The 288,358-nt window shown below is 33.9% G+C and overlaps 2 protein-coding genes and 1 long non-coding RNA gene across 3 annotated transcripts; 1 reads left to right on the top strand and 2 right to left on the bottom strand.

Annotated features, from left to right (window-relative positions):
• Positions 1-29,201: 29,201 nt before the first annotated feature.
• Positions 29,202-34,319, bottom strand: LOC140440934 (uncharacterized). The gene has a single exon (XM_072531286.1). The coding sequence runs from the start codon at positions 34,317-34,319 to the stop codon at positions 29,202-29,204; it is 5,118 nt and encodes a 1,705-aa protein (XP_072387387.1).
• A 56,263-nt stretch (positions 34,320-90,582) lies between these two features.
• Positions 90,583-264,310, top strand: LOC140440981 (muscle segmentation homeobox-like). The gene is made up of 3 exons (XM_072531342.1): positions 90,583-91,249; positions 246,491-246,678; positions 246,898-264,310. The coding sequence occupies exons 1-3, from the start codon at positions 90,691-90,693 to the stop codon at positions 247,171-247,173; spliced, it is 1,023 nt and encodes a 340-aa protein (XP_072387443.1). The 5' UTR covers positions 90,583-90,690; the 3' UTR covers positions 247,174-264,310.
• A 4,628-nt stretch (positions 264,311-268,938) lies between these two features.
• LOC140440496 (uncharacterized) lies at positions 268,939-273,960 on the bottom strand. The gene is made up of 2 exons (XR_011950851.1): positions 273,758-273,960; positions 268,939-269,213 (listed from the first exon to the last, which is right to left on the bottom strand). It is a non-coding gene; the product is annotated as an uncharacterized lncRNA (long non-coding RNA).
• Positions 273,961-288,358: the final 14,398 nt, after the last annotated feature.

The following is a 288,358-nucleotide window of genomic DNA, read 5'->3' as shown; positions in this document are numbered from 1 at the left end:
GATGTCGCACTAAAAACTCACCCTGTATATATATATATATATATATATATATATATATATATATATATATATATATATATATATAAATTTGTAAAATAAAAGTATTTCTCCGTCCTCTAGAAGATAACGAGGTAGACCGTAATGGAAGACGGTCATGGAGAGAAGATGTCGAAGATGCAACTACCACCAGAAATTGAAGATCGCTAGACGGAAAACGCTGGAAATTAGGATGGGAGAAACGGCGTCAGCTGTAGAAGACTCATCTATTATATATTATATAAAAGTATTTCTGCCTTTATATTTCTAATCTTTTTATGACTAGAAACCTTCCTTAACATTAGCCTTAGCATTTCTTTACTGTTTCGATATTAGAATTTGCTCCGTCTTCAAGAACCCCTCTCCAGCTAAGGGGCGTCCTAAATTTCTCAGTTATTTCAGTTTGTTATTTAGATTTTTTATGTAGTTATTCGATTGAAGCTTCTCTTAACCCGCTCCTTTCTAGTCTTTAATCTCCTCGCTAGAAACCTAGACCATCACTACTGCTAGTGAAGAAAATCCATCTGCAAACATGCAATGTCTACATACCTAGCCAAAAACACGTTCTGAGGAGGCACCAAGTGATGCGTAAAGGGAAGAGGCTACCTCGTAGAGATAGTTCAAACACTCCTGACCATGGAGCTGCGCGAAGGCGGAGTCAAATTCACGTAAAGGCAGAAAGGTTCTATTATAAGTGGAATTATACAGTGCATAGTACAATGCGTTTCGCATGGAAGTGGGGACTAAACCAAATTTCGTCTACTGCGCCGTGGTCAGGAGTGCTTGCACTATCTCTAACATATAGTTAGAACACCAACAGATCCATCCTTTAAAGGCTTCTTTAATATGCTTTAATCTATAGGTACTCTTTTATGGATCGATGTAAAAAATCTTGTTGGTTTATTGTTAATTCCAGTCGTTTCTTATATTTGTACGTTTTGTCTCACTTTTATAATGAGCTACATACATCGTAAAAATATTTTTGTATAAATCCAAGACAGTGTTGTTAAACTGTATCAGTTGAAGAACCATACCGTTAAATTTAAATCTGCAAATAAAATTAAAGCGACATTTTTTAAATGGCCCTATAAAACCAAAATGGTTCCCGTTGACCGTGTCGGTCGTTTTAAAATGCAGTTCTCGATTAAGCTAATTTCAGTAGTCGATGTGTGTGAATTGCCTATATCGTAATTAACCCAAATTTTTTACGATAATGTTTATTGACGTGGCTACCTGTAAAATTGGCAGTTAGCATGTTCAAGTGGATTCGAATGTTTGAGAAAACAAACCATTGTAGCGAATAAGTCCAATTAATTCGCTTTTGAGAGCCAGTGGCTCACGCACCAGTCCCTAAAGCCAACATCAACAAATTATATATTTAATTAATGAAAAACTGACATGTATTTTGTACAAAATTATGACAAATCAAGAATGGAAAAGAAATCTATTTTAAAGTGTGCAAAAATTTATTTTTTTTTATTAAGTAAACCGCGTCAACCATGAAAGGTTATTGGCGGGGAAGCGTTGTTCATAAAATCAGACGTTTGCTTATAACAACTAATTAGAATTGAGAACTTAAGTCTATTTTTATATTAGATTGTACAATTTAGTTAGTTTTAGAAACTTTTTAGTCACTTTATCACATTTACTATAGTTCAGAGCACTTTTCAGATCACTTGGTAAATCACTTTGAAGTCGTTCCAGGTGATAGAGTGGGCAACTAACAATAATGTGTTCGATTGTCAGAAAAATATCACAAACATAGCACAGTTTTTGTTGTTCTTTCTTCATTAGGTACTGGTGGGTTAACCTGGTATGTCCTACTCTCAAGCTGTGTTATATGACTTGATCTCGTCGTTTTTGTGGCATTATCCCTTTTGGTGACAGCTGTAGCATTTCTATATGTGTAAATACGGATTGAATGTTCCACTGAATAATAGCCATTTTGTTAACTTTTTGTTTTTTTTTTATTTATCGTTAGAAAAATTATTTTCCTGTGATGCGTAAGTATCTTCAGAGGTGTCATCCTGAATACTAAAATCTTTATTTTATTTTACTAAGTAGTTTTTTCTTGATTCTTGTAATTCTAGATTTAATTGGTCTTTCGTTCAACATGGGATATATTTCAGTTAGCATATGTCCCAACCCGTGTATATCCTGTGTGTATTCTAGGGCCAGTTCTACTGGGGTGGAAGAATCGTGAACGTCTTCTGAGAATGCTAGTAATTGGGTGTAATTTAGTACATATGGTGGTGATGCATCCTGGATAAATTGTTTGACTGGTTGTAATAACGACTCAATATTAATAGTTTCTGAAGTGGATTTGTCTAATTTGATACTTTTTTTCTTCTTTTTAATTTACACTGGTTTTGGTTTCGTGCATTCTGTTGATATAGTTTCTGTAGGAGTGGAGCAAGTTGGGAATGACACTTCCGAGTAGGATCGTTTATTTTTATTATTTGTATCAGTGTTGACTTAAGCATCCATTTCTTCTCGAGATTCATTATTTACATGTGTCATTTGATTTTGTTCGGAGATAGTGGATGGTATTTGTGGAAGAAAATTTTCCTCCGTATGGGGCTTTTGAGTATTTTGTGGATAAGAGGGATTTGAGGTACAGTCCGAGGAAACGTGACCAGCTGGGTGGCATTTGTAACAAATTAGTTTATCGGAAAGAAAAATTCGGTACGAAATATTTTCAAAATCATTTAGGATGGAGTCGGGTACAGTAAAATTGTCAGTAGGTGCAAAGTAAAACTTGTCTTCGAAAACTAAGTACATGGCTGTATTGCGGATCTTGTATTCCAACTCTAAGGAACAAAATCGGAGACATTAATTTAAAACCAAGATTGATTAAAGACTGTTCGATTATGTCATGGGGTATAGTCGGACATACGTTGGATAAAACTAATCTTTTAGCGGGTGTAATTAGTTTACGTGCTTTGATTATATGTTCTCCAATTTTAATTTCGCCATGTTGACTTAGATAATCATTTACGACTTGTATGCTTGAAAGGTAGATACATATTTTTCTGTTTGACATTTTGACCTGGTTTTTTGTTGGGAATTTTGTTAATGGTTGTTGCTTAGTGATGATAGAATAAGTAATGTTTTGCTGATCGGGATTAATTGATGGACCCCTGTAGTCAGTAGTACCACCTAAATAATTTTAATTTGTGTAGGTCCGACTCTGTTTATTTAAAAGTAAATAGTCGATCAAGCAATTAGCAAGATAATGCCAAGAGATGAAACTAGTTTTTTAAATAATTAATAAATACGAAATATAAATAATGTTCTTCGTATGTATATAAAAACAATGTTTGTAATCAAACTACTGCCAATTTGGAAACTGTACTTACAGCTATTAACAGACCACTATACACTGCTTCTATATATATATATATATATATATATATATATATATATATATATATATATATATATATATATATATATATATATATATAATTTCGGTTTACAACGTTCTTCGACGTCTTCCGATTTCCAATCTCCATCTCATTCTATCGTTCCATAGATCGTCTTCCAGTTCTCTTTCTCTGATTTCTTTATCAACTCCTTCTCTCCAACTTCTTCTAGGCCTTCCTGGTCTTCGCCTACCTCTTGGTTGCCATTCAAGAATTTGTCTTGGTATTCTATTCTCCGGCATTCTCCTTACGTGTCCGTACCATCTGAGTTGTGTCGTTTTGATGTCATCACTGCTTCTATATATTTTGGTTTATTATTTAAATTTACACTGTTTCATCCCAAAAACTGTAAAAGTTGTGGAGCTCAAAGTATTTCGACTTGTCTACCTGCAATTTCTAATAGTAGTAAAAACAAATATTTCCCAGCTGAGCTCTTTCGGCTTACAAAGTCATCCTTCAGCCAGCATAGCTTTGAGAGGTAACAACTAAATAAACATAACTGATAGACCAAATTTTCTGGTTTTTCTTTTGGGATGAGTTCTTTAAAGTGTGTTTAAATTCAGGTATCCCCGTTCTCTCTCTTAATAGGTCTATAATTTTCTATGCAAATGCATTTTTTTATGCAAAAGGATGGTAATAGCATTGTTCCATTATTTGGCCACCTCTCTTTGCTGCAAACAGAAATTAAACAAAAAGAGAAATCAAACGATTTCTACCTAGCGAAACTGAATTCAAATTTTTACCACTGTGTTTCCTAAAACTTGCGAAACAAACAGCTGGATAAATTACTCGGCAAGGGAATCTAAAATTGCATTCCACATGCCGTTCATCCTGGTCAAAATTCGTAGTGAATTCAGTTTCTGGTACTCCAAACGAAGTAAGTAATAAAACATAATGACGGTATTAGATTTTTAGTAGTTACGTCCGTATATAGTTATTTTGATAACTATTGTCTAGGGCGGAAGAGATTTTTGTTTTGGTTCAGAGCAGTGGTTATACCGTTCTGAGGAGACCTAAAGAGGTCGAAATACGTATAAGCGGCTGTCGCTGCCCTGTATCAAAACAAAAATCTAATACCGTCATTATGATAAATTAAACAGTTTCCTTAATTTATTTAATAGCATATCGATAGCTTCCATTTCGATAGCTTCTAATACAATTCCATCCTCTCATAGGTATTTGTTACTGCTCGTTAGGTTGGCAGAATTCAAGTGTAAAAGTTAAACGTCTTTTTAGTATCTGTATAAACAAGATTTGCAAATAGGAGAAAATATTGATCTAATGTTAGTTTTTTATATCTATAAGAGGGCTCAATTTATTATTTTTATTGGAAATAAGCCACAATTTTACTTAAAAAAGTTTATTTTAAACTTAAATTTTAAATCAAAGTTTATTTTGACGTTTTGAGTTCCACTTGGGAAATCGTTCTCAAAATGATCATAGTAAAATTCTCCTGTTAGCGATTTCGCTCTAAATTATGAGGAAAAATTCAAGTATTTACTATTACATTTAGTTTACTCTCAATATTAACATCAAACAGTTATTTAATAAGTATGTTATTTTAAAATATAAATGATGTATCCTCGATATCTTATTGACTTACTTTTAATGTGCGTAACCAGATTCCCCCCCACTTTTAATGCTTTCAATCATAATGCCATCTTCTACTGGAGTTATTTTTCTGTTGTTTTTATTTTCTGTGCATGCGATTTTAATTTATAATTACGTAAATTCCGGTCTACTTTTCGAGCCTTGATTTCATTCCATAGCTTTCATTAGCTCTTTTGATATTTCTTTGTTTATTCGTCCATGTTTTGCTGTGTCTTTCTGTTTGATTTGTCTTATTTTTTTGTTTTCTTGCATCTGTATACAGTGATATTAATAGCACTTATGGAAGGTTATCACTCCATCTTTTGCGCGATCGTCAGATAGTTCTTCTGCCGATTGGTGGCTTATTTAGTGACTCCATTCTACTTATGTGGTTATTCCATTTTTTTTTTCTATTTTGTGTCCATTCATCTATACACTGTACGTTCAGCTCTTTGTCTTACCTGTAGTTCTTCTCAGTACTCTCATCTCTGCCGTTTGTAGTAGTCTTTGCGTTGTGGCTGTGTGGATCTTGTTTCTGAGGATATGTCGATATTGGTCTTACACTGGCTTTATACACGAACTAATTAAAAACGGAACGGAAAAGTTATTCCGCATGCTACATAGAATGTTCGAAAGAGGACTAAATGGAGAAGAAATACCTGCGGAATGGACACAAGCATACATCACATCCATACATAAGAAAGGAAACAGGAAAAAATGTGAAAACTATAGAGGAATTAGTATAATATCGTCGGTAGGTAGACTTTACTGGAAAATTATTAAGGAAAAACTAGAAACTGAAATAATAGGAAAAATTGGAGAAGACCAAGCAGGGTTCACAGTAGGAAAATCATGCCTAGATCATACGTACACATTAGAACAACTGATAGAGAACAAAATGGCAAAAGGTAGACCGGTCCATCTGGCCTTTGTTGATCTAAAGAAAGCATATGACTCAATACCTAGAGTCAAACTATGGGAAGCAATGAATGATCTCGGAATCCGACAAACACTAATAAAAGCAGTTAAAGCACTATACAAAGAAAACAAAGTAGCTATTAAATGTGGAAATAAAGCCTACAATCCATTTAAGACGACAAAAGGACTTCTACAAGGCTGTGCTACGTCCCCTACTCTGTTTAAAATATTCTTGGAAAAGACACTCAAACCATGGAGGAGAAAGTGCGAAGGAATGGGCATACCAGTAAGAGACGAATACCTATACACCTTAAGTTTTGCCGACGATCAAGTAGTCATCGCACAAGATGAAGAAGATCTCAGCTTTATGCTCAGAAAACTAGAAGAAGAATATAAAAACAACGGAATGGAAATAAACTTAGACAAAACCGAATACCTAACAACAGAAAACAAGGATATAAGAAACCTAGAGATAGACGGGTGAAGACAAATAAATGGAACAGATAAATTCAAGTATTTAGGAACCATAATATCGAACCAGGGAACAACAGAAGAAGATATAAACAACAGACTGAGACAAACAAGAAACTGTATAAGATAACTAAACTCAGTGTTGTGGGATAAGAACATTACGATAAAGACAAAAAAGAGAATATATAATACCCTGACAAGAAGTATCCTGACATATGGGTCCGAAAACTGGACAATAAACAAGAGAAATAGAGGTAGAATAAAAGCAGTAGAAATGGAGTTCCTGAGGAGAAGCTGTAGACTTACAAAAAGAGACAGAATTGAAAACGCAGAGATTAAGCGGAGAATGGGAGTGCAATCAGACATAATCGACTATATAGAGGAGAAGAGACTATCCTGGTACGGCCACGTCAGAAGAGCGGACAGAGGACGCTGGATAAACAAAATCACAGAATGGAGCCCGATTGGAAGAAGAAAGAGAGGAAGACCCCGAAGGTCATTCAGAGATGAAATCGACGAGGCTATGGAGAAAAGAACCCTGCGAGATGGAGACTGGAATGACAGGGAAAATTGGAGAAAACGGTTAAGTGAAGGAAGACAGTGAAAACTGTGGAAATCCTTAGTAGTAGTAGACTTCATCTCAGTGTTAATGTGTCTGTTTCGCCATATAGTGTTATTTAGGCATCTTGCCAGTCTATTTGCTTTTTGTACTTGATCTCTTACTTCTTTGTCCAGGTCTCCAAAGCTAGACAGTGTAATTCCCAGGTATTTTATTTCCATTACTTGTTCAATACTGATGCCATTTACATCTGGTTGGTTCTTTGATGACTACTTTTGTTTTAGTTTTCTGAGATGAGATTGTGATATTAAATGCTTTTGCTCTTATGTTAAATCTCCAGCTTGAACTATCAATATTGCGTCGTCTGCGTAACAGAGTATTTTTATTTGTTTGTTTCCCATTCTGTATTATCTTCCTTTGTTATCGCTTTTGATGATTTCATCCATGATCAAATTGAAGAGCATGAGGCTCAATGAATAGTTAGATGATGAATAGGGCTTAATGACTGTAAGATACAAGCCTTTAGTAAACTGTTGCTGTGCTACTAGGCTCAGTCTTGCACTGTTCTAATCCAATGCCTTTCTACACTTCTTAAATCGTCGGTGCAAAATTTTGGCGGTCTACCACCACTTTTTTGTCTGAGGGAGTCTCTAATTAATTATTTTTAAAGATCGCCTGTCGTCTTTGAATCTTGCAATATGAACTGCCCAGTTTCATTTTTGGTCGTAATTCGTTGCAATATGTAATTTTGTTCTGTGTTGAACCTATGAATTCTTTACACGGGTTTTAGATACTATTCCAAGCATAGCTCCATTTTATTTAAGTGACCTGCAATGTGGGTACGGTGTTTTTGTTATTGTAAGCATTTCAGCAGCTTGTCTAGTGGCAATATACATTCCTAGATATTCCTACACAATCCTACACTGATTTTACTTTGCAGTTCCCGTTTTTGACTGTTTCAATTTTTTTTCGTGCCGTAGATATTGCTTTTTATTGACTTTTTCGGTGATTTTGTTCTCTAGAGATACATTTCTTCCGAGTACCAAATTAGTAATGATCTGGCTCTTTTATTACTGGTCCTGTAAATCTGAATTACAGTTAATTAATTGTAATTGAAGAAATTTTATTAAATAAACCATTGTTTACATTCTATACTATATATTTTTAAGTTATTCTAAATTACCGATCACTGACATATACTAAGAATAGAAAAAAAAGTAACAAGACTTATACAAAAAATATCCTTAATTTTAAGAAATATATATACGTCGTACTTATGGTACTGGACGCCACTGGTGGAGCCAGAAAAATGTTGATTGGACCATAAATTCCTGAAGATCTCTAATTGATTTAACAATATTTAACAACAAGTCCTCCCGGTAGCTTTTGAAACACCATTTGTGAGCCCGGACTGCTGCTACTTTTTCCGTACTGGGTGGCCATTTATTGTTTTTGTCACACAAAAAGGCTTCGCCACTATGAGAAGATAACAATCCGAGGAATTTGTTCTAATTAAAATCCTTCAAGACAAGAACCACTTTTTACGAAGATAGTCTGATTAAAAGTGGACTATCATCCGTGAAGAATATCTATGTACTAAAAAAATAGAACAGTATTTGCATCAAACTTGCTGATTTGGCTGCTTTTTTTGGCATCAAATTTGGCTCCGTCTTTTTATGGGATGTCCTGCACTTTGCTTTTCTTCCGATTTGTAATTTACTATTTGTTGAGTTGATCGATTTTCATCCTTTTTGGTCATATGTCGTGTCCATTTTCTTTTATGTTCTTTGAATGTGTTAAATTCCGATTCAGTTTTTGTCTTACACCTTTATTTTTCTGTCTATTAAATCTTTTAATGCATTTTATCGTTTAAAAATTTAATCCATAATAAAAATATCGTAAGTAATGTGTCTTTTAGTAACCCTTGTTCTTTTTCTGCTATAATGGCTTCTGTAGTTTTTTGATTTAAGTTGCCATAACATAGCTGTTCTGTCTATTGCTCTTCAGCCCTCTATCTTCCCTTCAATTAATATATATATATATATATATATATATATATATATATATATATATATATATATATATATATATATATATACATATATATATATATACATATATATATATATATATATATATATATATATATATATATATATATATATATATATATATATATATATATTTATATATATAATAGTTGGAGCCGTATTTTTTTATCAGCTGTCTTCTTTTACCTACTAGCTCTTTGATATTTTGGCTTAGTTTTTGTTTATGGGTCAGAACGGTCGGGCAGTACTCCCTTTCCGTTTCTTTTAGAGCCTTCGTTGTTCCATCATTTGTTTGATCTACATCTTCTATTTCATCTTGCAAGTCTTGTATATGTCTGGTTAGTCTATCTTTATAAAGGTCGTTGTTTTCTGGAGAAATCCATTCTTTTTTCTTGTTTTTAGGATCACCTTTGTAGTTTCCAATTTGACATTTAATAGTATCTTAGCTCGGATTCATCTGTGGTTGCTTCCTATTGAAAATTAGTCGAGTACTTCGATGTATTTGATTCTTTTCTGTTTGTTATGATATAATCTATTTCATTTTTGACACTGGGGTGCCATCTGGGCTGATCCATATCCATTTACGCTGAGGCATTTAATAAAAAAAAAGAAGAAGTTCAGCAGTCTTTGCCCTCGTACATTTTTTTCGCCATATTAATACTTCCCCATTACTACGTCTGCATCATATTGCTTAAACCCCATTTTCGCATTAAAATCGCCAATAGTTATTGTGTAATATGCTGCGATGGCATATAACGCTGTTTCTAGGTCTTCATAAAATTCTTCAATTTCTTCATCCGAGTAGTAACGTGTTTGGTCTTTCTTTTTTGGACTCCGAAGACGTAGGCGATTGTATTGAAATTCATATCGGAGCAGTCTTATCCAGACATCCAGCAGTTTAAAAAATTGCAGAGTTCTTGGTGGAGAATTACATTGCTGAAGACACAAAAATTTCCACCTACCATGTGGGCAGAAAATAGTACAGTAGTCTCTCTCTATAACGATTCCCTATATAACGATAATTCCTCTATAACGATGAAAATAGTACACGTTGGTTGGTTCGTCATAAGAACAATGTATTAATTCTTTCTCTATACCGATATCGTTCTCTCTTTATAGCGATAACTTTTTAGCGTCCAATAGGTGATGACAAATGTGTTATTGTGTTTAATAAAGTTCAGACTACCTGAGTCACGAGTGGCAAGGTCATTGTCCAGCGGTTGTTTTGTTTTCATTTCCAGTTTGAGTTGTGTCTTAGTGTGTCAACAGTCAACATGTTTTCGAAAAAGCGTAAAGTGCTCTCGGTGGAAGAAAAGTTGTCGATAACTCGAGCAATAGAGAAAGGTGAAAAGCAATCGGATGTCGTTCGCCGGACGGGGCTGTCTCAGTCAACTGTGGCTACGATATGGAAGGATAGAAAAAAGTGGCTTAAAGCGGAGATGGAGGGCGGTAGCAGGAAGAAGTTTTTTGCAACTGAACTTGGAATTGAGAATTTCAAGGCATCTGAGGGTTGGCTGAGCAAATGGAAGCTGCGGCACAAGATCAACTACGGGCAAATCAGCGGAGAGGCTCGCGATGTTAACAAAAACGTAACGGATGATTGGCTAGAAAACGTGTGGCCTGGACTGAAGGCACGATATGCGTCAGACGACATTTTCAATGCGGATGAGACTGGATTGTTTTTTAAAATGACGCCAAACAAAACTTTAAAATTTAAATTGGAAAAGTGCGTTGGTGGAAAGCTCTCTAAGGAACGCATTACAGTTTTAGTGGCCGCTAACAAGACAGGTACCGGTGACCTATAAAGCAAACAAGAGTGTGTGGATGACCTCGGAAATTTTTAAAGGAGCGATAAGAAAGTGGGATATCGGAAAAAAATTCTTTTGTTTGTAGACAATTGTCCTGCTAATCATGTATTGCGCGACCTTCAAAACATCGAACTCTGTTTTCTGCCAGAAAACACAACGAGTGTCCTTCAGCCCATGGCCCAAAGTGTCATCAAGAGTTTAAAAAACCATTACAGGAGAAGTCTTTTGATGGAATTGGTTGAGAATAATGGCGATCTTAAACTAAACATTCTTGACGCTATCCTAATGATTAGTAAATCCTGGGACGAGGTGACGAGCAATACAATAAAATATTCCTTCAAACACGCAGGATGGCTGAAAGATCAATGATTGACTGATGGCTATTGGGCCAGACAGTTTGAACTTACTATCACCTACGGACCGGAAGAGCTAACAGATTTTGAAGAAGTTGATGAAAATGTAGCTACAACATCTGGACTTTCTGACGAGGACATCCTGCAAGCAGTTCGCGTAGAAGAAGAAGAAAACAGTGACTCGGAAGTGGAAGCAGAGCCAGAACCAGCTCCGACCCCTCAGCAGGCATTGGATGCGGCAAAAGTACTGCATCGATTCTTCATCCACCAGGAAGACGATATGAGTGCTGTGGAAGATTCGATGCGTCTTCAGGAAAAAGTCAGGTCAGTTCTGTGGAAAGGGAAAAGAAGACAGACCAAGGTGACAGATTTTTTTGGTAATGTAGGCTAAATATATTTTACAGTAGCATATTATTTTTTTATTGTACAGTACACATGTTTTAATTGTACAGTCATTTTTTTATACTGTATTGCTTATATTATTCGTTAATAAATCTATGTAGAATACAATGTTTATTCATTTATATTCGTTTTGATAATGTTTTAAAATTAAAATAGGTTATTTAATACAGTATTATTAATATTACAGTACCGAATTTTGTCTCTCTCTGTATAACGATCTCTCCTTATAACGATGAAAATTCCCGGTCCCCTGCATATCGTTATAGAGAGAGAGGACTGTACTTCTCTACGAAGAACGACGCATTCTTGCGAGAGTTTCCATTAAAAATTTAATTCTTTTGTTTTATACTTGCCATCCGAACATTTTATAATTTTTGGAGGCTCTGAAAAGTGTTCAAATAGATACCTATATTATAACAAGAAGTAGTAGTGTCTCTAAAAGAGTATACGAAAAAGCAATAGGTCTTAAAAGAAATTTCAGTGAATATCAAATATGTCTTTTACAGGAAAAACTTGAGTTTGTAAAAAAATTTCAAGAAGGCATCAACCTGTATAATCTGTCAGCATTTTGTTTAATAAATAAATTTTTTTCGACTACATTTTTAATTTCTGGCGTATATTATACCTCTTTTCCTCAAAATCCAAGCTTTAGAAGGAGATTCAACTTCTGGGAATTTATTAATGGGCGGGAGCTAGTTCATCTATGGGTTTGTGAGCCAATTCGTGTAGGATTAAAGTGCTTTTATAAAGTTCGGGAACCAGTTAAGGTGCGTCGCTTCCAACTTCCCTGGTTTTACACTACCTCCAGGGTTTATTACCAACCTTTCACCATCATTGAACTATTCCGAATAAGTACAACAACCCATTAAATTATCGTATTTTGTTAGATTTGAGATTTATCGATTTGAGAATTGAATTAATCAACTTAAAATTGTTATTTTCATTAACATTTCCCGTACTTTTCTGTCATTTTATTTACAATGTCTTGTACATCTTGTGGCTTTTACATCTTGTTTAAAACCCATAAAAAGTTCCAGTCAACTCCGTTTATATAATTATAACATTTTGTAAACAAGATTTAATGGTATCAATAAACATTTGTAAATCGTTAAAAAGCCCCAACAAGTAGTAAATTTCCCAAACCATAAAAAATAATTTCGGAATTCTATCTATCTCGAATGGAAATATCAGTTTTTCGATCTTCTTAATTAAAACATCCGAATTGCGAAGAGACTTTTTAATTACGCATCCAATTATTGTGATTTTAAGCTGCTTAACTTGTACGTTTAATAATTATGCGGCTTGTTGATTGTATCTCCGCATATAGATGGCCACATTTTAGACGAAGATGACCACATTGGAGACCGGATTGGCCTCGTATTTTAGTATTCTGTAACTAAGTACACTAGATACAACAGTAGATATAATATATATATATATATATATATATATATATATATATATATATATATATATATATATATATATATATATATATAAATTGTTATGATGTTTTGTTTGTGAATATTTTTATGAGCCATGAGCGTTTTTTAATAATACACTCAGGTGCAAAAAAATCGATCCATGGGTATTATTTGCTGAAAAAAGAAAACGTTTGAAGATATTAGTTTTAAATCAGGTATATATGTAAAAGTATATGTTAGATTAAAATAATTTTTACAGATTATCCAAAAAAATCATTTATTTATAGAGACATACGCCAAAAATAAAAAATACAAGAATATTCAAAACTTTCTGAAATTAAGAAAAACATTGATAATAAATCACTATCTAGTGTTTACCCTTATAAGCCCTTATAAAAACCTGTACACGTCTAGGCATTGAGGTAATTAACCTTTGGATATCAAATTGATCCAATTGGTCCCATATTTCTTGAAGATCCGCTGTAAGTTCAGCCAAGTTGTTTGGACGGGGTACTCGTGGTCGAAGACGTCTTCCCATCATATCCCATAGATGTTCTATGGGATTGAGATCGGGACTGCAAGCTGGCCAGTTCATACGGACAATTTCCACCACCTCTATATATTGGTTGACGATTCTAGCACGGTGAGGACGCGCGTTGTCGTCCATAAAAATAAAATTAGGTCCAATGAAAGGAGCAAAAGGTACCACAAGCTGATCTAAAATACTTGTTATGTATTTTGCGGCAGTCATAGAACCTCTATCTACAATAACTAAATCAGTATGGGCTTCTGAACTGATACCAGCCCAAACCATAACGGAGCCCCCCCGATAACTTATTCTTTCCGCAATATTACATTGAAAATATGGCTCTCCGTGTCTTCTCCAAACGCTTTCTCGGCCGTCTGGTGACCTTAGACAAAATCTGGACTCATCTGAGAACAATACATTGCCCCAGTATGCATCACTCCAGTTTTCCTGTTCTCTTGCAAAAGCAAGGCGAGCTCTGCGATGTTCTATGGATAGTATTGGAGATAGGGCTGGCCTTCTGGATAATAAATTACCTTTTACAAGTCGTCGACGAACTGTCCATCTGCTTACATCCACATTTCTCACTTCGCTCAGACGATTTGCCAGTTCAACTGAAGTAAGATACTGATTTCTCAAACATGATGAGACCAGAAATCGATCATCTCTTTCGGATGTTACCGTTCTACGACCTGATCCTGGTCTTCTTGTGAAGTTACCGGTGTCGCTAAAACGCCGAACTGCTCTTTGAACCGAAGATCGACTAACACCCAACATTTCAGCTGCATAATATTGGCTACGACCATCTTGAACTAATGTCACCGCCCTTGCAGCATCTGTCGGAGTTAGAGACATTTAGGAAGGATAATTAAATAAAAATATAACACGTTTTGAAAATAAAATCACTAAGTACACTAGTATGGTTGTTGAATTAAAAACAACATTCAATAAATATCTACTTGCTTCAGACCCTTTTAGACAAAAACCTGAAATACCAGTTTGTTTTAAGAAATATAAAAAGCAATATTAAAAATATTATTTTATTTCTCGTATACGAGGGTACACCTAAATTTACATACGTAATTTAATGTCTCTAAAATTATACAACTTCAAATAAATAAGAAATAAGGAATGGATCGATTTTTTTGCACCTGAGTGTATATATATATATATATATATATATATATATATATATATATATAGGGTATTTATCGTGGTTCTCAAAGAATTAGTTTCTAAGTACTTTTTGAAATTATCTTTATTATAACTATTATGAAACACACATATATATCTAACCTAGCCAATGTAAATTTAAAATAAACTATCTTTAAATTGAAATTCTTATGACACTAATTAAATTATATAGACAATATAAATTTAAAACAAACTATCTTTAAATTAAAATTCTGATGACATTAATTAACTTATATTTACAAAATTTGGTACCTTTCTGTTACTATATGCCTAAATAAAACTGTTTTCCACTATAAAGATTTTAATCACCACTCAATGTCTTCGTTGTCAGATTCGGTTATCTTTCTTTTGTAAACTTGCCTTGCCAAATACACCACAATGTTTTAATTATCAGCTTCCACCATTTTAGAATATTTTTCTTCTTAATAGTATTTATAAATCAGTAAAATATTGTTCTTTCTTCTTTTCTATTTATTCTTCTTTCTAAATCTTTTTTTTTTTTCTTCCAATCTCCAATCACCATATCTATTATATAATTTTAATTTTCAATTAATACTTTCACCATTCTCCAATCACAATATACATAACATAATTTTTAATCTTCAATAATATTCTCTTTATTCTGTTTCTTACTCTTCATCTAATATACTAAATCACTGATAACTGTGTATCTTGACTGAACTATTCTGACTTACTGAACTTACTATCTTACTATATTGAACATCTCACTAACTGACTGACCAACTGACCCTTTTGAATCCAAATCACATCATATTTATATCATTTTTTCTGTTCACGAATGTTCTTGAAAAAATATATGTTCGAATGTTTCTAGAATGTTCGCGAAGATTCTACTGCGAATAAAGGTTAAATTCTTTCTATTGACGTCTTGTTTCTATATTTCTAGATAATTCTTTTTATGCTATCTAGAAAATTACTATTCTAACTAAAATTCTATCGAGAATTTTATGGAAATTTAGGCTTAGAACTCGTGGCTGAAAGACCTGAGGAGATGGTTCGACGGCTCATCCGCAGAGATCTTTCGCGCAGCAGTTTCCAAAACTACAATTGCCATTTGGATCGCCAACCTTCGAAAGGAGACGGCGCAATGAGAAGAAGAAGGAGGCTTTTCAGATCAGAATACAAATTTATATATAAATTACATCTTAAATTAATAAATAACACTATTTTTAAATCCATAATTCTATATAAAAGTTCCTACCACCAGATTCACTTAAGTGTATACTTGGTTGCCTACAAAGATGGTGCACCAAAATATATTTACAATATCATAATTATTAAGATAACCAAATACATTGCAACTTAAACACTTTTTAAACTTATTATTATGTTAATTCCTTAAGAATGCCCTCATATAAATACTTTCTATAATATTCTCTAGTATATAACTGAATTATTTCTTTAAACACTATCTTTGTTTCTCCTATATTTAATATCATCTCAATATATATATATATATATATATATATATATATATATATATATATATATATATATATATATATATATATATATATACATAAGAATGTATTGTAGTGGTGTATCGGGTATGCGGTCTGTTATTTGAAAAAAAAAACTCTTTTTTCTTTTATTTCTCTATATTTCGCTGATTTTTTGTCAGCTTCATCAGGAGACAAAGATTTAGAGTTTAAAATATTTAAAAATGTTCTTGTACATAATATGTTCAAAACAGTACTAACAATATTGTTAGTACTGTTCAAATGTGTGGTTCAAATATATTTTTTCCAGGCCATGTGAGTTTCATTATTGTCTTTAAAATTTACTTCAAAATTAATATATAGGAATCGCTTATTTCAGAAACTACTGAAGTCACATTTTGGCGATTTTGAGTCTATAACACCAACATGTATTTCTGTGGGTTACACGCAATTTAATGCAGAATTCACCAGTAAGAAAGTCCCGTAAGCACAGTTGATTTTATATCGATTTAAAATACTCATATATTTCTGAAACCACCTTAGTCCCGGACTAAGGTTGTTTCTGTACTAAATTGTCGGTTGTCATTTTGCATTATCGACGTTTACCATATCCTATTAAATTCGTAGTATTTCTATTGTTTGTTCTTATTGCTGCTTACAAAAAGTTGTCTGTATATTGGAAGAAAAACGTTAAAATTTTATCCATTAATCAAGCACCAGTGCTGAAAACTTTAAGGATAAAGAGCCTGCTACTAAAAAGCGTAAGGAAATTAGGAAATCGGATGAATATCAGCATAATCTTATCAGAAACTTTTAGAGTTAGAGGGCAAACATATATTAGCTACAAAAATAAGGCCATAGAAGCAAAGCAAATAGGACCTCAGTGCAAGTAAGACAATAAAAATATAATATTTTTGAGTTCGTAAAATACATTTTTTAGGTGTCTACTCAAATGCTTTGAAAAAATGAAGATCAAAGGAACATTATTTTTGGTAACTTTTACGGAATGACAACAAGAAATGAACAGGATATATATCTACAAGGATTAATATACGTAATGAATGTGTCTAGAAGAAGAAAACGTAATGAAGGAGGTAAAGATACGACAAGAAGTTACAAGTTCTTTGTTAATGTTGATCAGACTAAAAAAAAAGATATGTAAAGGTGCTTTTTTGAGTATTCACGCCATTGGAAGAGAAAGATTAAGGGAATTAAAAGACTTGTGGTATGAGGTGTGAAACCTACAGATAAAAAAGGAAAAATATTAAAGGGAACAATATTGATCCTGGAACTATCCTCAGCCACATAACTACATTTCCAGTCAAAGGGTCTCATTACTTTGGTAAGGAATTTAAGTACTTAGATGCAAAACTTAATATAAAAATAATGCATGAATTATTTATTAAAAAGTATCCTAAGAATACAGTAAAATAAAGTTACTACAATAAATTACTTCATGAAAATTTTAACTTAAAATTTGGTAGCCCACAAATTGACACATGCAATGTCTGAGAGGAGCTTAATTTAAAAATTAAAAGCCCTAGTCTAGGTAAAACAGCAAAAAAATGAGCGGTTGCCGAAAAAGTCATACACTGCCGCCGAAGTAAAAAATTTTACACTGCCCTACATGATCAAAGTAAGGAATGCATTCAAAGAGATGATGTAGAAGCAATCGTCTTCGATTTCATGCAGAACCTTAAGGAAGTACAGGAAGATTTAAAAAAATTCCATAATTTTTCCCACTTCGAGGTCACTTATTTCTTTCCTGTGACCGTATTTTTGGGGTTATTAAAAGAAACCTTAGAAAATTTGACCGAGTTTAGGACATCCGCGTACACGGATATCATTGTTACCGCAAGTGCCCAAAACCGACTCACGGTCTGTTATATTAAAAGAGAAAGTATTATAAATTTTAAATACTGGTGGCCTAGGTATTATATATCTGCATGTGCTTCGACAGAGACACAGAAGTTAACAAGGGATCAGCGAATGTCGTTCTTAATTTCCAAATTGCTTCATTTTGTCTACAGCGTTAATGCTCCCGGCAGTATTCGAGCTAGTGAAAACATCAATGGTGCGATATGGAGTACCTTCAATGTTTCCGTTCCAAAAACAAGCAATGTCACAGTTAAAACGCCAACTCAAAAGGCGTATAAAGACCCAACTCCAATAGTAGAGGCCAAAAAAGAAAATTTGACCACACTGCTTCAATGAGTGGAGAAACCGTTCAAACCATTTTATGAAAATATTGTTCATCTCCTGTTATTTTCATCTCCTGCAAACTGTCTGAATGTGAATTAGGTTATTTCTGAAATAAGCGATTCATATATATATATATATATATATATATATATATATATATATATATATATATATATATATATATATTTATATATATATATATATATATATATATATTTATATATATATATATATATATATATATATATATATATATATATATATATATATATATTGTTATGCTATTTAAATTGTATTATATTGCTTACTTAGGAAAAATCCTGTCTATATTTATTAAATGAACTACTCTCCAATTAATCACAATAAATCAGCATTAATTAATTATAATCTCAGGCTATTTAAATTGTACGATTTACCTTTGATCGTGGATTCAAAATATTTTCCAATTGGCGTCCTAATCGGGATAGGTAATATGACCTGAATAAAATACATAGAATTTCAACTGAACTATATGTGAGATGTCCTTTATTTTAATGAAATTTTATATAACAATCAATCCTGTAATATTTGCAATATACTAACTTTAAATATATGAGAAGTTGTTTTCTATCATGGACCCAAATGTTATTTTACATTGATTTTTAATATGTGTTATAACTAAGCTCTTTTTATAATTCCTTTTTTTTTTTAAGTGATCGCAAAATTAACTGTCTCTATTATTTATTCAATTTATTTAATTAATAAATGAAAATCACACTCCGGCTCTAATGAAATTTGACTGACCTTTCCTTCTCTGCCGTTGCAATTCTATGGCCACGCCACAACAAAAAAATCCTTTCTCTGCTTCTGCTCCTATTGTGGTCCAGATGACGTACACCTTTCTCCTATCTGTCCTTGTATCTCCAAATGTTTCCGGCTTCGTCTGCTATTAATATTCTTAGGCCCTTTGGTTTTCTATCTCTCTGTACCCCGTTCCTCACACTGGTCAGCTTTTACACCGCAAATAAACACACCCGGTAAATTACGTCTTCGGGACTTCCAACAAACACAAATCACAAAGCTCCTTCCTTCTTGGACGACGAAAACTGACTAACTAACCTTTTTTTCTCTCTCCTATCTCATAGCCAAAACCAAACCTCCTTGCATTCAAAATTTGACCAATAAAAATCATCCACCTCTTGTGAGTATATCGTTACCACCCAACTCTCTCTATAAAACGTCATTCGGGTAATTCCAGAAAACAAACTTCTTTAATTATTCTAACTAAATCTATCTGCTTTACAAATATTTCTTACTAATAGCTACAAACGATACCTGTTTCTCAATTCAATGTCTTTTGTTAATAAACTTTTACCGATATAATCTTTCGGGGAGAAAACCACCGCAAATCCCGGTCTATTGTTCAACACTTTCTATTTACACTTTTATTCCGGGTAAAACCACACCACAATAACCGACTTATTTAGATTTCTTATCGATAATATTTGAAAGTCTTGTCTCTGAGGCCTAATGAATAATTCTTCGAACAACTTAAAATACATATTTCGTCTTATACAGGATGTTTGAAAATTTATATGCCCGTGTCTTTATGAAATATCAGTAATTTTAATTTTTATTTAAGTAATAAAATTTGTATATCGGTTTTTTATTGCTTATGGACATTCAAAAGTACAACAAATCCCCGCCTTTGTAATCGATAAAATTTATCAATTTATGCAACTAAATTTTCTCGAGGCAAAATACACGCACTTCCTGTATGCTAGCTGTACTTATGCTACGTATTATCCTATCCTACTATCTACTTTATACAAATTTAAATCTTCATTCGTGATATTTATATACATCATGGATATTATAAATACCTCTGATCTTTTCAGAATCCATATGTTTCAACTCATAGCTGTTTACTCCACCTTCGTTGTTTACTATGTATGGCCCTTCGAAAACAGGCATCAATTTTGCGCAAATACCGGTCTGAAGATTTGACACTCTTAATGCTCTTACCATTACTTTGTCACCCTTTTGGAAAGTTACTGGTCTTCGTTTCCTATTATGACCCTGTCTCTGGATGTATTTCTCATTGCTTCTTCTTAATCTTCTCTGAACGGTTTCTATAACCTGTCGATACTCTCTTTGTTCTGGATCTTCCCACGGTCTTATTGGCATGACGCCTTTCATGATGTATTCTGGTGTTTCTTTCGTTACTGTACTTGGCATGGAATTTAGGTACATCTCTATTTCTCCCAATTTTCTGTCCCATCGCCGATGTTGACCATCCGTTGCAATGCGAAGAAATTTCGTTACCTCTTGTATAAATCGCTCAGAAGGATTACTTTGGGGATGCCTGATGCTTACAAAGTTCGTCTCGATTCCCCGTTCTCTAAGCTGTCCCTTGAAACGATCATTTCGGAAGTACGTTGCATTGTCTAGTAAAATTTTTCTTGGGGTTCCTACCGTAGCGATGAAATTGTCTATTTTTCTCAATATTTCTTCCCCTTTTGTGGTGCGGCAACTATATAATTTTACGTATTTTGAGAACACATCCACCATCACCAGAATATGCTTGTTCCTTTGCGTGGTCACAATTAGATCGCTTAACATGTCGATGGCTATAATGTCCAGGTTGTTCCGGGATACAATGCTCTTTGCAATATTTTCGTTTTTAAAATTCCTGCTCTTGTATTTCTGGCATACTTCGCATTTCTGTGTGATCTCTTTTGCAATGCGGTAATCTTGTCGACTGATGTAGTTTTCCCTAAATACAAGCCATACCTTTCTACTGCCAATATGTCCATTTTCCTCGTGTAGTTTCTTGATGATTCTTTCTGCCAATGTCGGTGTCACTAAATATAATTCCTTTCCGTCTATTCTCTTAAAAAATATCTCGTTTTCTAGCTCTGCTCTTCTCTTTTCTCTTTCTTCTAGGCCTTCCTGGTCGGTCCTTATCTCATTTAACGAAAATATCCCTTCGTCTTGTGTCAGTATATTCAATCCCACATGTAATGTAATTGTCTCCTTTTTTCCTGTATCTTCGTCCCGTGTTAAAGCGTCAGCTATTATGTTGTCTTTCCCTTTGATGTATCGAAATTGGAAATCATACTCTTGTAAGAGCAGAATGCCTCTGTGTATTCTGTTATTTACCAATCGATTCTTCATGATGTGTATCAATGCTGCATGATCCGTTTCGATGGTGAATTTAGCTCCCAATAAGTAAAACCTTAATTTGTTTACGCAAAATAGTACACTGGCGAATTCCAACTCGGTGACACTGTATTTTCTCTCATGTGTTTTAGTCACTCGAGATATAAAACATATCGGAACCTCTTGGCCGTTTTGTATTTGCGACAACACTCCTGCAAATTTCTGTATCGACGCATCCGTACGGAGTATAAACGGCAAATTGTAAATAGGGTGATATATTTTTGTTCCTTTAGCAAATTCTTGTTTCAATATTTTGAAAGCTTCCTCCTGTTCTTCTTTCCAATTCCATTTTGTCCCTTTCTTTAACAATTTTATTAAAGGAATTTCTTTTTGGCTTAAATCGGGAATTAATTTCTTGAAATAATTTATCGTACCGAGAAACCCTCGCAATGTTTTTAGATTTGTTGGTCTTGGGTATTCGTCGATGAGCTTTACTCTGTCCTCGGCTAGACTTACAGTTTCGGTGTCAAGTTTGAAACCCAAATAAATCACTTCCTTTTGAAAAAATTGACATTTTTCAATGTTTAGTTTTAATCCCGCTGTGTCCAATTCTTTCAAAATTATTTTGATATGTTCCACATGACTCTGCATATCTTGTGAAAAAATTAATAAATCGTCGATGTAATGGACGATGAACTCTTCATGGTGATTCAAAATGGTATGCAAAGCTCGTACAAGTGCTGCACAGGCGCTTTGTAATCCAAACGGAACTACCTTAAATCGGTATACTATACCATCAATTGAAAAGGCAGTGTAGTTTCTACACTTTTCAGCCAAAGGTATTAACCAAAAACTATGCTTTAGATCAATTTTTGAGAAAATATGTGATCCCGTGATCCTTCCAAAAATGGCCTCGATATTTAACGGTGATTCATATTGTGATACTGTGTGTTGGTTGATATTTCGGGCATCTAAACAGAGTCTTAACTCTCCACTGCTCTTCTTCACTATCACAATTGGGTTAATATAGGGTGAGTCACATCTCTCAATGATTTGATCTTCCAACATTTTTTTGATTTCTTGCTTTACTTCTTGCCGATACTTATAAGGAATTGGATAAGTCTTCGATCGAAAATTTCTCAAGTTTTTCACCTCAAATGAGTGCTCGTATTTTGTGGCCACTCGGTTTTCCTCATTTATCAGCGTTTCATAGTCTCTTAAAATTATACGCAACTCATTTTCTTTGCCTTCTCCACATATCAATTTTTTGTCTCTCCCATCAAATTTTTCGCACATATTCACCGTGTACTCCGTGTCTTCTTCAAACACCACTGTCTCCATTGTGTCCTCTTCATTTTCCTTTGTTGTTTTTTTTGTTGGGCTCGTCTCTTCTTTTGAGGAATCCCAAGTTTTGCTTTTATTTCTTGTCAAAATTTTTCCATCTTCTTCTCCTGAGCTCGTCTCATCTTTTGAGGAATCCCAGGTTTTTTTTTCTTTGATCTTTTTCAGACCTTTTCCCCTCTTTCTTCCTTTTCCTTTCTTCGTCGCCAGGTTCATTTCCACCGTTTGTTCTTTCTCTGATTCGTCCGTAATTTGTTTCTCTTGTTCCTTATCCTGTTCTTCTTCTTTTTCCTTGGTTATTTTCATCGTATTGGTTTTGAAGTCGATCACTACATGTTTTTCCGTTAATTCGTCAACGCCTACAATCATGTCATGTGACATATTCGGCATTATTACACATTGAAGTGCATACATATTTTTTTTCAATCGTACCATTACTCGTATACCTTCATTTATTGTTGCCAATGTCCGTTTATTTGCGCCCACTAAATTCACCCTAGGTATTTTATAAATTAGACTTGTTAAATTTACTTCTTCGATTAATTTTCTGTTGACCAGTGTTATTTCAGAGCCTGTGTCTATCATAATTTTAATTGGTTTCTCATTTATAAATCCATCCACAAATTTTAAATTAACTCCATTTCTCTTTTCATTGTTTCCTGCCAGTTTAATAAATTCCTTGGGGTGACAAAAAATTCCTGTTTGTTTCTTCGTTTTTAGTGAGCGCCTTCTTGAAAACACGCCTGTTGTTCTTCTGTGTTTTCTCTCCCGTCATCTTCTCTCTCATATTCATTTTCTTCTCTTTGCATATTATTTATTTCTCTTCTGTTCTCTTTTGGTCTATCATTCCCGTATCGATTACCGCGAGATTCCTGTTCATTCCGTGGGTTATTGTATCTGTTTCCTTGGTATGGGCGGTTATTTCTACTCTGATTTTCCCGATCCCTGTTTTCATTCCATCTCTGGGTTCTGGGTTCATAATTCTCTCTTCCGTTCGGTCTATTTTCATATCCCCGTCTAGGTATGAATTCTCGTCTTGTATAATCTCTTCTAAAATTTTGACCTCTATCTCTATATTCTTGGTTTTCTCTTTGTCTATAATTTTCTTGCGGTCTTCTTTCTCTTTTTTCATGCCTACGTGATTCTCTCATTTGTAAAAATTGACATAAGCTGTCAATGTCCTTGTAATTTTGGAGATTTATGTGGTCTTCCAAGGTATCTTCAAAATGTCGCGATATCAACTCTACCAATTGTTCTGATGAATAATTATATTGCAAATGTTTTGCATTATTATAGAGTTGTAATGCGTACATCTTTTCTGATACGCCCATCCTCTCATGGTATTTTCCATTTTGTAACTCTTTATTTACTTGTAGTTGCTGGATTTTTCCCCAGAAATAATTTAAGAATCTTCTCTCAAAATCTTGCCAATTGTCCAATTCTTCTTCCTTGCTGACAAACCAAAGATTTGCCTCTTCTGTGAGATGGTTTCTGATGGTTTCCTTTGCTGTTGCAAACGGTCCTATGTATTTGACTTTTTCCTTTAGGTTATTTATAAAAGGCACTGGGTGTATTTTCCTTATATCCCCGCCAAATCGTACTTTTACGTCTTCTGTGCTATGTACGATGACTTCCTTTCTTTCTACTCCTCTTATCTCCATCTCTGCAATTTGTTTAAATCTCCTTTCCGTTTCTTTCCGGTCTTCTTGTAGCGCATTTTCAAATTTTATTTCTATCTGTTCTAATTCCCTTTTTTGCATACTCTGAATATCCTTCATTTTAGTTTCGATTTCTTCTCTCTGCAATTCTATTTTCCTCTCTGTTTCTTCCCTACTTCTTTCTAAACAGACTTTTATTTCGTTTTCATATTTGTCCATACGCGTTTCCATTTTTTGTTCCATTTTTCTTTGGTTTTCTTCCAAATTGTCCAATTTTTGTTCCGTTCTTTGTTGTGATTCATCCATTATGTGTTTTGTTTCCAGTTGATTTTTATCCATTTTTTGTGACGATTCTTGTATTTGTTGTGTCTGTATTTGCATCATAGCTAATAATTTTTCTAACATCCCTGTTTCTTTTCTTTCCTCCATTATTGTAGCATTTCCTTCATTATCCGATCCTTCATCAATAATTGTTTCCTCTTCTATCTTATCCTCTTTCCTTTCTTGCGTTTTGCTTTGACTCCTTGTGGTCGACATGTTCGTTAGATTATTTATCCCCGCCAAATATGAAACTTTGAAATTTGTGCAATAATTTCCCCGCCAAATATAAAATTCTACTGGTCTGTTGCAACAAACGGGACTTTTCCTGTTCAAATGTAATAACTCTTGAGTACGAGTATCAAATTTCAATATCCCACAAATAAATCAAATGGTAAAATATCAAATGTCAAAATCAATCAAATCATTCAAGTATGGTAAAATTATCAAATTTAAATATCACACAAATAAATCAATTATGGTAACCTATAAATTGTCAATATCACGAATAAATCAATTATGGTAAATTGTATCTTAAAAAAAATATATAATCTTTATGTCCTCAATTTTTACATAATATTTCACTTTATCCCCGGCATATAAACTTTCAAATATCTGCTCGTCTACTCCTATCCTTTCAAATTTGCCAACTAGAAATATTTTTCAAAGCTTTACACGTTGGGGGCCATTTTGTTATGCTATTTAAATTGTATTATATTGCTTACTTAGGAAAAATCCTGTCTATATTTATTAAATGAACTACTCTCCAATTAATCACAATAAATCAGCATTAATTAATTATAATCTCAGGCTATTTAAATTGTACGATTTACCTTTGATCGTGGATTCAAAATATTTTCCAATTGGCGTCCTAATCGGGATAGGTAATATGACCTGAATAAAATACATAGAATTTCAACTGAACTATATGTGAGATGTCCTTTATTTTAATGAAATTTTATATAACAATCAATCCTGTAATATTTGCAATATACTAACTTTAAATATATGAGAAGTTGTTTTCTATCATGGACCCAAATGTTATTTTACATTGATTTTTAATATGTGTTATAACTAAGCTCTTTTTATAATTCCTTTTTTTTTTAAGTGATCGCAAAATTAACTGTCTCTATTATTTATTCAATTTATTTAATTAATAAATGAAAATCACACTCCGGCTCTAATGAAATTTGACTGACCTTTCCTTCTCTGCCGTTGCAATTCTATGGCCACGCCACAACAAAAAAATCCTTTCTCTGCTTCTGCTCCTATTGTGGTCCAGATGACGTACACCTTTCTCCTATCTGTCCTTGTATCTCCAAATGTTTCCGGCTTCGTCTGCTATTAATATTCTTAGGCCCTTTGGTTTTCTATCTCTCTGTACCCCGTTCCTCACACTGGTCAGCTTTTACACCGCAAATAAACACACCCGGTAAATTACGTCTTCGGGACTTCCAACAAACACAAATCACAAAGCTCCTTCCTTCTTGGACGACGAAAACTGACTAACTAACCTTTTTTTCTCTCTCCTATCTCATAGCCAAAACCAAACCTCCTTGCATTCAAAATTTGACCAATAAAAATCATCCACCTCTTGTGAGTATATCGTTACCACCCAACTCTCTCTATAAAACGTCATTCGGGTAATTCCAGAAAACAAACTTCTTTAATTATTCTAACTAAATCTATCTGCTTTACAAATATTTCTTACTAATAGCTACAAACGATACCTGTTTCTCAATTCAATGTCTTTTGTTAATAAACTTTTACCGATATAATCTTTCGGGGAGAAAACCACCGCAAATCCCGGTCTATTGTTCAACACTTTCTATTTACACTTTTATTCCGGGTAAAACCACACCACAATAACCGACTTATTTAGATTTCTTATCGATAATATTTGAAAGTCTTGTCTCTGAGGCCTAATGAATAATTCTTCGAACAACTTAAAATACATATTTCGTCTTATACAGGATGTTTGAAAATTTATATGCCCGTATCTTTATGAAATATCAGTAATTTTAATTTTTATTTAAGTAATAAAATTTGTATATCGGTTTTTTATTGCTTATGGACATTCAAAAGTACAACAATATATATATATATATATATATATATATATATATTGTTATGATTGTTTATTTTGACTTTAATCTTAGTTTATTGAGCCAATAAAAACATATAACTTATTTGTTATCAAAAGTAAAATAATCCTTATATTACCTGTGTTCGATGGATTCAAAAGATTTTTTAGTTGTCTTTTATCGGGAGAGAGAAGAAAGGATAAGAATACAAATATATTTTATTACAAAGATTTTCGTTTCTTTATTTTATATGAACGAATAAAACAATTATTAAATTCTGTCGTTATCTTATCAATCAGCATACAAGAAAATAAATCAAATTTTTATAATAATAAGATTATAAAGCTACATACATTTATATTACGTGAAAACCAATTTTACTTAAAATTTTCTTTACTTGAAACAAGAAACAACAAAACTTTAAACTTTTGATTAGCCTAACAAAACCTCAGTTCTTAAATTTGAATGCTAATGACCATGATGTCAAACCGATCCTTCACAGATATAAAATTCAATTGTACAAACACTTACAGCTTATTTTCTTCTTGAGTTGTATGTTGGAACATACCCAGAAAAGTCCAGTCTCCTCAACGATGTGATCGCTCCTCTTTGGCACCTCGGCTCCTTCTTAACGTCTCTGCAAACCTCCTGCAGACTACACAAAAAACACCTGATTCACTTCTCCAAACTCAGCTACTTATTTATGACACCAGGACCTCCTTTTGTCAACTTGATGCCGTAAGAATACTTTCACATATACTTTATAAAATGCCCACGGTAGATACAAGGACCTCTTTTAATCTACTTGTTATCTCCTTCTACAAACTATTCACTTCTTTTCGTTACGCCGGTATCCAAACTCACGAACCACACCCTATCTTGAGACAAACGACTGTTTCCTTTCGATGACCAAAATATAACTAACTCCGGTCTCCTGATCGGCTCACAAATTCCCATTTAAAAACGACCGTCCAATCAAAAGCTCAAATTGTGTTTACCATGATTTTGGAAAAGCCTAATTTCGGTTTCAGAGAAAAACTAAATAGCTTACTTTAAAATTGGTTTTGTCAATACATAATTTATACATATTTCAAAAGATTAGAATATGGTCATTTAATACTCGACTATACAAACAATGAAAAGATTAACTTACAGGTAAAATGTCTTCTAATTCTAAACAAAGGTTTTTTGATAATTTTGTTTGAAACGGAAAAAGGTCGTTTGCCAAACAAATTTCTATTCTTATCTACACTAAATCTTATCTTAAATTACTATATACAATTTGATTATATTGATATCTTGAAATTTTATTTCGATGGATTTTTTTATTTATTTTTCTTTGGTTGGGAAAGAAGAAACATAACAATATATATATATATATATATATATATATATATATATATATATATATATTATATATATATATATATATATATATATATATATAATATATATATATATATATATATATATATATATATATATATATATATATATATATATATATATGCATATATATTGCTAGAATTAATGCTTCGTCCTTTCGAATCGTCCTCGATCATTAAATATTGCGCTGAAGGGCGGAGACCTGGTTGTAAATCGCAACGGGCGACCCTCTCCTTAACCGTCCCCCATAGGCATCGAGCGAGAGATACTCCAAATATGCTGATAGAATTTATCAATGCGCGCGTCATTAACTCCAAACAATTATTAGCTATTTGCAGAACCAATTACGCACGAACCATTACACTTTCTGTTGTGTAACTGTTCAGTGGAAAACGGAAATCTTGAATTCTTCCAGTTACTTGTTGCTAAATATTATTTGGACTTCCCGTGGTTTTAGTAAGGAACACAAGACCGTAAATTAAACTATTTAATACTTCTATGTAAACGTTATAATATGAAAAAACTTAATTGTTTGTAATGAAAATAAAAAATATTACAAATATATTAATATTATAATATTATACTACATGTTGTTACTTCGATGAATTGAAACAGAATGCTTTTGCCGTTTGCCGGAGGAGGGTTGGTTTTACCATCTTTCCGTTAAGAAGTAACGGGACTTCTTACTTATCTTCCCTTAGCGACAAGCTGTCGCCAAGCTATGCTTGCGTCGTTACAAAGACGACAGATCCGTCGTCAGGTCATTTAGATTTTAACATAAGCCGCCCCCTTTGAACGCCATAAGGGGGTTCAAAAAACTCAAATATATAATGTCCAAAAGTCAATATGAAAAACTAAAGTTGATTTTCGTTCGGTAGTACACATAACTTCACAACCGGACGTTTGTATACGCCAGAGTTTGTTTTTAGCGTTACACTACGCACAATTCCGTCACTGCCGGCATGGATGTCAGTTACTCTACCTAAGGTCCATCTAAGAGGTTCCAGTCCATCTTCTTTAACAAGTACTAGGGAACCAATCTTGAGAAGGGAACTGCATTGTTTCTTCCACTTGACGCGTTGCTGAAGAGAAGAGACGTATTCTTTGGACCATCGTGTCCAATAACATTGCACCATTTGCTGCACCCTTTGAAATCTGCTCAACCTGTTTTCCATAACATCTAACAGATTGCGGTCAGGAACTGATGTGAGAGGTGATCCAACCAGAAAATGTGCAGGTGTGAGAGGAAGTAGGTCTGAGGGGTCATTAGACATAGGAAAAAGAGGTCTGGAATTGAGAATTGCTTCAATTTGAATCATAACAGTGGAAAACTCCTCATAGGAGAGAACCGTATTGCTAATTACTCGTTTAAGATGGTATTTTACCGATTTTACCCCTGCTTCCCAGATACCACCAAAATGAGGTGAACGCGGCGGAATGAATTTCCAATCGATACCCTCAGAAGAGAGTCTGTCATGTATGGCAGAATTGTTAGTTTTGAGAAAGTTGGAAAGTTCATTGTTGGCACCTTTAAATGTGCTCCCGTTATCGGAAAGAATAGAAGCGCATTTACCCCGTCGAGAAGTAAAGCGTCTTAAAGCTGCTATAAAGCATTCCGTAGTCAGACTACTCACAACCTCCAAGTGTATAGCCTTTGTGGCCAGACAAATAAAAAGTGCTACATAACCCTTAATAGTCTTGTAGTTCCTCGTAAGACGGTCCTTTAAAAGAAAAGGTCCAGCATAATCAAGTCCCGAGTGGGTAAAGGGTCGTGAAGGAGTAAGACGTGAAGAAGGTAGATTACCCATTAAATAAGTTTCGAGTTTTGGAGCTGCCTTGAAACATGTGATGCAGTTTCTCACAACCTTTCTAACGACATAGCGTCCATTGAGAGGCCAATATTTCTCTCGCAAGGAAGATAAAAGTAGCTGTGGACCAGCATGCTGTAATTTCATGTGTTCATGCCGTACAAGTATGTCTGTAAAATGATGTTTTTGTGGAATTACGATGGGATGCTTTCTCTCGTATGAGATGTCAGCGTTGTGAATTCTTCCACCAACTCGAATTATGTCATCTTGATCAAGAAAAGGATTCAGGGTGAGAAGTTTGCTTTTATGATCGACCTTGCCATGCTTTTTGAGATGTGTGAAATCATCAGAAAAAGACTGATTTTGCACAATGCGAATAAGACAAATCAGAGAACAGGCAATTTCTTCACATGTTAAATTGGTGAAGGTTCTTTCTGGCATGGTTAGCCTGGAATTTTTGCAGAAACGTAATATGTAGGCTACAATTCGTTGTAATTTAGTTAAGGAAGAAATTTTGTAAATAATGTCGAGATTCATGCAAATTCTTACGGATAGATTAACAGAAGATCGAAGTTCAGGAATTTTAACCTGTTTGAAGGGTTGATGAGGCCATAAATTTTCAGATAATAAAAGCCATGGAGGGCCATGAAACCATAGATCGGAATTTTGTAGTGCCGTAGGTGAAATACCACGTGATAATAAATCTGCAGGATTTTCCTGTGTGTTTATATATCTCCAGGAATTAGAATTAGTCAACGATTGAATCTGTGAAATCCTGTTCGCAACGAAAGGTTTTAACAAGTTGGGAGATGTATTGATCCATGCTAGAACAATGTTGGAATCACACCAATAAACAATTTCATCAAAATTAATTTGTAGTGATTGCTTTACTTTGTCCACCAATTCAGATAAGAGTAGGGCTCCAGAAAGTTCAAGTCGGGGAACTGTAAGAATATGTTTCAAAGGAGCTACCCTGGTTTTGGCACAGAGTAAATAACAACTTATATTTCCTTGAGCATCTAAGGAACGAATAAAAATACAAGCACCATATGCTGCAGTAGACGCATCGGAAAATCCATGTAATTGTATGGATGTAAAATTTGAAACAGTAATATATCTAGGGAATTGTAATTTATTAAGATTGTTTAATTGGGATTGATAATTTGACCATTTTGTATGAATATCCATGGGTACAACTTCATCCCAGGAAATTTTTAGACGCCATAAGTCTTGTAGAATGATCTTAGCGGTTATTGTAACTGCTGCTAAGAGACCAAGAGGATCAAATATCTTCGAAATTGCAGAAAGAATGTGTCTCTTAGTAATCCTAGAATTGTTTGCAGTAGGTTGAACATTAAAGAAGAAAACGTCTAATTTGGGATTCCAAAAGAGACCCAATGTTTTGACAGTTTCATTGGAACCTATGTCCAAAGGAGTGTTATCTATATTATCGATTTTTAATTCGGTTGAATTTGATTTCCATTTACTTAAATGAAAGCCATGTTTTGAAAGTAATTCAGTGGTTAAAGATTGAATACGTTTAAGTTCGTCTAAGGTGGAAGCACCGGTATGGAGATCGTCCACGTAAAAATCGCGTAAAATGATAGACGAAATATCAGGAAATTTGTCAGAGTAAATGTGAGCTACTTCTTGCACACATCGCGTTGCTAAAAAGCTGGCGGAAGCAGTGCCATAAGTCACAGTATTTAGAGTATAAGTCTCAATAGATGAATTTGGATCAGATCGCCACAATATTTTTTGTAAACAACGCTGATTTTCCTTTATAAGAATTTGTCGATACATTTTAACGATATCAGCAGTTAAAGCAAATTTGTGTTTTCGAAAACGTAAAATAATAGTAAAAAGATCGTCTTGTAGTGTAGGACCTACCATAAGTATATCGTTCAACGAAAAGCCAGTGTCAGTTTTAGCAGATCCGTCAAATACGACACGAATCTTGTTACCTTTGTAAACGCAATGATGAGGAAGAAAGAAGTCTGGATGAGATACTAAATTTGGAGGAAGTTTAGACATATGATTTAATGATGAGTATTCACTGATGAATTGAATGTAATCTGCTTTCAAAGTTGGGTTAGAGTTTAATTTCTTTTCCAAAGAGAAAAAACGTTTGGTAGCTGAAATCTCTGAATTACCAAGATTTGATAGAGGTAACTTTAAAGGAAGAGAGACAATGAATCTGCCTGTAGAATCAAAGGAAGTAGTTTCTTTAAAGTGTTTCTCACATTGAAGTTCTTCTTCAGAAAAGAACTTGGTTCTTGGAAATTCTTCAAGTTCCCAGAATTTCTGTAACTGATTTTCGAGATTTCTGTTGCTAGAAAAGTGACAATTTGTTTTGTTACGAGAAAGAAAAGGTATAGGACCGGATACAATCCAGCCAAGCTTGGTTTTGTGTAAAGTTGGTTGACCATGTGATAGCTTAATTTGACCAACGCATAAGAGATCCCAAAATGTGTCTGCACCGATTAAAATGTCTATAGGAGACGAAACGTTAAAGTGTGGATCGGCTAATGTAACATTAGAGGGAATGTTTAGAGATTCCCTGTTTAGTGTGACTGAAGGCAGTCTTCCAGTTATTTCAGGCATCACTAAACAAGAAATTGTACGTGTAAAGTTGATTGTATTTGATTTGAAGGTAAGAGAAGTTTTAAGATGAACCACAGAATTTGTTTGATTTATGCCATAGACAGAAAAATCAATTGCAGTTGTGGGTAATTTTAAAGTATTAAGTAACCGTTGAGTAATAAAATTACTTTCCGAACCACTGTCCAACAGTGCACGAGCTTCATGCATGTTACCTTTGGAGTCAAAGACCTTAATTAAAACAGTAGACAGTAAAATTTGCGACGAACTAGCAAAATGGTTGTGAGTTGTTAAGGAGTTTGTAGTTTGATTAGAAGGTGTTTGAGAAGATGATGCTTCCAAATTTGGAGTGTTCTGAATAGAATTATGAAAATGCAAAAGCGTATGATGAGGTTTGCCACATTTGCGACAGCCAGAAGATTTGCAGTTTTTAGTAGGATGTCCAGAACGTAAACAATTGATGCAAAGTTTTAAACGTTTTGCTTCGTTTAAGCGAGAGGTTGGCTGTAATTTGCTAAAATTAGGACACGAATAAATAAGATGATTTTGTGAACATAATGAACAATTTAAAGTGTTGCTGTTATTGTTCGTAGATACAAAAGATTTTGCTTTGGTGCGGAGTTTATCATCGTGATTATTAAGAGATTCCAGAACTCTACATTTTCCTTTTAAGAATTCTGTGAGCTCATTTAATGTGGGTAAATTTGTAGCGTTATCTTTCAACGATTGTTCCCATTCGCGGTGAGATGTGTTGTCCAATTTTGTAGTGACTAAGTAGATAATAAGAGGATCCCAACCTGTAATGTCTATTTGTAAAGATTCAAGAGATCGTAGATGTCGTTGTAAACCGTCTAATAAGGCTCGCAAATCATTATGTGAGTTTCTAGAAATGTTGGGTAAATTGAAGAGCTTTTTGATGTGGTTATTAACCAGAAGTGGTTTATTTTCAAACCTTTCCCTTAAAAGTGACCATGCTGTGGCATATGTTGCATCAGAAATATCTAAATTGCGTATTGTATCTGCAGCAATGCCCTTTAAGGATAGTCTCAAATAGTGAAATTTTTGTATGTTCGAAAGTTCGGAATTTGTGTGGATGATAGAGTTGAAAGTGTCTCGAAAAAATAACCAGGTGTCGTAGTCGCCTTCAAACGAAGGTAAATTAATGGTAGGTAAACGTATATTTTGTTGAGAAATGTTACCTTCACTTGTGGAAGGTGTAGATGATTGGAATATCTGACCAGCAGGAGGAGTCGAAAGTTTGGCAAGAAGTTCTCTAGCTAGGCCAGTGATAGAAAAGAATGGATTTTCAAAAGATGCTCGTTCCTTGTCATGAATAGTGGATGCATTTGTAGTATAGTTTGGGTCAGCAGCCTCAATAATTGATTGAACATTATCAAAATCGTCATAGAGCTTCTCAACTTTCTCAAGGCGTAACTGTAAATCCCTAAAGTTAATTTCAGTTGCAGGTAACTCTTTGACAGAGTTAAAATAATTCGAGAAACGAGTTAAAGTGCCCTTAACTGAAGTGCGTTTAATTTTAGCATTATCAGCAGCTTCAGCCATAGTGACAAGTAAATTTATTAAATGTAAAATAAGTAAGGTACAATGTTAAGTATTATAACTTGTGTGTTAAATGAAAATGTAACTAAATGTAAATTTTTTGTGCTTAAAAAATATAAAATAATAAAATTGCTGTAATAAAATAGCACAGAAAATGTGTAAATGATTAAAGTGATTTAGATGTAGCTTTATTTAGTTATAAAGCGTGCCCGAATCGTTGGAAAGCCGAATCGGTTGGTAAATAGTACCCAGAAGTTGTAAATTAAGAAAATATGTCAAATATATCCAGAAAGGATGTAGAAATGACGATAAGGTGTGATTACGATTACGCAAATGACGAACCGTATTGGTTATAGAACCCAAAAGTGTAAATTATAGCAAATTATAGTAAATACATCCAAATAGGACGTAAAAATATATATGTTCAGTGATGTAGTGTAAGAATGCAGAAATTATTTAAAAACAAATCAAATTAGTTATTTTTAAATGTAAAATAAGGAATAAAACCCTGTAATAGTACACCACCGCGTTTACACCAAGTAAAATAATCAAATAAATGTTTCGTATGTTGTACAAAATAGTGAGTAATAACAAACAATTAAGATAGAAGTAGTTTTCCACCGAATTGAAACAAATCAAATGTAAATCTCATGTGAAAATGTAAAAAATGAAATAAAGGTAAAAGGAAAAGCACTAACCTTTGATATTTCGTATTTCCAAAGCAGCAAGCATCCAAATCGAAGGACCAGTATGTTGTGTAACTGTTCAGTGGAAAACGGAAATCTTGAATTCTTCCAGTTACTTGTTGCTAAATATTATTTGGACTTCCCGTGGTTTTAGTAAGGAACACAAGACCGTAAATTAAACTATTTAATACTTCTATGTAAACGTTATAATATGAAAAAACTTAATTGTTTGTAATGAAAATAAAAAATATTACAAATATATTAATATTATAATATTATACTACATGTTGTTACTTCGATGAATTGAAACAGAATGCTTTTGCCGTTTGCCGGAGGAGGGTTGGTTTTACCATCTTTCCGTTAAGAAGTAACGGGACTTCTTACTTATCTTCCCTTAGCGACAAGCTGTCGCCAAGCTATGCTTGCGTCGTTACAAAGACGACAGATCCGTCGTCAGGTCATTTAGATTTTAACACTTTCTGTTAATTACTTTTCTACGGACTGTACATAATCGTAATCGACTTTCAACGGGTTTTGTTGTCGCTGTCGATTGCGATGCTGATGCTGATGTTACGAGGGTTAGAATTATTAACGTTTTAAAAGGATCTAATGAAAATTTTATCTACTATACTTCGGCGAAACGAATAATTTTATTTTAAATTTTGTTTCTTTATCCAAGTTCAGAACAGTTGGATACATTTTAACTCATATTTTAGTATTAAAATCAAGCAAGAAATGTCAGCTTCAAATTAAATGAAATTATGGAATTATCTGATGAGTTTTTGATACATTTCCTGTTAAAGTATGAAAAAAATAACAATGTGATTAAGTAATTTCAATTAAGGATAATTTTTGTCAAAAGAATCTTTACTTTATGCAGTTTTTGATCATAAAATTCATATTTTTTGACAAACTGGGTATATCACTTTTTCTCATGGCGGCCAAAGCAGGTGGCACCTCTGTACGCTAATCACTGCAGTGATCAAGTTTTAGGAGATATTCGTTGGACTTTCCGAGTTTGAAATTGTATCAGCCCGAGTGTCTGATGAGGTAGGGATATGCTGAAATGAGTCATAACACTCTATTGATACCGATTTGAGCACGAAAAGTTAAGCAAATTTGTCCTAATAGTCCTAGGCCATAGAAAAGAGTCGCCTAATATTGGATAAATTTTTTTTAACCGCTAGGTACTTTATAAACAAATCTAATTTTTTCTATTCTTTGGTATTATGTTCTGGTAGAATTGAAATAATTGTAGAAGATACCTTCAGGCCATAATAAAATATTAATAAAAAAACCCAAATTATACAGTATAAAAAGAAAACCCAAATTAGACAGTTTACAAAATAGTAGCCTAATATTGAATAGGGTATCCGGTATTAGGAAAACGCATGTTTCGAGTACATGTACATGTACAATGTAAACAATTTATTTGTTATTTTGGTGATTGCAAAATATAACTTTTATTTCAGTAAATGTAAATATTATCCTGAAAGGTACAAAAATAATTAATACAAGGTAAATAGTGACTATCCATTCATATAAATTTCGCAAATAAAATTATTGTTGCGTTCAACTCCACGGCAAGCTTCATGACACCATCTCTAGCATTTACAGATTATCCATTTTTGGCCGCTTTGTCGGAAGAAACAAATTCAAAGTAGTAGATACATTCCATATCCTCTTCTTCTTGATGTACGTCATCTTCAGAATCAACAAATGGTATTTGTTGCTCAGAATCTGATAAATCCAAAGAAACGACTTCTGTTTTCCTTTTATTTTTGTATTTAACTTTTTGCTTGCGTTCTTTGCTTAGGTTAATGCCAGCGTTTATGTTTTCTTTCGTTTTCTTTAATTCTCTGTATGCATTAGAGTCAAGGTTTATCACTTTTTAACCCCACTTGGGCCGCAGTTTTAGGCGATTTTGCTTCTTCAAGAGCTTTTTATAAGGTCATCTAGTAATTAAAGCAACTGCGCCAGAGTTCTTTCGTTTAATTTCTGATGGACCAGGTAAAACAGGCAAAGGCTTTAGGTTAGGTCATTAACAAGGAAGTTTCTAACTTTTCATGGAATTCAAAATCTTAGTAACGAAACAAACCTGTATCAAATAGCATAATATTACATTTTCGAAAACCATGCAAAAAAATTTCCATTGATACTGTTCTGGAATATGCTTTTCCAAGCAAGCCCGCCATCTGATATGGGGAAATTGTGCTTCCAGGATTATTTCTTGACCAATATTCGATTTGTTGGCAATAATTGTCTTTAATGGTCCCAAAAGCTACATTATAAAGATTGTATATTATGAGTTGACTATATTACAATGATTATTTTCTCGAGCCCTATTAATGAGATAGAAGTTTCTTGTGTGAAAATAGCGTCCGTCTACAATTAAAATGACAGGATCTTCGGTGATAGTTTAGTGTAGGAAATAAAATGCTATATCCACATAAAATCTCCTTTTAAATTCCAAGCAGTATGTAACCAACTCTTTTTCTAATACTTCAGGAAGCACTTGCTTACGACCTAGAGTTCATTTTTTGCAGTAGGTATCCCAGTCGACTTTCCTTCTTGCAATAATATTCTAATGTAGCTTGCTTTATTTCATTGCTTTTTTTTTAGGGCACATTCTGTAAAAAAAACGCTCTTCGGTATAGATACATATAAACTTTCCCCATATAAGATATCCAATATTGAGAATATTTCTATGTTCAATATTAGGCACATTTTTAAATTACAGCTTATAATTTTTCCAAGATACACAGACAAAGATTTCATTACTAAAACTACATAAATATGTCAACTTTAACATGCATTACACTAACGAATAAAAACATTTAAAGTTATTATCTTCAGCACTAAAAATAGGTAAACACAACAAAATTAGAGATTTGCGGTTCAATAAATTTGCAAGTATGCTAAAATGGTTGATCTTTAGATTGTTCAATGACTTTTATATTAAGTTTTGAACGATAAGCTAGCCTTCCGTGGATAGATGGCACCCGTTATTCCATTTGTCTTTGAAATATTTAGCTATCCAATATTAGGCGACTTTCCTCTAGATTTGGCCCTAGAACTGCCTGTTTTCTATTTGTTAAGTATGATCTTAATAGATTAAGAGTGTTTCTCCTAATACCGTAGTTATGCATTTCTTCCAACAGTAATTCATGAGAAACACAGTCAAAAGCTTTGGATAAGTCACACAAAATGACCTTCCTCCAAGCCATCAACTATATCTCTCAAAATTTTCTATATAGCTAGTGTAGTGCTACACTTTTTTCTAAAGCGATATTGATTAGAGTGAAGTATTTTGTTTTTCTAGATAGTCTATCAAACGAACATTTAGAATACTCTCAAAAATTTTGTTGAAAATGGGAATGATTGAGATGAGACGGTAATTTTCAATTTCATCTAAAGCTCCCTTTTAGAACACTGGTAGCACTTTTGTTAATTTTAATGCATCTGGGAAAATACCAGTAAAATTGTGGCTTATTCCCACCAAAAATAGTAAATTGCGTTAAGATGTCAAAAGAAAATAGCCTCAGAACAATATTAAGAAACCTAGAAAGATTAGAAACTACATAATTGGTTTCTTAAAATTACTGCAACATTTGAAATAAGAAAATTTTGAATAAATTTGAACTTTTTCGTCACTGGTTTATGACAGTACGTTGAGGATTATCAACTATGCCATAAAACTGTGTTATCAATAATTTGCAAACAGATTGGCTATAATGTCCAATCACCTTTTATATATGAAGCGATCAAAATTTACTTCCTTTAGCCCCTCGTATAAGCCATGCTGCCGCTCACTCTTGTGGGTGTGGGAAGCTTACAATTTTATTGGATGGCTTTATAGAGCCAGAGATAGAGAGAGACGGAGTCGTTAATGGCTTTGTTGATAGGGAAATTTGTGTTAAATGGTTATAAACTCTTTTCACTTTCGGGTATGGTTTTGATAATTGCCAACACAAAACTCCACAGTTTAGCACTTTAATTAAGGATGACTGCCAGGAAATTCGTTTAGGAGATATATGTACGCAAGAGGTAAATAAATGTTACAACAAAGTATGAAGAAAATTGATTGTTCTAATATTTGTAATAACAAAGATTAAGTAGAAGAATGAATGGTAAAATTTGATACAAAAGCACAAAAGCTTTGTAGTACCAAGACTATACAAATATATCTACAACTATTAATACATCCACAATATTGGTTTACGAAAAACACATAGCGTAGCGAAGATGATAAAAGACTATACACCAACTAGATGAAGCCGGACAAAATAGATTGACTCAACCTTTTTTGTATTAAAAACTTTTGCTATGACAAAAATTTAACTGAAATATATTTATTACTGACGAAGTTCTGACAGCTTAAAATTTTAAAGCTCACTAAGCTGCGTTGTCAAAAAAGGACTCTATCTCTTTGAAAGCTAGTGCTGAATTATGTAGTGCATATAATTAGTTGTTTGGAATTTAGGCGGTGGTAAGAATAAGGGCCTATAGGCCTATGGGCCCTTCTTTTGGAGAACACAGAATTGAACTCTTTATGTTGTTTTCTGTCAGTTTACCAATTTTTTCTACGATATTACGGTTTTTTACGTTGGTCTTCTTCTTCGCGTACCATTTCAGAATTATCCGACATTGGCGATCATCATTGCGAAGGCTTCTCGATCTTCTGCAATATGGAATAATTGTCGTGCATTTGATATCTGAGTCCATTCACGAATGTTTTTTAACCAAGGAACTTGTTTTCTTCCTACACCTCTACGACCCTCTATTTTGCCTTTAAGGATCAGTTGTAATATTTTATATCGACTTTCCCTTACTATCCCTTACTATATAAGACATTTTTCGATGTTTAAAAGTCTTTAGCAGTTCTCTATCTTAGTTGACGCTCCTTAGTAATTCTTTATTAGTTTTCCTTGCTGTCCAAGGTATCTTCAGCATTCGTCTATGAACCCACATTTCCAATGCTTCAATTTTGTTTATGATTGATACTTTTAGCGTCCACACTTCTGCACTATACAAAAGTACGGACCAAACATAGCATTTAACCAATCTTTGTCTTAGTTCTAAACTAAGATGATTATTGCAAAGAAATGACTTCATTTTCATAAAAGTAGGTTTCTTCTTCTTCTTCTTATGATGCCTATCCGTTCCGGATGTTGGCGATCAACATGGCTATCCTAACTTTGCTTGCTGCTATTCTGAATAGTCCGGTTGTCGATGTATTAAACCACTTTCTCAGGTTTTAAAGCCAAGATATTCTTCTTCTCCTTGGTCCTCTCTTTCCAAATACCTTGCCCTGAAGAATGAGTTGCAACAAGCCGTATCTCTGTTCATTCCTTATAACATGGCCAATATATTCTAGTTTGCGCTCTTTGACGGTGTTAATAATCTCGCATTCCTTGCCTATTCTACGTAGGACTTCAACATTAGTCACACGATCCACCCATGAAATTCTTAAAATACGTCTGTAACATCACATCTCGAATGCCTCGAGTTTTCTTAAAGAAGCTTTGGAAAGTGTCCAGGCCTCTAATCCGTATAATAACGTAGAAAATACATAACATCTAATGAGAGAGATTTTGGTAGCAAGTGGTAAATCGTGACTTCTGAAAAGTAGGTTTAGTCATTGCTATTCTACGTTTTATTTCTATGTCTGGATCTAGTTGGTCCGTTATCACAGTTCCCAAATATGTCATTTTGTGAATTTTCTCAACTTGGACTCCGTTTAATTGAAGCTTTGCATCGGTATGTGGGTCACGACTAATCACTAAAAATTTGGTTTTGTTTGAGTTTATTTTAATGCCCATTTCCTCTCCTACTTCGTGAATACGATCAAGCAGAATTTGGAGACCTTCAGTATTATCTGACAGAATTACTGTATCGCCTGCATATCTAATCACATTAAGTAGTTCCCCGTTGATTTTTATTCCATATGTCAAGTGCCTTTTTAAATAACTGGTCCGAGTAACATTGAACAATGTTGGCGACAAAATGCAACCTTGTTTGACTCCTCGTTGTATGGAGATTTCATCGGTGTAGTTATCTCCAATTTTTACGATAGCAGTTTGATTCTAATACAAATTTTTAATGACACGAATATACTTGTCATCTATTCTGATATTTGCATTAATTTTACATGCTGTAGTTTATCGAATGACTTTTCGAAGTCCTCGAAACATGCAAATACATCTTTTTTATGGTCACGGCATTTTTGTAATAGGATGTTAAGCGCAAAAAGTGCCTCCCTGGTTCTCATAGCATTTCTAAAACCAAATTGGGTATCTTCGAGATCTTCTTCGTATTTGCATCTAACTCTGCAGGTGTCTATATTCTGTTTCATTAGATTTTATCAGTTGACGTTGTTCCATTAATTTCAAGATGTCGTCTGTAATCCATTTATTTTTCCTGATAAGGTTTTTTCTATAATCATTGTTTGTGGAGATTTCGTTAACTTGGTTTTTAAATTCACTCTATAGTTCTTCTGGATCTTCTAGTTATTCTCCGATGTTTTTTATTCTATTTTTAAATTCTTTTTTAATGTTATGTTTTATGTTTATATCGTCAAAGTTAAGTACACTGGTTTTTGGTTTTTGTCTCTGAATTCGTTGTAACCTTAGTTTAATATCTGCTACAAGTGGTTGATGATCAGATCCAATATCTGCCCCAGGAAATGTAGTGACTTTTTTTGACGGCATTTTGGAAACGCTCATTTACAAGTATATAGTCTATTATTTACGTTGGTACAACACTTTTTTTTAGTGAAGTGTTGGCACAGCTGAGAGAGATTTGTACCAATCAACTATGTTTTGGTGAATTTCTGACAATGTAATTGAGGTTATGTTATATTTAAACTGTCAATTTAAATGTGTTTTTAAGCAATGGCTAGTCGAAAAGCTATTTTAGATAACGCGGTGTCAAAAGATGCCAAAAAGAAAATTGTTCAGAAAGACCATTGGAAAGAAAACGTGGCAAAATCTAAGAGGGAGAGTGGACAGCAGTATGTGTCAAAATTTACGGGGAAAACTGTACAGAGTAATTTATTTTCTGTTGTCCGTAAGTGTTGTGTAGAAAAATGTTTTGCAAAAATAACTTGACAAGATCAAAACCGTTTATTTGACTATTTTTATAATAATGGTTCAAAAAAAGAAAAAGACACTCTTCAAGTAGGTTGTATGGCATTAGGGAGCGTTCAGAAAGGTATAGAAAGATAGTAAATATAATACAATACAAGTTTAAAACTTCTGGTTGTGATGTACCGTGTGTCCTTTTTTGTTGACTTACATCAAGTAGAAATAAAGCGGGTAAGAATATTAGAGAAAAAAAATTGTTGAGAAAACTCCACTTGATGAAAAATGTGGAAATCAAGGAAACCAAAGAAAAATTTCAGATGATATTTATTTTATGACTTTAGAACATTTAAAATCTATTCCACAAAAAACCAAGTCATTACACACCTGGAAAAATAAACAGATTGTACTTCACCAACACAGACCTAACGATTAAGAGCATTTTTGAGCAGTTTCAAGGAATAATCTTACTATGAAATACAAGAACTATTTCAAGTTTTTCAGAGAAACTAATTTTACGTTTAAAAACCGAAGACTGGCACATGTGATTATTGTCGTGAGTGTGAAAACAAACTAGAAAATAACCGAAATAATGAATACCGTGTTGATTATAATCTCCATAAAAAGAGACTCGAGGCATATTCCAAGCTAAAAAATGATTACTTGAGAACGGCAATAGATGATAGTGGCATTTTTGGCCTGGAATTTGATTACGCACCAAATCTACAGTTGCCAAAGCTCAGCATAACAAAACAGCTCGTTGAAAGACTTTTAGGTATGTACGTATTCAATATACACGTGCATAATGATGGATCATTATATGCATATTCCTTCATATAATCTTAATGTAAAAAGGGAGTAAGTAGTGTTGCTTTATTCATCTTTGACTGTCTTTACAATAAATTAGCAGATTATCCTAATACCAAGCATATTGTTCTTCTATCAGATGCAGCTGGAGGCCGAAATAAAAATCAGACTTTGTTACGGTTTTGTTCTTGGATATCAAAACTATACAGAGTCGAACTAACACATATTTATCCTATTCGTGAACACTTCTTTAGTCAGTGCAACAAACATTTTGGGTTTATAAGACAGGCCTTAAAGAAATCAAGATGTCGAGGAACCTAAAGTCTACCTAGAAAAAATCGTACAGTGCCGACAAACTCCTTCTCGTTTCTGCCTCAAACATGACTCCTCTATATTATATGACTTGGATACAGCACTTCTTCCTTATTTTTTAAAGAAGTCTGTGATTAAAGATTGTGAGTTTAAAATACAACAGTATTGTGTGCTGAAGTATAAACCTTGTGGGACACTGGCTGTTTCTAAAACTTACTTTGAAATGTATACACCTTTTAAATATGCAAAAACGTTGCCACTTGACCTTACTCTTACACTTGGTTTTCTATTAATCAGTCTAACATAAAAGACGTGAGAGACTTATTTCAGTACTTAAGAAAAAGAAAGTAGAAACTTCTACAAACTTTTATTTCAAGAAAGCACACCAGTTAAAAAAAACAATGAGAGTAGTGCTGATGACTTGGATGGCGAGGAAATTTAGCATAAAATTATATTAAATATAATGTGTAAACAAAGTAAAAGTTTTCTTGTTGTATAAGGACCTTGATTATTATTTTAAACCTTTGTATACTATAATATGACTGATAAAGAGAGTAGAAACCGAAAGCAACAAGTGTGGGCTCAAGATTAATAATCAGAAAACAAAAATCATGATTGTGGACCACGCGAATATCCTCCAAACAACAGGCGCCCTAAATCAATTCGAGAAAGTAGACGAGTTCACGTATCTAGGATCTTCCTTAAGCAATGCAGCCTCCTCCCATATGGAAATTCGCAGAAGAATAGGGATGGCCAAGAACGCGATGAGTCGACTGTCAAAAATATGGAAGGACCGCTCTTTATCAAAAAAACTCAAAATGAGACTGGTACGGACACTCATTTTTTCAATCTTCAGTTACGGTGCCGAAACATGGACAATAAAATCAGAGGATAGGAAAAGGATTGACGCATTCGAAATGTGGTGCCGGAGACGAATGCTACGCGTCTCGTGGACGGAGCACAGATCCAATCAGTCGATTCTCGAAGAGCTAAACATTCAGACCAGACTCTCCTCTCAGTGTCTTGCAAATGTTTTAAAGTTTTTTGGCCACATTGCGAGAAGAGACAATGACAACTTAGAAAGACTAATTGTATGCGGAAACAGACGTAGAGGCAGAGGACGCTCACCTATCCGATGGTCAGATCAAGTACAGAAAGCCACTGGAGAGACGTTTTCCGAGTCCATGAGAGCAGCCCAAAATCGCAAGAGATGGAGAGAATTGACAGCCCGCATTGTAGGAAATCACGATCCTCAGCAATAAAGAAACGACAAGAGAGAGAGAGAGAGATACTATAATATACAGCTGTAGTATACTATACAATAGTAAAAAGTTATGGGTCTTTCTTCTGAAGAAGACGTTTTAATTGCCAAACGTGTTCTCCAGAAGAACGGCTTATGTAAACTTGTTTTAATACTCTTCATTTGAAAAGAAAAAAAGGACATATTTTATGAAGGATCAATGGATCGAAAATTCTTCTAAAATACTTAAATAATGCAAGTGTTGGTTCGCCTTTGGCACGGATGTTAAATCTTTGAATGCTTATTTCTCAAAATACACTTTCAGCGGATAGGCACTTCTTCTAGCTAACGCCTTAATTGTACTAATCTAAGTCAGTTTTGAATTGTTTCATCATGTAAACCTTGTTTGAACAACAGCATTTCCCAGCTAGTGTTAAAACAGCATTGTAAAGCTGTTGAGAAATTCAGAAATCCATCCATTATGACACCGACTGTGAAAGCTTAAACAGATCTATTTTCATCCTGCTTTAACCAAACCGGAGATAGAAATCCCAATAAAAATATTCTTAAAAAATAATTAAAGCAACGTAATTAATTCTCTTTCTAATAAAGTAACAACTCATTTTTCCATTTCCTGTCCCGATGAAAACCCACCCCCTTATTTCCCGATATTATATTCAGTAAACGCACCCTTTGTCATTTTAATTACAATTTTAAGCGAGTAAAAACCCTATAAAAAGCCGTAACGCGATAAAATGAAGTGATTATTTTCGGGGTGTGGGAACATAAGTCACATTTTAACTCGATGTCTATTAGAGGGTCACAAGCCGGAACGGGAAACGATGGGGATGTTGTGCTAGTGTCGGTGTACACTGAGCTTCATGGTTAACCGATGAATGACGAATATTTTGAGACTTGGACGATACTGTTAAATCAACAATATCAGGCCTTATATTCGTTTTGGTCTTCTCTACTGGTGTCTTTGATGTTGCTATTCAACCTTTTGTAAACACTAGGAAAAAACTTATCATACTATTCCGACATGGTAAGTATTCGGTCTAACATTAAGCTTATACCAATATTAACATCAAACTCTAATTTTATATGTACGTTACTTAAAAACATAAATAATGTATCCTCGATATGTCATTGACTACTTTTTATTGATTTATTCTAATAATATTGGTAAGTAGATCCTACGATAGATGCGTCAGAAACTTGGACAGAACTTGACATCAATACTAGGCTTACCAAAATCATCAACCAAAATATATTGAGGTACTTGGAACACATTACCAGACGAATACCAGAGAATACCAGAGAGGTTGGTGGTTTAAGGCAAGGTAGATGATAAAAGAACCCGAGGAAGATCGCCACTCCGATGGTCAGACCAAATAAAGTGCGCTACCGGTTACTCTCTGTCTGAGGCAGCACACCGCATCCAGGAGAACGAAGAATGGATAGCAACCACTCGTCAAATACCATAACGTCACCACATCCTTACGAAGGATAAAGGATATAGGAGTAGGAGATCCTACTACATTCTGCCGAGGAATTTGCGTCACAGTTGGTTTCATTGAACATAATAAGAGTAACTTCTTTCTTTTTTTACCATCTGTTTCTTTCAGATTCCACTGAACTCCAAAGTAGTACGGTGTGCTTTTGTTCTGGTCAAATGTTTCCGATTAAGGCCATCTCAGATCACTTATGCCAATCATATTAATTCGTAAACGTTTAATCGCTGCGATCAAATTATTGATTTTTCCTGCTGCATAGTGACTTTTACCGTTCCATGATCATATTTTAATTTTATTATGTATCAGCAATCTTTAGGGGTGCTGTTATACATTTTATGTTGCAGGAATTGCATGTGAGGCCCCACAGTCTAAGCCAGAGATTTTGATTTCCAAACGGTATGATCAGTACTAATTTCTTCGTTGCTTTTCTACATGTTAATTTTACTTGGAAAATTTAATTGGAGTGGTTTCACGTTGCCTTCCACAAAGATTTTCTTCCCGTTAGGTGTCCTCCTGGAGGTTGGATGTTTGAAAATATTTATAGGTGTTTAATATGAAACAAAGAGCGAAAATGATAAACTAGCAGAAGAATATATAAATCTGAAGTGTGAGCTTAATTTAATGCGTGAGGAAATTAAGAACTTAATCTTTAAATATGCTCGATTCAACTCAAAAGATGGAAAAGTGGAATACCACACGGATGAGGAACAATTGGTGAAGGAAACCAAATGGATGAGAGTAAAGAAAATAACAAAAAGAGGAAAATGGATACCTCGTTATCACCTCTGCAACAAAATTGGCTAATAAGTCAATAGAAAAATAATCACCACCTGTTGTAGTAGATGAAGTGGAACATTTCAATCCACTTCATGAAAAGATAAGCATAGCAATGGTTGGCTATCAATTTAAAACCTTAAATAGTAATAGCATTAAAATTAGTATAATACGTAGATAGTATATGTTATTAATATCTATATTGAATGAAATAAACCTTGAGTATCACTCGTTTAAAAATAAGCTGGGAAAACCAATAAAGGTGATGGCACAAAATTTACATTCGGCATGTAGCATAGAGAAGATAGTTGATGATCTGCACAAAAAAGGCTTCAAAATAACTCGAGCTATAAGCAAACTAAAGTGAAGAACTAAGGAACTACTAAACATGTTTATGCTGGAATTTGAAAATAAAAAAAGCATTGACAAAATATTTCAGATTACCAATATCTTATGAATTAAATTTAACATCGATGCAATCAAGAACTCAAAATTGATTTATCAGTGCAAAATATGCCAAGGCTTATGGACACACAAGGCTAGATGTGTCAAATGTGCCGGTAAGCACCCCATAAGCCAATGTGCAAAACTCGCAAACCAGAAGCCTAAATGCGTTCACTGCGGAGAGCCTCACCCTGCTAACTATCGAGGATACAAAGTGGCGAAGTAACTTAAAAAAATCAAAATAAATCACTTTAAAAAATCAAGACCTACTCAACATGTCCAGAGATAAGTTAAAAGAAATACAAATAATAACCCCGAGAGAAATCAGAGAAAAGAGCAAGAACAAATACTAATAAAAACTCCAAGAGAAACCAAAATGCAAAGTCCTTAGTAGTAAGTGCTAATAAAACGTATGCACATACTACTAAAGGTACTAAGACTAGACTAGACTTGACTATAGAAACCAGTTTTTGAGTAATTATGGAAAAACTGACCAGAAAAGGTTATTTAAAAGAATTGAGGAAGGATTCACTACTCTAGAATATTCCAATAAATTCCCAAAAAAGAAAATGTAAATAGCCAGTGGTCTTAAAATAATGAGGAATGGGAGGAGATTTTAATGCGAAACACACACAATGGTGTTCAAGACTCATAAAACAACAAAGGGTAAAGAATTGCTCAAAGCGATAAATGAGAACAAGGATCAAGCACACTCAACGGGAAACACTGCGTATTGGCCCACAGACCCTATGAAAATTCCTGATTTAATAGGTTCTACATCATTAAGAACGAATCGAGCAACTATATACAAATAGAAGAAAACTTTTTACTTCAAGAAAAGAAGATTTGCTCAGCATTATTTTTGGATGTAGCACAAGCCTTTGACAAGGTCTGGCACTAATGATTGGAGCATAAGATAAAATGGGCTCTTTCTGTTCAATACTAAAAGATCTTAATTTTATATTAGTCACAGACAATTAAAATAATATTAAACTAGGGCTTCGTTACATATTAACCTAGGGCTGATGAAACAATTTGTAAAGGCCCTAGACAAGAGTCCTTGTTTTGAATACTATACTTGTCCAGCAAATTTCCTGCACTTGACAATATATAAAAGATTACCATTTTTCAGAATTGATGACTGAAATTGAATGTAATGCATAGTGCTCTTTTGTGAAAGTTGTGGAAAATTTTTTTGGAAACAATAAATCGGAAAATTACCGGGATATAGTAGAAGAAATACTCAACAATTTTAACAAACACAGTTGTCGTATGAGAATTAAAATTCATTACCTCCACAGCCACTTAGACCGTTTCCCAGAAAATCTTGATGATCTTATAGAAAAACAAGGGGAACGCTTCCACCAAAATATCAAAACGATGTAAGGGAGGCATCAGGGAAGATGGGACCCTGACATGATGGCAGATTACTGCTGGAGTCTTCAAAGGGACTGTTCTTGTAAAGTCTTTGTGAAGAAAATTCTATAAAAGTAAGTTTTTAGGTGACGCCGAATAACAGATCTGTGCTGCGATGCTGGTTAGGTTAGATGAAAAGTTTTTTTGGCAGATATGTGTGATGATTGTGGTAAGTATATTGTTGTACAATAAATATCTTACTTTTTATTCGTGTTTTGTTTATTTGATGGGTAGCAACACTATATATATGTAGATACTACTGCGTTAAATTACCCTATATGTTAGAAATGTGATCTGTTGCGTATTTTCTAAAAACGACCTGGTGGAGCAAATCTAGTGGCATTTTTGGATTCAGCAGACCTGAATTACTTAGAAACAGTGAAAAAATTTTCGACAGCAAACTGTGTGTTTACCAGTGTTATCATTGATAATACAGCAATAAAAGCAGACTGGAAAAACTATTTTGAGGGTATAATAACAGAGCAAAGACAAGCAAATACAGCCCATGGAGCTTACGGATGTGGAGATATAGAAGGTCAAAACCAGAGTAATGAATTAACATACCCATCCAAAAGACAGAAAATAATGGATGCCATTAAAGTACTGAAAAATACTAAAGCGCTAGGTATTGACAACATATCAGAAGAAATTTTCATAGGTAGATAGATTTCATAAACTAATAACAGACATATGAAACACAGAAGAAATTCCAGAAGACTGGAAAAAGGCAATTGTGTGTGTGTGTGTGTGTGTGTGTGGTGTGTGTGTGTGTGTGTGTGTGTGAGAGAGAGAGAGATGGCATTAGACAAAAAATCTTTTTGCCACAGAAAATTGTTATAAGGATGTTTAAATTTTTATTTTAGAATCGCTCATAAACTTGATTAGAATATTATATATAGATTTGTCAGAATAAGATAACAGATTGCTTATGTTAACTGGTAGGCTAATATTGAGATCAATTAAACCTAAATATAGGCTTCGAGTCTGTTCCCTATGATTAGGACAATCGAAAAATAAGTGGTTCAAATCTCCGACAGATTTACCATCACAAGGACAGAAAGGAGTTTCATAGATTCCAATCCTATGCAGATGCTCTGGAAAGAGGCCATGGTTAAGTTTTAACCGGGTGATTAATGAAGAATGTACTTTATTATAGTTAAAATTAAAATGTGGAATATTTTTTGGTAAGCATGGATGAATAGAAAAGTAATGGTTTCTTGAAGTCTTCTGAACCTCTTTATATTTTGACATCCATCTTTCCCTGCCAATACTCCTGATAATAGAAAAAATATCTTTAAAATAGTAAAAATTTGTAATTTCGGATATCTCAGATGTATTTTTTGCCATACCATCCACTTATTCGTTTACAATTACTCCACTGTGTCCTTTAACCCAGAGTAAAGTAACTGTTTTTTTTTGTGAATTTTAGATCATGTAATAATTTTTTGATATCAAGTATAATGGAGTTTTGAAAACTATCCAATGGATGGCTACGAATAGCTTGTAATACTGCCTGAGAATTTGATAATATTACGATGTTCTCACAATAATTAGTGACACACCAAATTAGTGCTTTCTGTATAGCAGCAGCCTCGGCTGTAAAAATAGAACAATATTCAGGAATTCGATATTTCTCAACATAATTGCTGTTTGAAACAAAAAAAGCGAAACCAGTACTTTCAACAGTTTTTGAACCATCTGTATAAATTATTGTTAAATCTTCCCCTAATTTGCTTAGTATGGATTTGAATATCAGATTAGTTAAAATTGGCAAGTCTGAATAAGAGGGCATTATAATGGTTGGTTTGTCTATCAGAACTTCAAAGTCTTGTATGTAAAAAGGAAATTTTGGTAGCTGTAATATATAAGATTGAAATGAATTCGTATCGATAAAAGATTCTGCAAGAGGAGGAGAATTTTTTATTCTCCAGTAAGAATTTGTTAAATTTTCTGTCAAAAGTAAACCTATTTTGTGAACCATGGTTGTATTAAACGATCTGTATGTTATTAGACGTTTTTTGGCTAACATTTGCCTACGTATGTGTAAAGGTGGTTCCTGGGCTTCTGCTAGAACTGCTTGGTTTGGTAAAGACATCATAGCTCCTAGACAAATTTTTATTAATTTAAATTGTATTCTGTCAAGAGTTAATAGATTTGTTTTGCATGTTGAACCGTAAAGAATACAACCATAATCCAAAATGGATCGTATGTAGGATCTATAAAACATTAAAGAGATATTTTGATCAGCACCCCATCTTTTTTTAGAAACGAAACGCAGAAGGTTAATTCCACGCTCGCACTTTTGTTTTACGTATTCTATATGGCTGGACCACAAGAGTTTTTTATCTAGGATCATGCCTAGATACATATACTCTTCTGCTAAGGGGAAATTATAATCACCTATCTGGCATTTGCCTGTGACTTTTTGTCTACGTCTAGTGAAACATACAATCGAAGATTTTTCTTGAGATATACTAAAACCCATTTGTTTCACCCACTTATCTATATTACTAAAGCTAAGTTTTAGATTCAACATACAATCTTCATAGGATTTATGGCTGGTATATAAACATATATCGTCTGCATATTGAATTATTTTGCATTTTTCATTCATCAAACCATGCAGATCTGCAGTATAAACATTAAATAATAAAGGACTTAGAATTGAGCCTTGTGGGATACCGTTATATAATATTCTTGGACCGTGTAATACATTTCTATGGTCCCGTAAGTATATTTTTCTATTCACATACAAATTTATTATATTTACAGATAATCTTTTATCAATACCACACCCCACCATTTTTGAATATAATATATCCAAATCAACCACGTCATATGCACCCTTTAAATCTAGAAACAAACATAGCATAAATTCGTTTTTTGAGAAACAGAGTTGAATATCCGTAACTAAATGTATGAGAGCATCAATGGTACCTCGACCTCTACGAAATCCATACTGTGAGTAGGGAAAAACTGAACTACTTTCAACAAAATGTTCTAATCTAAATTTTATAAGCCTTTCAAAGGATTTTGTCACACATGATAATAAAGAAATGGGTCTATAAGATGATGGAAGTTCTGGGTTTAAGTTAAATTTGAGTAAAGGGCATATGATGATATTTTTTAAAGTATCGCAATATTCTTGTTTCAACCACCAACTATTAAAGATTTGTAAGAGAACATCTTTGGCATTTGACGGCAATTTGTCCAATATCTTATAAGTAAAACCGTCTAAACCGGGGGCTGTATTTCTGCTTTTTTTTAGTGCGAAATCTAGTTCTGAAGGAGTAAAAGGTTTTGACATGGAATCTATACTAGAATTAAAACGAAAAATTTCTTTAATCCTACCAACATTACCAGAGGCAGATGGAGGTGCAAGTTGGTCTAACATCTGTTCAATGAGATTTTCAGAAAGTTGAGGTTTTTTGTTGTACTGATAGTTATTGGAAAGTGATCTGACGGTTGACCATATTTTTGAGAGAGGTGTGCTTTTATTTAGACTATTTAAAAAATTTATCCAACTACTTTTTTTCTTTGTTTTAAATATTCGTCTGGTTTGGGCTGCTATATTTTTATAGTTTATGTAATTATTATGGTTACTTTGGGTTCGATACGCTTTCAAGGCTTCTGATCGTTTTTTTATTATGAATGTACATTCTTCATCCCACCAATAAGGCCTTGGCATTGAAGGAGTAAAAGGTTTTTTTATGGGCATAGACTTGGAAGCAGCTAGAGAGATAGTCTGAAAGAGTAGGGCTGTCTTCTCGTCGTTAGAAAGATTATTAGATGATAAAAATGTGGATAATTGTTTGTCTAAATCTGTAAGGCAATTATATGCCCAATCCACAGTATAGAGGCATATCCTCACTCTGTGTGAGCTATAAGATGTTTACCTGGATCATAAGTAGGAGATTGAATCACTTGGAATTCACAGGACCTTGGGAAGAGTAGGACATGACTTCTCCCCCTTAGAGGGTTGGGAGGCATACATGGCTTGCGTGGACAGTGTCGCATCCCTAAAGTAGATTTCTCTTATGCTGGGATCATATGAGAGTTTGCTACCCACAGCAAAATAATATTAAATAAAAACTTTCATGGAAGGAACCACATTTACTTTTATAAAAACTTTTAATTTTAAAACCTGTAAAATTATAATTAATTACCTTGTTATCAAGTGACAGATAATACAAAGAAAAATTTAAATCAACTTTGAGTTCTGCGAATTAACTAACATAAAAACAAATAAAACTAGTCAGCATTGGTTATTATAAAGAAAGAGGTAAACAAAAATTCATTAGTTCCTACAAAAGTATCAAGTAAATGTTGTTATTTATTGTTGTCAAAGGAAAAAATAATTAAATTAGCAGATGATTTATCGCTTTGTGTTAATTTCGACCATAAAATTAGAGCAGCTACTTAGAGTAATTAGAACTCTTTCGTTTAACCAACAACCGTCACCGAACCAAAACACAAGCAACAAAATTAATGTGAATAATAAAACAAAAATTCCACTAAACTTATATATAAAATTCGTTTTATTTCGTTTCTGTTCCGGATTATATTTTATTACCAACAAGAAAACGCATAATCAGCCCACTATCTGGCCGTAGGGTTAATTTAATTAAAAGAATACCTGCCTAATAGACACCGAATTACCGAAAAACAACCCATCAGTCCATCCCTAACGAAATGAATCTATAAAAACCCCCGAGATCGAGCCCCTCCAGTTATCTATGCAAATTGAAAAATAATCTTGAACGTTTCAACTCTATTAGACCTAATTAAGGAAATATTTTGTCGTGCATAGACAACCGAACATGTGTTTCCTTTCTTCTCGCATTCTTCCAGCCAACCGGTCGCAACCGGTTGGTCGGTCGATCGATGATCGGGATGAAGCCGTTATATTCGGATGGAACTGATACCTCAGTCTTTAAAATTGAATCTAGGCAGCATTGATAATAGACACATAATCTTATCATATTCATTCTTTTTATCGATATTTTTATGTCGAATCGCCGGGTCCCTTAATTACATTTATAAATACTTAAACTGCCAGGTACATTCAGTGTAAATTTTGTACCGGGTCTTCTGGGCTAAAATATTTTTTTCTTCTGAATTACTCTATTTGTGTTTGTTTTTGGCAAAAATCATAAAATCACATTTATTTTTTGGTTATTTTTCCAAAAATTGTTGTGTCCTCATATGGTGCACGCGGATTGCGATTGTGAAATTGTTACTAATGTCTAGTTGCAGACCATGTGTACCACGGATGGACAATGAAGGTCAAATAGTCTTTTATCTTTCCAGTAAGAGAGTGACATGTGTAAGGTGTTTCAGCTTGTTATTTGGAACTTGATAGTTTATAACATGGAACTGTACAGACAGGCAAGTCGCCCTTCAGGCACCTAATACTGTTAAGGTAGGTCAAATGAACTAAGCTCGGGGAACCTGAACATCGAGGTCATGTATCGACAAACGTGGGCTCGATGGCCATACCCTATTCGCTATGTGCTGCGATGGGGAGGGGTGCATGGTTATAGCTTGGTGGTCAGTTAGGTACCACTCCAGAATGTGACCGGTTTGATATTCGGAAACGTGGGTCCCATTGTTCCATTGGAACACACATATCACTGGGAGCTGGGGTTTGTACAAAAGTTGTGTGTGTGTGTGTGTGTGTGTATGTAGAAAACTTTAAAGAAATATAAATTTAATAATCTTCTTCTTCTTTTTATGAAGATATGACTCTATCTGTTTTTCAATGATCCAACAGTAAGTTGTCATTTCATTGTTTTCGTGGTCTTCCTCCTGATCACCTTCCTACTGGAGAAACGTCTCTTGCTGTCTTTACTACTCTATTTATTGTCATTCGGCTTATATGATCGTTCTAGTCTACTCTTCTATTTCTTATCTAGTTCTAGACGTTCTTCTCTACGTCGTACATCTGTACTTAGCTCTATTCCATAGTATTTAACCATCAATTATTCTAAGTGTTTCACCTCTGCTGTTTCTAACGTCGTTTTTGTTCTGTTTGTGTCATGTCGTGTTTCTGTCGCTTATGTCATTATTGGTCTGATGACTGTTTTATAAGTTCTGCCTTTCGTTTCTTTCCCGATAGTTTTATTTCTCTCTTGCGTACAATAAGTTAATTTAACCCGGTTAAATGCCTTCTTAAGGTCCACGAAACATAGATGTGCCGGTTTGTTGTATTTTAATGATAAAGACATTAAAACTTTAATAATAAAATTAATAATCGATAATGTGATTTATCGTTTGTGTTGTGATTCCCACCTCTACATGCAGAGTATTGTTTCGAACGTCAAATTAGTGTATAATGACATCGGTGATGGCTGATGGGTAATTAAAAGGACGACCGCATTGGTCAATTCCGGGAGCAGGGTGATAATTGCCGGGAGAATAAAAAGAAGGTATGCGAATGTGCTTGAGAAGAGCCATTGTACGTTCAACAATTCGACTGGTTTTAAATCAATTTTTTCGTGGTGTAGATATCGAGACTGCGCATTGAGATTCAGAAATGTCTTTTGTGTATGTGATGTTATCGTATTGCTACCTGGTATATGCATAGAAATATTTACGTGGAACAGAACAATAACAGTTGCAATTTTAACTGTAATGTAATTAACGGAATGGTATAGGAATACAGATAAAACATTAATATATTAATATTTCAAAAAACTTGTCTTTCAAAAAAATGTCCCACCCAATACGTCCCATAATTACAATCTTTCTCTGATCCTGTTTGTTCTTCGCTTTTTCTTTCTCAATCTTTTTAGTGAGATACCTCAAGTCATCATTAACTTCATGGTTCTACCTGATCCTGGGTCTTCTTTCTATTTTTACTATAATATATTAGCGCCTAACAAGATTTTTGGCATTTTAACTTGGATCATTGTTTGGACATGTCATAACCATCTCAGTCTTTGTGCTCTTACTACTTCAACTATATAAAGCTCCCTATATAACTCTTTTAACTCTGTGTTTGTTCTTCGTGTCCACTGACTGTTTATTATTTTTTCGCCAAAAATACTTCCTTCGAAGTTTTTTTTCCCATACTTGTAACATTCTTCCAGTCTAGGTTTCTGAGGCATACGTATCTATTGATCCTATTACAGTTTTATACGTTGTTAATTTAGCTGCTTTGGATTTTTTTTTTGCTTTTGAGTATTCTATTGAATGCAACAACATACAATTTCGCTTTATCTTTTTATAAAAAACACATTGTAATACTTGCTACAATTCCACTGGCAGTATTTCCTTTTGAAATAAAAAGAAAATAAAAATTTTATAGAACAAAAAGACTGATAGCAAAGTTAGAAACATAATGAAGAAGTGGAACCAAAGAGCAAACATTAAATGTAAGTGGTAAACTAATGAAGATGTTCTTCAAATGATCAATTCAGAACGTCTGCTCATAAACACCATAAAGAGGAGAAAAACAGAATACTTCGGCCATATAATTAGAGGACCTAAATACCATCAAAAAAATCAAATAGATCACATCCTAATAGAAACCAGGCACTTCTCTAATCTAATGGATGTACGTACTTATCGTGGAGCTAATATAGATTCAGACCACTTCTTAGTAGGCGCAAAAATAAGAGCAAGAATCTCAAATGCAAAAAAAGAAAAGGGCAAGAAAAGTACTCGCTACAATTTAAAACTCTTGAAAGAGCCCCGTGCACTAGAAAGGTATTAAACTTACCTTGAACATGAAAGCACAACAGATGAGAATTTAACAGCTAGCGAGCAATGGGATATATGTAGAAGAACAATTAAGGAAGCGGCAAACAACGTCCTAGGACCAGAAGAATCCACCCCACGCAACAGTTGTTTCGACGATGAATGTGAAGATATCACTAAAAGAAAAAATTATGCATATAAACTTATGCAACAAAGAAGAACACGGGATAAGGAGCAAATGTACAAAGATCTTAGGAAGGAGGAAAAACGCATACATCGAAGGAAAAAGCGGACCTTCGAAAACCAGATTATGCAAGAGCTTCAATCATTAAAGGGGCAAAATGAAACTAGAAAGTTCTATAATATCCTAAATAAGACAAGAAAAGAATTTAAACCACGGCTGACGATGTGTAGAGACAAAAATGGACATATAGTCAATACCGCTGACGCAGTACAAAGCAGATGGGTTGAGCACTTCAAAGAACTACTTGGTACCGAAGTGGAAAATGATGCGTCACCCCAAAAACCAAGAAATAACACTCACGTAGAACCTCCTTCAATATTTGAAGTGAAAGACGCAATCACACGACTCAAAAATAGCAAGTCCCCAGGAGTAGATTGTATCCCCGCAGAGCTCATCAAACATGGAGGTAACAGCATTATGCACCAAATTCACAACATAATAGTCAAAGTCTGGGAAGAAGAACAAATGCCAGAGGAATGGTGCACTGGAATCATATGTCCACTGCACAAAAAGGGAGATTTGTTGGAATGTAAAAATTATAGGGGTATAACTCTTCTGAATACAATGTACAAAATATTTTCCAACACCCTGTACAGCCGTTTAAGTACGTACGTGGAAGAAATCCTTGGTGAGTATCAAAGCGGTTTTAGGCCAGGTAGGTCAACAATTGACCAGATTTTTGTGCTACGTCAAATCTTAGAAAAAACCAATAAATTTAATATTGACACGTTCCATCTCTTTGTGGACTTTAAGTCAGCGTATGATAGCGTCCTAAGAGGTAAATTATACGAAGCCATGAATGAACTTAACATTCCCCATAAATTAATAAGGCTCGTAACTAGGCTCTTAACTAAGGCTCTTAACTATGAGTAAAGTGATCTGCAGAGTGCAAATACAAGGCGATATGTCACAAGCGTTTGAAACATATGCAGGGTTACGGCAGGGAGACGCGCTGGCGTGCCTTCTCTTTAATATAGCGTTAGAAAAGACTATAAGAGATGCCGAGTTACACAATAGGGGAACAATCTTTAATAAATCAACGCAGATTATGGCTTACGCTGACGATCTGGATTTGATCGCACGTACTACACGAGGACTTAAAGAGATGACTTCCACCTTCTTGACAGCCGCACAAAATATGGGCCTTAAAATAAACGAGGAAAAAACCAAAATGTTAGCATCTATTCCAAATAACAGAGATAGAGCTAGATACGCCGAAGAAAACTTCAGTATAGACCAATATAATTTTGAGGTAGTAAATAAGTTTACATATTTGGGTTCTCTCATAACAAACGATAATGACACATCTGAAGAAGTAAAACGGAGGGTACTGCTAGCAAACAAATGTTATTTTGAACTAAGCAAGCAGCTAAAAAACAGAAATTTAAGCCAGAAAACCAAACTAATAATATATAGAACACTCATCCTACCAGTGCTGACATATGGGTCAGAAACATGGACCATCTCCAAAACAGACGCAAAATCTTCTGCTCGTCTTCGAAAGGAAGATACTAAAAAGAATAATGGGCGCATTCTGTGAGAATGGTATTTGGAGAAGGCGATATAATTTCGAATTGTACGAGAAGTATAAAAAAATAGTAAATGGTAGAGATGTAATATCCTTCATAAAAATAGGTAGGCTTAGATGGGCTGGACATGTGTCAAGAGCAAATGAAAATTACCCACCCAGACGAACTCTATTATCGGTCCCAGTGGGAAATAGGAGTAGAGGCAGACCACGACTGAGATGGAGGGACGGTGTGGACGAGGACGCAAGGAAAATCGGCGCGGCAAATTGGCAACGGTTGGCGATGAACAGAAACGACTGGCGAAATAGACTGGGGAAGGTCAAGGCTCAACTAGAGCTGTAGCACCACTGATGATGATGATGAAATACCATCTACTTCGCCTTATAATACAAGAAAAAGTGGAAGGAAAGAGATGGATTGGTCGAAAGAAACTATCATGGCTGCGTAATATTAGACAATGGTGTGGTTCCACAGTATAAGAATTATTTCGCGCAGCAGCCGACAGAGAAGGGTTTCAGGAAATTGTAAACATGATGACGGCCAACGTCTGAATACGGACACGGCACCCAAAGAAGAAGAAGGGAACTAAAGAAACAGAAATCCCACAAGGAGTTAGACAAAGATGAATACTATCTCCACTGTTATTTAATATGTACTACTGCATACCTTCAAGAAAGTTTTAGTCACATGTAATGTAGGAATTGACTCATCAGACACTGAGGCTGATTAAAATTAAACAGGGAAGGCCAACGAATGTCTCCTGTTTCTCTATCAAGTGGTTAGCGCACAAAAGTGCCATCTACTTGAACAAAAACAATTTTTTAATAATATCGTTTTCTGTGATATCTGTGAATTTCGGGTTTAACTCCAAGTTGGATTGCTTTGGTTTTCACAGAAATCATTTTCTTGGATATGTTTCGGCAAGATCTTACTTTTAATTCTCGGGTCAGAGTAGTTTCGTTTCTTGTCGGTGCTCGGAGAGAACTGTTCAGAAAGCTAATGAGTGGGATGATACTCCCAGAAATGCAATTTTTAAACATTTATGTATTAAAAAAACTTGAAAGGTGATCTGTATCTTACTATGCCTAACCTTTGTATTGTCTCTGGGTACGCTTGGACCCAGTAGTAAAATTCAAATGTTTATATATTTATTAAATCGTAAATTTGAAACGTGATGTTTCATGATATCCTTAAGATAAGGTTTATATAAAATTTAACGTATTTGCGTTTTGAAATATCAGTTTAGTTTTCTTAGAAATGAAAGAAATACATCTGTTGTTTATTGGTCCACCTGTACCCAGAAGTGTTTCCAAATGTACGTGATGTTTGTTTTGTTTTTTTTTTTCTGAGAAGGGTGATTAGATTTTATGGGTTCTATTTTCGGCAGCGTTTGTCGAGTATCTTTAGTGTTGTACCAGACTTGATCGCTTGAAGTTTAGAGTTGAGAGTGTGGTGTATAATCATTTGTGAAAAACAGAATTATAAGCGCTTGCTGAAAAATGAGCTCCAGAAGAGGACTCACGGAAGAGGAATTACAAAAAGAAGAAGACTCAGAAAATGAAGATGAATCTACCAATTTAGAAACCGTCACTAGTGATGAAGAGTTAGTAGATGAAGAATTTTCTGAAGAAGATCATGTATCTACGGTTGATGATGACAAAGATGAAAGCGAAAATTCGGAAAATAAAATAGAAGTTCCTGAACAAGAAGATTTAAAATATACTGCTCGCGATGGGACAATTTGGAACAAATATCCATCACCTCAGTCACGTGTAAGGTAAGTGGTGGCTCAAGTGCTACACATATTTTCTTACTAAATTTGTGGGTTTTACTAATTGCGTTGTATATTGTTTAGATCCATCAATATACTAAATCCTGTGCCAGGTCCCACCAGATATGCCACTCAACGAATTACCGATGATCCTATATCTTCAATGAGATCGTTTTTCACTGATAAAATGCTCAATTTACTCTTAGAGGAAACTAACAGAGAACGTGGCCGCATATGTAATGAAAAAATGTTAACTGTAAAAGAAATATTACTGGAAGAGTTAGAAGCTTTTTTAGGTAAATACTTTCATAACAGTTATAAAATAAATTAACTTGAAATTTTGCATTTTCATTTAAGGTTTACTTCTTCTGGCTAATGTTCATAAAGGTACCGGAGAATCTCTGTAGGAATTTTGGAGCAATTCTGATGGTAGGTTTTTTTGCGATTTTATAATAAAGAGGATAGACCTATTCGACGGAGGCACGACAAGATAGCTTCAATTAGAAGTTTTTTTTGATTTATTTGTAGCACAACTTTCCAAAATGTTTGTTCTATATGAAAGCCTCACTGTCGACGAACAACTTGTACCATTTAGAGGGTAAGTTTCCCTTCAGACAGTATATTCCAACAAACCCACGTGGGAAATATGGAATTAAATTATGGCTTTTACCTGATGTCAAAAGTGCGTATGTGTATTGTGCAGAAGTGTATACAGGAAAAGCAGAAAATCAGCCCCGTGACGTACATAAGCGCAGAACTGTGGTTTTACGACGTAGAAAGGATGTTCAAAATTCTGGGCGAAACATAGCCACGGATAATTTTTTTACTGACTACCATTTAGCGACTGAATTATTAAAACGTAAACTAACACTAATTGGAACATTACGAAAGAACAAAACTTTTATTCTAGTTGAAATTATACCAAATAAAAGTAAAGAAACCCTATCATCAATTTTTGGGTTTCAGAGGAATATGACTTTAGTTTCATATGGTCATAAAAAGGATAAATCTGTTATTCTTTTGTCCTCGATGCATTAAGATGACCAGGTGTCATTGCAAGAACATAAGAAACCAGACATTATTATAGAATACAATAGAACCAAAGGAGTTGCAGATACAACAGATAAATTAGCGTCAGCTTATACCTACAAAAGACTAAAGTGGCCACTTTCCTTATTTTATATGCGGTAATTAACGCATATGTGTTATATATGCATGTAAATCCTCAATATAATAGGAACAAACTACATAAAGAAGGCTTTTTATAAAAGAATTGGCATATAATTTAATAGAAAAATGTCGAACTACCCGAATGACAACAAACGTTCCACAAAAATCCAAATAAATTTACATGCACTAGCTGAAACAAGTGGAAATGCTAATGAAAGTCCAAAACGTGGAAGGTGTAAAGACTGCGGATGGGAAAAAGACAGAAAATCTCGTACAAGTTGCATTGAATAAATATATAATTTTAATTGAATATACAGTTTTATTACATTTTTTATTACAAAAAAAAATGTTTTTAGTTTTGATACATCGATAACATAAAACTACAAAAGCTTAAAAAATTGGAATTTAATTCACAACACGTATGAGTTTTATCCACTGGGTCCACCCGTACCCATAGACAAAGCATGTAACATTTACTTCGGGAGAGTAGGAACGTTAGAGAGACCATGGATCCTTTTTGATAACTGTCGAGATGGAAACTCAAATTACTGCAAAAGGTAATTTAGTCTTATTGGACGATCTCTACCCTCTTTATTACTCCCGTCCTGTCAGTGACAGTGACAGTAGAAAATTGAGAGATTTCTACATAGATGGACTGGCAAAAGAGGAGCAATTGAATAACCTACGAGATCACCCTAGTTAAATCTGTTATACTTTCTTTTTTGATGATCACAATCCAACGATATTCATAAACTTAATAGACGAATTGCAGCAGGATGCCCTCTACTTCCACCCGGAAGTTTCTTAAATATTAACAAGGAGATTTGACACAGACTATATTATTGCTAAAATTAAAATGGACAACCCCTTGGACAATTATTAAGTACGTAACTATGTATTTTATTTTTGGTTATATACGGTAATCGCTGTTTTCAACCAATAAAGATAAATAAAGTAAGAAAAATGGTATATTACACAACTAAACCAAAAAGTATATTAAATAAAACGATTTCTATCTTACTATTTTATGAAATCTACCAATTTGCTTGCTAGTTTTCTTTGCTCTTGCTGCTTATATAATTGTGCAAGTTTTTGATTTGAATTATTTTGAGTAATATCTCACAATTAGCGCAAACGTGTACATTTATTACCGACGCACGTCCTGTCACGGTCCTGCACGTCATCCCGAACGAGATTTCCCCGAACGCCAACCTCCTCAAGTCGAGAAGACTTGAACTGATGCGGAGACCGAAACACCCACTAATTAAAACGCGCTTTAATTACACATATATCTATATTCAAATCCCAAAACATGATTAATTCCAGAGGAACACATGTCAGTTTAACACCGCATACCTCTTAATGAGCCAACTAGCGACTCGGCATACCTCCTGCCCAAGAACATTAAATTTGATGCCCGTATCCGGACTATCGGGAATCTCGTTCTTTCGGTGAAGTGGAAGGCGAATTCTTAGCTAGATGAAGAGGAATATTTCCACTCAATATTTACCAAAACAATGATGAAGGATGTAAACAATTATTATAAAATAAATGTAATGAACTACAAGAGAATCACAAAGTTTACAAAGAAATTACAGGGTGTACACAAATACCACTGTTTTTGACAAAGTACGAGACAATGAATTCTTGAAATATCAATAAGAGCTGGAGTGGATGATAAAAAGTTCAAAAATTAAAGAGAAACTCTATTTAATACAAAATTACACTGCAAAATTGAGTTGTTCTTAAAAAAAAACAAAAAATTTAGTGTAACCTACGTTAGAAAATTTTTTTTTGAATAAAATCGTTCTCTCTTTGAATGAAAACTGCATTTTGTGGTCTTCTTTTTATGGATTTTTGTGATCAAGTCTCTCTTCAAGGTCCAGCAGTAATCAGCCATCACTCTTATATCCCATCTTTCTAAGTAACGTCTCTCCATCTCCTTTATATCTTGATGAAACCCAGGGCCTACAAAAATTCCTTCTTTAAGTTAACCTTCAGAAAGTTCAGAAAATTTGATGTTTGTTTTTCTAAAGCTTTGACAAATTGCTTCATCAGTTCTAACTTTATGTGAAGAGGAGGCAGTTAGACAATATCTGTTTTTTTTTAATAAAACCGTTCTCTTTTTCCATAAAACTTTTGTGGTCTTCTTTTTATGGATTTTAAATATCGAGTCTCTCTTCAACGTCCAGCAGTAATCGTTCATTTTTATATCCCCTCCAGCCATCATTTTTATATCCCATCTTTTTTAGTAACGCCTCTCCATCTCTTTATATCTTGATAGAACCTCTCTCCCTGCTCCTTGCTAACAGCTCCAAAATTTTCAGGAAAATAATCAATGTGCGAATCGAGAATTTTTAGAATCGAGAATATTGCAGCTCAGTTTTTTATAATTTTCGACCATGTTGGCTACAATTTCTTTATAGTTTGGAAACTTGTTTCCAACGAAACCGTCTATGACATCTACGAAAGAACTCCATGCTTCAGATTCATCCTGGGTCATTGTATTTTGGAACAATCTGTCTGATTTTAAAGTTTAAATTTAAGAGCCTACATTGATGTTTGTTTATCTTAATCTTTGACGAATTGCTTCATCAATCCTAACTTTATGTGAAGAGGAGACAAAAGAACTAATTTTAGGTAAACTAGTGTATCAGGATGCACATTTTTTGTCCCGGTCTTTCTTTGAGTGGCCACTCTTTCTTAACGTAATGTAAATCTCGTGATCGACTGTCCCACTCACACAAAAAACATGGATACTTTGGGAATCCAGACTGCTGACCTAAAAGTATGGATATTATTTTGAGATCTCCACAGAGTTGCCAACAATATTCGCTATACTTTATTTTATTTAGCAAAAGCTCAAGATTTTCATATGTTTCTTTGAGATGCACTGAGTGAGCAACATGCACTGAGGCATATTACTAATGTGCAAAAAGACACCCTTTAGACTTCTCTTGGAAGAATAAAAAAAATAGCCAAGATGATGTGGAATCGTAATTATCAGCTTCCAGTTTCATGAGTACTTCAGGAATATTATGACAATACAGCGCTCTAAAAAAATATTCCGCGAACTTTTTTTCACGATATCTACCACGAAAATGTGGTACCTGAAGCCAATAGATTTTTATCTTTCAGTCATGATCCTAAGATTTGTGTAGCATCCTTCGAGAGGCCCAAGTCTCTCACTAAGTCATTTAGTTCAGCTCAGATAATTGCAGGTACCAATGATAATATGCTTTGTGGACTATTAAAGAGCATTTGATTGCGTTAGTTTGCAAAATTGTTGGGCTATCCTTATAAATATTTTTATCCTAATACACAGTTGGTTGAATTTAGTACACATCTTGAGTCTTCAATGTAAGATTCGCTAATAACACTATACTACTGGTAGAAATAAAGCATGAAATGCTGGATCTTTTACGCAAAATAGAAGCCAGATTTTGCTACGACCAAAAACGCAACCATTAAAACAAGAATGCTTACAGCAATTCTTTAGTTCTTTGGGTATGTGATCTGCAGAATTGAAAATAATTTAAGAGGACTAATTGTCTTCGGAAATGTTCCAGGGAAGAGAAAAATGGAACAATCACCAACTATCTGGATTGACCAAGTTCGTTCATTCTACAGAACACTTGAAGAAACTGAAGATAGCAACCAATGAAACTGTCTAGTTGATTGTATGAGGGAAAATCAAGATCCTCAGTGATGGAGTAACGACAAAAGCGACACATAGGAAGAGAGAGAGAAAGAGAGATTTGTAAGAGTTTAAGAAGTTGGGAGTTTAATAACGACATAATTTGGAAGATGTATGACGTACATCGTAATTTATAGTAAGACTGATATACAGAATAAAGCCAATAGCATAGTAAGTAGCTTCATTCACAAAATATGTCGATCAGTACACCATAAACGTTAATTCCACGCCGGTTTATAGGAATCTGACTAACAAATCATCTTCAATTAAGATTTCCGTTAAAATTTAATTTACTATAACACTGAGCCTTGTTTGAATGCTTGTCTGAGGACCAGCTATGCAGAGAACAACAATCCGAGACTTTATTAAAGCCATATGTTCAGTATCTCACAAAATTAGCAACCAAAAAGCATACCTACCTAATTTTGTGCTCAAAATCATCCAGCGATCTGTTCCAATTATTATTTTACACTTGGTTGCTCGCACTTAGTCTCGTTTTGGATGTCAACGTTTATTGGAAGTGGCTATTCAACGACGAGACGGTTATAAAAATAGAAACTCTGGAGGCCGTTGTCAGAGCTAAACAGTTTATAAAATTTTAAATAGAAGTTGATGCAAAATTAAAAAAGGTAGGTATGTACAAATATGTATAGAAATCGGGAAACTGGAGAGAAAACACGAGTCTTTAAACATTCATAAAAAAGTCAAAGAATTTATCGATACCTGAAGAAAAAGATGTCGAGAAATTATAATAGAAAAATGACGGAAAACTTACATTGGATCTACCAGACAAATTAAGCAATGCAGCAATTACAGTCAAGACAGTATAAAACCAGATGGTGATGGCAAACGTAGGATAATTCTAATACCATACATAAAAAAGATAGTCAGTCTAGATGGCATTGTATATTTTATTTGGACAATTTCACTAGACTATTTTTAACTGATAAAAGGTTATAGTAACGCCACGTTTCCTACTGATAAAACTCTTTACTGCCCGTGATTTCTCAGCGACAAAATTATGACAAATCCGTCGCCAAGGTGTCTGGTAATTCTATTGTTGTTAGTTTGACAAACGTCATTGAGGCGTAATCAATTTTGGACAGATATAATGAATCCAGATGAAAAATCAAGATTTGGATGCCAGTCAGGTAAAGAAATTGGTTTCGGAAAATGTCCCATTGAACACGCAGAGGTCCAGAAACTCTATTTGGACCCAATTTTCAGAGTTTCTACGGGTGAGAAATTTTACTACCATAATGGAACTAGCAAAAATTCTCGAGGATTATGCCTTTGACATGAAAAAAGGCAATATGTGGAATACCACAGCAAAAATGTTACAAGAACTCGACTCTAAGAGAGAGAGTTAAGAGAGACTATACAACTCGATGCTACAAACAATTGATGCTAACTCTATTTACGCAATACACAACTGCCGATGTCGTCAAGTTGACGGCATCAGCAGTGTTGCCATTCAAATGAGATTATAGTCCATTTTCATCATATTGATAGCACATTATGTATGCAAATCCCTAAACTGTTGATACGGGTGACACAATGAAAAATAGATATTTGTCAACAAGTTTACAGAAGTATATAGAAAAACAATTTTAAATTGAGTATGACCACCAGGTATAAAGGTTGAAGCAGAATAGAATACAATAGTTTTGAGGGTTACTAATTCCTAAATAAAGTTGCTAGTGTCGGAGTGATGGAGATTAACAGGTACTAATGAATTTGCAAGAAATGTAAGATGTTTATTTTATTGGTTATTTATAAAACAATTTGTGGCCGTAACAGGGGCCGATTTGTAAAAAAATGAATATTATTTTATTCAAATTCCATTTCAGATTCACTGCTTTCTTCAGAATCTAAGGAATCTTCAACTCCAATGTTAATTATTACCGGTTCCAGCATTGCATCAGTCATATTATCCAAATTCCAATTTTCTGAAGTTACTTTTGATAAGGAATGTTCTAATAATTGTTGTAAGTCTTCTAATTTAAAAGTTTTGTTATTGCGTCCGACTTCACCCTTTACTTGAGACCATATATTTTCTATCGGATTCAGATCACAGTGGTACGGGGGTAAACGTAAAATAATTACATCACGGTTTAATGCCATTTCATCAATTATATATTTTTTATAAGCTGTTGCCTATATGTTGCCTTACAATAGGTAATAATTCCTTTTTTGTCGAATTCTCCTTGTACTCAATTGCGTGTTTATCCAACCATTCGATTATCTCTCCTTTTTTCCATGCCGTTGTTGGCAATTTTTCTGCTAGTCTTGAATGGTAACTAGCATTATCCATGACTATGACAGAATTTTTTGGAATTAAATCCAACATTTGCTCAAAATATTCTTCAAAAACGTCAATAGTCATTTCCTCGTGGTAATCTTTGGTTGATTTTGAGGCAAAACTTAATAATCCACCATTGACAAAACCGTATTCGTTTCTAGTATGGGTTATTATGAGTCTGCGTCCTTTTCCAACGGGATTATTGTTTATTCCAGTAGATACACCTTCGATGAATGCTTGACGGGAACTTTTCACATTTGTATCAACCCATAGATATGGTACAGTATGACCTTCATTTAGCCAAGTCTCGTCCAAATAAAAAATTGTTTTCCCTTCTTCTCGGTACTTTTTAATAGTTCTTAGATAATCTCTTCTCCAACATAGAATGTAATCTTTTTCAATTAAAACGGATTTTCTTCTATTCTTTTGCCAACGAAATCCCATCTCTCTCAATAGTCCCCATAATTTCTTGTTGCTTATGATTGGTAACTCTTTGTTTTCTCTAATTCATGTTTGGATTTTGTCCAATGTTGGAAATTCTTTGTTAACAAAAAGGGGTGGACGCTGCGTCTTATCATGTTTTTATGTATTTCTTCAATTTCCAAGGGTTTACTCCCTCCACTCTTCTTGGGAGATGAAACAGTTCCTCCTTTTCTTTCTTTTAGGAATCTATAAATTGTTGCTTCTCCAACTCCTGTCATATTTGAACACATGTTAACGATTTCATGAACATTACTTAAAGGGCGTTGATGTAAAAGTGCATCGTGTATATTTAATATTATATTTTTCTCTCATAGACTGAAGGCACCTTTAAAACTACACTTAACCGGGATAAAACCTGTTGTCGACGTCATTTTTAAACGCAAATAACAAAATATCGACACCAAAACCGTAGGTAGGTAAGACATGAACAATGTACATCTACAAACTAAATGGAAGATGCAAACAATTTCTAATTTATATTATTGGCATAAGCATAAGTAATGTGGCATAAAAACTACTTAAACTATCATTAGTGAAGCCTTATCAGTAATTCCAGGTAATCGTTCAAAGAAGGTATTCTTTTTGTGTCAGGCGATAACTTGTATAGAAAACAATAATCACCTTTAAATTACTGTTTACATTAATTTATTTCGTGAAACATTGAATTCTCTCGTTAGTCATCCGTGTATAATTAACAATAATCATGTGGCATATATACCGACGTTTTTTACGCACATAAAGGTATAGTGAGATTAGTGGACACTTATTTTACAAAAGATTTTTTAAAAGATAATGAATTGTTGACGGCATCTTAAAATATTAATTTTTTTTATTTATTTCAAAACAAGTATAGGGTGACGCCTATGGTTTTTTGACCTGTTGAGGAGTTGCATACATAATGTGCTATCAATATGAATGAAAAGGACTATAACATAATGTGTTAAAATATTTTATTTCGAAATATTTTAAAGAAGTATTTAAAACAAATAATTTTAATGCAATTTACGAAGTATCAATAAGGACACGTGTTAAAATCAAAACACCAAAAATCATGTCGGCCTGTGTAATTAATATCTATTTAGATTTGATACAGTTTGATGAGAGTAGTCACTCCCGAACAAATTTTTTATGTCGGATGCAATTTGCTTCCTTTTATTTTGTAATTCGGGACACATGCTGCTCGTCGTAGAATTTCAGTTCCACTAAAAACCAATAGCTCTGCTGGTGTTAATTATGGATTGGATTTCAGTCTAATTACGAACATGTGAACGGCTATTAAGTGTAATAATAGTTTTATAGTAGCTGGATCTTTACTGGCAGTCGTAAATGATTTTAATTAGGGACGTTTAAGCGGAACAAAAAGTCGTTCATGCGAACAGATCTTTATATTTTTGTAATTGACATTTTCCTGTCTATTTGTTACATTTAAAAGTTTTCGTTTTGTTACTTTTTGCACTATTAGTCCATTCGCCATCTTAGAAATCGCCCATAAGTAAAAGATAACAAGAAAACTTAATAGTTTTCGCCATCTTAGAAATTATCATAATATTATAAAACGAAAGTAAATACGATTATCAGTGACTTATATTCTAAGTCTTAACCCGGCATTACACGCGTCAAAAAATTACGTTGTAACACGCGCGTCAATACAACTGTATACATAGTTTTGGTTTTAATTAATAAAAAAAAACAAATAGAACTTAAATACAAACCAAAAATCTTTTATTTTAAACTTACGTGACAATTTTTCATTTATTGTTGGCTTTTATAGCGTTCAGTATAAAGTTGGGAAGTATGTTCTCGGCATATATACTCGTACTTTTAACACTGTACGCATAGGGTCTTCGCTTTTCTGTTCTTTTTCGATGAGCAAAAATGATATCTGCTTGGAACGTCATACTGGCTATTTTGCATAGATACCTCCGGGATATCCAATATTTCTTCTATACGACTTCTCATAGTTACTGGTAACATATAACCAGTTCTCGACGACGTTCAAGTTGTGCTGAATGAGACTTATTACTAATCATTTCACAAAGTTTCGGTGAGTACTATGAGTATTGTTATTTTTGTCAGCATCGATATGGCTATTTATTCCAGATATATTCAAGGAAGTAAAAAATAATGTCAGAGGCCATCGGCAACTTTTTCGTGACACAGAGTAGTGCCTTTTAGCTCATCAACGGTATCAACACCTTCCTTTGTTGAAGGAAAGATCGTCAAAGAGAGGCAATCGAAACAAAAATTGAAATCCATTAATTCCCATTGTAAGACGAAAAATCTCTATGGCGGTTCCGTCCTGTGCCCACAGATCTCTCAAATGTAGGTGTAATGACCGCAAGGCTCCAGCAAAATATAGAAAACCAATCTTCTTCTTGAGGGCTTGAGGGTCACTTATCTCATCGTTGCTCTCAATTTCAGCCCATATGTCTAAAATACGCTTAATTTCTTTCTCGTAAGAACGGATAACCTGCAAATAAAAAAATACTATTACAAATCACCATACATGTGACTATGTTTTCCACTAAAATACTAGACTTAAGAAATATTATAAAAAGAACCACACACAGGGTTGACTTACCGTATTATTAACTGTAAAAAGCACACCAATATCTAAAACTGTGAAACTGCAACACAAATCTCTTTGATACTTATGTACACGCGCACGGTCAAAAGCACCGACTACATATATACAATAATATATAACGCCAGTCATTAAAAGGAAAACTCCAGGAGCTCTTGTATGTCGCTATACGTTCAATAATAACGAAGATGTTATGTAGTGCCCTTTTGGTAATCGCCTTATTTGGCGAAACCTCTCCTTTCATTTAACACATCACAGGCTCCAATCGGACCCACAACAACGGAGATATAACGTAATGCTCTTTTGCCAATACTGCCATGTAAGTTCTTTCTTCCAATTACTTGGCAGTAAATTCGTAGCCGGGAGAGACTGGAATCTGAAACATACACACACCCTAGGGCTCAAGAATCACAACAACAAAAGGTCGTAATCCTCTAAAAGCAATAACCGACAACAACTATAATTGTTGCATCAATGAAATCCCTTTGTACTGGCCGAGTGACCCCAGCAAACCTACAGATCTACTGGACTACTACATAAGCAAAGTAGTGTCCAGAAACATCTGTCTTATAGAATCGAGCTATGATCTCTCATCGGAGAATAAACCGGTTATCATGAGTCTGAGTACCACAGTTAGAAACAACTCACCCCATCCTTGACTGACGTCAAAAATCACCAACTGGACAGATTTTTAATTCTACCTAGAAGAAAACAACAATCTTAATCGGCGGATCAAATCTACATATCACATAGATACAGCAGCTCAATACCTTACCACACATGTCCAAAAAGCGGCATGGCAATATACAGAAAAAAAAACAAATACTCAGATATATCTTCTTCGTGTAGTGCCTATCGGTTTCGGATGTTGACGACCATCATGTCAATGTGTATCATGCAAACTGCGGCTCTGAAAAGATTTGTGGTTGTTGTGTTGAACCACGCATGTCGATTTTTCAGCCAAGAAATCTTACGCTTTTTGGTCTCCGTTTTCCTTCTACTTTTCCTTGTAGAATTAATTGCACCAACCCATATCTTTCGCCTTTCCTCGTGATGTGACTGAGGTAGCGATTCAGAAATATAAATTACAATTTTCAATTTTAAGTAATGATTCGAACCTTTTTGTTTTGCTTACAAAACAGATATCATCAACTGATTGTTAGTATTAGGCAGAATATTATCATACTTTTTCTTCTTCTTATGCCACTCCTATCGGAGATTGGAAATCATTAAGGCTATCCTGACCTTGTTTACAGCTGACCTTAAGAGTTCATTAGTGGTACACCCAAACCACTCTCTCAAATTACGAAGCCATGACATTCTTCTACAGCCTGGATTCCGTTTTCCTTCTATTTTTCCTTGCATTATATTTTGAAGTAATGCGTATTTATGTCCTCTCATCAGGTGACCCAGATATTCGAGTTTTCTTCGTTTGATCGTTGGCAAAATTTCTGGGTCTTTTCCTATCGTTCGCATTACTTCAAAATTTGTACCCAACTTATCTTCAGCATTTGACGGTAGCACCACATCTCGAAACTTTCAATATTTTTTATATTGTTCTGCTTGAGAGTCCAGGCCTCTACACCGTATAATAGCGTGTTAAATACGTAGCCCCTTAGCATTCTTAATCGGAGAGGGATGCTTATATCTCTGTTGCAGAAGAATTTCCTCATCTTTATGAAAGTGGCCCTGGCAATTTCGATACGTCTTTTTATTTCATTGTTTTGGTCTCCAGTTTCGTTTCTTGAAGTACCCAAGTATTTGTAACTTGATTATCATATATAACTCTATTATCATAAATAATATTTAAACTAACATGTTACTTGAAATCAGACGTATGACAATTATTTTTGGTTACTTCGCTTTGTAAAATTATTATAATTAAAATCAAAAATCAATGCATATGAAACCTTAAAACTTGTTTAATGCTTATCAGCCTTTATTGTCTTATAGAAAACATTGATACGGGTTGCATTTTCTATGAGTTGCACGAGTCTTCAAATCTTGTTTCATGATAGAGTTGTAACATAACAAAAAATTGAAATTTTGGAACTAAATAATAATCCGACAGTCATGCGTGTCACGTCATACTATACTATTAATATATATTACACACGTCATACGATTAAATATATATTTTTTTAAGAACCCGAAAGCCATAAGGATAGTAGTGTAGTAACAGCCAAAACACCGTTACCAAAACGTAATTTAAATCGAAAAGAAAGCTCCAAATCGGACCCCATGCACGTATTCAAATAAAAAACCTTTCAATGTTTCATATCACCAGTCCTAATTAGTGTCAAAACTGATGTGGACCAACTAAAAACAATGTTTATAATGAGTTAATAAATATTTAGTGGTCGGGAGAAAAAAGTGGCCCGTCAACTGCTTGCGTCGAAAAGGTAGCTCTGTCGAAAAAACGCCGTTGAGAACTACAACTCGGTAGCAGCATCCATAATTTCAACAAGATATCCTTTAACAAGGACAATAATTCACAATTAAGTGATCATTATATCTAATTGTCGAGCCAGTATCAATCCAAAAACACGTTTGCTTCGAACAGGACTGGATATGCCCATACAGATATAAAGTATCCTACATTTTTTTAAAGAAGGATATGAAATAATTGCAATATGTCAGATGTTTGTAAAAATTTACATTCAGGCGTTAAAATTTATATTTAAATATAAAAATTAAAATACGTTATTAAGTCCTAAATTATTTATTACCTATGCTTATTAAAAAGCTCAACTTTTATTCTTAAAAGATTTCCAAAGTGCATTGCAAAGCATCCAAGAAGAAAGCTGATCAACAACATAAGATAGACAGATGATACTGTCATCCTGGCGAATTAAGGATGTCAACGACTCCTAGAAGTAATAGCAGAAGAAGGAGAATTCCTTGATCTTAAAATCAACACCAGTAAAACCAAAGCAATGGTAGCAAGCAAGGTCATTATTAATATCGGAAAAAAAAACGAGCCTTGAGGGACACCATACATCAGAGATTGTTTCTGAGAATCACACTGGTTGAAGTAAACATACTGATTACGATTTGACAGATATAAATTAATTAGTTAAATAGCGTAACTACAAAAATTATAAGGAATTTTCTATATATTTATTTACTCGTATTTTGAGTATGAAAAGCTAGTTCATGAAAGGTTCTTGCTTAGATGAAGCGATATGATGTGGAATACAATTTAGATTCCACATGTCGGTCCATTCATCACCTACTTGCTTTGTAAATTTTAAAAGGCACAGATTTAGGTAAGAATCTGAATTTTGGTTTCGAACAAGTAGAAACCTTCGAAGTTTTACCTTTTGTTTAATTCTTAGATGTTACAGTATGCATCTTTAGAAATTTATTTGATTATTATTTGCTTTGACGGAAAAAATTTGATTTTTGCACGACTCAGATGAGTCCTGCAAGAACGAAATACATATAAGCGAATTGAAGAAGCTATACGTGAAATAAAATCTTAACTGTCTTTTCTATTTAATTCGGAAGTTTTCTTATCAGAATACTATGTGTGACACAATCAAAAACCTTGGTGAGATCCAAAAAGGAGGCAAGAATGTCAAGTTTTTCAAACCATTCCAAAATATTGCTAGTGTAATTATCAATAACTAAAGTTGTTGTTGTATTATTCCGGAATTCATACTGGTTATGTCAAAATAGCTTATTAGATTTAAAATGAGGCCATTATTTGCAAAACTTGCTCTTTGCTCGAAAGTCACTGTTCCAGAAATGAACATATCGTTTTAAAATATAAAATAAAAATATAATTCCTTAGACTTTTCTTAGTGTAGAATAAGTAAAATAATCATTTCATCAAGTTTGCTCGGGATACCCGACTCATTGGCGCCACAGCCTCTTAAATAGTTTTCACACCTAAATACAAGAGGGGTAATCTTCACTTTTACGCATCAAGTAGTATTTTATCAGTTCGTTCTCACACACCGCCCTTGAGGTATGTGCATTTTAAAACACTCTCAATTCATGTATAAAATATTTCTCTACGCCGAAATCGGGCATTTTTCTCACAAATACGGTTTTCTCTTTTACGTGTGATAAAGAAAGAATTATTTGATATTGTACAGTCAGCTACGGCCGTATTGAGGCTTCTTTACTCTAAAAATAGTTAATTATAAGTCGATAAACTTAAAGTGAATTTTATTTCTCTGGAGCTATATTTGCTCACATTAACAATCCTTATCCTTCAACGGTCACTGAAGAACCAAACCTATGGAGATACATCCACTCACAAGTCCTTTGAAGTAAGGCTTGGAATCAAAAGATTTCCAACCCTCTTATGTAGGGAGCCAATTACAAGGCTACCCACAGTCACTTTTTGGGAAATCGAAGAAAAAAAAACGATTAACGGCCGAGTAGTGTTTAGCTCACAACGTAAAGAATTTTATTAATGCTGTTTGGAGTTTTTAGCAATAGAAATTAGAAGTTTTTAGCCTAAAATATTTTCAGATTTTTAGAAAAAAAAAATGTTTATTGTAAACAACCAGTTTTGCAAATAAATATATAAAATAATAACAAACCGTATTTACTTTTTCTCCATAGTGTTTGGAAAGAAGACTATTAATGGTCCCTTTATCACCCTTTAATTATTTTCTCAGTGGTAATTTCTTAAGAGGCATTGAAGAAAGAGAAAAACTTTTCTTACAAACGCTGTTAACTTTTGTAACGTCATTTCAGTAATTGGGTTCACCTTGGATTAGAAAATTGTTGCCTTTTTTTTTAATAGACCGCTTTGCCTTATTAAATTTAAAGTGCCATGAATTAGGCAGCTTAATAACTCGTTTGTTTGTGTCCTCCAATTAAACACATCGCAATCCATACTGATTTTCCGTACTGTGAAATGCTTTATGATTAAATCGTCGTAGCCACTAATTTCCACATAACCATTTTATAAGGCCGAAAATACGACCAGGAGGAATAAAGGAATGACCGTCGATCGGAAAAATTAATTCAATTTGTTTAATATGATTCAGCGACTCTTCTAGAAGCCAATAAGCCAACATTGCCATCATATTCGAATTTTTGTTTTGTCCGTCGCAACCATCAGCGAACAAACGTACTGTTTCTATGTTGACATCAAAATCTAAATTCTTTAAAACATGTTGCAAAGCTGACGCTATTGTATTAGAGTCTTTTCGAGGGTCAATTTCTGTTTATACGTAAGAAAACATATTTTGTTGGTCTTAGTTTATCGGTAGAAGTTCCAGCAAGAACTATAAAATTATTATTGTTTATTTGCTGGCTGAAATATGCTGCTTGATCAGGCAGTCTAGGCAGTGCTTAGTTTTTTTGGCAGTCGAACGAAAGAAAGTTCTGTTGGATTTTGGCTTTTTAAGGAGTTTGAAAAAAGCTTTTGCTTTTACGATATGAACACGATGCTTAGTGGCATACTAACTTTTGTTCTCAAGAAAGTGGAGCAACAGTCAGTAAGCGGAGTTCCAAAAGCGATGTTGTGTTAAAATGTACATACTTTTTACTAAAATTTGGCAAGTAGACCCTTACGCTTGTCTTGCTTCTACAGTAATGAGATTCTGTATATGTTATGGATTTTATAAATTTTTTGATGCAGTTTATTTTTTCATCATTTTTTTTTTCGCCGCAAGAATAGATAGAACCTAGCCCCAAGACCTATTTCAAAACTAAACAAAAATAGAATAAAACGCGCAAAACCCGTAACACATTTACTTAATACTCTGTAATGATGTAGATTGTAAATAAACATAATTATAAAAAAAAATCTTTTTTTGACACACGTTATTGCCACGTTCTCTGGGTAACTCCCGGTGATAACAAAATTTCTTAAAATTTTTTGTATGCGGTCTTTGCTTAAATTTGTGATTCCTAGAAACGACTTGGCACATACTCTAATCATCTTACCCTCACTCAAAAGTGCATGGTATTTTATCGACATTGCAGCATGATTTCCGTCTTTTTGGTTGCTGTCCCTTACAAGCCAATATCACAAGATCTTGTTTACTTTTATCTTTTGACTGATAAAGGTAGGCATGAGAATCTATCACTTGGTTCATCGTGAGTGTGGTACAATATTACGGCAATCCAGGTCGTTCGTTATGACCACAAGTTGGAAAGAACGGCAGTGCTTTTGGTGTATTTCTTTAACAATACAACTCTTTAAATAAACTTTTCCGTAGCCCTGCCCAACGTTAAAATGCGAAAAACAACAGCATATCAAACGATTGTCGCAGAAGTCTAAAACCATAAATTTGAATATGAAGACTTACCTAGCAAGTTTATCCACATTCCTTTTATGTGTTTCTGGCTAAAGAACTTTTTTGCGTCCTGTTCCCTGTGGACTAGGTTTAACAAAACAACCATCTTCACTTATTAACTCCATGAAAATAAAAAAACTGTTCCTAATTCGCCAAAATACAACTGTTTAATCGCTTGAATAATTATAAAGTAGTAAAAATTTGTTTCTTCAACACAGCTGTTGTAGTAGCGTGTTCGTCACGTGAACCAACCAGCAAATTTGATTGGTTGTAGAACAAACTGCGAGTTTTGCAAGTAAACATTCAAAGCAAAGAGCGAGTTCTGCAAATAACTGTAATTTTATCGACATCATTTGTATGCTAAAGAGCGAGTTTTGAGAAATTCTGATTATACCATACGATTCCTATTTAAAATTGAAATTAACTTATCAAAAAAAAAAAATAATAATTTTCGAAACTTTTGTCTATTAGCTAGTTTTGCAGATAATGGCCTCGAATATAGATTAATTTGATTTTTTAAAATTCATTCTTAAACTTTTGGTAATATGGACAACAAAGATATAGATGGATAATAATTGTTGCAATCATCAATAGAGTCTGTATTCTTAAACAGAGGTACTACCTTTGCAGTTTTGAAAACTTTAGGATAAGTATTACAAGATATTAATTGATTTAATAAAGTTGTTACAGGTTGGAAAATTATATTATTAATAATTTTTGTAATTTTTTTGTTAAATTCATAAGGATGTTTGCTGTTACTATCTATTATTTCTGAAATAGCTAAGTGAACATCACTAAAGTTCACTGGAGGAAATAAATACCGCTGTTCATCTGCAGCTTCTTCTCCAAAACATCATTGCTGTTGTATTTATTCTGTTTTCCATTCTTTTATTTGTCACCCACGTCTTTGAACCATACAGTGAGCATCTTTTCACTATTGTCCTATTTAGTGTTTAAGTTTTTCTTGTAATATCCCAATGTCCTCCATATAATCAAGTATAATTGTTGTGATATTCTTTCCTCTCTTTATTTCATTTATTATATCCGTTTTATCTGATATGATTATGATTTGTTAAAGTTATTCTCAAGTATTTATATTAACTTGTTTGTTTTATTGAGTTATTATTTACCTCCAGGTTTTCTGTGGTGTTTCCATGACCATGTATTGGTAATGCATTTAAATTCACTTTAATATAAAGTACGACCTACGAATTAATTTATTACAGCTATCAATCTATCGTTAATAATGAAAATGATATTTTTAATGCCCACTTGAAGTAAATTCAAGATAATGATACGGAATACCTTAATGCTTATCATTATCATACGTAAGGTGAACAGTACTTGCAAATGGACAAACACTCTACATTTCTCGATCGTCTCCATATTGTCAAATGGATCAAATCCAAATCGGTAAATAAAACTATAGCCATTTTCACCTGAATCTTAATATTCTCGATACTACTATAATCTTGCAGCGTGATTACCTCTAAAAGAAGGTGAGTGTTCTTTGACTATGAATATTGACTTCATGTAGACGATTTATTACAGTATCTCGACCTACAGTCACTTGATGTGCTAACTGTAATTCAGTAACCAATTCAGATGACGTAATTATAGATTGTCTTCTAGTAGTTAAAATTAAAAATAGATTTTGAGCTGAAGTTGTAACACGTTCTTAATGTTGCTTAGTTGGACTCCCAGTATCCGGAAAACGCCGCCACAATCGACTTATAACACTTTAGAAGACTCATTTACGTTCAGAGAACTGCTTTAACTCTCTAGAACATCTAGAAGAAGCAGAGTTAATCTGTTTTGACAACGGCATGTGTGAACTTGTTTAAACGTCGCCAATACAAAGGTTTTTTTCTAAAAACTAAAGCTATTCAACACGGAATCAAACCCGAAAAAAAAACAGAAATTATATTAGTGCAGTGATTATTGATCAGTAGACTTCGGCAAATATGCAAATAAAAATGTAGAAAATATGCGCATAAATATGCACGTGTTTACCCGAAAATATGCAAATATTTTACAAAATATGCATACAAATAAATAAAAAATCGTAAAATAGTAACAATTTTATTTAAAAAAAAGTGTACATAACTAAATATTTCCTACTATTCATTAAGATTTACATTTATTTTAAGTAACTACATCATTTTTAAGTATGAATAAACTTATTTAGAATTATGGTAACAATAAATGACCAAGTGGTGTTCAAAATTTTCTAACAAAAACTTGTGGCTTCTGTCTGAGTACATATATTTATATATGGAAAAACTTCGTTCAACATCAACTGATGTAACGGGAGCATTTTTCAAACTAACCAAAACATTTGGTTCTAAATTAATTGTTTCCGAAATATTTCCAGCTAGAACACTGACTACTTCAGAAAGAATATGGTAACCTTTATTTTTTTCCATAGTAGCTTCAAATTTTTTTAAAATATCTTTTCCAATATTACCTCTAACGTTCCGACAACATGACGCAAATTCTTTTATTAATGCTGTACTTTCGAACAATGACAGTTTTGGTGATTCTAACTGAGTAATTGTTTTTTGAACAAAACTAAAATTTGATTTTATAAATGAAAGTTCTTGTTGAAGCAAGTTACTCTGAAAAGTTTGTTTAGAATCCAAAAGAGATTGGGAACTTTCATCTGTTAACGTATCAATTATGTTCTTTATTTTAACAAAATGATCTGCATAAAAATTAGCTGCTTCTAACCATGTTCCCCATCGCGTTAAAATAGGTTGTGGTAGAAGAGGAATGTTAGGTAGCATTTCTTTATAAAGTTGAATTCTTATAGGAGATTTAAGAAATACTTTTTTGACACTGGATATCATGGTATTTACAAGAGGAAACTTTTTTCGTATTTCCTCTGCAACTCTGTTTAATCCATGCGCTACACAAGTAACATGTATTAAATCTGGGAAAAATATTTTTAAATTTTGTCCTGCTTTCACCATATAAGGAGCAGCATCCGATAAAATAAGCAGTAATTTATTAGAAGGAATAGTTGTCGGAAGAAAAAAAGTTGCTAATGTTTCTTGTATAAAACGCGAAATTGTTAAAGCATTTGTTTTCTCAAGTTGCTGGCATGAAACAAGATGAGATTTTGGTAAGGTATCTTCTTTAAGAACACCAATCAATAAATGAGCAATATACTTTCCTGAGGAATCAGTGGTTTCGTCTACAGATATGTAAAAATAATTATCTGCAATTTCTTCCTTAATATTAATTAACACCGACGAGTATAGCCCGTTCACATTATTTCTTCTTAGAGACCGATCACTTGGAACATTAAGTTTGCAATATTTTTTTAGAAACGAACTAAAATTTACATTTGCTAATTTTGAAAGCGGTATGTTTGCAGACACTAATGCGCGACACAAGTCTTCATTAAAAGTTTCTTGCTCATCTAATTTTTTTGAAGTAGATTGGAAACATTTAGCCATTGAAGTTTGATGTTTTCCTCCTATTTTTCCTTTTTTTGCAATGTGTGAAGCAGTTCTCACATGTTGGTCTATCTGAAATTTCTTCTCACATGCTATCTATAAATAAAAATAAAAACCTTTATTTTAACCCAACCTTTAAAATATAAAAATATACAAGGTGTTTTTGGTTAATCAAATAACTGGTTTGGAAAAAAAAACACTCGCTAAGTGTTTTAAATGCAGTATTAATCCACAAATTAGTTTTTGTTACTAACCATTAGTACATCATATAACTTATTTTAAAATTCAACAAAAGTTTTTTTTTTGTAAATTCAATTACAATAAAAATAATTGTGTTTTAGAATAGCTGACTTCATAAAAAAAAGTAAAGGTGAAAAATTTTTCTAAATACACACCATTGTATTGTACCATGGACAATTTTTTCTCACTAAAGGAAGCTATTTTTCATTTAAAAACAACCTACGAGTACTAAATTTCAAGTAAATACGTTTATTGGTTTTAAAGTTATTGTTGCTATTAACTAAAAGAATTTAATTTTTTTTAATTTTAACACCCTGTATCTCGAAAAGTAAATAAGTTTGACCCCTCATTAACTATATCGTTTTGTTCAATTTTTCGAGAAGTATCTACAGTCAAACGTTGTAAGTGTCATTTGGAAACACCCTGTATGTATGAAATATTAGATATTTAATAGAAAATATTAGATACTTACAATTTTGCCACAGACTGAACAGTAGATTTTTCCCATATCCATAGACAGCTCTTTATAAGGTTTAATCCAAGTTGAAGCACTGGTTGTTTTAGGCATTATAAAATCACAATCTTCCTTTTTGTTACGCATAACGAGTGTTTACGCTTTGAATATCAAAACAAAAATGATTTACAAATCTGAGCATCAAATTAGAAATGTTTAGGTACCTAATTCAATAAACTGGGAGATTTTGGAAAATCCCTAAATTAGGAACAAAACTATTAGCCGTTTACCTGCTGTTAAGATACAATAAATTGTAGATAGATTTGGGGATTAGATCATAAAATGCAAATGAGCGAACCCTTAGCGATTATCCAATAACTGAATGCCTCAGTGACCGAGACTTTCTAAGAATGTTGAGGGCTACTTAAATTGATCTTCTTTGAAATTGTAAATGTTTTGTACCTGTAGAGATTACGTACTTAGATCATTTCTTGATTAAAATGACTACAAAATTTTATACAAGAATTGAAATAAATTGGTATGTTTAAAAATTTTCAAATACAGTATAAAAATCTGAACTTTTATGCACTTTATGCAAACTTTTATACAAATATGCCAAAATATGAAATATTTTCAGAAAATATGCACAATATGCAAAATATGCAATATGCATATTTGCCGAAGTCTATTGATCAGTGTAGTAGTGTCTGAGGACTCAGGAGACTAAGATCTCGGAAGCCCTGAAAAAGACATCAGAGACGATGTCGAAAGCTCGGCGCAATGATAATCGACGTGGTTCAACCCGGCAGACTGTTGAGTTTAATAGGTATTAATTCCTGTATTAGTATTAATCTTAGCTCTAGGTTTAATATACCTATATAATATATATATATATATATATATATATATATATATATATATATATATATATATATATATATATATATATATATATATATATAAATATATATATATATATATATATATATATATATATATATATATATATATATATTATATAGGTATATTAAACCTAGAGCTAAGATTAATACTAATACAGGAATTAATACCTATTAAAATCAAGAAATCCTTCGAGGTTTTTTAGTAGAAACACTCGTTACGATCCTGATCTTTTTCTCTTTTTATACCAACAGCCGTCTGTCCCTATTTTCGAACCAGTAACAAGCAATTTGCAAAAGCTCATTAAAGACCTTTTGTCTCTGTCGTACACAGGCGGAATCCTACTTCCATCCTCATTGGTCGAATCAGCAAAAAACGCTGCCAATAAATCGGAATTCGTAGAATTTGAAATTCGAAGCTATAACAAATAATGAAGGGTATAAATGGTCATTGGCGTATCAGATAAAAACGGGAGAGGAATTGGTGGAAAAACTTCGAAATTGCTTTTATTGCCTTCCTGTCTTTCTCTTTTGTCCACGAAGGATCGATATAAGCAATGATGAATCAATTCATTTAATTCGATCTTGAAACGACTTTAAACAGTATAAAATAATCTTCCTTTCAATCACTTCATATTAAAATTTAACCCAATAATAGAAAATATTCTCGTGATAATTAGATAACTACGACGCGCACGTAGGGAAAAGATGAGAACGATGTATTAAAAATGTCTTAATATATCCGCTAAGTCTATATTATCCTTACATATTAGAAAAATAAATTGTCTTGACAACCCCATTCGCCTTGGGATTTGTTATATAACGAGCCCTTTCCCATATCAGTTGGCCCAACTTTAGGTTGATAAGAATATTAAATTTTAAAGAACAAAAATAAAAACGCAGCGTAAATTTTAGAAGTTTTAATGCATCGATCAACATTTTTGAATTTCCTAATAAGAAAATATTTTATAACGTAATGAGAACTATTGATTAAACAGAATAATAATAAATTTAAAAAAAAGCATAGAATATGTAATATAAACAAAAAAAAAGTGAAAGCTTACCACTGAGTTACATCCCCTTTATTTTTTAAAACATCTTGTTTGCAGAATGTTTTAGCAAGCTTTTTTAATTTTGCGCCACAAAGTCTCTATCGGGGATAAGTAGGATCTGTTAGAAACCCATTCCAGAAGCGGTATGCCATGGTCTTCGATCAATTTTAAACTCTTTTTTGAGGTACGACAACTTGCGCCCTCCTGTTGGAAGACAAAATCTTCCGCTAATGTTAAATCGTGTTCCATAATCGGTAAAAGAGATTCTTCAAAAATATTCAAGTATTTCTCCGTGTTTATAATCCCTTACATAAAATGTAACTTTTCCACACCTTTAGACGACATGCTGCCCCAAATCGTGACAGATGCAAAAAATGTTGACTTTTCCCTTCAGACAGTCGGGATAGAAAGCTTCATTTTTCCTGCGAATGACATACACTTTAAATCTGGACTCATCACTCCTTTGTATTAAATCCCATTGAGACTGAGTCCAATATTTATGCTCGTTTGACCATCTTAGCCTATTTTTCTTTCGTTGTAATGTTAAAAGTGGCTTTTCTTTATACTAAAATAAAATGAAATTTATTAAAAAGAATTCAAACTTACTTTGTAAGTACCAAATCCTAATTTATGGGCCTCTCGGTGACATGCTGATCTAGAAACGTGTCTTCCAATAACGTCACTCCATAAAACGCTTAACTCCATATAATTTACTCGTCGATTTTTCATTATAATGTGTCTTAATGCCCTTCGAACTGCTTCGGTTATTTTACTTTTTCGTACATTTCTAGGTTTTGTGACGACCTAACCTGTAGTTTTGTATCTTCTGACTATATTTCTTACACTCTAGCGTAACAATTACAACATAATATTCGCCATTTCCGAATTGGATTTTCCAGAATTAAAAAATCTAATAATAATTAAACAAATTTTCTCATCGATAACTTATGTCGACCCATTGTACAATCCACAAATGGCAAAAAGCTTTACAATGCTACAAAATACATTTAACTGATAATATTATTGTTTTGATGTCATTTTTCCATAGCTACCTCTGGATTTCAAGTAATTATGAAAAAATTGGCGTCTGTTGACATAAGTAAATGCATCGCCAGAGTTAAGTGAAATTTTTTGTTATTGTTGAAAATAAATAAACAACCCTAAGGGTAGGGTTTTTAATAAATATTAATAAAAATTTCATATTAATTAATATGGGAAACATGCAGAGTATAATTTGTTTATGGCAATCAACTTAAACTGCAAATTCAATAGGTGGGCCAACTGATATGTGAAGGAGCTCGTAAAGGGCATTTTTTTTCAAGAATAACTTCAAATAATAAGAATAATATCTTTATTAATTAATACCTACTGAAAAGGGCTGTCAATGCTAAAAACCCGGAAATTGTAATGTAGGATATTTCGCTAAAATTCGAATTTCTTTTTAAAAGAAATGTTTTATTGTGGTACATTTATTTTAAAATGGTCACTTTGAAACGATTATTTTGCCTACCATATAGGGTATTATTATAGAAGATTGAAAATTGGGTACAGAAAATACTGGGGTGGAGATAGAGCAAGCAAAACAAATCGAAACTTGGCGAACGGCCACTAAGAGTTTATTTGAGAGCTGGGTCATGGATACGTGACTGGCAAGGGGTTTTGATCAGGGTAACTACAAAAAGTAAAGCAAAAGGGGTACTTACATGAGTCTCCTAGACAAACAAAACACAAGAAGGTTCTCAAAGCTATTTAAAATGGATTTGAAAATACTACAAAACTTACAATTGTTAATGGGCGACAATTTGTAGCAGAAATAAATTATTACAAATAAAAAAAATATCTTTTTAAATGAAAGTATGCATAGAGGTTAACTTTTTTTTAAAAAACAAAAACAAAGTCTCAAATGTGATTAGGTATTTACCAAATGTCAAAAATAGTGCTAACTGTCATATGTCAATACTAAATCTTAAAACTGAGAACAATTAATATGACAGCTAAGCCCTAGGCCACACCCTAAGATCTACAATTTTAATTATTACAATTTCTTAACCTGTATAAAAGCAATTATTAATAAAAAATGTTTATATTTAGTTTAAAAGTTCAAACAAAAAAAAAGTTACCTGGGACTAACCTGAAACCAACTGCCCCTGACAGATGCAGAGAGAATGGCGTAATTATCTTTAAAATTCGGTCGCCTAACTTGGTATAAACAAAACATATACACGAAAATATTTATTTACCGCGCAATATTAGGCGGCTTAGACAGTACACCTTTTCCTATGATAGAAGACAAAAAAACACAAAACATTACAAATTTGAAGAAAAATTTGGACTAACACTGAAACCAAGTGCCTTTGACAGCGGCATCAGTGAGAGTGGTGCAATTCCCGCAAAACCTTCTCAGCGATCTAAGTGGATGTTTATTTTGTTTATTTCAGGTGCAATATTGAGAGGCAAAGAATATAAAAATGCTACAAGGTTAGGCTCTAGTAATCAAAACCTCATAATAGCCAGTCAATGAAAGGTATAGATTGTATTGATCTCGTGAGAATCATAAAAAATTGTAAAAATTGCGATACGTTTATTTATTTAACGTCTGTATAAAATCTGAGTCCATTCGAGTACAAAAACTGCATACAAAAGCTAAACTTTTTACCTTTAAGCATCTTGATTTTTGTCGATAGGTCACTTGAATCAAAAAATATCGAATTTTTACCGTCGAGCTGATTCAAATTTTATTCAACATTGATTTCGCGCAAGTAACTGACATGCAAAATCGACGGTCGCTTCAAGCGTTGTTTCTAAGAGAACGGTTTATTCTACACAAAAAAAGCTTATAAACGTTTTTGTTTAAAATTATCTCAGCTACATTTTTTATTTGAAATATTTTTTTCTACGGTGTACAGATTCTGTGTAAATCAATTTTTTTGAGTATTTACCCCCCTGCGAGGGGATATTAGGGAAAAGCGCGGTTTAAAAGTGGTAAACTTTTTTGCATCTTTTTTGGGGCCCCAAAAAATAAAACAAAAATTAATATTCTCCGCAAAATTCAGCTCGTTCGTATGTCGTTAATAACCCTCATTGCTTTGCTAGTCTCCGTCTATGCATGAGGGTATAAAAGAGTAAATAACGTCCAGATCGCAGTATATTATGACAGCTATGGATTTTATATCAATAGGCATTCTATTGATGATACGTATGATGATGTATATGTTTTATTATGGCCGAATAGAATAAACGAACTGGCCATTAAATGGGATGTACGATAATATTTCCGACGATATGACTTTTGTCAGGATTTAGAAAAAAGTTAATTATGAAAGATTTAATTAAAATGGATGATGCTAAATGGTCAGGTGTTGGTGAAAATTTTTATGAAAGAATCGATGTATCTGATTTTCAAATTGTAACTTTCGAATTTTTATTGTTTTTGTTGCTCTTTTTCATTCGGTGTAAAACTATTTTATTTGTTATTCGATCAACTCAACTTATCCGCAATATTCGTCGGTAAATCCGCATCTCAAAAGCCTAACTTTTTTCATTAGTGTTGCTGTAAGAGTCCAGTTCTCCATGTCATATAGCAATGTGGAAAATTGCTGTGTATGCTTTGCTTATATTCCAGTTATCGTTAACCCCTATTTTACTAGGTAAATCAATACCGTGTCGTCTGCGTATCTTAGATTGTTGTCATTGATCTCGTTGATTTTAGCCTGCAACTATTATCTAAGACTTCTTTGAAACTAAATTCGCAGTTCATATAAAAAGTAGGGGCGATGTAAGTACACCCTTTCCTCATTCCACGTCGTATTTTCACTACTTCCGTCTTATTCTGACCCATTAGTATGTTTGCACATTGATATCGATACAAATTTTTGATAATACAGAGAACTTGGTGCAACTGCTTCAAGACACCTATCAGTTTGTCGTGGGTAACTGCTCACTGGCATCCTTTAGATACCTGTACACTCATCTTAGATAGATAAGCTCATTACCAGCATTTTTGCCGTAAATCACTGCTTCCTAATGCGGAACATTGCCTGTTAACTGTTACACGTCTTGTACTTTTTTTTACGTTATGACCTATTAAATTCAGAAAAGTCTTTAAAACTTAACTGATATATTTATATTGAGTGTCTCAGGGTGAGTGACCTACTAGACGTATCTGCCAATCTAAATGGATTTGAGAACTGAAAATTCAGCTGCATTGCAGAAAATTTTTCTGAGTATGTGCTATTTTCGGTTATAGGAAATAAATTAAAAACAAGAGAATCTTAGCACTCTACGTAAATGTATCACCATCGTAAAGCCACTACGATTTGATCATGCATACTACCAATGTCATGTATTTAAAATAAAAGTGATTGAGGGCGATGATTGAAAAGATCGCAATAACCTGGATGATCTTGATTATATTTTTTTATGTGGCCTATATTCTATAAGCATCAAATCCCATTTATAAAAATTAGTCAAATAGAATATATGCAGTATTTAATACAATATAGTATCTGTCAGCTACATAGCCTCTAAGTATATACAGTGTAATTATAGATTTTTGTCAGACAAATGTATGGTTCCATAAAACTTATACACGGTCATGGAATTTTCTATGACCGTGTATGAGTTAAGACTTTCACCAAATCCTTCTCACATGACCAAGCATTTTTTAGTTTTATTTATGTCTTCTCTCGTTTATATATGTGTTATAGTAGATCTAATAAGTCTTATTTATTCTAACTTTACTATTTGCTTCCAAATATTTGTTGTTTCAAATTACTACTATGATAGGACCCAATTTGATGTTATTTATTGACGAAGCATTCTACTAAGAATCTTAAAAATCTATACAAATCTACTAGATTTTCTTGTGCGTGGTATCTTGGTTCGACTCCATTTGATTATCTTGTTTTTTTTTATTGTGCTTTGGAAAATTTGCATAAGAATCGATGAGAAGTTTTTTGTTACGTTATTAGTGTCACCCTGGACTATGTAGTTGGATGGTATGGCATTTTCAATTTTAACTTGGTTCAATTTGCACTGAGAATTTTTCATTTTACATGGAAGTTTGTGGTATCTTGGTAGATAATCTATTACCTATCAGTAATTAGCATGGATCATTGATGACTGTCATATGTCTTTTATTTATCTTAAACATAACAATACCTTATATGTGATGCTGCCTACTGTTTGTCTATTATAAATTATAAATTTCTTGATGTACCTCTTCTTCTGGGACCGATTAGTTTCTCTGATCATAACTAGTTTAGGCATTATGGACCCTGCCATTCTTTTTAGATGTCATAACCATCTGATCTTTAGCGACTTAACAAACCTGGTGTAATAGTAGATTCTTTGTACAAAGCCATTAATTCGTTGTTAATTCTTCTATTCCACCTATCTTTTGTTTTACTTCCTCTAAATACTATCTCTAATAGAGAAATCCAATCAATATTACTTGAACTTATACATTGGCTTCGTTGATTATGAAAAGGCTTTCGACTCCATAGAACTTTGAGCAATAGAGAGAGCTATAAACAACTGCAGGATAGACTCCCGATACAAAATGCTCATACATAATATTTACAAGAAAGCTACAATGAAAATACAAATAGATGCGAAAACCAAACTGTACTTCTTTGCTTGTTGAAGTTGAAGAATAATGTAGTGAATGAAGGGTCTCCCTATCTCAAGCCTTTTGCTACCGTAAATTGATCTGAAAATGTGACCTCGCCAAGCAATTTCACAAGTCGAGTTATTTAGTGTTATTTTACTAGTCTGAACAATTTTTTTGGTATACCCAAATGTTCCATTGCTCGATACGTTTTGACTCTATTCTCTAAATAACTACCTAGAAGATCGAGTTTATTCTTCACGGCTCCTTTATTAGCATATAATGTAAAAAATGCATACTCAAGTTAAAAAATTCTCATGTCTTCATTATTATAGATTTAACAGTAAAATTATAAAGCAAGCTTTAAATATAATTAGGTATTAAACCACTATATAATATTCATTAAATATATTAATGAGGTTACTTGGAATAATTTATAAAAAATATCAAAAGTAGGTAATTCCAATTTATCAAAAAGGTAATTTAAATACACCAGATAGGTGATTATAATCTCCTAACTATAAGTAATACCAATAATAGATAAAATGTTTGAAATCCTAATTAAAGACCGTATATCAAATTATTTGGATAGTAAATCATTTATCTAGGTATATCTAGTAGACAGTTTGATTTAGAAAAAACTAATCAACGACGGATGGATCGGAAAACAAACGCACGAGTTTTCGAACAACTAGGAAAATAATGCAACGTTTTAAATTCCATAAAAATCAGGAAGTTGAAATCCTTGGAGCTAAGAGTCTCCACATCATGAGAGACGAAAACTACTAAGGGATTTTATGTAGGGCAAAATGACAAACAGAAGAAGTGAAGGAAAAGATTCAACGACTAGAGCTTTACTGAAAGTAATTGAACTTATTGTTCAGGTGCTTGATATGGGAGAATCTACAAACGGATTAATGTGAGACCTAACAAAGGTGGCCTCTTAAAAATCTAGTAGACAACAAAAAACTCAATTTTTACCAGTTCCTCTCCTACAAAGTGATGTAGTGCCAATAAGTGTCCCCTTTTAAATTTAATGTCTGTTTTGTCGTTTTAATTGTCTTCTGTTTGTCCCTATGTGTACTTAACTGTTTTTGTTTTAATAATTTTAACATATCTGACATCACAATTTTCTGACAAAATAAATCAAATTCACTTTATCAAAAAATTTGATAATTACAAGTTAAAGAAATTGCACACCCACAAAATTGTACATCTAATTTCATTCATTGTCATACAACTGTCCTTTTATTAAAAAAAATTCAATAAATTAACACATATTTCTAAAATATATCTTTCGAATAAATATAAATAACTTTTAACAATTTAAATAATATAAAACATCACTTTCATTTAACAAACAATCACATAATACCCTATTCTTATTTCATTTGTTAACATCTCTCCCCTCAAGAAACTTCCCCGCTAATTATCAAACAGTTACAATAAAAACCGAAGATCACCCATAATCAGCAATACAGGATAATTTGAACTATGTTTCCCGAATCATTAACTAATAATTCTTGTACAGGCATCATTTAATTTACTTTGTACCGTTTGACCTGAAGATGCTTTGCAAATTGTAGAAAGCGAAACCGGTCGTCTTAGGTAGTAAAATTAAACTGATTGTGAGTAAGTCTTATTTTATTTCTTTTTGCCTATTTAAAAATATTTATATATCTATCATTGTGTATTTTTCTGAGGAATAAATTCAATAATCTATTGAAACTGGCTGAATGACGAAAGTCTATGCTCAATCAATTGTGGTTTGTTCTCATAGAAATACAATATTTAAACATAAGTCACAAGTTAAAAGAAAACAGTTTCAGTATATGTATGCCATAAAAAAACTGTTTGACTAAATTATGTTTTGTAATTTATAATGATTAAATATGAGTTTGTTAGTTATACAGATAAATATATTATCGCTATTATAATTTTCCATTACTTGCTCCTGGTTTCACCTGTACAGCCAGAAACCATAAAAAACTCCAAAAGGCTTTTTAAATCAAAGTAAACAAACAATTTACCGATGTTGCGCCCATTTCTAGTCTTTAACGATCTTCTTGAGCAACAACCAATAATAATTTTAACAGTAGGCATAACGATCTCGTTACAAATTCAATATGGAGGCCGTAAAAAACCCATCCGAAATGAATAAGTCCATCTTTCGCCTCTGTAATTAAGATATAACAATTTCGAAAGACCTCTTTTAACGACTATAAACAAGTGTAAGCTCTTTAAGTAGCAGTTATAGTAATAAAAATCCGGACAGAAACAAAATAAAGGTATCAAACAGCTAACCAGACGAATATCGTTCGTGCTGTAGGGGGAAAATGTGAGAGAGTCGACTATTCGCTTGAGCCGCTGGCTTGTAGTTAAGGACAACCGGCGGTGATTGGTTGATTTGCTTAATAACGCAGTTAAACGCTAGGCGGGACTAAGCGAGCCGCCCCTAAAAGCCCCGCCTCATCGCTGATATTAACTGTAAACAGTTCTCTCATCAGTTTAACCTGAACACCTTTGGGTATAAGTCGGTTATTATATAATATTATATCTAAATGAAGTGTATAACGTGTTTTTCTGGTTCTTATGTTTACGTGACAGTGGTGTCCTTTATTCCCTAGTTTGACTTATGCTAAAAAACCCTCTCGACAGTGCCCAAATAATGACTGTCCAAAATTTGGATACCTTAGACGCTAAGAACGGTGAAACTATGCAAAATATTAGCGACAAAGCAACTAACGATGCTCAGTCGGCTAAAAACGGACATATTAGTTTTAGTGTAGCTTCCCTCTTGGCCGACACGAGGCCTTCCAAGTCAGTGTCGCCTAATTCATCCACCATCCCGTCATCCAGCCCGACGCATCACTCTTCCGACGATGAATACGACTCCAACCAAGAAGATTCCATAGTGGACGTGGAAGATCTAAACGCCGAGAGCAAAATAGAAGACTCTCCGTCGAAAGAGAGCGATTATCTCTCTCAAAGAGACACCCGCGAAAGAGACTTTTCCAAAGATTCGCTACTGAGCCAAGGTCCCATCCGGCCGACGCCTTTTTCGGCTCTTGCGGCAGCAGTGTACCAGGCCGCGCATCCTAACTGGTCCCATCAAGGACTGGTGAACCCGTTCGGAGGACCTGGGCCCATGTTCCAAGGCGCCGCACCTTTCGGGGTTCCCAACATGAACTCAGGTAGGTAATTATAGGTTAGGATTCTTTCTTGACAGCTTCAAATAAGTCGGTATCATTCCGAGAGGGACTTGGACTTCCTGGAATGCCGAAGGGGGTTTATTTTGCTTAAACACTGTTACTTATTAATATTAATTAGTTTTTTAATTAATAGGTGTCTACTTATATAATTTATGAAAGAAAAATTTTTTGAATCTAGATTCTAAAACCTGCATGAAAATGAGTATATATTGGCAAGTAGGTATATCATATTTATGTCTAACTAAATACAATTTTTCTTCTTCTTCTTTTTTATAAGCAATTCTGTTTGTTCATTAGCGGAGTAATACCTACCTGGAATGTTGTCACTTCGTTATTGCGCGATAGGCTGATACATTATTTTTTCTGTTCAGTCACTTATACCTTGCATTATAAGTTGCATTTTCTTCTTAGATTTTCACTGTTCTTTCGGTCTCAGCGTATTTACTGAATTATTCTTAGTATTTTTTCATCTCCGTCGATTACAATAGTCTTTGTTGAGCCCATTATACACACAATACACCTGTGTTGTCTAGATCAGTTTTTGTAGACTATTTTAATCTTGGGATATCAATGTTGTGTGGTCTACGAGTATTTTTAAATATAAATAATTAAATTGACGAGCAGAGGGCTTAGTGAGTTCTCCTGTTTAACTCAGTTGCCTGTGTCTATAGACTTCTTAAGGTGGCTACCTATTCTGATTTCCATCCTGTTGTTCTCGTAGATATTTTCAATAGTTTTTACGATATTCACGGTAATTATTAGATTATGATTTAAAAAATCTTTCTTCAGATGTGTCTGGTACAGAAATACTAGCATATTTTACTATAGTAACGAATACTGTATCTGTACTGTACAGCTGGTTCATAAAAAACTGACACGACTCTTAGTAAGATTTGATCATTTTGAGCAGTGTATTTGATTGTTCTGATATTATATTATATTTATTATGAGAGACAAACAATAAACAAACAAACAACAAACAATTGATAACATATATGTTACTTCATAAATTGTAATAATTATTAAGGTCTAAATTTTGATAATATTTTGAATTCTTTCATTTTATAAAGAGTACATATATAAATGATGGTTTTTAGAGTTGTTGTTATTATTTTTATTATTATTAACAAATATAACAAACGACTTAACAATATATTAAAGCAAGAATTGTAAGCAAATTAAAAGAACTGGGCACTATCAGAGGCATCAAAACATTTTAACGTAGGCAGAACCACAGTTTTTCTATTAATAAAAAATGGAGGGAACAAGAAAGTCTCAGCAAGGGTCTGGAAGACCAAAACTATACTAAATTTAGGTATGTAAAAGTAAAATTAATATTTTGTAATATCTCCATCACCATTGATAACAGCTTGTAGTCTTCGGTCCATCTGCGTGAAAGGAACTATGAAATTGTCTTCTTCAGAGAGCTCTTCCCAAACCTGTTGTATACCGTGCCACAGCTCTTCAGCATTTTGAGGTATAAAATTACGCCGATACAACCGTTTTATAATAACCCCATACACATTCTCGATTGGATTTAAATCTGGACTGTAGCTGGGCCATGGTAAGGTTTCGATGTTGTTATTCTGGAGCCACTGGTTTATTATATTTGCAGTATGAACAGGACAATTATCTTGAAGGATAAAATTATTTTCTGAATACAACTGTTCTACACTGGGAAACATGATGTTTTTTTTTAAATATTCAAATAAGTCTGCCCAACAAACCTGCCATCAATACGCTGTACCATTCCCATTCCTCTAAATGAAATCCATCCCCATACATTGCCGCTAAAATGATTAGCTGCTCGATATCTATCAACATATAGAGGATTAAATTTATTATTATCTGGCATATACACCTCAATTTTGCCCTCTTTAGAAGACTGAAAAATTTTCTTCTTCTTCTTCCTACTTTATAAATAGGCTTAATGCCTGTTCTACTTCGGGTTTTAGCCTCAATTGACGTTGTCTGACCATCTTTTCCTTGGTCGTCCCAATGATCTTCTTCCATTTGGCGATGTGTCTCTTGCAATTCTTACTATTCTATTTTCTGTCATTCTTTGGATGTGTTGATTCCATTCCACTTTTCTTCTTTTGGTCCACGCGTTTATTTCCCCTATAGTACATTTCGCTCGTATTTCCTCACTTCTTACTCTGTCTCTTAGAGTTTGGTTTGTTATTTTTCGTAAGACTTTCATTTCTGTTGTTTCCAGTAGTCTTTGTGTTTTCGTCGTATCTGCTCTTGTTTCCGCTGTGTACGTCATTATCGGTCTTATTGTTGATTTATATATCCTGGTTTTCGTTTCCGTTGTGAGGTAATTGTTTCTCCAGAATGTGTTGTTGACACATCCTGTTGCTCGGTTTGCCATGTTCACTTGTTTTTGTACTTCTTCTTCCACTTTTCCGTAGCTTGACAGTTTTATTCCCAAGTATTTAGTTTCCATCACTTGTTCTATTATTTTGTTATTTACGACTAGTTTACATCGTCTCGGTTCCGCTGATATCACTATCGTTTTAGTTTTCTCTGTTGAGATCTCCATGTTGCATATGAGCGCCGTATCTTCGAATTCTTTAATTAATCTTTGTAGGTCATCTTCATTTTCGGCTGTTATTATGGCGTCGTCGGCGTAGCATATTATCCTTATTTCCTTTTTCTTCCATTCTATATCCTCTTCTTTTTTTAACTTTCTTTATGATTTCATCTATAAGATTAAATATTAATGGGCTCAGTGAATCTCCTTGTCTAATGCCAGTTTCATATTTGATAGGTTGCTATAGTTTTCCTTTACATCTTACCATAGCTATGTTATCTTTATATATATTCTCAATGGTTTTTACTAAATCCAGTGATATTCCCTTTTCATATAATAGATGTATCGCGTCCCGAATTCTCACTCTATCAAACGCTTTCTTCAAATCTATCAGACTAAAAATTTTTTCATCTATAAAAATTACCCTGTCCCAAACACCTTGATTTTGTAGCTGATGGTTTAAAGCAAATAAAAGCCTTAATTGCTTCTGTTGTGGTGTAAGAGCTTGTTTTTTTGCTGCAGTTCAGTACCTAAGATGCGATGCTTTAATTCTGCGACAAGTTGTTGTCTTTCTTCCTGGAAACCGTGACATAATTCTTGCAGTTTTTGCATTTTCCAAAGGATTCTCTTCTAATCTCTCCAAAAGCGTACGACCTTGCTTTCTTTCTAGTGTTTCTTGTTCTCTCCATCTTTTATTAATATTAAAAATTGTTGTTCTGCTTACGTTAAAATGGTTCGCTATGGTAGATAGTGATCAATCATCTTCTAATTTCGTTAAAATTCTTGCTTTTAGTTCTTTGCTAGCATGTGGAGCCAATTTTTTGAGGTTGAACAGAATAAGTTATCTGACAAATTTTAAGATTTGTCAGTGATAGTGACAGTATGTAAATAATAAGTATTTATCCTTCAAAATACACTGCTTAATTTTCTACAAATTACACTTTAAGTGTCGTACCAGTTTTTTTAGGAACCAGCTGTACATGTTCTTCCAGTTAAAATACAACTCAAAATGGTAAATCATGGTGACCAAGAAAATAAGCTTCCTATTTGATGTAATTAATTACTACTTTTATGGTATAAACACAAATATTTATTGGTTGATTATATAACAACTACAATACCGTGAAGATCTATGAAATCATCAGAAACTTACCTACCTTTTATGCTGTTTCTTTCTTTTCGGTTTTCGAATCATTTCTCCTTCGTTTTTTTTGGATAGCTGTTTTATTAGTTGGCCCGTAGTGTAAGAGGTTTTCTAATTTGGTTCACTTTTCAAATATCTATTGTATTAAAGGCGTTAATAAATATTTAAAAATTGTATCATAAAAATCATTCCTAAATACTGTTTATATTCCAAAAAATCACAAATAATAGATAAGTAGGGTAGACTGGGGCTAGTTGTGCCACTTTGGACAAAATAATTTTTAACATTTTTTTCGTAATTTTTAGGGCTGTTAGATTACTTTAATGAGGTACTATTTTTAATTGGGAATCATTATTTGGGAACATCAGCAATTTTTAAGCAATACCTTACAGTATGTAAATAGTTTTACAAAATGCACATATTGTCACAATTTGCCCCAATATGGGGTAAGTTGTGACGAACTTGGGGCAGGTTGTGACAGTAAATATTTTTAAATATAATAAACTTTAGTTGGAGAATAATAACAAAGTTTCCATAATAAATTTATTTTATAGTTAAGTATAGATACATAAATGTTTGATAAATGTTTATGTAAGAAACAAATGTGTAGAAAAACATCTAGTGAATTTAAAGTAAAATAAAAAACTTAATCGCTATCGTCAATTTGTGCTGATTCTACTTGTAGTTCTGAAGAGTGGCAGTTTATACAAACATAATAAAGATCATCTTTTGTGCACTTTACATGAGCCCACCGCTTGCATTCCATACATTGCACCCAGTCTTCTCCTAACCTAGACTTTTTATATGGTCCCATACAAACTAAGCAAAAGTAATCTTCTTCCTCTTCTTCTGAGCTGTCTTCTCTTTTTCTTGTTGCGGTCTCTTTCTTTGGCGCTGCTTTTTTCTTAGGCAACAGTTGTTTTGAGTCAAATAATTTTTTCTTTATTTTATCCTCTTTGCACTTTATTGTTTCCTTCCTCTTTAACTCTTCACTGCCAATTGTCTCCTTGACAGGTGTGCTAGTCAAAATTGCAGATGTTAAGCTCTTGCGTTTTTTATTTTTTCGAGGACCAGCTTTTGGCAGAGGTCTTATATCCATAGGGCTGACAGGCAGAACTTCGGCATGGAATGATCCTGGTAGGTTGGCCTGCGATGATCCTTGTTGATATGGTCCTGGTTGATAGGTATGGGAGGGTCCTGGCTGGTTAGCATAATATGACGACGGTTCAGGTTCATCGAGATGCTGAAACTCTTTAAGCTGCCCAGCACTGGCTTCCTCATTACCATCTACGATGTCAATAGGCCTATTCAAAGGTCGGTCGGTCACCGAAGAACACAGAAAGTCTTCTTCATTAAAAATGTTTCTATTGAATTCCCATATTCCTGTAGAACGAAATCCTGCCTGAACATTTGTTGGTGTTACAGCTTTAGGTAATGCTGTTTTCACTATACTTGGGATGTCATAAATTGAGACTGTGTTTCCAGGATGAGATTTCATCCATCCACACATGGCGTCGTTTAAAAACTTCTTAAATGGACCAAAAACGGAAACATCCAGTGGTTGAAGTCTATTTGTTGTATGGGGAGGGAACGATAAGAGAGTAATACCGTGCTCTGTACAATAGTCAAGGACTTCGATATATAGGTGAGCACTGTGGTTGTCTAACAGAACTAAAACCGGTGATTTCTTTGAGCACCTTACTTTTTTTACAAAATGCTTCATAAAAAACAAAAAGTCCGGGCCTGTTATCCAGCCACTTGGGTTAGCAGTACCACAACAACCTACTGGCCCATCACGTACAAAATGCTCCTTGTAAAACTTACGTGGAAAAACGAACATAGGAGGAACTGAGTTACCCTCTGCGTTAATAGCAAGAACCATAGTAACATTGGTCCCCCTCTCAGCTGAAGTGACACCACCAACTCTTTTCTCGCCTTTCTTCGCTATGATTTTTACCGGTTTTTGGACAGTCCCAGTCCCTGTCTCGTCTATATTCCAAATATCATTAGCTGTAAAATGGTTTTGACTTAATACTAATTCGAGGTTATCAAAAAAGAGTCCGACATTGTGCTTGTTGAAACTTGTACTCCGACTTAAGCTGGTAGCCTCAGGAACACGAATAGACACATTATTGTTACGTTGCATGAACTTTGTAAACCAATCATTACTGGCGTGTTTTGTTGCTACCCAATTCTCAGGCACAAGAACTTTGTTCGCTATAGCAAATTCAAAAGCTAAACTTTTCATTTCTTTTGGGCTAATACCATAAAATATTTTCGCTGCCTGAACAGCATATTCACAGAGCTCTTCTTCTTGTTGTTGTGAAAATATCATTCGAGGTCTTTTGTAACCCATTTCTACCACTCCATCTGGATTGGTTTGTTGTTTTTTTATATATCTAAGTAAGGACATCCGGTTAACGCCATATTTTTCAGCTGCTTACCTTAAACTACACGATCCAGACTTAACATCTAACGAAGCCGACTCGTAACTGTTTATATTACTCCGACCACGTTCCGTTTTCCTTTTATAATTTCTCACCATTATCTGTAACAAACCCATAAACATGCATTAAAATTAGTAGGGGCATGTTGTGACACTGTCACAATCTGCCCCAAGCCTTTCGTCACAACTAGCCCCACCGTACGCCATTTTACATAAAGCCACTTGCACAGACCTTGACACGTCGTATAGAAACCAAACTGTGTCTTACTAGAGAGAAATAAACAAACTATCTACTACAACTAGAATAAGTTTCTTACCTTGTGGTTTGAAAGTGAAATAACAATTCAAAGACAACAGCAAAATTTTACTTCGTTACAACGAAATGACATATAATTTTATAAAGCGGCAGAAACGCATAGCATCACAACCAAACTACACAAACAGACTGAGGACATGCGGACGTGGAATTCTGGGTAACCGGGCGACGCTGCTACCTATGGTTAGTCTATAAAACTATTTGTCACAACATGCCCCTGTCACAACTAGCCCCGATCTACCCTACATAAAAAAATATAAACAAAAGTCCAATTTGGGATACCGGCATCTTTAATTGGACCATTAGCACCCTTAATTGGACCGATACGCGATAACAAACATGAACTATAATATTCAACGTCTGTAACTAATAAACTTAACCTTCTTCTTCTTCTTCTTCTTCTTCTTCGCCCGACTAGGATTACTCCTGTTTATCTGCCTCTTATTCTGTTTCAGTTGTTATTGACTGTACATTATCTTTCCAGCTTTTTGGCGGCCTTACAACGGGTCTTCTGATATACGGCTTGTTGTTTTTACAGATGTTCGCTAATCTATCTGGTCCCATTCGGTTTACATGTTCGTTCCAGTTTTTTTTTTGTTTTTATCCACCTGTTAATATTTTTAATTTTGCATTGTTCACGTATACTTCTGTTGGTTTGTCTGTCTCTTAATGATATGCCCGCTATTGATCTTAATACTTTCATTTCGATATTGTTGATTTGTTGTTTCGTCTTTCTTGTATCGGTCCTTGTCTCCGCTGCATATGTTAGGATTGGTCTTACTGTTGTCTTGTATACTTTCATTTTGCTTTCCGTGGTCAGATATTTGTTTCTTCATATGGTTTCTCGGAGGCAACCACTTACTCTTGCCGCTTTTGATGCTTGCCTTGTGGTCTGTGTTCCTATATCCCTGTCACTAGTGATCTCTACTCCTAGGTAATTGAATTTCATTACTTGTTCTACAATTTTGCCGTCTATTTCTAGTTCTCATCTACGCGGCTCTTTACTGATCACTATACATTTAGTTTTTTTTAGTGATATTCTCAGATTAAGTTTGTTTGCTGCGATATTGAAGGTGTGGAGCTGCCATTGTAGGTTATCTTCGTTATCAGCAATTAGTACTGCATCATCGGCATAGCATAGTATCGTGATTTTATGCGCTCCCATGTGGTATCCGTGTCTTTTTTTACTTCGTGAATTATTTGATTCATCACCATATTGAATAACAATGGGCTGAACGAGTCTCATTGGTGGATTCCTCCTTTTAGTTCTATGAATTCTGTTTCCCCTGTTGGCATTATAACTCTGGTCTTATTGTTCTTGTTAATTTCATTAATTGTCCTTATTATCTGATGGTCTATTGGTTCAGCTTGTAATAAATTTAAGATGTCATTTCGCTTTACCCTGTCAAAAGCACTTTTTAAATCTACAAAGCACATGTATGCTGGTTTTCCATATTCAATAGACTTCTCTATTAAACTTAACCTACATGTAAAAAATCTGTATTGTCATGAAATATTATGAATCTTAAGTTTTCTGTGAAAACATTGGCACATTTTGCATGAAACCAAATTTTACATTTAAGACATTGGATCATTTCTTCGAGAGATTCAGAACTATCAGATTTAGCTACACCTAATTTTGCTACCTTTTTTTTACAACCAATTTTTGATAATTTTAAAGTAGTTTTAACCGATTTTACTTTAGATGCCTCAGCATAAGTTCGTTTTTGTACGGGGAACTAGTCAATTCAACTGCGTTCTGGGTGCGACAAACTTTTGATGATTTTGATTTCTTTATACGTAACAGCGAAATATCTTGAACTGAAATAGTATGTAGGGAAGTTGATGCTGCTCTCTTCGTTCGTTTTTCCAACGGAATATTATCTTCATCAGAAGAGGATGCTTCCTGTTGCGATTCGTGGTTAGAGTTTGATACATTATCATTGAAGCTGCAAAAGCAGTTTCTTTAAAAACACTTTCATCTATACGCCAAATGCCACTAGCATGAAAAGCGTTCTGTGCATTTCTTACTATTACAGCAAGCCCATAAGCCTCTTCAATTATCCCGGAAACCTGAAGCATTGATACAGTTCGATCCACGTTATCGGAACCATTTTTGAATGCATTGTCCATAAACATTTTGAAAGGCTTTAAAGAATCTAACATCCAACGGTTGAAGTCTGAGTGTGGTGTGACTTGGTAACTGCAGTCACCTAATTCTATTATCTCTTGCATTTGTAGAGTTTTTATGTGGTTACTGTGTGTGCTGTGGCTGTCCAACAATAACAAAACAGGGACCTCAGGGCTTGGTTTAACGAAAGTTCCTCTTGAAAACGTTTCCTCTTAAAAACTATCATGAATGATACAATCTGCCCTACTGCACTAGCACAACAAATCACAGTAGTATTTACCCCTCTTTCTCCACTAGAAATGCTCCCAATTTAATGTTTTCCCTTATTGGCTAATATTTTCTGACATTGGCGTTATATTTTTGGCGATCAATTGTTCCTCTTCACAAATTCTTTGTAAAAGTTTATAGAATTTTTCACAGTAAACGTTTCTTGTAAGGTATTTTTTTTATACTTAAATACCTATGAATACCTATCTAAGTATCAACAAAATGGATCTCATTGTATCTATTGCTCGTTTGGGTACACGTAAACTCATCCCATTTAGCATAAATGTACTCGTAGATAGTAGAAATTCATCACCGCAATAAAACCAGGATTTTAAAATACACCTGGATAGATTTGCAAACTGATCACTAGCCTACCTGCACTTCGTGGCAGGTAAAAATTATAAAATGATCTTTGATCATTTCTAATAGCTACGAACTGCAAGCGTTTTAATGCTTTCGGTCATATTAAATAAATTGTTACTACTACTACGACATGTCGGTTTATAACGTTCTCCACCATTGTTTGACTTTCAATCACCACAACGTCCAGTTGATCCGAGGACCTCTTCTTTGTTTCTTTCCCTCACTTCTTTGTCTATTTTTTAATTCCAAATTGTTCCCAATTTCTCTTGCCTTCTGGTTCCATTTTAGTATTTTCTTTAATATTCTTTGTTCATCCATTCTTTGTATATATTTGAACCAGATAAGTCGTTTTGTTGATAAGTCATCTATAATTGTTCGTTTGATTAACATTGTTTCTCTAATGCTTTTATTGTTAATCCTTTCTATTCTGGTTAAATAAATTGCTAATTACCTCAAATTTAAAATGTTTTCCAAGGATGCCATGAACTGCACAGCTTTGCATAGTTGGAAAATTAAGATTCTTTCGAATAATATGCATAAGTTGCAATGAAGTTGGAAATCTTTCCAGTATAACCGGAAATGACTCGTGCTTTAAAATATTTTCATTAAAAAGTTCACTATCGAAAATTCATGCAGCTGAATTTTCATTTCAACTAATCTGAGATGATCAGTTTACGGGTCTCCAAAGGATGCCAGTGACCAGTTTGCTGTACCTCGGAGGGTTTAATAATTTTGCGGGTTAATATAAAGTGAGAGGACCAAAGAGGAAAAAAGAAGAGGATGCAAGACAATGGGTGAATCACGAAATGGATGGGTCAAGAGAACATAGTTAGAGCAATAAAAGCACAAAGAGTTAGATGGTATGGACATATAATGAGGAGGTAAAAGAGCAGTCCGTTAAGAGTTATAACGGAATGGATACCACCAGGTAAAAGAATCAGAGGCAGACCTAAACTGAGATAGAGACAACAAGTGGAAGAAGACTTAAGAGGTATGGCAATTAGAAATAGGTATAGAAAGGACAATCAACGGGAGAGAAGAATGGACAAAAATTTAATTGAATATAACAACAATAGTGTTTTTGCTTGTTCCGGTATCAACTCCATGTTTTCATGGGACATCCTACAGATCTTCCATTTCGTCAAATTTACCATGTATTGGTATCAATAGAGTGTTATAACGTTTTTATTTCAGTATCCCTGTTTCGTCAGACACTCGCGCTGATACAAAACCAAACACGCCAAGGCCAACGAATGTCTCCTGCTTATTTTCTACTTCAAGTGGTTAGTGTACAATGTTGCCATCTATTTTGATTGCCATAAACGAAAACGGTTTAATAATACCGTTCTGTAACGTTTGCAAAATTATTAATAACATCAGATACGCAGATGACACTGTCATAATGGCAGAGAGTCTAGAAGACCTTCAAACCCTGCTGAACGCTGTAAACAACGAATGCACTGACAGGGCTTAACAATTAACGGAAATAAAACAAAATGGATGGTGGTCGAAAAAATTACTATCGAAGACTCAATACTAAAATTAGATAAAAAATCCTGGGAACGGTGGCACACTTTAGATATCTGGTTAGTTGGATTGACTGCAGGGTTAAAAGTGGCAAGCAAATTTCCACCAGAATAGAACGTGCATGAAAAAAAAAACGCTGGGTCGGAACAAAACAACTGTCCTGGCTGCGTACCTTTGGACAATGGATATTTGGCTTTTCAATTCATTAAAGCGATCGCAAGCTTTTGCTGAAAGATATAAACTATTGCACATTTCGTATAGAGCAAAGGACAGAAAAATGGTATTATTAAATCGTTTTCGTTTATGACCATCAAAATATGTGGCACCTTTGTACGCTAACCAAGTGGGAATTAAGCCGGAGACATTCGTTGGCTTTTCCATATTTGATTTTGTATCAGCCCGAGTGTCTGACGAATCAGAAACGCTGAAATAACGTCATAACAATCTATTGATACCGATTCAAACACGGTAAGTTTGACGAATTGACTTTCTGCGTCATATATTTGGCTTGGGAATTCATCAAAGAGATCGCAAGCTTTTGAAGAAAGATGTAAACTTTTGCATATATATATATATATATATATATATATATATATATATATATATATATATATATATATATATATATATATATATATACAGTAAAACCTCCCTTAACCGAAACCTTTTTAACCGAAACATCGTTTAACAGAAACGGCTGACAGTTTCAATAATTTCGTCAATAAAAAGTAAATGTTTATTGCAAAACGTAAACAATTCCATTAATTTCACTCACCGATTGATGTCTATGTGTGTTGAGAAATCACAAAAACCCAGAGCTCTAAAAGATATTTCCTAAAAAGCACTTTCAGTTATAGAAGCCAAAAAAGGTCATGGATGTCGACCACTTTATTTTCAGAATGATTCGAAAATGAATTCGTCTCAAGTGTAAAATCATTTTTAAAAACAAAAAACTTCCCATCAATGCATTGTTCCTTGTTGGTAATGCGCCAACTCACCCTCAAAATCTACAAAATGGTAACAATTGTCAAATTTTTGCCACCGAATGTCACAAGCTTAATTCAGCCGTTAGACCAGGGAGTCATAGAGACATTCAAGAGACATTATAGAGGAGCATTCTTAAGTCATCTGTTATTACAGCTGACGAATTAATGCAAAAGTATTCCCGAAATTCTCAACTCTTTAACAATGAAACATGTTTATTGGTGAGCTGAGTCGTGGGCCAAGATCAAATCTTCAACTTTGGAGAAATGCTGGAACAAAGTTTTTGATGGGATTTTGATTGACGATCCTGAAGAAGAAAATGGTAAGGAAACGACAGAAGAAATTAAACCTTTTATAAAAAATTTGCCGGGATGTGACAATATTAACCAAGAAGAGATACGTGAGTGGTTAGCAGCCGATGACCTGGAAAGTCAATTCATCGACTAGGACATCATTGATATGGTTCTTTATCCAGATAACCTGAGCATATCAGACGACGAAGATGACGACCCAAGAGGTAACAGGCAGCACGAGACCGCCGACGAAATTTTCAACGACTTGGAGCTAAGAATTTTATACAGTAGGCCTAATTAGTTAGGGACACGACTAGGTTCTTAATTTTTGTTGTCATTGCATAAAGTTTTGTCCTTTTCAGATTGCTTTCGTTTCGTCTAACAATCGAATGAGGCAAACTCATGACGTTCTGCAAATGAACGATGGAGAGAGAGAAAAATATCGTTGTCAAACGAAAACGCAAAAGAAAATAGAAGATTTCTTTAAAAAAGCATGTTAAATTTGTTCATTTTACTTAATTTTATTACTTTATTCTGTATTTACTTATTCAAAAACATTACGAAATCAACTCATAGTATTTTTTAATATCAATACAGTAAAACCTCGATATAACGGACTAGTTGGGGGGACGGGGCGTCCGTTAAAGCCGAAAGTCCGTTATATAAAAATATGTTCAAAATAAATCAAAAAACTTTTTTTTTTAAAATATGTATGTATACTGTATTTAGATATGTATAAAAAATACAAAATACAAACAAAATTCTATTTAATTGTCTTCGGAAATTCGTCGTGAAGTGACTTTGCTGTTGATAACAACGCGCTTGCTGTTGGTAATCCTGTTTTGAAAAAATCAAGTTTCGTTTGCATTTTCTATGTTTGTTGTTTTTTTTATGATCAACTCTCTAAAATTACGAAAATGCGTAAAATACAGTCGAACTTCGTTATCTGATAAATAATCAATAAATGTTATTAGATCGTCGAGGTGCGATCTTACTTTTTATAACTTCATTTTTGGCAGTGTTGATTTGTCGTCTTCTTCGCCATCTTCACTTCCATCCTCACTTCTTAGGTTCATAACTTCATCTGCTATTTCACTTTCAGTCATGATGTTATACCCAGGGTCACCTGTATCTACTTCTAGCCATGGTAAAACATCTTCTTCAGCTACATGTTCTGTGACATTATTATGTATTGTTCTACAGAAATCAGTAACTTCCAAGCCTTCTAAATTTATGTCTGAATCTTGGCCATCAAACAAATTCTTCCAAGCATTTTTTTAATGTTTGCTCTTTCACATCTTCTAATGCTGCAACAAAATTAAAAATTGTTGATTTTAAATTGCAAGACCTAAAGTTTTGCAAGGTATGCCACGCCGCCCTCTTGTATCTTTTGCAATATCTCCATTGTGCAATACAACCATTACTTCGTCTAAAAACTTTTTGCGATATATTCGTTTGGTTGCCAAAATTATTCCCTGATCAATGGGTTGAATAAGCGATGTTGTATTTTTTGGCAAAATCATACAGCTAAAGTTGTCATTTTCTGAACGTAGAATATTTTCAGACGGGTGAGCAGTAGCGTTATCTAGTAATAAACCTTTCACCTCTTCTGGCGGTATTCAAAATTTGTTCTCTTGAAATTTTCTCACTGAAGGTACACATTCTTTAAATAACCAATTTTTGAAAATATCTGAGGTGAACCATGCCTTCGAGATCCCGTCCTTGCTGATTTTTCTTCCAGAATTCGATTTTTCATATGAGGCTTGTGTGCTTTTAGGAAAAGTACGCCATAACAAACCAGTTTCGTCAGCATTGTAACTTTAAGATTCTAATAGCATTTCGTTACTTACATGTTATACTAATTTTTGCCTAAAAGGTTCTATTTCTTCTTTTGGTGCACTTGAAGCTTCGCCGTAAATTCTTTTATTCATGATTCCGTGCCTTTTGCGAAAGCACCAGAGCCATCCATCACTTGCTGTGAATGATATGTCCATATGATTTGCTAATTTAATTGCAGCAGATTTCAATTCGACTCTGACCGGGATCCCGCTAGAACGTTGTTGGCCGTACCATTTTAAGATTGCTTCTTCCAACCAATGAAGTTTCACGAGCCAATTTCATGCATTTTCTGAGATTGCTGTTCTCTCCTACATCACACATTAATGCAAATTTATTTATTTTGCTTTTGTTTCTTTGTCCGAAACAGTTTGCTTTTCTATGCCATATTGATCACATATATAAGACACAGACGTTCCAGACTCCAACTTTTGTATAATCTCTAGTTTTTGATTGATCGTTTAGATTGATTATTTACCGTTTGTCTATATTTTAAAGGGTAGGATTGCCAAAATTTGAACTTATTTACTGGCGTACACTAAATGTGTTCATTCACAACGAATAAACAAGTCAAACAAATGTGTAAATTTTTATGTCATGTGTGTAGTAGACACATTATATTATGTTTATGATAAAATATTAGGTTTCTCTCACAAATGCTTTATTTATTTATTTTTCAGCAAAAAAATATATACATATTACTATTAGAAATGTCTTGTCTTATGCTAAGTTCTTTGTAAAATATAGTGGAAGGGACGGGTTAAGCTTGTATAATATTAACAATACATTTTTATTTTTTTTTACATTTGACCAAATTTTTGTCCGTTATATCCGAAGTCCGTTAAATAGAGGTCCGTTATATCGAGGTTTTACTGTACTTTGAATAGAATATTATAGAAGAATATTATAAAAAACAATGTTATTTTTAACCGAAATTCTTGTTATCCGAAACGGCCTCCCCCCCAATTATTTCGGTTAACCGAGGTTTTACTGTATATACATTGTGTTGTAGATGATTTATATAACAATTATTTTATAGTTTTTCCGTAAAATCTTACTTTTTCTTCTTTTTATCATTTTAAATAATAGCATTCGCAATTATTGGTACAGGTAATCACTTGTTTGGCTTGGACTCATCTGAGATATCTTGATTGTAATGCATAGCGCATATACTAGAAAGAAGATAGCTAAGAACTTTGAACATGTACTCCTTTATTAGTTTCTAAGGCTTTGCAGCGGAATCATATCTCGGGGAATTATAGAAATCGGCGTTTGGCTTTCACAAAAACTTAATGGTCGCGTGAGTTTAACGCAGACATTTTTTCGCTAAGTCAAGCCGAAAGGTCATCAGTGAAACGTAAAATGAAGACATTAAAAGTTTTATGGACGTACCGAATAATGGGTTTCATTGACAGAGGTGTCGAAAGTGGCGCTCCCTCCTTCCTCCACGACTATAGCGGCCACTTTTAAAGCTAATGCCAATTCACAACCGATAAATTGCTCATTTCATTTAAGAGAGACGTTAAGTCTTTTCTCTTTGACCAATCGATTTCTCGAGGTAACTTGTTTTTTAATTACCGACATGGTTGGTGTCAGGGAGGTACGTGTTCGTAAGCAAATTTAGAAATTGTTCTAAACATAAATGTTCTTATTTATTTACTTTACGTTTACGTCATTTGGTTGAATAGTTTTTAGCTTTTTTCTCTTCATATGGTATTTTTACACAACTAATTGCATTTTCGTACAATTTATATATCGCTCGGATATACGTCGAATCCAATCCGGACCTTTCGAGGACCTCAAACATTTTCTTTAACGGGACACTATCATATGCTTTCTCAAGGTCTATAAATACCAAATGGGTCTCTCTACTTCTTTCGACACGCTTTTCAATTATTTGTCGTAGGATAAATATATTATCAAGGCAGGATCTCCCGGTACGGAAGCCGCTTTGTTCTTCAATATCTTGTATCTGTCTTTCAACCCTCTTCTTTAATATTCTGCCGTACAACCGGCCCACAGAGCTCGTCACACTAATACCTCTATAATTGGAACAGTCTCTTTTATTCCCTCTCTTATATATGGAGCTTATATATGATTTATTCCAATCTTTAGGAATTTCCTGGTCTCCACACATACATTTATTGAAAAGGTCTACTATTAATTCTAAAAGTGCAGTCGGCCCATATTTAACCAGCTCTATGGGAATGTCTCCAGGCCCTGTGGCTTTTCCGTTTTTAACCTCTTTTAAGGTTTCCGTCAATTCAGATAATGTTATTATAGGGATTTCCTGTCTTTCGTCTCTGTTGTCTATTAATTCCCTTATCTTTTCCCATCTGTACTCTACTCTATCCTCTTTTAGCAGTTTCGTATAATATTCTTCCCATTCATTTAACTTTATGAGAGAAATGTTGTCTTCACTTTTCTCATTTTTCCTAAACTGCTTTAATGTTTTCCAAGCTTGTGCCACTTTTGTTCCACCCATAAATCTGTCCAGTTTATCACACTTTCCAGTTTATATTTTTCGCCTTATCCACGTCCTTTTTAACTTCTCTATTCCATTAAGCGTATATTTCTCTGTCTTGAGGGTCTTTGGATTGAAGCCATGTGTGATATGCTTGTTTTTTCTTGAGAACTTTCTCTTCTAGTTCCGTTGACAACCATTCAGGTTTACCTTTTTTCCGATTTTCAACTTTTCCCAGTGCTTCATTTGCCGCTTCATGAATATATTTTTTAATTACCTCATACAGACTTTCAGGGTCTAAGTCCTTTGTTTTTATATTTTTTATTTTCTGAGCTATTCTAATTTTATATAAGAACTTTGTCGAATCTTGTTTAAAGCTTTCCAGGTTATATTTTACGTTTTCTATGGTTATTCCTATGTCTGTTACTTCATCATTTTTGTGACTTGATTGTTCTCTCTTAAATGTCACCATTACTTTTGCAATAATCATATGGTGTTCACTTCCACATTCTGGCCCTCTAAACACCTTCACGTCCTTCGTTTTTAGTTTAGAATCTTTACGCTGAATGAAATAGTCAATTATTGATTTTAAATTCCTGGTAGGCTGCGTCCATGTAAATTTGTGTATATTCTTATGGGGGAAGAAACCATTTAATATTTTCAAAGAATGTGCCTCGCAACAATCTATTAATCTTTGACCATTGTCATTCAGAATGTCTTCTCCATATTTCCCTATTATTTCACTGTTGGAGCTCTTTCCAGTTCTTGCATTAAGATCACCTAAAATCCAAATTTCTTTCTTCTTATTAATTGTGGCTAGAACAGTTGTTAACTTGTTAAAGTACTCTTCCTTGCTGTCAATCCTTGAGTCATCCGTCGGTGCATATGTTCCAATTACCACTATTTCATGGCCATTTTTCTTAATTTCCATGAGGATAATTCTTTCATCTATTTCTTGCCATGATTTAATACATTTTTTCAGTTTCTGATGTATTGCTATAGACACTCCCCTTTTAGCTCATTCGCTCTTTTCTACGCCACTATAGAAATGCAGGTATTCGTTTATCTTTTCATTTCCTCTTCCTTTTTTCTTTACTTCAGTTAATACACAGATGTCTAGTTTCATTTTACTCAGTTCACGGAAGACCTCCTCCTGTTTTGTCCTTATTCCTTGTATGTTCCAAGCACCCAAATTCATAATCCATTTTCTTTGCGAATTTCGTTTATAGTTTAATCCGTCCGAATTCCAAGGCTTTTTGCTGAAATTTTTAACCTTTGATTATTTTTTCCGAGTATCGAGGAGTTAGCCCGATGCCTCAACCCCCAACTTGAAGGACCCGCGTTTTAAATCAGAGTATCCTTCTCTTAGATAAGTTGCCTTCTCTACGGCTTAGGAGTCCTATCTACCCCACCTGTTGGCCCGCGGGGGTATTTTATTTCCCACCTACCCGCCGGCCTAGCTGCAAACAGGCCGGTGAGGGCATTCCCCTATCCGCCACCTGGGGACGCGCTCTCTAGGGTTACAGGTTCCCCCGAGAGCATTCTGAACAAACATTTATTTATTTTATATGGTATGTATAATATTTATGTACATGTTAACGTTGATGTTGGACATAAATCGTCAAAAATATCTGGAAAATATTTTCAAAAATTAAACTGTAAAGTAAATTGTAAAGACTGCAACTCAACATATATTGGACAATCGCACCAATATCTACATAGAAGGCTTGTTGCATACAAATGTGGTGTACAAATCAACAGACTACAGCCTTATCTAAGCATTCTCTAGAAAATACCCATTGTTTTGATTTAAAAAAGTTCGGATTTTGGAAAAAGTGCTCTTGTGTTGGAGTTAGAGATAATTCACATAAAAAGATCAAAATTCTATCAATAATACGTTGAGTTTTTTTTGTAAATGCACCATTGGCAGAGTGTTTTATTTATAACAGACCGACAAACCCAGGAACTAAAATTTCTTTTTAAAAATTCACGGTGAGTGGCCACAGTTCTTAGTTACTTGTTACTATTTCTTTAGGTCCCTCCTACACGCTTCAAGCACCTTTCCGTTTTTCCACACTTCCTCTTCTCTTCTCTGTTGGGAGTCCTCAACTCATCTTCCGAGCTCTTCTAAGCACATGCCCTAAATATCTTTAGTCTTTTCGCCCTAATAATCTGGCTAATTTATAATATGGCTTAATAATGGCAAAGGTTTCCTTCATTTTAATCATCCAAATTTTTTTTTAAATATTTCGCTTCTAGATACTCTATATAAACTGTATACAGTGATGAGTGTCTTACCACCCGGCTTTTTAACGTAAGAGATAGAAAACACAGTTACCTTGTGAAATAAAAAGAGATGAAACTCGTAGAGGTGAGAAATAATCGGAAAAACCTATAATTTATATTACATTACATTACCACTATCGATAGTCTCACACCTTTAGACGTTAGATTCGAGCTAAATCACCTCGGTCATAATTATTATGAGTAACGTCGAATGTGTGACGTATTTCCATTTTTTAATTTCGCATAAAGTAAAAACTGATTGACCACAATAAAGCAAAAATGTAAATAAAATAATTTAATTACTTAATAGTGATTATTTAATCTAAAGTTTTAAATTATTAACCAAGAATAATTTCTACTATGATTTGAGGAGTTTCATAGACTCTTGTCACGGATTAAATCATAAATCCTTCGTAGATTAGTGATAAGAATTCGACATTGCGATACAGACATCGCAGACGATTAGAGTTCAAAACCCACATGTGGTTTTTTTTTAATAATTTGAAATTATGCAAAGATCGTTTTGCTTTGAATCACTAAACAAAACTAACCAAAAACTAAAGTTAAAACAAAAAATCTTATTGACAAAACAGTATCGTCGTACTTTCGAAAATAAAGTAAAAACTTTTAAAGATTGTTTAAATAAGTAAAAATTCTACAAAAATAAAAAAATATCCGTGGCCACTAATCAATCGATTAGAAAAAGTCGCACTGAGATATTCACTGACGATGGGAGAATTATGTGCAGGACAACCATCGTGTTGAAACCATATGGAATCAAAAGGTATTGGTAAATTACAAAGGGCTGGGACAATTTCATTTTGCAGAAGTTCCAAGTATTTCCGCCCAGTCAACATACCGTCTATAAAAAATGGACCAATGACATGATTCCCTATTATGCCTCCCCAAACATTTACTTTTCGAAGACGCTGGGTACGAGCGACATAAATCTGACGAGGATTTCCTCGAGATCAATACGTAGCATTGATTGAATTGTGACGGCCATGCAATGAAAACGTACATTCATCGGTGAACAAAACGTTCTCTAAAAAATGTTCATCTTGATGTGACATTTCCATTGCAGTTTGACAAAATTCTAAACGTCTATATTGATCCTCAGGGAATTGTTCGTTGGATTTATGAAGTTTATAGGGACGGTATCGATGTCTTTACAAAATTTCACCTACTCTAAATCTTGGAATTCCACATTGTTGGTGGTGTAAGAATATGGAAGAATGGTGTTGAATAGACTGAATTGTTGATCGTGCTGGAGCCGGCCTAGTTGGAAACATATTTACAAATTGTTGTCTAATCATGTTGTCTGATAATCCATTCACATGCAAGACAACAATTTGCACTTTTTCCTCGGCCGTTAAAATCCTTTTCACGAATTGTTTTTTCAATAAAAAGTTTCTGTTTACCGTAAAAAACACTTCTCGATGTGTTATTATTTGATAACTTGAAGGCTTAATGATTTGGTTAGCTATAAAGCAGGTAGCTGTTCGCGCGCATCCATTTCAATGTCGTCAATTGTTTTGAAAATCAGTACCTGTACAGAGGAATTGGAATAAGAATAAATTGTAAATAATGAGTTTTTCGAAAACTTGTTACCTAATATGTATCATATTTTCTATTATTTTTGATTGAGTAAAACAAAAATTTTACCCTTGGTGTGAATTGAACCCCAGTCTTCTTATCAATAGACAACGTCTCCAACTATTACGCCAACTCCACATACAACAATTGTTTTCGGACTGATTATACCTATTTAGTTTAGTCAAATATTTCAGTTGAGTTATTTTTATTATTAAATAAACTTAAAGATTTATAATTTAAAATCGCTACTAATTAATGTTTTTTACTATAATATATCTTAATATATTTAATCATTTATTCTAACATCAGAAATTATTAAAATAAAATATTTTCGAGGTCATCCGTATAATTATGACTGAAGTCAAATAGACACGTCTAATACTAGCCTTATCTCGTACTGTCTCGCAACTTAATCTGTCTTCTATCCTTTCCGCTATTTTGCCGGGTGGTAAGACACTCATCACTGTATAATAACTTCATATTGGCCACACGGAATACCTTTTTACTTTCAATAATTTGTGCAGAACTCCAATAGTTCTTCCTTCTCCGACAATCCGCTTTTCAATTTGTAGATTCTCTTCTTCTTTGTTTGTTAAAGTAATCCTTAGGTTACTCAGTACTCGAAATGATGTACCTTCTTGACACAATATTTCAATATTCTTTGTTTTCTATTCGTGTATTAGCAATTCATATCACTGGGCCTTCTCTTCAATTAACTTAAATATCCTCAGTAATTGTTTTTTTGTTCTCTCTATTAGCACTACATCGTCGGCACAAAGATAAAAACCTGGTCTCTGTTGCAGATAGTTCCGTTTCTTCGTATTCCGCTTTCCTTCATTACTATCTCCGACAAGAAATTAAAAAGTTTATTTGACAATAGACCCCTGTTTAAATCCTTTTTTATTTGAAATTTTTCTGCCAAAACAACTCTATTGTTGGTCCTCAATAACTTCTTTAGAATTTCGAGTGCTAAAGAAGACGTTTAGGCTTAGTTGTTGTTCAATCATCAGTCATATCTACATTTTAAGTGCTTTTTTCCATACAACCCTAAAATGGTACACTGGTGTCGCTGGCGACACCGAGCAATTTCGATTAGATGCAGTCAGTACGTTCCTAGATAGAGAAGGTTTAGATTCTCAGTACCTTTACCTCTTTTAGCTTCAAATCAACTGTAACCGTAACTGTTTATCGGGCGCTAATAGCTATTGTAAAATATTTATCGGTGTCACATACGACACCACAGTACAATTCCCGTTATAATCTTGAATATAGAAGTAAATGGCTTCAACAAACAAAGCGTTGACTCAGGCTGAGTTAGAAGAAATTGTGCATGCTTATGAGGCTGGTGAGAGTGATGAAGATGTCCCTTTAAATAATAGAGAATCTGAATATTTGAGTGAGGATGAAGACAAAGAGCTTAGTGAAAGTGAACATTCTGATACCATTTAAGCAGAGCCAGAGGTTAGTAAAGAGTGAAGATTCACAGAAAAAGAGCGATCAAATAAGATAAGTAGTATATAGAAAAAATTGTTTTAAGTGGTATAAAACTGCGTTTTTCTCAAAAAAACACTCGCACAGTTAAAAAAACATAGTGCTTCGTCTATCAGGTCCAAAGACTCACACTTCAAATAAACCAGAAGAGATTCTGGCTTGGAAAATATTTTTCAGCGATTCCAAATAAACCAGACAAATATGGAAATAAAATCATTATGTTGTGCGACTCTAAGATTTTTATATGTATTCTGCAGTACCATATGTGGGAAAACAGAGACGAGACGCATCAGAAACTTTGCTTACCCAATACGTTCTTTGCCGATACAAAAATCTCTATGGCACCAATAAAAATGTCATCATGGATAATTGGTTTTTGTCCTCAGATCTTGCAGAAAAGCTTTTACAAAAAAGTTGCCAATGGTTGGAACCTTAGGAAAAAACAAGTCTGACATTTCGCCAGAATTTCTTAAAAAGAAAAAAATTATTCCAAGTTCTGACTTTGCTTTTGACAAAACAAAAAAAATTGTTCTGTTGCTGTGTAATTGATGAAGACACTAGCAAGCCCCAAATTGTTTTATTTTATAACTCTACAAAAAGAGGAGTAGACACTTGTGATGATCATTTGTGTCATTCTAAATCCGTGTCTAGGAAAACTCGTCGGTGATCTCTTTGAGTTTTTTATGGCATGCTTGATGGTGCATGCTTATGTTGTTCATAGCGCAAGTAGAACCAAATCAGATCCAAATTTAAAAATTACTCCCAGGAAAGATTTTCTTAGGTATTTAACACTACAGTCGGTGACTCCACAACTAAAAGAGAGATTAGAAATACCAACTTTGTCCAGATTTTTGCGCTCCACGATTTTTGATGTTGTTGGTCAAGAGAACCAGCCAGTACTCAGAAATCAAGAAACTGAACCTCCAACCCACAAAATATTTCAAGTTTGCCCTCGATCTACCAACAGAAAAGGTAGAGACCTGTACGTCCGCTGTACAGCTTGCCTGTGTGCCGAATACAGAAGACCAATCTGTCCAACTTGGACAGAAGAAATTTGATTTTTTTTGTTATAAACAAGTTCTTTTCTACTTCTTTAGAGTTATTTTTATAAGGGTGTCTGTGGTGTCGTATATGACACCACGGTACCACTAATTACCTAAAAAATATAGATAATACTTTTTCAAAGATACCATTGGTACCTACGATAATATGGTTATCTCCTTCGACATGTCTCTCTCTACCCTTACTTACATTTCTGTAATGATTCGTAATGAGGATGTACTTTCATCCATACCCATTGCTCGAGTATTTCTGATTGTTTCTGGAGTTAAACTCAATTAAAGGATTTGCTGTAGAATACAAAGCAAGCGGATATCATCACATTCACGTTACAGGCTTTCTGTGAAAGTATATTTAGTGAAAGTGAGAATAGAGCCTTATCTAGTCTTATCTAGTCCATTGCTGAAGCCAAATCAGGTGCCAGATTGGGAATTAGAACCGACAGAGATACGAAAACAGAAGAAAATCCTTTGTTATGCAGACAACTGAATTCAGATAACAAAGATGATATACAGCAAATGGTACTTAACATTTAAAACAGCGGTTGAAACGTCCAATAGGGAAACATCAACAATTTAAGTGAAATCTTTAGTTATGGCAAGAGAACCCAAACGATGAAAAATTGTAATTGACGACAAAATAATCGAACTAGTCTTAAAATTCGAATGTCTGTATTGTTCTGAAGCTATTTTAGAACAGGCTTATGTCTGATATAATAAAAAGAAGAAGAACTCCTCTAAGCCTAACAACTTAATAGAAAAAGCATTAAAAAAATCGCCTCTCATTGTTCTTAGATAATCGTAGAATGTTTTCTCATGTAACACCTATCTATGTATATACCGTGTTTTTTCACGTCTATTGTATATAATTAGCTTAATTAAGTCCGCACAATTACTGATGAAGTTGTATAGGAATGAAATTTGTATTCAAAGACACTAAAGCCGCCGTAGTAATAATACCTAAATGCCTAAAGTTGGGAAAAACGTTGAGCGCTCGACACAAAAGGATATTCTGGTATGAAATAGGAGATTTTGGGATTATATAAAAATATCGTTGTTAATTATTCTGTCTTAATTACTTAATTAACGGCAAGGCTTTCCTTGCAGATCCGGACTAGAGCTGAAACGGAGAAATTGCAAACCACTTTTAAACGAAGGTTTCATTTACTATTTTTATTTTGCAATAAAAACTTATGTTTATTTATGAATTATTTATTTTACTTAAATTGATATGAATAATAAGTAACATATTAATATATTTTCTTTTCTTCTATTCACTCTTCTCATAGGCATATATGGGAGAGTTGCCAATATTGTACCTACCACTTAACATATTTTGAATTTTAATTTGAATAATATTCGTCATATTTAACTGAACGATATATTAGGATAAATAATAAACATTTATACATACAAGATAATTTTTGTAACTTAATATCATTGATTGTACTGTTAAAAATTTATGTTTTCCTGGTAGGTTGCAAGTGTAATTTAGAAAACTAGTTGCCTTTATTGTACCATGGGTTTCCTTGATTGTACCCTATACAGAGGGATCATCATCATCATCATTGGCTTTTACAACTCTTCGTTAGTTTTTGCCGCGTTTACTATTGCCTTCCATTGATTCCGATTCTGTGCTATTATTTCCCATGGCCTTACTTCCATCTTCTCCAGGTCTTCCCTGACTGCGTCTTCCACCTTTTTCTAGGCCTTCCTGTCGATCTTCTACCATCTGGTCTTTCCCAAAACACATTGCTAATCAGTCTGTCGTCATCACTCCGTACCACGTGGCCTGCCCATCTTAATCTATTGGCTTTTATGTATCTTATGATGTTTCCTTTCCCGAAGAGAGTCTCTATTTCATTGTTGTATCAGCTCCTCCATTCATTTGTCACGCTGTCCCTGCAAGGACCATATATAATTCGCAGGATTTTGCGTTCCCACACTAATAGCTTATTGATTTCTTTCTTTCTCAATGTCCATGTTTCACTTCCATATGTCACTGCTGGTCGTATTATGGTTTTGTACATTTGGATTTTGGCACGCCTTGAGAGAAGCTTTGACCTCATTAGATGTTAAATGGAAAAGAATGATTTATTCCCCGCCAGTATTCGTATTTCAACCTCCCGTTCTCCTGTGTTTTCACTGGTAATTGTTGCTCCTAGGTATTTGAATTCTTTGACCACCTCAAAATTATGATCGTTTATGGTAATGTTTTGTTTTATTCGCTGTAGTTCCTTTTTTGATACGATTATGTATTTAGTTTTTTCTTCGTTTATTTTCAGGCCTACGCTTGGTGTTGCTTCTTCAAAGTTCGATACTATATCCTTTACTTCCAGTGTTATCTGTGCTACTGCATCTACATCATCTGCAAATGCGACAATAATCTTTGCTCCTCTGGCAGTTATGTCTGGTTTGACTCTGGTATAGATTTTTCGCATTGCATATTCCAATGCTAGGTTAAATAGTAATGGGGACAGCGGGTCTCCCTGTCTGAGTCCGGTGCTTATGCCGAAAGCCTTTGAAGTTTTGCCTCCTATTCTAATTTGTGCAAAGGAATTGTTGACACACATTCGCGCAATCATGGGCAGCTTCTTTGGTACCCTAACTCCATCATTGCACTCCACAGTTTTAAGCGATCTATGGAATCATATGCTTGTTTGAAATCTATGAAGATCTGGTGTACTTCTTTATTATATTCCCAATACTTTTCTAGCATTTGTCTGATAGGTCGATTGTTGATCTTCCAGGCCTAAAGCCGCATTGGTAATCGCCAATAATTTCCTCTGTATATGGCAGTAATCGTTTTAGTACAACTGAAGCTAATATCTTATATGTAGTAACGATTAGTGAGATTCCCCTGTAGTTGCCACATGTATCCTTTCTGCCTTTTTTATGTATTGGCACGATAATACAGCCACTCCATTCTTTTGGTATTATTTCTTGTTCCCAGGCTTCTTTCATTAATTGGTGTATTTTAGTTCTAAGTTCATGCCCTCCTTTTTTAATCAGTTCTGTATCAATATTGTCTAGTCCCGGGGATTTGTCATTTTTTAGGGTTTCTATCGCCGTGATAATTTCTTCCAGGCTTGGCGGGGGTACTTCCATCTCGGCCGTTTGGTACTCACAATTTGCTTTATTTCCATCCGCGTCTACCTGGACATTTAGAAGACTTTCAAAGTATTCAGCCCAACTTTCGATTATTTTATTTTCAGCTGTAATCATTTGCTCATTTTTATCTCTCACAAAGTTCGGTGTTCTTATATATGCACCTTTCTTATGTTGTCTTACTTCTTTGTAGAATTTTTTATTTTGCTTGCTTCTGTGGTCACGTTCTACTTTTTCAATTTGTTGTTGTAAATGTTGTCCCTTTTTTCTTTTTTCTCTTTTTTCTCTTTTTTCTTATACAGAGGGATCAGTGTATAGTAAAATAAATTTAAGTGTGAATACCATTATTCATGTTTTGTTTAATACAATTTATTTTCCAATATCAGAAATTATGTCGTTTATGAAAGTACATGAGCTTGACGCGGCATTTAAATGAACAAACTGTAGGATTTTCACATTTTTTTTGCTAAGTTTTTCTTGACAGCTTTTTTGTTCCTTTTAAGACGAATTTTATCATCTAGTTTTATTTTTAGAGCACTTACTTCTAAGATTTCGGTTTAACCTTCCCCAATTTCATTTTTATTTCTTTTATCTGTTCTTGTGCTAACTGTAGATGTTTAGCCAATTTTAATTCATTTTTATAGTTACTTTCCGTCAAATCATTGCCTTTTGTGCTGTATCCTTCTTGAATTTTGGATAAGGTTTCGGTATCGGGAAAATTGAATCAATTGAAATGTTAATTTTTGGACTTGCTTCACGAGCTTTTTAGTAGGCCTAGTGGGTGTAGTAGTCGTAGCTAAACTCTCTATAGGACTAGGTAGTTCAGGCCAAGTTATTTCGTACTCTACATTAGCTCCTGTTGTAGACCTAAATGGTTCCTTGTTTTTCCCATTAGACTCTTCATTTTCACCATCTTCCCGAGTTTCACTGTCTTCATGGTCATTTCAATTTTCAGCCGCACAAAATACATAATCTTTAAAGACCATTCGATCAACAGGCTATACTCCACTAGTTCGGAAACTATAAACTGCAATTTCAATGCTTACTGCTCTCCCAAAACCTTCAGAAATCAAGCCAGCTACGTGAAGTTGTGTAAAACATAATCCAGGGTTAGAACGAAGCCACTTTTTAACTGATTGAGTAGTAGCCTTTGAAAGGCTTAAAGAATGATCTACCTAAAGACTGCACGCGATGGGTCGTATGCCCAGGCAATTGTAGCATTATTACACCATGCTCTCTAGCACGTGAAATTGCTTTAAGATTCTTGGAGTGTATTGTATGCCCATTCAGTAGCAAAAGAACTTTTTTTTCTACTGTTGGGTTTATAGAATCAATAAAATGCTGGAGCCATTTTATAAAGAGATCACTAGTCATGTGGCCTGATTCTAATATCTCAACCATACTCCCTGGTGGAGCACTAACCCTCAAATCATTATTCATTCGTATACGGTTAATATAAGCATAGGTGGAACGAAAAATTCCTGAAGCACTCGCACAGCAAACAGCTGTTCCACGTTCTCCACTGGACATTGACCCCACTTGCCTTTTACCTTTTTGCGCAAGAACCTTTTGGCATTTGTTCTGCACAGTGCTGATACCCGTTTCGTCTACGTTAAATATGCGAGTTGCATCAATATTACCTATTCTCACCAACAATTTTTGCAGAAGATCGAAAAAGATATAAACATTCCTTTTATTAAATCCTTTTGCGCGCATCATGGACGTTTCTTGAGCTTTGAAATCATAAAACCACTTCGTTCCTGCCATTTGGAATTCTTTATTAAAATTATCTGGTGTTTGATTTTTCTCGACGATTTGAAATGCAAGCCGTGGAATATCATTGATCGTAAGGCCAAACATCAACGTCCCTAGTTTTAAAATGTCAACTAGCTCCTTCTCCACTGCTGTTGGTAAGACACTGCCTTCGTTTCTTTATTTGCCTTGACATTGGTCCCCTTAAGGTGACAGAGCAAGGTAGGCTTAGGGAGTCAATACTGCCTGCAGCATTCATTTAATCCCATGTCTACATTACGAAATGTTTGAAGAGCTCGGCTCATGTCGTTCACATTCCAAATCCTATATTTTTCTTTGGGCATCTAAAACACACAAGAACGTTGTGTCATTTATTTATTTATTTATTTTTGAAAATAAGTAGGTCTTAAATACCCAATGGTATCTAAAATTGTACCGGTTCAATATAGTCAACAACGCAAACTTGCACATTATGTAAATAAACTACGATTCCTAACCTAAGAATGGTTACTTAGAAATTATTTAACCATTCTTTTTTAGTGACTTTAGTAATAATTAGTTAGTTTATTAATAGAAAATCAATTTGCTTGCGAATTATCCGATTTTGACTGAAAAATTACAAAGCCGATTAGAAGATAATCGCGTGTACTGAGGAAGTAACATAGATAGAGAACTTTAATACATAACACATTTTTATACTTTACTTTACTTACTTTAAAAATTTCTTGTCATTAATACTTTGTTTCTTAATTGAAGAATGATAGAAGGCAATAAAGATTGTTAGAGTAGAAAACACGTGAAGAACTTTTCACCTTACAAGTCCTACTTCAGAGATGCCGCGATGTCAGTTGTGATGTGTATATTTGTTTTATTGACTACGCCAAGGCATTTGACCGTTGTCAGCACCAGAAGATGGTCACCGCACTACAAAGAGTAGGATTGGATCGGAATGGTAGGATGGATGGAAGGACATTCGGATCATCATGAATTTATACTGGAACCAGCGTGCTCAAGTCAAGGTCGAAGACCAGCTGACCGACCAAGTAAAGATCATGCGACTCTTTTCAATATATACTCTGAGGAGATTTTTAATGAAGCCCTCACAAACCTAGACATGGGAATCCGAGTGAACGGTGAATACATCAATAATATCCGCTACGCCGATGACACTGTGTTACTAGCAACCAGCCTAAACGATCTGCAGGCCTTACTAGACCGAGTGCGAACTGTGAGCGTAACATACGGACTGAACCTCAATATTAAGAAAACTAAATTCATGGTTGTCAGCCGTACAAATTTAGATCCCGGGGCACTAATGGCAGGTAGCGAAGAGGTCCAGAGAGTCGACAGATTCACTTACCTCGGAACTACCCTCAACGTACAATGGGACTACGCTCAAGAGATTAGATCCAGAATTGAAATGGCACGGTCTACATTTATTAAGTTGAGATCCTTGCTGTGCTACAGTGATCTCAGTTTGGGAACCAAGATGCGGATAGTGAGGTGCTACGTTCTTCCAGTGTTACTATATGGAGTTGAAGCCTGGACACTGATGCCAGCCACTGAAAAACGAATCGAAGCCTTCGAGATGTGGACCATGTCACCAACGTTGAGGTCCTACAGCGCATGACAAAAGAAAAAGAAGTGCTTAATTTAATTAAACAACGTAAGCTTGAGTACCTCGGCCACGTGATGCGGAACGAAGAAAAATATCGAATTCTTCAACTCGTTATGCAGGGTAAAGTATTTGGCAGAAGAGGACCGGGACGCCGTCGTATCTCGTGGTTGAAAAATCTCCGACAATGGTTTGGGATGACCTCAGCGGAGCTGTTTCGCAGAGCAGTCAACAAAACCATGATAGCCTTGATGATCGCCAACATCCGGACCGGATAAGGCACTGAAGAAGAAGAAGAAGAGTAGAAAAAGCAGCGGGTAGGGATAACATCACTCCAGAAATAAGAAGATTTATAGAAAGAGATAACACATATTGCCTACAGGAATTAATAAACGACATAACAAACAAAGCGAAAATAGCGCAGGACTAGAAAACAGATATTATACTACCAATACATAAGAAGGGAGGCAGAAGAAATTGTACCAACTATCGAGGAATAACCATATCAAATATATCAGGAAAGGTATTTGCAAGAATAGTAGAGAAAGGAGTAAGGGCTGAAATAGATCCAACATTGAAAGACACACAATGTGGATTCAGAAATAACAAAAACACACAAGACCTTACGTTCACAATAAAAAAAATGAGCGAAAAGATAGTAAATACAAACAAAGAAATACATATATGCTATATAGACCTAGAGAAGATGTTTGACAGAATTCTAATGAAGGATGTATGAAAAACATTACGAGAAAGAAAAGTGAATGCTCGACAACCGTTTCTGGGTCCTGGCGTATTCTAGGATTTTCCGCCATTCTGTTCTGTTCCTTGCTTTGTTTTTCCAGTTGGTAATCTTAAGTGTTTTCAGATCTTGTTCCACTTGTTCCATGTATCTAAGTTTGGGTCTTCCCTATAACCTTCTTCCTACTTGTGTTTGCCTCATAATATGTTTTGGTGTTTCAGTCTCCAACATTCGTTCAACTTGGCCCATCCAGCGCAGACGTCCGATCTTTATGGATGTTATGATCTCGGGTTCATTGTATGCTATGTATAGTTCAAAGTTATATCTTCTGCGCCATATGTCATTTTCTTTCACCCCCTTATATATGTGTCTAACTCATGTATTTGGTTTTTATTTCATTAATGTTTAGGCCACTGCTTTGTGCCGCTCTTTCTATCGCATTAAATGCTTCTATCATCTCTCTTTCGCTTCTAGCTATGATATCAACATCATCTGCAAATGCCAATATTTGTACACTTTTTGTTATTATTGTTCCTCTGGTGTTGACTTTTGACTCAATAATTATTTTCTCTAATGTGATGTTAAATAGAATACAGGATAGGGCATCTCCCTGTCGTAGGCCCGTTCTCACATGAATTGTATCTGTTAGTTCGTTTTGAATTCGAATTTTGCTTTGTACTTTAAGTGTTTCTTTTATGATATCAATGAGTTGACTTGGAATATTAAACTTTTTCAGTGCATAGATCAGAAATTCTCGATGGATGCTATCATAGGCACTCTCAAAGTCAATGAAAAGGAGATGTGTGTCTATATTAAATTCACTAGTCTTTTCCAAGATTTGCCTCAAGACGAAGATCGATCTATTGTAGACTTCTGCCTGCAGAAACCACATTGATATCCCCCAACTATTTGTTCCGCATATGGTCTCAATCGGTCATACACAATATTTGACAGTATTTTATATGCCACAGTCAGTAGAGTTATTGCCCGGTAGTTTTTATATTGAAGCGGATCTCCCTTTTTTGACACAATAGAAATTATAAAAATAATGTATAGAAATAATAGAAACATAGTGAGAACAAATCTAAGAAAAAGATGAGAAAATTTCTACTAGAATACTGGAAAATGAAACTCAAACAACTACCCAAACCACACTTTGCAGACGACATGGCCTTGTTGACGTATAACACCGAAAATATACAGTACGATATAAAAATATTAAAAATAGTATGCAGCTAAAACAAGAAGATCACTTAAAATACCTAGGAGCAATCATAGAAGAAAATAGAAAACAGGAATAGGAAATAAAAGAAAGATTGGGAAGAACCGGAAACATATTTAGTACAATAAAAAAATACTCAGAAAACAAGTGTTCGAAAGATGAGTGTAAGGAAAAACAAAAGAAGAAGATCAAGAGCTAGATGAATAGCGTGTTTCAGGAAGGAAATTGTAAGATATATGGAATTAAGTATAGTTCAGTGAAGTTTTGTTTTTTGTATCAATCTTAAAATAAAAAAAAATAAATGCGCATTATATAAACAAATCCACATATTTTTAAATACCGTTAATTGATTATAAAACATATATGTAATAAAAAAATCATATAGTGTGTATTTTTCTAATTAATTTAAAAGCAGACAAGGATTATTTTCAAAATAATCCGTTTTTAATGATGCCGACTATTTTTATTTTTTATGACTGAAATAATTATCAAATATGAAAATTATTCTAATACGATGTTGGTAAATAGAATCATTAGCCATTATTGCAATTCAAGGTCCAGTATTAAAGACGAGGAAAAAAACGTAATGTCAAAAAATAATAACTCACTGTTAAGTAAATGAGTTAAAAATAATTAACAAATTAAGAATGTGAATATGATTTGGATGAGATTGCATTGGTTAATATCTAAGAGTTCTAATTACTAACACTTTGTCTTTGGCAAATGCTTAAAAAACATATTAAAGTTGGCTTCATTTAAAATAAAATTAAAAATATTGTACATTCATGTGCTCATCAGTATAGCCCAAAATAAACAGTACTCAACTTGTAATTATTTTATTGTTTTAAAAAATACATATTATTGACACTTTATAACATGTTCTAAATGAGCTCCTCCTCTGTCAAGACAGACTTCATACCGATATTCAACATTTCTCGTAATGTTATGGAATAAAGGTTGTCTCAAGTCCGCGAATAAGGCTCTAACGGCATCCTTGTAACTCATTGGTGGTGTGTGGTACCCGATTAAAAAAGGCAGTTTTAGCCATGCCCCAAATGTATGCGTCTGGAAAATGTGCAGGATAGGGGAAGTCAGTAAAACGTGAAATTAATTTGTTTGGAAAATGTCCCTGAAGAAATTAACGAACTGCGACAGCAGTATGGCAAGTTGCCCCATCCTGCTGGAAAAATTGGTCTCGAAATTCCAAATTACGTGCACGACAAAATTGATGTAAATCAGGGATAAAGCGTGTTAAAATTTGTATCTACCTCTGTTGATTAAGTGTGACTTGAATACCATTTTCTTCGATAAAGTGTGGACCAATGATTCCGCGTCCCGAAACTGCACACCAGACACTCACTTTTGCGCTATGTAAAGAAATTTCTTGAACTTCATCTGGTCTAGAAAAGCCGAGAAATCGATTTGTGCGACGATTTACATGGCCTGACAAATGAAAATGTGCTTCGTCTGAAAACCACACATTTTTCAAAAATTCAGGATTTTTATACGTTAAAGCAAGAATTCTGGCACAATATTCCACTCAACACGCGATGGAAAGAGCAATGCTAGGTATATCACTTAAGGACAAGAAAACAAACACATGGATAAGACAGAAAACCAAAGTCACCGATGTGGTGCAAAAATCATTAAAGTTGAAATGGGAATACGCTGGACATGTAGCTAGGAGCGATCTAAACAAATGGCACAGATCAATTTTAACCTGGAGACCATACCAACACAAAATACCCAGAGGCAGACCTCCTATGAGATGGACAGATGATCTGAAAAGGACTGCCGGGAAAAATTGGCTACAAGTAGCGTACAATAAAAAACAATGGAAAGGAAGACTTGAAGAGGCTTATGTTCAGATGTGGACGTGAATGGCTAGACGAAGAAGAAGAAGATTCCACTCTACTGTGATAATTCCTGGGATGTAATTGTTGATGTATCTGAATCACATACGAAAATGCAGCCAGCTCCTGCAGGATTCTTTGCAAGAAAGTTCGTTTTAAGCCAAGATTCAACGCTATTCTTGTCTGGCTGGCTTTTGGATTTTCCAAGACTCGCTCAAAAACACGTTCATGGTTATCGTTGTGGTTAACTGTCCTGGGACGCCCTGAGTTTCCTTTTCGTTGCCTTTAAAATTACAGCATTACTTGGAGAACGTTTATTAAACCGTTGTTTGAATTGATCACACACGTATTGCAGACTTGCACTATTACGTCGGCCGATTCCGTATGAGCGAAAATAATGCTCCACAAGAAACACTTTCTCCTCTATACTTAACACCATTTTTAACAATTAGGCCTTAATAATTAATTGTTTAAGGATTACTTGACAGGTCTATACTAGTTAATTTGAATATGACAGCGCGCCTAAAGAGACATCTATGTTTCAGTTTCAGTACTGTTTATTTTGTACGTTGAATCTTAAGGGTTACAAATATTTAATGAATTATCCGACTTAAAAATCAAATTGACCAGACCTGCGATTTTTTATACAAAGTATAGTATTTTCATGGCCTCCTCCAGTATATCCCTTCCCGGTCTTCGGGGTCTACCTCGTTTTCTCTTTTCTTTTGACTTTAAACCGAACTCTGAAATTTTTGGTATCCATTTTGTATAATCTGCTCTTCTCACGTGTCCATACCCAATTAAACGATTGTCTTCAATGTAGCTTAGTATCTCTCCTTTTATTGCCATTATCCTCTCATTTTTAATACAATCCAGACTTATTACTCTACAGCTTCTTATCATGAACTCGGTTGCTGTAATTTTGGACCTATTTTGTACGTTTATTATCCAATTCTCTGCTCTGTAAAATATTACACTACGTAACAAGGTGTTATATATTCTCTCCTTTGTATATCTATCTATCCTATACCTTATTCATTTGTTTGATACATGTTCATGTCTGTTCTAATCTGCTGCTTATCTCTTGCTCAGTCGTTTTAATTTTTAAGACTATGAATCCTGAGTATTTGAATCTTTAAGTATCGTCAATTTTCCTGTCTACGTCTCCAAGTTCCTCACTGGTTCTAGTTCTGTTATTAAGTATTCGATATCTTTTAAAGGTTTATTCCCAGTCTCATTTCTTCATTGGTAGATATACCTTTTATTGAATCTGAGACCAATTCTTTAAATACCGCTTCACTGTTAAAGAGTAGTGGTGACAGCACGTAATCCTGGTGGACTCCTCTCTGTATTTTAATATCTTTGGTGTTCTGGTTGTCAACTCTTACCTTGGCAGTTTGATTCCAATATAGATTAGAGACAATTTTCATATCACGACTGTCAAGATTTTTGCGTTTTGATATATTTACAAGCTTTTTATATTAAACTTTATCAAATGCCTTTTCAAAATCTACAAAACATAAGGACATGTCCTGATTCATATCCATGCATCTCTGAGCCAGTCCATTGAAGCCGAACAAACCATCTCTTGTGCTCATATCATTTCTAAAACCAAATTGTGTGTCACTAATGTCATATTCAAGAGCTTTAACAATTCTGCTGTGGATTATTTTCAAAAATATTTTAAATGTGTGACTCATTAAAGCTATTGTTTTGTGATCTGAGCAGGATGTTGCACTTGACTTTTTGGGTTTGCCACAAAGGTCTTGCAGCCACTGTCTGGAGATTGTGGCAGTCTATTAAAGAGTTCAAGTATTACATCAATAACATATTTATCAATGAGTTTTATTAATTGAATGATCACATCATCTGGTCTGGTAGTTTTGCCCTCTTTTGTGTTTTTGATGGCGTAGATGACTTCTTCCCTTAATATTGGTGATCCGTTATTCTCTGTGGTTTCTAATGATAGTTCTTCTCTTTCATCAATAAATAGCTTTTGGATAATTGGTCCAGTGACACAATTTTTCCTTCATATCAGTAATGATATCTACTTTATCATTTTTAAGGATATTCGTTCTTGTACTTTTTCTAGAACCTGTAACTTCTTTGATTTTTTTGTGTAAATTAAAGCTATCATACTTTTTGTCCAGATTTTCCATCTCCTTGAATCTGTCGGAGAGCTTGAACCTCTCTTTTGTATCTCGAATTTTTGTTCTGATGTTTTTCTGAATTTCTGTGTATTTATTCAGGTCTTTTGCTTCATGTTTTCTTCGTTCTTCCATAAGTTCAAGAATTTCTACTGTCATCCAAGGTTTTGTATTTTCCCCAAGCGGTTTGAGGTTTTCTTTTCCAACTGACACAAGGGCATGTTGAATTTTTCCACATTTTTAGTCAATTGTTAGAGTTTCTGCATTATCTTTTTTGACCTTCTTTAAGTTCTCTTTTATTTTAAATTTCGTTTCCGTATATGTGTTGTCTTGTTTGAGACGTCTTGTATCCATGTTTTTCTTGGAGCTAGGGTGCTTTACATTCTTTAGTTTCACTCAGTAGTATATATATTGGAAATTGTGATAAAGACCCGAAGACATTTCGTGAAACTTTTATTTACTTTTAGACCCTGACATATCAAAAGAGAGATCTAAGGAAGCACCAAAACGAAAACAAAAAAGCCGAATATAGTCACATTAAAATGTGACTATAACACTAACTTCTAAGACGTGTCTCAACATTTGTTCTGATACCAATTTTGGACGATCTTGTACAGCACTGTAAGACTTTTTACTAGGAATATTGCAATACTTATAATGTAGACAAAAATCAACACTTTTTTTCTTGTTGGGTTCAGCGTCCACATGATAAAATTCGGGCGCAACATCAACATTGCATAAAATAACGATATCCTCAGTTTCAAGACGGAAACCCGCAGACCACTGTAATAAATAATAATTAGTAAAAATTAGCCATCTAAATTAATTATTTCAAAATTAATTAACATTCACAAGGAAATTATTATGAAGATGAAGATAATTTGAGTAACCGGCTTCTTAATTTATTACACGTGTTTTGGGTTGTATATTGCCATTCGGACGGTTTTCTCTGACTGTTATGTTCATCATTTAATTTGCATTTTAAAGATAATTGCTAGTTTCAGGGAATTGAATATACAAGAAGAAATGTATAGTTTTTTTACGTTGGACATTTTTTTTTTATTTTATAGTCGGCTCATATAATCTATAAAAACGTTGTAGCTTATTATAGACAACGAAAAATTGTCGTTAATGAGAAAAATCTCTTTTCATTTCTTAATTGAATATATCTGGTAACTGCGCACGTGAATCAGTTTTCTTTTCTTGTGGTCAATCTTTATCAAGTGCATAGTAATTTTCATATTATTTATTCTAATTTTGTATAAGAATGCATCTTCTTCTTCTTCTTAGCCTTCTGTCGTAAATATTATATAGGATATAGGCCTCTCCCAACTCCTTCCATCGGTCTCTATCCTGAGCAAAATATTTTCAATTTGTTCCGGCTATTCTTTTAATGTCATCAACCCATCTCATCTGTGGTATTCCTCTTGGTCCTTTACTTTCGTAAGGTCTCCAATGTTGTATTGTAGTATTCCAACGTTGGTCTTTTTGTCCAGTATGGTAATTTTTGTTGCTATGTCCTCAACTTTTGTTTTGGATCTTACCCAGTCGTTCCTCTTTTTATGTGACAGTCGTATACCTAACATTGCTCTTTCCATTGTTGTGACTAGTTTATTCATGTTTGTCTTGGTTAGGGTCCAGGTTTGACATCCATATGTCATTGATAGGAAGGATGCATTGGTTGAACACTTTGCTCCTCAAGTATTAGGGTATTTTGCGGTTCTTAAGTATCCAACTAAGTTTTCCAAATCCTGCCCATGCTACTCTTGCTCTTCTAGTAATTTCCGCACTTTGGTTCTTTGTCTAGTTTCAGGATTTGGCCTAGGTAGATATATTCCTGGATTTGTTCTATCTAAGAAGATATGTTCTATCTATAAGAAGGCATACATGATTTAAATAGTTTGTAATTTCATGCGAAATATGATCAAAGTTTGTCTCACTCGATTTTTCCGTTTGTTCTTTTTACTATTATTTTTTAATATGTACCTAGATGTTTTCCTCTTTTTTCTCTAAAATCCGATTGTTCTTTAAATTCCTTTTTTAATTTTTTTTAATCTTACAGTTTCCAAAAAACTTATAAACAAAGACAAAAAACTTATGACAAAGATAATCGTGTCATTCAAAATACGTACTGGCTATGTACTATATGGCTTGCTCTTATTTTATCTATTACTACTGCAGCGACAAGCTAATTACGAATAATTATAACTTTTCTATTCAAAAATTAAATACCAGATCTTATATTTAAATTTCCAGGTAGAATGTGATAACCTATTAATTTGTTTAATAAAGTTGCTGCCCAAACATTAACTTTAAGTGAGTGTTGAAGTTGCATTTTTCATGTATGGGAAACGAAATATTATATTGTAAGCAATGATATCACAAGAGACCAGGCCGATAATACTGGAGTATATCATCTGGCTTTTAAAACAAAGAATGTATGTTTAGTTTAGTAATCAATCAGTCACAATTTGCATCAGTCCGCGATACATACAAAAATACCTTCCTTTCGAGAATTAATTACGTTTTACGAAACTTATTGTTGTAAATATTATTAACAGTTTTTTCTACGTTTTATTTGATCTTATTATTATTTTTATTTTGTTTCCGTGGAAAATAAGTTTAGCACACACGCATTCACACAACCACGGAATATTGGTGACCCTGCAAATATTGTACATTGAACAATTGGACATTGAACAGTAAACACTACAACTAACATGCAATAACATCACAGTACTATACTCTGCTTTTTACATTAAACTGTTATATATTTACACTAACTCAAATGATTTTGTCCTTATGAGTCTTCTCTTTAGATCAGTATTGTCAAGAAGCTGAATTTCCTCGACATTCACATGACTATAGAGCCTCTGCTGACTTGCTGCTGTTTTCTTGATTACTTCGGTTACAGTTTCCATTCCCAAGTCCTGGTGGAGGTTGCTATCACGGATATATCAAGGAGCATCAACAATGTTCCTCAGTTCTTTGTTTTGAAATCTCTGGATAATATGTATATTACTAGCTTTGGTACAGCCACAGAGTTGGCACCCATATACCTATACTCACCTCAGTACTTGCTTGTAAATGGATAATTTATTATGAATGGATAATAATGAATTTTTTCCAATCAGCCAATACAATTTCTTATATCTAATATCAAGCTCCCCTCTTTACTTTTTGACATGGACTTTCCAGCGCTGCCTCGCGTCTAGGGTGATGCCAAGTATTTTGCTGATGTTGCATAAGGAACTTGGGTATCATTTATTCTAACTGCGAAATTTTCTATTTTTTTATTTATAAACTAAATATTTTTTAAGATTTAATCTCATTTAAGTGTTTTTTTATTTTCTGGTCCAGGTATGTATAGTATTTACTGATAGTTGCAACTTATCAATCGCTTCTTTACTAGTGTCTCCTATCGCTAGTATGGCTGTATCATTTGCGAAGGTGGCAATAGTGTTTTGTTCTAGCTTTGGAATGTCACACGTATACAATAGGTACAAGACCGGTCCTAATATACTCCCTTGTTGCACGCCAGCTTTGGTTTCCCTGAAATCGGTGTACACTTTTTCTTGTTTTACTCTGAAATATCTATTCACAATGTATGATTCTAAGATTTCTGATTACTGGTTAGGCATGAACGTTCTTAGTTTATAGTTTAAACTCTCATGCCAGACTTTATCAAATGCCTATGATACGTCCAAGAGGATTTTAAAGCAGACTTTCTTTTCTTCTAAGGTTTTTCCATTATATTCGTTATTCTGTGAACTTGATGTATAGTGGAATGTTTATTTCTGAAACTAAATTGATGATTTGGTATAACATTTTTTCTTTCTATTATTGGTTTTAATCTTTTCAATATAAGTTTTTCAAATTCTTTTGACATCACCGGAAGGAGTGATATTGGTCGATAGAATGTCACTTAATTAGAAAGTTTACCTGGTTTGGCGATCATAATGACTTCGACTACTTTCCAGGGTCTGAGAACATATCTCAATCTAAAAGCAGCATTTATTAGGTGTGTCAGCTTAACTATGGCTTTTCTTGGTAGATTTTTTAATAGTTCTCCTGTTCTACAATACATGTTAGAGATCATGTCCTGAAGTTTTTTTAGGATTTATATTCTCTTTTATCTCTGTTGATTCTTCTCTAAATGATTATTCGTTATTCTTTCTTCGGTTTGGAATGGTTCTTTCCATTTCAGTCCTTCACCATAATTATAGTTGGGTTTGAACGTACTTTGTAAATAATCTACAAATCGTTGTGCTTTCTGTTCGTTACTTCTAGCGAAGGTGTTATTTTGTATCTTGATGGGAGGAAAATAAATAATTGGTCTCCTCATTCTTTGTGTTGCCTTCCATAACGAATAATCTGTGTTCGGGTCAGTTGTTAAATTACTTAAAAAGAAATCAGTTGTTGAACTTTTTATATTCTGTATCTCCTTTTTAGAAGAAGTTCTCCTCCGAGAACTACAAAATATAATAAATGCGGTAGTTCACCACAGCGAAATGTTCGGTTTACATCTAAACGTTTCCAAAACTAAAACTTTAGTATTTTCAAAGACACCAATAAACGTACAGGTGTATGCCAAGGGTCAAATAATAGAACAGGTAAATTCCATAAAATATTTGGGAACAAATATCAATAGTCAGTGTAATCCAAAAAAAGAAATCCTATCAAGAATCGAACAAGCAAGGAAAACATTCATGAGCATTAAAACATTTTTTACAAGATCAGACCTTAGTCTACAGCTTAGAATCCGAATGATCAGATGTTACGTTTTTTCTGTCTTACTGTATGGCTTTGAAAGTTGGACAATGGACTCTGAAATAGAAAAAAGAATAGATACCTTTGAGATGTATATATACAGACGAATGTTGAGGATTCCATGGGTACAAAGAGTTACTAATGTTGAGGTACTTCGTCGCATGTGTAAACAAAAAGAATTACTAAGAATAATCAAAGAGAGGAAAATGCAATACTTGGGTCATGTGCTGAGAGGCGAAAGATATGAATTACTTCAAGTTATACTGGAAGGAAAAGTACAGGGCAAAAGATCAGTAGGAAGACGCCAGAACTCGTGGCTGAAAGACCTGAGGAGATGGTTCGACCGCTCACCGCAGAGATCTTTCCCGCAGCAGTTTCCAAAACTACAATTGCCATTTGGATCGCCAACCTTCGAAAGGAGACGGCGCAATGAGAAGAAGATCTCCTTTTTAGTTTTTATGTAGCATTATTTAGACTAGTTTTGTCTCGTGGAGCTCTGTATTGCTGACAATTTTTCTTAACTTTCTTTTTTCTACTATGAGTTATCTGATTTCTTTTGGATAGTTGTTCCGATTTGTTTTTGAAGTTATTGTGGAGTATTTTCCCAAGCTACATGTTGGACATTTTTTATTAAAACTTCTAATTTCACATCAAGTTACATCGTGTTTCTCAATGGCACAGCAAGATTAATTTTGTGTTCAAAGTTTATTTTGAAGTTCTTCCAGTCAGTTTTTTTATTAGTCAATATTGGATTGAAGAAATTAGAGAACTAAGGTGATCTACAAAGAATGCTGTACCAATTTTACACCAGTTTCCTAGTGGATTTAATCGTGAATTTTAATAGTTGAACCAGAAAATTATGGTAATTTTAAAAGACCTCATTCGTTGGAAGGTAGCAATTAAAGACTAAATAGTTAAACAAGTTTAATTATTTAGTCTATTCTAAACAATAAATGTAAAACTATTTAGGAATAAAATTATCCCATCATCATAGTCATTAACATCTTGGCAGATGTGTTGTGGTTGATCAGTGAGCTTCAGCAGCTCTCAGTCTAATTAATGATATTTCTCGATTGGTCGTGGTCATCTATTACATGTACTGTCTCAGTATACTGCTTGTTGAGAAGCTTTTTCGTGATGTCTGCCTATCGCTGTGGGGATCTGCCGAGTTGGCGTTGACTCTAAGGCCTTCCTTGGACCACCAACCGCTCCATTTTATGATCACTACGATGGATATGACCAATGAACTTTAAAATTTTAGTGTAAACAATACTAGAGGGATGCTGATTGGGTTCAATTTCATCTAGAACCGATGAGTCGTCTTTATGTCTAGATTTCAAAAGCGTCTATCTGATTCTTTGACTGTCCATGTCTCGCATATTAAATTAGTCTACTGTTTTTTTTAATTTACGTCTTTTCAGAGCGAATTCCACTTGGGGAAAAAGTATGTCAGGTTTAGATTCAAAGCTAGTGTGGTGTGTCCCTGTCAAAAAATTATCTAGCGACAGAAAAATAGAAAAAGAGGTAAGGCAGCAAATAAAAACAAGGTTGCCAAAACAGCTTCTTTATGGGAGGAATAAAAATATAACAGAAAGCATTATTAATTTCGGAATTGTTCACCCTATATGGAGCGGAAGTATGGCCAATGACAACAACAATACGAAATAAAATAAGAACAGTTGAACTAGACTTTATGAGAAGATATCTACAAATCACAAGAGCGGATAGAATAAGAACGGAGGAAATATGGAACAGAATGGAAATAAAATGCTCAATTACAAAAAAGTTGGAAAACAGAGCCCTGCAGTGGTACGGACATGTACAAAGAATGCCAGAGCATAGGTGGCTGAAAAGAATATTAAACTGGGACCCGCCGGGAAGAAGACGGAGAGGAAGACCTGCTACAAGATGGAAAACATACGTCGGAAATGCTATGATAGATAGAGACCTCAGAGAAGGTGACTGGGAGAATAGAGTGCTGTGGAGGACGAAAACGGCGAACTCATAATGGAAAAAGCCGAAGAAGAAGAAGAAGAAGAATTATTCAAAGATGATGATACAAAAATATATTATTTCCACTATTACATATACATTCGTTCAACACACTTCATTAACATCCATTCCACTAGAGAACATCTAAATTAGTCTGACCCAAAGCGATTAAAAAAATACATATTTATATCTTTTTTTTAGTTTGCACTTATTTATATCTCTCACATATCAATCGTTTATAAATTCTAAAATATTTGTGGTGCTATAAAATAGATTGATGGAATTTTGATGACCCTCAATAACTATACTGTAAAATCGTCTTTTTTATATTCTAAATCGAAGATAACGAAATTTTTATGGGAAATGTAAATAAGTTCATTCTAATTACGGAATTGATATTGGCGTTAAAAACTAAGGAACTGTTAGATGACTGTTTTATGATGAAAGTCGTTTATGTAGGCGATGTGGATGTGTACATAGAAATCGTCCAATAAATGGTAGATAACTGTGAATGCCAAAAGATTTCATGTATGTATACATATCATATTTACAGGTAAGTTTTTGTCTTAAATGGAGTCATTTTCAGTGAATATTTTTAACCCCTAGCGTTCAACCTTTGCGCAAGGGTTACCCTTACAATTTTAAATGGAACAGGATTAAATAGCACATTTGTTAAAGAGCATTTAATTTTCTGTCCAATGGGTTATAATTCATTATTTTTTACTCAGCGGTTGTCAAAAAATTGCATTTGAAAGAGATAATAATTAAAAATAAAATTAAAAAGACAGTCAAGATTTCATTTCACGTACAAATCGACTATGTATCTGTTGATACGTATTTCGCTTTAATAAAGCTCATCAGAACAGTTATTCATAGGCGTTCTCAACGTGAAAATTAATCTTTTCTGTCTTTGGGAAGCAACGATAAAATGGCTTCGAAACGGACGCAATAGCGACATCTGATATTAATAATAATTAATACAGTTAATACATAATTAAAAACATAATCTAAAAATAACCTAATAATAAACTTTCTTTTAATAAAGATGCTTTTGTAAATTTTATGTATGGAATTCTCTCTATGGAATGTAAATAAAGATTGAGAAGTGTGTACAAGGGAAGGCACTTCTTCCACTAAATCCAAATCGTGGTGTAGGCCACAGGTACATTATTAATTTGGTGTTAAACCAATAAAGTTCTCCAATATCGGTTCGGTAGTAAATAAAAGAAGTAACAACCGGCGAGTACCAAATGTGGATGTGGAAGCTCAAAAAAAAGTTTTGGGAACATTTGTTACAGAGCTCACCAGCTCCTAAGAAACAGAAGCAGAACAAGCGGTAAAGTTATGTCAGATTGTGAGAAAGACACTCAAAACACATAAGTTTTATTCCTTTAATATGCAGATACTTCAAGAACTCTACGAAAAGAGAGTTTTTTATACAAGAATACTAGTATATAGAAGAATAATAGATTACTAGTATGGCTCCTAGAGGAACGTTTGCTGACATTAAGCTAATTTCCCATTTGTTCAAGCTGTTTTCTTTAATAATTTTTTTGTTTATATTTTGATGGATGAAACATTTGTTGACTAAATATTCAGAAATGTCTTCAGTTATGTTTCTGTAAACTGTGGTAATGCATTTCACCCTTTTGAGAAATCTCGTTTTGTTAGTTTGGGTTCTAAAAGGTATAGAGGTATATTATTATATTTGTGTCAATATAATAGAATAGGTATGTAGGTTTCTTTTTTTCCTTATAAAATTTTATCCTTGTGTCTTCTTCGTCTTATTTTCTAATATTTTGTTTATTGTTTTGGCATATCTACTAAAACCTGTCAATTCTGTGATCAATGATTTCCAATTCGAATATAAATTTAGATTGATTTGCAGCTCTTTATCGTCAGTACCTTTTATTGCAATAATTTTTTTGAACGATTCGCAGTGTATCCAGATGAAAGCCTTTTTAGAGTATGTGAAATCGTTGCGCATCTCTTGATTAACATCTAAGCGTCACTGTGTAAGTTAATTTAGAGCAAATAGGGCCTCTCTAGTGTCTAACTGTTATATGAATCCTCACTGTGTATTGCTAATATTTAAGTTTCAGCTTCCGGTAGATGCGAATGTAATTGATATTGAGATAATCTTGAGCAAATGACTCATTACGAAATCATTCGATGATTGGAACAATGTTTCCATTAGCTTTTTTAGATATTGTGACGCATGTAGATAACAGCTATTTATTTGGCCCCCCTATGAAATTTAGGTAAATAGGTAAAAATGGTCAGAAGAGCATTAGGACACATTTACTAAGAGATGCCACATATAATGAAGTAATGAGTTAAGATTTGAAGTGTGTATTGGAGACAGTAGGAGTCGCATCATTCGCAGGAAAAATAAAGCTTTCCATCCCGACTGTCTGAAGAGAAAAGTCAAATTTCTTGCATTTGTCATGATCTGGGGCAGCATGTCGTCTAAAGGTGTGGGAAAGTTACATTTTATCGATGGGAATGTAGATACGGACAAATATTTGAATATTTTAAAAGAATCTCTTTTACCGATTATGAAACACTGTTTAACATCAGCGGAAGATTTTGTCTTCCAACAGGACGGCGCAGGTTGTCATACCCAAAAAATAGTTTAAAATGGATTAAATTCTACAGTATACAAGTTCTGGACTGGGTTTCCAACAGTCACCAATAGAAATTTGTGACGCGAAATAAAAAAAGTATTGAGGAAATATCCTGCCAGGCCCGTCAACGAATTTAAGCAAAAATTGCAAGAAATACTTGATTCATTTACAGCAGAATTTTGCCAGTACTTGTTAAAAACTATGCCACGAAGAATTTTGGATATAATTAAAAATAAAAGATGATGTGACTCCATGGTAAAGTTTCATATTTCTTTTTGTAATATTAAATATTCTACGCGTTGTTGTTATTCTGTTTAATTAACCATTTTGATTAATTTAAAAAATATTTTCTATAATTATGGAAATCCAAAAATGCTCGACGAATTAAAACTTTTAAAGTTTACTCTGGACTTTTACTCTTACTTTTGTTTTTGTTCATTAAAACTTAGTTTTCTTTTCAATCTAACATTAGGCCAACTGACATGGTAAGGTGTTCGTAAAACCGGCATTGTATAGTATTAAAAATATGGAAAAATAAAAAAAGTGTATGTAGCTCCAAAATAAAAAAAAAAAAAAATGAATCGGAATATGAACTATTCATGCATGTATAAAGAAAAAGTGTGTAAAAAAACGGGATGTGGCACTCCGGGAGTGACCATTTGATTTCTACCAGCTCAGTAGGTATTAATCAAATCCCCACTAAAGTAATTAAATACATTTCTTCATATATATCTCCTGTTCTGTCTCACATCATCAACCTATCTATCAAGGATGGCAAGTTTCCAAGTGACCTTAAAACGGGAGTAGTTAGTCCAATTTTCAAAAAGGGAGATCCATGTTTGGTTGATAATTACAGGCCAATCACCGTAACAAGTGTACTCTCTAAGATTATCGAAAAGTGTATTTACAGTAAAATGTTAAATTTTCTGAATAAATATGATATCTTAAATAAATGCCAGCATGGGTTTCTTCCTAATAAATCTATAGAGAGTGCTTCTATTTCATTATTTAATTATATCCACGCTGCTTTGGATCGGAAAAGGTATGTGGGTGCACTCTTTTTTGACTTAACTAAGGCTTTTGACTCTATTGACATTGAAATTATACTACATAAATTAGAAGCCCTTGGTTTTCGGGGTCATTTCTTGAACTGGTTAAGGTCATACTTACAACATCGTAAATTCCTAGTAAAAGTCGATAATAAGAAGTCATCTATTTTTAATCTTGATCAAGGTGTACCGCAAGGCTCCGTATTGGGACCCTTAATATTTCTTCTATATGTCAATGATTTGATAAATTTTTTAACTGCAGACCATACAGTTCTTTATGCAGATGATTCAACAATTGTAGTTGACGAGTCAACTGAAGTCGAACTTATTTCAAAAATGAACTTAGTAGCACAAAAATTTACAACCTGGTGTAAAAGGAACTCTTTAATGGTAAATGCAAAGAAAACTATTTGTATGCAGTTCTACTCGTGCTGTAAGCCATCCCATGGTTATAAAATCACAGTTAGTTCTGAGGAAATACCCTTTAGTGATACAACACTATTTCTTGGTAGCATTCTAGAAAGTAATACGACATGGGATGAAAATGTCACTAAAGTCTGCAAAACAATGAATAAGGGTTACTATGCGATCCTTCAGTTGAAAACTCTATTTAACACCAATCAATTGATAAGTGTGTATTATGCATTGGTTTATTCATATATGGCCTATAATGTTGTCTTGTGGGGAAACTCTAGAAACTCTTCTGTTTTTATAACTCAAAAGAGAATTCTTAGATTGATATTCAATATTGATAATAGACAATCATGTCGTAAATATTTTATTGAACACAGACTGTTGAGTTTTCATGCTTTATATATTTATAAGTGTATTATTCACGTCAAAACTAAATTTCAAAATTTTACCCTTAACTCTGACTTTCATAATTACCCGACAAGACACGGGAGGTTGATAAGTGTGTGTAAACACTCCACAACTCTCTTTGAAACTAGCCCTGATTTTGCAGGATCTAAATTTTACAATTGTTTGCCACTTAATATGTATAAGAAATGAAAATAATATTCAAAAATTCAAAACTAAATTAAAAGCATGCTTGATCCAATTATGCGTTTACAACCTAAATGATTATTTTGACTTAATAAAAAACTACAGGGAATGAGGACCGACGGGTTCAGAGACGCTCTATATCGCATATCTTTTTTTTTTTATATTTTATTGATTTTGTTTTATGTAATTGTCCTATATAACTTGTTGATCATGCTTTATGTACTATATGACTTGTCCTATATCACAATGTGATCTGATGGGATTAATAAAGAATATTCTATTCTATTCTATTCTATATAAAAACCTACAATATAATGGCAATCCGAAAGAAAAGTAAATAAAATAGCTAAATATAGAGCAGAAAAAGGAATTCATAAATTTAGTGTCTTTAATTGATCGGCATCTTTGTTTCTGTTTTTTTTTGAAAAGTTGATAAGTTTGTTTAGCACTTTCTCGCTCTCTTTCTCTTTCTTGTACCTTGTTCAAATGTCGTTGATTTCAGTTTGTAAATACATCAGGTATTATCGCCCCTTGAATCATATTCCGTAATTTGTTGATGATCGTATGCAAAATATGTACTTCTTCGTGTGTGACTACCTTAATGGCTTACCAGTTTCGCCAACCCACAAACTACCGTTTAAGTGTTTTTTGTCACGAAACTCTTAATCCTATCACGAATAAAACCCTATAATTAAGTCTATCAACTTTGAAACAGAAGCCATTGCCAGCGGCGTAGATTATCTACGATTTTTATAAAGGAATATTAAAGCCTATTAAAGCTGTCAATTTAAAAATGTGTTTTGTCGCTACATTAATATATTGAAAAAGTCTTGTTTTCGATGGTATTTTATGACGATTTTAGGACAGTTTATATATTTTGACCCAGTGAAGATAGACTCAAATGAGTTTGACAGTGCGCAATATTGGTATTTGGCAGTGTTGAAATTCACATCACAAATAATTACTTATAAGATATTTAAAAATTAATACTTTAGAATTACTTAATAAAAAAGAAAAAGTAAATAAAATCCGTAAACTAATTTTCGAAACCAAATTCAGATTTTTGCTTTAATCTGTGCCTTCTAAGAATTGCAAAGCAAAACAGACGTTGATAAAAATGTTATTAGAGACATGGGGAATCTAGAAATTGCATTCCACAACATATCTTTTCAACTAAGTAAAATCCTTAGCGAATTGGTTTCTAGTACTCGTACAGAGTATATCGGAATAAAAGGAAAAAGCCAGTTAAGATTTGATTTCACGTATAGTGCGTCTGTGTATCTGCTTATACGTATTTCGCCTTAAAAGGGCTCTTCAGAACGGATAGTCACAGTCGCTCTGAACGTGAAAATAAAATTGGTTTGGTCTCAAAAATTAGTTTACGGATTTTAATATCAGATGTCGCTATTTTCGTCCATACGAAGCCATGTTAGAGTTGCTTCCTAAGACAGAAAAAATTTATTTTCACGTTCAGAGCGACTGAATGAATGAATTTCATATTAGAACCAGATATCCAACATAACTTTTTATGTATAGAAGAGAAGGTTTAGGGACTTCATCCAGTGGAAGTGACTGTAAGGTTGAAAAGATTCAACCGTTCTAATCTACATCAACATTTTACGAGTATAACCTAGGAAATCAAAATAAAGATAATTTTGAAGATGAATTGCTAAATGAAAATATTACTGAACTTGTTAAAGTTGAAGATATTTGAGCTAACCTTATATAATATTTTAGTGTTGTGGAAAAACCTGAGAAGAATGATTAAACATGTAATATTTTTTTATTCATTATTAAAGTTTTCTTTATATAATTTAATTTATTCCTGCACACCACAAATTGTATAATCAAAAGATATATTAAAACATTATTTTGATTTCTTTGACAATGAATTAAATATTAGTATGTTCCGAAATAAATTTTACATTTATCTTACAGATAAGAAACCGCAACATAATTTGACGTGAAAAGACGGGTACATTTTATTTTATAAATAAATGTCTATGCTTCAGATAACTATCTGCCAGATTGTAAAATATTTATCTGCAAAAAATTAATTAAAATCCTTTGTAAAAGGTATATATTTAAAAACCCAAACGGGCTGTGTTAGACAAAACGTTTTCGGAATACATCATTCCATCATCGGTGTCTAGGAGTACATGAATGTAGCCACTAAATATATGGGTAAAAACCCGTTAACAAATAATTAGTTACATTTGTTTGACATTATATCTTATAAATAATTAGGATGTTAAAGTTACCGTTGGATTAGGTAACATGGCGACATATGACTGCACGTTGAAGTTGCAAGTCCTGAGACGGTGTGTCTACGAGGACTTTATGGAAGCAACTGAGCAACTTCAGTTGGTCACCGATGATGGAATAATGAATTCCGAAAACGTTTTGTCTAATACAGCCCGTTTGGGTTTTTAAATATATACCTTTTACAAAGGATTTTAATTAATTTTTTAATATATGGTATACAGCCAAATACAGGAATGTAGATTCCTTGTGGATTTATCTGCAAGGCCCTTTCATGCAAGAAGTTTTTTATTTTAAAAATTTAACTTTTAATTCTTTTAAAAATTTCGTCGATCCTAAAAATTGGATTTTTATGGATATTGGATGGACGACTTTAGGCAAAAAGTTCAGCGACTCCCCAAAAGTGACTTATTTGTTATGAAAGTTGTACAACAGAGTAAAATATTATTCTGTTGTCGTCCTAGTCTTAGATAGGAGGAAGACAGAAAAATTAAATGAAGTGAATGTAGATGCAATTGATTGGATCCCTCCTCGAATGATGACCGGCAAAATCACTAGTTTAATATAATAATCTACTCATGTGTTAAAGACAACTGTGAATAAAATTAGAATCGCCATAATAAAAAGCAGAATTAGAGGTCCAGAGATGTTAGAATGTCTTCTATCATTTTCCATACAAGAATTCGGTCTAAATTTATTTAGCATGAAAAGACAATATTACTACGAATACCATTAACTAATACAAACGATCATTCTGTTTTATTTTGACAAATATTGAATGGAAAACATCATTTAAAAATTTGTGGTCAAAAAATTAGTAACATAACCTGTTGCTAATTTTTTGATGATATATTGATGAGGATATTTCTATAATTTAGACGTAGAGTTTCTTCATAATTGTGGTTAAGGTGGAGCTGATTAATGTATTATCGTTTAGGTGCCATATTTTATTATTATTTATTATTTATTAAAACTATTTATTATTCTCCTTGTGTATAATTTTTTTCTAGTATGAATATTCACCTCGTTATAAGTCATAGGATACCTCGCCACCTGACGGATTTTTGTTCGCCGGGGGGAATTCGGAAACTCCGAAAATATTTACAAGGATTATTCTAATTCGAGGTCTATTTCAAGACAATGTAATTACTTAATCATTTACGTAAGCTAAAATTAATAAAAAATTGGCTTTATTTTTAAAGTAACCGTTGTAAACTCTGGTGAATTGTAGCTCTTGCACAGTATACAGTACACTTTCTTCTTGCAGCATACTTTAACCCTTTAATAGGGGTAGAGGGGGAATAAATTTCCACGATTATATATTCGTTTGATGGACGATGGAAATTATTACCAAACAGTATCACTTCTGCTATCTTGTCAAATATTATCAAACTTGATTACTTGCATTACATTACATAGTTAGAGCTGGAATCTGTACAGGTTTTAATTAAAATTTAAGTGACAGTTGGGATTTTTTCATCAATTTGCTGTCTGTTTGTAGTTTTTTGAGATTTAAATTCGTAGATTAAGAAGTAGATGAGTAATAAGGTTTATTTTGTACATATTATGTAACATAAGGGTTATTTATCATCATTACTTGTTTCTGGTATCGTTTCTCCATCATCTTGATATCCTGCTGGAATTGTTCGCCGTGTTCTTCATTGACATCGCCCAGATTTTCAGAGAGAAGTCAAGATAATTATGCAAAAAGTGGATGTTAAGGCTCATTAGATAGGGTCTTTCATATAACCTAAAAACTTGGTTACAACTTTGTTAAACGCAATCCAAGCTTATTTTTCCTTAGTAGTCATCTTGGTTTCAAAGGTAGAGTTGAACATCATTTTACGAATATCTGGTCCAACAAAAATATCTTCTTTTAATTTGGCTTATTTAGCTTAAAAGCACCGGGTCCTGATCAAATTCCAGTTGAACTGTTAACAGCCTTAGATGACGGTAATATAAAGAGACTCACCCGAATTCTCAACCACATATATGTAGAGGGCAACATCCCGGAAGAATGGAAGAATTACCTCTACCAAAAAACAACAATCCCAAATCATGTAATGACTATAGATTGATAAGCCTAATGTGCCACCCTTTAAAGATTCTTTTGAAAATTGTTCAAAACCGAATTTATAAGAAATGTGAGGAACAGATAGATGAAACTCAGTTTGGCTTCAGAGGAGGCATGGGTACAAGAGAGGCATTATTTGCGTTGACGGTACTCTTGCAGAAATGTCGGGAATATAACAAGAGTGCATATGTATGCTTCATAGACTTTAGGAAGGCCTTTGACCGAGTGCAGCATATGAAGTTAATAGATGAATTAAAAAACATCAATTTAGACAAAAAAGACATTGAGTTTATTAAGGCTATATACTGGAACCAGAAAGCAGTAGTAAAGGTGAACGATATAGAAACAAATAATATACCGATTGCGAGAGGGGTTAGGCAAGGATGCGTCTTGTCTCCGACGCTTTTCAACGTGTACTCACAGGTCATATTCAGAAAAGAAAAGAGGGAATAAGAATTGGTGGAGAAATCATAAACACCATGAGATTTGCAGATGACACGGTAATTATGGCTGAGAGTATAGAAGATCTACAAACTTTACTAGATGCAATAAATAGTGAATGCATTCAAATGGGACTTGACATCAACACAGATAAGACCAAATTTATGATAGTATCAAGGAGTCCAATAAATAATGAACAACTAACTCTTGGTGGACAGCAAATAGAGAGAGTGACAAAATATAAATATCTGGGAGCTTACATCAACACAGAATTAGATCCAGACCAAGAGATCCGGGTACGAATAGAAATGGCAAGGGCAGCGTTCTTAAAATTCAAACAATTGTTCTGTGACAAAAATCTGAATATTGCGCTGAGACTGAGGTTTGTTGAATGTTACGTCTGGTCGCAACTATTGTACGAGGTAGAAACATGGACACTAAAAGCGCAAATAGTTAAAAAGATTGAAGCCTTTGAACTTTGGATATACCGGAGAATGTTGAGAATCCCATGGACTGCCAGGGTCACCAATGAGGAAGTGCTGAGAAGAATGGGTCGAGTCAAAAAATTGTTGAGAACGATAAAAGTACGCAAGACTGCATACCTTGGACACATACTAAGAAATAATAAATATAGTCTTCTGCAGGTCATCATGCAGGGTAGAGTCGATGGCAAAAAGAGAATAGGTAGAAAGAGGAAGTCATGGCTGCGAAATATTCGAGACTGGACAAACATGACTGTAGACGAATTATTCCACGTTGCAAAAGACAGAGAAGCTTTTAAAAATGTGGTCGCCAACCTCCGTTAATGGGGACGGCATAGGAAGAAGAAGAATTTGGCTTATGATAGATGGGGAAACTTTTCACTCAAGTACTTGAAACTTTCCCCATCTTTAGGCAGAGCCTTGACAGACTGTTTCATTAAACCTAATTTGATGCGTAGAGGTGAAAGCAGGAACTTTTTTGGATCTACCAAAGTTTTGTATAAAATGTTCTTCTCGCCAGGTGTGAAAACATTTCTTATGGGCCATTGTTTTGTGGACCAGTGTTTATCTCTTTCTCTACTGTCCCGTCCACAATGGAAACTTTATAAATCTCTTTCTCTATACAAAAGTATGCAAGTATCAATTATTACATCTCCACAAATCAGCTAATTGTGAGCTGAATAGCTGATTTTCTGTAGAATGGTGTCAAAATTTTCATATGTCTCTTTTATATGGAATAAATGAGCAATATAAAGTGAAGCATAAGTGTTCTCATTGTATAAGAGTACAGCTTTTAAACTTGATTTTAAAGAGTCTATAAAAAGCCTCCAATCATCCTTATTATACTCAATAACAAACGCATTCATTAGATCACCAATATCATGGCAGTAGACCAAATCCCCTTTCTGTCTAAAAAAACTAAGCAAACTGTTGATCTCTGTACCTGTATTTGTAAATTGATGTACCAGACGACAAAAAATTCTTTTTTTTTAATCTTGAACCAAGCAATTCTCATTTTTCCTTTGTTAAACCTAAATCTGTTACTAAGTCATCCAACTCAGCTTGTATACACAACTGTGGTTCATTCACAAAATTCGCCATCACTTTCTGGATCACTTTCATCAGATTCTGATTAACTAGTATTTAAAATGTCTTCAATACGTAGAGGAGGCTCAGGGACTGGCAGTTCAGGTCCATGCTCTACCGGACGGATAGCACACGGGAGGTTCGGATAAACAATCACTTTCTTTCTTTCTTTCTTTTCTGAAAGCTTTTTCCTTTCTTCGACTACTTCCTGAAATCTTCCTCAAACATAACATATATTGTGAGGAGCCCAACCTCTTGGTCACCAAATTTGACACCAAATTATGCAAAATATACCTTTTTTACAAAGTCAGTAATGTCTCTCTGATGTTTTTTAATCACAAAATCACCACATATGTAACACAATGTATGTGGATAGTTTTTACAACGGCAACTAGCCATAAATAAAAGCGTATGAGTCAAACAATGAAAAGTGAGGTTATGTTAATAAGAATAAGGGAACTATACAGCTGGTAATGAAGAGAAAGAAGAACAAAGAGTGACATTTTAGTTTAAACAGGTATAGATTTCTTTTGGGGAAAATAAACATAAAATAAAATTTTCATTAGAATTTTGTTCTTCCTATCATTTTATTTCTGCACGCCACTGCTAAAAAGCCCTGTAGTAATTAAGCCTCGGAACTTTTACCGGGCCTCTTGTCCTTTTTTAACGCTTACCAACGAAAGGAGAAAATATATCGAGAAATTATTCAGGAACCATTTGTAACTTCTAATGATCATTTTTATTACGCCAGCCACTGTGGATTCGTTCTGATTCTGATTGATATTTATAATTAGTTGGCGCTCCCATCTTAATTAAATGTTCTATTTCGTCCCTTTCGAGGCGATTTATCGACTTTTTGTTTGTGTGAAAATATTAATTATTGTGTACAATTGTGAATAAAAATAAGGAATCTTCGGTTTGGCTTTTTACAATCAATTAGTGAAGGTTTTTGCTTGTCATTGATTGATCAGTTCTGGAGTATTATAACATAGTTTGGTTTTTATGCATAAAGTATAAACTATTATTATTAATAGTATAAATTTTGATAGATGCTGATTATAAATTATAATAAATGAATGTGATTAAATAATATCACAAATTGTATACTTTTAATTGAATAGAATTTCAATGATTGATATGTTAACATCGTACGTTTTAACTAATGGATTTTTTAATTTTTCCATTCAAATCGTTTTGTTCGATTCTCTATAATATTTGCGAAGATATTGAAATTATAATTTAGCAGCAAAGCTAACGAAAAGTCCAAATACAACCTTAAATAGGAGGAAGACAGAAAAAATTAAGTACAGTGATTATACAGGGTGAGTCATGAGGAACTTTACATACTTCTACCATATGTAGAGTCCCTCAGGGAGCATATCATGTGGCCACTAAAAAATGTCAACTCCTCTTCTTTATTAATTAACAGGGTGATTTGTGTAATTGACCATTTATTTCATTTTACTGTAGTGTTTATACGGCTCATTTGATTTTTTTAATTTTTGCATGATACAGTACACTACTATCAAGCATTCGACTGGTATTAGCTAAACTAAAAAATTCCAGGACTGGCTTTGGAAAAATTAATTTAGGGATTCGTATTAAATATTACACCCTGTATATATATATTTTTTAAAATGCAATAAGTGATTTTCAAACTACATAAATAGCCAATGAAAACGACATATGCGACAATGTTGTCGCACTTTTATTAAATTTTTAGTGAACGATCAAATCTTACCAAAAGTAGAACAACCATAATGAAGTATCAAATTATAAGGTATTAATTTAAACAAATGTTATAAATTTCAAACATTTTAATTAAAATGAGTTCCTACAACATAATCTAATACGTAGAAAATTAACATCTTTACTGTAACTTTGTATTATCTATACGATAGAATCAATTGTTTTTCAATTTTAAATTTTTACCCATAGATCGTATTGGACATTATTTTCGATAAATAATAAATTAAATTGATTAAAAAGTCAAACCTCTTGTATGTGTTAGTTTTTGTTGATTGTAAATGATTAAAATTTTATGTCAAATAATAATATATTGCATCAACTGTACTAAATAAAAATAAATCTAAAAAAGTTTAAAATGAAGGTTGGCGTTGACCGTTTGACGTTTCTTGATATTTTATACCCATTGTCATTATTGTCATTATCAATTGTTATTTATGTGTACAAGAATACATATTTCTTCTGTCATATCTACGTTAAGTACATTGTGTTAGTTTTGGTAGAGCTTTTGTTACTTTCGTTCAAAATGCCACATCAGTTTTCGACCACAGAATATGCAGACATAATATTTGTTTATGGATTCTGTAATGGGAATGGTAGGGCTGCTAGTAGAGAATATCGCAGGAGATTTCCTAATCGTCGAACTCCCAGTCATCCAACATTTGGGTCAGTTTTTAATTATTTGCGAGAAAATGGCACTTTTCCTAGTGGAACAACAGAGCGACATGTAGATGAAGCGCAGGAAGATGACATTATGGACGCCGTTACTATGAACCCTACAATAAGCACTAGACAAGTAAGTCGAGAACTCAATGTTACTCAATCAAAAGTAAGTAGAGTCTTACAAAGCAAATAATCTATACCCATATCACATTCAAATGGTTCAGCGACTACATGCTGGAGATGAGATCGATAGGTTGGAATTTTGTAGATGGATTAACAATAATCGACCAACGCTATACAGGACACTATTTACAGATGAAGCCCAATTTACCAGAGACGGGATAAATAATTCACGAAATTCACATGTGTGGGCAGAAGAAAATCCCCATGCTATTCGAGAACGTCGTTCTCAGTTAAGGTTTTCGGTTAACGTGTGGATTGGTGTCATAAATAACCAATTAGTAGGTCCTCACTTTTTTGATGGTCCTTTAACAGGGCAGGTCTATTTGAACTTTCTACAAAATATTTTGCCGAATTTGCTTGCCAACGCGAACGTTGCTATCCGAGGGATGTATTTTCAGCATGATGGGGCACCCCTACACTTTTTACTGGCAGTGAGACATCTCAATAATGTTTATGGCAACAGGTGGATAGGACGTGCAGGTCCTATTTCGTGGCCTTCAAGATCCCCTGATTTTAATCCCGTTGATTACCATATTTGGGGACGATTGAAGCAACTAGTTTACGCAGTGAATATTAATAACCGACAACAATTAATTGATAGAATTATACATTGTTGTAATACTATTAGAAACGATCCCCAGAGTATCCGTAATTCAATACGTCAATTAACAATTCAGCAACAAAAATGTGTACAGGCTGCAGGGTTCCATTTCAAAAATCTATTTTGAATTATTTTTATTTTGTTACCATTATTGTATCTTTTCCAGTTCTAATTTATGGGTTTATCATAACTATGTATATATTTTGAGTTTTTTTTTAAATTGTTCTTCGTTATTGTTAGTAGTTACTGTTTTTTGTTGTGCAGTGACTCAGTTTATCATTTCAATTATTAAAATGTTTGAAATTTATAACATTTGTTTAAATTAATTACCATATAATTTGATACTTCATTATGGTTGTTCTATTTTTGGTAAGATTTGATCGTTCAGTAAAAATTTAATAAAAGTGCGACAACATTGTCGCATATGTCGTTTTCATTGGCTATTTATGTAGTTTGAAAATCACTTATTGCATTTTAAAAAAAATATATACAGGGTGTAATATTTAATACGAATCCCTAAATTAATTTTTCCAAAGCCAGTCCTGGAATTTTTTAGTTTAGCTAATACCAGTCGAATGCTTGATAGTAGTGTACTGTATCATGCAAAAATTAAAAAAATCAAATGAGCCGTATAAACACTACAGTAAAATGAAATAAATGGTCAATTACACAAATCACCCTGTTAATTAATAAAGAAGAGGAGTTGACATTTTTTAGTGGCCACATGATATGCTCCCTGAGGGACTCTACATATGGTAGAAGTATGTAAAGTTCCTCATGACTCACCCTGTATATGTAATTGATTGGATCTCCCGTCGCATGGTTAGGTGCAAAATCACTAGTGAGAATATAAAATACAATTATTAATAGGTACATCATTTTCTTAGGGAGGCGGCGCCAGCTAGCCTTTCCTCACCAGCCGCTTTTGACAATATTGTAGGATATTTATATAAGATCGTAATAATTGTCTTAAATACAATGTTAAGATACGAAGTAGAGGAGTGTTTATTTTAATTTTCAGTAATATTTCAGAAAAGTTTTCGACATGTTGCAAATTTACATAAATAAGACAAAATTTGAAACCGACATTAATTTCACTGACCATATGCATCCAATACATAAATCTTAATTACCTAATGTAACACATCAAAGGCATAAATTGAATAATTTCCTGGATAAACGACAGGTAATAGCCGTGTCTGTGCCACGGCGGTATAGGCGCACTCTGGCGGAACTTCAGCTCCTGTGATGTCGTCGTTGGCGCATTTAATTTAGTTGGGATTTTCAGAGGTTTTTTCTTTTTTACTCGCAATCAACTGTGTTTAGTACAGTTAAAAGAAGATCATACTAATATAAATCAACCGTAGTAAGGATGGATGTCGAAGTTGTATGAAGAATCTTTTAATTTTAATCAAAAATAGGTTTTTTAACGACTTTGATTTGCTCGATTCATTTAGTCATATCAAATATATAAATGTTTTAAAAATACATGACAGATATTTTTCTTCACTTTTATACACGCTGTTTTTTTTTTCGACGATTAGGAATTCAATTATCCCAAACTTTTTCATTATCAGCGACGAACATTGAAATGTATTGACAAATTTGACAAAATTGCGAATGGAGAATTAAGAGTGTTCTTAATACCTAAAATATTTACTAATTCTTGCCATAATTCTGATTCAAAATTTTATCCTTGACCAAAATGTAACTCTATAAGAACACCTCATCTTAATACTTTGTGTATTATGAATGCCTCTGCTAATGTAATCGCTTCTTGATAAGACAAAGATGTAATTTTATGCTATTTTGAAGAATAGTTCATTGCAACCATTAAGTACTTGTTTCTTCTTACTGTCATCGGAATTGGACCGGAAATATTCACGGAAAGTCGTTCAAAAGGCTCTTTGCAAAATATTGTTCTATTTTACAGTGGCTTAGTGTTCTAGAATCTTTTCTACTATTACATAAATCGCATTTCTTGCACCAATCTGCTACATCTCGACGACAATTATTTATCCAGTAAAATCTGTCTCAAACTCTAGCCAATGTTCTTTTGACTCCAAAATGTCTTCCTAAAAAGCTAAAATTCTTAAAATAAACTTTTAAATGTGTGATTTTTGCAGTAACAACTATTGAACTGGTCGTATTCAATCAGGACTTTCCCACATGCTTACTTTACTTTATCGTGTCCGGACATGTCATTCATAACATTTCGGATCAGTATCTGGCTTCGTCGGTTCCATCTTTGTTGGCGAGCCACAAATCTTCGAGGGTACATCGATGAGGACCGTTTCTGCATGTAAGAAGATGTTCCATATTCTGTGTTTCTCCACAGTCACAGTTCACATCATCTTGGTCGATTTTTTTTTGTCGATTTTTCCCAATTTTGCCATGTTTGATTTTACTGGAGCGACCCCCGTTCTTATCCTATTCATAGTTTTCCACGTTTTAAAGTCTAGGACTGACTATTGAACCTGGGGAAGAGGAAAATACTCAGGAGGTTCATCCTGCACTGTTCCAAGGAAGCTTTTCCTGGATTTTAGTCGCTTTCGTGGTGTTCGAGTTTTGTATAGGGTATGCAGCTCGTCCGCGATCTGTTTAATTTTCTCTATGTGCTCTGCAACGCCTCTGCGTGTTGAGGGTTCTGCAAACCCCGCTGCTTTATATAGATTTAAGAGTGGCGTTGGTTTCATGCACCTTGTTACTATCCTGCATGCCTCATTTAGCGCAGTATCAACTTGTTTGGTGTGGGCAGATCTGGCCCAAACTGGGCACGCATATTCAGCAGTTGAGAAACACAGTGCCTGTGCCGTTGTTCTTAAAACGCCAGGACGTACGCCCCATTTACTTCCCGTTACCTTTCTGAGTATGCTGTTCCTAGTTTTTACTTTTCCTCTCGGTTTATGCAATACTGTCTGTAGGTGAGGGACCGGTCCAGAGTTACTCCAAGATATATAGGTTGGTTTGTGTGTTCTAATGTATAACTATTCCACGTAATTTGGAGTTTTCGCTTGGCTTCCTTTGCGCGAAGGTGGAAAGCGCAGAGTTGGGTTTTAGAGCGATTGGGTCTCAGGTAATTCTGCAGGTAGTACGCTGTCATTGTTTTGAAGGCAGTTTCGAGTTTTTCCTCCACTTCTTCAAAACTATTTCTTTGAGCACATATTGCAAGATCGTCAGCATAGAGAAAGTGCTTGGTTTCGATCGACATAGGTTGGTCGTTTGTGTATACAGGGTGAGTCATGAGAAACTTTACATACTTCTACCATATGTAGAGTCCCTCAGGGAGCATATCATGTGGCCACTAAAAAATGTCAACTCCTCTTCTTTATTAATTAACAGGGTGATTTGTGTAATTGACCATTTATTTAATTTTACTGTAGTGTTTATACGGCTCATTTGATTTTTTTAATTTTTGCATGATACAGTACACTACTATCAAGCATTCGACTGGTATTAGCTAAACTAAAAAATTCCAGGACTGGCTTTGGAAAAATTAATTTAGGGATTCGTATTAAATATTACACCCTGTATATATATTTTTTTAAATGCAATAAGTGATTTTCAAACTACATAAATAGCCAATGAAAACGACATGCGACAATGTTGTCGCACTTTTATTAAATTTTTAGTGAACGATCAAATCTTACCAAAAATAGAACAACCATAATGAAGTATCAAATTATAAGGTAATTAATTTAAACAAATGTTATAAATTTCAAACATTTTAATTAAAATGAGTTCCTACAACATAATCTAATACGTAGAAAATTAACATCTTTACTGTCACTTTGTATTATCTCTACGATAGAATCAATTGTTTTTCAATTTTAAATTTTTACTCATAGATCGTATTGGGGCATTATTTTCGATAAATAATAAATTAAATTGATTAAAAAGTCAAACCTCTTGTATGTGTTAGTTTTTGTTGATTGTAAATGATTAAAATTTTATGTCAAATAATAATACATTGCATCAACTGTACTAAATAAAAATAAATCTAAAATAGTTTAAAATGAAGGTTGGCGTTGACCGTTTGACGTTTCTTGATATTTTATACCCATTGTCATTATTGTCATTATCAATTGTTATTTATGTGTACAAGAATACATATTTATTCTGTCATATCTACGTTAAGTACATTGTGTTAGTTTTGGTAGAGCTTTTGTTACTTTCGTTCAAAATGCCACATCAGTTTTCGACCACAGAATATGCAGACATAATATTTGTTTATGGATTCTGTAATGGGAATGGTAGGGCTGCTAGTAGAGAATATCGCAGGAGGTTTCCTAATCGTCGAACTCCCAGTCATCCAACATTTGGGTCAGTTTTTAATTATTTGCGAGAAAATGGCACTTTTCCTAGTGGAACAACAGAGCGACATGTAGATGAAGCGCAGGAAGATGACATTATGGACGCCGTTACTATGAACCCTACAATAAGCACTAGACAAGTAAGTCGAGAACTCAATGTTACTCAATCAAAAGTAAGTAGAGTCTTACAAAAAAATAATCTATACCCATATCACATTCAAATGGTTCAGCGACTACATGCTGGAGATGAGATCGATAGGTTGGAATTTTGTAGATGGATTAACAATAATCGACCAACGCTATACAGGACACTATTTACAGATAAAGCCCAATTTACCAGAGACGGGATAAATAATTCACGAAATTCACATGTGTGGGCAGAAGAAAATCTCCATGCTATTCGAGAATGTCGTTCTCAGTTAAGGTTTTCGGTTAACGTGTGGATTGGTGTCATAAATAACCAATTAGTAGGTCCTCACTTTTTTGATGGTCCTTTAACAGGGCAGGTCTATTTGAACTGTCTACAAGATATTTTGCCGAATTTGCTTGCCAACGCGAACGTTGCTATCCGATGTATTTTCAGCATGATGGGACACCCCCACACTTTTTACTGACAGTGAGACAACATCTCAATAATGTTTATGGCAACAGGTAGATAGGACGTGCAGGTCCTATTTCGTGGCCTTCAAGATCCCCTGATTTTAATCCCGTTGATTACCATATGAAGCAACTAGTTTACGCAGTGAATATTAATAACCGACAACAATTAATTGATAGAATTATACATTGTTGTAATACTATTAGAAACGATCCCCAGAGTATCCGTAATTCAATACGTCAATTAACAATTCGGCAACAAAAATGTGTACAGGCTGCAGGGTTCCATTTCGAAAATCTATTTTGAATTATTTTTATTTTGTACCATTATTGTATCTTTTCCAATTCTAATTTATGGGTTTATCATAACTATGTACATATTTTTAGTTTTTTTTTTAAATTGTTCTTCGTTATTGTTAGTAGTTACTGTTTTTTATTGTGCAGTGACTCAGTTTATCATTTCAATTAAAATGTTTGAAATTTATAACATTTGTTTAAATTAATTACCTTATAATTTGATACTTCATTGTGGTTGTTCTATTTTTGGTAAGATTTGATCGTTCACTAAAAATTTAATAAAAGTGCGACAACATTGTCGCATATGTCGTTTTCATTGGCTATTTGTGTAGTTTAAAAATCACTTATTGCATTTAAAAAAAAATATATACAGGGTGTAATATTTAATACGAATCCCTAAATTAATTTTTCCAAAGCCAGTCCTGGAATTTTTTAGTTTAGCTAATACTAGTCGAATGCTTGATAGTAGTGTACTGTATCATGCAAAAATTAAAAAAATCAAATGAGCCGTATAAACACTACAGTAAAATGAAATAAATGGTCAATTACACAAATCACCCTGTTAATTAATAAAGAAGAGGAGTTGACATTTTTTAGTGGCCACATGATATGCTCCCTGAGGGACTCTACATATGGTAGAAGTATGTAAAGTTCCTCATGACTCACCCTATATATTGAAGAGATGGGACTATAGTTTGAGTTCTCACAAATACCGTGCTTCCATGCTTATTGTGTGGTATCTCCGCAATCAGTTTCATACCGGATACTTTCGGTCTCGCTGCAGTTAGGTCTCTGTGGGTTTCCTGGATGCACATTATCTCACATTTCGTGTTCTTGCAGAATTCTGATAAGATGTCTTGTTTGGCTGTAGTGATGCTCTCGATATTTATGCTCGCTACTGTCAGTGTTGGCTCTGAGAAGAACCAAAGAACCATTGTGGCTTGATGTTTGCCATCTGATTTGGTTTGTTCCGGTGTTGGAAGGATTAGCCGTCCTTGTCCCCCTTGAGTCCAGTTCGCCTTTATAGGTCCACTATATTTGGTTATTTCTTTCCAAACTTTTAGTCCCCTTTTAAGCCATTCTTGTCTGACTTTTAAGTCATTATCTTTCTTTTAATTACTTTTAATTTTTTTCAGAAAAGTCTGATCATTATCTTTTTCCTGTTTACTTATGGTTAGCTGAAGATTTACTTCTTCGGTGACATTTTCTAAAAAATTAAACTTGAACACACTGTATCTGTTTCCATAGCAACATTTTATTTATTTAATATATTTTGTAAGTGCAATATACTATGGAAAATTCATTACAAAGCATAATAAAGATCAACGGTCTAATTATAACAGTGCGTCGTCGTCGAACGTTCTTCTCTCTCTCCACGCACAATTCATACGTGGAACAATAAATTTCACTATAAATACCAACCACACGGCCAGCCATCCTAAGCCTTTGCTGCAAATGAATAACAACGATCACCTGTTATATATTTAGAGATCGCAGTACGGCCTGCTCGGAGCCACAGCACGGCCTGCTCGCTTTTCTCTCGGAATAAATAAACATATCCGGTGATTTGGCTGTTATTTATCGTATGTAACTGTCAAAATACAAGTCATTAGCTGTCATAATATTTAAGAGAGCCGTTTATCATCGCAAAGGCGTTGACTATTCATCTTGAGCTCGAATAATGCGATGGGATTGCTCGAGGACATTAATTGTTTTAGTAATTACTTTGGCGCATGTTAAAATTATCACACTATGCAGAAGTGTTCATATTATGCGTGATTAAATGGCAAAAATACACGTCGTAAATATATTTTATGAACATTCTACTCAATTTTGTACATAAAGGTTTTATGAGAAGAAACTGAAGATGTTAGTTGAGTTCAAAGTGAAACAGAATATAATGAAATTGGTATATCTATCTCAAATGTTTGCTATCTATTTTTGGACATTTATTTGCCGCTTTTCTGATCTCCAACAAGTGCTGTTGTCTCCTATCTTGAGTCAATGTTTGCATATCTGAGATTTATCAAATGCTACATCATTATTGTAAGATTTAGGTTTGTTTAGCCTATGACTTGGTCTCTTTCTGTAGGTTCACAACCGTTTGTATGTCTTGGCTGCCTGTATAATTTACCTCCATCTACTTCGGTCCATCATATTTTCTCTTTAATCCCATGATATTAATTCGTGATCACGATAATTCTGTGTGCTTTCTCTTGTAGTAGTGCTTTCTGTATAGCAGCAGCCTTGACTGTAATAGAACAACTTTCAGGAATTCGATAATTGTCAACATAATGGCTGTTTGAATAAAAAAATGCGAAACCAGCACTTTCAACAGTTTTTAATCCATCTCTATAAATTATTGTTAAATCTTTTCCTAATTTGCTTAATACGGATTTAAATATCAGATTAGTTAAAATTGGCAAATCTGAATAAGAGGGCATTATAATGGTTGGTTTGTCTATCAGAACTTCAAGGTCTTGTTCGTAACAAGGAAATTTTGATAGCTGTAATATACAAGATTGAAATAAATTCGTATCGATAAAAGATTCTGAGAGGAGGAGAATTTTTTATTCTCCAGTAAGAGTTTGTTAAATTTTCTGTCAAAAGTAAACCTATTTTGTGAACCATATTTGTACTAAACGATCTGTAAGTTATTAGACGTTTGTTGGCTAATATTTTCCTACGTATGCGTAAAGGTAGTTCTTGGTCTTCTGCTAGAACTGCTTGGTTTCGTGAAGACATTATAGCTCCTAGACATATTTTTATTGATTCAAATTGTATTCTGCCAAGAGTTAATAGATTTGTTTTGCATGTTGAACCATAAAGAATACAATTAAAATCCAGAATGGATCGTATGTAGGATCTATAAAACAATAAAGATGTATTTTAATCTGCACCCCATCTTTTTTTTTAAACGAAACGCAGAAGGTTAATTCCACGCTCGCACTTTTGTTTTATATACTTTATATGGATGGACCACAAGAGTTTTTTATCTAGGATCACGCCTAGATACTTATACTCTTCTGCTAAGGGGAAAATATAATCACTTATCTGGAATTTGCCTGTCTTTTTGTCTACTTCTAGTGAAACATACAATCTAAAACTCGTTTGTTTTACCCACTTATCTATGTTACTAAAGATTGTTTAGATTGTTTCTAAACATTCAATCTTCATAGGATTTATGGCTGGTATATAAACATATATCGTCTGCAAATTGAATTATTTTTCATTTGTCATCCATCAAACCATGCAGGTCTGTAGTATAAACATTAAATAATAAAGGACTTAGGATTGAGCCTCGTGGGAGACCGTTATATAATATTCTTGGACCGTGTAATACATTTCTATGGTCCCGGAAGTATATTTTTCTATTCAGATACAAATTTATTATATTCACAGATAATCTTTTATCAATACCACACGCCACACGCCACTATTTTTGAATATAATATATCCAAATCAACCACGCCATATGCATCTTTTAAATCTAAAAACAAACATCGCATAAATTCGTTTTTTGAGAAACAGAGTTGAATATCCGTTACTAAATGTATAAGAGCATCAGTGTTACCACGACCTCTCCGAAACCTATACTGTGAGTAGGGAAAAACATCTGCTTTCAATAAAAGATTTTTTTATTCTCTAGATCTTTATATTCCTCTAAAAACCATGTTGATGTAGACAACAGATATAATATTTTACAAGATCGATACAGCAAGCGATATGGGAAACAACTTCAAGCCAAGTGTCAATTAACACACCTCAAGAACTGCCTTTGGTAGTTAAAGAAACAATAGAGGAGAAACCAAAAATAAAGAAAATCTGGCAAAGAATTCGTACTCCTGTATACAATCATCATCATCATCTTTCTGCTACAGCCCTTAGAGGGCCTCGACCTTCTCAAGCTTTCTACGCCATTCTGTTCTGTCCCTTGGTTGCATTTTCCAGTTGCCGACTCCGATCTTCTCGGCATCTTGTGTTACCCCGTCCATCCACCTCAGCTTTGGTCTACTTATTCCCACGGGTTGGGCTGTTAGAATCTTTTTTATCATGTTCCGCTGTCTGCCCAGATCCGGGACATGTCCTGCCCACTGCAGCCGGTTTCGCTTAATTATAGTGGTAACATCTTTACCACCAAACGTATGCTTGTAGATATTCTGCAGTTCAAAGTTGTATCTACGCCTCCATATTCCGTTCTCACAGACCGCTCCGAATATCTTGCGTAGCACCTTTCTTTCAAAAATCGATAGAGCAGATTCATCTGTTTTAGTTAGCGTCCATGACTCTGATCCATATGTGAGAACGGGGACTATCAGTGTTCTATACAGCCTTATATCTATACAGCCTATACTATCGAGACTGGAGAAACATGACTGTATACAAATTATTCCACGTTGCAAAAGACAGAGAAGCTTTTAAAAATGTGGTCGCCAACCTCCGTTAATGGGGACGGCATAAGAAGAAGAAGACACAACCTTATACGAGTTTTTTGAGACAGACGTTTGTTAGCTAAGTACTTTGATAAACCATGATAACACCTGTTTGCAATTATTATTCGTCTTTTTATTTCCTCAGATGTGTTATTATTGGGGTTAACCGATGTCCCTTAGATATATGATCTCTTTGACTGCTTTGAAGTTTTGGTCATTGATAATTAAATCTGCGTCAACATATCCAGCTCTTGTGTTTGTGTTGGTCGCCATGAATGTGGTTTTATTTTGATTTATATGTAACCCCATTCGTTCTGCTGCTGCTACTAGCTCGGTTAGGATTTCCGCAGTTCTCGCCCTGGTTCTTGTTATAATGTCCACGTCGTCTGCATATGCTAGAATTTGGACTGATCTATTAAATATTGGCTCCTGAACTCAAGATTTTACTAAATAGCTACTAATAAAAACAATAACATTTAAAACTATCTTAAGAACTTACCAGCTTCATCAGCTACTCGCTATAATTTATGGAAAGCTGTAAAAAAACTTTTAAGACATCAATTTAGAAACCCTCTTACGTATTCCAGATTCTCACTGGGTAAAAGGTAATGAGGACAAATCCAATCTTTTTGCCGAGCACTTAGAAAAGACTTCCAACCATATCCTGATGAAAATAACTTCGACATTGATTCCTAAACAAAATATAAATGGGCTAAAACAAAAAAATCAACTCTCTGGACGAGTTTGCCAACAGACTCGAACCCGAAAAAACAAAAACAAAATTTGCGAGTTATAATGTCTACAGAAATGACAACAGGACCACATCAGAAGGCACGGCCACCCTGGTGAAAAAAGAATCGAACACCAAGTAATTCCTACACCAGATAGTATGGTCGCTGTCGAAGCCACTACAGTAAGAATCAAAACGGAAAATGATATGACGAAGATTGTTTTCAGCGAATTGAGTGTCACTCATCTTAAACTCTCATCATCATCATCATCATCATCATTGGCTTTTACAACTCTTCGTGAGTTTTTACCGCGTTTACTATTTCCTTCCATTGATTCCGATCCTGTGCTATTATTTCCCATGGCCTTACTTCCATCTTCTTCAGGTCTTCCCTGACTGCGTCTTTCCACCTTTTTCTAGGCCTTCCTGTCGATCTTCTACCATCTGGTCTTTCCCAAAACACATTGTTAATCAGTCTATCGTCATGACTCCGTACCACGTGGCCTGCCCATCTTAATCTATTGGCTTTTATGTATCTTACGATGTTTCCTTTCCCGAAGAGAGTCTCTATTTCATTGTTGTATCTGCTCCTCCATTCATTTGTCACGCTGTCCCTGCAAGGACCATATATAATTTGCAGGATTTTGCGTTCCCATACTAATAGCTTATTGATTTCTTTCTTTCTCAATGTCCATGTTTCACTTCCATATGTCACTGCTGGTCGTATTATGGTTTTGTACATTTGGATTTTGGCACGCCTTGAGAGAAGCTTTGACCTCATTAGATGTTGAATGGCAAAGAATGATTTATTCCCCGCCAGTATTCGTATTTCAACCTCCCGTTCTCCTGTGTTTTCACTGGTAATTGTTGCTCCTAGGTATTTGAATTCTTTGACCACCTCAAAATTATGATCGTTTATGGTAATGTTTTGTCTTATTCGCTGTCGTTCCATTTTTGATACGACCATGTATTTAGTTTTTTCTTCGTTTATTTTCAGGCCTACGCTTAGTGTTGCTTCTTCAAAGTTCGATACTATATCCTTAACTTCCAGTGTTGTCTGTGCTACTGCATCTACATCATCTGCAAATGCGAGAATAATCTTTGCTCCTCTGGCAGTTATGTCTGGTTTGACTCTGGTATAGATTTTTCGCATTGCATATTCCAATGCTAGGTTAAATAGTAATGGGAACAGCGGGTCTCCCTGTCTGAGTCCGGTGCTTATGCCGAAAGCCTTTAAAGTTTTGCCTCCTATTCTAATTTGTGCAAAGGAATTATTGACACACATTCGCGCAATCATGGTCAGCTTCTTTGGTACGCCTAACTCCATCATTGCACTACACAGTTTTAAGCGATCTATGGAATCATATGCTTGTTTGAAATCTATGAAGATCTGGTATACTTCTTTGGATCTGGATCTTAAACTCTCACACCTTGTAAATTCGTGTATGAATGGTTCTGAAAAAAGTTTTAAGGACATAAAACATTATGCTTAATATTCGATAATCATCGCAGTGTGAGGCATTGGATTTTTTTGGTAATGTTACTAATGTTGATTGTAGCCAGTCTGATGGTATTTTACCTGTTATATATCTTATCGAATAGTGCTGTTATTATATTAAAAACATTACGTGACTGATATCATCGTACCCGAGACTTCACCACCTGGGCCTGGTTTGCGCTGTACCAAATGCACTCGACATCGCCAATTTTGTAGCGGTAGTTCTAACAAATGTAGCAGTTACAAATTTTATTTATACCACCTTTATCTGTTACTTATCTACTGTTAGTTTTTTATATATAATGTATACAAGTCCCCTTTAAAATGTATGATGCTTCTGACAGGCATAAATAAAAGTTTCAGGCCCTGAAACTGTATTATGTAAAAATGACTAAACTACCAATAAAAAACAATAAAATTGAAAATAAAACAAAATTAAACAAATTTTTTTAAACTCGTTTGCTACTACGTCTCGGAAAAACACTCATTTTAATACACCAATGTTGAAAGTGTTATATCCTTGTCTTTAAGTACCATAAAGTTTTTATTAGTGTCTAGTAAGTTATTTTTATAAACAATAAACATAAGTTACTAATCTCATTTATACTATCAACGATGTCGAGTCAATTGTAGAAAACATATTGCAACTAATTGCAAATTCTGTTAAATTTATCGTCGAGCCAGATCTATTTAACGCCACGTTCCGAGACAAACGTCCACGTCCACGACAAAGTTGGCTAGGCAATTTCAAATTTCATTTACTTAATGACGCTCTACAGTTTTCTGCAGTTTACCGTTTGCCGCCAGCAATTATAAACAAATGCGATATGTCTCCTCCGCTATCTTGCACTCTTGATCATACGTCTTTTTGGTCGTTTTCCAGTCATTTTAGAGAAATGTCTCGGTTAATATCGCTTCAGAAATGCAACACGTTGGCCAACGAAAAATGGTAATAGCACGATCGCTTTCATTGCTTCATTTAAAAATTCAACCAACAATAAAACCGAAGAATGACGGTAAAACAAAATATAAAAAGTTTGTATTCGTATATTTCCCGATTCATTCATTAACAGAACATAAATTCGTTCAAAAAAAGATACAAAATCCTTAATATGTTGATTCAAACTCTGGTCTTTTCATTCATTGCATAATTAACCGTAACACATGGCATCGTTTGCTTTCCTATCTTTGACGTTTGCGGTTCAAAAACTCACTCAACATCTTTTGAATTACGGGAGTACAAACATAACACATACACACACAAGAAACAGGAAACGAATCATTAACAAGCGTTTTATCAAAGCTAGTCATTTCGAATATCCCTCGACGGTACGCTCTGCGCTATTGTCTCGTAATGTACTGTATTCTTGCATTTAAATTAATCAGTTGTGCTGTTCTACGGGACTTTAAATGTGCAATGCATCCTTTGATTACGCAGAGACGGATTTGATTGCTTTATTATCAAGTTCTACCTTCTGGTGAGACGACAATTTTGAAAATGGCATTATACGCCATCGTTTTTATTATAGTTCTTTGTTCACACGAATCTTCGGGAATGAGGGAACGTGGTCCAGTCGCACTATCCTGAGCTTAAAATCCATAAAAAATAAATATTTTTACGAAAACATTTTAAGTTAAAAATCTAAAATAAATCGAAATTAAATATTTTTCAAAAAATACCTGTAAATTAAAGGCAAAATATGAAATTATTAAGTTCGTTTATGGACATAGACAAAATCCTGAAAGAAATAATAAAAATAATTCAAATTTTCACTGGTTAAAAATATAAATTAAATCGAAATAAAATATTTCAAAGAAATATTCTAAGTTAAAAAATACCTGTAAAATAACGATTAAATATAAATTATTCTAAGTCCAGTTAGGGAGCTTAAAAAAATCCTGCAATAAAAAGGATAGCGGTTAGGTGTAAAGTAAAAGTCAGAGTTTCTGGAAACTAAATCAACCAGAAGGTTTCTAATGCCCAGAAGGCTGGTTCTGGGAATCCCTGTCCAGACCAGAACGAATTTTTGGCCGTTGTGCACCTATATTCATACATAATTAATTAGGTCAACTGCTCCATGGCGCTCTGCCATTGGAGCTTGCACAGTCAATACTCAATTTCGGGTAATACCATTAGCTGCAATTATGGTACAATATGACCACTCGTAAAGCCGGAATTGAGCTATTAGCGACACACACACACAGGCCTACAATTCTTTCCCTCGTCTTTCTTTACTGTTTGATAAGTTATTTGCATCCATATTTTTCTGGTAGATTATTTAATGTCGTCTGATCATTTTAGTTTTCATCTTCATAACGTTTGATATCTAGCGGTTATCTTACCACATGTCATTGTATTTTTGCCAGTGTATATTATTATGTAGATATGTAAATACATGTGGATAAGTAAAAAGAATTAACTTTTATACTTCCCTTAAATTTATGTCAGGCAATTTCCTATTTCGTTCATTCAGTCAATTTCCTAACTTTTCCATTAAAACACTATTGGTGACTGTACGAAAAGAATTTAACAAGGACACATGCTTCACGCTAAGGTGCCCTTCATAGTGACTTTTTTTTAACAAACAATACAGGCAACGGTTAAAGGTAAATGACATAAAAGAAAGGACAGTCGGAAATACTACAACTAAAGTCTTACCGTGGACGGAAGACATTACTACAATAAGCTTATTGTCATATAGTATGTCATAATTAGAGCGAAAGAATGGAATCCCTTCGCCATTGAATGGATAATGTAATATATTGGGAAAAGCAATAGCTAAAATTGGAGAGTTTTTATTTGCCCACCATTTATTTGTTAGATTGTCAACAGAGAAAACATATTTTTTGTAACAAACTGTTTTGATTATTAAACTGGTATTAAAGAATAAATTTTTCTGCCAAACCTAGACGTCTTACATGTAAAGGTGACTAGTTACATTCTGCCAAAAGAGTTGGTGAAGAAGTAGATTTGAGGAATCCTAGGACTAACCTTAAGGCTTTGTATTGTAGTTGATCCAATTTAATCAGACAAGATTTTGTCGCTAATCCATAAGCTTCCATAATCCAAAATTGATCTTGTATATACTCTGTAAGATAATAAGTTTATATTCGGGTCTGCTCTCCAATCGTTTCGATTAACGGCCTTAAGGATATTAAGGTTTTTTTACACTTTCACACTAAAAACATACTACAGCTGACTTGCGAGATATTAAGCCCATGTGCATCAAAATACTTTCTGCGATAAAACATATTTACTTTAAGGGCATTAATACATTGCTGAAAAGTTTTTTTTCAACATAAAACAAAAGTCATCTGCCTATTGTAAAATATTACACTGCATCTCCATAGTGTGTAAGTTTAACAAATACAAGTTAAATAGCAAGGTACTAAGAACTGAGCCCTGAGGTAAACCTTTGTTAACTACCCTTGGACCGATCAGTAAATTATTTAAACAAATATGAACTTGTGTGTTTGTAAATACTAGGACAAGCACATTTACTCAGCACTCCTAATTTAACAAGTTAATCAAACAGAACGTCGAGAATAACGTTATCATATGCACCAAAAATATCCACAAATAAAGCATTCATATATTGGTTTTTATGAAAAGTTAACTGGATATCGGTTGCTAAGTGTGAAATGCAATCCATAGTGCCTTTTACTATATGAAATCCAAGCTGGTCGTCTGGATAATGGTTCCAATCGATTTTTCATGATTCGTTCAAATGTTTTCAATATACATGACATAAAAGATATTGGTCTGAGGACATTAGGATCATTAGCTTTTGGAATAGGTATTACAAGACTACTGTTTCAAAGAATCACAGTTATCTCCTTTAATTAAAACATTGTTAAAAACGACACAGAGAAATTAAGTTCTATTGCAGACAAGTTATGTATCATAAGATAATTATTAATACCATCAATCCCAGAGAAGGATCTCTTAGAACATTTGATATTAGAAATTAGTTCGTTGATACTACTGGGAGATGAGAAAAAATGTTATTTAAATTCATCTTCAGTGGGATATATAGGTGAAAGAACATAGCAAGGAACTATTTTATGAAACAAATTTTCGACAATAGCTTCGTCGTGCACATACATGAATCACGTCGTGATTTTTTTTTAATTTTCTTGATTCAATCCCATATTTCAGCTGGATGAGTTTGTCTATTTAGATTGAAACAGAAGTTGACCCAACTGTTTCTAAATTTTTGTTTAAAGGTACGTTTATATTTAGCATTTAATTTTTGATATTCAACAAAAGTTTCCAGACACATATTTTGTTTGTATCTTTTGCATGCAGTTTTACTCTTATTCGATATCTCACGGCACTCTTCGTCTCACCACTTTGTGATTTAAGTGGTATATTTGAGGAGCTTGAAATTTTGCAAGCTTTGTTCGCAGCATTAGTAATCTGTTTCATTAAAGATATACACATACTATTGGTATCGATGCAGTTTGGTGGTGTGGAAAATGATTTCTCTATTTCAGCTTTATATAAGGGTCAATTTGCGTTATTCATAGACTATATAATAGAGACGCCATTGCGCCATTATGATTGATTGGATAATGATCTGATCCATACGTATCCTGACTGACTGACCAAGCAAGTGTAGGACATACCTTAAATAAAGCAATTAGGAGATCTACGGCAGATTTAGCCTAGTTAGAAGGGGAAATCCTGGTGGCAGATTCACCTTTTATAACAATCAAGTTTAAAAAATGATCTAAATTATCCAAAAAAAATTCTGGCATCATGTGAGCATGCAGGCGATCCCCACATGCCGTGATGGGCATTAAAGTCGCCTCCTATTATGCAATCATGTTTTATTTGACTAAATATATTTATGTAGTCTTGGGATTTCACTCTAACACAGGAGGGTTTATATAGGGATACTATGATCAGTTTGTTGTTACCAAAAGTAACATTGATTCCACAAACTTCAATTTTTAAATTCTGCTAACTATAAACACATGTTTGCATGATTATTATTACTATCGAACTAGCGACTATGCAGATTTTTTAATGCCACATATTTTGGTAGAAAAGCTCGCAAAATGTATTCAGTTTTTTAAAGCAAATAAAGCGTCCAGCTTCATGGTGATCTAGTTGGCTTTAAAACAAGGTAAAAAAATGGAAGTATATGGCGAAATTATAGAATAGAGTTCTTAGAATACACAGGATAATTACTGAGATGACCACATGCAGATAGACTGAGAAGGATAAGTAACGAAACCACTATAGGAAGAGGAAATAATGTGTCTTTTATGTGCTGTAGTCTAGATTTTCTTGCTGACCTCCTTCAAAAATCCATCTCAGTGGCTAGTAATTTAGCGTTGTAGTTTTTGGTTAATTGCCAGACTTCATCTTTATAGTTTAATCCCGGTTTTAATATTGTTTTAAATTTATTTTTTACTTTCTGTTATATACTTATATTTTTTGCTACAGTGCCAAATTCAGGGCTCCTATCACCTGTCTTTCCTTTACTATCTATTCTTTCTTTTATATTTTTAAGATAAAAATATTTTTAATCTACCTTTAAGAAGAAAATTTAGTGTAATGTGTACATTATTATTGTAGAATCTGCGACTAAGCAAATTTTTGAATGTAATATGTTGTAGTAGGAGAGCTCGCGAAATGAAATTCAGTTTTTTTGAAGCAAATAAATTATTCATAGCATTGCAGGGGAGGAAGGCCATATGCTAATATATTTATGACTCAATGACCATAACCAAATAACTGAGAAAACTCGGCAATAATATCAATAGAGTCGAATTTTGGTGATAGACAGTGAGAGGCAAGTCAGTCCCTGTATTCGGATTAGAACGACGCTACTAACTATTAGAATTTAAATGAATAGTTTCTGCATCCTTCGGCCATTTGCAACACGGCATCGACAAAAAATGCCATTGCTCTATTATACAACGAGAATTATCTGCTGCAATCTATTATTTGAATTGTGAAATGGCGGGAAGGAGCTTTTAAGATGGAAAATAGATTTTTTTGCTATCGCTGTAGATGGCAGCGCTGTGAGGTCGATTAAGAGTAATTGTTTTTCGCAAGAGTCATTTAAATTGTGATTCGGAGAATGCTGCAATGTGTATTGATCAACAGGGGCGCAGAGGGAGTGAAAAAAAGAGATAATTAAAGAGTTCCTGCTAAGAATTGAACAAGCGTTGGCTGAAGTTGGCTGTATATGTAAAAGAATTGCTATTTTCTACGCCATATATTTAAGGTTTTCTTTATATTACCGATTCCTGTGCATAAAATGGCTACTGTAACCTTTCACATTATTTGATTAAAAAGATAATTTTATTTCATTATTTTCACGAGTCAATACATTTGATTGGTACCATTCTTTCACAATCTGGATAAAAAAATATATATAATTACAAATAACGATATGATCATATACCACCAGAGGTGTTGCTATATAAATTATTACAGCACTCGAATAGTGACATCGAGACATCTTAGTCTACACTAAGATTATGTCACTATTTGAATTTAACACCAAAATTATACTTCACACTCTTCATCCACATTCAAATTAAAATGGTAGAAGATATACGCTTTATTTAAATATTGACCCATATACTTCTAATATTCTTTTTTTATTTTTTATTAAAGTTAAATTTGCGGACTACCTCGAGGGTGCGATCTACGTGAAGGATTCGCACAAAATAATAAAATGCAAGAAAACTTTTATAGAAAAAATATTTATTCACAAATAATAGACATTTGGAGCCAAATAAAGACTTAAAATTAATAAATAAAAACTTTTGTAAATCTACCAGGCCATTTTATTTGAAAAGAGGGGTTGATGTTTACGCATACCCTGGAAAAAAATTACGGTGTTCTTGCCTTTCATTATTGTGTGAAAACCCTTGTAAATATTATAATTTTGTAATTGGCAGCTCATGTATAAAGTACAGACCAAAACAATCTTTATTAAATGAATAAACCCATAAGTCAGAAGAATGTTATTATTTAACTTTTACAAATTAATACTATGTCATATCAATTTACTATTTTAGTTGGGACTAAGCCACAAGATTAGCTTATTCTCAACTAGAATAGCAAATTAATATGACATATATATATATATACAAGGATTTCCACAGTTTTCACTGTATTCCTTCACTCAACCGTTTTCTCCAATTTTTCCTGTTTAGCCAGTCCCCTTCCTGTAGGTTTCTTCTACTCATTGCTTCGTCCACTTCATCTCTGAAAGATCTTCGGGGTCTGCCTCTCTTTCTTCTTCCTATCGGGCTCCACTGTGTTATTCTATTTATCCACCGATTTTGGTCTGCTCTTCTGACATGTCCGTACCAGGTTAACCTCTTCTGTTCGATGTAGTCTATTATGTCGGAGTTCATTCCCATTCTCCTCTTAATCTCCATGTTATTTATTCTATCTCTTCTTGTTACTCTGCAGCTTCTCCGTAGGAATTCCATCTCTGTTGCTCTTATTTTGTTTTTGGTTTTCTTATTTATTGTCCAATTTTCACACCCATAAGTGAGGATACTTCTTGTCATAGTATTATATATTTTTTTCTTTGTTTTCATGCTGATGTTCGTATCCCATAGTACCGGGTTCAATTTTCGTATGCAGTCTCTTGTTTGTCCTAGTCTATTTTTTATATCTTCCTCCGTTGTTCCTTTGTTTGATATTATGAAACCTAAATACTTATACTTGTCTGTTCCTTTGATTTGTTTACCTTCGTCTATTTCCAGCTGTTTTTTTTCTGTATGCTCCGTTGTAAGGTATTCAGTTTTCTTTAGGTTTATTTTCATCCCATTCTTTGTATATTCCTGCTCCAGTTTTCTCATCATAAAACTGAGGTCATCCTCGTCTTGTGCGATCACTATTTGGTCGTCGGCAAAACTTAGCGTATATAGATATTCGTTCCTTACTGGTATACCCATTCCTTCGCACTTTCTTTTCCATGGTTTCAGGGTTTTTTCCAGGAATATTTTGAACAGGGTGGGGGATGTGGAGCAACCCTGTAGTAGTCTCTTTGTCGTCTTAAATGGACTGCATATTCTATTGCCCGTTTTGATAGCTACTTCGTTATTCTTGTAGAGTGCTTTTACCGCGTTTATTAATCTTCGTGGAACTTCGATGTCTTCCATTGCTTCCCATAGCTTGGTTCTAGGTATTGAGTCATATGCCTTCTTAAGATCAACAAAAACCAGATGGACCGATCTATTTTTTGCCATTCTTTTTTTTATTAGTTGTTCGACCGTGTAAATGTGATCTAAGCATGCTTTCCCCGCTGGGAAACCTGCCTGGTCTTCTCCGATTTTATCTTGTATATTCTAATTTTTCCTTTATGGTCTTTCCGTACAGTCTGCCTACAGACGATATAATGTTGATTCCCCGATAGTTTTCGCAGTTTTTTCTATTTCCTTTCTTGTATATTGATGTCATATATGCTTGGGTCCATTCTGCCGGTAAGTCTTCTCCATTCAGTGCTCTCTCAAACATTTTATGTATCATACGGAATAACTTCCGATCCGTTTTTTATCAATTCATTTGGTATTCCACCGGGACCTTCTGCTTTTTTGTTCTTTAGAGTTTTGATCGTTCTTTTTACCTCAGCTAGGCTTAGTTCGATTTCGTCATGTGTGTAGATTTCTATTCCGTCTATTTCTGATTGTTTGAATTCGGGGCGGTCTTCGGTTAGCAATTTTTTATAGTATTCTTGCCATTCGTTTTCTTTGATTTGACCGATCTTGATTTTCTCTGTCTTATTTCTTTGGAGCGACTTTAAGATGCGCAATGACTCTGAATTTCTCGTTCCTCCTATGTGCTGTTCTATCTCTGTGCATGTTTTTTCCCATCTTTCTCATTTTTTTCATTTGCCACTTTTTTTTTCTGTATAGTTCCAAGTCCTCATAGTTTTTTGTGTTCAGGTATTTTATATGGAGTTTTTTTTTCTCTTTTATGCATGTTAGTGTGTCTTCGGTTAATTTCGTAGTTTGGTGGGTGTATTTTTGTCCACTTCTCCAAGAGCTTCTAGGGCTGCTGTTTTCATGCAGGTTTTTATGTGTTCGTATGTTTGTTCTAATGATTCATACCGAAACTCTTCTAGCTTTTGGTCAAATCTTCGCTTATATAGGTCTTTTATTGAGTCTTCTTCTTTCAACAAATTAAATTATTATTAAGTATTAGTTTGAAAAAGAAACAATAAAAATGATTCATTCAAATGAATGATTCATTGTCTCAAAGTAAGAGATGTAGTTCTTCCAAATCCTCCCCCTTTTTTTAAATTTAATGTCTGTTTCGTCCCCCCTCCCCCCGTTTTTTAAGTGTTTTTTATGTGTTTTCTGTGTGTTTTAAAGTGTCTCAATTTTAATTTTTAACTTTATATAGTGAACTTTACATCCATTTGCCACATATTACAAGACTCTATCAAAGAAATTTGATAATTACAAGCTAATCTAATTGCACATTCACACAATTTGTACATCTATTCTTATTCATTGTCTTACAACTGTCACCTCCCAAAACAAAAATAAAAATCTCAATAAATAACACACATTTCATAAATATATCTCCAGAATAAATATAAATAACTTTAAAGAACTTAATGGTATAGAACATTACTTTCATCAAACAAACAATTACATTTCACCTATCTCTACTTCATTGGATAAAAGCTGTCTCCTCAAGAACTTCCATGTTTACTGTTAAACAATTACAATAGTTGACTTGAGTTCTCCAATCAACAATACAAGATAGTTTGAACCATGTTCTTTCAACCATCAATTAATAGAGTACCGGCATCATTTAATTAAACTTTGTATCGTGACCTGAAGATGCTTTGCATATTGTAGAAAGCGAAACCGGTCGTCTGATTAGTTAAATTAAATTGATTGTGAGTAAGTCTAATTTATTATTTCTTTTACCTTTTTCATCGTATTTTTTTTTAAATTTGTGTTTTAAAGAAAGCACAAAATTTAAACAAGTTAGTTATAATTTTAATACCCTGTATGGAAATGAGTAACCTCCAATGGAAGGAAAGCTTATTCTTTTTCGATATTCTTGTCGATAACTCTGTATTTTCTACGTGTATATGAAATATGTATTAACTGCACGCTACTGTTGTTGGGAAGTATAACTAAGTAAACAGCTTACCATTCTGCTAAAATTGGACCGGATTTTTGCGAAGCGATTGTGTCTCTCGTTTCGAATTACTGTAATGGTGATTTTCGCAATCAGGTAATTCGATGTGAAAGATATGTGGCATCGGATTAATTTCTACAATGATCGCGGAGAAAAAGAAAATTACTGCCTGCAAATCATAGACGTTAATAGGACATCAAAGTCGGATATCGCCTTTTTCGTCCTCCTGCAGCGATATGCTCATGCCGTTTCGCCTTGTATGAAAAACGGCAGCAGTAATTACTTTTGAGTAAAATGAAGCTTTATGTGGGAAAATAGTTGTATAATTGGTAGTCGGACGGCTTAGAGGCAATGATATTGTGGTATTTATTGGCTAGCTAACTGTTACTTGTTGTTTTTTAATAACACACCGTGTGTTTGAGTGTTGTCTAAAAACTAGGAGAGAGCGGGGTTTGAAAGGAACAACCTTCTGATAAACTCTAAAAAGGTTATTTTTTTTTACTATTCGGTCTTGTCTAGGTTTGTTATTAGTCAGTGTTCTGTGTATTCTTCTTAGAATTTAGTTGCAAATCTTTCGCTAGATCAAATTTTTTCAAATTTGCTAGAAGAAAATTAAAATCGACATAAAAGAATTCAAGGCAACCACAAGACAATGCAGAAGTCAAAATGGCGACATATTAACAACACGGAAAGATGTATTGAGTAGATGGGTGGAATACTGTACCCATGCACTTAATATACAGGAAGAAGAAGAAAACCTGAAAGCCGAAAGAGATGAGGTAAGGGGAACAGACGAGAGGGAAGAGGAACCAACAACGATTCTTAGTTAAAAGATTTCAAAGTTAAAGATGCAGTTTAAAACTATCCAGAAACAAATCACCCGGAATAAATAATCTGCCATCTATCAATCTATATAAAGAAGGTGGCCATGATTGTGGTCATACCTATTTAAACAAATGGCAATTTGATTATTAGTATTATTAATGCTTAAAAAAATAAAAGAATTCTATTTAAGCAATTACTGTGTAAATGGTTATGGTGTAAACTAGCAATTCTTTTTGATGCCTAATTTGGTTAGAGTATATTGTTAAATGTATCGGTACCATTTGCTACGTTACTTTCGAGTTTGTTTTTTTAGTTTATTACAAAAAGGTAAGTGTGATTCTAGTTATGTTATGTTCTATTTATGTTTAAAAGAAAACGATTTGTTTCTAAGCGTCATCAACAGAGGATGGCAACGAAAAATGTAGAGAATATTGTTGAAGATATTAATAATCCTGATATTTCATCTTCAAACCTTTCTTCGGAATCCGTAACTGATCATTTTGATGAGAGTCTCAGTTCAAATAGTTCAGATTATAATACTTCCGATTTAAACTTTTTTTCAACATCAACAACAATACACAAAAGAGGAAATATCTTTGAATGCTCTAATCACAGAGAAATTACGCTTCTAAATGCAGCGTATAAAATATTTTCCACAGTACTATGTCACCGTATGGCACCATAAGCAGATCGGATAGTAGGAAAATACCAGGCTGCTTTCAGAAGTGGTAAATCGACAATTCATCAGATTGCAACCCTGAAACAAATTTTAGAAAAAATTTTAGAAAAAAAAAACACTGGAATATTCCTTTGATACTCATCATATATTTATAGACAACAAAGCAGCCTATAACTATGTGAATAGAAGAGAAATGTTCTAAGCAATAAAAGAGCTATGAATACCAAATCACTTGGTCAATTTAACAAAACTAACTCTTGAAAAAGTTGAATGTAGACTACGAATTTAGGGGGAACTGTCTAAACCTCTTAAAAAAATAACGAGCTGAACCAGGCAGTTCAATCTGGCTCTGGAAAAAGTAATACGTATGTCACAAATTACAATCATTGGTTCAATATATAATAAATTAGTGCAAATCCTTGCCTATGCTGAAAACATCAATATTGTTGGGAGAACGAAAAACGCTGTATGAGAGGCGTATGTAGCATTAAAAGAATTAGCTTCAAAAATGGGTTTAATAATAAACAACAACAAAACGAAGTATATGAAAATAAGTACTCAACTACAAATCCTACAACCACTTGTTATAGAAAACTACGCCATCGAAGAAGTGAACGAATTTGTATACCTGGGAGCGCTCCTTAACACTGAAAATAATATTACAGAGGAGATAAACCGCAGAATTTGAACTATGAACACATGCTGTTTTGGGCTTAATCTTTTCCTTAAGTCTACAATTATATCGAGAAATACAAAAATAAAACTCTAGAAAACAATAATACGTACAGTCCAAACATCCAGGCGAATCTATGGAGCAATGAATGACAATGCAGTGTGGAGAAGACAATACAACTTCTAACTTTATAGAATGTACAAGGAACTAGATATCGTAAAACATATTAAGATAGGACGGCTGAAGTGGATAGGGCATGTAATGCGGATGGACCAAAATGGCCCAACTAAAAAAATGCTCCTTGATAGACCCACTGGTCAGAGAAAAACAGTAAAACCCACAACAAGCTTCCTTGATAACATCGATGAAGACATGGGAATGTGTGCTTGGCGGAGGAAGGCGATGGATAGGAACGACTGGAGAGAAATTCTTGAGGAGGGTAGGACCCACGCAGGGTTGTAAAGCGAAAATGATGATGATATCTTGTCTAGGTTTGTTGTTAGTCAGTTTTCTGTGTATTCTTATTCAAATTTTCGGAGAAAATCTTTAGCTTTATCAAATTTTTCAAATTTGCTAGATCTTTTAAAGATTTCGCGATCTTTTTATCGCGGTAGTTAAAATTTAACTGCCCGCGATTCATCTATGAAGCTTAATATGTATAAAAAACTGTACCCGACTGGTATTCCCACATCCTTCCGTGTTTTTTTTACGGTTTTAGCATTTCTTATAAAAACATTTTGGTCTAAGAAGTAGAATAGAACAACTTTGTGGTAAGCCTAATGTGGATTAACCACCAAATCGTTGACTTCCAGAAAAAGAACTTTTGTGATCTTGAATTCCTGTGAGTATTTATTCCTTGTTTCATTTGGTTACCATGTTGTCGTAGACATATTTTATAGCGTCTTGCTAGTGTTTTCGGGGATCTGTGTCATATGCTTTTTTTATGTCGATAAGTTTGGCATGGATTACTCTATTTTTCGTAGTTCTTTCTCAATTAGTTGTTGGAAATAAATACTCATAGATGTTATGACACCAATGCCAGTGTAGTTTGTAATGATATAATTTGCCTACCACATTGGGTATCACTTATAGGATGTTGAAAGTAGGGACTGAGCAATTACTGGGCTGGAGATAGGGTAAGCAAAAAAACCGAAATGTTTGCGAACGACCACTCTTGTTTTGGTTGGAGAGCTGGGACGTAAGTAAGTGAATAATGGAGGAACTGGAAAGGGCTCAGATAAGGCACAGCATAAACAATCGGTGATTAACTCAACAAAAACATCCAAATAGCATCTTGAGCCCAAATTCACCTCTCAACTAAAAAAAAATTGCCAGCTTTGAAGGCTACGTGCCGAAAGCTATCTCTTGCAAATCCAAATTTCTTCTGGTTCCGCAGTCCATTATCGAGTGACATTCATCATTCAACAAATCATTCGCCCAACCCGGTATAAACAAAGCATAAACGGAAATATTCGTGTTTATTTGACTCACAAAATATCCTAAAGCGGCATCACGATCAAAAGAAATACCTATTTGTGTTATATAAGCAAACTGAAAATACTTATCAATCTTAGCGACGCAAAAAGATTGAGAATATTTTTCGGCTTTTTAATACATACGAAGAGAAATCAAAATGCTACAAGTTCTTGCATTTTTGAAGTTATACTTTTATACGCGCGTTCGACGTTCGAAATTTGTACGGGAGGGAATCGGCAAAATCATTACATATGTAAGATATAGGTAAGAGAGAGACAGAAGATATATTTTCTCTCTCGAGAATGTATCACCGAGAACTGTCAATTTTGAAATACATTACTGTTATGTCTATGTGAGTTCGAATCCCAACACGAATTTTCTTTTTTATTTTTGAAATATTTAAAAACTCCATGTTATTCTTATTAAATATATGTAATATACGCAAAAATGCTAAATTTTAAAATAAAATGAAAATTTACAACATAATCGGAGTTGTAAGTTTTTTATTTTAATCTTCCACAAACATTTTTTGAAGTTATACCTACTTCTATACGCGCGTTCAACGTTGGAAATTTGTACGGGAGTGAATCGGCAAAATCAATACATATGTAAGATATGAGTAAGAGAGAGACAGAAGATATATTTTCTCTCTTTTTCTCTATCGGGAATAAAAATGTTTCTTTTGTAAATATATTTAATATTTATTAATATTATTATGATGGTAAATTAAACATATTATGCATAAGTAAGTTATGTATATTGTTAATTTTAAATACTTATGAATATTGCATTTTAATTTGAATTATATTATTATATTGAATTACATATGTTGCAGTGTATTGTATTGTATTTTTATATTAATAACAAAATAAACAATGAATTTTACTGCAGAGTATGTGTAAAAAAATTTTTTGCATTCAACTCCTTTTATACATCTATAAAAATAAAAATATACATATTCATCAAAATATTGATTCAATCCTTCATTTACTATACTCCTATTACAGGTCAAATGTCAATTTTGGGTCCCCACAAAAAAGCAAAATAGTTTGTCACTCTTCGCCGCTGGCTTCTCCCTAAAAACCTGACTTAAATACTTAAACACTTAAACATTTAAGCACTTAAACACTTAAACGGTTAAACACCTAAACAAACACGTATACACTTAAAAATTTAAATACTTAAATAAACACTTGATTCATTATATAGTTGTAATTATTCGTAAGATACTTGTTACTATTACATAAATACCTCGTACACACGTACCTCAAAGTCCTGTTCGCAAATAGCCCCGGTCTCCCCTACCGACTTACTACTTTTTAATTTGTACACTTTATTTGTATGCTAATAGTTTCTTTAAGTTTCTTTTATGGTAATCGCGGACACGTTTAAATAAAAGACATTACTTTTGTAATTGTTAGTACGACTCCTTATCGAGCCTTCCATACTATTACAATATACAACCATTCAAACATAAAAGCTTTATGTTTTTTTTTTTTCTAAAACGCTGCTGGTAACATTCTTTTGCTGTTTCGGTAAATGTATGTGTTAATAGTTTACTCTTAAATGTCGATATTTATTAGTCACATTTGACAAACCTACAAATCTAAGTACACTGCGACTCTTAATGACTGACAGCACAGTAGGCACATTATGTACTCAAAAGGAGAATTACTTCTTACAGAGTGATATTATTAATTTTAAAATGTATGTATGTATAAATTATACAGGGTGGCGCACCGAAAACGAAACAGATGCATTTACTGGCAGATGATTCCTTTTAAAAAAAACGCTTGGACCCGTCGATTTTGTTATCGAGGGGGAAACAAAATTGGCATAAAATCACATTAACATTTGCAGCCCCCTAAGCGGGGGTGGCACCATCCCTAAAATCTTAAATGGAGAGGGGGGTCGAATGATCCATCATTTAAAAGGTCTTTCAACTCCCTTTACAATGATGTAAAATTCATGTACTTCAATTCAGTAGTTTTGGAGATTTATTGATTTAAAGTTTAAATACATCATCGTAAGAGGAGATCAATACATAGCAGCAAAGTTGTTAAAAAATAAAGAATGAACTGACCTGTCAGCCGAGTAAATGTTGAAAATGACCACCATTACTTTCCATGCAATAATAAAGATTTTGCTGAAAACGTTGCCGGACGTTTTGCAATATTTGAGGAGTACCTAATTTGATGGCACTCATTCACAATTCTTTGTCGTAAATCTTCTAAGGATGTTGGCTGAGTAGCATAGATTTTGCTTTTTAAGTAACCCCACAAAAAGAAATCCAAAGGTGATAAATCTGGCGATCTTGGGGGCCATTTAACGGCACCTCTTCTACCAATCCATTGACCTGGAAAGGTCTGATCTAAATAATGCCGAACTCTTAATGCGTAATGTGGTGGGGCACCATCCTGTTGGAACATCAACATATTCTCAACGTATCGACCATCATTCTGATTTTCAATTATATCTGTTAGCGCAGGATCTATGGCATTTTGCAGTAATTCCAAATACATTTCACCAGTCAAATTTCCAGGTAAGAAAAAAGGACCAACCAAATGATCGCCAAAAATGCCAGCCCAAACATTTAATTTTTGTGGCTGCTGTGTGTGTACCTCATGGTAAATTCTGGGATTAGAGACCTACCAATATCGACAATTAGGACGATTTACTTCGCCATTTAAAAAAAGGAACATTCGTCGGAAAAGCAAATGTTAAATAAAAATTGTTCATCGTTTGTAATTCGTTCACTCATAACTTCACAAAATTCTAATCGCTTATCAAAATCGTCTTCATTAAGATCTTGTACAAGGTGAATTTTATACGGATGAAAATTATGGGCCTTTAGAATCCGTTGGATAGTACGTCGACTAACACCACACGAAGTTTGCAATTTGCGGGTACTTAATGTAGGATATACAATAACTTGCCCTAAAACCCCCACTTCTGTTGCTTCGTTCCTTATAGGATTTTCAATATTACGTTTTTTATTGGAGACTGATCCAGTTTCCCGAAATTTAGCTACAAGTTCTAGAACATATTTTCGGTGCACATTATTGTTCTCATATCGCTCATTAAAAATTTGTGCTGTTTTATTAGCGCACTGATTATTTCCGAAAAATATTTCAATAATTTCAACCCTTTCTACCGTGGAATATACCATGGTTAATTTATGTATAAAGCAATAAATGATATTTTAACAACAAAGATTGGTCAAATCAATCGCAAACTAATGTACTATTTCCTATTTAAAATAAGTACGTGGCATTATCTATTTATCTTTCTTCAAGAAACAACTTTTTTGTCACAAAGGACACTTCAATTGCTATTTTTATTATTAATAAACCATGGGCGTAGTAAATAAAAGCATTTACTTATCAAGAAAATGCTTTTACTCAAATTTCTTCTGAAAGAAGTACAAACTAATTTGATGTACCTATTAAAGTCTACTTTAAACTTTAACTTAATAAATCTCCAAAACTACTGAATTGAATACATGAATTTTACATCATTATAAAGGGAGTTGAAAGACCTTTCAAATAATGGATCATTCGACCCCCCTTTTCATTTAAGATTTTAGGGATGATGCCACCCCCGCTTAAGGGGCTGCAAATGTTAAAGTGATTTTATGCCAATTTTGTGTCCCCCTCGAAAACAAAATCGATGGGTCCGAGCGTTTTTTCAAAAAAGGAATCATCTGCCAGTAAATGCCTCTGTTTCGTTTTCTGTGCGCCACACTGTATGTACAAAATATGCAGGGTGAGTTTTTAGTGGGACATTGGTGGATAATTCCATCATGGCACAGTATGTAGGCAATGGTATTCTCCAGGCTTTGAAAATAAAAAAAGTGGTACAGTAATCGATACTGTAGACTAGGGCAAAAGTTCATACTATGTTTTCCGTATTTTTTAAATTTAAATTGTGTTTAAAGTTGAATAAAATAATTTTATTATTAGTTTACTATTTTTATAGATTTAAATAAAAATAAAAAACTTTACATGCTGTATAACGGACACTCCTTGGCCAAGTAAATAGACACTTTCAATTGTTTATTGTGACTATTTAGTAAAAAGCCATATTTAATATAATAAAATTATATAGAAATCTCTTACAAAGTATAAATATGAAAGTTTAACCAAAAATGTTTTACTAATAACTCTTTATCGCACTTTTATACAATTTTTGAAATTGATAATTCTACTACTACTACTTGTCGGTTTATAACGTTCTCCGCCGTTTTCCGACTTCCGATCGCTACTTATACCGGTTGTTCCATAGATCTTCTTCTATGGCCATCTCTCTCAGTTCTTTACTTATTCCTTCGCTCCAACTTTTTCTCGATCTACCTCGTTTTCTCTTTCCTTCTGGTTGCCACTTTAGTATTTCTTTTGGCATTCGTTGTTCGTCCATTCCTTGTATGTGCCCGAATCAGATAAGTTGTTTTGTTGTTAGGTCATCTGTGATTGTTCGTTTGATTCCCATTATTTCTCTAATGCGTTCGTTGGTAATCTTTTCTCTTCTAGATCTTCCTGCGGCTCTTCTCCAAAAATCCATTTTCGTCGCTTTTAAGCGTTGACAGTGTTCTTTCTTTCAGTGGCCATACCTCACAGCTGTATAAAGTGATACTTTTTACTATAGTCTCATATATCCTCTTTTTATTTTCTTTGCTGAGGGATTGGTCCCATAAAATGGTGTTTAACATTGTGATGGCTTTTCTCCCTGACGTTTTTCTCTCTCTTATGGCTTTGTCTAATGTTCCATCTTGTGAAATAGTGATACCTAGGTATTTGTAGTCACAGCAGTGCTTTATCGTAGTGTTATCGTCTAATATGAGATCTTTTTGTTCTGCTCTAATGCACAGGTATTCGGTTTTCTTTTTATTTACTTCTAGACCCCACATATCATACTCTTCAATTAATTTTCGTGCCATATAGTTTAAATCGTCATAATCTTGAGCCATTATTACTTGATCGTCTGCAAAGTTAAGCGTATATACCATAGTATTGGTGAGCGGTATTCCCATTGTCCTGCATTTTTGTTTCCATCGTTTTAAAGCACTTTCGAGGTATATTTTAAATAAAGTGGGAGACAAGCAACATCCTTGCTTTAATCCTTTTGATGTTATAAATCCTGTTGTTATTTGTGTCCCTGCTTTTATCTTCATTATTATTTGGTTGTATAGCACTTTGACGGCTTTTATTAATTCTATATTAATATTCGTGCTTTCCATTGATTGCCACAGCTTCTTCAGTGGAACGCTGTCGTAGGCTTTCCGTAGGTCGACGAACATCATATGAATCTCTTGATTCCTTCCCATCTTCTTTTCTATTATCTGGGTTAAGGAGAAAATGTGGTCAATAGTGGATCGACCCGTACGAAATCCTGCTTGTTCTTCTGCTTTATAATTTAAGTATTCTTTCTCGATTCGGTTCTTTAACACCTTTCCATATATTCTACTCATATATCCGGTTACAGCTATTCCTCGGTAATTTTCACAATTATTTTTATCACCCTTTTTATGTATAGTGCTGAGGTATGATATCTTCCATTCCGTAGTGATTTCGCTTGTGTTTATGCATTCTTGAAAAAGTTGTCGAAGACATTCGTACAATTTGTTCGTTCCGTACTTAAACAATTCTCCGGGTATATCTCCTGGTCCGGGTGCTTTGTTCCTCTTCAGCTGTTTACATACATTTTTAATTTCCTCTGTTGTTAATCTTATTGGCGAGCCAACTATTGAAATTCTATCTTGGTTTTGACTTCTATGTTCCTGAAATTCGACTCTATTCTCTACCAAAAGTCCTTTGCAATACTCTTCCCAGTCTTCAGGTTTTATGCTCTGTATTACTTCTTTATTCTTTTCTTTTGTCAATTTTTTTATCAGTTTCCAGCTTTCTGTGCTTCTGGTTCCTCCTAGATAAGTATTTATTCGTTGGCAGTTTCTTTCCCAAGACTCGTTCTTCTTCTTAGAGATTTTCCTTCGTACTTCTGCTTGTTTTTCCTTATATTTTATTTTGTTTTGTAATGATTTAGAACTTAAATATTGTTGGTATAGTTTTCTTTTACATGTTATTTCTTCCTCTATTTCGTTATCCCACCAGTATGGTTTGGTTACCTTTGGTTTTATGTAGTATCCCATTGCTTCAAATGCTGCTTCGTGTAAACAGTTTTTTATATGTTTATATAGCTGGTCGATATTCTTGAGTGCGGGAATTTGTAGCTTCTTATCCAATCTATTTTTAAATAAGTCTTGGCTAATCTAGGCTTCTGATGTTGTATCTTCGTTCCTGTATCTTTTCTGTTGTGTTTATGTCTATGCGTGTTTCTCTCTGTTGTCTTCGGATTGGGAAGTGTATTTTTGAACGTAATAAATAGTGATCTTACATCTTGTACTCTTAGTTGGGTTTTTTGTTTTGTTACAATATAATCGATTATTGATTTTATGTTTCGTGTTTCCTGAGTCCATGTATAGCTGTGTATCAGTTTATGTGGAAAGTATCCATTTAAGATTCTGAGTTGATTGTGGTTGCATAAATCTATGAATCTTTCACCATTGTTGTTCTTGGTGTCTTCTCCGTATTTTCCTACTATTTTATCCGCATCTTTTCTTCCTACTCTACTGTTAATATCCCCCATTAATATTATTTCCCGCGATTGACTTATTTTTGATATTTCTTCGTGAAGCTGTTCAAAAATGCGTCTTTTACGTTGGCTAGTGCGTCGTTATTTATTGAGTATACGCCCATAATTGTTGGTTTATATCCGTGAAGACACATATTTACTTTAATCAATCTTTCACTTATGGCTTCCTAGGTTGTTATGAACTTTCTTAGTCTTCTGTGAATCATTAAAGAAATTGCCTGTTGAGCTCTACATTCTTTTGGTACTCCACTATAGAAATGGTCATATTTTCCTAGATTTTCAAAGCCGGTTCCCTTCTTTTTTGTTTCAGTAATGACTGCTATGTCTATTTTTAGTTCTGTTAATTCATGTAAGACTTCATTTAGTTTTTTTGATATACCTTGAACGTTCCATGTACCAAAACATCGTGTCCTTTTTCGAAGCTTATGTCGTCTTTGTTGTGCCGTCCTATTCCGAGGCGTGTGATTGGGTTTTTTAACATTTTTATATTTTTTACAAGTACTGGGGAGTTAGCCCAATGCCTTAACCCCCAACCTGGAGGACCAGAGGTTTGGGTTCAGAGTCTACCTCTCCTAGACGAGTTGCGGGATCTACCGCTAACGGGTTTCGTCCACCCTTTTTAATTTTATACGAACCCTAAAATCGGGGGTCGCCACTTCCGCCATACACACCGTACTGAAGATGTTCTTCTCCGCCGTGGATACCGTTGTGGTCTTCATCCGTGACCCTGGACAAGGGACCCTAATCAGGTACTAGTTTTCCGGGTCAGGAAACTCCTGGAATCTGCGGAGGGCAGGGATTGATTCATTTTCCCTGGTAGGACTGTCCAAAGGAGTTCCTACCCGCTACCCACGAATTGATAATTCTAAAAATCTAAAAATAATGACAACCTAAACTAAACCTTAACTAATGCTCACTTTAGACTAAAGTACACTTTAGTGCCACACCAAGTTTCATAATACCTACAGCTCTTTTGATTATTAAAAGTAAACTTAGGTGTTTAAATTAATAGGTTGGTAATTGTGTTTCTATCATTTTGCTTTATTTTTGTCGAAATAACCTTATTTTTCTTATTGTATGTTAATTTGTGTGTAAAATTAATAATTGTTATAAGTTATATGTCTGTAAAAAGAAGTAGTTCTTTAAATTTCACAAAAAGAGGAACTTTTACTTATTGGGGAAGTATCTTAATATAAATCGATTAAAGAAATAAAAAAAAATATCGAAAACTGAAAATTTGAAATGAAGAGAATGATCCATAAGAGGACAAAGAAGACAAAGACCGTCCTTACTGACACTTCATCTAAGGACTAGCAACCCCAGTGGAGTCCTATGTTGCCATGTGATCAATTCCTTTTATATCTTAAACATCATAGTTTTTGAATACCAAAGATGTAATTCAAAGTTAATCAATCTACATATAAAGGGTTTTTACAAACATATTTAGTGGATTCAAACATGTACATCCAGATAGCACAAAATTATGAATAAGCGTGTTGAAGAATGTGTGTTAAGAGTGTTGAAAATCAATGTGGGGATGGCTAGGCCAGCTCACGACCTCGCTGTGGTCTCCGCAACCGAAAAAGAAATGTATATCTTGATAGTGACCCCATGTTAGTGCGCAGTAGGAAATGGTTCGTGGATACGTCGGGCATGGTAGGAATGCGGATACTTAATAGAAGAATGAGGATATATGATATTGATATGCATGAGGGATTTGTGACGGTAAGTGTGGAGGGAGTAAATGTGGTATACTGCTACATTTCACCGAATTGTACAGCGGAGAAATATGAAAGTAGACTGGATGAGAATATGAATGAGGTAAGATTATTGGCAAGAGATAAGAGATAAGAGGTAAGATTAATGGATAGGAACTCTGGACTTAGTTGGCTTAAATAATGGTCAGGAACCAACGTTCGTGAGGGAAAATTTGCGTTCATATATCGATGTCGCCTGTGCCACACAGAATGCGGCAAGAAAACTTAGACTTTACCGTGCTGCCGGATGGCCCTGCTATAGAACACCGCTACATTGGCTTTTCGAAGAATGGATAAAAATTCATGAGCTAGAACTGGCTGCGGGTAAGACCCAGGCTATAGTTCTTAATGGACCAAGGGAAAGGGACGGAATAACATTCGAATGTGCAGGAAAGAGAGTGGTTTAGGGGTGTCTCTGAGTCAAAACGGAAATTGGGGGGAAGCACGTAAAGGCAGTGACTTAAAGAGCTGCGGCAAGTACCGCCGACTGAGACAAGGAGGGCCCTTCATTCTGTTGTGCAATCGAGCTTCCTAAATGCTGCGCCTGTCTGAAGTACTGCAGTTTTAATAAAAGCGAAAAAAAAGCAGCTCACCCCAGCAGATAGGAAGAGTCCATTGAGGGTGGCATGTGCATAAAGTACAGTTTCTGCCGAGGCGTTGGGAGTTATTACCGGGTGTACTTCGATGCACGTGCTATTGAAGGAAAGAGGAAGAATATACGAGAGGAGAAATGAAGATATAGCAACAGAATGAGAAGAAATTGAGAGGTTCATAATGGTGTGGCAAAAGGAAAGACACGAGATAAGAAGGGTGGCTCAGTGGACGAAGTAGCTGATTTCTAATCTAAGAAGATGGATGGATTGTGGGAACCGGCGTTTGGATTACTTTCTGATGCAAATGCTCACAGGACATGGTTGCTTCAGGGCATACTTTTACAGATTTGGAAAGGCAGAAAATGATAAATGACTGTACTGTGAAATATCCATCGAGCAAAAAGACAAAAGAGGGAATTTAATCGTTATTAAAAGGAGACCAAAAAAGTGGCCTCTGATGGAGGACATATCCGGAAATGCGAATGCGCCAAATTTAAATTTCATGACACTTCACAATAATCATACAGTGGTCTAGGGGTTCTAATTTATCTATTTATTTGTTATATTACATAATATTAATACATAATACACTTAAAATAACGCAATAAAGTTTTAATTAAATAATAACAATAATAGTCTAAAATGTGAAACAATTGTTGAAAAACTTTAATATAAATACAAATAATCATCAGCCATAAAATAACCCAACTAAATTTGATTTCTTAAACAAGGAAAGAGTCTCTATTTCCTTGTTTAATGTGGCCTCTCAAGATGGCACTTCCTGTCTAACAATATTTTTGCCCCCAGTACCTTTACATTCCATCTTTTCTCTTTTTTCTCGATGGAAATATCGAACACTGTCTCACACAATCTATTGGTATGCGATAGATGGATAGATGAGAGGAACCTGCTTGAGAGAGAGAGTTAGGAAGTAGGATGCAATTAGTCACGGAACTGGTGGAGGAGATGCTTAGGTCGTCAGATCGGTGGAGAGCAGTTCAGAGATATGTAAATAGAACGTTGGAGAGAAAGGAACAAGAAGAAAGGCGACCCGAAGGGAGGCAGTCTGCCCAAGAGCAAGAAAGAAGATTAAGGCAGAATGAAAAGGGGCGAGATTGAATATGTATAGAGAGGAAAACACGGAGAGAAGAATTCACTCGTAGTGAGAAAGTGCTAGAATGCATGAGAATTGTGTGTGAGTGAGAGAGGGTGTTTTTTTAACAGGTAGGTCTCTGGCATTGACGGCGATGTTGTCCGAACAACCCCTGCGCGCGGTCTCGGATATCATCGTGGTAACGCTGAAGGAATCCTGCATAACCGAGGCTGTAAGGTGGTTCCGCCCACCTTCTATGACCGAGGTATGTTTTGAACGTTTAAACCACCCCCTCATAAAAGACAAAAAAAAGATAGCACTGATGATAGAATAGATATTTCGAAAACGTTCTGTGATGTAGCCCGGTAGTGTTTTTAATTAATATACCTTTTATTAAGGAAATTTTTTAAATAAAAATGTTGCTGTTATATTTTTGTCTATACCAGTTAGTAGAATAGTGTTATCTGTATATCTTATATTAAAAATTTTTTCTTTATCAATTTTTATTTCTGTAGAAAGCGTTTTTAAGGCTTTCTTTAATAGTAATTTGGCAATATAAGTTTCTTAATATTCTGAGGTCTTTATCATCTAAGTTAATGTTTTGTAAAGAACTTAATATTTTTAGATTATATGTTGTTTTGGCTCCTTTTTTATCTTTATATCCTATGATTATTTTCTTCGAAAATTATATTCTTAATTAGTAGTGGATTGTTGTCCCGCAACTGCAGTTTTTGTTGTGAATTTTACACGAAGCGTTGGAGTGAATAGTGACTACTAAAATAATATAATAGAGAGTATAATTTAGATTTTTGACCTCCACCGTTGGCAGAATTATTATACTTATTTAAATAGACAAACGAGCCGTACGATAAAGATCAAACGCTGACACTTTGATTGAAAGTTTGTTAGAATCTGAATTATTAACATACCAATAACGTTATTATCATTCTTTATGGGATATTATGATCGGTATCGATAGAGTTATGGTGTCTCGTGTTGATTATTTTTTCTTTTAAAGCGGGAGAAGTTTTTGTAGCAAATTAGTCAGGAAATGCTTGTCTTCCCACGCTGGAATTAATTGTATGGAATAAGTTCAAAAGTAAAATGTAAAATTTAATAATATTTGCTAGAATTTAACTACTTAAAATTCAGTTTTAATTATGTAGGTACTAATTATTCGCAATGTATATGAGATCTCTGGACTAGCTGAAACGTATTAATTAGGAGAGGGCCATTTTAGAACACATAATGACAATTATATCTACTTCTCTGGCAGTAAGAACCAGATACAGGTGTTGCCATTCTGGTCTCACCAAGATTACAAAAGTCTGTCGTCGAATTTAAAGCTGTGAGCGATAGGATAGTTCTCCTTAAACTGTAAGCAAACCACATGTACTCAATAGCATACAAGTGTATTCGCCAACCAGTACAGCAGACGCCACAACACTCGAGGGGTTCTACGAAAAATTGGAAATAACAATTACCAACATTTCAAATAAAGAGCTAACCTGGATATGCGAGGACTTTAACGCAACAGATGACAACGCTACAAAGAATGACAACCTAAAAAAGAATGTACTGGGAAAGTTTGGCATAGGTCAGAGAAACGGAAGAGAAGACGGCTCAATCGAGTTTGCTATTACAAATAACTATTCTATTATGAATACTCGATTTAAACACCATGTACATCGACTTTATACTTGGAAAAGTCCTAAAGATAGGTCTAGAAATCAAATTGATTACATCCTCATTAATATTTACTGATGATCATCAACAGTCAGATCATATCATGTGGATCAGAGCATACTCTCCTCGTAGCTAAAGTAAAGCTCAAACTTAAAGCACCCAACAAACAGAGAAAGATAAAGAGGATAGAAATAAGAAGGGACGACCTTCTCCAACAAGTGCAAAAAATTATGTCCTCTATTGTAACAACATCAATTATTCAACATCCAGTGAAACAAAAATACAGGATAACAGATGAAATATTTAAAATAATTGAGAATAGAAGAAATCTTTGTCAAAGTGGTGTACATAGTAAAAGGGAAAAAGCTAGATTAAGAGACCTAACAAAGAAATAAAACAAAGATGCAACGCTGATAAACAACAATAGTATCACAATATTTGCAAAGAAATTGAGAGCTACGATCAAAACAATCAGCCAAGAAATCTATTTAGAAAAATACGATACATAACAAGAGCCATTAAAGCCAGAATTTGGGCCGTTGAAGACCACACAGGAACCCAACAGAAAATATATAGCAGAGACATGGAAATTATATTGACGAGATCTATACAGGGTGTCCCATAATTAATTGGACATTAGCTAATGGGTGATAGCTGACATCAAAATAAAGCGTTTGAGCTCAAATTGCTTATTCAAAATGTTGCTAGTTTTCGTTCTACAGGGTGATTCATTAATATTTTTTTATATTATTTTTAGGGATATATTGAAAACTATTCAACCGATTTGAGTAAATTTTGGTATCTTGCTATTATTTAGTATGCTTAATATGAAAATGATATTAGTTTGACCGATGACACTAGGTGGCGCCACCTACTATAACATTGGTTCATTAATGGGGCCATAATTTTTTTTCCCGCCCTGTATAAACATTCTAGGAAAAAAACATGAAATAACATTCAATTCTACATAAAAAAGGTATTCTTGTTTCAAATCAAAAAAGTACACCGTTTTCGAAATAAACGTATTTTTTAGAGACGTGCATAAAATAAAAAAATTTTACAAAAACATGTAAATTCAAACATTATTCAAAAGGTCTTAAATAAAAGTGAATATTAAATGTATTAGTGGTAGATAATTTTTGCAAACAAAATGCATATGATTGAAACAATTATTTTTATTAAACCTTTGACTCAGTAACAAATTTTAAAAAAATCAGAAATTAAATTAAACAATGAAGTGAATATAAAACAATTAACAAAGTGAATAATTCAAAACGAAACGAAAAAAAATTACAATAAGTGTTCAAAATGTGCACCATTAGATAAACTACATAATCTAAATCTTTTGTGTAAGTTTTGTCTTATTTTAAATAATCAGTTTCTTTGAGCCCTAATTACGTTAACTTCCTCTACAATATTTTGCCATAACTCTTGACGGTTATTTATTTTTTTTTATAAACAAGTGACTTTAGGTAGCCCCACAAGTGAAAGTCTAGGGGATTTAGTTCGGGACTACGTGCTGGTCATGGGTATACACTACCTCTACCAATCCACCTTTGAGGATAAATTTCATCTAGATAATTTCTAACTTCTAGGCTATAATGTGGTTGTACACCATCATGCATGTACCAAGAGTTCCGTCTCAAATTTAGAGGTATGTCTTCTAAAAGAGTTGGTAAATCTTTTCTCAAAAAATTTAGATACGTTACTCCGTCAAGCCTAGTTGGTAATTCAAATGGTCCTACAATACAATCCCCAAATATGCCACACCAGATATTTATGGAAAACTCGTGTTGAAAATGATGTTCTTGAAATGCATGAGGATTTTTTGTCGCGTAGGTATGGCTATTGCGCCAGTTAAATACACCCCTTCTAGTAAATGTGGCTTCATCGGCAAATAAAATTTTATTATAAAACATTGGATCGTCTAAATGCCGCCCCATCATAAACTGACTAAATCGGAGCCTTGCTGGAAAATCCTGTGGTAAAAGATTCTGTACTGGAGTAAAACGATACGGATACAGATTTTCTGTCCGTATTATTCTTGATACCGTAGATTTGCTTATACCAGTGGCCGCAGAAACAAGCCTTGTACTGGTTCCTGGATCTTCTGCAACACGCACAACAATTTCATCCTCCATATCCGCATCAATTACTCTCGGTCTTCCAGCATTCCTGTTTTTGGGATGAAATGACCCTGTTTCGCCTAATCTGTCGAACAATGATCTAATAGTTTTATGGTTTGGTTGCCTTCTATTGGGATAAAGTTCGAAATAGAGTTCAGCTGCTTTACGAGAACAAAAATTTTCCTGGGCATACAAACAGATCATATCGCGCATTTCTACATTAGAAAATTCACTCTGACGTGGCATTTTTCCTTTATCTTAAGTGGTTTATAAAAAACTTAATAGCACTTTGAAAAATAATGACTCGCACTGCACTTTGACAACTAATAATAAATAAATTCGTAGTTACCTTTGACAACTAATAAGAAATAAATTCGTAGTTACGTCTTGACGTTGTCATTAAGTTCAAAGCATACTTGTTTTGCAAAAAAATTAAATAGAGACATGCATCATTAACAAAATACGTTTATTTCGAAAACTGTGTACTTTTTTTATGTGAAAGAAGACTAGGTACCTTTTTTGTGTAGAATTGAATGTTAGTTCATGTTTTTACAGTTATACTTCTTTACGTGCAATTGGGAAAAATGTTGAGAGTGAATTTTTGTAAAAATGTGCTAGTTGCTAAATTTTGGATTTACGTATGTATCAGTGCAAATAAAGTGTGAAAAAAATATATTTTATAATTTTTGTGTCTTTGAATTTGTCTTCGTCGGATATAGGATAATAGATATTAAAATATGATGATAAAAAGATTAAAAGGCAATCTTAATATTATTTGTAGATATAATCTGTCAAAATAATTCACTTTAGTATGAATTTTACGGCCATAGCACACTGGCTACACCAGTTGTCGCTCGAAAACGGGAGTCAAGCAGTATCTACCGGGGTCCTCCTTTGGATGGGTGACCACTTAGGAACATAACATGTCATGTTATTGCCTTGCTTACTTTTTTTTATTTTCGGTATTATTTAAGAAAATTTTTAGGAAACTTGTAAGTATTAAAATTAGTTTATTATTTAAATAAAACACAAATAAACTGTTTAAAATATATTAATTTCGTTGAAGTCATATAATAGAAGTATAACTTCTTACCTCCGTACAAAGTACACACATATTCTTTTTTAATAATAGACTCGCACTGCACTTTGACAACAAATAGTAAACAAATTCGTACTTACGCCTTGACTTTGCCATTAAGTTCACAGCATACCTAGGTACCTGCTTGTTTTGCGAAAAACAAAATACGTTTATTTCGAAAACGGTGTACTTTTTTGATTTGAAACAAGAATACCTTTTTTATGTAGAATTGAATGTTATTTCATGTTTTTTTTCCTAGAATGTTTATACAGGGCGGACAAAAAAATTATGGCCCCATTAATGAACCAATGTTACAGTAGGTGGCGCCACCTAGTGTCAATGGTAAAACTAATATCATTTTCTTATTAAGCATACTAAATAATAGCCAGATACCAAATTTCACTTAAATCGGCTGAATAGTTTTCAATATATCCATAAAAATAATATAAAAAAATATTAATGAATCTCCCTGTAGAACGAAAACTAGCAACATTTTTCCTAAGCAATTTGAGCTCCAACGCTTTATTTTGATGTCAGCTATCACTTATTAGCTAATGTCCAATTAATTATGGGACACCCTGTATAAAGATGATCAACGCCAGCAACTTGTTTACCAAACTCCTGAAGAAATCGAAGAAGAACCTAACTTACTTGAGAATGGAATAAGACTGGCGATCAGTTAACTTAAGTACTTATAACAAATCACCAGGTCCAGATATGACAATACAAGAAATGCTCAAAGTTACAGAGGAAACCAGAATAAAATTGTTTCACTTGCACTGTAGCAAAATATGGCATTCCAAACAATAGCCTGACGACTGGACAAAATCGACCATAACGACACTTCATAAAAAAGGCAGCTTTCAAATTTAAATTTCAAACCAGCAAAAGGAAAATTCAAATTAGAAATAGAAGTCCGAAAATCAAAACGAATCATTGGAAACTAATACGAAGAAGACAAATAGGTAGTTCAAGAGAAAAATATATTGTAGAATAACATATGAAGAATTTGAATGAAGAACATTCCAATTTGGAAGATCAGCAGTTATACTTGATAGGGTGAATAGCATAGGTAAAAAATATGGCCTCAAAATCAACATTTTGAAAACGAAATATATGGTCATTAGCAGAAACCCTCCATAAAACCCGATAATATGCATAGGTGACGATCGCATAAAACGCGTGAAAACTTTTAAATACCTTGGCACCACAATCAATGACCAATCGGATCCACAACAAGAGATAAAAACCCGAATACAAATGGCAAGACAAGCTTTTGTGAAATTCAGACCGCTCCTATGTAATCAAAACCTAAATTTCGAAATACGCTACAGAATGGTCAAGTGCTACATATGGTCCATCTTGCTTTATGGCATGGAAACGTGGACTTTGAAAAAAACATCTATCAACAAACTTGAAGCATTTGAAATGTGGTCATTGAGAAGAATGATGCGCATACCTTGGGTGGATAGAGTTCGAAACGATGACGTCCTTAAGAGAGCCGGCGTGGAAAGAGAACTCTTTGAATTAATTAAAAAACGCAAGATTGGTTACCTTGGGCACATATTGAGAGGAGCAAAATATGAAATACCACAGTTAATCCTACAAGGGAAGATCGAAGGTAGGAGAGGAGCCGGCCGCAAACAATTATCCTGGTTAAGGAATATTAAAGAATGGACAGGAATACACAATACAGGCGAGCTGTGTCACGCCGCCAAGAACAGAATTCTAGTAATGAGATAGTCGCCTACGCACTTTGGTGTATGGCATGTTAAGAAGAAGAAGAATAACATAACGAAGAAAAAAACACTGGTAACTAAGTCACTTGACTATTTTTCAGGCTCTAAGTGAAGAAGATTTATAAAGGGACCACTATATGCACAAAAGACTATGGTAACTGTGAAACGAAAGCTGACAATATTGGATATGAACCCGAATTAAGGACGTCATACACGCTACGATAAATCGTTACGATTTAACTATACCGTTCAAATTACACCGATAATCACTACGTATATGGGGTATAGCTGCACAGTTTTCTACGATTTTTAAAAACGGTACCGTCGAACGGAACAATGCAAAAATTTTAATAGATTTATCGTAATCGGAGGAACTGCGCAGTTTTATCAATACGTGTATGTTCGTATAATAGCATAACAGTATCTTTCTTTTCGATAATTGGCGTTACAATACGACAGCAGATGTAAGTAAATATGGAAATTTTTTTAATTCCTTCAACAAATTCACAAGAGAATAAACTTCTGCTTTCATCGGCCAGTTTTTACACCAAATGCTACGATTTTTCAGCTATTTTATTTTTCAAGGCGAATATTAATCCTACGACCGCTAACATGTCGTCATCAGTCGAAGCATTGTCGCGAACAATAAAAATTAACTGAAAATTACACATGAAAATTGTTGATTATTGATAAGAACAGAACAGTGCAGTTTTAATAGTACCGTTAAATCGTAACGATTTGTCGTAGCGTGTATGGTAGTGGAATGAACGACGAACTATACAGTTTTACCGGTACAGTTAAATCGTTATCGATTTATCGTAGCGTGTAAGGCAACCATTACTTTACCAATAACATATTTCATATTTATACCGATGCAACAAAAACCATATTTTATCTTTAAACATATTTTATCTTAGACAAGAATTGTGCTGAAAACTAGAGACTCCCAGTTTTTTTATTCTATTTTTAAATGAAACAAAATATAAATTGGACAGATATAATCTTTAGACTTTACACCATAGAGATTGACAAGGATTTGTATTATATATTTTTTTGTCGAAAAAGTAAATAAGAAAAAAAAAACGGATAAAATTATCCAATTTAGAAATGATTAACTGCTAATTAAATGTTATTCTTATTTAAATATTTTTTTAGTTTTAACAGTTTTTTTTATTGCCTCGTAAACAATAAACAGTTTCTTAATTATGGTTAAATTAAGCGGATCATTAAAATGGATTCCCACCTCTCACCAGTCCGAAAACAAATTTTATTATTATTGTGTTTAGCTTTTGTCGTTTTGGGTATATTTTAGTTTTTTTGTGTATTTGGACAATCTAACGCAGGTGTTTTGGATGTTGCTGTAACTTGACTTAAGATAATAGTGTCAATTTTTCTGTTGTACAACAATATTAAGATTCTGATAGACGATTAAAAAAAAACAATGTTTTCTATACCGCATTTCCTAATGCGGTGATATACAGTGTGGCCCACTTAGATTGGAAACACCTCTATAAAATTTGAAGTTGTTAACCGATTTTAACCAAATTTTTTTAATGTCATGTAATAAAAGGTCTATTGCGGGACAAAATATGAAATATTTAGTTAAATTTTCAGGGCATTCATTCTACGATACTTTTTCTACGTCGAAAATGGAGAATTTGTATTAGCGATTTTTTTAATGAAAAAATTTCTACGCCACTGGATTTAGAGTGGCTTCAAATAGCTGTGACAAAAATTTCATTAAGATATATTTATTAATAACAAACTTATGACAACTTAAAATTTTAAAACTCACTAAGAAAAAAACACTCTGTATTAACGTTAAAAAAAACACTCTGTATTAACAGACACATGGAAACATAATTTTAATTTAAATCCTAGTTGCTTCTACCAATCCACCATCTAATTCGATACATTTGTCGTAACGTTTATGAATATTTCTAATTACATTTCTTAGTTGTTGGGGAGTAATTTCTGCACATGCCTGTCGAATTCTTGCACGAAGTTCAGTTTACGTCTTTTGCACGGGTTTGGTAAACTTTTTGTTTGATAACTCCCCAGAGAAAGAAGTCTAAAATTGTGAGATCTGGAGATCTGGGTGGCCAATCTATCAACGGACTACCCCGGCCTATCTAACGGTTCGGAAAATTTTCATTTAGCCATTGCTTCACGGTTCTGGCGTAATGAACAGGACACGTATCTAACTGGATATACAAATTTAATCGTTCATTAATTGGGAGCTCATGAGTAGCATTCCACAAGTCGGTGTTTAAAAATTCTAAAAAGTTCTGTGAGTTCAAGTTTTCTTCAAAAAAGAGAGGACCAATAACTCGCTCGTTCAGTATACTACACCAGACATTGATTTTTTGAGAATACTGACTTTTACAGCTTATTACCCAATGGAGATTATCTGCGGTCCAATAGCGACAATTCTGTGATGATACTACTCCATTTGTAGTGAAAGTGGCTTCTTCGGTAAACAACACGTTTTTTAGAAAATTTATATTGTTTAAATATTCCCCTTCGGCTCATAAACAATATTCCAAACGTTTTGCTTCACCGCCTTCTTGTAATGTGTGTAAGAATTTTGGTTTGAAAGGTTTAATATTATTTACCATAAGACATCGCCGAATACTCTCTCGAGGCACATTCAAATATAAACTGGCATTCCTTAAACTGGCATTAGGGTTATTTCTGAAATGATCTAAAATGATTTGATCATTTCCTCTTCTTCTTTGTAACGGGTTATTTTTTAAAATTAGTTTTGATACTGCACCATATTCATTAAAATATTGTATTTATTTTGTTTACCGTACCGCAGCTAATATTAGGACGATCCGCATATCTGTCATTAAATATTGTACAAACTTCCCTGGCACTTCTATCGTCATCTCTCAAAAGACGTATTTTTTCTCTCAAACTTAATCTTGCAGCCATGACACAAAATATTATTAAAAGAATTTGAAGTAAATATTGTTGCAGATATTATGCATAAATTTATGCTAGCACTGAAATTTGTATGAACAAATAATGTCAAACAGTAATATCGTTCTCATGGCAACTGAGATTTAAGTTGTAGCATGTAAAGTTAATAATAATGTAAGTGCGTTACTTGCATTAAATTTTTATGCTATTTTAAACATTTTTTTGTTTAGTAGTGGTTTATTATTAAAATTATTTGAAAAATAATTAGTTTTATGGTTATCTGTTGATACAGGGTGTTCTTTTTTGACTCGTAGCTTAGTGAGTTTTAAAAGTTTAAGTTGTCATAACTTCGTTAGTAATAAATATATTTTAATGAAATTTTTGTCATAGCTACTTAAAGCCACTCTAAATCCAGTGGCGTAGAAATTTTTTTAATAAAAAATCGCTAATACAAATTCTCCATTTTCGACGAAGAAAAAGTATCGTAGAATGCCTAGAAAATTTAACTAAATATTTCATATTTTGTCCCGCAATAGACCTTTTATTACATGACATTAAAAAAAAATTTGGTTAAAATCGGTTAAAAACTTCAAATTTTATAGAGGTGTTTCCAATCTAAATGGGTCACACTGCATATATACATATGCAGGGTAGCAATTTTGAAACTTTTCCAATCCTTGAATAATAAGAACAAAATCTACACTACACGTTAGATTTTGCTTTTATCACAGTAACGAAAAACACAATCTTAATAAATAATTGCTTAAAATGTCCTTTTTGCTCCAAGCCAAAAAATGTCTGTTTCCGAACTCTCCTCTAAAATTCGGGCAAACTTTAGATGGAATTGAACGCCATGGTGCTGTAAATTATTTTTTAAATTCATCAATATCGTCAGGATGTCTTTTATAAACAACAGAGTTAGAAAAGATATCTTTAGAAAAAAAAAATTTTTTATTTCAAAATTTTTAGTAAAAGGTATAGATAAAATACCCAAACGGGCTATATCACAAATACAGAACGTTTTCGGAATGTAAATTCCATCATCAGTGTAACAAAGTGCACATGCCATGAGCCACTAAAATATATGGGTAAAAACCCTTTAAATGATATTAATTTACAAATATGTTACAGTATATACTATTAAAAATTAAGATGTCTAAGTTACCGTTGGAATTGGTAACATGGCAATGGTAACATGCCATATCCGTGTCATATCCCTACGGAACGTCGGCGACTACCATGCTTATAATGTTTTTATACTGATCTCGGTCTTGCGCTACGTGTAGCAATTGGTCCGCTGTCAAACCTGTCCACTGCCGCAAATTCCTCAACCAAGAGAGTTTCTTCCGTCCTATCCATTTCTTTCCTTCGATTTTACCATTGAGAATTAGCCGAAGGAACTCATATCTTGGTCCTCTGATTATATGTCCAAGATATTCTAGTTTACGCCTCTTAATTTTATTTAATAGAGTTCGTTGATGTCCCATTCTTCGAAGAAATTCTCGTTTCTAGTTCTGCTAGTCCATGGAATTTTTAGTATCCTTCGATACAACCACATCTCAAACGCCTCGATTTTATTCATGATATCGGCGTTTAAAGTCCAAGGTTCACATCCATACAAAAGTACAGACCACACGTAACATCTTGTAAACTTTTCACGGATTTCCAAATTTAATGAGTTATTGGATAATAGAGGCTTGAATTTTTGAAATGAGTTTCTTGCCTGTTCAATTCTACATCGAATTTCGAAGGATGGATCTAGATTTTGGGTAATTCAACATCCAAGGTTTGAAATATAATGTGCTGTTAATTATAAAATCCAACGCCTTGACAATGGCTACCAATTCATCTGTGAATATTGAGCAATATTCACAGATATATACAATATAGTTTGATCCATCGGTATAAATTTTACAAGAGTGGCTAAAGTCTTCCAGCTTATCCTGTACTACTAGATCTTCGTGAACAATTAAATAGAACTTATTGTATGTTTTGTTATTTTACATTTCTTGCAAAAAATCGATAAAACAGAGTGAACCAATTCTAAAAAACGAAATAAATATATAATTTTCTCTTTCTCTTTGAAGTAACATACCAATCATTTGCTACATCCCGTATACTAAAAAAAACCGTTTAATTGATTCCGAATATAAACGGTCCGTCGATAACATCCGAAACAATTATATCGGAAAGATAGATGTTCCAGGCATCAGAAGGAAATCCATCAAATTCGAAAAACAATGGAGCAACGACATGCAAAGCCTGCTGGATCTAAATCCGAATCGAGATTTGAGTGACAGAACGAGCTCTTTTGTTTCGGTGATCCCTGACAACGATGTAAGATTTATTTCGGAATTCCTTTAGACTATGTTATTTATTTATAGATTTGGATTGGGCGTTTTCATTTTTGTATTTAAATATATAATATTATGGTATAAGGTATAAAATTTGTAATGCGGTGAAAAGTTTCTTTCTGCAAAACAATAAAGGAACAATTAATTAAGAAAAACCATTGTTTATTAATTGCAATATTGAATCAATATCTTTAATCTACAGAACTAGATATAAATAATGAATAAGTAGAAGAATTTTATATTACATTGAAAAACAAGCCTATGAAACACAGTTAGGGATGGACTCAAGTCGAGCCGTGCCAAGCTTTTGACAAACTTGAGCTCGGCTCAAATCTTTGAACCGAGCTTGAGATAGAAGCTCGGATTGAATTTGGCTTTGCTCGAATAGTTCGAACGGAGCCGATCTAAGCTAGAAAACATAAAAATTAATGTAAAATGTAACATTCATAGTAATTTTTTTAAATTAGTTTACTCTTTTCACATATAGCTATTCTGTCATAGTAACGTTAGAAGACAGGACGAGTAAGATATTTTTCTCTTATATTAATGAACAATTAGGTGAAATTAAAACTGTTTCATTCACAGTGTGTCTTAAGTTTGTTTAAAAACTACGATTATGTATGATTAGTGTTTGTTGTGAAATTATAGAAGAATTGAGCTATTTTAAACACGTTTTAGAACGAGACAACTTTGGAAAACATCCACCTGCAAACAAGTTCATAAATAATTAGTTTACTTTCAACAACAATACTAGTACATTTCGATAATGTATTAAATTTGATACAAAGTGCATTTGGGCAAAATTATATATAGGAAATAAAATACTTAAGTATTATACCTTTATAATATAATATTTTTATTGATAAAATTCAAAGGAACAGTTTGAATCCTTATTAAAACATATATGCAAATCACATTTGTCACATTTAACATAGGTTAATTTTTTACAATTTGGCTTTTTGCATCGGGTTCGATCGCTAGTGTAGATTGACCAATATCCTACATCATCTGTTCGAACATCTTTTGGGGGAATATAGCTTGTTGGCCCTTTCTTTTTCTTCAATTGTATATCCTGTTCAATAGAACTTGTAGATGGTCGTCCCCGCTTGTTTGATAAATTTTGCATACCTGCTCTGCACAGGCAGTCAGCTACCTCAATTCTAAAATTTACCAACGGCATAGACTTGGTTCCATTTTCCTTGCATACTCTTTTATAAAGAATCCAACTATTTACAACTGTGAGATCTAAACGGTGGAAAAAAATGCGTAAGTACCACTTTTTTGTACGTAGTTTAATTTTGTATCTACCAATGAGACTATCTAATAGGTCTACTCCACCCATGTGTCTGTTATATTCTTTGACCAGATGTGGACATGAAATCTTGATTTTAGTTTGTTTTTTGTCAAACCTATCTACTTCTTGCATAGGCAACTGTCCAGCAAAATTAGATATAAGTGTAACAGCTTTGTTTTCTTTCCAAATAAAGGTATATATATCAACACCTTCTGCATTGGATACACACTCGTAGGATGTGCCTCTTTCTTGCTTCTTTATCTCATTATCTGACGGCAACTTGCAATTTAGAATCATATTCCTGCTAATAGTGCCCAATGAGTAAATGTCTTGGTTAGCCAAATATACTACTAAGTGAACTGATGAATAGTAGTTGTCGAAGTAAACCCTAAAGAATTTATTTTTAGGAATATTTGGACATAATCTAACCATTACATTGGCACTAGCCCCCAGATCTGGTTCTGTATTTAGACGAGCTCTGTTTTCTTGGCCAGTGTAAATTTCAAACTAATAGGAAAAGCAATTTATCCGGTTTAAGGGGCAAGTATTGTTTTAGTTAATGCGTGGCCTTAGTTGCGCTTAGTTTTCATCTACAGATAAATATTGTTCTCATGAGGTATACTTTTAAATTTAAATGATCTGCGACATTTCTCAATTTATAGAGACGATCTGCTTGTGGATCATCTTTAGATTTCATTTTTGAATTATCTGTAAAATGAATTCAATGTTTCTTTTATTTGGGACACTCCAATATTTTCAGACCAGTAGCAACGTGCATTAGGCAAATGGATGACTGACATATCGGGCAGTATTCCAATAAATTTACTGATGTAATCTGTAACAATGTTGGCTGGCTTAGCAGGATTATTTTGACCGCTGTATAAATAAGATGGGTTGGTAATCTCTTACAATAGATTTTCGTCAAAAAAATATTTAAAAAACTGAAATGGAGTAGACAATTCTTGTACAGATGCAGGTAACGAAAAATCACCTTTGAATGCTAAAACATCTTCATTTAATAGTAAATTTCTTTTTTTCCACAAAATATTTTTGAATTTCTTTAAATAAATGTAACCCATTAGGATTTCATCATTTTTGTCAAACCTATCTACTTCTTGCATAGGCAACTGTCCAGCAAAATTAGATATAAGTGTAACAGCTTTGTTTTCTTTCCAAATAAAGGTATATATATCAACACCTTCTGCATTGGATACACACTCGTAGGATGTGCCTCTTTCTTGCTTCTTTATCTCATTATCTGACGGCAACTTGCAATTTAGAATCATATTCCTGCTAATAGTGCCCAATGAGTAAATGTCTTGGTTAGCCAAATATACTACTAAGTGAACTGATGAATAGTAGTTGTCGAAGTAAACCCTAAAGAATTTATTTTTAGGAATATTTGGACGTAATCTTCCCTTATATATTCTTTTTCGGTCTCATTAATGTCTTCATCTAATTCATTTCTTATATCTTAGATTTTCCTTATTTATTCTCTGTCATTTTCTGCTGTATCTTCCAGTTCTATCTCACTCAGCTTATCTTCAAATAGCACTGGAACATTTGATATGTCTATATTTTTTAAATCTACATCATTATTCAAGTCTTCAATATCACTAACATCACAATCATCTTCACTATCATCCCAATTGTCGACTATATCTTGCAATTATTTATCTGATAGAGCTCCTGATAGCCTCTTCATATACCAGCTATACATATAAAATAATACTCAAATTACATTATGTATCATAAATGATCACAAACAAATTTTTGCCATACCTTTAAAAATAATAGTATAGTAAGTACGAGATACCCCTTTAAAAACTGAATATGTGAAATTATTTTAATTACCTTCGAAAAAATAGGGTCCGATGATTATATTTCTTACAATGTCACCCCACACGCTTACCTTTTGCGGGTATTGTGTATGATGCTCACGCATTCAGTTGGGTTGTTCTTTTGCCTAGTATCTAGAAATGTGACGAATCTTGCCGTTAAAAAAAAGGTAATGATTTGCTTCTCAAAATTGTATTCTTTTATCTGGTTCATCCTCGTTTAATTCCTGTAGAAGTGTGCGCGTAAAGGAATGCCTTTTTTCAAGTTTAATTAATTTAGGTACCGTTGTTTTGCTACCATTAAGATCACGACTAATCTTACGAACAGAAGTGTGCGCATCTTCTTCGAAAGTAAGTAGAACATCTATGCTAATACTGTATCATAATTTACAGAGGGACGACCTGATTTGCGTACACTTTTAACCATACTAGTTTCTCTCATAAATACATCTTATTTATTGTCAATTACGTTATGGGTCTCTTTGGAGATTGTTAATATAAAAATTACGAGCTTGATTTAGCGCTGACGTTAGCTGGTGTGTTAATTTATTTAGCTATGTCTTATCGAGTGGATTTCGGGATTCAGAATTACCCTTTTTACCTATAGGAGTAGATTTTCAAGCAGCGTTTTGTATTACAGCCGTTAGCTTTTTTACTGCATATTACAGCTCATTAGATTCTTTTATTCGGTTATCTAACGTTATATTCTGGTTAATGGTGTTTTCAAATTGTTCCCAGTTTGTTTTTTTGCCAGATAGTTTAAATAGCTGTTGATTGTATATTATAGTTATGGTCTGAACTTAGGTCAAAACTAGGCTCTAATTTTGAATACGTGTTAGGTAAATCCTTTAAATATTGCAAAATCTTGAAGATCCTGAATTTTGTTGTTATCTGCTGACCAGTATGTTGATTGTCCTGTGGATAAGAAGAATTGTTGTTCTGTAATAATCGATGTAGATTTCTACCTTTCATTGTAGTTAGTCGTGATTCCCAAAAAGTATTTTTGGCATTCCAATCGCCTGCTACCATGAAGTGTGAGCCAAGGGTTTGGAAGAAGTTGTCATATTCTGCAACTAAGATATTATGTCTAGGAGGTAAATAATTAGCTGCGACAATCAATGGCCACGAGAACGTTTCTATTATGATTGAAGTGCTCTAAATTTTAGGTGTGGAATAACTTTGTAAAACGTTATGTTAAGCAGATGATCTGACTATGATTGCCGATCCTGCATTGGCTGTTCCGTGTTCCGTCGTAATGGTGGGTAAAATATGTTGTGTAAAATAGAATTTTGATAACTGTTCTATCAGTTGAATGACTCTTTGAAACTAATAATATATCTATTTTGTTAATTTTTAAAAATAACGTAATTTCTAGGACATGATTTGTTAGGTCGTTGGAATTAGAGACCGCTATTCTTATTTGCTTAGCCATTAATTTGATATTTTACTTTTGACCGTTAGCATGTTGAGGATCATGATGTTCTATGTCCTATTAAGCAACTGATTATATAACATTTTAAATTTATTTAGGACATTAGGTTAGTTATATTTTTATTTTCATTTTGTCTTTGGGGATTTCATGAAGCGACTTACGAATATCTACCTTTATATGTGATTGGCTACTGCACTGTATTTTCTGGGTAGTATGCTGTATTGTAGCCTAGGACCTTTTTAAAATGAACTTATTTTTATTGATCTAAAAAAGATACAGGGTGTAACATTTACAAAAAATTCGATGGCGCCTTAATGTATATCACTCTGTATAATTAAATTTGGTTGAACATGTAGATCATTATATCATTAAAATTAAAAATCTTGTAGATTTTTTCAAAAGTCCTTTATTTTAGGGAATATCCAATTTATTCCATACTTTACGCCCTTTACGGGCACATTGTATATTGAAAATACTTATTTGTAGTATGAATTACAATTAATCGACTTTTAATTTGAATAATACAATTTCCTATAATATTTTTGCTTTGTCCTGTATATCTTTGCTTTCACCTGCCTTATTTTGCAAGTACCGTCTATTTGATAGACACATTTCTTTTTAATAACCGTATTTTTCACACTTAAAATCTTCTTCTTCTTCCTTCTTGTTTAAATTGTTCCTCCTAAATTGTTTAAATTATTGCACCATCTTTTTCTTGGTCTGCCAATACTTCTTCGTCCGTTTAGCGACTTATCTCGTGTTATTCGTACTATCCTATCCTCTGCCATTTTACTAATGTGTTCGTTCCACGCCTGTTTTCGTCTTCTATATTGTATGCTCTTCTTATGTTTTCGCTTTTCTCCCAGTCCAACAGACTTTTCCCTGATATTCATCGAAGTAATTTCATCTCTATTGTTACTAATAGTCGTCTCATTTTAGATATGTTAGGTCTTGTCTCCGCCGTGTATGTTAATATAGGTCTAATTGCTGCTTTATAGATTTTTTTTGTATCTTGTCTTAGGTGTTTGTTCTTCCAGATTATGTTATTGAGAGATCCCGATGCTTCATTTGCTTTTAAGCTTTGTTGTCGTACTTCTTCTTCAACATCTCCTTAACAAGTTATATCTATTCCCAGATATCTAAACCTTCCTTCCTGTTTTATTATTTTCCCATCAATTTCGATTTAACATTTTAGTGTGTATTTAGATGCTGTCATGCATTTGGTTTTTTCTGCTGATATTATCATATTGTATTTCTTGGCTATTGTATTGAAGATGTGTGTTAATCTTTGGAGCTCGTCTTCTGTCTAGGCGATTAATGCGGCATCGTCTGCATAACATAATATTTGGATTTCTTTGTTTCCCATTCGGTAACCATGACCATTACGTACTGCTTGTATTATTTTGTCCATTATTATATTAAAGAGAAGTGGGCTTACCGAGCTACCCTGTCTGGCTCCACTTTGTACTGGTATACACTGTTAGTTTTCCATTTATCTTTTCCTGTATTCGATTATGGAAGTAGATAGTAGTTGATGATTTGTATAATATTGATTGGTATGTTTCTTTTATACAGTAGGTGTAAGAAGTCTTTGACTTGGATGCGATCGAAAGCCTTTGTTAGATCTATAAAATATAGATATGCTGGTTTATTGTACTCGATGGCCTTTTCTGTGATTTGTCTTAATACAAATACGGCATCTGCGCATGATTTTTCGGATATGAATCCATTGGTATCAGTATGCTGTTTCCCCATGCGCATGGTGTCTTGCAGAGAATCAAGAGAAACCAGAGGTCTACACGAAGTTTAAAACACCAAATACTTCAGAATCCCGATACAAATATAGAAGAATATGAAATGAAATAAAGTAGTTGGTAAGCAGAAGAAAAAATGAAAACTGGAAACAGTTTACAAGAGAATAGAAAGCGACTTTACGGAAAGAAATGGCAGAATTGAAGGAATACAATAACATACTAGCAAACAAATGGGAAAGATACCTGACGGAACTGTTTAAAGGAAAGGAAAGTAATAATCAACACAATAACGTACCTGAATTAAGACATGAAATAGAAATCAGCTTTGAGGAAGTAGAGAAAGCCATAAATTCACTCAAAAATAGAAAGTCATTAGGATCAGACGGAATAACCAACGAACTTCTAAAACACACTTAAAATAAATACACTTTTCTTGTTTTTGCTGATTTCATATGTCTCGAAGAAAAAAATATTATAGTACTAGGAGTACTAGAATAGAAAATAAAACAGCTGCAAAATGATTTGTTCACGTGCTGGTTAATGAATGACATACAAAAAACAAATATTAGAAAAAACTGAATTCAGAAAGCCCACAAACAAAACTAAGTTCACAGTAGAAAGGAATTCTCTACAAAGAAGGAGATTACGTCAATTACACAACAGATATGTAAACAATTCAACTCACTCCATTCTTATCTCCAACTACCAGATATAATTAATTTTTTTAAAAACATCTTCCGCTCTTATAAATGTAAATGAACGTTATTTTAATTTTTATATCGTTTTTTGTTCCTTCATACATATTTCTTTTCGCTAACTTTATGTTTGTTTAAATTTTCTACAATGTAAATGACGAAGCTTATTCGAATGCACAATTAAGTGGAGATTTAATTAAAACAAATTACTATTCCTTTGATTATTCAAATTAGATCGTTATTATTATAGGCGAGAGTGCAGAGAGTCATATACAAGGTGGAACAACAATTTTTGTCGCGGTTAACGTTCAGTGGAATCTAGATTTTGTTAGAAATGTTTCAATTTTAAACATAGGGGACTATATAGATTCAACATCCATCAATTTATTATTAATTTAAAAAAAAAATTGTCTCTAAACTTCTTAATATTAAATCTCTGATCTAAGAAGGAAGATAAAGAAAAATTTCGAAACTATAGAGGCATATCGCTTATTATTACAACATATCAAAGTTCCAGCACTTATCCTGGTGCAGCAACTTACTACTTATGAGAAAGTTATGCGGTTTTCGTAGGCGACTACCAATGCGGTTTTCTGGAATATTAAAAATAAAACTGGGAATTCAGCCAGGAATTCAGCCAGGATGTGCACCAAATTTACCAAAGTAAATGATTCCAAAAATAACTAACACTACTAGAAATAAGAATACCAAGAAACGTAGTGGGGCTAGAGTTTGTCAAGAGCCATGACCTCATTCTAGAAACAAAAATAAGGCTTCTTAAACGTTACGTGTACTCAGTGCTTCTGTACGGAGTAGAAACGTGGACATTGAAGGCGGAAACTCTATCAAAACTTCAGGTTTTTGAACTATGGTTATACAGAAGGATCCTGAAGATACCATTGACAGACAAAGTCACCAATGAAGAAGTACTACGGAGGATGAACACAGCTGCGGATTTGATCAACACCGTAAAGGGCCTTAGGCTGTAGTACTTAAGACATATAATGAGAAATCAAGGCAGATATGAGCTAATCCAATGCATTTTGCAAGGTAAAATTGAAGGTAAAAGGGCCCCAGGACGAAGAAGAATATCCTAGCTTGATAACCTGAGAGCCATGGTATAGAAAGACCTCAACACAGCTATTCCGTATAGCAACCAACATGCACGTTCGAATTGGTTTACGCAGGAACTGTACAATTTAAGGGATCAGCTACAATTTTAAGAAACGACCTGTCAGAAAAATAGTAATCTTAGGCCAGTCCTTCATTTGGCAAAGGCAGAATATTCAATTAAATTAAAAACAGCTAAAAGTAGTCTCGTCATGAGACAGTTAAACGAATCATCAAATAAAATGAAATGTATTTGGCATTTAGTAAACTTAACAGTCGGGAAACAAAATAACTCAAAAGTACCTAGTGATGATAACAGTAATTTAGCAGACAAATTTAACCACCATTTTGTTGAAATGGCTCCAAAGTTACTTGCCGCTTTGGATCCTACTAAAATAGGTGGGTTTACATCAGCATCAAAAAACCGTAATAGTTGTTCTGTTTTTATATCCTACTAATCCACAGGAAATAACTAGTATAGTCGAAAGTTTTAAATCCAAACATAGTTGTGGTTTTGATCAGATTTCCCCTAAGTTATTAAAACAATGCATTCATGCTCTCGCAGATCCACTGACGGATATTTGTAATGCCTCTTTTCAACAAGGAATATTTCCTAGTATGTTTAAACTATCTATTGTAATCCCTTTATTCAAAAGTGGTGATAAAGATGACCTTAACAACTTTCGTCCCATAAGTCTCTTATCTGTGTTTTCAAAGATAATTGAAACTCTGGTTTATACTAGAATGAACGCATTCCCAAAAAAGCATAGTGTCTTGCATAATTTTCAACATGGTTTTATATCTTCTAAGTCTACAACTACAGCTCTTGCAAATTTCGTCAGCTTAGTGTTGGATGCTTTGGACAGACGAGAGAAGGCATGTGGTTTATTTCTCGATTTGTCCAAGGCTTTTGACACTTTGGATCATAATTTGTTGCTAATAAAACTTGAGGGTATTGGTATTCGTGGTGTAGTTCTAAAATGGTTTACTTCCTACCTAGAGAATAGAAGACAAAAAGTAAAGATAACATCTAATGAACTTGTAAACGAATCAAACACATTGGATATCCATTATGGTATTCCTCAGGGTAGTGTATTGGGTCCTCTACTTTTTATAGTATTTATTAATGATATGGCTTTGTTAACTAATTCACTGACTGGGGTTAACATCATCAGTTATGCGGATGATACTAACATTCTAGTCACAGGAACGTCTGATCAAAATTTGCAAAATAAAACCACACAGATACTATTCACCATCAACAGTTATTTCTTATCCAACAAATTAGTTTTGAATAAAGAGAAATCAAAGTATATGATTTTCACGTCAAATAATTTATTAAACCATCAAGCCACTATAGAAGCAGCAATAGATAAAACAGACTGCACGAAGTTGCTGGGGGTACTTCTAGACAGTAATTGTAAATGGTCAAACCACATTTCTAATTTGAAATCCAGATTAAGTAGCGCATGTTATGCATTGAGAATTCTTTCACGTCTCTTTCATACATCAGTATTAAAAACAGTATACTTTGCCCATTTTTACTCAATAGCCAAATATGGCATTGAAGTCTGGGGTTGTACCTCTGAGTTAGAGCAGATATTCGTACTTCAGAAAAGAGCTATTAGGATAATGTATAAAATGAAATTTAGAAATTCTTAATATTGTTCTGAAGCTATTTTCTTGTGGCATTTTAAATTAATTAATATTTAAATGGGAATAAGCCAAAATTAAAGGTTAAAATACATTTATTGACGTTTCAATTTCCACTTCGGAAATCGTTCTCAAAATACAAACATTAGTTTTGTATTACTAATGTTTGTATTTTGAGAACGATTTCCGAAGTGGAAATTTAAACGTCAATAAATGTATTTTAACCTTTAATTGTGGCTTATTCCCATTTAAATAGAAATTCTTGTAGAGGCATCTTTAGACAAAACAATATTCTTACAATTCCTGGTCTGTATATATTTTCGTGTATAATGTATTTACATAGCAAAATTTATGAATTTAATAAATTTCAATTTAACCATGTTTATTCAACAAGATTCAGAGACAATCACTTTATGCTTCCACAACATCGTTCTGTTTTGTTGGAAAGTAGTACACACTATGCAGCCATAAGTTTCTTTAACAAATTACCAATAGATATACGAATGAATTTACATCAGCCAAACTTTCGGAGGTGTGTACATCAATACATTTGTGAGCTAGAGCCATATTCTAAAAATAACTTTTAAGTATGTTTTATCGTGTTTATTAATTTATATACTTTTAAGATAACTTTGTAAAATGTAACTTTGACTTGTCTCATACATGTACTTTGTATAATGTCGCATGTGATCAATAATTTTGACTTGACTTGACTTGACAAAGTCATCATAGACTGAATGATCGCCAACGTTCGTAACGGACAGGCACCCCAAGAAGAAGAAGAAAAGCTTGCGGATTATCGAAACGGCTATGCCCTTGAAAATATCTGCGCACCGGTTCATTCTGCGTTTAGGTGTAATGTCAAATTTCTTAATCAACATTTTCCTTGTTGTCCTCTGCTTTTTTCCACGGGAATCCCATTTTTTTTACTAATTTTATAACAAAATCAATCTTTCCTGTAAAATCAATTATAATTATTAATTATAATAATAACAGCTTTAAATATTTTTTCATGGAAGTCTTCTTTTATGAATAGCTCTATAGGAGTAAATTATTTTTCAAAATTATTTCTTCCTAAAACTTCAACCAACTGTTTGCTTGGAAGTTGAGGGTTGGTTTAAGGTTAATACCGAGTAGCCCTAATAACCGTATAGTACACATTTGCCTTAATAAAAAATAAAAATCTCCTTCATACCCATCAATAGCGTTCCACTCTGTACACACATCTTTTAGCTAACAAATAATGGAAGAATGGGCTCATTATTTATTTTTTAATTAGCGACCAACCTTCGCGATATTTTATAATCTTTATATGGACCATTAAAATTGCAAATCCCGCTAACAAGTATCATTCCTAATATTTTTCATGTTTTATGTAATCAAATATTTAATAACAGTTTCTCTAATTAATTAAAATCATATGGTTTGTTGGGCGATAAGTGGCAGTGACGCGCGACGAAATGGTTTCGGTGTTTTAGGGGAATTTGTTTTGAATTTTTTTATATTTTTTGGAATTCAACTTTCAATAAAAAAATAACCAACAGATTGTTTCTTCTTCTTCTCATGGCGTCGTCTTCTTTCGAATGTTGGCAATCCAAATGGCAATTGTAGTTTTGGAAACTGCTGCGCGAAAGATCTCTGCGGATGAGCGGTCGAAACATTTCCTTAGGTCTTTCAGCCACGAGTTCTGGCGTCTTCCTACTAATCTTTTGCCCTGTATTTTTCCTTCCAGTATAAGTTGAAGTAATTCGTATCTTTCGCCTCTCAACACATGACCCAAGTATTGTATTTTCCTCTCTTTGATAATTCTTAGTAATTCTTTTTGTTTACACATGCGACGAAGTACCTCAATATTAGTAACTCTTTGTACCCATGGAATTCTCAACATTCGTCTGTATATATCAATCTCAAAGGTATCTATTCTTTTTTCTATTTCAGAGTCCATTGTCCAACTTTCACAGCCATACAGTAAGACAGAAAAACCGTAACATCTGATCATTCGGATTCTAAGCTGTAGACTAAGGTCTGATCTTGTAAAAAATGTTTTCATGCTCATGAATGTTTCCTTGCTTGTTCGATTAGTACTCTCGTGTTCCCAATCTGTTTCGAAATCCGAATTGAGTGTCACTTATCTGGAACTCGCACTTCTTGTAAATTCGTGTATGGATAATTTTGAGGAAAGTTTTAAGCACATGAGACATCAAGCTTAATATTCAATAATCATCGCATTGTGAGGAATTCGATTTTTTTGGTAATGCTACAAATGTTTATTTTAGCCAGTCTGTTGGTATTTTACCTATGTCATATATCTTATTGAATAGTGCTGTTATTAAATCTAGGCTTTTACTAGCGTTATCTGCAATTAGTTTTAGTATTTCGACATTGATATTGTCTGGACCGGTGGCTTTTCCATCTTTCTGAGATTTTACTGCGTGAATCACTTCTTCTTTGGTTATTTCTGGGCCTTTTTCATTTATTCGATTATCTGTGGATGGTGGAGAACAAGGTCTATCGTCGTCAAAAAGAGTTTGTATGTATTCTTTCCATCTCTCTAGTTTGTCTTCTGTACCCATAATTATTTCATTATTATCATTTTTTAATATTGTTGCTTGTCTCTTTTTGTGTCTACCTATCATTTCTTTTACTTTTTTATGAATATTTAAGGTTTCGTATTTTCCTGAAGTTGTTCGATTTCCAGGCATTTTGTTGACATCCAGGTTTCTTTCGCCCCCCTGCACTTTTTTCTAATGATTTTGTTGATTTGCTTGTATTCTATTGGGCTTGTTTTATGTTTTTGTCTTACGTCAATGAGGTCCAAGATCTCTTCCGTTATTCATTCTTGTTTTTTTTTGTGTTTTATGAACCCGATGTCTTCTTCTTGTATCTTTGTTATTTTTGTTTTTAGAGAAGTCCATGTTACTTCAATGTCTGTCTGTACCAAGTTTTCGATCGTTTTTATTTCTTCCTCAAGCTTGATGTCTATTTTTTTGACGTGACAACGTCTTAAATTAGGTTGTGGCTCGGAGTCATTCATGAAAAAGTGTAACGCCCGCTCACGTCTGTTACAGTGAGTCACCGAACCAGAGAGAGGCCCGCCGGACCGGCGAATGCCTTGCGTCTCTCTCCCACTCAAACATGATCGGTCCGCTGCGCGCGCAGCACTAGAGAATTAGGCGCGTTGAATCGGTGCGTGCTTCCGTGCTTGTGTCTCTGTCTTTCTCGAGCGTTCTTGGCGTTCAAGACACATTACAGCAGAAATACTTCCTTTCATTTCATATTTCTCCTATCATCGTCCTATCCTCAACAAAATCACTCAAATAGAAATTAGTTAAGTTTAAGTTTACATGTACAATGTTTTAGTAAACAAAATATATTTCTATAGTTAAAATTTGTGCAATTCTTATTTTCATTCAATTCCTTGTTCCTATTGTGCAATTTAATAATATTCATATCAATAAATATTCTACCGAGAAAAAGACGTTGTCACGTAAAATCTTCGCCCGTAAAACCGACTTTACAGGCAACCGATTTTTTTTTTGTCACTATTTTCTTTTTGACTTTGAGAAATCTTTTTAATCTAAAATCCATCATAACTGGATTGTAATCGCTATGTATATCAGCTCCAGGGTATGTTTCCGTAGATTGTATGTATTTCTTAAAGGTTTTATTGAGCAAAATGAAGTCAATTTGATTTCTAGCAATTCTGCCTTTTCTGTCTGCAGATGATTTCCATGTGTATAGCCTTCTAGGATGTTGTTTGAAGAAGGTATTGGCTATTAACAGATTGTTTTCTACACGCAGAATTGTACAAGTCTATTATTTCTGGGACCTAGACCGTATGCTCCTATGTGGTCTCCTTCAGCACCACTGCCAATTTTAGCGTTAAAGTCACCCATGATCATCGTTATCTCACCTCTTTTTGTCAGTCTCATTATTTCATCTATGTTGTTATAAAATTTTTCGTATTCTTCGTCTGACTTGTTGGAGCATAAATCTGAATAATATTTAGTTTTCTGTAAGTTGTTTGTAATTTCAAATTTGCTACTCTATCATTTAGAGAGATGAAGTCTATGACTGATTGAGCAATTTTGATCGACACTAATATAGTAGTTCCATATTGATGTTCTGAGTCGGTTCCCAGATTGTTTACAAAACTGAAAAAATTAGAAACTATTTAAGGGGATATGATAAAATTTATCCGACTTGAAAAAAGATAGAGAAATGTGAAAACTATTAACAAATTGTTGTGTTTAGATTTTTTTCATTTCTTACGAATAGTGCTCATTTATGATTCTTTTTATTTCTCTGGTAAAGATGCTCATTAAGCATTCCTGAAAGAGTTGTAGTAGCTGTTAAAATTATATTTTCGCTCCATATTTAGTTAATTCTGGAGGTAAGTTTTCTGGGCCAAACTTCTTTCTCATTTATTCTAATTATTCTTTCAAGCTTATTCTTTAAAACGTTGAAGTTTATTTGTTGTTTGGTTTCTGTTGTTAGTTTTGCTAATGTGTTTCCCATTTTTTTGATATTATGGATTGGATAATGTTTCTTTTCCTGTCGTTTGTTAGATTTGTTAACATTTTGAAGCTTTCCGAGCTTTGCCTTTGTCCCACACGCGTTTAGTCTTTTGTTTTTTTTTTGACGTGACAACGTCTTAAATTAGGTTGTGGCTCGGAGTCATTTAAGAAAAAGTGTAACGCCCGCTCACGTCTGTTACAGTGAGTCACCGAACGAGAGAGAGGCCCGCCGGACCGGCGAATGCCTTGCGTCTCTCTCCCACTCAAACATGATCGGTCCGCTGCGCGCGGCACTAGAGAATTAGGCGCGTTGAATCGCTAAAGTTGAAAATCGTTGAAAGTATCGTCAGCTGTGTCTGTAGTGAAAATGTGGAGTGCTTACAGTGTCCTATTTTAGGGGGAACTACCAGTATCAGATATAATTTTAGGAAATTACCTAGGGACCTATATTCTTTTATCATATTGCTATGGATTTATCCATTTAATATTGAGCAATGATTGTAAACATTCTTTATAGTTTAAACTTCAATGAAAATTATTAACTGTGTCTAAAGACATATATGATATGAGGTATTTTACCCAAGAGTATTAAGTATAATAAATATACATAAAAACATAATTTTGTTTTCTTAGGATTTAACATTTTGTCAGCACATTATCTCAAATTCACACTTAAATCAATATGTTTTTACTATTAGGTCTGTTGAATGTTTGTTCTTTACACAAAATTTAGTCTATACTTCATATTTATTAAAGGCGGTAAAATATACATTACAATTCAGTTGTTTATAAACCACTTTCAAAGCATAAAGAACCTTTTAAGCTTTGTTTATATTATTTTGTGTATATTAATTGAGTTAATTGGAGTAGCCCACTTTGATACAAAAATACAGTCAATTTATGGATATTTCAAGGTGACAATCTAAAAAAAGCTGATTTCCTCCCATGCATTTTATTAGAAACACTTGAAATTTAAAAAAAATTTAAAAATCGTAAGATGTAAGACCTTAATCGTGAGATCGTGAGATTTGTCTTCAATTCGTGAGTAGATTCGTCATTTACAACAACTACAACAATAAAGGTAAATAATTGTACACTAATATTTCATTATCGTAAACTATGATTGATTGATTAATTGTTAGATTGACACAAAAGTTGAGAAACTGAGTTTATAGCGGCAATTCCTTGTTCCTATTGTGCAATTTAATAATATTCATATCAATAAATATTCTACCGAGAAAAAGACGTTGTCACGTAAAATCTTCGCTCGTAAAACCGACTTTACAGGCAACCGATTTTTTGTTTTCCGAATCTGCTATTGTGAGCTCATAAGATTATTAATACTCTCGTGTTTTGTACCTGTAGGATTTCTTCATATAGTAGTTCAAAAAAGTTTTCTTTATACTAAAAAATAATCGTCGTTGATTGCGTTAACTCTCACGATGATCATTATATATCCATTTTTGAATATCCTTTACCAAAACGATTATCGGTTAGATTCTTACCAAAAAACACGTTATTCAATCCTCTATCGCATCGATTCTTTGTCAACAGCTCAGCGTGTGACCTGTTGCGTAAAAAACACTAATTAATAAAAAAATATTTGACTATCTAATGCTAATTTCAACACTAATTATCGTCTTATCTTTCACAAATGGTGTTTTCTTGTATTGACCCTTTTCTCTAGGAAAATATTACACCTTGTGGACGCTTGAAATGTGAAACCACAAAGCTCGAATGGTCGAGCTGGCCCTTAAACTAGAAAGATTACGCAGCGTAACAGGAAACCTACACGTTTTTCGGATAAAATCAAGAATATTAAATTTAATTTACATTTTAGGCCCTAATGATACTGGGATCGAACTGAAAGTGAATGTTTGAATGACATTCGCAGTGGCAGAACCGAAAGGGGTCGACTCTTTTTATAAAACTCCAATTAGTACAATACATTAACAAACTATATTATGTGTATACAGTGTGTAAAAGCCAAATGGAATAAATTCATTATTAATAAATAATTTTAATAAATAATAAAGTAATAAATTTACCGCCTGTATCCCAAGGAACAATAAGTAAAATAGAGAAGCAGTTTCGCGAGTTTGGTCATGTAAGGCAGATAAAAAAAGCAGCTGCCAATGCACTGAGTGATGAACTCAAATTAGATGTGTTGCTTGAGTTTAAGGAAAATCCACATACATCGAGTAGACAAGCATCCACTACATTCAATGCTAGCCATACATCGATAGTAAACATATTAAAAGAAAATACATTGCATCCCTATAAGATGATACCTACTCAGGAGCTCATGGAAGACGATTTTGATAGGAGAACTTTTTTTTGTGAGCAAATGATGGACATGTTGGATTCAATTAGAAGACGTTATGTTTTCTGATGAGTGTACTTTTTCACTTAACGGTCATGCTAATCGGCAAAATGCCGCTACTGGGCCACGGAAAATCCTCACTGGATGAGAGAAGAACACACTCAATACCCTCAAAAGGTTAATGTTTGGGCAGGGATTGTAGGAAACAATATCATTGGTCCCTTTTTCATTAAGGGGAACTTGAATGGCAACAATTATTTGGCACTACTTCAAAATGATGTCATTCCAACGTTGGCAAATTTATATCCTGATCCAGGAAACCCTCAAGTTCCAGCGAATACGATATGGTTTCAGCAGGATGGAGCACCACCAAATTACCAACTTAATTTCCGGCAGTACCTCGATACAATATTTCCCAATCGGTGGATAGGGAGGCGAGGATCGATTGAATGGCCAGCGCGATCACCTGATCTTACATTATTAGATTTCTTTTTATGGGGATATGTGAAGAGCCATGTGTACAAAACTAAACCTTCTGATTTAAATGATTTAAAAGAACGAATAACGCTTGCGATTAGGTCGATGACGCCTGTTATGTTAAATAATGTTAAAAGACAGTTTTATTTGAGATTAGGATGTTGCCAAGACGTTCGCGGTGAACATTTTGAACATCTACTTCATTAACATTCATAGTTCTTGTTCGTGTTCTACATTTTATTACGTTTTGCATTAAATTTTAGTTTTTGATTGTATTGTAGCGAATTTCGGTAACCACATGATTTTAATTTATTTTTTCTTAATTAATCTTAATAAACTTGAAAGCGACAACATTTTTAAATGGATAATGAAAAGACCTTTCAAACGATATATCACAAGCCTATACTTCCTATTTTAAAAATTGGAGGTTGTACCTGTCATTCTAAGGGGGTTGAAGGTAGGGGTTGCATTTTCACGTTAAAGAATGTCAAGTTATAATTTAAATTTGACGTGTTTCGGGATTTTTTATAAATATGTACAGTAACCTAAATAATGAATTTATTCCATTTGGCTTTTACACACTGTATACTTATCAATAAAAAACAATACAGCCTGAGACAATATTATCTAAATAAATTTCTTATCAAATACGATTTACGTGGAAAAAAGTGATCCGATTTCTTAAAGTGTCGGCTGCATACATTCATGAATTTTGTCACAGGTTTCGCAATACAAAGAGCTACTTGCCAGTTTTTTCGTAATTTCTCGTCCTTTGGAAAGTAGTGGAGATGAGTATCTTTCGTACACCCAGCAGAACATTGTGGCATTGAACAATATCTATTACTTTTCATTTAATTTTTATTAATTTCATTTACATCGCTCATTATTTTTAAAATTTGATAAAATTTAAACCAGTTTTAAACTCTAATTTATTCAAATTTTTGACATTTATTCCTATTTTATTAGTTATCTGTTTCGACAGCAGTTTTGTGCAGTGGACCCTTTAGTTTCTGTATCTCTTTATTTTAGATTTAATACCCTCTTAATCTTTTCCTTAAAGACTGACACATCTACAAAGCCGCGATCTTTATTTTCGGGTAAAAATTAATACACTCGTTCAGCATTTGAAAAATAAATAACAAGAGTAGATGACAGCCGAACACAGTTACCTCTAGCAGTTCCTCGGCAACTAATGGGCCATTATTCAAAACATCCCGAACATCTGTTCCGGCGGAGGAAAAACGAAGAGCAAAAAAAGCCGATGTGATATTTCCATGACAATTTTTAAGTGAACATGACACGATTCCAAAATAAAAAATCGTCCACAAATATCTCAGCAGGTTCGGCGGGGTGTGGAATAGGTATTATTAGGACAGGTCTGGGCTTCTCCTTGATGTAGGAGATCTATAGTGAGAATATATTAGTTTTATAAACTACTATTTCTTTGAGCAGCCAGGGTCAAACGTTTAATTCATCTTCTTTATCGACACTCATTATATTTACGAGTATTGTGAAATCTCTTTGGAGTCTAGAGTGCAACTGTTTCATCAACGCTTTTAACAAACCAAGTTTTTTCTCGATTGTAAGCAACTGCAGAAGCTAAAATACGCAGTATTTTGTATTGTCCAATTAAAATTATGTACAAACTGACTTTATCCAGTTCTCTTTGCTGATAATATTGTTTAGATAGAACATAACTTTCACTCATTTTTTTAGTAGGTATAAATCACTGAGTGTTCGATTCTTGCTTCTGCTTCCATACATTCTCTTTGGTTTGTAGGTTAGTAATTCATCAAAATACTCTTTCCATCTTTCGGCTATTTCTGCTTCCCCGCTTATATTATTTCCTGCTTTGTTTTTAACGAATATGGGTTTTTGTTGGAAACCTTTTTTTTCATTTCTAGCACCTTGATATAGGTTTTTTATTTTTTTATTTCTGTAATTCTCTTCTATTTCTTTTAGCTTATTTTCTATGTGTTTCCTCTTCTTTTCTCTCAGCACCCTCTTTACTTTTTGTCTTTGCTCCCTATATCTATTCTTTGTCTCTGTTGTTTCTTTCGTGATCATTTCCATCCTTAATGATTTTCTTATTTCTATTTCTTTTTGGCACTCTATGTCGAACCAGTCTTTCCTCTTTTTATTCTCTTGTTTATTACATTCTTTTGCTGCTTTGTTCATTATTTGCTTTATGTTTTCCCATTTGTTCTCAGTTTGCTCTTCTATTTGTATCTTTTTTAGTTCTCTTTCCATTGTTTCCTCGTATATTTCTTGCTCTTTCTTTGTTGCTAATCGATTTGGGTTATGCATACATTTCTTTTCTTTATTTTGTTTTTGTTTTCTGGTATCAGTTGCTTAATTTTGATGCCCACCATGTAATGATCTGAGTCGGCGTCTGGTCCTCTGTATGTTCTTATCTTCTTTATACATTGCTGTTCTTCTTTTTCGATGAGCACATGGTCTATTTGGTTTTTAGTCTTTCTATCTGGCGATATCTATGTTTCCTTGTGTATTTCTTTTCTTTCGAAACTCAATAGAGAAGGACTCCTATATCATAAAAGACACCAAGTTTTGGCATTTGCGGATGATATAGTGTTGCTGGCAAAAGAAAAAAAAGAGCTACAGGAGATAGTACAGAGAATAGTAAAAGCAGCAAAGAAAATGGGACTTTACATAAATGAAACTAAAACAAAATGTATGCAGTGGACAGATGATCAGTTCAGGGATGGACAAAAGTTTAAAGTAGCAGTAGAAAAAAGATCGTCATATGAATTCGAAATGGTAGAAATATTTACATACCTAGGTACAAGATTATCACGCAAACCTAACATTAAATAAGAAATACAAGCTAGAATAATGGTAGGCAATAGAAGTGTACATGCTCTTAGTGGAATGTTGAAAAGCAAGTTTTTATCAAGAAAGGCAAAAATACAGTTATACAAAACAACAGTGAGACAAAAAATGAACAAAATTTACTGGAGATATGGGAAAGGAAAATCCTGAGGAAGATATATGGAGGAATAATAAGGGACGGTTTATGGATAAGAAGATCAAATGATGGGTTAAAGAAATTATATAATCAACCTAACATAATAGGAGTCATAAAGGCACAGAGACTAAGATGGCGAGGTCACCTAGAAAGGATGCCGAACACGAGGACTCCAAAAAAGGTACTGAACTACACTATAACTTTAAAAAAGAGAAAAGGAAGGCCAAAAAATAGATGGAATCAGGAGGTAGAAAAAGATATGGAAGAAATTGGACTAGAAGGCCAGAAAAGAAAAATGAATAACAAGAAAGAATGGAGAAAAATCACATATCGAGCCAGAGAAGATCTCAGTACATAAAGGAAAGCGAAAATGAAGAAAGAACAAACTTTTTAAGCCATGGGCCTCTAAGGCCTTTAGTGCTATTGTATATATATATATATATATATATATATATATATATATATATATATATATATATACATATATATATAAATCACTGATAAGATTATTTCAAATTTTTCATATTCGCAGTTAGATTAAAAAATATAAAATCTCCGTGATACAAATATTTTTTCATCAATTCTTGTACTTTTAATATTTTCAGTAATCAAAAATTTTATAAATAACTTTTTTGACATTCATGAAGCACGTAAAAACACTTTTTTTTATTAACAGTAACATAATATTCAATAGAAAAAGAGCTCCACTAGGGCTACGAAGGGCGTTTATAACTTTTTTCTATATCTAAACATACCTTTTTACAAGAACAAAAGTTTTGTTAAATATTATGCAAATTTTAGCCTGAGGCTGTGCTAGGGATTCCTATAGGATCAGCCTTGCATAAGTCAATCTAGTCTGATCTTAGGAATTTGGAACATGGGCATCATGGCATTGTTCATCGATGCATTAAAGAACGACATTACACATGACAAAGACAAAGATTCTATCGAAATAAAAAGGGTTCGGTATTTGGAGTAAATCAATATTTTCGAAGAAGTTTTGAAACTACTCTCTTGTAGCTTGTCTAACATATTTATTTTTTATTGAGAAATTGTCATGAGAATTATATTATTTTTTATAGTACATTTGAAAATGATTGATAGCACACATTTTATAGCAAAGACCTAAATACAGAGTTCGTCAATGCAGAAAAATGTAATAATTGATACTTTCGTATCTGAATTTTTATTCGACTTTGATATTACGACCCCGACAAAACTCAAATAGAATACATCATAAAATGAAATGAGCAAACCCTAAGGGATTAAGCATTAACTGAACGCCTGAGTGACGGAGAACATAAAATTACTTCAATATAAAAAGAAACTAAAATGTCAATATTACGTACCAACGTTAATTTTACAATAATAAATATATTTCCAGTACTAGCATCATATAAAATTACTTACATAAAGTTTTCCACAATTTATCTCTTTTAATGTTTGGCAAAGATTCGTCTTCATTAATATCTAATAAAAGTTTATCCAAAGTAGGAATTTTGTTTGTAAATAAAATGAATCAACTTTTCTTTGAATATGAGTGAGTTTTCTCCCTGATAACGTTTTAGGTGCTTCTGTAATACTTCAACTCTTTCGTTGCTTTAATAGTTATGTAACCAACAAGTGTATTAATAAGGGCGATTAACAATTGAGATATTTTAACGCGTGAGCGAAGCGAGCGCGTTAATGTTCGAGATTGTTAATCGCCATTTTAATTCACGAGTACGTTACAAAACTTTTCCGTCGACCGTACTTTTCATAAATAAAGATATCTTAGTTTAAATATTTATTTACTTAACGACAAACAACAATTTTTTCAACTTTCATTGACTTTATTCAAAGTTTCCTTAGTGGTAGTTTTATTATAGTAAACATTAATATTCGAAATGGTGCAATTACTGAAATTAAAGGAAGATATTGATAAATGATTATCTGCTGTATAGCATTTTGACAAATTTATATTTAAGTCTTCTTGGACCTCTGTAAATTCTGTGATAGAAGAAGTTAAATTCTGGTGGAGTTAAATTAAACTCTTCGTCAATATCCATCCTTTGATTTTTCAAATACACAGAATTTTAAACAATAAAGTAAATAATGACATACAATGACAGATAGTACTAACAGCGGCTGCGTATATGTTTGGTTGCCTACACCACAGGTCACTGCCAATCACAGAGCGTTTAATTAATTTAAACAAGCAATATATGTTGTGTTGCCTATAATAAAATCGTTCAATAATAGAAAATCGTTCATTAATAGGGGTCATTAATCATAAATGATTTTGAGGGTGTTAAAATTGATCATAAATGGACGGTCGACGGAAAAAGTCTATAAATACTTGCTTCTCCAACTACGATCATATCTGAACACGTAGAAACTATACTCCAAATAGTTCTTGTAAAATGTTCATGTACAAGAGCATCATGTACATTTAACACTTAAGTTTTCATTGGCACCGTTAAATGCTACTTTAATTTGACAGAAGTAAAATTAGACGTTTTGATATTTTGACAACACAAGTTCACTTAATAATATCGCTTTTTATTATTGAACTAATATTTCTGCGTATTATAATCACAGGACTTTACAGACACAATCTGTTAATCTTGACTAAAATGTCATCTGTTCCGGCGGAGGAAAAACGAAGAGCAAAAAAAGCCGATGTGATATTTCCATGACAATTTTTAAGTGAACATGACACGATTCCAAAATAAAAAATCGTCCACAAATATCTCAGCAGGTTCGGCGGGGTGTGGAATAGGTATTATTAGGACAGGTCTGGGCTTCTCCTTGATGTAGGAGATCTATAGTGAGAATATATTAGTTTTATAAACTACTATTTCTTTGAGCAGCCAGGGTCAAACGTTTAATTCATCTTCTTTATCGACACTCATTATATTTACGAGTATTGTGAAATCTCTTTGGAGTCTAGAGTGCAACTGTTTCATCAACGCTTTTAACAAACCAAGTTTTTTCTCGATTGTAAGCAACTGCAGAAGCTAAAATACGCAGTATTTTGTATTGTCCAATTAAAATTATGTACAAACTGACTTTATCCAGTTCTCTTTGCTGATAATATTGTTTAGATAGAACATAACTTTCACTCATTTTTTTAGTAGGTATAAATCACTGAGTGTTCGATTCTTGCTTCTGCTTCCATACATTCTCTTTGGTTTGTAGGTTAGTAATTCATCAAAATACTCTTTCCATCTTTCGGCTATTTCTGCTTCCCCGCTTATATTATTTCCTGCTTTGTTTTTAACGAATATGGGTTTTTGTTGGAAACCTTTTTTTTCATTTCTAGCACCTTGATATAGGTTTTTTATTTTTTTATTTCTGTAATTCTCTTCTATTTCTTTTAGCTTATTTTCTATGTGTTTCCTCTTCTTTTCTCTCAGCACCCTCTTTACTTTTTGTCTTTGCTCCCTATATCTATTCTTTGTCTCTGTTGTTTCTTTCGTGATCATTTCCATCCTTAATGATTTTCTTATTTCTATTTCTTTTTGGCACTCTATGTCGAACCAGTCTTTCCTCTTTTTATTCTCTTGTTTATTACATTCTTTTGCTGCTTTGTTCATTATTTGCTTTATGTTTTCCCATTTGTTCTCAGTTTGCTCTTCTATTTGTATCTTTTTTAGTTCTCTTTCCATTGTTTCCTCGTATATTTCTTGCTCTTTCTTTGTTGCTAATCGATTTGGGTTATGCATACATTTCTTTTCTTTATTTTGTTTTTGTTTTCTGGTATCAGTTGCTTAATTTTGATGCCCACCATGTAATGATCTGAGTCGGCGTCTGGTCCTCTGTATGTTCTTATCTTCTTTATACATTGCTGTTCTTCTTTTTCGATGAGCACATGGTCTATTTGGTTTTTAGTCTTTCTATCTGGCGATATCTATGTTTCCTTGTGTATTTCTTTTCTTTCGAAACTCAATAGAGAAGGACTCCTATATCATAAAAGACACCAAGTTTTGGCATTTGCGGATGATATAGTGTTGCTGGCAAAAGAAAAAAAAGAGCTACAGGAGATAGTACAGAGAATAGTAAAAGCAGCAAAGAAAATGGGACTTTACATAAATGAAACTAAAACAAAATGTATGCAGTGGACAGATGATCAGTTCAGGGATGGACAAAAGTTTAAAGTAGCAGTAGAAAAAAGATCGTCATATGAATTCGAAATGGTAGAAATATTTACATACCTAGGTACAAGATTATCACGCAAACCTAACATTAAATAAGAAATACAAGCTAGAATAATGGTAGGCAATAGAAGTGTACATGCTCTTAGTGGAATGTTGAAAAGCAAGTTTTTATCAAGAAAGGCAAAAATACAGTTATACAAAACAACAGTGAGACAAAAAATGAACAAAATTTACTGGAGATATGGGAAAGGAAAATCCTGAGGAAGATATATGGAGGAATAATAAGGGACGGTTTATGGATAAGAAGATCAAATGATGGGTTAAAGAAATTATATAATCAACCTAACATAATAGGAGTCATAAAGGCACAGAGACTAAGATGGCGAGGTCACCTAGAAAGGATGCCGAACACGAGGACTCCAAAAAAGGTACTGAACTACACTATAACTTTAAAAAAGAGAAAAGGAAGGCCAAAAAATAGATGGAATCAGGAGGTAGAAAAAGATATGGAAGAAATTGGACTAGAAGGCCAGAAAAGAAAAATGAATAACAAGAAAGAATGGAGAAAAATCACATATCGAGCCAGAGAAGATCTCAGTACATAAAGGAAAGCGAAAATGAAGAAAGAACAAACTTTTTAAGCCATGGGCCTCTAAGGCCTTTAGTGCTATTGTATATATATATATATATATATATATATATATATATATATATATATATACATATATATATAAATCACTGATAAGATTATTTCAAATTTTTCATATTCGCAGTTAGATTAAAAAATATAAAATCTCCGTGATACAAATATTTTTTCATCAATTCTTGTACTTTTAATATTTTCAGTAATCAAAAATTTTATAAATAACTTTTTTGACATTCATGAAGCACGTAAAAACACTTTTTTTTATTAACAGTAACATAATATTCAATAGAAAAAGAGCTCCACTAGGGCTACGAAGGGCGTTTATAACTTTTTTCTATATCTAAACATACCTTTTTACAAGAACAAAAGTTTTGTTAAATATTATGCAAATTTTAGCCTGAGGCTGTGCTAGGGATTCCTATAGGATCAGCCTTGCATAAGTCAATCTAGTCTGATCTTAGGAATTTGGAACATGGGCATCATGGCATTGTTCATCGATGCATTAAAGAACGACATTACACATGACAAAGACAAAGATTCTATCGAAATAAAAAGGGTTCGGTATTTGGAGTAAATCAATATTTTCGAAGAAGTTTTGAAACTACTCTCTTGTAGCTTGTCTAACATATTTATTTTTTATTGAGAAATTGTCATGAGAATTATATTATTTTTTATAGTACATTTGAAAATGATTGATAGCACACATTTTATAGCAAAGACCTAAATACAGAGTTCGTCAATGCAGAAAAATGTAATAATTGATACTTTCGTATCTGAATTTTTATTCGACTTTGATATTACGACCCCGACAAAACTCAAATAGAATACATCATAAAATGAAATGAGCAAACCCTAAGGGATTAAGCATTAACTGAACGCCTGAGTGACGGAGAACATAAAATTACTTCAATATAAAAAGAAACTAAAATGTCAATATTACGTACCAACGTTAATTTTACAATAATAAATATATTTCCAGTACTAGCATCATATAAAATTACTTACATAAAGTTTTCCACAATTTATCTCTTTTAATGTTTGGCAAAGATTCGTCTTCATTAATATCTAATAAAAGTTTATCCAAAGTAGGAATTTTGTTTGTAAATAAAATGAATCAACTTTTCTTTGAATATGAGTGAGTTTTCTCCCTGATAACGTTTTAGGTGCTTCTGTAATACTTCAACTCTTTCGTTGCTTTAATAGTTATGTAACCAACAAGTGTATTAATAAGGGCGATTAACAATTGAGATATTTTAACGCGTGAGCGAAGCGAGCGCGTTAATGTTCGAGATTGTTAATCGCCATTTTAATTCACGAGTACGTTACAAAACTTTTCCGTCGACCGTACTTTTCATAAATAAAGATATCTTAGTTTAAATATTTATTTACTTAACGACAAACAACAATTTTTTCAACTTTCATTGACTTTATTCAAAGTTTCCTTAGTGGTAGTTTTATTATAGTAAACATTAATATTCGAAATGGTGCAATTACTGAAATTAAAGGAAGATATTGATAAATGATTATCTGCTGTATAGCATTTTGACAAATTTATATTTAAGTCTTCTTGGACCTCTGTAAATTCTGTGATAGAAGAAGTTAAATTCTGGTGGAGTTAAATTAAACTCTTCGTCAATATCCATCCTTTGATTTTTCAAATACACAGAATTTTAAACAATAAAGTAAATAATGACATACAATGACAGATAGTACTAACAGCGGCTGCGTATATGTTTGGTTGCCTACACCACAGGTCACTGCCAATCACAGAGCGTTTAATTAATTTAAACAAGCAATATATGTTGTGTTGCCTATAATAAAATCGTTCAATAATAGAAAATCGTTCATTAATAGGGGTCATTAATCATAAATGATTTTGAGGGTGTTAAAATTGATCATAAATGGACGGTCGACGGAAAAAGTCTATAAATACTTGCTTCTCCAACTACGATCATATCTGAACACGTAGAAACTATACTCCAAATAGTTCTTGTAAAATGTTCATGTACAAGAGCATCATGTACATTTAACACTTAAGTTTTCATTGGCACCGTTAAATGCTACTTTAATTTGACAGAAGTAAAATTAGACGTTTTGATATTTTGACAACACAAGTTCACTTAATAATATCGCTTTTTATTATTGAACTAATATTTCTGCGTATTATAATCACAGGACTTTACAGACACAATCTGTTAATCTTGACTAAAATGAGTTAAAATCTGCAAAATACGCTTTGCCGCTTGGATATTTTAATCCTTTCTAGGAAAGTTGAGTGCTTATAAATTGACCCTCTTCTTTTTGGAAATTGTAAATGTTTTGTACCTTTAAGGATTACGTACTTATATCATTCATTAATTAAAAGAAAAGAATTGAAATAAACTAGTAGGTTTACAAATTTTAGGTAAAACCAAAAAATTTTCAGAACAATGCTGAATATTTTATTGTAGAAAATCTCCGTTACTGTTTTATCTCCGTCATGTTATGTTGGGTTTTATATCACTTGCAATAAAAATTGTGCTATCAATCATTTTCAAATGTACTATAGGTTAAAGAATTTTTATAATCTTTTATTTTAAAATTTTGTGAAATTAAATCGAAATGCCAAAAAGAAAATAAAATATTTTTAAATATTTCCATCAAGAAATTTCTATGCATCAGGTAAAAAAATATATCTATTATCTATTATCTATTAAATACACAGAGGCCTTCAAGTCGAAAGATTTGCTGAATAGCATAGCATGTGAAAAAATTTAGTCCTAAAACTCCAGCTCAGAAATTTTGACCACCTATTATTATATATGATTTGAATCGAACAATGAATTGAAACAAAATACAAAGATAGAGCATAAAAGATGCGCGCTGTGTTGCTGAACTCTACTGGTTTATTTTTCCAAATTTTTTTAAACGATAATATTAGGTATATGTATCCCAGATAAATTTAACATTCTTCACAAACCATCCTCGAAAACCCAACGTTTAGGTAGGATTTTTTACTATCAAAATTTACTATTAAAATCGTCTAAGAAGCTCAAAATGTTGCAAAAGAAACTTGGTCTATAATAAACGATCTTCGAACTAAAACTAATACAGCTCAAAAATTTTCTCTTTAAAACCCTGAAAATCTAAATGAATCCTTCGTTAATGCGAGTAAAAATATAACATCAACCATTTTGTCACAACAATATCCTATTTCTCCCTATCTCCCCAATTCAAAAAAGGTCACGAATTCATTCTTTGTGTGACCAGTTGATAAATCTGAAGTGATCCAAATAATTAGTAGTATCAAAAGCAAATATTCCTGTAGCACTGATGGACTATCCATAAAGGTTTTCTAAAATCTCCCAAAAAATATGTTGGCAGTTCTGGTCTTACTAACCAATGATTCTTTTAAAAAAGGTATATTTTCAGAAAGACAGCCATTATTATTCCTCTTCATAAGGGTGGTGAAAAATCGAATGTCTGCAACTATAGACCTATTGCCTTACTACCGGTCCTATCCAAAATTATTGAGAGACTTATAAAAGCCCCGACTTATGCCCTTTCTCGCTGAAAAGAACATTTTATCACAAAGTCAGTTCGGCTTTTTATCTAATAAATGTACCAGCTAAGCTATGTTTTTGTACTACATAAGGTCTATCAAGCACTAAACAATAATACACTGCCACTGTTTTTTGTAACTATGACAAAGTTTTTTATTGTGTAAGTCACGACATTTTGATAAGAAAAACTAAATTTGTACGGAATTCGAGGTATTTCTTTGAATTGGTTCCAATCTTACTTAAGGAATAAAAAACAACTCGTTTGAGCAAATTATTATCTTTTATTTTGTGATATTGATGATTTATGTAATTTCAGTATATTTTAAATTGTTATCGTTTATTTTCTGTTTTTTTAGCTTTGTCCATAAAATTGTAAAATTTTTAGTGACAATAAAGCAATTTCTATTCTTTTCTATTACCGGGTTTGAAAGGGTTGAAACCCCCAATCCGGTACTGCGCCGCATATCTATGTCGGAAGCTAAACGGGCAACTAAATGATCATTACAAAATATTTATTGCTAGGGCGTTTTAGAGGATTAATATCCATCTATCACGAGGCAGACACAAAGATCTTTTCTTGCTATTTAACATTCGAGTTGTTCGTCTTTTGAAAAATGTTCGGCAGCGCTTTGAATTCCTGAAACGCTGCTCATATTTTACGTCACAGCGCCGGGATATTTAATACTTAACTAGCTGAAGAAAGTCAAGATTAAGGGGTGTCGCGGAAATATGTGTGCCAAATTGATTATGAAGGTTTATATTTGGAATATAAAGAAATGTATTGTCTGGATATTGGACAAAATTGGTAAGGGAAGGGAATGGATGAAAATGTACTATGAAATATCTTTTTCTTCTTCCTCTTTATAAGCAATTCTGCTTGTTCATTGGCGGATTATTACCTCTATGGAAGGTATGGTCAGTCCATCTTTTGTGTGGTCGTTCGATACTTCTTCTGCCGATTGGTGACTTATCTCCTGTTATTTTGACGATATCTCTCCATTCTGCTTATGTAGTTATTCCATTATTTTTTTCTATTTTTTGTCCATTCATTTATACACTATCCGTTACAATTTCTTTTAATGTCTTCACTTATCTTTCGATCTCTCACAATATTTCCAGTAATTCTCCTCAGTACTCTCATCTTTACAGTTTTCAGTAGCCTTTGCATTGTGGCTGTGTCGAGTCTTGTTTCTGAGGCATTTGTCATTATTGGTTTTATACTGGCTTTATAAATTCTTGACTTCGTCTGAGTGTTAATGTGTCTGTTTCGCCATATAGTGTTATTAAGGCATCCTGCCAGTCTATTTGCTTTTTGTACTTGAGCTTTTACTGTTTTGTCCAGGTCTCTATATTTAGACAGTGTAATTTCCAGGTATTTTATTTTCATTACTTGTTCAATACTGATCAATTTCTATTCAGAAGATCTTTGTCCTCTACTGTTTTTAAAAGTGTATTTGTATTGTTTTTTGTGAGGGAAAAAATTATTATTAATACGTGTCTCGTTTATGCTGCAGAGGTCCGTCAGAAGGTCATCGTTTTCATTTCTGATTTATTCATTATATCGCTGTTTTATTCCTGGAACTATATCATGGCCAACACGGGCGTTAAAATCAGTCATAATGATTATATATTCATCATTTGGTGTCTCGTTTATTACAGTCTGCAGGTGTTCGTAGAATTTTCCGTTGTGGTGGCAACTCTGTTGTTTTCTTCTGCATAGATTGCTATCACATTCAGAGGTTTGATATCCAGTATAATTTTTACACTTACTATTCTTTCAGCGGTATATTTACATTCTTGTACTTAGTATAACAATTTTGTGTGTACTAACAAGGCGACTATGAAATATTGGGTATAAAATACATTGAAACAAAGCAAATTTGTGTTAATCGACCCGATTTAATTCTTACAACGGCTCATTTTTCGCCATAGATTTGACATTATGTAGCCAATCATTATCAACTTATCTTTTTCGGAATATTTTAGAATCACTACATGACAGTGACCATTTCCTCATTCATGTAATATTTAATAAATCTCAATCTCCTAAATTCCCAATATAGCAATCTTGAAAATTTAAGAATGCCAACTGGAATTTCTATCCGATCGACATTCAAAAGAAAATTGAAAATTTACAATTAAACAGTGACATAAACTCTGACATTAGGTCCTTAAATAATATCATAACAGAAGCAGCCTTAACTAATATTGGTAAAACTAAACTTTGTAATAGACAACCAGTGCCTTGGAGGACCAGACAAATGATACTAGCCCTATCTATAACAAAAAGCGCGTCATAAGGCAGAAATTTTACTCAATTTTAAAAGACTTAGAGCGAGAACGAGATATCTCATAAAAAAGCAAAAGAAATACATACATGGAAAAATTGTGTCTCCTCTATAAATTTATCGACACCTTCAGCTGTCATTTGGTCTCAAATTCGTAAGCTGAAAGGTTCCAACTCTTTAAAACAAATAAACAGCTTAACTCATGGTCAAACACTAATTACTTGTAACAAAGCTATTGCAGAAACATTTTCTGATGTTTATCGACAAAATTCTAGCAATTATAATATACCTCAGGAAATTTTAATGCACAAGGAAACTATAGAATCCTCTATTATCATCATCTCCTCTATCTCCGTGACGGAGGTTGTCAAGCATGTATGTATGTACAGCGTTAACAGGCCTTTTAGGCCCATTGCTGGATGGATAATTTCCATCGTTTTCTATTCTTAGCTAACAGCTTCCAATCTCTGATTCCCATCTCTCTGACATCTTACATCACTGCATCTCTCCATTTCTTTCTTGGTCTTCCTCTCTTTTTTTTGCCCTCAGGTACTCTCCAAGCAATATTCTTGACTAGTCTATTACCTTGCATTCTTTCTAGATGGCCGAGCCATTCTAGTCTACGTTTTTTCACCACATTTGTTATTGTAGGGTTAGCATACAACTGATACACTTCTGCATTAGTTCGTCTTCTCCATTCTCCTTCTACTACTTTTCCACCAAATATTCTGCGAAGTATCTTTCTTTCCCATGCTTCCAATGTGTTCTGTACGGTTTTGTTCATAGTCCATGTCTCGGCAGCGTATATTGTGGGTCTAATTATAGTTTTGTATACTCTTATTTTTGTATTACGAGATGTATCTTTGGCCTTAATTATTTTGCTCATGGCTCCAGCACACCTGTTGCTCTTGGTCAGTCTCAGGTTGATTTCAGTTTCTTCTTTACATGTCTGATCAATAAGAGTACCTAAGTACATATATTCATCCACCTTCTCGAATTCTACAACTGATCCATTCTCCACCTCCAATTTAAAGGATCCCCTGGTGCTTATTCCTTTTTTGCTCGAGATCTCCATGTACTTCGATTTATTAATATTAACTTTCAGTCCCATTTTAGAGCTTTCCCGAATCAGTCTTTTTGTTATATTTGATAGTTCTTTTCCATTTCTTGCAATGAGAACCACATCATCAGCGTATGCTAAGCATTGGTGCTCCTTGTATAAAATAGTACCGGACCTATTTATCCCACTGATCCTTACAATTTTTTCTAGAACTATATTGAATAGCAATGTAGATAACGGGTCTCCTTGGCGAACACCTTTTTTCACTTCGAATTCTTCTGAGACTGTACCGTTGCATCTCAAAGCACAAATGGTTTGTCTAATTGTCATTTTTACCAATCTTATTATTTTTTCTGGCACTTGGAATTCTTTTAGTGTTTCTATTAACTTGTTTCTGTTTATTGTATCGTAGGCAGCTTTGTAATCAATAAAAAGTACTTGTGCTGAAATGTTGTATTCATAGCAATTGGTCAGGATTTGTTTTAGCATAAAAATTTGATCGGTTGTTGATCTTCCTTTCCGAAATCCTCCCTGGTATTCTCCTAGATTCTTCTCTATATATATTTCTAATCGTTTTTTAATTAGTATGGCGAGTACTTTATACATTACTTCTAATAAGGATGTTCCTCTATAGTTTGTGCATTCAGTTCTATCTCCCTTTTTGTGTATAGGAATTATAATCGACTTATTCCATTCTTGAGGCATTTCTTCGGCATCCCATACTTCTAGTATTAGCTCACCAAGTTTGTTTATTAAGACCTCTCCTCCATATTTTATGTTCTCTGCCACAATGCCGCTCTCCCCGGGACTTTTTTGGTTTTTCATATCTTTTATTATTTCTTCAATTTCTTCTCTTGTGGGCTTTGGTATTTTTTCTATTACTATTTGAGGTCTAGGAACATAACAATTTTCTTCAGTATTCACTTCGTCATTTAGTATCTCTTCGAAATATTCTTTCCACCTTTCACATATTTGGTCTTCATCCACTATCAGGTCTCCTTGCTTATCTTTTACATTCATCGTTCTTCCCTGGTACCCAGTTTTAATGTATTTTACTTCTTTATAAAAATTTTTTATTTCATTTTTCTTGTAATTTTCTTCAATGCGCTTAATTTTATTCTCCATATACTTTCGTTTCCGTTCCCTTAGGATTCTCTTTACTTTTTTTCGTTGTACGGCATACCTTTCTAGGTCGTCTTGTTTTTGCGAACGTAAACTTTTTAATCTCAAATCTGATCTTTTTTTTAACTCTGTTCTGCATTCGTCATTGAACCAGTGGTTTTTTCTAAATCTTTTTGCTCTTGGTATGTTCTTCGACGTAGCTTCCTTTATAGTGTTTGTCATTTTCAAGAACTTTTGTTGTATGTTACTCACAGTAGTACTATCTTGTTTAGCGTAGGTTTCTTGTATATCCTTTTGATAGTCCTGCTTTACCTCAAATTTTCGCAGTTTTTCAAAGTTAAATTTACGTTGCACTTTCTTTTTCCGTTTATGCCTTTTAATTATTGCTTCTCTCATATTAATTCTAACTAAAAAATGATCTGAGTCTACGTCAGCCCCTCTGCACGTTTTCACATTTGTTATTAAATTCGCAAACTTCTCTTGTATTAAATACAAGGTTGTCAAGCATTAATGGATATTTTGATCTTAGATGCTACCGCTCTAAATAGTTCGATTCATGTGCATCCGTACCATTCCCTCAAGTTACTCAACCATGAGATTCTCCTCCTTCCTACACTTCTCTTGCCCTGGATTTTCCCTTGTATAATCTCGCTTACCTCTAGTATGTGTAAAATCTTGGAAAAAATTTTAAACCTTCGTCTAATCTGGCACTTAGAAAATAATAATCTTCTTTCCCCTCATTAAAGTGGCTTTTCAAGAGGCATGTTACTTTACAAAACTCAATTAATAAAGCATTTGCAAAAAAAGTTTTAAAATTTTGAAAAATCTAAGTGATAAAGGGATTCAAGTTAACAGACTAGCATTTGTTACAACAATTTTTTAAACAATCGATCAATAGAAATTACGATGAATGGCCTTAAAAGCTCAACAAGAACATTAGATAATGGGATCCCTAAAGGTTCCATAATAAGTCCGACATTATTCTTAATTGCTATCAATAGTGTTATTCATGAAATTAGATGCATTTATAAAGAGTATATAAATGATAGTTTTTACATAAAATAGGGTTGTTATTATTTTTATTATTATTATTAAGAAATAAAACACACGACTTAACTCAACATTGTAACCGAATTAAAAGATAACTGGGCACTATGAGAGGCAGCAAAACATTTTAACATAAGCAGAACTACAGTTTTTCTATTAATCAAAAATTAAGGGAACAAGAAACTTTCGAAAGAAAGCGAGGATCTGGAAGACCAAAACTATACTAAATTTAGGTATGTAAAAATAAAATTTATATTTTGTAATATCTCCATCAGCATTGATAATGGCTTGTAGTCTTCGGTTCATCTGCGTGAAAGGAACTATGAAATTGTCTTCTTCGGAGAGCTCTTCCCAAACCTGCTGTATACCGTGCCACAGCTCTTCAGCATTTTAAGGTATAAAATTACGCAGATACAACCGTTTTATAATAATCCCCCACACATACTCGATTGGGTTAAAATCTGGACTATAGTTGGGCCATGGTAAGGTTTCGATGTTGTTATTCTGGAGCCACTGGGTTATTATATTTGCAGTGTGAATAGGACAATTATATTGTTTGAGGATAAAATTATTTTTTAAATGCTACTGTTCTACCCTGGGAAACATGATGTTTTCTAGAATATTCAGATAAGTCTGCCCAACAAACCTGACATCAAACCATACCATTCCCATTCCTCTAAATGAAATCCATCCCCAATGATTGGCGCTAAAATAACCAGCTCCTCGATATCTATCAATATACAGGGTGTTTCAAAAAAAAGGAAACCTTGTCTCTAGGGTAAGTAAAAAACTGAAAAATAATTGGGGTTTGCTTAGTAAAAAATTTTTGTAACGCCATCCGTTTTCAAGATACAGGGCGTTGAAGAAAAAAAAATGTACACATTTTTTACGATTTTGCCGAAATTACTGGCAACATTGTAATGAAATTTTATACGAATATGTTTTGGAAGCTGATACATCCCATGAATTTGTTTTTATATCTGATTCTCATAGAGGGCGCTAGTTATACGGATTGTACTAAGTATTAGTCAATATAACTTTTTTAAGAGTATAATTATTAATCAAAATTTCAAGTAAACTTAAACATCATTCAATTTTACACGAAAAAGGTACTCTTGATAAAACTCGATACTGTGTAACGTTTACGGAATATTTTGATTTGGAAATTATGAAGCAATAATTGATGCTGGTAGTAATGATAAAGTTCTAATAGATATACCTCTATTTTCTCCAAGTGTGCCATGAAAATCTGACATTTATTGATTGTTATTACGATAAATCAACAATAATCAGAGTTTTGAAACCTTGTTATTTGTAAAATCAAATCAAAATGTATTCAAATGTTGAATACACTGACATGTTATTACCCTTAGGCGAATGTTTAGGATGTTCTAGTGCAGCTGTGACACGTTATGCAGAAAAGTTTCCTAGAAGAAACTTACCAAGTAAAAAAACAGTTAGAGCCGTTGTTCTCTAAATAAATTCTGGTAAACCAAGAACAACAAAAACAATTAATAAAGAAAATAGTATTTTAAATTTACTTGATCAAGATCCAACAGTTAGCGTAAGGAATATAGCAAGACAAACAAATACTTCTTCTTCAAGTACTTGGCGGATACTGAAAGAACAGCAATTACATCCTTATCATTACAGACAAGTCCAAGAGCTCTTGCCAGATGATCTACCGGTTGATCTATGAGTGGATTTTTGTGAAACAATGCAACAAAGGACAACACACAATCCAAATTTTTTAAAATGCATTCTTTTTACGGACGAGGCCACCTTTACGCGACAAGGTATGTTTAACTCCCATAATGCACACTACTGGTGTGATGACAATCCACGAGTCAAAAGGGTATCACATTACCAACACTCATTTAAAGTTAATGTTTGGGCAGCAACTTTAGGTAACAAATTAATAGGTTATCATATTCTACCTGGAAATTTAAATGGTGATATGTATCTTGATTTTTTAAACAATTCCTTATTCGAGATATTAGAAGATTTAACGCTAAACGAGCGAAGATCTTTATTTTTTATGCACGATGGAGCTTCACCACACTTTGTTAGAAGGTGTCGTAATTGGTTGAGTAATCATTTTCCGAATTGATGGATTGGTAGAGGTGCAGAAGCTCCGATTCATTGGCCGCCTCAGTCATGCGATTTCAACCCTTTGGACTACGCAGTTTAGTCGTATATTAAGGAAAAAGTCTATGCTACAGAGGTAAATTCACGCCAAGAATTGGAAGAAAGAATTCAACGTCAATTTAATGACATCATAGCTAATCCCCTACCGTTTAGAAGGTTAATGGAATCTTTAGAAAAAATAATAGACTTGTGTATTCGCGAAAACGGAGGGCATTTTGAACACTTACTGTAATTGAATTTTATTTCATGTTCTTAGTCATTAATTTAATTTTCTTCTTGAGAGTTTTGTACACAAAACGGTACACAGTATCGAGTTTTACCAAGAGTACCTTTTTCGTGTAAAAAACTATTGTGTTTGTTATCCCACTAATAACCCTGTGTGGTGGAATAAGTGTTGTTAAATAAAAAAAAAATTATTATTCCTAAAAATAAGTTGTTAAAAGCAGAGAATTCTCATAGATATCGCCTTTATATTTTTTTGCTTAAACTTTGTTGGTTCAATTAATAGAATTTGTAAGAATAAAATTATATAGTTCCGTAGCCTTGTGCCGTTTGCCTTGGCAATGAGTTTCGAATCAAAATTTTATTATTGTTTTTATTAGGCCGCAATAAAAAAATCGTAAATTAAACATTCAACAATTCCATCTTTTCGTTTGTTCGACTTCTCCACCAGAAAAATACTAATTAATTGTGTTAAGTACCCAATAAATTTAAACAAAATTGTAGACTCGACCTTGCTACTTAAAAATCGTAAAAAACTGGCACGAAACTTTGAATTTTTTGACTAATTAGAATTTTATTGGCTTTTATTTCGTTGTATAATTAAGAAATTTGATGGCAATCTCAGCTGTGTTGTTAACAAATTTCGTCTAAATGATATTTTCCGATCGGCCAAATTATTTTCGAATTTAGTAACGGAAAAATAACGTAATTATCTTTATATTCTACTTAGTAGAGTATAGAATCATCGATTTAGGATTCACTTAAAATCCCGTGAGTGAATAACGTTAAATATATAGCTTCTTTTTAGAATGTCTTCTCATATCTGCAACAATTTTGTAAATTATTCGAGCCCAAGCCTGTTCAATCTCGTATGTTTCTAGGTCAGACACTGACACTGACTGTCTTGTCAATCTTGTCCTTGATTACGAGCTGTGAAAAATCGCATCTATTATTTCTCATTACATATCCGAAATATACAGCTCTCTCAAATCTTGGATGTAAGAGCACAAATATCAGCAGAAATAGGAAGCGATCATAAATTGGTATTGTGCAAAATCCGAATGAAAACACATATATGTGATAACAATACACCAGAATAAACCACAAAGATAAAAGTCGCTTACAGGATGACTCCACAAGATAAATATTCCAAAAAAGAATAAGCGAAAAAAGCAGAAACACATATATCACAAGTGATGGAGTTGAGGAAAGCTGGGCAAAAATTAAGTCTAATATCTTAGCCTCGGACAATGAAGTTCTTGATGAAAGAAATATAAATAAAAATAAATCGTTCCCAAGGCGAAGAACTCTATGGTTTTGTACAGAAGTGAAGGAAAAATGTATAGAAAAGAAAAAAGCTTACCTGAAATGTATGACAACCAAAACACACAAGGCATACCATAATTAAAAGACACTTAGAAGCGAAACATATGCACTTGTAAGAAAAAAAAATGATCACTGGCAACGCTTTTTGAAAGAAATGGAACATGATTTTTACGGCCTGCAAAAGAAAATATGGCACTTCATAAAAGGTCAAAGAACGGAGGTAAAGGAACTAATAGAACCAAAATACATAGAAAAGAATACGTGGATTGACTAATTAAAAAAGTTCTATGCAGAGGAAGAACAAACGACGCTAGAACCGGAAATACCAGAAATTACTTCAAATGAAGAACTTGATATAAATGTACAGGAAGTTAGGAAAGTTGGTGGTGTGGGAACTTCCAAGTCTAAAGTATTCTTGACACTCGTCCATATACCCGGGTATCTTAATTGTAGATCGAGAAACCTACAATCGACTGAGAGACTTTGTATTTTCAAAAAATTTCAATTCAAAATCAGGATTCCAAATGCCAAACTTAAAGCAAAAAGAAATGTCAGTGACGCTCCTTGTAAAGATGAAGAGAAGTCTGATGTCAAAAAGGGCAACAACTGACTAATTCCTGAAATGAAGAATAAGTACAAGAAAAAGCTAGTCATGCTTAGCACGTTTCTGCCATTTTTGCATTTTCTTTAGTTTGTATTAAAAATATTTTTGTTTATCTTACAATTTATGTGTTTTAAGCTTCAAATAATCAGTTTTGTTAATTTACCAATGTGTTTATTCATAAATGGTTAAGTGAATCGCTGTTTTGATATCCCTCAACTTGATTTTCATTCAACTGTCGTCTTTTTTCAATTTAACTCATGTCAAATCTTGTTTCATGGTGCTTTTATAACTATTTTATTAGTATTTGGCATTTTTCCTACGAAATAGAATAAACGATATCATCAGAAACGAAATGATGGTAATTTCCTTAATGCATTCTGACCAATTTGGTATATATTGGTGTAATATCAACTACCGAGTAGAAAACCGGGAGCTGTTTTCAATTTAATTCCCCTAATCTCCTCGAATCGTTCGAAATAACATTAATTAACACATCGACATTTGAATAAAATGCCCATTATTGAAAAGTGATGTTGTTCTGTGCTGTAGCACTTTGAAGTCCTCACGAACGATCTTTTTTATATCTCCATCAACAGGGGCGGACCCCGACAGAAAAATAACTGACCGTTAAGGTCAGTTTGCATTAAATATCGGTTAAATATCGGACTGAAAGTAAATAAAGATAAAACAATTTTAAAACAACTAAGAATTTAAATATCTAGAAGAACGAAGTTAAAATGCGAATATTGGTGGAAAGCAGATCTTCCTTTATAATGCAACATTAAATAAAGTCAAAACTTTTCTCACGAAGTGCAAAAAACTGGATATACAAGGAAGCAAAATATGGTGGCTAACAAAAAAAACAGTAAATAAATTGCTGGTGTGGGAAAGCAAAATCCTTCTAGTACCCAATGTATGGTCCTTACGGAGATAGCGTGACAAACGGATGGAGTCACTAGATTTTCCTTCCTGTTCGGGAAGGAAAATCTAGTGACATATATAAAGGCCAATAGACTAGGACATGTTATACCGAAATCATACGTTTTCGAAAAGACCAGATGAAGAAAATCTGTAGGATGGCCTAGAAAAAGCTAGAAAAATGCAGTCAGTGAGGATCTGGAGAAAATGTGAGTGAAACAATTTGAAATAGATGCACAGAACCGACAAAATGGAAGATTACGCGGCAAACACTCACGGAGAGCTGTAAGAATTCGAAAAATAAACAAAAAATACCAATAAGACGTTTCTGGTATACTAAAAACCTACGGATGGAGACAAGAGGAAAGAAATAAAGGCAATAGTTTTGCCGATAAATTTTATTTATTTATTATTTTTGTGTATAACACCTGTACGGTGTTCGTATACTGCTATCTAGTCACAAATGATCAATTATCAGTTATTTTCTGACCTAACTTAATAATCAGCAAGTACTTAAATCTAAGAGCTTACCCTATGGTTTATTCTTATTTTATCTATCAACTAATGCACTACAACTAACATTCACATGCATCACAGCACTATACTCTGCTTTTCACACTAAACTGTTACACATTTTACTAACACAAATGGTTTGATCCTTTTGAGTCTTCTCTTTAGTTCAGTGTTGTCAAGAAGCTGGATTGCCTATGCAACCATGACTATGCAACCTCTGCTCGGGAGTTGCTGCTGTTCTCTTGATTACTCTGGTCACAGTTTCCATACCCAGGTCCTGGTGGAGGTTGCTGTTACGGATATACCAAGGAGAATCAACAATATTCCTCAGTACTTTGTTTTGAAATCTCTGGATAATATGTAGATTACCAGCTTTAGTACAGCCCTAGAGTTTGCACCCATATACCCATAGTGGTCTCAGTACTTGCTTGTAAATAGATAATTTATTATGAATGGATAAGGTTGAATTTTTTTCAGTCAGCCAATATAATTTCTTATATCTAATATGAAGCTCCCCTCTTTTCTTTTTGACACGGACTTTCGAGCGCAGCCTCGCGTTTAGGGTGATACGGTGTCCAAGTATTTTGCCTATGTTGCATAAGGAACCTGAATATCATTTAATTTTATTCGCCATTTTCTGGTCCAGGTATATATTGTATTTACTGTTAGTTGCTACTTATCAGTCGCTGCTTCACTAGTGTCTCCTATCGCTAGTACGGTTGTATCATCCACAAAGGTGGCAATCGTATTTTGTTCTAGCTCTGGAATGTCACACGTATACAATAGGTACCGGACCGGACCTAATACACACCCTTGTGGCACGCCAGCTTTGATCTCCCTTAAGTAGGTGTACGATTTTTGATAAAAGATTTTTTCTTTCTATTATTGGTTTCAATCTTTTCAATAGAAGTTTTTCAAATAGTTTTGACATCACCAGAAGGAGTGATATTGGTCGATAGGATGTCACTTCATTAGAAGGTTTACCTGGTTTGGCGATCATAATGACTTCGGCTACTTTCCAGAGTCTGGGAACATATCTCAATCTAAAAGCAGTGTTTATTAGGTGTGGCAGCTAAACTATGGTTTTTCTTGGTAGATTTTTTAATAGTTATGAGATCATATCCTGGAGCTTTCTTAGAATTTATATTCTCTTTTACCTCTATTGATACTTCTCTAAATGATGTTAACGTTATTCTTTCTTCGATTTAAAATAGTTCTTCCCATCTCAGTTCTTCACCATCATTGTCGTTGGGTTTGAACGTGATTTCTAAATGATTTGCAAATCCTTCTGCTTTCTGTTCGTTACTTTTAGCCCAGTTGCCGTTTTCCAACGTCAGCTGTTAAATTACTTAAAAAAGAATTGTTGAATTTTTATATTCTGTATCTCCTTTTTTAGTTTGTGTAGCATTATTTAGCCTATTTTTGTCTCGTGGTGCTCTATACTGCTGCTGTTTTTTCTTAACTTTCTTTTTTCTACCATGAGTTTTCTGATTTCTTTTGGATAGTTGTTCCTACTTGTTCTAGAAGTTATTGTGGGAGTATTATCCCAAGCTATCCGTTGGATATTTTTTATAAAAACCTCTAATTTGTCATTAAGTTGCCTCGCGTTTCTCAATAGCACAGCAAGAATAATTTTGTATTCAAGGTTAATTTGAAGCTCTCCCAGTCAGTTTTTTTATTAGTCCAATATTGACTGATAAATTTTATTAATAACGGACTAAATTAACAAACACAGTCACAGAAGAAAAGACGAAAAATGCCAAAACGTGAAGAGATGAATATGGAATAAGGAGAAAATTTGTTTAAAATAATTAAGACAGGAAAAGCTTTTAATGATAATAAGATATTACCAAAAATGGTAAAGTGGTTGAGAGAAGACGGGTAAGAATGACTCGTGAAATGACTACAGAATTATAGATAGTTAAAACGAATGATAACCTATTGACCATTATTTCTAATAACGGAAAAATAAATGGTAATATTCTGAGACATTAATGCAATGAAAGAATGACGACTCCTTGTATTTGAAAAAGTTTAGAATTAAACTAAATAAAATGAGGTACAAAACTTAAGATGTTGTTAGTACTTGTATGAAGGCTTTTATTACATATTTTATCAAAGAAATTTGCAGACCCACATATATCGATCGAAAACCCTAAAGCCACTCATTTGTAAGCATTCTAATTACCGCTAGTATTATAGTTGTTCGTAACATTAATATTAATTAACTAATTAGCTGTGAAATCTGACTCGTATCGTTAATTGCAAGAATTACTTGAGTTGAGGTACTCATATGGGAATTATTATATGTCTGCACTGTAAGTAAACTTACATATTTAAATAGACGCAAGTTACAGGTGGAATGCAGAGAATGAGGAATGTATGTGACAGTCAAGATATCATTTATGGTTAATTTAATCAAGTTTAAAAATGCTTGGCCGGTGGATAAAATAGACTGGACTAAACTTTGAATTTTTATAATATTCTGTGGATTCTTCTAACTAAAGAGAAATGGAATTATCCTTATTCTTCTTTTTCATAGATATGTATGACGGAAGGATAGGTTACACAGTATACCAAAAAGTAACTCGTATTGACAAATATTTACACAATAATTCACGCCACCATCCTGCACAAATACGATCGTTTATCAAAAATCTAATTACAAAATCGGAAAAGTTGACAGATGAGGACAATAGGAATAAAAAAATACAGAAAATGAACAAAACGTTAATGATATGCACGTAAACACAAGATTAATGTCGAAACTTGAATAAACTGATCAACTTACCATTGAACAAGCTGGCTTTAGACCAGGCAGATCTACAAACGACATTATCTATTAGGAAAACGCTATTCATGAAGCTTTTAAAAATAATCAAAAATGAATGGCAATCTATTTTAACATAACCGTATTATCAACCGCAAGAACAAAAATTGCGTTAGAAAAACAAGGACTTTCTCAAAATACAAATATTAGTAAATTTACTAGACGCAATTTTTATTATCAGACAAATAATAGAGACGTCTATTGAATATGGAAAACCAGCAAACATGTGCTTTGTAGATTTAAAAAGTGCTTTTGATAGGGTGAAGCGAAATGACATCTTAAATTTATTACAAGCTGAACAAATAGACCATCAGACAATAAGAACAATTAATGAAATTAACAAGAACAACAAGACCAGAGTTATAATGCCAACAGAGGAAACAGAATGCATAGAACTAAAAGGAGGAATCCGCCAAGGAGACTCGCTCAGCCAATTGTTAATCAATATGGTGATGAATCAAATAATTCACGAAGTAAAAAAACGACACGGATACCACATGGGAGCGCATAAAATCACGATACTATGCTATGCCGATGATGCAGTACTAATTGCTGATAACGAAGATGACCTACAAAGGCAGCTCCACACCTTCAATATCACAGCAAACAAACTTAATATGAGAATATCAATGGAAAAAACTAAATGTATAATGATCAGTAAAGAGCCGCGTAGATGCAAACTAGAAATAGAAGGCAAAATTGTAGAACAAGTAATGAAATTTAATTACCTAGGAGTAGAGATCACTAGTGACAGGGATAAAAGAACAGAGACCATAAGGCAAGCATCAAAAGTGGCAAGAGTAAGTGGTTGTCTCCGAGAAACCATATGGAGAAACAGATATCTGACCATAGAAAGCAAAATGAAAGTATACAAGACAACAGTAAGACCAATCCTAACATATGCAGCGGAAACAAGGACCGATACAAGAAAGACGAAACAACAAATCAACAATATCGAAATGAAAGTATTAAGATCAATAGCGGGCATATCATTAAGACAGACAAACCAACAGAAGTATACGCGAACAATGCAAAATTCAAAATATTAACAGGTGGATAAAAACAAAAAGAAAAAACTGGAACGAACATGTAAACCGAATGGGACTAGATAGATTAGCGAACATCTGTAAAAACAACAAGCCGTATAGCAGAAGATCCGCTGGAAGGCCGCCAAAAAGGTGGAAAGATAATGTACAGTCAACAACGACTGAAACAGAATAAGAGGCAGACAAACAGGAGTAAACCTAGGCGCGCGAAGAAGAAGAAGACTAATGTTTGTATTTTGAGAACGATTTCCGAAGTGGAAATTGAAACGTCAATAAACGTAATTTAACCTTTAATTGTGGCTTGTTCCGATTTAAATAGTAATTACTTTAAAATGCCACAAGAAAATAGCTTCAGAACAAATTACCATCTACATATGAAACATGTTTCAATTTGATAAGGACCAAATGTTCAGAGCTAACTTTAAATTTTCTTCCAAAAGATATTGTCATTGATTTTAAAAAATCAGTTCATAAGGCTGTTAAATCAGTTTGGGGCCAATCTAAACTAATCGGATGTAGATTCCATCTTTCGCAGGCTTGGTGGCGTAAAATTCAAGAACTTGGCTTAACAAATGGTTACAAAAACAGAACTGAAGTGGGAAAATGGATTGGTCATTGCTTTGGTCTTCTTTTTCTAGATCACCAAGAAGTCGGTGATTGTTTAGTTTTTGATTTGATCGAAATTATGCCCGAGAGTGTCGAACTAAATGCTTTTGTTGATTATTTAGTTGAGACATATGTTGATGAAAACTCAGCATTTCCGCCGATACTCTGGGCTGCAGAATCAGAAACTACGAGAACAACCAATGCATGTGAATCTTTCCATTCACATTTACATAAATTCTTTAATACATACCATCCGAATATATTCGTGTTTTTAGAGGCTATCAATCAATATCAAAATGAGATCTACATTAGAATTCAAAGTATTCATAAATGTAACAGACCTAATAACACAACTGTAGCTCGTGAGAAATTTTTGAAAAGTAAAATGGAAAATGTTAATGAAAAAACTATTCCTAGGCTGGAATATGTTAAATATACATCCCATTATTTTAGTTTTTAAGTAAGCTTATTATTATTTGCTATACTAAATGACAGAAATCCGAACACCCAGTTTAAATGATTTTATTTCAATAAAATTTGGTGTAATTTATTTATCGTACTGAAAAAGACAAGTGATAAAGTTTTTAGCCTTATCAGTTGTAGATTCCGGTTTTTATACTTTTTGTTTTTAAATTCACTAACAATCTAAAAATGCATATTTCAGCCGCAGTAATGATCCAAATTTGGCGGATTGTGGTTCTTGACATTCTTTACGATTGGTTACGATGCCTAGAGCACGGAGACCTGTACGATTTTGTCAACTTAGTGAGTTTGATAGGGGCCGTATAATGGGACTTCGGGAAGCTGGACTTTCTTTTCGGGAAGTTGCAGTTAGAGTACAAAGAAGTGTAGACACCGTGGTTAGGTATTGTCAGACATGGCTTCAAGAAGGTCGTACGCAAAGAGCAAGGGGCACTCCGCCGTAGAACAACAGACCGTGAAGATCGCCGCCTAAGATTATTGGCCTTAAGAGACCGTTTCTCCACTACCAGCTCCATTGCAAATGAAGGGTTTGCAGAACACGGAAGACCTATTGGCATGCGAAGTGTTTACCGACGAATGAGAAGTTTTGGCCTGTTTTCATTCCGACCACACTGGATCCTTCCTTTAACTCCAGAACATCGCCGTAATCGCCTTCAGTGGTGCAGAGAACGGTCACTCTGGAATCAGGAATGGAACAGTATTGTCTTTAGTGACGAGTCTTAATTTTGTTTAGGCATGCACGATGGTTGAGCGAGGGTTAGAAGGCGACGTGGTGAAAGGAGGAATCCACAGTTTTTTGTTGAAATACATGTTCATCACACTGTTGGAGTTATGGTTTGGGATGCTATAGCTTATGGTTCCAGGTCACCTTTAATCTTCATCAGAGGTAACAAGAACGCGCAGCGTTATATCCAAGAAGTTTTAGAACCCCACTTTTTACCCTATCTTGACACCCTGGCAAATCCAACTTTCCAACAAGATAATGCCTGACCACATGTTGCAAGAGTCACAATAGACTTCTTTCAACATAATGATGTCACATTGTTAGCATGGCCACCAAGATCTCCCGACTTATCCCCAATTGAGCACGTGTGGGATATGATGGGTAGGAGATTGCTCAATTTGCAACGTCCTCCTCAGACTCTACAAGCACTTCGAGAGGAGTTGGTGGTTGCCTGGAATGAGATACCACAAGAGGACATTGACCACCTGATCAGAAGCCTAGGCGTGTTGGAGAATGCGTAACACATCGGGGTGCATCCACACATTATTAAATGTAAAAGGGCTTTAAAGCAATGCAATCATTTTGAAATTTTAATCATTTACTTATTATGCTTCATTAAATACTTATACAAAATTTTATTAAAATTAAATCATTTAAACTGGGTGTTCGGATTTCTATGTCACTTAGTATATTTATATTGTAAGTTGTAAATGAAATTTACTAATCTAAGATAATAAATTTTATAACGCAGTAAGACAACTTTTTTTTTTTAATTATGGGATTGATTCCCGCGGAGTTCGACCCCTGGACGAAAGTGTATATTTATGCAAAAATAATTGACTTGGACGAAAGTGTTATTTCTTCAGGTAAAAATTTAAGGTAAAACTGAACTCATTAAGATATTCCGGACGAAAGTGTATCTGCTCAGGGACAAATATGAAAATAAATATTATTACAATTAATTATTAATTATATTAATATGTAATTAATACATTATTATTAATTAAACGTATCGTTTCAAGAACAAAATATGATTGAAATGTCAAATAGTAGTAGTTCAGATTTCTTTCGTAGATGGCGTCGTTAGTTTACTGCACAAACGGTGTGTCCTGTCATTATAGCCTTTTTTATAGATAAATTATTAACATGTTTGCTTGTTTATAAAATAAAATTGGTGGTCTGTATGGTGGACTATGTATTTGATTGACAGCTACATCATATTTCCTAGCTATTTACTTAAATTTTCCAAACATTTTATTTAGCTTTTTTATCGATTTTACAATATTATTTTGGCATTAAAATAACAGATTATCTCGAATCGTAACCATTGTTTTCATTTAAAATCAAATAATTTATGTCTGTTGTATAGTAAATAATAAAACCCCCATATTTTATTCCTTTGATGATTATAAACCAGTATGAAACTACTAAAATTACCTACATTTCACATATATTATATTTTCAATGTAAAAAACGTTTCAATGTTAGTGCTCTTTCCGTTTTTTGGTTAATTCGTGCTTTTGTTCAATTAATATACCAATATCAACGCACAGACACAAAAGTTCGACCCATCCAATAAGCTGTGTAAAAAAAATTAAATATTTGACCAAACTGGACGAATTTATAGAATACAAATGACTTCGTACAGGTGTGTTGACAGAGAAATATAATATCTCTTCCTAATTAGGAGACACGATGACCTCTGTGAGCATTGTGTGCCATTAATAAAATAGACCATCAGGTGTACGTGGGACCTGTTTGAGTACATGAAAAAATTCGTCAACTAATAACCGACAGGAAATGTATAGGGGCATCAAAGAATGAAACACAATATTTCAATTTATTAAAATTAAAATTCAAAAAATAATTCTTCTTGGGAAGGCTGACTATTATTATATATTTTTTTTAATTTTCGAGTGATCTTCACACTTCCCAACAATTTTATAAATGTTTAATTTAATTCTTCTTCTTCTTCTCGTGCCACTCCTATAAGGAGATTGGAAATCATCATGGCCACTGCGACTTTGTTAGCAGCGCGCCTAAAAAGTTCAATCGAACTACACCCGAACCATTCACGTAGATTACGAAGCCACGATATTTTTCTTCTTCCCACACTTCTTTTGCCTTTAATTTAATAAGTATCTCTAATTATACCGGAGAAGAGAAAATTTGTTGCATTTATACACATTGATACTTGTGCATGAATTATTTTACAGTGTGCGCGTAAAGTATGGAAACCAAGATATCCGTGATACCCCGTACGATATAATAACAAAATCTTGGATATTTATATTAGCAGGACCCGCAATTTAAAACTTTATATTTTAGACGTTGCCAAATTTAAATTTCTGAGATATACAGATAATATTAAACGCCACCTTTAAGTATATAATTTTGCAAAGATTTTGTAAGATGAAAATTCAACATCAAGATTACGTTTAACAATTGTGATTTGCCCTTACCAAAAACCAGCCAGACAGTTAGAAGTAACCAAAAAAAAATGAATTACTAGATTAACAAATTATACTATAAAGTTTAATTTGGAGATAGGCGGGACGAGTAGCACGATTGCAGCACGAGAGATAAATTCTGGAATGGAAGATTAATAAACACAACCAGAGTAGACCTCCCATCCACTGGTTAGATAACATCAAGAAGGTCTTGATGAATTGGGTTGCAACAGTACAAGATAGAAATAAATGGAAAAACCTTGAGAAGGTCTATGTCTTACTGTAGACGCAAACAGAGGCTGTATAATGATTTAAAAATCTACAATTCTAAAAACCACAAACTTACTTTTGCTGAGTACATATCCTATCCTGGCTTATCATTCCTTGGTAGCGCTTTAATGTCACAACTATAAATAAAAATACAGTCCTGAATTCTGACAAGAATAGGTCTAACGCTAAATATAAAAAGAAGAAGAAGGCCATGAATCCAGAAGGCTAGAAATCGACATACGTATAAAACCAGCGTAATTTTAGTTTGGTTTGGTTTTGTTTTAATATCTCTTTTGATTATACATTTTATGGTGGCAGGAATAAATTAAATTATGTAAAGAAAAATTTAATAAAAAACAAAAAAATAATACATGTTTAATGATTTTTCTCAGGTTTTTCCATTACACTAAAATACACTACTGAGCATAAAATGAAGGCCAATCCCGTAATTTGAATTTATTTTAGAAATTATTATTCTGTTTTAACTATTTTCGGTTGTAAAATAGTTTACTAATAGATTTCTTGAAAAAAAAAAATTGTTGTCGTTGTTTCGACAAGCGTTTGAGATAAAAAGGGCCCCTAATTCCTAAAAACCGTTATTAGCACAGTTTTTGTTTCTATGGTTTTAACGTCAATTGTTAATTGTTTGTGTATTGTTATCACTGTCAGTGTATTGCAATGAGCATAAATTCTGTTGTGGCGGCGTTAGAAGATGGTCACGGTCAGCGCGAAACTGCGAGAAACGTTGGTGTCAGTCTCTCGAGTATGCAACGAGTACGGCAACGGTACGAAGAGACCGGTCTACTTACTCAAAGACCTGTTCAGGTCGAGGCAGGATTACAAGAGCTAGAGATGACCGCTTTGTCGTTTTTAGTGCTTTGAGAAACCGAACGGTCACGGCAGTTTCTCTTCGAAATCATCTGCAAGAAGTGAGAAATGTAAACATAAGTAAATGGACAGTTAGGAGACGACTTCATGCTACTGGTTTATCTTCTCGAACTGGAGTAACTGGACCGCCGCTTTCCCGTGAACACCGAATTGCCAGATTGCATTTGCACGAGAACACTTGGCTTGGACAATCCAGGATTGGAGTCGTGTATTGTTTTCCGATGAATCGAGATTCTGTCTTACGGGCTCAGACAAACGTGTAAGAGTGTGGCGACGTCCAGGGCGAGAGATATGCTCAAGCATGTGTTGCCGAGCGTCTTCCATTTGGTGGAGGGTCAGTTATGGCATGGGGAGGCATATCGTTTGATGCTTGCACGGAGTTAGTCTTTATCGAGAATGGGACATTGACAGCGCATAGATACCTGACACAGATTCTGGAAGACCATGTTTTACCGTATATGGTTATTCTTGGAGACGACGCAACATTTATACATGATAATGGACGGCCCCACACTGCTGGGATAGTTACTGAGTAGCTTGACGAGGTTCAAATCACACGATTTGTTTGGCCTGCTCGCAGTCCAGATATCAATTCCATAGAACATGTTTGGGATGAGATGAAGAGACGTTTACGGAGTCATGTGCCGGCCCCCAGAAATTCGACAGAACTTCGCGACATATTGGTGCAAGAATGGAATAAGCTTCCACAGAATGTGATCCAAAATCTGATCCAAAGCATGCCTCGTCGTTTGCAAGCTGTTATCACTGCCAGAGGATTAAATACTCGCTACTAAAGTTCTTAAAATTTCTTTTTTTCAACAAAAAGCTCATCAAATTAAAATTGTCCCTTTTCAATATTTAGTATATCAAAGAAAAATTTCATTATCATTATTTTTAATAAACTTTTAACGACAAAAACGTTGTTTTCTTTAAGCAATCCGTTAGTAAACTATGTTACAACCAAAAATAGTTAAAACAGAATAATAATTTCTAAAATAAATTCAAATTACGGGGTGACCCTAATTTTATGCTCGGTAGTGTATTATATAAGGTTAGCTCAAATATCTTCAACTTCAAAAAGTTCAGTAATGTCTTCATTTAGCAATTCATCTTCAAAATTGTCTTGATTTTAATCTCTCGCTAGGTTATACTCGTAAAATGCTGTTGTAGATTAAAACGGTTAAATCCTTTTAACCTTACAACCACTTCCACTGGAAAAAATAGTACCTAAACCTTATTTTCCATACATAAAAAATTATGTTGCATATTTGGTTCTAATATAAAATTCGTTATAGAAATTGGATTGTTTAGTGGACTTCTTAAAAATGGTTTTACTTTATAATCAGAATCTCCTTGTTTTTAAAATCTCCATTTAAACTTCTTATCAAGAATACAGAATTATTTGTTCCTACTTGGTAGGTACCTAGAAAAACATATCCAAGAAGTATCACGAAATTGTCAATTTTGTTGTTAAAATCAATATTCCATATATTATATAGAAGATTTATTGAAATTTCCTACTTACTCTTGATATTTTCTATACTCACTCTGGGTCTTTTTATATATAATTGAATGTATTTTATAATTATTAAAAGAATCTGACAACCTAGGTACTATGTGCATATTTTTCATTTTGGAATCCGATACTACTATTATTGAATCAATAGTACTAATATCTCTTGAAAAAGTTTAATTAATTCATTTGGTAATTATGAAGATTATGAAAATATTGAATCTCTAAACTAAGTTAATGAAAATATGTATACACCTACTTTTATAATCATTTATTAACAACTACTTACAATATTTTCTCAGAATAGAGATCACTGTCGGTTTACTTAATCTTAACCTTTTAAAAAAGTCTTTATTATTATAAAAATTAAAATGTTCAATTCTGCATCAAATATTATATTCTTGCATAAAGTTTATAAATATCAAACATCATACTGATCATACTCTCAAATTTCATTAAATCTGTTAATATCCATGTCTCTAACCTACACTAAACAACAATATTTAGGTTATAGTTTTGATTCCCGATAACCTACAACATAATAACGAACTACAATAAACACAATTTATTTTCCAGATAACTTTTTATTCAGTACTTTATTTGGAAAATAAATATTTTATATTTTATGTCAGATAATTTTAATTTATTTTAACTGTCAGTTTATCTGTTCAGATTTTTTTTTCCTAGGTGACGCTAGAATTTGAAATCTAAACTAACATAAAGCTTTAAATTATTTTTTACCCTAAAAATATTATTAAAATTAATTATTCATTCAAGAACAAAATATGATTGAAATGTCAAATGGTGGTAGTTCGGATTTCTTTCCTAGATGGCGTCTTTAGTTGACTGGACAAACGGTGTGACTTGTCATCATAGCCTTTTATATAGATAGATTTTTTATTTTCAATTTTTGATATATGATTTCATATCATTCTTTTTGTTGCAGTGGACTCAAATGGAGAACCTCCCAAGCTGAAATGCAATTTAAGGAAACACAAACCAAATAGGAAACCCAGAACGCCTTTTACGACGCAACAGTTACTGGCGTTGGAGAAGAAATTTCGTGATAAGCAGTACCTTAGTATAGCAGAAAGAGCAGAGTTTTCAAGTTCCTTACGGTTGACGGAAACACAAGTAAGTAAATTGCTATAGCCATAGCCTTTAGCGTGATTAAAAGGGTTACATTTAAGAGGTATAAAAATTTATCACGAAATTATCATCCGTTAAAGGATTAAAATGAGATTCATACTTTTAGATAGATTTTTTTTATTTCTATTGTAACAATTACTGTTTACTTAATCTTGCAATTGTCGATAGCGGATGAGTATTGACTGTTCGTCCATTTATTTACAGGTAAAAATTTGGTTTCAAAACCGCCGAGCGAAAGCTAAACGTCTTCAAGAAGCTGAACTGGAAAAACTGAAAATGGCGTCGCTGTCCCGTCATCATCACGCGCTGTACCCCCATCCAGCGCTCCAGGGCTACTTCTCGCCAGCGACGCACCCTCTGGCTTCGCTTCTGGGGGCCAGGCCGCCCATGGCGCCCCTAGGACTCATCCCCCAACCACCGCCGCCCCACATGGCGTCCCCGCAGAGCAGCATCAGGTCTCCCAGCCCGCATATTAACTAATAAATGCATCAGAGTTTTCGGGGTACGAGCTCTATGAAGGTTTCGATGTACAAAGCATTTTTGTATCGTCTAGGTAGTTAGTGTTCGCGATTTAATGGATTTCACGCCATTTGTCTCAGATTGTTAAATAGATGAAAGGAAAAGTGTTACATTTAAAAATTTTATAAAAGTGATATTTGAGTATTACATGCAGGTAATAATTATTAATATATACAGGATGTGGCCACGATACATAAAACTATGTGTAATTATACACCCTATCTCGTGACGTCAAATGGGAACCTCCATTTTAAGGTATTAATGTTAAATACAAGAACAATTGTATTTTCAGAAGATCCAGATCGATCAAGTATAACAGAAGATAAAGAAACTTGAATTCAAGCGTTCAAAAATGTTGAATTTCATTAATATTTTTGAACGCTTGAATTTTTAGTTCCCTCTTATCATGATCCAACTGATCTTCATTTCAGCTTCATTTTTAACACTCACGGACAATGTTGTCTAAGCTATCCCTACTTTTTACCTAATCGTTCTAGAATAACTTTGTTTTTTGTTTAAATTCGTATAAAACTGTCAGCTTGTTAAAAATGAAAAAATATTTCGTCTATGAGTAATAAATAAAAGTTATTCGAATTTTTTAAAAATTTAACACATTTAGTAGTAACTTTGCAAAATAGTTTTTACTTATGAAAATAATTTTTTAAATTTTTTTGATACTGCTAGTTTAAAACTTTAGTAGGCGTAGAATTACCCTATGTTCATTTTGATAAACTACTCGACAAGGGAATTAATACTTTGCATTCCACATGCCATTCATCACGGCAAAAATTCTTTGTGAATTTAGTTTCTCGTACTCAAAACTGAGTAAAAAATTTAAACAGAAAGACGGTATTAGATTTAATTTCAACGCAGGGCATCCGGCAGCCGCTTATACGTATTTCAAGCTCATTAGGTATCATCAGAGCATCTGCATATGTCGCTAGTAATGGAGAAAATCCCTCAAAACCCCTAAAAACCACTTTATCGGATTTTAAAAAATGGAGCACTATAAGGAAAAATCTGAAAAAAATCAGTACATAGTTTTTAATCAAATACACAAAATAAAAAAATAAAAATTGGACCTGCAACCACCTCCAAGAAAAAGTTATACGTTTTTTCGAAAAAAAAAAATGCATTTTAAGGTTATGTATACTAAACTCAAGTTTTTTAAAAGCCCCAACTATGCATGCGAATTTTTTGAAATTGTTAAATTTATCGCATCCCATCTAAAAAATATAAAAAATTTACATTTACAAATTTACGTTTATGGGGAAGTTGGAAAAGGGGTGGAATTGCGCTAAATCTTAACCCTTTATGCAATCATCTTATTATTCCATGTTTTTTTACAGCCTAATTCTAAAGATAATGGGTGAATATAATAGACATTACAAAAGCGTGGATTTGACTTTTTTGATTAGAAAAAAATAGCCACATTCATCATAATGATTATTAGCGGCGAATGCAGAAGACAAAAGTATTAAGGATCGGTATCAATTATTTCAGTTGTATCAGTTTCAAGTTACAAATACTTGGGTACTTCAATAAACGAAACTGGAGACCAAAACAATGAAATAAAAAGACGTATCGAAATTGTCATGGCCACTTTCATAAAGATGAGGAAATTCTTCTGCAACAGAGATATAAGCATCCCTCTCCGATTAAGAATGCTAACGGGCTACGTATTTAACACGCTATTATACGGTGTAGAGGCCTGGACTCTCAAGCAGAACAATATAAAAAATATTGAAAGTTTCGAGATGTGGTGCTACCGTCGAATGCTGAAGATAAGTTGGGTTGAAAGAGTTACAAACTTTGAAGTAATGCGAAGGATAGAAAAAGACCCAGAAATTTTGTCAACGATCAAACGAAGAAAACTCGAATATTTGGGTCACCTGATGAGATGACATAAATACGCATTACTTCAAAATATAATGCAAGGAAAAATAGAAGAAAAACGGAATCCAGGTTGTAGAAGAATGTCATGGCTGCGTAATTTGAGAGAGTGGTTTGGCTGTACCACTAATGAACTCTTTAGGTCAGCTGTATACAAGGTCAGGATAGCCTTGATGATTTTCAATCTCTGATAGGAGTGGCACAAGAAGAAGAAGATCAATTAATGGAGAAATAGATGGAGATGAATGCAGTAGAGTTGGGGTGGGATAGTTGAAGTGTTGTCAGAGCAGAACTCGGAACGAGGGAAGCACTTTTTAGTTTGCAAGTTCTAATACAAAGAGCCAGTGATGTCAACCTCGATGCATATTTCATTGATTTCGAAACGGCATTTGATAAAGTCTCACATGGGAAACTAATCGATATCCTAAAAACATCAAGACTCGATGGCAAGGATATAAGACTGATCTCAAACTTATATCTCCAACAAAAAGCAACAGCGTGATTAGAAAATTAACTCTCTGAGATTTTCAAAGTAAAAAAAGGAGTTAGATAGGGTTGCACTGGGTTGAACAGGGTTGTCACTGGCATTATTTAACATATGCTCTGAAAAAATCTTTAGAGAGGTCTTGGACGAATCAGAAGATGGGATTGCTGTAAATGGCCAAATTATAAATAATATAAGATATGCAGACGATACAGTATTGCTGACAGATAGTACGCAGAGACTTCAAAGGATGATGGATAACTTGGTTAAAACATCTAACAAATACGGCCTAAAACTAAATTGCAAGAAGACAAAAATAATGGTCATTAGTAAGAACACCAACAAAAACGCCCAAATTAAAATAGGCGATACACCGTTAGAAAGAGTGAAAAAATATTAGGGATACTTGGAATCACAGCTACGAACCAAAAACTCGTATTGAAAATGTCAGAAGCTCTTTTAACAGCTTCAGGAAGATTCTCTGCAACTTATCTTATATACTCATAAGAATTCTTAGATGTTATATATTTAATGTCTTCCTCTATGGAGTAGAAAGCTGGAGCCTTACAGAAGATGCCACAAAACGATTGGAAGCATTTGAAATGTGATGCTACCGACGTATGTTGAGGGTCTCATATATACACCACACAAGTACTACTACTAAGGATTTCCACAGTTTTCACTGTCTTCCTTCACTCAACCGTTTTCTCCAATTTTCCCTGTCATTCCAGTCTCCATCTCGCAGGGTTCTTTTCTCCATAGCCTCGTCGATTTCATCTCTGAATGACCTTCGGGGTCTTTCTCTCTTTCTTCTTCCAATCGGGCTCCATTCTGTGATTTTGTTTATCCAGCGTCCTCTGTCCGCTCTTCTGACGTGGCCGTACCAGGATAGTCTCTTCTCCTCTATATAGTCGATTATGTCTGATTGCACTCCCATTCTCCGCTTAATCTCTGCGTTTTCAATTCTGTCTGTTTTTGTAAGTCTACAGCTTCTCCTCAGGAACTCCATTTCTACTGCTCTTATTCTACCTCTATCTCTCTTGTTTATTGTCCATCTATCTATCTCTACCTCTATCTCTCTTGTTTCGGACCCATATGTCAGGATACTTCTTGTCAGGGTATTATATATTCTCTTTTTTGTCTTTATCGTAATGTTCTTATCCCACAACACTGAGTTTAGTTGTCTTATACAGTTTCTTGTTTGTCTCAGTCTGTTGTTTATATCTTCTTCTGTTGTTCCCTGGTTCGATATTATGGTTCCTAAATACTTGAATTTATCTGTTCCATTTATTTGTCTTCCCTCGTCTATCTCTAGGTTTCTCATATCCTCGTTTTCTGTTGTTAGGTATTCGGTTTTCTCTAAGTTTATTTCCATTCCGTTGTTTTTATATTCTTCTTTTAGTTTTCTGAGCATAAAGCTGAGATCTTCTTCATCTTGTGCGATGACTACTTGATCGTCGGCAAAACTTAAGGTGTATAGGTATTCGTCTCTTACTGGTATGACCATTCCTTCGCACTTTCTCCTCCATGGTTTGAGTGTCTTTTCTAAGAATATTTTAAACAGAGTAGGGTACGTAGCACAGCCTTGTAGAAGTCCTTTTGTCATCTTAAATGGATTGTAGGTTTTATTTCCACATTGAATAGCTACTTTGTTTTCTTTGTATAGTGCTTTAACTGCTTTTATTAGTGTTTGTCGGATTCCGAGATCATTCATTGCTTCCCATAATTTGACTCTAGGTATTGAGTCATATGCTTTCTTTAGATCAACAAAGGCCAGATGGACCGGTCTACCTTTTGCCATTTTCTTCTCTATCAGTTGTTCTAATGTGTACGTATGATCTAGGCATGATTTTCCTAGTGTGAACCCTGCTTGGTCTTCTCCAATTTTTCCTATTATTTCATTTTTTAGTTTTTCCTTAATAATTTTCCCGTAAAGTCTACCTACCGACGATATTATACTAATTCCTCCATTAGTTTTCACATTTTTTCCTGTTTTCTTTCTTATGTATGGATGTGATGTATGCTTGTGTCCATTCCGCAGGTATTTCTTCTCCATTTAGTCCTCTTTCGAACATTCTATGTAGCATGCGGAATAACTTTTCCGTTCCGTTTTTAATTAGTTCGTTTGGTATTCCTCCGGGTCCTTTGGCTTTTTTGTTCTTCAATGTCTTGATTGCTCTCTTAACTTCTGCCAGGCTTATTTCTATCTGGTCGTATGCCCCATTTCCTGCATGTTCTATATTCTCTTCCTGAAATTGGGGACGGTTTTCTGTAAGTAGTTCTACGTAGTATTCTTGCCACTCGTTTTCTCTGGGTTTTCTCTGTCTTATTTCGTTGAAGTGCTTTTAATATTCGCCATGATTCTGAATTTCTCGTTCCTCCGATATGTCGTTCTATCTCTGTGCATGCTTGTTCCCATCGTTCGTTCTTTTCATTTGTTACTCTTTTCTTTACCACTCTGTTTTTCGCTCTATATAGGTCTAAGTCTTCCTGTTTTTTGGTGTTTAGGTAATTTATGTGTAGTTTTTTCTTTTCTTTAATGCATTTCAATGTGTCTTCCCTTAATTTGATATTCTGATGGGTGTTCCTTTGGTCGTCTTCTCCAAGAGCTTCTAAGGCCGCTGAAATCAGGCAGGTTTTTATGTGTTCATGCATTTCATCTAACGTGTCATATCTGAATTCTTCTAGTTTTTGGTTTAGTCTTCTTTTGTATAAATCTTTTATTGATTCTTCCTGCAATAGATGTAATTTGAGCCTCTTTTCGTTTATTGTCGTTCCCGTTGTAACAATCGATGTATGTTTTTGTTTTGTCCAGATATAGGGGAATTCCATCCATGCCACCACAAGTTTGTGATCTGTTCCACACTCTGCCCCTCTTTTCACTCTGATGTCTTTCACTTTGATGGAGCTTTTGTGGTTCATGGTAATGTCGTCAATAATGGATCTTAGTTTTCTTGTCTCTTGAGTCCATGTGTACTTATGTATATTTTTGTGTTTGTAGAATCCGTTCATAATTTTCAAATCATTTACTTCTACCAATCTTTCTCCGCTGTCGTTAATTGTGTCTTCTCCAAATGGACCAACTGTTCTGTCATTGTCTTTTCTTCCGACTCTTCCATTTAGATCCCCCACTATTATTATTTCTTGTTTAAGTTTTTTCTTATCCATTTGTTCCTGAAGTTGTTCGATAAATCGTTCTTTCTCATTGGCTGGACTGTCTTCCGTTGGACCGTATGTTGCTAGTATTATAATTTCTCTGCCATACATCTTGATTTTCAGTTTGGCAATTCTCTCGTTTATGGGTTCCCAATCGTCTATAGATTTTTCCCATTTCTTCTTTAGTAGAATTCCAACTCCAGCTTTTGCGCGGTCTTTCTTTTCTACTCCGCTCCAACAATGGATTAGTTCCCCTATTCTTTCCGTGCCTTTTTCTTTCTTTTTTGTTTCCGTTGTGACGAGGATATCGAGATTCATCTTTTCGAATTCTGATGTTACTTCACTGGCTTTTGTTCTCCAGCCCTGCACATTCCATGTGCCGATTCTTAGTTTTCTCTGTCTTTGTCTTCGGTTGAGTTTCGAAGCCGGGTTTGTTGAACTCAAAGCAGAAGTGCCCCCCCCCCGTATCCGATGGGGCTCCCTCCTTCGGAGGTGTGGATTGCCACCCGGGGATTAATTTTAAAATTTTTCATTTCTGCCAATTGTTCGTTAGCCCTTGGATTTTTTTAAGTGTGCTAGGTTGCTAACGCCTAACGCCACAACCCCCTTTTGGAGGACCTATTGTTCAGCCGCCCACTCTGGGTCAGACGCTGTTTGCAGCCGCCCACTCTGGGTCAGACGCTACTGTTGTCAGGTTTGGTCCGCGTCGGGTATTTCATTTCCCCGATACCACCCATATCTAGGAGGCATTCCCCTATCCGCCACCTGGGGACGCGTCCGGTAGAGGATTAACAACCTCCTCCTCGGAACCACACAAGTAACATAACTATTCTCCAGAGGCTACGAAAAGAAAAAGAAATTATTAACACGATAAAAAACAGAAACTTGGCATACTTATACCGACTTCTACAGTTGATTCTAAAAGACAAGATTGAGGGTAAGAGAGGCCCTGGACGTAGACGTATATCCTGGCTGGCTAATCTTAGGAAGTAGACTGCTCTAACGTCAACAGATCTATTTCGAGCTACTGTGAATAGACTAAGATGGTTCAATGTGGTCGCCAACATTTCTAGAAGATAGGCACATTTAGAAGAAGTTGAAGTGTAAGGAAGTGAGTGGTGTCTTAAGTAAAAGAAAGATTCCAAGGAAACTAAAGGTAAAATTGTATAAAACTGCTATAAGATCAGCCACGATGTAAGCAGTTGAAGATTAGGCAGTTAAAAAAAATATGATATTCAGATACTCATAAAAAAGAAATCATATCATTGTATGTTATGAATGCCTTGTTTTGCTGGTAATGTCCATTTCGTCAGATGTTGACATTTCAATACATAACCGTACGGGTGACAATAACTTTTTATTACAGTGTAAAGTACTTCATTATTTGATAATTTTGATTTTATGGGCTCGTTTAAGTGGCAATTATTTTTATCAGTATATTAATTTACAGCGAAATTTATCGATGATCGACGTTACGAACGTATTTTTCGATTTATAATTACTGTTGTTAAAGAGAGAATTAATATATATCTTTTGATTTATGGCAAAAGAGATCAAATTAAATTGAGAAATTAGATTTATTGCTGTCGTTTTATTCTATTATTGTGTTAGAAGCGGGTCAATAATCTATAAACATGAACTAAAGTGTTTCTGACAGGATTTTTTCGAATGTTTAGTAAAATAGTCGAGCGATAAGTCGAAAAACTGGGTTATAAACATCAAAAAATTAGTGAGAGGCATGTAGGAGTGTTTTGGTCTTAAAAGAATAGTATAATATTAAATAAGACGGCATAAAATATTTATATTAACCTTAAGGTCCGAGCAAGGTGTACATCAAGGATAATAATTACTATATTTAATGAAAATCAATCACAGCTGTAATAAAAAATATGATATTTTTGAGGTTCTGACTTCCTTCTCGGCATTTGTTCTACAATTCTATAGGAAAATGGAAAGTATAACGCGTCGTGACCGAGTTAGAAATGAAGACTTAAGACGAAGAACAGGACTTACCGATGTACTTTCCCGAATTGTCACACTGAAATGGAACTAAAATTGCTTGACTGGAGGCCGAGGTTAGACAAAAGAAGTAGAGGAGGACCCCCTACTCGTTGGACTGACGATCTCAAGAAAATGTCAAGAAATTGGATGAAAAGTGCTTAAAATCGAGCATAATAGAAACAATGTCGGAGGCCTATGTCCAGTAGTGGACGATAAAGACTAGGTAATGATGATGATGATGATGAATCTTGCTAATTTACTAATTAAAAGACTTCTACCCTATTAAAACTAGAATCCAAATATAATATCTAAACTCCAACTCTATCTTGAAGATAGATATCCTTGATTAAATTCAAGTTAAGTGCAGACTACTTAGAGAATAAAGATTCCTAGATCACACATCAAAACATAATCCCACAACTGCAACAAGCTGGACACAACAGCAGTGGAGGCATGTGACAACTAGTCTGGACTGTAGAGACGGCAGAAAATTGAAACTCCTAACAAAACAAAAAATCTAGCATAACTGTCACCTAAAAATCAACGGCATCATCCTAAACAATCCCCAAGATAAGACTGAATCATTCAAACATACACTCCAAGCTATATTCCAAACCCTAAACAACCCAAATTTTGATCAACGATTTTGACCGGAAACCGAGCAGACAGCGAGTTAATTTACCCCTAGTAAAGAGACAACTATTACCCGATAGTGGCCCCAATCTGTAAAGAGAAGGCAAAAACATATTTAGCATAATCTTCTTCTTCAAGTGCCATCTTCGTTCCGAAGGTTGGCGATCATCAGGGCTATACGTATTTTCGAAACTGCTGACCGAAACAATTCGTTGTTGCTACAGCTATACCATTCTCGTAGATTCTTTAGCCAGGAGTTTCGCCTTCTTCCTATGGACCTTTTTCCTGCTATTTTCCCTTGCATAATTATTCGAAGCAGTTCATATCTTTCGCCTCTTGTAATCTGTCCCAAGTATTGCAGTTTTCGTTTTTTGATCGTACATATGACTTCCTTTTCTTTATTCATTCTTCTCAAGACCTCGACATTTGTGACTCTCTCGGTCCATGATATTCTCAGGATTCTGCGATACATCCACAGTTCAAATGCCTCTAATTTTTTGGTATCAATCTTTTTCAACGTCCATGACTCCATTCCGTAGAACAGCATAGAAAGTACGTAACATCTCATCAGGCGAAGTTTCATTTCAAGGCTCAAATCTCTTCCGCAGAACACTCTCTTCATTTTAGTGAATATGGATCTGGCTTTTTCTATTCTTATTTTGATTTCTGCTGAGCTATCGTTGTCTTCATTTATAAAAGTGCCTAAATATTTGTATTAGCATAATCATGATCCCGAAATCAGGGAAACCCCTTACCAGCATAGAATCTTAAGCAGTATAAGCATGATCTACGAGAGATTCCTTTAAGGAATCCAGCTGAGCGGCAAGGGGGCTTAAGATGATGTCTTTTTCGTTGGATAAAGGGTCGTCACCAGCCATTAAGTTTGGGCTCAAGTTTTTCCAAGAAAGTTGAACCAAACGTTGTGAAATGGTTGACCAATAATTTGCTAAATTAAAAAAGACGTTCTTGATATTAAATTTCTTCAAAGCTACTACCAGATCCGTTCCACTTTGCTCGTCAGTAAGAATGTTGGAGAGTAAAGCTTTTTAATAGCGTAGTTTTGTGTTCTGGGTTACATTCTGGTCCATTTGTTGAATCATAGCTGTCGTGTTGAGTGGTAAGAACATGGCAAAAATTTTACCATCTTCACTACTAAATTCATCAGCGGATGGATGACCAGGGCAGTTGTTCAGCAGCAACACTGCCTCCTGAGGGAGGTTTAGAGGTGCGAGATGACGACGAACATCAGGAACGAATTTAGTTTTGAACCAATCCAAGAACAAATCTCTTGTCACCCATGCACTTTTTTGCCCTCGATACGATACGGGAAGATCAACAGATTTGAATGCACCAGGCTTGTTAGCACAAAAATCAAACGAAGTTTGTGAGTCCCTGAAGCATTTGAACAAGGCATAAAGGTGATTCTTTCGTTCATAATTTTTTTGACCAGGAGCGTTCTTTTCTTGAGATGACACCAACGTGTTATCTGGTAAGATGCGCCAAAATAACTCACTTTCATCTGCATTGTAAATTTGCTTTTAATCAGTCCAATTGTTTTTAATCACAAGTTCTTCAATTGCAGTTTGGAGGTGTTCAATGCCCTCTGCATTACTCGAAAGTTTCTCACCAGTAATTTTAAGATGTCTAAATCAATGACGTTGCTTGAAGTTGTCCAACCAACCCTTACATATATGCGCTAAAAACAGACAGACGGCAAAACATGCTTTCTCCGCTGTTGTAGGAACCACATAAACAACGCACTTTCTACCGTTGGATTTTCGGGAGGTTTGATGGTTTTCTTCTTCCCTGGACCGCTTTCCGTTTCGCTGACGAACTTTTCGATCTCTTCTTTGTTCTGCTTAATGTCTATAATGGTAGATTTGCCAATAACGAACTAGCCATCGTGATACGAAAGCACTAATAGAACTAAATAATATGTAGGTGGGCAAGGAAAATAAATGCCGATGTTCGTCCTGTTGATTTATATCGATTCAATCTTCTGGGAAATTAAGGAACACTCGAAGAGTGGTGGGTTTTTCGGTCAAAGTGGAGAAATAAAAGACAAAGAAGGTGGCTACTTCATCTATTTATTGAAGACGTTTCGCTTGCTAATCAGAAAGCATCATACTAGCGTACTATATTTAGAAAATGGCAAACTAATAGTGTTCCTGGCATACAACACCACTTTACTATTCCTAGATCAAGAAATAATACAAATTTTAATTTGATTACTCCGAAATTTCAACCCATTCTATCTGAAATATCATAAAACAGTTTACAGAAGTGAATTGTTATTTATGAGGTGAAACAAATATTACAACATGGATGGCTAGTTTGGTATTTTCCTCACATTTGTAGCGATTTTGTCATTTTTGAAAATGTTTTTTTTTAACAATCCTCTGTGTCAAAGTTAAAATTTCGTTTCACGAGTGCTGCGGGTTGGGTATTTGAGTATATAGGTCATTAATGACGATCTTTCCATTCTAAACCCCAATTTTTTAGTTGCTTGAAACAACATGAAGCTAATTCTTCTCGACGCAGTTCACAAAATTTTATCAATTTTTACTTACGTCAATAAAGATTCCGCCTATCTATTTTAAGAATTTATTGCCTTCATCCCAATTTACAAACAAAACATTCAAACAAAAACATTCCTTAATTGTTCGTAAACATTCAAAATTAGGCTAGTTCAGTACTGAAGAAGAACGTGTGACCTTTGAGACACGATGTTATTATATCATGAAATTATTAATTAAATCCAACGATGATTATTTCTTCAACATTTACTGCCATAAACAATCATGTAGTAATATATTTTTATGGTTTTCTACAAAACAACACTGATACGGTTTTATGCTAATTGATTTATGAGTGAACTTATTTTATATTTTGAAAACAAACAAAAATTAAAGTGCGAAAGTCATCAGGATATGTCTGACCAATAGGATTACAGTCCATGCAGCCAATGAAATTGGTTAGTTTAACGTAAATGTTCGGTTAGCATATAAAATTGTTTTGTAAACTCTTTAATTGATTTGATATCGGTATCCATTTAAAGACCAATACTGACGAAATATTGGAAACATGGCGAAACTACTGTGGCGAGCTATATAAAAATAACGAGGTAGCAGCAGAAAAACAAATGGCCCTCTGACTACCCTAGATGAAGATACTGTCTTACTCGCTGAAATCAAAGATGCAATTAAATGGCTAAGGAGAAATAAATCCTCAGGTATTGACTCAATACCAGGTGAAATTCTACAGTTACTAGGTTACAAAGGATTACATATCATCCAATCTATCTGTGTCGCTGTTTGGAATTTAGGAAAATGGCCATCTGATTGGTGTACCTCAATTTATATCCCGCTACACAAAAAAAAAACAGATGTGAAAAGTACCGCACGCTGTCACTAATAATACATGCCAGTAAAATGTAGTTACATATTATCAAAAACAGATAAAAACCTATCTACATTACCTAATCTCTCAGGAACAAGCGGGGTTTGTAAAGGGTAAAGGTACACGGGAACAAATCCTGAACCTGAGACAACTCATTGAAAAGTCTAGAGAATTTCAAGTACCTCTGATTATAAGCTTCGTTGACCACCAAAAGGCATTTGATTGTGTAAGCTGGATAAATCTGTGGTCCATTTTAATAGAAATGGGCACACCAATGCACCTAGTGATATTTATTAAAAATCTGTACCAGACCAATATAGCAACAGTACGACTAGATCAGAAGTTATCAAACCAATTCAAGACCGAGAGAGGTGTTAGACAAGGATACATATTGTCACCTGACTTATTCAACATTTGTGTTAAACATGTCATAAGGGTGGCTTTAGATGGATGGGCAGGTGGAGTAACAGTAGCTGATACGAAAATCTCTAATTTAAGATGTGCTGATGACACTACACTTAAAGCGGCAAATGAGCAAGAAATTTTTAATCTCCTGCGAAGAGTTGTATATGAAAGCAATAAAGTTGCTCTGAAAATCAATAAAGCTAAGACAAAACTAATGGTGGTCGACAGATTTCACATTATTCAACTGGCTAACATGTTACAGGAATACCAGATATAGGACAAATTTGTCTATCTCGGGTCTAGTATAACTAACGATGGCAAATGTAAAGCAGAAGTATTGGTATGGCAAAAAATGCGATGAATCGCCTAATTAAAGTTTGGTAAGACAGATCTATCTCTCAAAATATTAAGATGAATAGTGATGAAGGTGAATGCCCTTGTATTCTCAATATTTCTATACTGGGCAGAGACTTAGACCCTTCGCGGACGCGGGCGCCAAAAAATTAATGCCTTTGAGATATGGTGCTGGAGAAAAATGCTGCGCATACCTTGGATTGCTCATAAGACAGACGTTTTCATTCTAAATCAACTTGAGATTAAAAAAAGGCTGTCCACAATATGTCTGCAACGTATTCTACAATTTTTCGGTCACGTGGTTCGCAGCGGTGACGATAGTTTGGAGAGATTAATTGTTTCTGGAAACGTTCCGGGGAGAAGACCAAGAGGACGTTCATCAGATCTCGTAGAGATCACCAACTAGATGGTCCGCCCAAATTAGGAATTCAGCTGGAAGCTTATTCTGCGAAGCTCTCAGGGCAGCTTAAGATAGAGACTAATGGAAAAAAATTTTTAGGAATATTGCTTTCCCTTACTATAAGGTTAAAATATACAGTAGATAGGGGGTCATTTTGTCGTAGACCTCTAGTGATTTTGAAGCTGTTACAGACATGACCTTCTATGATAACTTTACTTTTGATTCCTTTAAGAAGAGATTTAATTAATCGTATTACTTTATCCGAAAAGTAAAAATATTTTAATGTGTTGATCGATTTATGTTTGTTTATTGTGTCATATGCTTGTTGAAAATCAATAAACAATATGTTTAGTGACAGATTAAATTTCCTTTTTTATATATTGGGCATAGCAGGGCTCCTCTCCCCTATTTTGGTATTTGCTCTTTGGTTCATACTTCACATATCAACTGTGTGATTTCTTTCTGTAGGCTTTTTCCACCTTCCTTTAGGAACTCTGAATCTTGGTTTCTGTTTTTCAGAAACTGCAAAAGAAAATCAGATCGCAAGCCTTTGACAGAAGTTATTTTGTGCAAAGCTCGTAAACTTATTAATAATGGCGTTTCTATACGTCAGACAGCAAAAGCTGTGGGATTTAATGAAGCGATACTACGGCAAAAGTTGAAAAAAGGAAATGATGTCCAGTCTTTATTAAGATTTAAAGCAGTTCTAATCAAGATCCAAGAAAATGAATTAGTTCAGCATTGCAAAGAACGTGACAAACTATTTTATGGAAGTACGCTAAAGTCATTGTGTTTTTTAATTTACTCTTATTCTGTAAGAAACCGTATTGAGCATCCATTTTCACCTGTAAATCAGTTAGCTGGTCGGGACTTTACTAGATCTGTTATGAAAAAGAACCGACTATTCCCAAACCATCTGCGCAAACATGTTGCCCCAGTTGGAAAGAGAGATGTAGCAAAAGATGTAGCTGCCGAACAAGGACAAACAATAATAATTACGGCTGTTTGCTGTATGAGTGCAACTGGTCACCATGTCCCTCCATTGTTCCTATTTGCTCGAAAATGGATTAATCAAAGACGGGCTTACTGCCTGCGACATGTCTCTTACTGATAGTGGTTACATGAACACTCCCTTGTTTATCAAGTACCTGGAGCATTTTAAAAAACATACAAGTCCAACAGAGGAGAACCCCGTTCTTCTGATTCTAGATAATCATATATTGCACATAAGTCTTTAAGAAGTAACATTTGTAAAAGATAATTTTATCCATTTATTAAGTCTGCCACCACATAGCAGCTATTAGAGCCAGCCACCCAATCGATAATTTTTCAAACAGCTGGACCAGTTTCCATCCATGACAAGTTCTTTTTCTTTACCATGTGGCTGGTCTCTTTTTCACAGCATTTGCAAAAACTGCTACTACAGATATCCCTATACAGCATTGATTCTTGCGACATTAATTTTTGACAAGAGCAAGACATTGATGTTGTACCAAATATTTTACTTGATGACTTTGTCGTAGTGAAGGTTTGTGGAAAAAAATCATGCAGATTATTTGTCGCCCAAGTCTACGAAGTAAATGATGACGGTTATAAAGGCGTATTTTTTAAGCAACTGTCCATAACATTTTGTTTTCGTGAGACAACGGAATATGCCTTTTTTCGAAAGGACGATATAGTTTTAAAGCTTTCAAAGCCAATAAAAACCAACTCTTTCAGATTTCCAAATTCAGTAGGATCTCGTGACGACCTCGCAAAATACAGTTTTCTTTTAGATTAACGTTTTGTATTTTACATTTGGTATTTCTCAATAATGAATTGGTTTCTTTTAAACGCCTACTTTCTCTTTTATTTAAGGTTTTGTACATTTTACTTTTGGTGCCAAAATACGCACTTGCGTACTACTGTTACTGTTAAAATTTCTGAAGACGGCAGGAGATAACGAAACTACGTGTTTTTGTATACCCCCAACTACCCTATAATAAAAAGACTCTTGACTCATGTACACCAGATAAATGCATTGATGATGGACTTGGCAGTCCGAAAACGTTTTGTTGTGTTGGAGCCCAAAAGGCTCTTTTTAATTATATACATTTTATAAAAGATATTTAACTAAAACTTAACTGAAAAATCTTTGAATAGCACGATTAAAGATAATTATTCTTCATCTCTTAAACACCTTAAAGCTTTAGGCCTTAGGCGATGACTAACGATGAAGATACATGGAAAATGCTTTAAAAATCATCCAACTCTCATATTAAATATTTGTTGGCAAAAGTATAGATAATTGCACGATCCACATTGACATATTTGGATTTGACTCGTCTCTCTTCTGCTAACAGATAGTTTTTAAACTAATAGTATAGCCTAACAAAAATGGCATTAATCTTTGCCATATTCACGCCATCTTCCAAAACCAAAATATTGCACCTCCCTATACGATGATAAAAAAGGCTAAATATATTCGATATGTTAGATTTTTTTATCCATTTTCAACCCTTTTGAGTGACAGTTCTCGATCCATAACCAATTAGTTTGTCGATAGAAAATCGAGCCAACATCTTAACATATTCCCATTCCATTTGAAACGAGAGATTACCAACGACCTCAATTTAAATCCACGATAACCTCTTCGGAGTAATTTATTAACCGCCTGATAAGGAAAATTAATTTGTCTCGAAAATTAAAAGAAAACAAACACATTTATTACTGTAATTAATTTTGTAACGCGTGATATGAGTTCATTCCTAAAATTAAAATTAATCCTTTATCTTCGACCAATTACCTACCAGGAATCGTATCAGAGTTATTTAATTGGCAAGGTTGTTTGTTGTATGAGAGACGTAATTACTCAAAGTGACTTACACTTGTTGGGAAAACATATTTTTTGGTGGACCATCTGGTTGGAAACCATTTTTCACAAGCAGTCATAGTTGACTTATGTTTCGTCTTTTTCGACTTAAAGAGACTGATGAATTTCATGTGAACGAAAAATTGCACCAGGACTTATTCCCATTATTACAGACGAGAAAATACTACAAATTTAATGCTTAAATAATAGCCGTCAAGAATTTAAACCACGATTAAAATTTTGTAAAGACACTAACGGTGAAATTTTACATGATAAAAACTCAGTTCTTAACAGTTGGGCACAACATTTCAGCAAACATCTAAATACAAACGATATTGAAGGAGGTTACAACATATACAGTCAACAAAATCTAAAACGTCAACTACACAGTGAAGACCCAACAAGAGAAGTGTCAAATGCCATCCTAAAACTTAAAGACAATAAAGTCCCAGGAATCGATGAAATCTGTTCGGAAATGTATAAAAAAGGTGGGGATCAACTTTTTGCAGTACTAATAGTACTTATATAGCAGAATAAATTGGTACCAGAAGATTGGTTAAAAGGAATAATATGTCCGTTTCATAAAAAGGGTAATCAACTGGAGTGTAAGAACTATAGAGATATTACTCTGTTTGTATCTGCGTATAAAATCTTCGGCATAAAAGACATTTTACAAAGGATATTGTTTGTCAATATTAATGCAGATTTACTGCTGGAAAGTCAACTACACATCAAATTCAAGCACATAGGCAGATTCAAGAAAAGTCACTAGAATATAGCATAGATACACACCATCTCTTCGTCAACTTCAAAGCAGCCTATGACAGTGTGACAAAAACTGCATTATATAGTGCAATGATAGACTTTGAGATCCCACCTAAGTTAGTTAAGTTGACCCAACTAACAATGTCAATGCAAAACGTAAACTCATGCGCTAGAATTGACAGAGAAAACTCGACGTTCTTTGACATTAATAATGGTCTAAGAAAGGGGGACACGCTGGCGTGTCTTCATTTTCATATTGCCTTTATAAAGGCAATATTAAAATCGAGCCTTTATAAAGGCAATATTAAAGAGGATAAAAATTAAAAAAAAAACTACAGTTTCTACGAAATTTAAACAATTTTCAAAAAATTTAAATATTTATTAACAGAATTTTAAAGACAAAATCTTAAAGTTAAGTTAAATCTTCAATATATAAAGACCCATTTATACGTCGTTTACGATATTTTGCCAATAAGATATTAATATATCCTTAGACTATGACTACTTGAATAGCATTTATCAACAAAATTGTCCCATTGGACAAAATTGTTCGATTTGGATAACTTTGTAAATATTTTGTACAAATATCTCTGTATATACAATGTAAATGTGTAAATTATTTAAATGTTATTTTAGTTATTGTAAAAAATGTACGCACACGAGGATTAGAATATCAAGTAGACAGTGATAGGTCATTTTTCGTTAGTGATATTTAATGATAAATGTATTTAAATAATAAAAATTATCGAGTATCTTAGTTGTCTTGTTTAATTTTTTGATCCTCTTATGTTTTATATACAGTGTAATTACTAAAGAATATGCCAGGAAAGACTGATAACTGTCAATTGAGAATAACATTGAAGTTATAAAAAGAAAAACGCCGAATATGAGTTAGGTTAGAACAAGTGAAGAAGTTTAAATATCTAGGCATCACATTATCTAGCTTCAGAAAGCTCGAAACTGAAGTGGAAGGTCAAGTGAATAGAGCAACGAGGGCCGCAGGTTGCCTAAATGAAACAATTAGGAAAAATAAAAATATCAGGAAAGACACGAAAGGCAGAATTTACAAAAATGTCATTAGACCAATAATGAATATGCGGCAGAAACAAGACCTGACACAGAAAGGACAAAAAGGATATTAGAAAGGGCAGAGATGAAAACACTTGAAAATTTGATGGTAAGACACTATGGAACAGAGCTAGAAGTACTGATATACGACGTAGATGCAAGGTGGAGAACATCAAGAACTGGATAAGAAATAGAAGAGTAGAATGGAACGACTATATAAGCCAAATGACAACAAATAGAGTAGTAAAGACGGCAAGCCCAGGTCCAGACGGAATATACCCAGAAACGTTAAAATTAATCAGCGAAGAAAATATCGAAATATTTGTCCTTTTATTCAATCGCATTTATGATACAGGCAAAATACCCCAAGATTGGGTGGAGTCAAAAAAGCCAAACCCACAACACTGCAATGAGTTCCGTCTGATAAGCTTTATGAGTCATGCAGTAAAAGTCCTACTAAAAATCGTACATAATCGTATCTATAGAAAGTGCGAAACAAATATCGGAGACGATCAGTTTGGATTCAGAGCCGGCATGGGAACGAGAGAAGAAGAGAACGAGAGAGAAGCCCTGTTACTAGTTCTCGCCCAAAAATGCTACGACCAATAGAAAGATATATTTATATGCTTTATAGACTTCGAAAAAGCATTTGCTAGAGTAAAAAACGACCTACTATTAGAACGTTTGAAAGAAGTCGGTTTAGATGGAAAAGACATCAAATTCTTAAAAAACTTGTACTGGAACCAAAACTCCTACTGCAGTTAGGATCGAAGGTTCCACATCTTCAGAAGTAGAAATTAGGAGGGGAGTTAGACAGGGATGTGTTTTGTCGCTTCTGCTGTTTAATCTTTACTCCGAGTTTCTATTTAAAGAAGCATTGAAGGATTCCAAGGATGGAGTCAAGGTGAATGGCGTAAATATCAACAGTATCAGATACGCCGATGATACAGTGTTAATTGCGGATTCCGACTTAGGTCTACAACGACTCATCGACAAGACCAACTCGACCTGTGAGCAATTTGGTATTAAAATAAACATTAAAAAAACCAAAGGGATGTCAATCCGAAAAAACCAAAACGTACCTCAACCTTGCACAATAAATGGGCACATTTTAGAACAGGTCAATAGATTTAAGTACCTGGGATGTTGGATCGATAGCAGCCTAAATCCTGATCTAGAAATAAGATCGAGAATAGAACAGGCCAGAAAATCTTTCGAAAAAATAAAAAACTGCTTTGTGATTCTCGAATAAAACTCGAAATTCGACTACGTTTATTAAAATGCTACGTCTGGTCGACTCTTCTATATGCAGTTGAAACGTGGACCCTTAAAACATCAACCGTAAATTAATTGGAGGCCTTTGAAATGTGGATCTACCGGAGAATAGTCAAAATTTCATGGACATCGCATACCTCAAACGAAGAAGTGCTGCATAGTATAGGCAAGGAAAGAGAACTTTTTAACACACTAAAAGTTAGAAAAACATCATACCTAGGCCACATACTGAGAAATAATAAGTACCAATATGCCCAACTTATAGTGAAAGGAAAAATCGAGGGAAAGAGAGGCCTAGAAAGGAAAAGACTATCGTGGCTCAGAAACATCCGACAATGGACAGGGCTAAATTTTGAACAGCTAATAAGAACAGCTGAAGATAGAGAAGAGTTTAAAATTGTAGTAGCCAACCTCCATTGAGGAGAGGGCACTTTAAGAAGACGAAGAAAGACGGCAAGAGACGGTTCCCCAATAGGAAGACGATCAGTAGGAAGACCACGAAAACGATAGAACGACAACTTACTGGAGGCACATTGAAAAACAGATAGAGTCATGTCTATATAAAAAGAATAAAAGATATTGGTTTAAATACAGGAATCTATTCTTTGCTGTAAGGAATCGATTTATAAAAAATTTCATGGTTATTCCTGATTTCGTTACAAACATCTTCAATTTTTTCCAACTGGAACAATATACATAAACAATTTTAAGTAACATCAAATACAAAAATCACAAAGGTTAAAATCTGGAGATCTTGAAGGCAAGTTGATTGGACCACCTCTTCGAATTCATTGCTTTCCATAAGAGTTGTCAACCAAATAAACAACTTATCTATAAAATGAGCTGAGCAACCATCGTGCAAAAATTATAGGTTCTGTCAGATCATCAGCGAAACATCATCAATTAAATAAGGTAATACATGTTTTAGAGAATTAAGATATTCCTGTCCTGTTATTTCGGAGAGGTAATTCAATAAATCCAGAAGGGGTCCAGGGAGGAGAAGACACTCGTGGCTCCAAAACTTGCGGCAATGGTTCGGATTGTCATCTGCTGAACTATTCAGATCTGCCGCAAACAAAGTCAGAATAGCCATGTTGATTGCCAACGTTCGGAACGGACAAGGCACATGAAGAAGAAGAAGAACTCAATAAATCGACGCAGCTGGTTACTGATTATATCGATATTTATACTAATATAGACATTTGTAGTTGTTTTGTGTTTCGCTTTTTTATTGCATAAGAATTGTCACCAATATGGACACAATAATGTACAATTGGGTAAGTTAAAAATTCCTTCTTTTATATTAGCTTTATCATGTAATGAAACATGCGAAAAACTTTCAACAAATAGTTTTGAAAATCACGATCTAACAACACATGAATTTTTTGAAAATGGAAAGGATAAAGATTTTTTTATAAATAATCTTCCATCTTAAGCTTCAGTATTTTTATCACCTTCGAACAAAACATTGTCATTATACTCCTCTATATCGTCAGAGTTTCTATAGATTTTCAGGAATATCGTTGAAAAATACCTTTGGCAAAAATACCGTTGAAAAAAATAGTTTTGACATAAAAACCTTCTAAATTTAAAAATACAAAATTTTTTAAATAAAACTAACTTTTGGTCCCACGAAGTAGACGATTTAAAGTGGCAACAAAGAACTTTTATTTACACTTACTGATGTGCAATCACCACCTTACTCATTGTAGAAAGTTTGAACGCAGCATTCTTGAAAAAAAAAATTATCTTTAAGAAGCTAACTTTAAATGGCTCGACCTCCTTTAGGAAGCATTATTAGATTAAGATAATATAGGTTAAACTGACATAAAATCCAGAGTAGTCCAGAGACTTTCTTTAAGTAAATATCAAAAACGTATAATTCAAAATACTTTTAAAATAATCGACTATCTTGGCAAGATCACATCCACTCACTTCAACTATCAGCTCAAAACGGCTTAACTTAATGAAAAGTATCTCCATTAAACAATGGGGTGCCGTCTTCCAAACTTTTATGACTGTGAAGACTGTCAATTCGTTCAAAATTAGATTATGGTGCTATTGGCTCCAGCTCAAACAAATGTTTACTGTTGAAAGTGCTAGATTTAGTCCATAATTCAGCAATTAGAATTGCACTGGGAGCATACTACACAAGCTCAATTCAAAGTATGTATGTTGAATCAGGCGAACCCTTTCTTCAATTTAGGAGAGAATACCTTAGCCTCATATATTCCTCAAGAGTAGCAACTAATCCACAGATACCTGTTTACAAAAACACATTTATAGATAGATCTTTAATTGTGGAAAAAAAAAGAATCCTTCGTTCTTTCATCGAGTGAAAGCAATGTTGCAAAGCGTAGACACAATATTGCTCTCCCTGATTATAATACAAACCTTTCTACATTCAAGAAATATGACACACCAGCCAAAATCTTCAAACAAAAAGTACTGGAGATATTAAATGGTTTTAACAATTATAAGTACATCCTTATTGACACCAACGTATCCATATCTGCAAATGAAGAAGGAGGGGCTTTCACAACAGATAAATATAACAGTTCCTACCAGCTCTCTTACTAAACTTCCATATTCACTGCTGAACTTTTTGCTATCCTTTAGTCATTAACGTTTATTAACACACATGACATCAAATACTTTCTAATAATTAGCGATTCCTGAGTACATGAACAGCCCTAAAGCAATGGTACCTCAAACATCCCGACCAGATAGCGACTTGGACATATAAGGATAAACCTTGATTTTACATTAAAGAAGGAATGTCCTCCGATGTGATATGTGTGTGATAGTGAACTAACAGTGCAACATATGTTAATAGACTGTCCTGTCTATGTACTAGAAGGACAACAACAACAGTTACCTAATGCCTTTGAAGAATGTTTAAGTGAAAATAATTTATCTAAAATTTGATACCAAATTTGATATTACCTTTTTGTTTCCCTTTCACATTTCATGTAAATACAGTCCAATGCTAATATCTCTTTGAGGTTAAAGCAAATTATTGTAAATAAAAAAAAATCTCTCTAAACTAGAACCAAAACTAGAAAACTTTTTATTATTCATCAATTTACAATATATAAGATATTTTATAAAATTTACACATTTTAATTAAAATTCTGGACACTTTTCTGGTAAAATACAATCCTTGGAAAGTTCTTCTCTAACGTACCCCTTTTCGCACAAACAGGCAGGGAAACATTGACACTGATAGATGATTGGTTTTGGGTTCCTGTTGGTACAAGTAGCGGCTGCTACACAACTGGCACAATGGTCGGTATATTCAAATTTTCCACATTTAACTACAAAAAAAATAGTTCTTAAAATATTAAAAACAACAAAGTATTTTGATATAACTCATGTGCGGCTGTTCAATGGATCGAGTAGCTTAATAGCAGGGCGGCCTGTTCTAAAACCGCATATAAAAGGAGGGTTCTAAGGTGAGGCCAGTAGCTTGCACAATGCCTCCGATAAAGACATTTGAAAGCGTCTTAAGCAAGGAAGAAAATAATTATTAACCTTAAAACAAAAACATCAAAACCATGGCTCAACACCGAAATCAGAGTGAAAAATTTCGAAAAATAAAAAGTGATAAAAATAATAATAAGCAGCAACACAAAGATACTAGAAACACAGTTAATTAGATAAGAAGCGCAAAATAAACTATTAGATATGATTCACCAAAGACATAGAACATGGAGTGCTATATAGAAGTACAAAAACCCATTATTAAGAATAAAAACTAAAAAAAAAGTAGAAACAAACAATGCATTATTAGCACTTTACAAGGAAGACTGTATTAGACTTACGGACGAAGAACAAATATAAGAAGGGAGTAATGTTAATGAAAATATATAACTCACAGAAAAAAAAATAGATGATGAAAAGAAGAAATCGATGGCATATCAAATGAACTCTTTAAATTTGATGGGGAAACGATAATTAGAAACAGAGATACTTTTTCAAGAAATTTTAAATAGAAAGTATGTATTAGACCAATGAGAGACTAACATTTGTACAATACCTAAAAAAAATCCTACCAATTATCTTATAACCAGTTTGCTCAACACAACCCTTAAACTTCTAACAAGGATATTTCCCGATAAGGTTAATGAAAAATACATAATTATTGAAAAGCAATAAGTTGTTTGACAAAATAGGTCAGATATACAAAAAATCTGCCTGTATATGCTTTGCAGATCTCATTAAGACTTGGACTAGGCTAGATTCTATGATGTATTATAATTAAATTTGTAATGGATTGTATTCCCCTGCCCAAGAAAGTTGCAAAAAGATGTGAGGATCACAGACTCATTAGCCTGATGAGTCACACTTTAAAGATATTCTTAAAAATACTACATCAAAGATTATACAAAAAATGTGAATGGGACATCAGTGACTCCCAGTTAGGGTTTAGGCAAGGTTTAGGAACACGAGAAGCAATAGTAGCAACACAGGTGCTGGTCCAAAATTGTTACGATCAGAAGAAGGATGTGTTCCTATGCTTTTTAGATTACCAAAAAGCGTTTGATCGTGTCCAACACCACAAGTTAATGCAAATTCTCAAGAAAGTTGATATAGTCTTTGGAGTCTTTGGAGGATGCAAAGATGGGAATCAAAGTGAATGGAGTATTGATCAACAACATACGATATGTTGATGATGGTGTCTTAATTTGTGACAACATAGTCGATCTTCAACAACTTGTCACTATAATCGGGGAATACAGTAAGCGAATGGGATTAGAGATTAATACCAAAAAAACCAAATTTATGATCATCTCCAGAAACTTGGATGCAGTTGAAAACTCCACCATAACACTGAATACTAAGTCCATTGAAAGAGTGAGTAAATTTAAATACCTGGTGTTGGAGAATAATAATCTCCAACCAAATAATTCTATTTCAAAACAAATAAAAATATTTCCGTCGCATCGGTTACGAAAATAAATCCCTAGTCTGCAATGACTTATTTCTCAGAATGTTAATCTCCGCCCATATTGACCTTAAACCGGCAAATCCTTCAAAATGCATAGTCAAGTATTTCGGCGGGGCTAGGGGAAGCCAGTGAATTAGCGATCGTAGTAGAGGTCAGACCTACTTTTCAAGTTTCGGAGAGTTTTTCTCCACGTTCGCAATTGCAAGTTACGCAATATATCGGGAACCCTTATTGTGAAGTGTTATGGTGTTTTCGTTCGTAAACTGTAATTTTCTAATTAGGTTCCTTACGATTAGTTATTCACTCGCAGTTTATAAGTTTCTATCTCTTGTCCTTTTTCAATTACAGTTCTAGCTAAACAAGTTATTGTTTTATTTCATTATATTAATCTATTCAACAGGCCAGACTAAATCACATTTAAGAGTCCATTTAAGTTTCTATTACTGAGTATTCGAAGGCTAGCGGACCAATTGGACTTACAGCAAGTACAAACCGCTGAAAGAGACACTGTTAGCAAATAAGTCTCCCCGTGAAGGGATGTTGAAAACCGGCATCCCTCCACCTGGGATCGTGGCTTTTTGAAGACTGGGCATCGGACAGGGAAGTAAAATGTCGCATTGAGCAAGCTCGACAAGCTTTCGTAAAATTCAAGAAGGTACTGACTTGTTCAGAGTTCGATCTTCAACTGAGACTAAGGTTTACTAAGTGCTACGTGTGGTCAGTGCTGCTATATGGCGTAGAGGGCTGGACACTCAAAACGAGGGATATAAACAGATTAGAAGCTTTCGAAATGTGGCTCTATCGCCGTATCCTAAAAATACCATGGACAGCGAAAATCACAAATATAGATGTCCTTAAAAGAATAAACCAAGAACGCCAACTTTTCGAAACCATCAAGAAAAGGAAAACGGCGTATCTAGGTCACATCATGCGAAATGAAAAATACCAGTTCCTCCAACTTATAATCAAGGGTAAAATTGAAGGCAAGAGAGGAATGGGACGCAAGAAAATGTCCTGGCTCCGAAACATAAGGCAATGGACAGGGATTAACGACATACAATATCTGATACATATTGCAAGAAATAGAGAATTAATGGAAAATGTGATCGCTAACATCCATTAGTGGATTTGCATCTGAAGAAGAAGAAGAATGGAAAAGGTCACAGCAGAAACTAAAGGCGGGAAAAGACAATATAAGCAGAAAAAAAATAGAATCCTTTGTTATACAGACGACCCAACTCTGATCTCAGAAAACGAACATAACCTACAGCGAATGGTACACACAATAAAACAGTAGCTTGAATATCAACATCAAAGAAATTTTTCCAAAGAAGAAAGTAGCAAGAACACCCAAACGCTGCAAAATAATCATTAACAACGAAATAATCAATCAAGACTCGAGTTTAGACTCTCTGGGAGTATTAATATCCAGCTACGGAAATATTAAAGAGTGTTTAAAAAACCAAGCAAAAATTATGGCAGCTTATACATAGGTATCTAAGGGAGGTTTATAGAAAAATAAGGATATGATAAGCTAGAGCAGATACAGCAGAAACGAAAAGTATACTTATAAAGGGATTTCTGCAACATTTAGGATTTTGTACGATGTAGAAGATAGATGAAACCATGAAACGAGCATGTTAACTAATGAATATAAGAGACGATTCGAATAAAAAATATTTAAGACCAATAAGCACCCGATCAGAAGATTAACCATAGGGTTTTCGCAGTGGAAGATCGTGTACAGATGCAATGTTCGTTATAAAGTAAATTATTGAGAAATCACTAGAGTGTAATAGACCAGCATTTCTGTATCTGATTGACTTAAAGAAAGCATTTGAAAGAGTAAAACTCAAAGATGTGATCCATCTTCTTTATAATAGAGAAGTTCTCCTAAATATAAAAACTATCAAAAACATCTACCAAAAACACAAAATGGAAGTCAGAATAGATGGACAACTAACAGAATCTATAGAAATAGGCAGCGGAATAAGACAAGAGAAGCCCTATGGGGAGCCCTATGCTCTTCAATTTAATCATAGATCAAATCTTCAAAAGCGTTAACAAAGGAAGAGAATATAGAATGGAAAACAAAGAATTAAAAATACTTTGTTACGCAGACGACGCAATATTGATAGCCCAAGAAGAATATAGTCTGCAAAGACTGGTCCACAGATTTCCACATTACTCAACAAACTAAACCAACCAGATATAAACTAGAAACTGATGGCACCAGTTTTGAACAAGTAATGGAAATAAAATACCTGGGAATTACATGGAGACCTGGACAAAGAAGTGAGAGATTAAGTACAAAAAGCAAATAGACTGGCAGGATGCCTTAATAATACTATATGGCGAAACAGACACATTAACACTGCGATGAAGTCAAGAATTCATACAGCCAGTATAAGACCAATAATGACACATACCTCAGAAACAAGACCTACACAGCCACAACACAAAGGCTTCGGGAAACGGCAGGATGAAAGTACTAAGAAGAATTACAGAAAATACGCTGAGATATCGAAAGAGAAATGAAGACATTAGAAGAAAATATAACGTACATTATATAAAAAAATGGACATAAAATAGAAAAAAAGAATGCAAGAACCACATAAGCAGAATTGGGGAGACACGTGATCAAAATAGCAAGAGATAAGTTACCAATCAGCAAAAGAAGTACTTCTACTTCTTTACGTGCCATACCTATCAGAATTTTCCAACGTTGGCAATGACCATTGCGAAGGCTTTTGGTTCTTCTGTCACATGGAATTAATTCCCTGTATTTAGAATTCACGAAGTGAAAAAAAAAACGGTACAACTAATTTTATTCCAATTCTACCATTTAACATCAAATAATTACTAAATCAATTCCAACTTAACGTTTACCACATATAAAATTATACTTACAGAAGGGATTATTGGAAGGATTCTTCCACTCTGCTTCTATATTTAAAATTAGAACAGCGCCAACAAGAAACGTCAACAGAAATTTCATTTTCGTTCTGTTTGATCAACGCCTAGAAAAACTTGTTACTAGATTTGGTGATTCTTAATGACAGAAATAGTTTTGGATTTAATTATGTTAGGTACTTATAGATAAATTAGTGTGATTAATGATATATTTGTTCCAAAACAGAAAACAGTCAGTAGCGTACTTTAGTATTTATCTGTTCTAAAAAATTAAATTTCACAAGCTAAGTTCGAAGAAAACAATAAAGATAAAATAATTCTAGAAATTAATTATTATAATATTATTAATTATAATATATAATTATTAATTATAATACAGATTCTAAGGGTCAGAAGATGGAAGAAAGTTGCTAGGAATCGACGGGAGTAGCGACTTCTCTTCAAGCAGGTCAAGATCCACAGGAAATTGTCAAGGCAATTGTGATGATAAAGAAGCTCTAATCTGACGTGTCTGAGAATTTGTAATTCTTCCAGTACAAATTACCAATCTGTATCTAGTTTATTCAGCTAGTAAGGGTACGCCATCTCGGGTCCTTCTTCCAATTTGTCTGATTTGTTGTAGGAGTTATCCTTTTCAATTCACAAACAAGAACAGGTCGGGTAAAAATTCGACAAAGTACCTCAATAAACTGTACATTTTATTAGAATAGAACAGAAATATGCTTTATTGTCACTGAAAATTGAAGAATTTTATGGAAAAAGCTTAAAAAAAGTCAGAAAAATAACAATCTAAAATTTATTTAAATTACACAAATCGTCAATATCACAAGATAAAATATAATAAAATGCACAATCCATTGCAAAATTTACATAAATTGCAAATTGCATAATAAAATAAAACCTTACGAACTAATAATGTTCTTCTGGTAAAGGTGATATTGGTATCATCAGCAAAAAGAAAAATTTTTCTATCAATTTTTAAGTTAGTGATGTCATTTATAAGGATAAGGAAAATTAGAGGACCCAATACTTAACCTTCTGGTACTCTACATACAATGCTTTTGTAACTAGAGACAGTAAAATTTGCTCTAACTAGTTGTTTCATATTCCTCAAGTAAGATTGGAACCAATTCAAAGAAATACCTCGAATGCCGCAGAAATTTAGTTGTTTTTCAAAATGTCGTGGTTTACACAATCAAAAAGCCTAACTGACTTTGTGATAAAATGTTATTTTCAACGACAATGCACATAAATCGGGCTTTTATAAGTTTGTCAATAATTCTGGATAGGACCAGTAGTAAGGCAATTAAATAGGTGTATAGTTGCAGATGGGAGTCCCCAATGATCTGATACTGCTAAATAAAAGCCTGTACAATAACAATTATGCCAGAGTTAGAATAAATGGGGAACTTACCGATAGTTGCAGGGTCACAAAGAGCGTAAGACAAGGCTGCATACTAAGCCCAATTCTATTTAACATCTATGGTGAATGGATAATGTGGAAAGCTACTGAGGACTGGAACGGTGGCATCACCATTGGCGGGAAGAAGATTTGCAACTTGAGATATGCAGATGATACTACTATCCTCGCTAGTTCTGAAGCTGAATTGATTCACCTGCTACAACGGATAGAAGACGTAAGCTTAACGATGGGCCTTAAAATAAACAGAGATAAAATGAGAATCATGATAATTGACAGAGCTAACAACAATCAAAATCATCTGGTCATGATAAACAATATAGCTGTTGTAGATAAATTTGTGTATCTGGGCTCATTAATAACCAACAAAGGAGGCTGTACTGAAGAAATAAAGCGGCGGTCAGCAATCGCAAAAAGCGCTATGGCAAAATTAACATAAATTTGGAAAAGCCATGAAATAACTACCGATACAAAAATGAGACTAGTAAGAAGTCTAGTTTTTCCAGTTTTTACTTATGCATCGGAATGCTGGACCCTTACTGAGAAAGACAAAAAGAACATAGATGTATTTGAGATGTACTGCTGGAGACGAATGCTGAGAATACCATGGGTGGCCCAAAGAACAAATGAATCCATACTGGACCAGCTAAACATAAAGAAAAGACTAAGAACACAAATATCAGAACAAATAATAAGCTATTTTGGACATGTGCTTCGAAGAAATGGTCTTGAAAAACTTACCATCCAGGGAAAAGTAGAAGGCAAAAGAAATAGAGGTAGATCTCCCACACGATACACGGACCATATTGTTGCTACCATTGGCGCTCCATTGTCAGAATGTGCTAGAATGGCAGAAGATAGAAAATTGTGGAGGAACATTGGGAAATTTAGCTAATAGCTTCATGATATCACGATACCTGCATCAGGTTAACGACTAAGAAGAAGAAGAAGATAGTTGCAGACATTTGATTTTTCACCACCCTTATGAAAAGGCATAATAATGGCTGTCTTTAGGCACTCTGGAAATATACCTTTTTCAAAGGAATCATTAATTAGTGAGACCAGGACTTCCAATATATTTATTGGGAGATATAAGCACATTTTTATGGATAGTCTATCAGTACTACAGGAAGATTTGCTTTTGATATTACTGATTGTTTAAATCAGTTCGTATTTATCAACTGGTCTTATAAATAATGAATTCGAGATCTTTTTTGAATTAGGGAGATCGATAGTCTTATTTCCTTCTCGAGTAGGTTAGATTCTTCTTCGATTTCTTCAGGACTTTGGTGAACAAGTTCTGGATCTCTGCAATATTATAATCTCTATGTCTCTGTTATATCTTCTCCGTTAATTCTCAGAATTCCTGCGTGGTCTTCAACAGCACAAGTTTTGGCTTTAAGTAGCTTATGCTTTATGTATAACAAGTATCTTGTTATGTATCGTATTATTCTAAATAAATTTCTTGAGACTAATAGTTTTGATCCTGATTTTTAATTTCTTTGCATATATTGTGATAGAATTGAAGAGCTTAATGTGAAACAATGACAAGCCACACATGAGTTCAAAAAGAGTTAGTGCTATGATCGGTTAAAGTAATAGTATAACAAGCCACTAAAAATTTATTTCAGCCCGTCGTTAATAGATGACGCGATAAACCTATGGTAACAGTGTTGCATAGATCTAGTTTGTCTTAGTATCTACTCGACATAATAACAAGCCACATAAAAATGGCGAACTTGGGCGAAAGCGATTCAGATATTTCTGTGAGTTCTGACGATTCTAGTACGACAAATACTGAAGTTCAGTCGACATTCGATGACAGTGACCGTGATCCTGACTATGTACAATCTAGAAGTGACTCAAGTGATGAAAATACAGCGGTACGTAATTTTTTTGTTAAATGTGGCTTGTCACATTATTACCATTAAAGATTAAAGTATGATTGTTGTGGCTTGTGACATGGCTTGTTATATTATTGCATTTTGTTGTAGGATAATGAACAAGGTCCGTCAAGAAAAAGGACACAACCAAACACACCCGACAAAACTCCAACAAGTCGATGGAGACAAAGCAATGAACACTGTTATTCAAGATCAAAAAGAAAAATTCGATGAAATTTAGGGCAACCATATGTAAGCGACAAAATGAAAAAAAATGTGCCTGGTCGAGAATTGGGACCGCCTTGCAGTTGCACTAAGAAGTGTAGGGAAAAGCTTTAGGGCCACGAGAGCAATATTTTTAACGAATTCTGGAACCTCGGTTCATGGGAGTTACAAAATAGCTACTTATTCGGATGTATAGATATTGTTAAGAAGAAAAGGTCCTACCGAAAGAAGAAAAAACATCAAGAATCGCATAGAAAGAGCAATGCAGTCTACTCCATTAATGTTAATGGTGAAACTACACGTGTCTGTAAAACAGAATTTTTAAATATCCACGGACTTCAAGCTTCTAAGGGCAGAGTAAATAACATTGTTCACAAGAAGATAGAAGGAAATCTAGTGCCAGAAAGAGACAACAGAGGAAAGCATACAAACCGTGTGAACAAAATATCTGATTCTGAAATACTAAGTGTTAAAAAACAAATACATTCGATTTCAAAGTATCAAAGTCACTACAGTCGTCACAAGAACATGAATAAAGTTTATCTGGATCATAACATGAGTATAGCCAGTCTCTATTTGGATCGATATGTCCCTTGGTGTACAGAAATGGGAATTGAACCAGTCAAGGAGCATACTTACCGTAAAATATTTTGTACCGAGTATAATATTGGATTCAAGCTGACAAAACCAGATACTTGCAAGACATGCGACGAAATTAATATCCAAATAGAGTCAGCAAAATCAGAAAAAAATGATTATAACGAATTAACACCAAGACTTAACTTGCACAAGTGTAAGGCTCAGGCAATGCAACAACTACTGAAGAGCGAAACAGCCCAGTCCAAAATTGATAACAGGACATGTGTTATATCGTTTGACTTGCAGCAAGCGTTACTGATTCCCAAATTAACCACTGGTCCTGCATTTTATTGCAGGAAAATCTGAATGTATAATCTAGGAATCCATGATTGTACGGAAGACGCTGGTCATATGTTTGTCTGGACGGAAAACATTGCAAAAAGAGGAAGTGATGAAATTGCATCAATACTCATAAAATTTCTAAGCTCAAAGATAGGTGAAGTAGAGCATCTCGTTTTCTTCACGGATAATTGTCCCGGGCAAAACAAAAACTGGCTTTTAATGTCTTTATGGTTCCAGCTAGTGAAGGAACAAAAGTTTAAGTCTATTACACACCATTTTTTAGTCAGCGGACACACTCACCTTCCCTCCGATAGGGATTTTGCTCTTATAGAAAAACGACATAGAAAGTATGCTCCGCTTGTGTACTCTCCTGAGGAATGGCAAAAAATTATAAAAGAATCTAATAAAAAGAAGCCCTTCAACTTAACTGTTATGAAGCAGGAAGATTTCCTCAATGTACAACCACTCTTAGAGAACATTAAAAAGAGTACTCGCACTGATGACCAGCAATCTTTGGATTTTTCCAATGTTTTTTCCTTTTTGTTCAGGAGTGATAACAGACAAGCATTTTACGTTAAACATTCTGTGAATGGTACCTACAACCCCGTTAGTGTTGTCAAGAAGGGACGTCCTAATGTGCTTACTGTATCTGCTTTAAAACAGAAGTATATTGAGCCCATTCGGATTGCAAAAAAGAAACTCGAAAATCTAAGATCATTATTACCCTACATACCTTCAGTGTATCATCCATTCTACAAGAGTTTACAAGAGAATGTCAGCCCTGATGTTGCTGATGAGGTCGCCGAGTTGGTTGATTAAATAAGATTTTGGATACTTATCATTAATATAATAATGTAACAAGCCACATTTTTTTAAATAAAGACTGTTTTTATCTCAACTTTGGAGTAATGTTATTAATATTGTTATAAATATAGTTCCATAGCGCAACATGCACCCACATATCTAAATTAAAACAACAAAAGTTGTTACTGGATTTTATAATATTTTTTTTTACATTCAAAGTCAAATATCTCACTTTTGCCTTTTTCAGGCTTGTCATTGTTTCACATTAAGCTCTTCAATTGTTGTTTATCAGCTTTGTACCTTCGATTTATTTCTTTGCTGAGGTCCCTTAAATTAGCTTTTTCCTTTCACTCTATACACCACTTTTACAAAGATTTCTTCTATTCTCAATTATTCTCAATTATTATTATAAGGGTTTTATCCGTTATCCAGTGTTTTTGTTTCACTGGATTATTTACCTTGGGGCAATTAATTGGTGTTGATACGCAATGTTTAATAGTCTCCCATATTTCTTGTGATGTACGCTTACCAATAGAGGGCATTATCAATAGTTAGTTAGGGTACAAATAAAAATAAAATTGCAAAATAAAAAATTTAATATTACTGAAGAATTAGTAGAACAAGAATTTAATTTAATCGATGTAGATAACTGAAAAAAAAACTGTATAAAAATGTAGTCAAATGTAGTCAGTTGAACATTTCTGCTATGGCTATTAAAATGCTCCATAATTACTAGCCTATTGTCTACATGTCTACAATATTAACCATTTTGTAGAATTTTGCGCCACCTGTGTTTTCCTTTGAGTATGATTTCAATGTTTTTTAATGTTCCGTTTCATTTGGTATCATTTGTTTAGTTCAGTGGATGCCTGTTTTAGTTTTGTTCTTTATCTCCCCTCATTTAAAAATACTAAATATATAAGATATCATTTTTTCGGTAGAAAAAATGATATATAATGATATTAAAGAAACAAGAGAATTCTTGTTTGATGTCTCCCAGTAATAACAAAACACTATTAATTCGCTAGCACACTAAAACATCCATGCAACTGTTAAATTCTCCGTTCATCTAATTTATTTTCGTCTTAAATTGCTCCCCGTAAATCACAGCACTATCTCCGAAATCTTATGTTGGAAATGTTCTTAAAAAAGCAAAGAAAACCGCTCATACAGGGAGATTTAGAGATTTGGGAAGTTGTTTTTAAGAGTATCATAAAGTTTATGCGACGTTGTCCTCGATACTGGATTAAAACATGGTAAAATATATTGGTTTTTGTTGATTGATATTGATATATATATATATATATATATATATATATATATATATATATATATATATATATGTTTGTTTTGAGGTTTCCGCGGGAGCTATATGTGCTGTCACTATTTTTCCGGGTTTGACTCCGCGTTGTAAAATGCTGGTTTTCTTGAAAACCATTGTTTTGGCGACGTTTCGGCAAGGTCTCACTTGCCATTCTCAAGCCTGGTGGAACTACTTCTCGTCGTTACTCGATTAGTACTGGTCTAGTACTAATCGAGTAACGACGAGAAGTAGTTCCACCAGGCTTGAGAATGGCAAGTGAGACCTTGCCGAAACGTCGCCAAAACAATGGTTTTCAAGAAAACCAGCATTTTACAACGCGGAGTCAAACCCGGAAAAATAGTGACAGCATATATATATATATATATATATATATATATATATATATATATATATATATATATATATATATTAGGAAAAAGTGATAATCCTATTTCCTAAGCAACAATATAGGTTGGGGAGGAGGTACTGCATGCGTAATCCGCCAACAGAACGGATATGTGGTGTGAGCTGGTGATGAGTATGGACGTGAAGCAAAACAACAGATGTACCTGGAAGTTGATTCGGAATCTTAGCAACGATCCCGCTGTCCCGGCACTAACCTGAGAAAAGTCACACCCGATCAGATAGGTCACGGTCCTCTAACGAAAGGGAGATCGAGAACAAGGGAGAACAAGATTAAATTCCAACGAAATATCGACGAAAAGAGAATGTTCTAGGTATATCCTTTTGTCTGGAGTAGATGGGACGTACGATTCACCAAATGAAAGATGATAAAGCTGATGGTCTCAACGAAATACGAACAGAACAAATAAGGAAGTTTGAACCAATAACCATAGAGTGGCTTGTACGAATGATCAATTGCTGTAACAGATCCGCAACAGACATAACAGACATAACAGATCCGCAATATCTGGATGAAAGCCAGAGTTGTGTCTATCTTAAAACGAGGAAACGATCCGGAGAATACTAATAGCTTGAGTATCAAGCTATTTGCATTCAATGACAAGTGACCTTTTGTGTCACCAAGGCATTCTAAAGAATGATACTGAACCGAGTTGCTTTATTTGTGGAGACTAAACTTATTTCAGAAAATAGGGGTCTAGACCCGAAATGTTCTGCTGTAGCCAAATCCTTAAACCTAGCCCAACAAATTGAAGACGGTTTTGAATGAAAAAATTAACAAAGTAAGCGTTCATGGACCTAACTGTCGCCTATGACACAGCTAATCATTATCGGGCACTGACAAAACTCTACGAAACTGCAAAGGATTTCCGACTCACTATAAATACCTTCTCCAGAGTAGACGCTTCTATGTAATAGTTCAGTTCAGAAACAGTCGGTAAAGAGACCAAAAACCAGGGGGGACCAACTCATAAACCAACAAACAAAACAATTTATTTACACTGATGATACAGCTGCAGTAGCTCAGGCATTGAAAATGCCTATCTCATAGTTGGAATTGTTCCACCACCCATAAAAAGACAAGTCACGTTAGAGATAGAATGAAAAAAACCAGATAAAGAATTGAAGACAACCCTTGTATGACCACTAATTTCATCACAGCAGGAAAAGCTTTCTGAAAAAATCAAGATCTGTCCCGGCACCGCACCCGAAATGTGCCAGGCACGAAAGCGTCAGCTACCAAAACACATTTTATTCCCTAAGAGGAAATGGCTGCTGCCTAAAATAGGAAATTAACGAGCAAAAGCAAGTATATCAGAAGAATCATAATCAATCTCTTGGCATCTACTTCCCTTATTGCATAAATATTAATTTATTTCACAGAATTGTCCAAACCAGATATATTCTAAGCATCTTTTACCAAAATTTTGTCACTATGGAAACATTTTTCTTTCTACGCCACCTTCTTCTATTTCATTCATTTCGTTCTAACTCTATTGCACACTTTCGCTACTTATCCATTATTCTAGATACTTAAAAACTATTACTTTCCACAATCAATTCGTCATCTCAAGTTATCCTTTTGTCTGTAATAATAACTCTTTCTATCTTTAAACAAATATTATACTTAAAATAGAAACAGATTTTTTAACGGCTTCCCAGAATCCCTCTGTAGCATTCGAGAGACTTTGTTGCTGATATTTTTGGAAGAGCCAAATTAACAGCAATAAAAGTTAGTGGAATCTTGTCCTAACTTAATTAAGGGGAACATTTTTAAGTATTTTTGTCACGGCTACTTGACAAAGTGGAAAAATATTTTTAAAAGCAAGAACACTACATTAATGATTTATTTGTTTGATATCAAACGGAGCGAGTGACGAATGATCCTGAACATGCTCCAGGCTCTTGATGTATTGTCAGTAATTAAGGTTTTGTTCTTATATTAAAATGAGTAAAATGATTTTGAGCTTTTTATTACTGTAGTTGTGAGCTTTTAATATGTTTGCAGTTACCTTGGTAAGTAGAAAAGAGGAACGTAATAGAGAAGAATACAATAGTAGTCCAGGAAATGAAGCATTTCACCTCGCAATTTTTTCGTCCTGCGTGGATTGACTTGAAATTTTAACAGAAGGTAGGTAATAGCCTAAGGATCAAAATCTATATCGAACCAAAGTGCGCCAAAGACTTGGGGGTGGTTGCCACCCCATCTCGGGGGTGAAAATTTTTTTTACGTTTTAACCACAAGTTTCGATTAAAAAAGTGATTCTAAACAAAAAATGTTCTACACATTTTTTTTGTAAAACTGATATTTTCAAGTTATTTGCGATTGAAAGTAACAACTTTTAGACGAAAAAATCGACTTTTTTAATCGATTTTTCGCGAATAACTCGAAAATGGTGCATTTTATCAAAAAAATTGTAGAGAACAAATTTGTAGCTTTTAAAAAGACAAATACAATTCATTTTTTAAAATGTTTTTGCGATATAATAGGAACCGAAATACGGCCTATCAATGTTCAGCGGTTTTCTTCAAATGCCAAATTTGAAAGATTCAAAGTCAAATATCGGGAAAATGATGCATTTTTGGAAGAAAACTCATAGAACCTTTTTTAAAGAGCATAAATAAACCTATCATAAAAAAAAGACTCTAGCTCAAAAATTGAGTGAGTTATGATAAAAATAAGGTCAATATCTCATTTTTTTACGAAAAAATCGATGAAAACAACCTCCTAACCACCCCCATAATTAAAATCGATATTCACCCTTCTAATTAAAATCGATCTTCTCCCTTCTGCAATTCTCTTTGTACATGTATTGTTAATACATCCAAGAAGTTTGACCCATTTAAAATGCTTAGTTTTAGAAAAAGTACAGCTTAAATCGAGAAACGATTTACAATTTCATATTTTTTACCCTTCTTTTTTTAAATATCTCCGAAATAACTGAATATATGAAAAAAATAAAAATGTACTAAATTGTAGCTTTTTTAATGACTAAAATTTTCCTTTATTTAGATTTGTTGTACAATGAATATTTGGCGAGATATAGCCGTTTAAAGCATCGATTAAACATCGAACAATTTATCGTTAAAAATGAAGGAAATACGTTAAAAAAACCAATTAATTTTTTGAAATAGGATACCCAGATAGTTTAAAATTAATAGCTTTTTCCCATGCTTTTACTGGCTGTGATACTTTATCTGCTTTTTACAATAAAGGTAAAAAAAAATTTTTTGATATTCTTCAAAAAAGACCGGACATGAGGGAACATGTCAAAATTTTTTACAGTAGTACTGCTAAGCTTGAAGATATTTTAGATGCTGGCAGATACTGTGCAATAAAGTTAAAAAAAATAAAAGATTTGGAAGCTTTTCTCGAGCAGATGCGAGCAAACAGAACTGATCACGAAAACCGTGATCAGTTCTGTTTGCTTGTCGTGTTTGTTGCCTTTACTAGCGATCCAAGATATGTGAATTCTTTGACTTGTATGGTTCAAAGGTATGGTTGTTAATTTGAATTTTCTTTTAGATATTTCGGGGGCTTTTTAGAAACCAACATATAACCAACATATTTTGTTTTTTTCGTTTACCACAAGTCCTAATTCACTTGCCGTGTCCGCAATCCTTGTAAAACACTGCACCATGTCTCTCATACTTCTGCCCACTATAACTATATCGTCAGCCAGTGCAAAAATTTGCGTCAATCTATTAAAAACAGTTCTATTTTTTTTATTATTTAATTATCTTATTGCCTTTTCCAAGGCAATATTAAAGAGGAGACACGCCAGCGCGTCCCCCTATCTTAGACCATTACTAGTGTCAAAGAAAGTAGAGTTTTCTCCTTCAATGCATGAGCTTACGTTTTGCATTGTTAGTTGGGTCAACTTAACTAACTTAGGTGAGATCCCAAAGTCTATCATTGCATTATATAATGCAGATCTTTTCACACTGTCATAGGCTGCTTTCAGTCGACGAAGAGATGGTATGTCTATGTACCTATGTTATATTTTAGTGACTTTTCTAGAATCTGACTATGTGCTTGAATTTGATATGTAGTTGACTTTCCAGCAGTAAATCCGCATTGATATTGACTAACAATATCCTTTGTAAAATGTCTTTCAAACAATACATTGCCGAAGATTTTATACGCAGATGCTAACAGTGTAATTTCTCTATAGTTTTTACACTCCAGTTGATCACCCTTTTTATGCAACGGACATATTATTCCCTTAAGCCACTCTTTTGGTACCAATTCATTCTGCCATATAAGTACTATTAGTTTATGGATTACTGCAAAAACTTGATCATCACCTTTTTTTATACATTTACATCAGCAACAAGCACATTGGACCACCTACTAGTTCAGATAGACTTCAGATGTATGGTCAGCAGATAAGCAAAGAGGATCAACCAAGAAAAGAAATTCTGGATTATGAAGGAAATAAAAAGAGAGCACTAGAAAACCAGTGGGACATAATACGTAGAACCACATTAACTGCAGCAAAATGGATGCTAGGAACTAAAGAAAACAATTGAAAAACGAAGTAAAGTACATAGAATGTATTTGACTAGACAAACTAAAAAAAGAAAAAGTATTTGAAAACAGAAGATAATAGTTGATAACCTGTGTGGAAAAAAGAGAAAACATATAAATAATCAATTATTGGAAATTTGGAAATAAATTTTAGAGAAAACAGAATATGAAATGTATACCAATCGATCAAACAACTGAAAGAAGGTATTCAACAAAAAACTAAGATGTGCAGGAATAAACTCATAAATGGCGAAATAACCAGCAACACTAAAGAAATTACGGAATCTTGGAAAACATATTTTAAAAACCTGGTGACCGAAAACTCTCACAACGATGAAGCAGAACACATAAAAACATAGACACATAGAACATGAATTCTTGAAAGAACCAGAAAACGAAGAGAATGAGATATAAAAAACGCCAACGATAGAAGAGAATAAAAGAACAATCAAACTACAAAAAGTAACAAAGCGCCTGGATGTGATGGAATATTCGCTGATGGAATACCGTGTTCTAGTCGAGAGTAAAGGAAATAATGGAAGGGATATATGAGATCATTGAAGAGATAAGAGAAAATGCCAAAAAAGTGGAACAAGAGCGTCATTAATGACGATGACGGACACAGTTGCTCAGGTACAGATACAACAAGAGATGAAAGATCCATTTCTAATAACACAAGAATTGAAACAGGGTAATAGACTGGCTCCTAAGTCTGTCAATAAACACAAACAATAACAAGCCAATACAGCATACTTTGCTATGAACCAGATATTTAAATCGTGAGACTTATATCAAAGGACTAAGATAAAAAACTACAATAACCTGACCAATAGTGATCTAAGGATGTGAAACTCTCAATGGACATTGACTTCAAAAACTATAAAATGCATGAACATGTGTAATAGAAAGGTACGGGATATTAAACAGTTTTTTGGAAGCCTGTTTACTTTTATTTTCCCATAACTAAATAAGATTTGTTAGAAGAGTGATGGGCAGAGTTTAGGAATGTTCATTCAAATGATAGAGCGCGGTTTGACGCCGGAACGGGCCATAAATACCTCATGACTGGAATGAAGAAGACTAATGTACTTATTACAATATTTGCTGCTAATACTATTTCTTTTTTTTATACTCTGATTCAGTTCTCTTTTAATAACATTTTTTCAAGTCCCGTATCTTACAATTTATGAATTCATTTTTTGATATTAATATTAGCTCGTTAACTCATTATATAAATATTAAATTTCGAGGAAAGTTTTTGTTCAAAGAAAATATTTGTCTGCTTTTCTCTGCTTTCGAAGGTTATCCTCCGAACCGCATATGTACCGAAGGCAATGGGGTGTGTCAAACTATGAAAAGGGGGCGATAACAAGCTGGAACTGATAGTGTTATTACGGCTTTTATTTTCGGCTTTTTTGGTGGTAGTGTCAAGTCATCGGCACATTTGTGTCTAACCCTCTCGAATAATCGCATTCCACTCTTGATAAATGATGATTTAGGGTATTTATCTGATTCGTATGAATTAAAGGGAGCTGGTATGAGTAATTTTGATAAAAAATGTTGGAAGAAAAATATATTAGTAGACTTGGAAAGAAGTTGTTTTCATCTATGAGGATATTATTATCTAGAGTAAAACTTTTGTCGTCTTTTCTTTTTCAGTTTATATTTTTTTGAGTTATTCGTATTATTCGTTCCCCTCTCATTCCTTGTTTCTGTGTATGTAGATAATTTTCATGCAATGTTAGATCTTATTATATCTATTATCATTATCTTTACTTTTGTTTCAATACGGGTTCGCAATTCCCAATCACATAGCATTTCCTGTGTATATTTTCCATCATGTAGCAGGTTTTTCTCTCCTTCTTCTCGGCGGGTCCCAGTCCATGCCCGTACGGCTGTAGGGCTCTGTTTCCAACTTTTTTGTAATCAAGCATTCCACTTTAATTCTGTTCTATATTTCCTCTATACTTATTCTATCCTTCCTTATTTTATCGGTAGCCATCTTCTCATAAAGTCCAATTTAACTGTTCTTATTTAAATTCGTATTAATGTTGTCATTTCATGTTTAGCTTCATATAGGATAATATTCATCACTATGCGACACTTTTTTTGTTTTCTGCGGTTATAGTGTTGTTCATGTCACTCCATGGAGTGATTTCGTGGCTTTTTCCTCTTGCTATTTCTATATATTTCATATAAGTACTATTTCAGCTTATCATTGACACTAAATACTAGTATATTCTTCACAAAATTCATCATTAAAATACATTCTTTTAAACTGAAGTTCAAATCTGCAACCTTGGGTTCAATATATAATTATTCAGTTTTACACATAATTATTTAGTAATATTTATGAGCTTTATGTCCCCATTCTTCCTTTTATTTCCATATATATTCCATATGCTCCCTGTCTTGTGTAAAAATGACTTGGTCATCTGCGAAAAGTAGTGAATATGATATATTTACTGGTATGCCCATTGTTCCACATTTTCTATACAATCCTTTCAAAGCCTGATATATATTATGTTAAAAAATGTAGGTGATAGGCCACATCCCTCTTTGAGGTCTTTTATTACGGTGGTTGTTTTTGTTATTTCATTGCCTAACTTTAAAAATATTAAAAAATATATTAAATCATACAAATAAAATATTTACCTAAGACACTAAACTCCTGTTTAGTAAACCCAAACAGGAATGCCGAAAAGAATTTTGAGAAGAACTTAATCAGAAAGTGTTTACCCTCTCATGCATAATGTTTTCTTGAACTTTCCACAAATTATCAAACAGTTACAATAAAACAGATGATCATTCATCACCAGCAATCCAGGATAGTTTGAACTATGTTTCACGAATCATTAATTAATAATTCTTGTACCGGCATGTAAGTAGTATTTTGGTTAATTACTAATTTATTTCTATTCAATTGATTATCTTGGCATAATTACTGTAATTGTTATCTTTATAAGACAGCACCCTAATGTGGGCTTTGTAATTTCAGCATTTAATTTACCTGGTACCGTTAGACCTAAAGATGCTTAGCAAAGAGTAGTAAGCGAAACCAGTCGTTTTAGTGGTAAAATTAAATTGA

Source organism: Diabrotica undecimpunctata, chromosome 5 (assembly GCF_040954645.1).
Source record: "Diabrotica undecimpunctata isolate CICGRU chromosome 5, icDiaUnde3, whole genome shotgun sequence".
NCBI classification, from domain to species: domain Eukaryota; kingdom Metazoa; phylum Arthropoda; class Insecta; order Coleoptera; family Chrysomelidae; genus Diabrotica; species Diabrotica undecimpunctata.
The sequence above is the reverse complement of the archived record's forward strand: the minus strand, read 5'-3'. Positions and strand labels throughout refer to the sequence as shown.

Excerpts from the sequence above, each read along its gene's own strand:
- LOC140440934 (XM_072531286.1), bottom strand. The coding sequence starts at position 34,319 with ATGGCTGAAGCTGCTGATAATGCTAAAATTAAACGCACTTCAGTTAAG.
- LOC140440981 (XM_072531342.1), top strand. The coding sequence starts at position 90,691 with ATGCTAAAAAACCCTCTCGACAGTGCCCAAATAATGACTGTCCAAAAT. Across the intron at positions 91,250-246,490 it reads GGTTCCCAACATGAACTCAG|TGGACTCAAATGGAGAACCT; the intron begins GTAGGTAATTAT and ends TTTTTGTTGCAG. Across the intron at positions 246,679-246,897 it reads TACGGTTGACGGAAACACAA|GTAAAAATTTGGTTTCAAAA; the intron begins GTAAGTAAATTG and ends ATTTATTTACAG.